The 283555-nt window shown below is 50.6% G+C and overlaps 5 protein-coding genes, 3 long non-coding RNA genes and 1 pseudogene across 19 annotated transcripts; 4 read left to right on the forward strand and 5 right to left on the reverse strand.

Annotated features, from left to right (window-relative positions):
- Positions 1–4245: 4245 nt before the first annotated feature.
- Positions 4246–6179, reverse strand: UBL4B (ubiquitin like 4B). Its single transcript, NM_001435212.1, has one exon. The coding sequence runs from the start codon at positions 6085–6087 to the stop codon at positions 5554–5556; it is 534 nt and encodes a 177-aa protein (NP_001422141.1). The 5' UTR covers positions 6088–6179; the 3' UTR covers positions 4246–5553.
- Positions 6180–19837: 13658 nt separating this feature from the next.
- On the reverse strand, positions 19838–48984 carry LOC106510199 (uncharacterized). Its single transcript, XR_014844574.1, has 3 exons — positions 48707–48984; positions 26486–26625; positions 19838–23458 (listed from the first exon to the last, which is right to left on the reverse strand). It is a non-coding gene; the product is annotated as an uncharacterized LOC106510199 (long non-coding RNA).
- Positions 47638–58330, forward strand: ALX3 (ALX homeobox 3). 2 transcript variants are annotated; one of them, XM_021090054.2, is made up of 4 exons: positions 47638–48058; positions 53245–53561; positions 56620–56748; positions 57155–58330. In XM_021090054.2, exons 1-4 carry the CDS (start codon positions 47782–47784, stop codon positions 57461–57463), a joined length of 1032 nt encoding a protein of 343 aa, XP_020945713.2. In that variant the 5' UTR covers positions 47638–47781; the 3' UTR covers positions 57464–58330. The 2 variants fall into 2 exon arrangements, with proteins under 2 accessions (XP_020945713.2, XP_084879830.1); XM_085023704.1 differs by having other exon boundaries at positions 47661–48058; positions 57418–57876.
- A 3857-nt stretch (positions 58331–62187) lies between these two features.
- STRIP1 (striatin interacting protein 1) lies at positions 62188–81618 on the reverse strand. 2 transcript variants are annotated; one of them, XM_003125856.7, is made up of 21 exons: positions 81425–81618; positions 78345–78414; positions 77538–77612; positions 77002–77136; positions 76797–76917; positions 75953–76021; positions 75233–75339; positions 75002–75129; positions 73628–73810; positions 73044–73261; positions 71948–72013; positions 71792–71855; positions 70303–70374; positions 69749–69823; positions 69460–69557; positions 68049–68175; positions 67752–67852; positions 66908–66974; positions 65582–65686; positions 64805–65009; positions 62188–63146 (listed from the first exon to the last, which is right to left on the reverse strand). In XM_003125856.7, exons 1-21 carry the CDS (start codon positions 81602–81604, stop codon positions 62899–62901), a joined length of 2514 nt encoding a protein of 837 aa, XP_003125904.3. In that variant the 5' UTR covers positions 81605–81618; the 3' UTR covers positions 62188–62898. The 2 variants fall into 2 exon arrangements, with proteins under 2 accessions (XP_003125904.3, XP_084879829.1); XM_085023703.1 differs by having other exon boundaries at positions 78345–79619; positions 79895–81618.
- Positions 81619–93817: 12199 nt separating this feature from the next.
- Positions 93818–133703, reverse strand: AHCYL1 (adenosylhomocysteinase like 1). Of its 4 annotated transcripts, none has more exon segments than NM_001201381.1 (17): positions 93818–95891; positions 96398–96518; positions 97632–97710; positions 98150–98218; positions 98621–98719; positions 98810–98904; positions 99269–99339; positions 99709–99797; positions 100584–100647; positions 100902–101018; positions 101862–101968; positions 102552–102646; positions 103779–103881; positions 104314–104414; positions 105416–105559; positions 107966–108077; positions 133306–133703. In NM_001201381.1, coding segments are annotated over 17 exon segments (1593 nt in total). In that variant the 5' UTR covers positions 133426–133703; the 3' UTR covers positions 93818–95884.
- Positions 133704–138110: 4407 nt separating this feature from the next.
- LOC146404205 (uncharacterized) lies at positions 138111–189187 on the forward strand. The gene is made up of 3 exons (XR_014844573.1): positions 138111–138168; positions 166890–166980; positions 188034–189187. It is a non-coding gene; the product is annotated as an uncharacterized LOC146404205 (long non-coding RNA).
- CSF1 (colony stimulating factor 1) lies at positions 178828–198262 on the reverse strand. 5 transcript variants are annotated; one of them, NM_001244523.2, is given in 9 exon segments: positions 178828–180925; positions 184620–184678; positions 185012–185064; positions 185536–185666; positions 187756–187903; positions 191594–191764; positions 193442–193504; positions 194784–194906; positions 198050–198262. In NM_001244523.2, coding segments are annotated over 8 exon segments (774 nt in total). In that variant the 5' UTR covers positions 198089–198262; the 3' UTR covers positions 178828–180925; positions 184620–184632.
- Positions 198263–228117: 29855 nt separating this feature from the next.
- Positions 228118–270958, forward strand: LOC102165594 (uncharacterized). 3 transcript variants are annotated; one of them, XR_014843141.1, is made up of 5 exons: positions 228118–228159; positions 258436–258545; positions 265561–265817; positions 268083–268767; positions 269534–270958. It is a non-coding gene; the product is annotated as an uncharacterized LOC102165594 (long non-coding RNA). The 3 variants fall into 3 exon arrangements; XR_002343516.2 differs by lacking the exons at positions 268083–268767; positions 269534–270958 and adding an exon at positions 252046–252178 and having other exon boundaries at positions 265561–267783; XR_014843142.1 differs by lacking the exons at positions 228118–228159; positions 268083–268767; positions 269534–270958 and adding an exon at positions 233615–233643 and having other exon boundaries at positions 265561–267783.
- An 11404-nt stretch (positions 270959–282362) lies between these two features.
- LOC100739052 (L-lactate dehydrogenase B chain-like) lies at positions 282363–283323 on the forward strand (annotated as a pseudogene).
- The last annotated feature ends 232 nt before the right edge of the window (positions 283324–283555 follow it).

Below are 283555 nucleotides of genomic sequence, written 5' to 3' on the forward strand. Positions count from 1 at the left end.
GCCCCTTCTCTGCGTGGGCATCTGTTTGGGGGTTTATATCCACAAAAAAGATGCGTGCACGCAATGAGGTCATTCTCCATCACAGCTGGGCACCAGGCACCGGGCTGGGTAGATGTGCCTGGGAATCCGTATCATTGCCTGTGTGCACAGGTGGCGCGGAGGTCGGGGACACTGTCAAAGGCAGTGGATTCTGGGCCCCTGTCTCTGCCTGCCTACTGGGTGAGTTGGTAGATATAAGAATACAAGAGACACGGAGTTCCCGTCGTGGTGCAGTGGTTAGCGAATCCGACTAGGAACCATGTGGTTGCGGGTTTGGTCCCTGCCCTTGCTCAGTGGGTTAACGATCGTAGGCGTAGGCTGGTGGCTACAGCTCCGATTAGACCCCTAGCCTGGGAACCTCCATATGCCGCGGGAGCGGCCCAAGAAATAGCAAAAAGACAAAAAAAAAAAAAAAGAATACAAGAGACAGGATCCCAGGGGGACAGGGAGACGTGATGGTACGGTCACTCTAACAGAACGGCAACTACAGATGAGATGACTGGGGGGAGAGAAGGTGGTCAGGGCGGGTGGAGAGAGAAACATGAGGATTAGAGAGAGAACGGGCTCAAAGGAGGCGCCCAGATGTCTACACAAGACCCAAATCGCCCCCCAAACGCGCCGGAGAGAACAGGAGGGAAAGGCTGGAGAAGAGGGGCAGGAAGGACAGGGAGAGGGGGGAGTGACCCGAGAGGGGAGGAGGGGGTAGCCAGCTGGCAGGAATATCATCTGCTCCGGGGGTTCAGGACCTGGCTTTGCAGCTTTCTCGCCTCAGCCTTCTGCCCAAGCAGCCGGGCAGAAGGACCCAAACACAGGGCAGCTTGTCCTCCAGTCACTCCTCTGCCACAGGCTGGTGGCCACCCAGGCCCAGCTCAGAGCACAGGCAGGGTGATCCCCGGGGCTAAGATGAAGCCAGCTTGCCACCTAGGAGAGCGCATACAGAGAAGGGGCCCCTGTCCTCAGATGTGAGTTGATGCTCACGTACGTGTATGGCCCCCTTGCAAAGCCAACTGCCACCCAGCACAGCCATGTGCACCACATGCCCAGCTTCATGTCCCTACGTGTCCTGTGACACCGGGGTCCTGACTACGAGGCATCACTTGAACAGAGCAGAGTTGGTCCAGGCCACCTCTTCCTGCAGCCCTGGCACTTCCTGGGCTCGGCTCCGCAAAGCCTTCCCTTTCAATCCTTGCATTTGTTGTGTGGGATCTTCTGGCTGGGCTGCCTGAGCTCCAGGAGCCTGAACCCCCAAAGGCCAGAGGTGGACCCAGACACCGCAAGTGGCACAGAGCCTGAAGCTTATTTCTGCAAACCTGGCTCTGCTGCTGTAGACCCCACCCCATGGGAGGGAGGTGTTGGATGTCTGCGTGTTTGCAGGTGTGCTCTGGCTGTCATGAGGTCCCCAGCCAGGTCAGATGAGGGGTGTACTGAGCCAAGCAACAGTTCTCCAAGTGTGACAGGTGGACCCCTGGGTGTCAGGAAAAGTCCCTCAGGTGCCCTTCAACTGCCCCCCTTTCCTATCCTTCACTGGTGCTCAGGCTTTTGTGAGATCCCCTCCTCTGAACGTGTGCAGGGGCTGTGACTTGCTTCTAACTATAGCCTCAGGCACCCGGGGTCTCTGAAGTCCTTGGAACAGTGTAAGCCCCCTCCTTCTCCAACATCTACAAGAATTTTCACCCTGACAGGCCATTCCCCGCCCCATCATTCAGGGCTATGGGTAAAAACCATGTGGTGAGCTACCTACACACCCCCACATCTCAAGCCTGGGCTGTGGCAGGACTTCCCAGAGCCCCTCTGCTGCACCATGCAACGAGGGACAGCAGGAGGCGCGCGTCTCTCCAAACCACCTTCTCGGGAGACAGGGCTCCTTGTTGACCAACCTAAGTCCCTAACACAAAGCCTGACACATAGTAGGACCACCAGCAATCTTTACTCATGGAAGGTTAAAGGACTTTGGAAACAGCACACAAACCAGGGTGCTGTGGGTGTTTCCACCAGAAAGATGGATTTTACCAGGGAACGGGGGCCAGGGGGGGGTCAGCCTGCAGTGATGCAGGAAAGGGCCAGGAGGAAAAGCCAGATTTCTCTGTGGGTCAGAACACAAAGCAGGAAACCTAGATTCAGGGGCCGTCCTGAGATGCCTCCTACTTGAGCAAAGTAGCTACCTGTAGGGCCCTGTGTGTCCTTTCATGGTACACATGAAAGAGGTGCTGCGGGGAATTAAGTGGCAGAGCCACACGCCCAAGGCTGAGGTTTAAAAAGAGTGCCTTCCTGTCCCCCCCATCCCTCAAGGGGTGATGGCAGAGGAGGGGACAGGGAGCCTTACAGCTGGTTTGCCTGCACAGTTTAAACTCCCCCTTGGAAATAAGGGGAGGCTGGGACAGGAAAGGCGCTCCAGGCAGGCAGCCCAGGAGCTAGGCATCTCCGCACAGGACAGGATTCTAACCCATCCCCAGAGTATGAGGGGATGCTCAGCCTCCAGGCTCCCCACACTCCCTAATACCTAAAAGTCTATCATCAGAGGACAAAGCCTGAGACACCCCCCCGCCCCGACCCCAGTGAGAAACGCAGCCCTGAGTAAAATGAGAGGTGACAACAGGAAGTGAGTTCTTTTTTTTTTTTTTTTTTTTTTTTTTTGCTTTTGTCTTTTTGCTGCTGTTGTTGTTGTTGCTATTTCTTGGGCCGCTCCCGCGGCATATGGAGGTTCCCAGGCTAGGGGTCCAATCGGAGCTGTAGCCACCGGCCTACGCCAGAGCCACAGCAACGCGGGATCCGAGCCGCGTCTGCAACCTACACCACAGCTCACGGCAACGCCGGATCGTTAACCCACTGAGCAAGGGCAGGGACCGAACCCGCGACCTCATGGTTCCTAGTCGGATTCGTTAACCACTGCGCCACGACGGGAACTCCGGAAGTGAGTTCTTGTTTGGGTCCAAGGGGTAGTGTGTCCTGTCCCAGGCTCAGCTTTGTGGGGGAGGGGCCGGAGCAGGGGCCCCTCGGGAAGGGCAGGGACAGCAATCATGGGCTCAGAAGGGCAGGACAACTCTCCTTCCTCCCATTTTGGGCTTCGAGTTGCCCCCCCCTGCAGCCCTGGGGACAAGCAGTGGCGATGGCTGCTCCCAGCAGCGCTGACACTCCCACTAGCAAGGAGAAAACAAAGGCTTCTCTTCCCGCCCCTTGTGCCAGAGTTTCTCAGCAAAAGGAATATAACGGCCCACTTATTTTTATCACTCACAGATTTCCTGGGAACTGGGCTACTAGTTCCCCTAACGTAAACTATTCTCTTTGCATCTGGGGAGCCAGTACCCCCTTGATAAACGGTGCAGCCCCAGCACAAACACACACAGAGCCATCAGGAGGGCTCTCCTCCAGAGGATGGGGGACCTGGGAGCAGGAGTGAGACCCGGACAGGAACCAGGGGGCAAGGACTCCCCTGTGGGTGCTGGCTGCCCACAGCCACCCATACTGAGGGTGCGGTGCCCCGGGAGAGGCCATTCATGTCCCCAGGCCCCGACTTTCCTCTCCATTAAGCTGGCAGGGGCCGGGGCTGGGGCACTGGTGAAGGAGAGGGCCATACAGAGTGGGGTGTCTCTTGCTCTGGGACGGGGGACAGCCGCTATAAGACAACTGCCTCACAGAGGCAGAGACACGGTTTCAGGGGTCTCTCCCTGCCGCTGTCCTCTCCCCTAGAAGACACTGCCCTCAATTACACAATTGTCACTATCTTATCCTCACAAACAACTATACTGCTATACTGTGCCCCAACCAATAGGATGCTGGGCCCCATAAGGACGCTGGGCCCATAGGGAGGCTGGGCCCATAGGGATGCTGGGCTCCATAAGGCTACTAGGCCCATAAGGATGCTGGGCTGCATGAGGATGCTGGACCGCATAAGGATGCTGGGTCCATAAGGATGCTGGGCCCCATAAGCCGAGGGCAGGATGCTTCCCGGGGAACTGGGCCCTGCTATGCCCTTCTAGACTACGCCTCCATCCCCTTCCCTCTCTCTCCATCACCTACAACTGCGGTTACAGCTCTTGTGGGATTTGGGGGAACCAGGCTCTCAGTGAGCTCCCTGCCCCTCTCACACACAGGGTGATCCTCAGCCCTTGGCAAGGGACACACATCAAGAATAGAGGAGAGCAGAGTTCCCGCTGTGGTTCAGTGGGTTAAGGATCTGGCGTTGCTACAACTTTGGCTAGGATTCCACCCCAACCTGGGAACTTCCATATGCAGCCAATGTGGCCCCAAAAAAGAAAAAAAAAAAAAGAAACTAGAGGAGGAGGCCTGGTTTTCCTGTAGTCTGTGGAGACTGGCCGTTGCACACTAAGCCCAGGGTCCCTCGAGCTGGTGACTGGCACCTGGGCACTTCAGTCATACGGGCTGTGCTCCGGTTTTGTGGTGCTGTTTTACTTGTCACGTGTATGCCCACTCTCTCCATCTAGGCTGCACGATCTGTGAGGGCAAGGGTCCGGCTGGTACCATTTTGCTCCCAAGGAGCCTGGGCCGTGCTGGGCAGGAAAGGGGGACTCAATGAGATCTGGTGATTGGTGAGACTTGGGGCAGGGAGTGGCACAGGGGGAGTTCACATGTGACAATGCAAACCACCTTTTCTGCCTATCAGCTTCCTGCTCTTCCTGGTCTGTGTGTGTGTCTCCCTGAGAGCTCCCGGCCTGGCACACAGTAGGTGCTTACCCCTGACTCCTACCTCCGCTGTCCCTGTCCCTTGAGCTGTGGAAGCACAAGCAGGCAGACAGCAGGGACAGCCTCACCCAGTGGGCAGGGGCCAGCGTCCCTCTCCCTTTGGATGTCGGGGGGCTGAGGGTGGGTGCCACGGGGACAGAAGTGCACTCACATGGTCTGCCTTTCTGTTCCCCAGGAGAAAGAGGGCCTGTCTAGAGCCATGGAGACTCAGAGTCTGGAGGTGGGCTGACAGCCTGAGCTTCTGGGGGCAAAGCTGCCCACCCCAGGAGGCAGTGCCCAGCGTATGATGGGAGGCAGCCATTGATGGCCCATTCAGGCTTCCCCTGGGGTGATCAGAACCCCTTCTAGGGGATGCAGATAGAAACATTCTGCTTTTCAGAGGGGAAACCACAGGCCCGAGAGAGGGCAGAGGGGACCAGAATCCATCCAGCTGCTTTGAAATTTCTTTTTCTATTGTTTTTGTTTCTTGGGGGGACACTTTGGGGCTGCACCCACAGCATATGGAAATTCCAGGCTAGGGGTCAAACCAGAGCTACAGCTGCTCGCCACAGGTGCAACACCAAGATCTGAGCTGAAAGCTCACAGGCAATGCCCGATCCTTAACCCACTGAGCGAGGGCAGGGATCGAACCTGGGTCCCCATGGATACTAGTCGGGTTTGTTACCACTAAGTCACGACAGGAATGCCTGCTTTGAAATTTCAAAGAGGGGTGAAGATGCAGCTACATCAGCAGGATCTAGTGGGGAGTCACCAGGGAACCCTTAAGGATGAGGCTGGGCGAATTCGAGTGTGCAAATGAGTAGGATGGTCGGTTTACTGATCAACCTCTTCCCCCTCTTCCTCCTCCTCCTCCTCCTCCACCACCTCCTCCTCCTTGTTTTGGGAGCTCTGAGCCTCAGGCTCCCTCTCCCCAGTGGGCTCCACTAGCGGCTCCTTGGTCAGGAGATACTGTGCCAGCTGCTCCAGGTGCCCCAGGCTTATCCTCTGCAGGCGCTCCTCGTGCTCCTGTCTCAGCAGCTGCAGCACAGCCTGGGCATCCGGGGGCCTGAAGTGTTTGGCTAGGACCTGGCCCAGATGGTGCCACAGGGGCTGGGACTGGTGGGCCTCCTTAGGCTCTGTCTTCTCCAAGGGCCTCATGATGACATTGATGGAGGAATTGGGCCCGATGCAGTAGTCGGAGAGGCGCTTATCATCCGCCAAAAGCTGGCCGCGGAAGAGCAGGTGCTGCTGCTCCTCGGGCACCTGCAGCCGCTCTGACACCAGCTTCTTCAGCATGGCCACACTCTCTTGCCCTGACACCTTTAGGCTGCATCTCCGGCCCAGGAGCTGCTTGACCGTGAGGAACATCAGGCCGAGAGCAGAATCAGGAGGGATCCATGCTCTGACAGCTGCCCTGAGGGTTGGGGGCTCTGCAGGAGAAGGTGGCTTCTCCTTATCAATGGAGGGCGGTGGTCCCAGGAGGCCAAGGGCCCAGCCCTGGAGAGCAGCCATTGGCTGATGCGTGGTGATGTCACAATGCTGCCTGCTGATTGGCTCATTTCCAGAGTAGGACTTGAGGGAAGTTAGAGGGGCATTTTGGACACAGAGCATCCTTCCACCTTGAGAGCAGAAAGAAGGAGAGAACAGGAGGAAAGGAGGACCAGGAGAGACGACACAGGACTGGGAGAAAGGAGAGCAGGAAGAGGAAGAGGAGGGCCCAAAGAACAGAGTTGCAGAAGGGAACATGTCCGTGTCGACACTTCAGCACTGTGTACTGGGTACCCTCTTTGCCAGGACCTGTCCCCAAGGAGAGATCACATCATAGAAGATACCTTCTGCTCCCATTTATCAAGTGTCTTCCTTCTGTCATGCACTCGACACGCTCTCCTGGATTGGGTTTCCCAGACACAGACCCGGAGATAGGGATCCCCATGCATATATTTGGTTGGGAGGTGACCCCAGGAGGCAGGCGGGCGAGGAAACAAGACGAGGGAGGGCAGCCCACACCGTGCCAATGAGCAGACTGCCTCTGTGCTCAGCTGGGAGCCCTCAGTCCCAGAGCTGGGAGCCACTCTGGGAGGCTGCAAGGAATACACCTGCCATGCCTCCAGGGAAGCAACGAAGCTGGATCCCTGTGCTTGAGGTCAGTGGGGTACTAACTCCACAGCACTTGTGGTCTGACTGCATGCTGAGCACGTGCCGGTGACCAGAGAAGACCAGTGGCAGAGACCTGCAGGTGCTGGCAGCCACAGCTTTCCCTTCTTAAGGAAAGGGAGCCCTGAGGGGCTGGGGCTGGGCCACCAGCAGGGTCTGCTGCACCAGCTCAGCCTGAGTGAGTGCTCCCAACCTTGGAGGCAGGTCCTGTCCTTCCCTTCATCTGCCAGAGGAGGCAATGGAGCTGGGCTTCATGGCACGGCCAGCAGGCCAGACAGCTCATGCCTTTACCGCTACCGGGTCCTGCCTCCTCAACATCTGCTCAGTGTCCTCTGTGTGCCAGGCATGACGCTGGCGCCTGGGGCTCCAAGGCCAATAAGAAAGGAACCTGACGGGGCCGCTGCCGTGCTAGCAACTTCTGTGGTCTCGGCAGTTTTCAGTTCACCTTGAAGGTCTCCTGGGCCAAGCCCTTTGTACGTGTTGGCACCTTTAAGCCCATGAGGAAGGTAATCATTTCATTTCAGAAACTAGCGAGCGTGAAGGCCTGGCAGACGCCCCAGAGCTGGAGGGCGGATCCGGTCAGGCGTGCCCTCGCCTCGCCCAATTCTCCCCGCCCCATGGCTGCGCTCAGCAAGCACCAGGTCCTCTCCGCCCTCCCCTCGCCCTCCTCCTTTCCTTCCCTTCACTCTAGCCTTGATTGATATCACTGCTGACATCCCTGGACTTTTGCCTCTCACAGCACGCAAGCCCGATTCCCCCCCGGGCACTCCGATCTTCATCCCTCTTCTGGCCCTGGCAGCCTCAGGCAGCAGAAGAAAACACCCAGGATGCCACAAACTCAGCTGGTCCTCCTCCCCGCTACTCCTACCCTCATGTTCTCACCCTCAGCAGGTGACGCAGATTCTAACCCATAAAGAAACAAAGTGCAGGAGTTCCCGTCGTGGTGCAGCAGAAATGAATCCAACTAGGAACCATGAGGTTGAGGGTTCGATGCCTGGCCTGCCTCAGTAGATTAAGGATCTGGTGTTGCTGTGAGCCGTGGTGTAGGTCACAGATGCGGCTTGGATCCTGTGTTGCTGTGGCTGTGGTGTAGGCCAACAGATGTAGCTCTGATTCAGCCCCTAGCCTGGGAACCTCCATATGCCGTGAGTACAGCCCTAAAAAGCAAAAAAAAAAAAAAAAAAAAAGAAGAAGAAAAAGAAAAGAAACAAAGCAAATTCAGGAATCCTGCCTTTTCTCACCGCCCAGGGTGCTGCTGCCCAATCAGCTGCCCCTCCCCCGCTTCCCTCCTCCTCTCCCTTCCTGGACCAAATGAGCCCTCATATTATTTCTGTTCTTCCTTGAAAACGCCTCCAAAACCCACCCCTCCTCTGCATCTCCACTGACCCACAGCCCCGCTCAGACTCTCCCCTCCCTCCAGCCTGTGGCTCGGAACACTCAGTGCATCGCCTCCTTCCAGCCCTGCCCCCTCAACTCCATTCCTGCCACGGCCAAAGAGCCACTCCTCCGAGTGACACCAGCCAGCTTCATCCATTTACTCTTGGACTCAGAAGCAGCTCCTCAGCCTGGCATCCAAGGGCATCTCAACCTGGCCCTGCTTCCACCCAGCAGTCCCCACTTTGCACCCTCCGTGCCCGCCACACCCACCTGTCATTCCCTCTTCCTGCCTGTTTCATTTGAACTCTTCAACTCACCCTTCAAAATGCTAGTGAAAAACTTCCTCCTCCGTGAAGCCTTCCCTGCTTTCCCCAGTCCTGGGGGGAGGTAATCCCACCTCCCTCTGTGCAACCATTACTCCCCTTGAACGGTACCTGTGTTGAGGCACCTGCACGTGTCTGGGTCTCCATCACTGACTCCAAGAAGCAGGGAATGCGTCTCATCTGTCTTCGTATCCCCGCCTCCAGGGCATAGAGCCTGGTACATCAGGGGCCTCACATGACGTCTGTTGAATGAAGAAGTTAAAATTTCAACACACTGAGCCATGCAGGAGGATTCAGGGTCCAGTGCGGCAGGCTGCGGAAGGCTGTGAACCTGCCTGCAGCCTCTCCTTTTCCCATGGAGAGATGAAAATCTGAAATTACATAAAAAATAAATCTCAAAGTGATTCCAGTCTTTACCAAAGGATCTTCTATAGTATGCTTTCAATAGGCAACTCCCTTGGCGGATTTGAAATAAGATAGAATTTGCAAATGTGCATACAGTGTGCGGGGGCCCTGTGGGCTGCATGATGGCAGGGCGCTGTCTGTGCTGAGGGAGCAGAGGATGGATGAGGTCTCTCCGTGGCCATGTGGGAGTTTCCAGACTCTCCAGGGGAGGACCTTATTGTGGACAAACTGTGCGATGGACAGGATCCGGGGATGGGAGACTCCGGGAGCAGAACTACTCTAGGAAGGCTTCCTGGGGGCCAGGGTTGGCGTTCCCTTCTGCAGGAGATGAAAGGAAGTCGTGGAATGGGGAGGGCAGTGGCTTGCAATCTCAGGCTCTGCGACAGCTGAGCAAAGGGGCAGGGGCCAGAGCCCTGAGCATGGAGGAAGATGAGAAGCAGCCACCTGCCTCCAGCCTGCCCTCCTCAGATCATCTGCCCTGGACACTGGCAGCCTCTGGGAAACAGATGTTGGGCCTGGGCTTCTTAAGCAGGTGAGAGCCACAGCTCAGGCTCCGTCTCTCTAAAGCTAGTGGCCACTTGCAGGCTGGCACCTCTGTGATACAGGCTTTGAGGGCGAGAGCTACTTGGTCATGCTCTCCAAATCAGGATTCTTAGTCTAGAGAGTCCTGTGTCCTAGTGGGCCGTGAGGACAGACGCTTCAGAATTAGCAGTGTCCCAGGGCTCACGGCTGACCCCTGCCCCTGTGTTGGGGTCTCCATTGCTCTCCCTAGGGGGACTGTGGAGGCACCTTGCTGCACTCTCAAATCATATTTGCAGCTTGGAAATTTTTATAATTTTTCCTAGGCAATTGCTTTTCTTCATTATGTAATTAGCATGAGAAAATGGAGTTGTGTAATCAGCATGCAATCAGACAACAAGCGCCACAATTAGGGGGGAGATTAGCGGGAATGAGTGGGTTTTATGACTTGAGGGACAGGAAGAAACATGAACAGAGAGAATGCTGGTCAGTGGTGGGTCCCAACCCCCCTTGCAAACAACTATACGTGCGTGCGATCGTGTCCCTGGGAAACCAGCATGGAGTCTGCAGGAGGGGAAGAGGGGGGTGGGGTAGGGAACTCTGGGACAGGGCTACAAACATTTGGGTGCCTGGAGCCCTTGGCCTTGGACTTCTGGACCGTGAAACACAGAAGGCGTGAACTCCGTAGCATAAAAGCCAAATATCCAAGAGCTTCCGTTGTGGCACAATAGGATCAGTGGCATCTCTGCAGCACCAGGACACAGGTTCGATCCCTGACCCAGCAGAGTAGGTTAAAGGATCTGGCATTACTTTAGCTGTGGCATAGGTCGCAACTGCAGGTCAGATCTGATCCCTGGCCTGGGAACACCGTATGCCTCAGGGCGGCCAAAAGAAAAAGAAAAAAAAAAGCCAAATGTCCAGCTGCTGGCTTGGGGCTGCCTTGAGCAGCCTGCTCCTCGAGCCTCGAGCATCCCCTGTCTAGTAGTGCCTCTCCTCTTTTGTAAGACCACATGCGGCAGGCCATGCCCCCAGGACCTAGCAGTGTCTGACCCATAAAGACACTGAATTTATAAATTCAGTGTGTATATATAAAAACTTGTAAATGTGGGCTCTGTCACCCCAACTGTTAGGAAAGACCCCACTGCACCAAGATTCATGCCCACATGTGACTCCCCACAGGTGGGCTGAACTCCCTGCTTGCACAGGTAGGCGGGCAGAGCTGCCTCTGCAGACCTAGCAGGTCAAGGGGAGGAAGGGGCCAGGAGATGCTGGCTGATGTTGACAGCTGGCAAGGGAGGTGCTCTGGGCTTTGGCTAATCTGCAACCACTGCCTGGGGCTGTGCCAAAGCCTCACAAAGAGGGTACCTTTTGCGTCTGCCCACATCACTCTCTGGGCAAGTTATCGAGTTGTTATTGTACCTTCATAATGCCCGGCTGACCTTCCAGGGGAGGAAACACGGATGGAGACAAACCACAAAGCAAACAGAAGAAAGGCAGATGGAGCCGCAGAAACAGCGGTGAGCGGAGGGGGTGGAGGACAAGAAGGCTGAGCCCAGGAGCTGCTTAGAAAGGGGAGACGCCCGCAGGGATTAGGGGAGAGGGGCAGGAGTGAGGGGCAGGGCTGAGGAACGGCCCAGGGGCAGCGGGGAGCAGGGACAAACGGACCCTTGTGCCAGGAAAGGAAAGAGGGGGAGGAGAAGAAGCAGGAAGGAATTGTTACTGCAGAAAAAGGACAATAAACACCTCTGCAGGCCACCCTGTGGAGGCCGGTGTCCCTTGTCCCCTCTCCTTATCTCTGGCAACGGTTCACGGGAAAACTTGGCGGAGAAAGTAGAGTCCAGGCAGCTGTTCATGGACCCCGAGTGGAGCCTGAGGTCGTGGCTCCCCTGCCCCGCAGCAGCCCCCGCCTTCAGCACTTTCTGCGCGCAGGCTTTGCTCTGCGAGGCTCGCAGGAGAGAGCGCTGACCAGCAGGCAGGTGGGCTGCCTGTGCCATAGATGGTACCTGTGACCAGGACCCCCTGCCCCTTTGAGGAGGGGTCTCTCAGAGATGCTCTGTGCAGCCTGTGAGGCGGCCTTTAGGTGGCCCCTACCCTGTGCTGCCCTCCACAGTGCTGGCCACACAGTAGGGGTGCGGTAGGTCAATGAGGCCCATCATTCACCCCCCATCCACTGGCTGGCACTTGTCATCTCAGTGGCTATACTAAAGGGGGTCTGTGACTGCTCCAGTGGGGACCCCAAGGCCACCCAACATGGACTTAAGGGGCTGAGGCTGAGGCAGCTGGGTCCGAGCCTGGGTAGGCACAGGGAGAGGGAGCTGGAGCAGGAGGAGGGCGGGAGATGGCAGGGGGCCTCGGGAATCCCCTCTGCCCTCTCCGATCATGGGCTGCCCAGCCTCTCCAGGCCTCCGTCTTGGCACCCAGCAACCTAGGTCTGCCCTGCACTGCTGTCCTGCAGCCCTGGAGAAGTCACATTGGCGGGAGGCCCAGCCCAGAGCACACCCACTCTGGACCTTCTGGAAAACCTTGTGGGGCTGCAGCCTGCTGTGACCACTAGATGTCACTGGTGACCTCCCTGGCCGGCTTCAGCATCGCCAGCCAAGCGGACCTAAGACCTCTGCCCCCTTGGGCCCTAGGCACACAGGACTGGGATGGGGTCCAGAGCCTGGTCTGGAGATGAGCCCCCTCCTCCCGAAGACTGTCAATCATCCCCCCACCCTCACAAGTCACACTCCGGGCAGCCATGCTCTGGGCACAGACATGAGTGCCCTCCCGGAGCTGGGTGCTGTGCCAGGTGCTGAGGCAGGAAGAGAGGCTAGTAAGACACATACACACAAACCTGTCATGTAGCATGGTGCATAAACTGGACCATGGCGGGGAGGGAACTCCCAATTCCCACAGGAGGTGGGGCCAGGTCAGAGAAGCTTCACCAGGGAGGGACCTTTGGTGGATCCGAAGGAGAAGTAGGAGCTTCCTCTGTGAAAAAGGCAAGGAGGGCGTCCTGGCTGAGGGCCCAGCATGCAGAGCCCATGTGAGAGAGTGTGGGACCCAGTGTAGCTGGAGGGGGGAGGGTGGTGGGGTGCGGGGGTGTAACTGGAGCAGAGGGTGAGAGATGGGGCAGGACTGGCAGGCAGGGGCCAGTCACCTTCACACACTTCTCTGTATTATACATGTTGCACCCTAAATTCCTGCAGTGCATGTAGGAACCCCAAGTGAGCACCCCCAGCTGTTGCTCACTCTCTTGCGTGCACACACACACACACACACACACACACACTGCCAACCTAAGCTGAGATCTGCAAGGGGGCTTGCTTTCCCACACCACCATGGCACTCTACCAGGGCTGTAGGAATCCAGGCACTGCTGGATGCTGGGTATGGAGTTCCCGCCTCCCTTGGGGCCCTCCCTGGCGGGGGACCGGGTGGCGACGCTGCCTGTGGTGTGGCTGATGGCCTGTCACCTCGGTTGGGGGTGCTTCAACTGAGATCCACACGGGGCCCATCTGCACCCTGGGCTGCGTGATTTCAGGCGATACAAAAGAGCCTGCTTCAGCCCGTGGCCATGGTGTCGGACGTTCATTTAGCCATGGTATCTGAGCGCTAAAAGTGCTGTGAACTTGAGAGAGTGGTATTATAAACGCTCAGAACTCAGCAAGATGACTCCCCGGAGCACAGGGAGCAGGGAGGCTCAGCTGCTCAGAACGGGGCTGGGATACACGTTGCATCCACGCCTGCGTCTACAGACATTCCTCACACACCAGAAATGTGCTAGACGCTGGCGCTAGACTGTGGGGAGTAGTCTCTGCTCCACAAGTTCGCCGGCAGGTGGGGGACCAGAGAGGCAGGTGAGAGGGGAAGACTCAGTTTTCTTCCATCCTGGAGAAAGGGACAGGCGTGAGGCTCTGGGAAGAGAGCTTAGGCAGAACCAGTCGTGACCAGCTCCTCAAGGTCCGCCAGGGCAGCACGGAGAGGCTAAGGAGGAAAAGGCTTGTTCCAGGTCAACTTTAAATTGGTTGCAAGCCAATTAGCGCCGGGTGGGGGTGGGGGGGTGGGATGTGTGGGGCCAAGTAGGAAACTGCCTCCCTCATCTGGGCCCAGGGAGCGGGCACAGCACAGGACCTGGTGGCTGAGCCAGGCTGGATGGTTACAGGGCAGATTCTGATGCTCTGTAACCTGCCACGTGTCCACCAGTTCCCAAGTCCTATTTCCCCCTCAGCTTCCTGCAAACCAAACCAAACGCTATCAACTTGTCTTGGCTGCAACAATAAGAAAAAAAAAAAAGATGGATTCACATCTAAGCCGGATTAAGTGGAGAAGCAAAGGGGCTCCTGGCTCAGGCGGGACCATGGCGGCTAGAGAGACCCAGCTGGGGGCCAGAGGGGTCCGGCAGGGCCCAGCATGGGCGGGTAGGCCCCTGGGAATGGCTTTGATGAATTTTCCCCTCCCTCCAGGGATGTCTGTTCCTTTGAAGGTCTGTGTCATCAGTCAGAGTGGCAGAAGCCCCTCCCCCATGCAGCAAAGATCCAACGGGATGCGTGAGCGAGGACATAGGACGTGTCCGCAAAGCCCTGTCCTGAGCAGCCCTGCTCCTGCAGGCCCTGCCAGTCCACCACTGGGTCTGCATGGAGAAGCCTGTGAACCTCTCTAAAGAGGCTGCCGCACTGATCCCGCAGGATCAAAGGGGCCCCTTGTGACGCCGAGAGAGGCCAAGGCTGGTTCTCCAACCAGGCAGCTCGGGCCACCCTTTCAGTCTAGCTGTTGGCATAAGGATGCTGAGGCCGGCCCTGGGTGGAGATTCTTGTCCACCAGCCCCTTCTCTGAGCTGAGCTAAAGGCAGGCTCCTGCCAGGGAAGACGGCGTGTAACCAGCCACATGACTGCTGCTCTAAAGATGCTGGCACCCAAACGGAGGTCCAGAGGGCCAAGAGGGAAGAAAGCTGGGAAGAAACCAAGTGAGGCTGGTCTTGGGGGAACCAAGTTCCCTGGCAGGCAGGCCCCTTTCAGGAGAAGAGGGACTGAATTACAGCAGACAAAGCAGTGAACTTGGATTTGACGTGGGTGTGGACACCACAAGGAGATCCAACTGGCAGGTGGGGCCTTGGACTGGGCAGACTGCGGACTGTGTAGTGGTTGACTTCCTGCTCTTCCAGCTGGCAGCACTAACCACATGCAGCCAGTCATTAGAAAAGGGACTAACGGGACCTAGAGAACGTCCAGGGAGCCACAAGCCAGCTATCAGCTGGAGCCAAAAGCAAGAGGGAACAATTCTAATCCGACCAACAGCTGGTTGGATGTTCTGGAGAGCAGCACGAGCTGTGTGAACCAGTGGAGTAACTGAGGCCCAGTCAGGGGCTGCCTCTCCTCCCTGGTGGATTATCAGAACTTCTTCATCTGACTCGGGCCCAGTACTGAAACCCGAGTGGCCAGTTACTGGACCGGCAGCCTGAGAGCCCGGCTGATGGCTCTCCCAGAGTCACCAACATGGGCTCAACAGCTTCTCGGCTGTAAGAATGTCACATGGACATTTTAGATACTAAGCCCATTTCCCAACAAATGCCCTTGGGACTCCTAGACAAGTCAACCCATTATGCTCACTCACAGGGAGCTGATTAAGAGCTAAGTGTTGGGAGTGGCAGGGCTCAGGGTCGGGCAGGAAGTATAGAGCAGTGGGACCAGATCCAAGGGTGGCAGGGGCTATCTGCCTTGGAAAGAACTAGAAAATGTCCAGGGAGCCACCGACCTGCAGTCAGCCCTGCTCCTCCCCTGGCTTCTCCAAAATACTGTGCCCCGTTGACACCCGTAACACAGCTGTGTCTTCCTCCCCAGCAGACCCCTGCACCTCAGATTCAGGGACTGCTGCCTTAAGTCTGTGCCTGGCAATTGTAGTTGGTGACACCAGGTGCTCAAAAGAGGCCTGGGAGGCATGGCCAGGTGAGCCAGGTGAGCCAGGTTAAGGGATGGCCAGGCTGGATGGAGGCTGGGAGTCGGTCCTGCAGCCCCAGCTCTGGACACCAGCTTCCTGGCAGGATGGCAGACACCCTTCGGATGCCAGTGTCTGTCGGGAGCGGTGTGTCTGCAGCGACAGCCCTGGGACTCAGAAGTAGGGCATGGGAGCCAAAACGAGACAAGGAAGCCTCCAGCCTGGATAGTTGTGGGGAAACGAGGCCCTGGCGTCCGGGTTCTGAGCAGGCTTCTGTCCTGGGCATCTGGTCTCCAGCCTGAGACCCTCTGGCCCCTTGGCTGAGCAGAGGCAGAAGTGGCCAGAATGGGTTCTGTGCCAGACAGGAACAATGGCCCAGGAATGGGGTCTGGTGGGAGGCCCGTGGGTCGGCAGATGGGCTCTCCTCACCCAGCTGCCTCCGAGGTCAGTGCAGGAACTGCGTGAGCCGCCCAAGTCCAACGTGCACCCTCTCAAGTTCATGGATGGGGAGAAGGATAAAAGGGATCTGGGTGCAGAAGGATTTGGGATAACATTTAGGAAGAAATTTCTTTCTTTCTTTTTTTTTTTTTTTTTTGTCGTTTATCTTTTGTCTCTTTAGGGCCGCACCTGTGGCATATGGAGGTTCCCAGGCTAGGGGTCGAATCAGAGCTACAGCTGCCAGTCTACACCACAGCCACAGCAACGCCAGATCTGAGCTCTGTCTGCGACCCTCACCACAGCTCACGGCCACGCCGGATCCTTAAGCCACTGAGCGAGGCCAAGGGTTGAACCTACAACCTCATGGTTCCTAATCAGATTCGTTTCTGCTGCACCACAACGGGAACTCTGAGGGAGAAATTTCTAACATGAAGCTGGGATGCTGCTCTCTGGCCACTTTCAGCAGTCAAGAGAACAAGCCCGGTTTAACTGAACCAGTTAGCCAGACTCAGGGGCCAGGGCAAGGCTGGATGGTCTTGACAAGTGGGTGCCCTTGACAAGCCTTCGTGGGAAACTCAGGCAGGGGTGTCCGGACAGAAAGACCCCTAGACTCTGCTCTCCCGGCCTCCCACTAATGCAACACAAAAACGTAATTATGCACAAGTGATGAGACGGTCCTGCTGAAGCCTGGCTGGGGGACCCCTGGGTTGTAGAATCGCAGACTGCCCGAGGGGAAGGGGGGCTGAAAGAGCAAGGCTTACCACTCCCACCCAGAAACTGGGACCAGAGAGGTACCTTGCTACCTTCAGCCCTGTTCCGGAGGGGTGGCCGAGCCCTCGGGCCCCCGGGGAGTATGGCTTCTGGGAAGAGAGCGGGTACCCGGCACCCGGCCCAAGGAAGTGAGGCTGGATGGCTGTGGGGAGCTGGGTGGGGAGTGGTCCCCAAGGTCCCCGTCAAGCTTCTGGGCCCCAGATGAGAGTGAATCGTTGGTTCCCCCTGGAGGGGAGTAGTCAGTCACCCCGTAAAAGTTTATTTTTATACATGTCTGATCTATTTCACATCCGCTCAGATATTTTGACACATCTACAGGAAATGTAACTCTCCCCCATATGGCAGTGTTTGGTTGGGCCTGACCTGGGGAAACTCAATAGGGTCACAGAGGAGCGGAGGGGAGCTGCAGCGTCAGGGAAGAATGCCAGAGGCCTGAGGCTACGCCGGGCACCCGGGGCCAGCGGGCTGGGGATCGGGGTCACGGCAAGGTCAATGCAGACATCCCCCTGCCTGAGTACAGGGCCTCGGGGCTCCACGCCTAGGAGCCGCCTGTGCTCTGGCCTCCGCTCCCCAAGAGGGATGAAGGACCCAGGAGAGGGCAGCGAGGGTCAGGGGACGGGGCTGTTAGGAAGACAAAGACAAGTCGGGCCTGAGAGCCCAAAGCTGAGATGTTCAGACATGGGTGGAGGAGCAGGGCTTTTCTCCCCTGGCATCCTGGCCTGAGGAGAGACCTCCAGCTCCAGTGAAACAATGGAGCTGGGCACTGCCCCTCTGGACCTTCCCTAAGTCATCAAACTTCCGTGGGCCTCAATTTCCTTATATACAAATTGGGGTTTCTATTTCTCAGTAGGAGAGGATGAAAGAGGAGAGTGTGTCTACTGATTCTCAAAATGGTCCCGTGAAGGTAGAGAGCTTGGCAAATGCTAGTTCTCTCTCCTGAGCTCTAAGATGGGGAGGACGCGCAGGGTGGTGGGAGGTTGAACCGGATGTGACTGAATCACCCAGAACGGTGCCCGACTCCGGGGGTGCCCAGAGACCTTGGCTCTGCCTTTCAGGACACACTGGGGCTTTAAATGATGAGGGTGTGAGCTCAGGGCGCCTTGGAGGAACAGAGGCGGCACCTGCCCCTCCCCATGTGGCTCAGGGAGGGTCCTTCTCAGTGCTCCCCGACAGGAAAGTAAACTCACATGGCTCATCATTCCACAAGGGCTGGTCCAGAGTAGCACACTAACTTCATAGGCTTTTTTTTTTTTTTTTTTTTTTGCTTTTTAGGGGGCGTGGCATCTGGAGGTTCCCAGGCTAGGGATCCAATCAGAGCTACAGGTGCTGGCCTACACCCACAACCACAGCAATGCAGCATCCAAGCCATATCTGTGACCTACACCACAGCTCACGAAAATGCCAGATCCTTAACCCACTGAGTGAGGCCAGGGATCGAACCTGCATCCTCCTGGATACTAGTGGGTTCGTTAGCACTGAGCCATAACGGGAACTCTTGTTTTTTCAAGTTTAAGTTCATGGACGTGACATTCCTACGTGGGTACCTGGTGGAGATGGGTTGATGGCGGGCGTCCCTAACTCATGGGGTCGAGATGGAGGCAGATGCCTTGCTCTCCCCCATGATCCCTTGGTCTTGGCATCAGAGACCGGGGACGGGCAAGACTGACCGGAAAACAATCTCCCTGAATGAAGCCGTCAGAGCGTCCGACTCCAACGTGCTTGAAGGCCACACAGGTAGCCCCTGCCTCTGTTTCCAGGGCGTCCTTCCCCTGGCTGTGGGCACCGCTGGCCTAGACTATGGCCCTGCCTTGGCTACTGCTGCCCCAGCAAGCTGGTTCAGGACCTCGGGACCAAGGAGGAGCCTTGGTAAATGGAGCGTGACAGCTGAGAAGTCGTTAAGCCTTCCCCTTCCTCCCTTCTCCTCTGGGACCCGGAGGGTTGAAGCTCCGCAAAGCCCAGGGAGGGTCAGCAGGCGGAGGCTGCACTTGGGCTCACCTCACCCCATTCCCCCACCCACCTCCCTGTAAATCCTGGCGACACAACAGGAAGGCCCTTTAACTAGCACATAAAAGTGCTTTGGGCTTTCAAAGGCCTGCGCAGCGTTTACGGGGAGCCCGAGACTTTTATGGGCCATTTCGAGTCCCTCTCCCCCTGACCGACTGATGCATCGTGGTTTGTAGCTGTGGTGTGGGGAATTGTCACAGCCCAACCCAAGTGATCACGGGGTGGGGGAGAAGGATGAGAAAGTCCTAAACAATGGAGGCCAGGATGCCTCAGCAAGACCGAGTTGCCGCCCGCCCGCCCACCCACCCTCGACAGGCCAGGCAAGCTGCTGGGCGGCCCCTCTGTCCTTCAGAGAGGGTTCAGCTCAAAATAAGGGCTCATCAAGTTGCTCTTGATCAAGTGACTGATTTGCAGCCACAGTAACTGTGACTCAGTCTTGGAAGGGGCCCAGCAAAAGTCTCTGAAGGGTAGGGAGGGCCTCATCCGAAGAGGAATTCAGCCCATTCTGGAGCTGGCCGGGCAGGCGAGCACTTCAGACTAGCATTCAAACAAGGGATCTTCAAGTTCTTATTTAGCCCTGAAAGACTGGGATGCTAGAGACATCTAAGGATTGGTGCAGAGAGTGGGGGCCGCGCAGAATTACCAAGCAGCTCTGCACTGCATCAGACCGAGAGCCTCTCATCGGAAGCACCCAGGAGAGTTTTCCCCACCTGGACCCCTGACCCTACTTGGTAAGGAGGCCTGGATGGCTCCAAGTGCGTGGGCAGTGGGGGTGCAGGGGTGGCCTCCCAGCCTGGTGGGAGGAAGAAGCAGGCAGGGTCTCCACCTGCCCCACCTGGATACCTCGGCCAGGAACGCCCCAGCCTACGGGCTCCCAAGGCCAACCCCCAGATGCCTCACTGAGGTCTGCCAGTGTCCCCTCTTTCAGGCCCCTCCCTGTCCTGCTCCCTCCCTTCTTTCCTTCTTTTTATTGTGTGCGTGTTCGTGTGCATGTGTGTGTGTGTGTGTGTGTGTGTGTGTGGCGGGGATGGGAGTGCGTGTCTGCTGCACCATTGGCACGTGCAAGTTCCTAGGCCAGGATCGAATCCGCTTTCTATCATTTTTAACCATCTCCTTCCCTCCTCTCCTGGACAAGAGCATCCCCGAAGGTCTCATTTAACAATAAAATCACATAATTCTTAAGATTCAATTAACAGGCCACGCACAGTGTTAGGCGTTTTCATTGCTATTATTACATTTAAGTATTACCATCGTCCTCTGAGGGTGTTCACTCCCATTTTACAGACGCAAAACTGAGGCTCAGAGGACAGGCACGATTTGCTTAGAACTGCACAGCTCTTAGATGACGGCGCTAGGATACCTCCACCTGCCTTCGGTGGTAAGAATCGTCTAAATTTCCCATGGGAGTGGTGCAGAGTACAGTACCAGAATACAGTATAGTGTAAACCAAACATAGATGTATGATGAGTATACTCTACAGTTCGGGGCCAGATTCGGCTCTGAGTGTTTCAGCACACACCCCTGTGAGGCAGGGACTGCTGTTACTACCCCTATTTTACGGGTGATGAAACCGAAGTGCAAAGAGGTGGAATAACTCGCCTGCAGTCACATAACTGGTAAGCGGCAGAGGGAGATTCAAACCCAGGCACCTGGCCTCCAGACTTCTATGCACCACCCCTGGGCTCTCCAGCCCCTCCGTGGTCTATGGCACGTGGTCCCTTCATCGGGAAATGCCGGGGGATGGAGGCATCGCCTCTGGCTCAGACAGTAACTGAGTCCTCGGGGGCCCATGGGCCTCGCCTACCAGGAGGGGTATCCACAGCACGTGTTTGGGTCTGCGTGTCCTGCAGCCTTCCAAGGTCAAGTGCGGAAGAGGGATGTCACAGGAGGGGTCAGCTGAGACAAGAGGATCCTGTCCCGTGTGCAGACCAGAGAATAAAGGCCTCTGTTGGGAGCCCCTGCCCCCCGGCGGGCCCCTCCACTCCCAGCAGGGTCTCTCGGTCCCCTTCTGGGAAGGCCTGGAGCACTTGCCCTTCCTCCTGACCCGCCCGGAGCTGCAGCCAAGTCCTGCTCAGGGAGGGGCTCATCCGCTATTGTTGGGCAGCACCCCACTCGGACCCATGGCCTCCCCGGCTGCTGGGGACTTCTTGGCGGGTCCCCGGTCTGGCTCTCCCCCCTGGCATGGCGAGGAATGTGCCTCTGTCATCCTATCCTCCCTCCCCGACCCTCGCCCAGCACAGAATTGGATTAAGAACAAAAATATGAGCTGTGTTTGTTTTAATCAGCTTCAAGACATGGGGGCTTTTAAAGGGAAGGAGAGCGGGCCGGAGCTGGCCCCGGGGCAGGCAGGCCGGGGGGCGATGCCGTCCCAGGGTCAGGAGCAGCTGAGCAGCGAGTGCATCTGCAGGTCAGATCCCGGGGCAGATAAGGGCCGGAGGGAGAGGACCTGGGGGGCCAGGGGCCGGGAGCTGAGGGAGGATGAAAGGATGGGGAGGAGGGGGCTGGACGGCCACAGCCACAGTCCTCGAGCTGGTGCTGCTTGGGGCGGCGGGGGCGGGGGGAGGCTGTGACAGTGGTAGGAGCCCTGGAGCCCAGAAGAGCCCATGGGGCGGGGGGAATCACCTTTTCCAGAGCAGGGGCTACCTCCTGGCCTTTGGAATGAGGGATGATGGGAAGGAGGTGAGAGAGGGTCTCCGCCACCCGATGGCAGGAAGAGCCCTGCCCGGGGCTGCCTCGGAGGCTGAGCAATGGTGTCTAGACACAGCTTCATGGCCACGGGTGCCTGCACCAGAGGGGACCGGTGCTGACACTGAGTCAAACACGCAGGACCTGGTGGAAAATGCCAGGTTGCCAGGCTCAGGTTGAGGAAATCAAGGCCTGAGGAGCAAGAGGCTGGGAAAATAATGACATCCCTGGACAGATATCAGGTTGGAAGAAGTTCTGGAGGCTGCAGGGTGTGGACGAAGGCTCTCAAGTGGGAGCCTGGAACCTGGGTGCTCTGGGATCCTGGAGCAGCTGCTTTTTAAAAAGCCCCCGATGTACTGAACATGTATGCAACCTTAACAACAACAACAACAACAACAAAATAGAGTTCCTGTTGAGGCTCTGTGGATTAAGAACCTGACTAATATCCATGAGGATGCAGGTTCCATCCCTGGTGCCACCCAGTGGGTTAAGGATCTGGCCTTGCCATGAGCTGTGGTGTAAGTTGCAGACGTGGCTCAGATCCTGCGTTGCTATGGCTGTGGTGGAGGCTGGAGGCTGCAGCTCTAAATTCAACCCCTAGCCTGGGAACTTCCATATGCCGCGGGTGCGGCCCTACAAATAAATAAATAAATGCCCCTGTGTCCACACTACTGTATACCCGCTATGTGAGTGGCTATCCTCACGCTAGCCCTGTGAGCCAAGGAAAGAGGCCCAGAGATCCAAGGTCACACAGCCAAGGAGAGAAGATGCTGGTACAGTCCCCTACAGCTCAGGATACCTGGCAGTGCCACAACTCCCATGGATGCAACAGCCTTGGCTAGTTCTCAGGTCAGAGCACATGGACGGAAGCAGTAACCTCGGACAGTTGAGGGCAGAGCTCCCAGAGGCCCTTCCCAGAATCCTCCTGCTCCCCGGCCACTGGGCACCAGAAGGGCCTGTACTAGCTCTGCGCATGTGCCAATCATGCTCCAACACTTTGGGCCACCCTTGCCTGGAAGGGACTGTGAGGTGATAGCTGGATATCTGGGCCAGTCCCCACTCCCCCTTAAACCAGAGGGTGGGCTCCTTGGGACAAAACTGGGTCTTCTAATTCAGGTCCACAGAAGGGTTCTGGTCCATGACGATGCTCTCACCAGACTGAGATGAAGGAGAAAAATCAACAGTGAATTCCTTATACGGTAACATTTGGTCAGCTTTGAAATTGAAATACCATCCGTTTTCTGATTAAAAATGCTCCTTCTTTCTTGTTACAAAACATGATGAAGGTAGGACTTCTAGAAAACCTATTCTTGGCAAAATTAAAACTGTCAAACCTATGTCCATCCCCTTAATTTTTAATTGGCCCATAAAATCCACAAGCTTGGGATTAACTGTATTATTTGGAGACAGTCGTACCTTGCCTGAGGCACAGTTCTGAGCTTTGCATGCTACAAATACTTAACAAATGTGGATCACAGGACTTTGTGTGTGTGTGTCTTTTTTTCTTTTTTCTTTTAGGGCTGCTCCCTCGGCATGTGGAGGTTCCCAGGCTAGGGGTCGAATCGGAGCTGTAGCCGCTGGCCTGCGCCACAGCCACAGCAACGAGGGATCTGAGCTGCATCTGCAACCTACACCACACTTCATGGCCACGCTGGATCCTTAACCCACTGAGCAAGGCCAGGGATCAAACCCTCGTCCTCATAGATGCTAGTCAGATTCATTTCTACGGAGCCATGACAGGAACTCCACAGATCCAGGACTTCTTAGAGTCTGGGTCACCAAGGACTTGGACTGGGAGGTCTGCGGTGCAGAGTCGCAAACGCCGGGCAGGCCTGAGCAAATTAGTGCCTTCTCAGCCTCAGTTTCCTCTTTTGGAGGAAGAGACAGAGGAGGAGCCAGGACTCTCAGGCAACCTCTAAGGTGAATCCCAGTGGCAGCATTCCTCGGCTCCAGGAAGGGCGACTGAGCTCCCGGAAAAAGAGACCGGCCACTCTCTAGCACTGAGCCTGCAGCTGTGCCCCAGACACAGGACAGAAGGGCGGGAGTAGGGGCGGGGTGGCTGCTGAAGGCACCTGTTCAGGTGGTCCCCACCGGAGAAGTTCTGAACAGTGACAACCACCACGGGTCTGCCAGCCGTGAGAAAAGCACCTAAATGGACAGTAGCCAGGAGTTAGACCCAAACCAAACCAAAGCCCACCATCTAGATGTGTCTCCTCGCATCACCAGGCTGGGACCAGCTTCCGAGCCTCCCTTCCACCACGAGCCCCGCCGCCCTCTGCAGGTCAAGTCCATCCAGGCCAAAGCAGCAAACCTCGACTTAGTCCCTACTCTGTGCCAAGGCGGGGGACACATGCATTATCTGGGAAAATGGTGCCGCACCAGTTAAATTTAGAATATGTGTGTTCATACGATCCAAGTGTGATAATAGGCCATGAGATTAAACAAAATACGAGCGGTCTCTGCCCTCAAGGACCACTCCTTGATAAATAGCCCTCCTGACCTATACAGGGGGGCACAGAGGAGGGAGGAGACCCAATTGTCCCTTAGTGAGCACGTAGCCAACAGAGGAGGTGGGTTCAGTGCACAGACCCAGCAACAGGATAAAAGCAGGGGCAGAAGGCGCTGGCTCTTGGCCATCAGTGGGGTCTGGATGAAACCATCTCTTTCGACGCTGGAGTGAGATTAGAGAGGGCGTGTGCCATCTGGAGCAGGGCGGTCACCCAGGCACTGTCTTCCGCATATGAGTGACTTTTTAGCCTCAATCCGACAGTGAAGCAGGAAAGAGGTAACTCGGCCTGGGTCCCCGGATGCAGGGGGAGTGGGCACAGCCTGCACTGGGGGTGGAAGGAATGGGGAGCCATTGGGGGCGGGGGTGGTGGCCGCCCTCCCACCCCCTCAGTGGCTCAGCCCTGCACAGTCTCAGCCCCATTCCCCAGACACTGAGGGACACCCGCTGCTGACACCATGGCATTGGGTTTCCGCGGGGCTGGCTCAGGCTACTGTCACCAGGCCTGCCAGGAAATTGCTGCTGACACTCAGGGAGGCGCCCCGGGAGCGGGGAGGCCAGGCAACGCCAAGTCAGTGAGTTCTGAGCAGGCACTAGACGGGGCTGGAGCAGGGGAGACACCGCCAGGGGGCTGAGGGGGCTTCCAGCCACACAGGGCTCGGCTGGGAGTCTCTGTCCCACTCCTGCCCCTCCTGGGCTCCTCCACAAGGCCGGGGAACCTTGGAGCTTGTGGCCAGCATAGCTGCAGGGGTGAGACAAGGAGAAGGGGTGGCCCTGTCCAAGGTCAGAGGACGCCCTCCTTGTCCCCACCCCCGAGCCTGTACAGATAAAGCCACTATGTGCTCTTATCTGGAGAGAGACTGCGTCCCCCTGCTTATGGGTTTCCTGTGTCCCTCTGTCCCACCAGGTCCCAGGCAGTTTGCTGTCAGCCTCGCCCTGTCCCGTCTGCTGCCAGCCCCCTCCTCTCCCGCTCCTCTGCGGTGCTTACCCGTGCAAAGACATAACTGGCTCCCAGGTGCCCCTGAGTATTTCAAACACTTGGGGAGACAATGGGGACAGGGCTGGGGGGGCACATGGCAGGAATGGGCGGGACCCTCAGACTGCGAATTGGGATCCTCCAACTCTGACTGCCCTTCCAGAGCTCTGCTGGGGGGGTGGGTACACTGGGGAAGGAATGACCAGGGCCACAGAGCACTCTGGGCTCTCCAAGGCAACCCTTACAGGAGGCTGGGCCAATCCACTTGCAGAGAAACGTCTGTGGGTTTCTCTCCTGTCTGAACCGCACCACTCCCCCAGATGAAAGCCCTCAATCCTGGAAAGTGACCTCGCCGCAGCTCTGATCCTGGACTGTCCTACCCTAGCCCAGCACAGGTGGGAGGAAGAGGCAGGCTAGAGGTAGAAGCAGACCCAGGGGAAGTTCTGGAAGGGGCTGGGCCTTCTGGCAGAAGGCCACGGCGGGGGGGGGGGGGGTGGGCAGCTGGGAGGGCTGGCTGATGGGGCTGGGGGGTGCAGCAGGGAGGGCTAGCTGAGGGGGCTGGGGCCGGGGAGGGTGATAAGCAGCTTGTGAGTGTGCAGTTGGCATGTGGGACTCCAGCCAGGGGCCCCCAGAAAGTGATGAACAATCCATGGTACCAGCTGGCAGCTTGGAGCCCTCACCCCAGACAGACAGGCCTCTCTGCAGGCACTGCTCGGGGGGGCAGGCATAGAGCACCTGCACAGATGACCAATCCATGCATCCCCCCACCAGCAGGGGGTTTATTTTTTATTTTTTTAGGGCTGCACCTGCAACATATGGAAGTTCCCAGGCTAGAGGTCAAATCGGAGCTACAGCTGCCGGCCACAGCCACAGCTACAGCGATGCCAGATCTGAGCCTCGTCTTCGACCTGTACCACGGCTCACAGCAATGCTGGATCCTTAACCCACTGAGAGAGGACAAGGATTGAACCCGAGTCCTCATGGATACCCGTTGGGTTCATCACCGCTGAGCCACAATGGGAAGTCCCCACCAGGAAGTGTTTTAAATACCTGTCATAGGCCTGACACGGTGACAAACAAGCAGAATTTTCTCAAAAAGGCCCACCTCTCCCACAATCTTGAAGACTCAGGAGGGCACCTGAGGGCAGAGCCGGGGTGGGCTGGGGGGTGCACAGAGGGGGGTTGTCCAAACTTCTGGTTTCCCAATGTGGTATTAACAGCCCATGAAATTATTATTTACTGTCCTTACTTTCATTGAATCAAGTAAGGACATTAAAGAAAGGTATTTTAACACTTTCTTAAAAATTAAAAAGGTTAAAATGAAAGACAGTTTTTCCTGATATCAACTAGCGATAAGGTTAGACTGGGGGTTCCTCTGGGGGGACTGACCCAAGGGACACCAGGAAGCCTGGGGACACGAGTCAAGTACTAGCTCCAGAGCTGGGCGTGCACAGAACTCTGTTCATCTCTACTCAGGGCTTCGTGCCCTTTGCTCATGTAGTCACACCTCAACGAGAAAAGCGAACAGAGACAGAAGCGGGACCTCAGGCTCATGGAAGCTCATGGACTCAGGGCCACGCTTCATGAATTCGCATTCGAGCGCCACCTCTTGGTATCTGTGTGACTTCGAACACATCACTCCTCAGCGCCTCAGCGATCTCATCTCTAAAATGAGGATAATAATTGTACTTACTGCAAAGAGTTCTTATGAGGATTGAGTGAGTTAATACACGTGAGGCCCATCAAACAGTGTTTGCTAGGTCGTCATCACGCCGTAAATTCTAGTCACTGTTATTAATATTATTCCAAGAAGCTGCAGCTGCCAACGTCACACTGAAATACAAAAAAGAGATTCGACAACCCCAAATTCAGAAGAGAAAACATAAAATGACGCTTTAGAGCACGAACGGCATTATCCAATGTTGCTTTCTTAATGCAAACTTCCTACTTAGAGGCTCTATATTTGATTACTCATTCATTATTCAATAAATATTTATCGACTGCCATTAGCTTCCAAAACTATTCCAGACAGTGGAATAAAGCAGTGAATCAGCCAAAGTCCTGTCCTCATGAATTCACATGCTCACGTGGGAGACAGTCAGGGTAGAAACAAGCAAATAAATACATGATACAGCAGCAACAGAGAACACTAAGCAGAATAAACACCCCAAAAAATCTACACAAAGCTGCCACCACACTGAAACTGCCGAAAATCAAGACAAAGAAGAAATCATGAAAGAAGTCAGAAGGGAAAAAATAAAATGCTTTACCCACAGAAGAACAAGGTAAGAATTACATCAGGGAGTTCCCGTCGTGGCGCAGTGGTTAACGAATCCGACTAGGAACCATGAGGTTGCGGGTTCGGTCCCTGCCCTTGCTCAGTGGGTTAACGATCCGGCGTTGCCGTGAGCTGTGGTGTAGGTTGCAGATGCGGCTCGGATCCCGCGTTGCTGTGGCTCTGGCGTAGGCCGGTGGTTACAGCTCCGATTCGACCCCTAGCCTGGGAACCTCCATATGCCGCGGAAGCGGCCCAAAGAAATAGCAAAAAGACAAAAAAAAAACAAACAAACAAACAAACAAAACAAAACAAAACTGTACAATTACATCGGACTTCTCTTCAGATACCATATAAGCGAGACGAAAGTGGAGGACATACTGAGAGTGCTAAAAGGATGCTGTGTCCAGTGAAATTGCCCCTCAAAAGTGGAAGAGAAATTGGCGTTCCCTTTGCGGGCCAGCAGGTTAAGAATCTGAGGAGTATCCATGAGGATGTGGGTTTCATCCCTGGCCTCGCTCAGTGGGTTAAGGATCTGGTGTTGCCATGAGCTGTGATGTAGGTCGCACATGTGACTCAGATCTGGCGTTGCTGTGGCTGTGGCTGTGGCTGTGGCTGTGGCTGTGGCTGGCAGCCGCAGCTCAGATCCGACCCAGATATGGGACTCATAGATGGGAACTTCCATATACTGTGGGTGTGGCCATAAAAAAAAAAAAAAGTGGAAGAGCAATACTTTCTCAGGCAAGCAGTGTCAATGGTCGAAGATGCCTTTGAGGAAGAGGAAGCAGGGTAAAGGGTTAGAGAACAGCGGCGGGGAAGGTGTGGTCTCAGAGAAGTCGTCTCCCCAAGGAGGTGCCATTTCCGAGGCGACCCAAATAAAGGGAAGGAGCCAAGAGCCAAGGGAGGATCTGGGAGAGAGAGCCTGGCAGAGGGAGCAGCGGAGCAGCGAGGCAAAGGCCCTGAGGTCAGGGCAGGGCAGGGAGGGGGGGCGTGAGGGTTAGAGGAACAGAAGGGAGCCAGGGTGGCTGCAGCATGACAAGCCCAGAGGGGAGGCTGCAGTGAAGAAGGAAAAGCCAGGGCACAGGGCACGGAAGGAGCTGGAATTTAGCTCTGAGCGCCAGGAAAGGCAGAGTCCCAGCCGACCGGCCATGCACTCAGGCTTCTCTCTTCCAAAGATTCCCTGGGAGGAGTTCCCGTCATGGCTCAGTGGTTAAGGAATCCAACTAGGAACCATGAGGTTGCAGGTTCGATCCCTGGCCTCGCTCAGTGGGTTAAGGATCTGGCGTTGCCGTGAGCTGTGGTGCAGGTCGCAGGCGCGGCCCAGATCCCGCATTGCTGTGGCCGTGGTATAGGCCAGTGGCTACAGCTCCAATCCAACCTCTAGCCTGGGAACCTCCATATGCTGCAGGTGTGGCCCTAAAAAGCAAAAACAAACAAACAAACAAACATCTCTGGGAGAACGGGGAGGAGCCAGCAGATCAGCTACAGGGCACAGTCCAGACAAGAGGATGAGGGGTGGGGATGTGAGCAGCATGGGGTTGGGGAGCAGTCGGTGGCTTCAGGATCCTTTTGGAAAGTGGAGCCAAGAGGATGAGGGGTGGATTGGATCTGGGGTGTGAGGAAAGGAAAGGGGTCACGGGGGTCTTCGGGTAAGCACCTGGGGAGTGGCAGTGGCAGTGGCTGGAGCTGAGGGGGGCGCTAGGAGGGAAGCCGGTTTGTGGGGGAGCCGAGAGTTCTGCTTTGTTCAGCTGCGGTGCCTCTTAGGCCTGCACATAGAGAGGACACATGGACAGCTGGACATGCGGGTCTAGAACCCAGGGGAGTGGGCAGAGCTGAAAATACCACTGGGGATCGGCAGCAGCAGGAAGCAGAGCGCACATGCCCTGCTTGTTCTCACGCTTGGGCTTTTCTCATCATCGTTATGGAAAATTCCCCGTAGCTCTGCTGAGAAAAGTGGAAACAATCTTTTCTAGGGTTGTCTCATTACGATTGGAACATTCTGGACAACATCAGAGAAGGCGAGACCGACACCCCTCGTCGCCCGCAGTCCCATCAGTCCCTTCCCGGTGGGCAGGCGACAGAACATCTAAGTCGGGAGCTCCAGGGAAGGTGCTGGCCAGAAAGACAGCTGAGCGGAAGGCCTTAGGCCAGTGCCCGGAGAAAAATGCCCCCTAGGCAGAACCGCTCAGCGCTCTGGGCAGAGCTGGAGACAGGCTTAGATGGGACCCTGACGAGGGAGTGAGAAAATTATTCCCTTTGAATAATAGGTGCATCTGGTCACTCAAACTGTGGCCGATGGGGCTTTAACAGCCTCTAACACTTGCTGACATTCCTGTTGGGAAAAAGAAAGCAAACCTGAGACTCAAAACCTTCCAAAGGCAACTCTAGCTACAATGTAATCACACACTATGCCTCGATTTTATTTATTTTTCTGGCTATCCTCTGTTTAACACAAGTGCTACTGGTGTTTTATTTGTGGCAAGAATGTACTATGTCCTTGGAAAAGATATTTATGGAGTTTCCTGGTGGCTCAGTGGGTTAAGGATCCAGCGTTTTCACTGCAGCGGCTCGGGTCACAGGCCACTGCTGTGGCACAGGTTTGATCCCTGGCCTGGGAACTTCCACATGCTGCGAGTGTGGCCAACACACACACACACACACACACACACTCACATATATATGTGAGTGTGTGTGTGTGTGCACAGTGAGTTAATTCCAAGAAAAATGTTAATAGTACAAGTGGCCACTCACATGTGGCCAGAATCACGAAAGTGCTACTCACATGACCAGTGCCTGAAAAACCACGGCTATAAATGATGCAGAAATGGAAATAAGAGCCCGAGCCTCATATTGATACATAAAGCTCATAATCACCCAAGGTCAAGGGCAGGAACATTTTCCTTTTCGTTTTCCAGCCCCAGCAGGCTGCAGGTGGATAACTTTTCCTCTTCCATGTTGCTTTCGGTATTTTCTGGGACTGGATTTCACCAAAGGCAAACATTCTCCGAACATACACTTCTCACCATCTCAAGGTCACAGATTTGATGTTACCAAGGATACTTCCCCAAATGCTATAGTCACGAAGTCCTTCTGAATCAGCGAAGATTACACGTGCCCTTTAAATAACAGCTGCATCTGATCACACTTCTAACTCATGGAGATGGAAGTTCTGGACTAATGTGTCCCCAAATGGTGTAATTCTCAAAAATAAGGAGTGGGTCTGGGCACGACTCAGGGCCTTGAGTGGCACCCCGCCTAGTCCAGACCTCAGGGGTCTCTGCGTATCAGGGGGTCCCCATCCGGCAGTGCCTGCCCCAGTCAGGTGACAGTGACGAGGCAGGGTCGGCAGACCCAGGCAGAGAGCAGCTCAGGAAGAACAGGAACAGAAGATATTCAGAAGCAAGTTCAGCTGACCTCTTAGGACCCCGCCGAGGCCTCCAGACCCCTCTCCCTGGAGACCTTTTGGCCCGGCGATGTTATCCCAAAAGTCGGTGTTGCAGGTCCTGGGTTCCCAGCAGCTCCAGCTGCGGCTGGGCTGAGGGAGGCACAGCTGCCTTGCCCCAGGCTGTGTCTCTTGTGAAGGAGAAACATCCGGCCAATTCCATGAAGAATGTCAGTCAAAACTCAGGGCAGGACTCGGGCAGCTCAACTGCCCTGTCCTGGGAGCAGGCGCCTGGACTGTCCCGGCCAGGAGAAGGCCAGGCTCGTGTCCCAGGGGCTGTGGCCTTCGCAGCCCCCTCGTCCCCACGGTCCTCTCCCACCTAAAGCCTGCAGCCTGGGGGGAGATTCAGGGACTCAAAGGATGTGACCTAGGATGTGGGGACCCAGGGGCTCCATGGAGAGATATGCAGAGGTGAAAGGGCAAACCTGCTTTTAGTCTCCTTATCAGGAACGGCCGAGGGGAAGGGAAGTGGGCAGCCCCGGGGGTCGGGCTGGGGGTCATGGCTGGGGCAGGGCGAGGCCCAGGAGACCTAAGAAGAGACCCTGCTGGGTGGGGGAGAAAGGGAATGGGTGGGTGACTGGAGGGAGGGCCTAGCTGCTGGCCCTTTCCAAGTTGGTGGGGGGAGGCGGGCAGCAGCTAGGGTGGCCAGCCCTCCAGGTTTGCCCGGGACTGAAGGGCTTCCTGGGAGATAGGACTACAGGGTGGTGGGGGACCTGAGGAGCAGTCCTGGCTGGGGAACTACTGCCCCCCCAAAGTCCCAGGCTCCCCATGCCACCTTGATGGAAGGCCTTCTTCTCCCCCAAGCTTATTCATTCAACAAAATGATGAAATGTCCACTCTGGTGGCAGGCCTGCTACCAGGCACGGGGCGGGGGGGGGGGGGCTCAGCAGTGAAAGGACTGGCACGGCGAGGCCATCGGAGCCACAGTCACACCGCTGGCTCAGGCGGAACCCTCACCATCCACGCCCAGCCAGCCCACCGCATAGTGCCTCTGGGGCACATTTCTTGGAAGCTCTTTCTTGTCTATGCCACCAAAGCCCCAGGGCCGGACAGTGTCTAGTTCAAGGCTCTACCTCCCGCTAGGCCGGCACCAGGCCCTGAGCAGGACGGGTGCTTAGTACACATCTGAGGCTCGAGGGGCTCAGGCATGGAGGGCAAGATGCATGTGGGGATATGTACCTGCAGCCCCTCACCTGCGCCAGCTCCCAGGCACACACACCCGCACATGGGCACACTCAGTCTTCCAGGGTCGTTCTTTCCCACACGGTCAGAGGGTGCCCTCACCTCTCAGCTGGAGAGCGGTAGGGGGCACATGGCAGGCCTGTAGGCAGACCCCAGCCCAGGAGAGGGGAAGGTGGTCCCCTGGATGAGGGGGACCAGAGCCGGCTTGCTCTCCCCTAGCTGCGAGGTCTTGGCCTCAGATTCTCGAATCCTGTCCCCCCAGGGGTCCCACCTGCAAAGAGCCGCAATAGCTGTTCCCCATGTGTGTCTGGGGTCATCCTGGGGAGGCAGAGCCAAACCGAGGTCCTCGCAGCTGGGGAAGGGACCCTGAGCAGAGGCTAGGCTCTGGGGCGCAGCAGGGACTGCCAGGGTGGAGTGGGGTGGGGGTTTGCTGTGAGAGGCTGGGGTTCCTTCCAGCTACTCTGACTGCCTCCTCGGCCCACTTAAGGAGTAGGAAACTGTACCGGTGAAGTCACCATGGGACTGTAAGCTTCCTGCAGGCAGGGGCTGTGTGTACTCGTCTTAGTCTACCCGAAGGGCAGTGCTCAGATGGGCTCTCCACACCCGCCGCGGACAACGCCGAAATCAACACTGGTCCTCAGAGAGCAGCGCCCCGCGTTTCTGCCCTGCCCCCTGGTGGCCTCTTCGCATATTGCAACTCACAAGATAAGCAAGAGGGGGTGATTTCTGATTGGCTGAGTTCAGCCCACTGTACACCCCATTTTAGAAGCCTGGACTTGGGGTATCATTAGGATAAGGCCCCTGAGTGTTCTAGGAATGTCTGGAACCTAACCAGTGCCAACCAACTGAAGAGTGGGAGAAAAGAGCAGGAGGTACAAAGAAAAAACAGCAGCCTGGGACCTGATGCACGCTCTATCCACGGGCCACAGACAGCAATAGCACAGAAGGCACATGGATCTGTTCAATCAAAACGTAGATTCCAGAATTGGATTATCCCAGTTCCTGACACATTCTCATGCTTTCATTTGTTAATTATGCACTGAGCAATTTTTCGCAATGTATAAGCACCTACGAACTAGGGATTGTCTCTCTTTTTAAGCAGTAGAGCCCCATTTTCTTCTAAAGGAAAATTCACAGGAACCCAGTATATAAAAAGTAGAACCACTCTGGCTGCAGTGGGGCCCTGAGTAGCCCCTTAGCGTTCTGCGGTGCATGATCTATACCAGTGTGATCTGCAGCCAGGAGGGAAGGAAACTGCCCCCTTCATTCCAAGGCTCCGGTGCCCAGCACATGCCCAGTTCGGTACCCTGTTCAAACAAATGGTTGCTGAAATGAATTGAATGAGAAAAATTTGCTCCAATAACTACCCAGGTCTGATGGGGGCGGGTGGCAAAAAAATGCCTCTACCTCCAAACAGCTCCCCCCATCAGCCACAGTGCCAACTGCTCCCCATTAGCACGCGGTCTGACCCTGCACGTTCTCCAGGACCCAGAACAGACGCTACCTCCTCCGTGAAGCTTTCCCAGATGTCCCCAGGCACAGTCATCTTGCTGCCTTTGAACGGCTGTGGTCACTTTATTACACCTCTTTCCAGCATTCTTCACACCCACTCAGCCCTCGGCCCAAGGTATTTGCATGCATGTCTCATTTCCCTTCAGATGCTGCGCTCCTTCAGCGTAAGACATGTTTGATTGACGTTTGCTTCCATCTCAGTGCCTTCGAACAGTAATATTCAGTACATTTGTTTGAGGAAGAAGGAAAGTCTCTTGATATTCCTAAGGACACTGCGTCCCCAGAAGGGCCTGTTAAAATTCTCCAAGAGGGGCACCTGGAATCAATTTGACCTACTAAGACATTAGCGTCGAGCGCTTTCTCCACTTTCCAAACCGTCACCAAGCAGAGCGCGTGGGAGGCGATCCAAAATGGGGTGGAAAAGAGACAGCTAGGGCTGCGCTAGTGCCAGACCTGTGAGCCGAGGATGGGTTCCTGGCCGAGAGGGATCTGGGAAATGTGGCCAAGGAAGAGCTGGAGGGAGGGGCTGCCAGAGGAGAGATGCTGGGTGCTGGGGCCCTTGAGCTCTCCTCCTCATGCCTGGCTCCAGTGCCTGGCCGGCTGGGGCAAGGGCCCGGTTCCCTCTTTCTCCCCCAGAACATCTGGGGCTGCATCAGACATAACGATCTGGTAAAGAAAATTGTTATGGAAATATGTAACCGTGAGACGTTATCAAAGGCGTCTTTAAAGTCCTTTTTCAACCCCCAGCCGGGCGGAGGGGATTGGAAATTGGAAAACTGGGAGCCGATTACAGGACCATCAAAGTGGCCGAAATTCAATCCAATCTGCAGGTTTAAAGATGGCTCGCAGACCCCTGCCCCAGCCCAGAAGGCTGCAAACCCCACTGTTTAAAAACCAAATCAACGGCATCATCAGATCCGGGTCTGGAGCAAACAAACGGCGCCCACAAAGGCTTCCCTGGATTTCCCTTGCGTTGGGGAAATCTGAGAAGTGAGGCCCTGGGGAGGCGCCCAGCTTCCAAGGCTTCTGTCTTCTCCCCACTCTACCCCACCCCACCCCAGACAGGGCTCCAGCTCTTTGTCTCTCTATCCTTCTCGATGCTTTTCGTCTACGTGTTTTTGGTGCCTACTCTTTCTCCATCTGTCTCTCTTCTCCTTCCGTCTCCCTTTATATGTTCTGGTCCTAACAGTGATCCACCTCTCTCTCCTTTCCCTGTTTCCTGCTCATAATCTGTCTTTTTGCGACATTTCCATCCCTTTGTTGTGAATTTCCATCCCTTTTGTGTGTTTCAGCACCGCATCTGTCTCTCTACATTTTGTCTTTTTCTTTTTTTCTTCTCGCTCTGTCTCCCTCTCTTTCTTTCATAGCAACACCCTCTTTTCATTGGCCCCTATTGAACTTTTCTGGCCTTTTTCTGCTTGCAAATTTCCTGAAATTTCAGACTATGTATGAGGTGAAATCCTCTTTGGCTGGTTTATTGACCATTATGAGACCTGGGTATTTCTCCCAGGTGTCCAAACACCAATGACCCTCCATGCATGTCCATCCAAGGACCCTCTTGTCCCAGTGTTCCTCACCACGAACTTGTCCCTGGTGGCAGGTTACTGCCCCAAGGCACACAGGCACACAAAATGGACATGTGGTTTCACCTATGAGCAGGCGCTGCAGACACGCAAATTTATGTCCGGAGGGTGGAATGCTACAGCACATAAAACTGATACACGCAGAGAACGTCGGTAATTTACAATTCTTTTTTATGTGGAGTGAGAGAAAGAGACTATAATTTTGCTACTAATAAAGTTCTGCATATTTATCCTCAAGATGTGAGGGTTTACCTTCATTCATATTTCTTGTGGTCGTGACCTCGAAGGCTCTGTTAGATGGCAGGTTATAATGAGAAAAGAGCTCCATTCGCACGTCTCACTGCAAACACCCGGGGAGTTTGCATTCTGCCCTGCGAAAGTCGTGAATGACCACAAGCCGAAAGCTCCATGCAGCCATTCACCTTAGAAAAATCGGTTCGAGAACGCAAAGGGAAACACACCCGTAGGTTTACGGCTTACGGAAGCACCGAATGGAGAAACGGAAGGAGAAAACGAAAGCAAACGCACGGCCCGCGCCCCGGGAGCCCGGGGAAGGCGCGGGAGCCGGCGCGGCGCGCGCAACCGACGGAAAGCGGCAGTTCGCCGCCGGGCTGCTCATCAGGGCCTGCGGCCGGGACCCCGCGGGCGGCGAGCCGCAGCGGCAGGCTCAGAGCAGCCGGCACCCGGCCGCCTGTCCGCCGCCCGTCGGGCGGTCTGCCCGTCGCGGGCCGCGCGAGCCGCGCTCCCGGATGGCGCGTTTCCTCCGCCCGCTGCCTCCAGCTCAGCTGCTGGAGAGCCGGGCAGCGCAGCGGACAACCTGCCGACTGCTGTCAAATCCACAGGCCCCAAGTTCACGAGCGCCGCGCCGGTTCCGCTCGATTGAGTCCCGCACCACTCAGGCCCCGGGCTGCGGTGTGGACTCCTCGGCCCCGGCTGGAGAGTAGGACGCGCCGGGCGGCCGCGGGCTCGATCCCCGGGGGCCCCCTGAGCCCTGAGGCCGCCGGAGTTCCAGGGAAAAGACCAAGCGCCTGTTCCCTTTGATCTGGTTTTATAGAGATTTGATGTTGCATTAAACTTTGAATGCTTTTATCTGTTTCAGTCTCTCTTATTCCTATTTTGGGAAGGGACTCCTGTGCCAACGTGCCAATCTCTAAGGGCTGGCGAGGGCGCGCGGGGCGGAACTCGGGCACCCGGAGCAAGGCTCCCGGTGGCATGGCGGTGCGGGGGCGACGCTGGGTGCCGTCACCTACCCACATCCACATGCAGCTCTCGATCGCCCCGAGAATCCCTTCTTCCCCCAACTCACGCGCCAGGCCGCTCTCTCCGCAAGGCGGGCGCGATAGGCTGCGCAAAGTGGAGGCGCGGCGGAGAGACCAGGGCTCATCCCGAGGCTCTGGGCGCGGAGCTGGAGAGGAACTGGGAGTCACCGGCGCCGTTGCAACTCCGCTCTCCTTCCGCACCCCTGTACCATGCCGAGAGATTCAATTACTTTCAGGTGTGGACCACTTAATAAAATAAATCTTTCGGGAAAGGAGGCAAGTTTTCAGGGGCCTAACTCAAATCAGCAGACTTCGCATTCATAAAGAGGGGCTTCCCTAAAATCCCCTGTGGCTGGGGAGCAGGAGTGGGAGTGGAGAACAGAGGTCTCTTCCTGGGATGGAGCCTCTCTGTCTCTTTCCATCTCTCCTTGGCTGTGTCTCTATCTCTGTTCCCGGTGCATCAGAACGGGAAACCATTTTTGGACTGACTCACTGTTAAACCTGCTAGAACTCTCCAGCCCAGCCCAGAGACCCAGTGGAAATAAGAGGTTCTGCCGGCCTCCCCACCCCCGCACGCGCACCCCCACCTCTTTCCCTCTTTTCTCCATCATCCGTTGCCCAATGTCCTCTTGATCTGCGATTTCCAAACCTGGTTTTGCAACACTCTCGGGAAACTCCAATTATCTCTAGGGCTTTGTGAAATGCTCAGAATGAAATAAACCTTAATTAACTTTAATTATTATTTAAGTGCAGGTTATGCACCCCCTGATTGGGCAGGAGAAGCGGGAGGAGAAAGTTGTGAAACAAACCAAACATCCCGGGGTGTCACAGCTCCCTGAAGATGAGAACTGCCAGCGTCAGAGATTCCAGGGCCCAGGAGAGAATCCCAGGCTCAAGAAAGGAAAATCAAATTCCCAGAAGGGCAGGGGCTTCGTTTACTAAGGTTTGGGGCCAGGAAAGGCTCTCCAAGGAGAGGGGTCCTGCCTGGGCTTCCTTCCCCACCCTCCGGCCAACCATCTCCATCTAGACTTTTGGAGCAGGAAGGGAGTGGGTCTCTTCCTTCCCACCCCACCTCACTCCCATTTAAATTCCTTCAGCAAGGTCTGATTTACACTGGACAGTGCAAACTGATTTTGTCCTCTCTTGCTAAGAAATTCAGCACAACAGAATTGGATCAATTCCCCGGGGATCTGGGCTGATGGAAACATGCTCCCATGGTTCTGCTCTTTTGGAAGAGCTACTCACCCCAAAGTCTTGGAGGGCCCCTCATCCTCCTCACACCACCGGATCTAGGAAACCGCCCTTCTGAGCTCAGGGACAGGAGCCCCAAGAGGTGACCAGATGGCTGTGGTGGAGGGCAACTCGCTCCCACGGCGGCGTCTGACAAGGGCCCACATGTTTCCCGTACAGAGAACAAATCTGCCCCATTAAAGCGTTACTCCGTTGGGGAAAATACTGATGCAATATTGGAAACATGCCGGGCCCACTGTGAGAGCCGGAAGGGGAGGCAGGTCTTCTCAGGAAGGCAGAGAAGGCCAGTGGGCGAAACTAATCCCGCCACGTCCATTCTCACTTGGCCCGCAAATCGAGGGAGGGCTCACGGACCAAAACATCCACGTACAGAGGGGATGGTGCTGCAGATCCAGAGAGAACAACGGGGGACAGACAGGGCGACAAGGTGCTGGGGACCTGGGGGCAGCTGCAGGAACCCCGACCTGGCTGCCTGGACTTTGGGGCCAAACCGAAAGGAGGGACCCCATCCCCGCGCCTACACGTTACATACAACCCATGAACTCCTTGGTTTGGGCCCCAGCGACGCTGCTGATCTAAATAGCTTATTAACACATGGAAAATATATAAACACGTAACAATTGCCTCTAAGAAAAAGCTTATTAAAATCCCTCCTGTGTTATTTGCAAAATAAATAGCTGAGCCCATATGGGTGAGGGGGGAAGTGGCTGTGTCCTAATTGGCCCTCTGCTCTTGGCCAAAGTCCTCCCTCTAGGCCTCAGTTCCCTCATTTCTAGAAGAAGATGACAGCCTGGAGGGGCAGTTCTTGAGCTTTAGACTGCATTGGTATGACCCGGGCAAAGAAAAAAAAAATTGTTCAAACAAAAACTGCTGGCCCCGCTCCAAGTGTATGTGACTTCAGAGGGCTAGGGTAGGGCCGAACCATCCGCCTTTTGCACAGGTTCCTAGACGTTGCTGGCCTGAGCCCAGACCTGAAGACCCTCTGGACCAGCTGGTGTTTAAAGCCCCGTCCAGATGGAACATTCTGTTCCAACTCCATGTCCCTGTATCTCCCCTCATCCCCCCGAGGTGTTTGCAGGCAGCTTTGAGGAGGCTGAGGTTTTTCCACGCAAGCTTGTAAGCCCTGTCATCAGTGCAGCATAAATCTCCCACTGGCTGATAGCGACAGGTCACCCTGCCCGCTGGGGGCTTCCTGCCCTCTCGGGACACATATTCCAGTTCGCACTGAGCCCAGCGGCTGACCGCAGGCCCCAGACTCCAGCCGTGGCGAATGCTGGGTTCCCTCTGTGCCAGCGCAGGGCTGGGCCCAAGCCTTGCCGAACCCCAGGCGGGCCTGTGGTGTAGAGGGCTCTGCTGTCGGGGGGGTTGGCAGGAGCCCAGGGTACATCGTCGGGCCCCTCCATGTAGCCGAGTGTCTGCCAAACACTTGCCCCGACACACACGTGCACACGCACACACTTCGTCACACACAGAACCCCGGTCATCAGGAGAACTAGCTTTGCTTTGATGTACCTCTCGCTGCACATTTGTTTCAGCTCCTCTCCTGGAGCCACGGCCTTATTTATCTTCTTGGCATGGCTTCTTAGAATACTTCCATTCAGGCAGCAGCAAAATCACTCAGCTCCACTGTTCTACGAAGTTTATCAAACAGCCAAATATCCGGTCTCTTTGTCCAATGGATCTGGTGTGAATGTGCCTACAGAACTGCCTTTCCCCAGACGGCCTGGGGTCTGTGTGTGGTTCCAGATACCCTCCCCTGTGAGGAGCTCACGAAATCCAGGGCTCGCCTTCTTCTGCTGCAAGGGGCCCCCAAAGCAGATGCACAGTTTAGGGGCGTCTCCTGAACAGGGAGAGCCAGCCCCGCACCCTCCACACACACACACACACACACACACACACACACACACACACACACACACACACACACTCTGCTGACACGCCACCCACGGAGCCTCAGACGCCCAGAGCCCACCAACAACCCTCTGCACCCCAGCTTGGCAGAGCACCCCCACCTGGCAGAGCGCACCCCACCTGCAGACACAGGAGCTACTTTCCAAATCCTGTCGTCTCAACCCCAAAGGTAGGGAGCTCTGTGAAGGGAACTGCCCCCCTCCACCTGTTTAAAGGGACCAAGGCTTCATAATCTCCACAGGTTGAATCTCCCCTGCTCTCTCCCTACCCCCAGCATCCTGCTTGCTTCCCAGGAATCGTGCCAGCTCAGGACGGGGCTCCCTACTTCCAGCCACCCCTGAGGCGTTGCCAGCCAGAGCTCTCTGAAGGGTAAGAGAGCCCAGGAGCCAGGCCCACTCTCACTCAGCAACTGGTGACAGCCCCGTGCCATCACCAGAGTGGCATTGATCACAGGATTCCAGAGCTCGGAAAGTCTACGTGGCCCCCTCCTCCCTCTGCCCCATAAGGACATCCCCAAAGTCAGGGGGTAGCCTGTGGCTTTGCAGATGCCCTGGCTTTAGAGGTGACAATGAGTGCTAGGGGAAGGACCCCTGGAAGGAGGGAAATCTGACTCAGAGGTTCAGAATGTCCCCTGAAGTCATGTCCCTGTGCCCTGCCTCTGCAGCCCGTTCTCTGGGCTGGGGCTCAGCCATACACCCCACCCTCCACATGGCAGTAAGTCTGGTCGCTCCTGCCCACGAAATCTCTCTTCCCTCCAGCCATCCGTCCACATTTCCTCAGCTGCTCCCCTGCCAGGCCGGGGTCACCTCGTGCCTGGACTCCTCTCTGTATGCTGTGTTCCCTTCCACACGCCTGGCTACCTTGGGCAAGTTACTGACTCTCTGTGTGCCCTGCTTTTCTCATCTGGAGAAATAATGGTACCCCCCACATAAGGAATCACCCAAGATAATGCACGTAAAAGAACAGGCCCATAGGACGCGCTCGGTAAATGTTAGCTACGGTCATTACTATGAGCCATCTGCTCGGGTCACTGAAGTGATCGTCCCAAAGCACAGCGCTCATTCTCCTGCTAAATGACAATGACGCTGATCATTCTAACACTTACTGAACACTTCTTACGGGCCTGGCCCTCCTCTCAACACTCTGCAATGGCTCCCCGTCGCCCCAAAGAAAATAAGGCCCATTTTCCACACCTGCCCCCTTCTGGTCCTGCCCAGCCTTCCAGCCTACCTGTTGGCACGTCTGCTTCTCCTCCACAAAAGCCCCTGCAGGAGGCAGCCAAGCTCCCTGTGCCCTGACACATCCTGCCCGCTAGACCCAGGCTCAGCACTGCCCTCCTTGGCATCGGCCCCCTTTTTGCCTGCCCTTCACACATTCTGGGGCTGAAGCTCAGAGATCTCCCAGGATTCCCTGCGAGGGGAATGGCCTTCCACCTTGGTCCTCAGTGGGGACGGGTGGGAGTCAGGGGTTGGTGCCGACACGCTCCTGACCACCTAGAAGTGTCCGTCTACCCCCGGAAGGGACCTGGGAATGGCACCAGCCCCTCCCTGCTCATATCTGTTCCTCAGTGAGGGCTGCCTGTCTCACCCTCAGTGGTCAGCTCAGACTACTGAGTGTTGTTCGTGTGCCCAAATCTTGCCTCCCTGGGAGAAAAAAGCCTCATAAGAAGGATTTCCCCAGGCTTTGGGGAGACCCCCAGGCATGTCCCCAGCCTGCAGTTGTGCCCACCGTGACCTCTGCTCCACCGAATGCTCAGACCCACTGAGTGCTGGAGGCAGGTGCAGCCCCCGCCTGTCTGCCAAGACTCAGGGAGCACACCTGCTGGAGATGGTACAAGCTGACCAAGCCACCTGCCCGGGACCCCTCCAGTTTTAAAGTATGTGACACCTGGGGCAGCGTACTTCATTTCTGAGTTCTTTATTCTCGTCTGTAAAGTGGAAACAATGATAGCTCCTCCCAGAGCAGATTATATGACATTTTAAATTGCAGAGTGCCTTGTTCAGACCTCACTCACAGGGGGCCCTCCACAGCTTCTCCTGTGCCTGTCACTCAGTCCAAGGCCAAGGTTCCCTCTGCTAAACTGACAGCAATGCAAAAAGGGAATTTCAGGACCTTTCTCAGATTAAAAGTGAGTCTGATTCCTTCGTTCACCCACATGAACCAAGAGCCCCCGTTGCTCCCGTGGAGCCCTGAGATTGGCTTATTGCACCGAGGGAGCACCCCAAGAGTTTGCCTGCCATGACAGCTGAACACGAGGGGTACAAAAAACAGCATGGTACATCTTGTCCTATTTGGGGACCTTGCCAGTCTCCCTCAGGACAGGCAGTGTGCTTTGTCACTTGCCTGCCAGGCACCCTGTCGTTCCCCTTCATGTCCCCTTCTTAACCCATCAATGTGGTTCCTCCTCCTAACAGCATCTGGCATTAGAGCCTTGCCCTTGGGGTCAGGCATTGGACTTTGAATCCCAATAGCAACGGTGGGATACAGGCAGTTGTGCAAACCAGTCTGTGGTCACCAGCCCCCACACTGGTGTCCACAGAACCACACCTACACGAAGAATCCTCTTATACAAAATCAGGACCAACTGGTGTGGCCAGTAGCACATCGCAGCAGTAATGGTGTGTGAGGGCCGAGGCTGGGCTATGAATGGCATCTCAGCTTCCATCTTGGTCTCTTGGCTCACCCTCTGTGGGACAAGCCAGCTGCCGGGTTATGGGGACATATAAGGAAAGGCCCCCATGGGGAGGAATTGAGGCCTCCCATTAACAACCAACGCCCACCTGCCAGTGATGTGAGTGGGTCACCTTGGAAGCAATTCCTCCGGCCCATGTCAGCCTTGCGAATGTCCTAGCCTGGCCAAGCATCCGACTTGGGGTCCTGAGGAACCCAGTACAGACCACCCAGTCAAGCTCCTCGACCCCTGACCCATAGTCACTGACCGTATTGCTGTTTTAAGCCACTCGGTTTTGGGGTGATTTGTTACGCAGCACGAAATAGCTAATACACAGACCAATCTCAGCTTCTCCATTCTGTAAAATGGAAATACTAATACCGACTTTATAACACACTAAAGAGAACATGAGATGATGTTTGCCTGGCACGTTGCGGGTGTTCTGAGTGGTGGATGCTATTGTTATCATTACCGAACTCGCTCCCTCTCCCCCCCCAACCCGGAGGCTCCAGAGGAGGCTGGGCATCTTCATGTGCTCTCCTCCCAACCCCTTGGAAAGCGCAGGCTCCATCTTCACCCGCTCTTCCTCCACCACAGGAGCAGACCCTGGGCTGGCGTGGGTGTATGTGGGCCACGGCGGTGAGCTCCAACCAGAACTCTGCGGTGGGTTCCGCTCACATTTCTAAGGGTGTTCAGGGGTGTGTGTTTGCGTGGCCTTTGAAGGGCCCCAAATGTGATAATTACATACTTGTTAGCTCTGTAAAATAACAAATCTGGAATCTACACTCTGGAACCAATGGATTTCCTGCTGAAATGAGTTCAAGGGGTGCCCTGACCAGCATTCCCGGTAAGAGCCCTGCCCCACGAGGCCTCCCAGACCACCCGGCCCGCCCGCATCCAGCCTGCAGCTCCTCCGCCCCTCCGCTCGGCTCTCCACCTCCTGGCTCCAGAGAGCAGATGTGCTTCGTGTTGTTGCTGTTTTCATGTTTTCTTGCCATCCGCCCTCTGGGTGGGGGCCCTGGGTTTCCACTTAGTGTCGGGAGCTTCCTCCTCCCCCTCTCCCACCAGTGAACCCCAGGCTTGCAGCTGAGCTTGGCGGCTGCACGATGCTGGTGGGTGGAGCCATCGTGACCTCCCCCTGGAGCTTCCCATGATGCCTGTGGACTCTTCCACCTCCGTCTGTCTTCCTCCCACCCCATCCCGAACTCCTCCTGCCCAGGCTCAGCAACAGTCACCAGATCCAAGTTCCCCGGGCTTGGCTTCCTCTTTCCCCCTTCTGGCTGTTCTCTCTGGAGGGCCTTCCCTCCCTGCCCCGCCCCACACCTTCCCCTAGGTGACCCCCCTCACCTCTCAGGATTCAACCTGGAAGCACTCCACGGCCAGCTGTCCCCAGCCTGTCTCATGGCCCCACCACCCCCTGGCTCCTGCCTCAGCACAAGACACGCTGCCGTCTACGTGCCTGGGGCTCTGTGTCTCTCTGGCTGGCGTAGAAAAGCCCTGAGAATACATGGTCCGCGTCTCTGCATCTCTCGCTACCACAACAGCCCCGCCGTGGGCACATGGCAGGCCTTCACTGAAGGCTTGATGAATAAGCGAATGCATAAAATCAATTGATCAAAGGGTGAGAACTGCCAGGAAGTCTAAACCTGTCCCCTTCTGTTGCATACCAAGAAAGAGCTCATTGAAATCTCCCCCACAAAACAACTTCACCCTGATGTGCCATCGCCTGCCAGGGGACCTATTTACCTTCACCAAAGGCTGGAAGGCAGAGGAGGCCCTGGGACACTGCCACCTCCCAGACAGAGCTCCGCCTCTCTGGCCTCTGCCCCATTCCAACCCAACCCTGGAGAGGTGGGTGGAGAGGATGAGCAGAGACATGCAGGTCCAGGGGGCCGCCAGGCCCCAGAAACATCTCTCTGAACACCATCTCACTCCTTCCAGAAAAGGTGAACTCCAGAATCCTTCATCTCAATTTTCCAGGGGAGAAGCCGAGGTATAGACAGGATAAGTGGCTCTCCCCATGAAACAGATCAAATAAACCAAAGAGAAAAAAATAGCTTCCTAATGTCCCAGAAATGTTACCCCAAAGCAGAGTTCAGCCTGGATCGTCAGAATGACAGCTAAGGATGCTGGGTAGCCCTCGCACAAAGCTGCTTTCGCCCCCTTCCTTTCTTGTAAATATCACGGGTGAGGAGGAAGCGCCGGATCTGAAGGTTTATTTACCATTCCTTGGCCTGACCTTCCAGGAAGAATGTCACTAATGAGAAACAACCTACTTGGGCTCCCCAACCCAGAATTTTCATCGGAATCAATTTAGGATTTCAGAGGCTACACAGGCCAAGAGTAATCCCGAGTGTCTTGCCGTCAAAGAAAAAAGCAACTCGGTTTTCCCTGTGTGGAAGGAAGTTCTGTATATGTCACACAAATGTCAGCTCTGAAGTTCCATCTTTCCCGTTGTTCTGCCCACTTCTGGACATCCAGGCGGGGAGACAGGAGCACACCGGCCCTCGCTCGTGTGGCCCAGGCAGAGGGAAGTCAAAAAGGAAAGGAACGCTCTAGTTGGGGCTGTTTTCCCTAATTTAAGAACTGACCTTACAGTTGAGGCTAGAAGCCAGGAAATCTGCTCTGGAGACCAGATTCCATTCTAGTCTCCAGACAATTCACAGCCCAACAATAATTTTTTTTTTTTCTTCATTGTGGAGGAGACATTCCCATCCCAGCAAAGCGTACATGCTCTGAAGGCAGGGGTCACGTTTGCCTCGCTTTCTGCTGTCCCCCACGGCCAGCAAATGCCTGTCACGTAGGAGGTCCTCTTATTAAATGAGTGAAACAATCAGCCAGAATTTAGAAAGGTGCCTAGAAACAGCCAATAAGTATCATTTTCATTTTGGACATAGTTATTCTCAGCAGGTGGAGAATTTTTTTTTTTTTTCCTGGTAGGACATAGAATTATTTGTATGATTCTAACAGCTCATCTCCCTGGGTCTCTGGACACTACACCAGTGACTAAACGCTATTTTAATTCAACTGGTTATTAAACAGCACGAATGGTGAATGAACTCACAAGTTCTCTTAAAACTCTGCCCCACATCTGGCTGTGTCGGTGGGTCGTAAAACCTCTCAGGTGTTAGACCCTCTGTTTCATTTGGTCTCAGCTTAGCAGAAACCACCCTCCACCTACCGTCCCGGCCACCACAGCTGGGTGTGGCGAGTCTCAATAAATTGTCCCTTGGTGATCAGAAGGGCAGCGGCGCCACTCACTCTGACCCCATCCACTCTGGCCTCAACATCCCTCTCAGGAACGAGTTCTGACATTCCTCTGGGAAAAGGGGGGGGTGAGCTATTGTTTTTACCTGTAAAATGAGGGCCCCTTGATCTTTCACCATCTCTCAGCCCTCCCTAGAAAGAAAACTTAGTAACTCTGAGGTTGCCGTTTTGTTTTCTCTATGCACCTGCCCCATCAAACTGCCCAGACCATACATGGATAAAGATAAGAGTGCACCAGAGGCTGAAAAAGAAGCAGGTGAGGTTCCTCTGAGTCCCCTGTTGTGCATGGTCCTGGAAGAAAACCTTCCCAGGAGGGCAACCCCATCTAATCCAAATGTAATCTGGGGTTTCCTGCTGCTTCAGTTCGATTGGCAACACCATCTCATTGTGGAAGTTAGTTCTGTTCGAAGAGTGGGAGAAGGGTGAGAGGAATTTCTGGGCTTGGGTGGGTCCTTGGGTCTCTTTGCTTGGCCCCAGATTCGGGTCCCTTTAGGCTGAGGTCAGGAGCCTTCCACCAGTTCAGCGATGTCACCCAGAAATCTGGGCTGAAATCTCTGGAGCTCTTACTGATGATAATAAGCTCTGAAATGAACACAGGTCATCTCATCTAGCAAAACAAGTGCTTCTCAAATATCCCTTGTCCGTGTGTGTGGCCCATTTTTGTGATGAGTAAACTGAGGCTCAGAAAGGTTAGCACCTGAGGCAAAACACTTGACCTTTACACGAGACCGCCTTGTTTAGACTGCTGCTGATGTTTTTTTCAAATGTCATACTTTCATCTTCCACAGGAAGCTACTTGATTACTTTGTGGAACGCAAGAGATGTCCTGAATAGACATTAATATACTCCTAAAAAAGTCAACAATGTCTACAGCCCTAACCCAATAACTGTGATTTTTTAAACGGAGGTACAGTTGATTTACTAACCCAATAACTACCGAAAAACCCTTATTAATGACAAAAGCGATCGATACAAGTTGGTTGCCCCGAATTGGGATCCACTGGATCCTACAGAATGGATCCCCCTGGTGAGGCCAGAGAGGAAGCTTAATTCCAAGCGAAGCCTCCTTCTCGGCTGGAAATAGCAGCCCCAGGTGCTCCCATCTCACTGCCCTGGTCTGCAGTCTGTGATTAGGGGCCCTAATGGCCATAATGCCTCCGATGTGGTGTTTAAACCAATAAGGCTTCAGAGAAGTTACGGTATGTTTAATAATGGCTTAATGACTACTTGTGAGATGCAAGGCTTCTGGTTCCTGTTTGGCCTTGATTTACAGCCCAACTCTGGCTGAGGACAGCCAAGAAACCCCCTCTAAGCCTCCAGCGGAAGAGGGAGGTGTTCACACCAGGCCTCTTGGATTCCTTTAAAAATTGAGAATTCAAATGAAATACAAATGATGTCTGACTCCACACCCCTCTCTGGGAGCACTGAAAATAAAAACGCTGTAACCCAGACCTAGGGACTCATGAATTCACACAAGTGAGCCGGGGCCTAGGGCCCTTGGGTGTTTCTTCCCAGATCTTAGGTAGGGTGGAAGTTGTTTCACTTTTCAGAAATTCTAAGCCACTGCCCTAGTCCAATGCTTCCTTTCGGCTAGGAAGACTCACCTCTTGGGAGACATGGTCCTACCTTTGCCTCCCTCCAAAATGGCAGGCCCCGGGGGCAGCAGAGCCCTGAGCACACAATCCCTCTCCACCGGGTCCCCAGGCACTCCCAGCTCATCATCACCTGCAGTCATAAAAGGCATTCACTCCATGCCTCCTATCGAAAGGTAAAAGCCTCTAGGTACTCCTCCACCTGCTCCAAAGGTAACCTCTGCTGGACCCTGTTCAGTCCTGCGCTGCCCCTGAGAGCCCCTCTGTCTGCCTCTGCTTCTGAAACCCATCAGGAATACAGAGAAAGACTGTGAGAGTTGACTCGGTCCAACCTCCACAGTCACCCGAAGACACAAAGCGGCGCCTTCAAGGTCCCACCACTACGTAACGATAGTGCCCAGCTCCCCAGCTCCCATTGCCAGATTAGAGCTGTTTCCACGCAACACTCCCAACGACTCCTTCCCCCCCCAGAGAAACAGGAGCTTTCTAGTGGAGGCAACGCTTTTCCTACTCCCAGCCCCGACCTACCGCCTGGTCATTATCCCAGGCAATTGTCCGGAGGCAAGGCCCACAAGAATTTGTTGGAGGTGGTGGGGAGACTCTACCTCCGAATTGCCTCACCCCTCCAGGGCCAAGAGCCTCCAGGCTGGATATCAGGGCCAAGGGTGCAGCTCTAAAGAAGGGACTCATCAAGATGGGCAGACAAAAGGGACTCTGCCCTCGAGGGGGGGTGGCTCTTCCCCCCCCCCCCCCCCCGCCTCCCGCCTCTCCAAAGGCCTCTGATACTGGGACTGGAGTGAATCAGGGGGCTCCCGGGCTCCGAGGGGTTAACCCGCGCGGGGCCGCACGTGACGTGGATGGTTCTAGCATTAAGTCAGAACGCGGCCCCCTCCCCTGTCCCCCGCCCCCCGCCCCCCGCGGCGCGCGCCGCTCCCGGGGGCTCCGCGCCCCCGCGCCCAGGTCCCTCCCCCTTGGCGGGCGCTCACAGGCCGCGCGGGCAGCGCGAGCCCCCGAGCCCCGGCGGCCTGTGCGCCCCGAGCCGGCATGGACCCCGAGCGCTGCGCGCCTTTCGGCGTGGGGCCCGAGTCCGGCCCCTACGCGGCCGCCGGAGACGAGCCTCCTGGCCCGCAGAGAACCCCGGCCGCCGCGCCTCACCTGCACCCCGCGCCACCCCGCGGCCCGCGGCTGACCCGCTTTCCGGCCTGCGGGCCCCTGGAGCCCTACCTTCCGGAGCCGGCCAAGCCGCCCGCCAAGTACCTGCAGGACCTCGGGCCCGGCCCGGCGCTCAACGGCGGCCACTTCTACGAGGGCCCCGCGGAAGGTAACGCGCGGCGCGGGGCGTAGCACGCAGCCCGGACTCGCTCCCCCTCTTCCCTCCCCGGGCCCGCCGGGGCCTCCCCGCTTCCCTCTCCCTCTCGCCTATTTCTTAACTTTTTACCCCTCTCGCCCCCGCCGCGGCTCCCTCTGCAGCCGGACCCGCGCGGGTCCAGGCCAGGCGAAAGCCAGCTCGGTGCGGGAGCCAGAGACACCCGTGCCTCTGGCGGCGGGAAAGGGGGTCGGGAGATCGAGAGAGAGTGGAGCAGCGACGGCCCGGGGCCCACTCGGGCCCAAAAGCGGCCGGAACCGGGAAGAGAGATCGCGCTTGGCCGGAGTCGGGCTGGAACTGCCACCGACCCCGAAGCCCCGACCGGGCCCACGGCCCGGGCGCCACACAGAACTTGGCGGGGAGAGGAGCGCGGATGCGGGGAGAGGAGCGCGGCTTTTGTGTCTGGTGCCCGCTAAGGGCTCTGAGGCGGGGCCCCGACCTGCAGTGGCCAAGCCGGACTCAACCGAGGGCTGCGGCCTGGCCTCCCCGGGAAGGGCGCTGCCTCCTGCGCCTTAGGCGCTCGGGGCAGTGGCCGCGGCTGCTCCCGCAGTGCCGGGGCCATTCTCAATACGGAATAACTGTGTTCTTATTTCCCAGACTAACCTGGCCTCCCCGTCGTTATGCACGGCGATGGCCGCCCTTCTCGCAGTCCTGGCTTCCTCGCGCCGGATTGTCACCGCGGGCCGCCGGGAAAGGGCCTAACCCCCTGAGCGCCGACGCTCGCGTAGGCCAGTTGGACCGCGCCGTCTCCCACGAACGCGCCTGGACGCCGGGGCCTGGCGCGCGGGTCCGCCACCCGGCCGCCGCCCACTGCCCTGGCCGAGCTGCGGCAGTGTGGGCGCCAGCCTCGTTTTTGCTGCCACATCCCGCAGCTTAGGCCCAGAGCTGGATCCTCCGAGAGCCGCCCCGCAGGCGCCTCGCGGGCCTCCGTGGAGTGGCCAGGCAGCTCCCGCCTTCGCGCAGCCGGGGCGGTGGGAATGTGTAGGAGAGGCCAGGGAGGTGTGTGGGGGTCAGCGGAGGAAATGAGCGAGTCTACGGAGCTTCGTGTCTGTGCCCTTTGAAAGAGGCTCTCCTGATAAAAACCACAGTTGGGACTTAATGAGAAGCAGTTGGCCTGGCTCCTCTGATCCCAGCCAGACGGCGGCGGCCGCGCAGCGCCGTGAGCACCGCCGGGGACAGGTACCCGGGCTGCCTCCGCGCGCGCGCCGCGTCAGACAGGACCCACCCCGCGGGTCCGCGTCCCTGCTGGACGCAAAGGACCCTGCACGGACCGCCACGGCGCCGGGACCGCGACAGTCTCAGACGCCGAGCCAACCGCGCAGAGCGCTGGAGTCCAATGAGCGGTGCGGAGGAACCCGGCGACGGCGAGGGTGTCAACAACGAAATGTGTGGAAAGAAAAGCAAAGCGTTTGTAAACAACAACCGAAAAGAAGGGAAAGGAAATTGGACAAAACCACAGAGAAGAGAGGCGAGAAGGAGAGGTAAAAGGCCGTCGGCGTGCCGGGCAGAACGGAAAGGAATGAAGAACGAACGGGAGGGAAAAAGGCAAGCGGAGGATCGGAGGATCGAACGAAGCGGGTAAATGGAGAGGGGAGAAACGGACGAAGAGGGAAGCAGCAGCCGAAACGAAAGAAAAAAGGGACCTCCTGAACGAGCAGAAAATAGCCAAATGGGAACGAGTGGGAGAAGGCAATCCAACGATTGAGTTGAGCGGAGGACAGACCGAACGAAAAGCAGGCGCGGCGGGTGCGAGCCGAGCCCGGGTAGAGACCCCGGCCGCGGCCGGCGTCCCCCGTGCTCTGGCCGGAACTCGGCGGGCGGGCGGGCGGCCTGCGTCCCCCCGGCGGAGCTGGGCTGCTAGGGAGGGACGGCCCTGGGGACTCTGGCCGCGCAGTCGGCTTCGTGGGGAATGTTGGTCAAAGGGGGAAGCCGCCGAATGCCCGGCTTTTAAAATAACGAGCTCCGAGCGTTTCCAGTTCAGACCAGTGAGCGCGCAGCTGCGCCCCATCTGCAGCACGATGCCTCCGAGGCCGGGCAGTTGCGCGCCCAAGAGCCTGGCGCACCGCGCTTCTCTCCAGCCCTGGGCCGCCCTTTGCCGAGAGCGCCTTTCCCCGGTCTGGACCCCGGTCGCGTCCTGGAGGTGTCAGCCACCCTCGCGCCCTCCGCGCTTGGCTCCCAGAGGGCCAGAGAATTGCCCGGCCTTTTCTTCCGGCTCTGCCGGGGGCCGTCCAGTCTGTCCCCTAGCTTTGCAATTCGCTGGCCGCCTAAGAGGTACTGAGCCGGATAACCGGGAGGGCGGCGCTCCCTGGGCCGGCCCCAAACCTCGGGGAGTGTCCCAAGTCGTCGGTCCCGCTGAAGCTTCTAGGCCAAGGCTGGAGCTTTCAGGGAGAGAAGCAAGGCCCCGCTGATGGTTTACACAGGGCGTGTATTTCCACACCGGCTTCAGAGCTGCGCAAGCCCAGGCCGTAGGGTCGTTTGGGAAAGGCCGGAGCCTGCCTGCAGAGAAAGGTGAAAAGACGAATGGATGGTTCTGCGGTGTCAGTGAACGCCATCCGTGGGGGACACTGGGGATCCCCGTAGGCAGGCAGCCCAAACGGTGCCATTCCCGAGCTGCCTCTACTTCAAGGCCGTGGGAGTAGGGGCTGTGACGGCCCCTGGGTGGGGGAGTGCACTGGGCATGGAAGCGGAGTCAGGAACTCCACTTGTCCTGACTCCTGGACAGACTGGTGCTGTGGTTCTGTGGTTGTGCAGGCCATGGACGCCCCGGTGCTGAGCTCCAGGCTTCCAGTCTCCAACATAATAAGCCCTACCTCCTCAGTCACCTGGTGTCCCCAGCAGGTGCAGGTAACTGCCATAGAGAGCCGGTGCACAGCTTCACCACGCTCTGAGCCTTACAGCGCATCCTTCCCCTGACAAGCTTAGGTTCCCACTGCTGGCTTCTGTTTCTGCCCTGCCTTTCCTTGATCGCTGCCCTCCATTTATCCCACCTCCATCTCTAGTCTCTTCTGGGCTTTGCTCCTTGGGAGGCTGCTTGGTTCTCTGAGGGGGATGCTGCCCTCACCCTGGAGTCCTCCAGGCAGATGGAGAGGCTTCAGGGCAATGGCCAAGAAGAGGGGAGATGTTCTCTGGTCCCCTGAGAGGGCTGGAGAATGGGCAGGCATGGGTGACCAGCAGGTTTGGCCCACCCCCCCACCTTTTTTTGTGCCCAAGGCAAATGGAAATTCCTGAGCCAGTGATTAAATTCAAGCCAGACCCTGAATCCACTGCACCCAGCCAGGGATCAAACCTGTGCCTCGGCAGCACCCCAAGCTGCTGCAGAGATGACGTTAGATCCTTAACCAACTATGCCACAGTGGGAACTCTGTCTAGGCTTGGCCCTTTTTTGGATAGCTCTTCTGAGAAGGCCTGCTGCATCTTCACCCCTTACCCTGGTAGCTGTGTGGCTTTAGGTCAGAAAGGCAAGTTCCAGAACTGCAGATCTGGTCACTTCCTCTGGACGGACACTGAGGGCAGCTGAGCAGACCCTGGAGCTGTGACAAGCTGTCTACAGTGACATCAGTGCTTCTCTGACCCCATTTGTGAGCCACCCATGCCCTTTTCTGCCTGGAGTCCAGCAGGACCTTCCTCTGAATCCAAGATACCAAGACCCCTCCCCCTCAGGCCTGCTCCATGTGCAGTGTCCCCTCCAGTCTCACTGATCATTTAAAATTGTCTGCGTCCACGTCCATTGAGTCCTCCTACCTAAGGTCCTACCCAGTGGAACTAAGCCTAGAACTCAAATGTCCTGGCCAGGCACAGAAGTCAGGGACTGACACCTTTTGACTCCTGTGCTCCCCCCGCCCCCCTGGGTTACGACGGAGGCCTGGCATCCAGGCTGTCACTGTTCACGGACCCAACCTCCAGGACACACTCCTGAAGCTGAGCTCATTTCACAGCCTAGGTGGTCCTGGGAGGTCACCAACTACCTTCCAGCTGAGGGGACCCTGCCCAGCCTGTTCTCCGTGGTGCAGAAGGGAATGCACCGGACCCAGAACCCCAGAGCCATCTCTCTGTCCCATCCTCCTGCCCCCACCCCACACCAAGTCCTGGGAAAGAAACTGCCTCTTGGTGCCAGCTTACTGGGCCTCCTGGGGGCCAGGCCCCTGCTGGGGATGGGCCTGGGGCCAGGGAAGGGGCTGTGTGAGTCAGTGGGGCGTCTTTGTGGCGTCGCTCCTGCCATCCCAGAGGACTGTTGAGAAGAGATTTCATGACGACGCTGCTGGGGGTCCCCGCCAGAGGGAGAGGGCGGGGTGATCAGGGTGACCTATTTTTCCCCATGTCCCCATCCGTCGTGGCGGAGCTGCACCAAGCTTTGTGATCGAGGGTGAGCAGGCTGCGTGGGGGAGCCGGCCGAAACTCCCAGGGAGGGAGGGGGCTGACAGCGACCAGGGTGATGGGCTGTGGGCTGTGCTGCGTCCACACTGTCCCCCACCTCCTGTCTCTGAGCACAGCCTGTCTCATGCTTTCAACTGCTGGAGAGCTGAAGTCCTTGCCTAGACATCAACACTTTGGAGGAATCGGACAACCCTCTTGAAGGTTCTTTGCCCCATCTTGCCCTTCAGACTCCAGGGCAGGGGGATTTGACACCGTCCTGAGACTTGGGGTTCAGAGAATAAGGCACAGCCAGATCAGCCAAAGGTGGTTTGAGTGTCCTTGTCCCTGTCCGGCCCTGGGGCAGGGGCATGGGCACCAAGGCCTACAGCATTAGGGGCAAGGAGGCATTTCCTGGCAGGGGCAGGGCGATGCCAACCACCCCATTCCCAGCCCTATGCTGGGCCCTGCCATGGCACCAATCCTGGCACCTCCACACCCTGTGGGAAGCACCACCACAGAGCACTTCCCCGAAACAAACCCTCCAGCAGATCCGCCCAGACCACAGAGCGATGGTCCCCCAGGGCCCCCTCCCCAGTTGGAGGCTCGGCAGGCAGGCCTGCGAATGCCAGGCGAATGCCAGGCGTCCTTGGAGGGTGGCTGCTGGGAGGACGGAGGGAAAAGGAAGGGGGAGGCGGGGACTGAAGCATCAAGATTCTTCCCCCTCCCTTCAGTCCACCCACAAAACCCCCGTTCGCTTTCCATCCTCCTTTCTGTGTTTTCCATTGCAGCTGAAGAGAAGGCCTCCAAAGCTGCCAGCTTCCCCCAGCTGCCCTTGGACTGCCGCGGGGGCCCCAGAGACGGGCCCTCTAACTTGCCGGGCTCCCCAGGGCCCTGCCTGGCCAGCCTGCGTGTCCCTCTGTCCCCGGGACTCCCTGACTCCATGGAGTTGGCCAAGAACAAGAGCAAGAAGCGCCGTAACCGCACGACGTTCAGCACGTTCCAGCTGGAGGAGCTGGAGAAAGTCTTCCAGAAAACCCACTACCCTGATGTGTATGCCCGGGAACAGCTGGCTCTGCGCACGGACCTAACCGAGGCCCGGGTACAGGTGAGGGCATTGCAGCCTCGACCATCCAGACCGTGAGCCAGGCCACGGAAGGGCTGGGAGAGGTGGACACCGGCCCTCCTGGGCTCCCTCCACACCGGGCTCTGCTGCAGCCACTGGCCTGTGGCCCGGGTGGAGGCTGCTGCACGGGATGGGGTGACAGCCTCCTGGAGACCTGTGTGGGAGTCCCACCTCTGCTACTTCCTAGCTGACCAGGCCGTTTGGGGCCTGTCATTGAATCTCTTTGTCTTGGTTTCCCAGTTAGGAGAAAAGAATGATAATACCACCTACTGTCTCTGACAGTCACAGATGTGACAGCATTTTGGGAGCAGTGGGATGCTAAAGACGTCTCAGAGCTGCTTCCAAGGAGCTGCCCAGAACGGAGAGGGTCCCTGCAGGGGGCTCAGGATCAGTGATGCTCAAATCCATCCTGAGCCAGTGACCTCGGGCCTGCCAACTCCCAGATTGTGGCTGGGAGAGCCTGGCCAGGAGCCCCTGCCCACAACAAACTCCCTCCCCACAAAGATCAGGCCCCGGGGCTTCCTGGATGGGGCTGCCACCAGCGTCACTAGGGTGGAGCCCAGCCTGTATGGATGGGGTGGGAGGATGCGGGGATGCTGGGAAAGGGAGAGAAGGGAATCCAGATCCAAGACGTGCTGGAAGTGAGAGAGAGCAGGACCCGGAGCAGGCAGCAGGCGGAGACGGCAAAAGAGGCTTCAGAGAGAGTCTGGCCCAGGAGGAAGCTGGCCATTGCGTCCCTGCTCTGAACCAGCTTGATACGAAGCGGCTGCCTGATGCCAAGCAGGAAGCACGGGAGAGGGGCTGGGTTTGGGCTTCTCGGCAAAGGTGAGGAGGTGACCCCTAAGCAGAAAGGCATCCCTCTCTGGGCAGAGGAGACTCAGTAGAGGCCCCTCTGGAGGCTGTGAGGGCACTGGGGCAGGGCCCGCTTTGGCGGAATATGGGGCCCAGCATCCCATCTATCAGGAGACCAGCTGCAGCCCGGCAGAGAAGGACCTATAGCTGGATTCAGCATAGGACCAGAGGGGCACGGGCGGTTCCCCCTTTTCTGCCGGCTCTTCTTGCTTCCATATTCCTACCAGCTGGCACCCACAGCAGACCTCCAGGACTGTGTGCCTGGGCTTCTCAGGGCCTGGGGCCATTCAAGGCAACCCCAGGTCACCTAGGCCACAGAAGCCCAGGTGTTGCATCTCCAGACAGCCCAGCAAGCTTCTGGGGGAGGCGTCTGAGTAGCTGCCCCTATGGAACCGCTTTGGGGAAGCAGAGCACACTTCCCCCACTGCTCTTCTAGGCTTTTCAATCCTGAAAGGGTAGAGGAGTGGCCACAAGCACCCCCCACCCAACCCCGGTCTAGTCCAGAAGCTTCCCGGATGATTGAGGCCAAGCGTAGGGATGCTTGACAGGAATGTGACACCACCCAGATACCTTGTGCCCTCTGGGAGGGACAGTGCAGGGGGCAGGTTCAGGGCTCAGAGGGGAGAGAGGGTGATGACAGGGACGAATTCCCAGGCAATAATCAGCAGCTCTAGGCTCTTCCATCTGCCTGCAGCGGGTGGAGAGGAGAGAAAGGCGAGCCAGGTAGCCGCCCTTCCCCAGCCGTTAGGCGTTGGGACCAGCTGGGCTTAACTGTCAGGCCTGAGCTGTCTGCAGGAGAGGGGCCTGGAGTGTGGGACTAGGGTGAGGTTACACACACACACACACACACTGTCAGGCCTGAGCTGTCTGCAGGAGAGGGGCCTGGAGTGTGGGACTAGGGTGAGGTTACACACACACACACACACACTGTCAGGCCTGAGCTGTCTGCAGGAGAGGGGCCTGGAGTGTGGGACTAGGGTGAGGTTACACACACACACACACACACACACACACACACACACACACACACACACACACACTGTCAGGCCTGAGCTGTCTGCAGGAGAGGGGCCTGGAGTGTGGGACTAGGGTGAGGTTACACACACACACACACACACACCCTTCTTTGTTGTGGCTCCCAGCTGAAGAGAGCAGGAGGATTTGTTGTTTGGTTTGGTTTTGGCCAGTGCCCGATATATAAAAGTTTATTACATGCCAGAAGTACAAAACATGGGCACCAGCCACATAGGGCACAGAGCAGACGACAGGACTCTCCCAGATATGGGCACGGCACACAGATATGCCACCGCTGCCTGCCCAGAGCTCACAAGGGAATGGGAAAGACAGATTCCAAAACAGATCACGGTAACAGGATGTGGGAAATGCAATGAGCATGATGCTGAGAAGCCCAGTGGAGGCTGCCCAGCTCACCTGTGTGTGTGTGTGTGTGTGTGTGTGTGTGTGTGTGTGTGTGTGTGTGTGTGTGTGTGTGTGTGTGTGTGTGTAGTGGGATGAAGCGGGGAGCAGAGGCAGGGAAAACCTGGGCAAAGGCAGAGAAGAGCAGGGTAGCAGTGTTTCCAGGGCAAGCTGGGGTGGGAGGCAGCTAGGAGGGATTAAGTGCTGTTGCCTGGAAGGAGATGAGGCTGTGGAGAGGGCCAGGGATCAGTGCCAAGGGGCACTGTTAAGGAGCTGGACTCTAGACTGAGGTCTCCAGGGAGCCACTGAGGATTTAAGCAGGACCAGGACCTCATCAGAAGTATCTTTTTAAGATTTCTTGGATGCAGTGAGGTGGGTACGTTGGGAAAGGAGATGAGGCAGGGGGCTAGAAACCCAATGCATGCACGCTGGTACACCCAGGAAGTGCCCAGGGCCTCTGAGGCCACAGGCCTCAGTGACACCCTTACCAGGCACAGCCAGGCTGGAGAACCAGAGTGAGTCAGTCCAGGGAGTGGGGGAGGGCCCACAGGGCCAATAAACCTGCTCTGGGCTTGGGCCTCCCAGGCTCTCCTCCCTGGCCCTGAGAACGATGTGAATTTATAAGTTCCTGCAACGCAAGATCCTCCAGCCTGGAGCCAACTCCCTCCCCCGCTGCCCCCCAGGAAGACACAACCATCACCTCTCCCCCCAGTGGGTTCCATGCCTCGTGGTTGCTTTATCACACCCTCAACCTCTCCCAACCTGCCCTCAGGTCTGGTTTCAGAACCGCAGAGCCAAGTGGCGGAAGCGCGAGCGTTATGGGAAGATCCAGGAGGGACGGAACCCCTTCACGTCTGCCTATGACATCTCCGTGCTGCCTCGAACTGACAGCCATCCCCAGGTGAGAGCCCACGCTGCCCAGGGCCCGGGCCCGCCCGGTCCATGGGGAAGCCCGCAGAGTATGAGCTTGGGCCCCTGGGAGACCTGGAGCAGCGTCAGGGCTCCATGGGGTTGTGGAGAAATCACTTCTTCCTCTGCAAGACGGGCTCTGAGCAGTCTCAGGAGTGATGTGTGCAGAGCAGCTGGTACAGAGGAATCACTGAAGGAAATCTCATTTTGAGAAGCAGTGGTAGGGGCCTTCTGAGATGCCTGTAAGTGCTGGGGGTAGGAGGGGACAGTTTCCAGACTCGGATCAAGTGATGATTTCTTGCCAAGTTTCTGGAGCCCTAAGGGCAAGAGGGAGCCCCTAGGTAAGGGAGGTGGCCTCTGAGGCTCCTCATTCATGGGCTTTATTTTTCTCTTTTCAGCTGCAGAATGCGCTGTGGCCCAGTCCAGGGTCTGGGAGCCCCGGGGGCCCCTGCCTCGTGTCTCCAGAGGGCATCCCCTCCCCGTGCATGTCCCCATACCCCCACTCGCATGGGAACGTGGCTGGCTTCATGGGGGTGCCGACCTCTCCCGGAGCCCCCCCGAGCATCTACTCCATCCACAGCTTTTCCCCTGCCCTAGGGGCCCACAGCTTTGAGCCCTCCCCAGATGGCGACTATAAGTCTCCAAGCCTCATCTCACTCAGGGTGAAGCCCAAGGAGCCGCCCAACCTGCTGAACTGGACCACGTGATCTGTCGCGTGGAACCGCACTTCGAGCTGCCCAACCCCACTTCCATTCCCGGCTGCTCCCACCCCACCCCGGCCTGGATGCCAGAGAGGACACACCTCTGCTCCAAGTCCCAGATGGCTCCTGGAGGCCCTGCCAGAGCACTGGGACCCTCAGGCTTCCGGAGGGAAGAAGCTACGGAGTCTTTTAGAATAAGGTGGGGCTGCCCAGGTGAGAGGGGGCTTCAAAGCAGGTAGGATGCCTCCTACCACACACTGGGCCTTCTCACCCAAACTCTGGGCTGGAGGGAAGAAGATGCTGCCCTGCTTCCTTCAGACTGGGTCTGACTCTGTCATCCTTCCAGCTGACACCGCTTAACTGGCTCCTCATACTGGGAGAGCAGGAAAATAGGAGGAAGGAGACACAGGCTGAACTAGGAGCTCCTTGCCACTTAGGGGAAAGCAGAGTCTAGACGGCCAAGGGCCGGCCTCACTTCCCCCTCCCACCACAAGGGGGCGCACACCCAGTGTCTGTGCGGACAAGCCCTGGAAACTGGAGGTCCGGGTGTGAGACCCCCTTCTCCCCTTCTCTGCCATTTCTACTCCTGGACTGTGCCCCTTCCCACAACATGTTCTGGAGTCCCCTTCCCCTCCAAGGGGCAGAAATCCACCAGAAACCACCCAATATTTGGATTCTCTTCCATAGGATCAGGCCAGAGCTATGCCATGGAAACCATAGGCTCCCTTGGTTCACTTATTGGATGTTGGAAAGAATAAAACAGATTTCCACGGACTCAGCCCCTGAGTTTCCAACCCCCACTTTTGTAAAGATACTTTTGTCAGAACTGTGCTGCCCAGCATAGAAATAAAAGTGGCAGTATTTTTTATACCAGGTGACTGTGTACTTAAGGTGGCTCTGGGGCTGCTCTTCCGCCCAGGGTCCCAGCAGGGATCCCAGAAGCTAAGGGAAGAGGGGCCTGTGGCCAGAACCGGAAGCCCATGTGTAACATGCCTGGCTGTGTCACCTGCCTGGAGGGTCCCTGTGGCTTCAGCTGGCACAGGGAGGCAGAGAGAAAGGCCTGGCTCTAGGGCTGCTGGGCCCATCTGGAAGGGAAAATGGGGGGTAGGAAGGGGAGTGAGAACGCTGAGATAGACTTGTGGCTGAACTGACACTGGGCTGGGGGGGGGAGAGAGACAGAATGGAAGTCTGGGGAGCCCACTGCGGGCTCTGAGCTCCCCTGGGCCGGGACCCCGGAGAAGTGGGGGTGGAGCCACTCCCTGCTCGCAGACGCCCCAGGAACACGTCTGAGCTGTAGGGCAGAGACGAAAGCCAGGACTCTTTCTTGTGGTTTCAGAGTATTACCCATTCTATCCTTCATCCCCGCTTTCGGCCTTATCTTCCTGCAAGGCAGGAAAAAAGCAGGCCTGGCCCTCCCACCCTCCCAGTAAACACAACCACATTGCTCAGAGCGGCCCAGCCTCAGCTCGCAGCCCAGCTCCCCTACCCTGGGCCTCCTCCTCCAGGCACAGAGAAACCCAAGCACACGAAGACACCAGGGCCGCGCTGGTTCCCAAGGAGGGCGCGAGTCCCCCATCAGATCAGACGTGCCAGCCACGACCGTCACCGCAACAAGGCTCAGGCACACCCTGGAGGAAACCAGTGTCTTTCTCCTCTTCCCTCCCCTTCATCTGAGGGCCTGGCTCCTGGTGATTTCTCCTCTCTGTCCTGATGCTGGCTCTGAGGTCCAGCCCCGTGTCCATCGGGAAAGGAAGGGTCTGGGCGGTAGGGAGAGGCGGCCGCAGCCACCGCTGATCAGCAGAACCACCTTCACCCAGCTGGTTGATGACGGACTGGGGAGCGGCCTGCGCTTCGAATTCCAGGGCTAAGACCACGGCGCTGAAAGTTCCTTCACCCAAGGAGTGGCCAGCGAAATTCTGGACTTTGTCTCACAACAGTTAGATAGATGGCAGAGAGAAAGATTCGTTTGTTCTACAGATTTTGAGCCCACCTGTGCCAGGCCTTGTGTTGGGTGCCAGAGACAGAGCAACGGTCAGGAAGCCACGATTCCCTCGGGCTCCCAGCTGAGAAAGAGGGAAGAGGAAAGGATCCGTGAAAGTGAAGGACGCAGAAGCGGGGAAGAGACAGACCAGAGAAGAAAACGAGGCTGAGCCCGAGATCCAGCAGCAAGGCTGGGAGAGGGCGCAGAGGCCGGAGCGGGCCCTGTGCGGGTGGGGGAGGCCCTGGCGGGGAGGGCACCGGGAGGCCAGAGACCAGCTACTGGCTCCCATCCAGGGGCATCTGCCCACAGCTCATATTTTTCTTTCCAGTGACAGCTAAACGAAGAGAAAGCTAACTTTACAACCGCCACTTCACACATAATGAATATGAATGGGCATCCCGGAGCCCGTTCTGGGATTATCTGTGAGTTGATGGGTCCTCCCCCTGACGGGGCCATCCCAGCCGGCCTGTCCCCTGGCTGGGACTCGGCAGCCCTTCCACCTGCTTCCCATTAGCCGTCCTCCATCCTCCCCTCCTCCTCCACACCCTAGGCGTCTCACCCCTAAGACCCGGTCCCCAGGTCTCCAGATGCCCCTGCCCCCAGCCTAGGCCCTGTGGAAAAGAAAGTGGCCGCACCTGGCATCTCGAGAGAGGCGCGAGGCTCGGTCTCCCCTTGCTAAGGCTCCTTTCTGCTCCGTGAGGCCCATCCAGAGAAGCCCTAAATCTTGGTCCTACCAGGGGCACAGGCACCAGGGCCAGCGAGGCGGGCCCAAGCCAGTATGTGCTTCAGGCCAGGCTCCCAGCCTTAGTCCAGCACCAGGAAATGCTTCTCATTAGAGGCACTCAATCTTCATCCCCTCCTCCCGCAGCCATTTACACATCAACCTGAATTACAACCCCAAAGTGCAGACCCTCTGCAGCCCCAGACAGGAACAGAGCCCAGCATCACCAGGAACTGGGCGTTTCCTGTATCCAGCAGAGGGAGAACATACCTCCCCGCCACCCCCTTCCAGCCTCAGCCACGGGCTCGTCCTGGCCATGAACACAAGCCTGCGCTTGGAGCCCTTGTTCTTGATGCTGGAGGCCCCTCCCCTCCCCCAGCAACTGCAGGCTCCCCCGGCCCAGTCCTTCTCCAGGACAAGGGCATTGGCTGGGGCCAGGGGACCTCTGTGGCCCTGCAGATGTGTGTCTTGGTACCTACCACATTAATGCCCTTACAAAGCTTTATGGCCAGCTCTCCATCGACTGAGAGCTTGTCAAATACTGTAAGTTTGGTGTCCTATTCACCTGGACACTAGGGCACCTAGAATGGAGCCAGGCCCAGAACAGACCTCCCAGTTATGATGCAAGGCTGATGCTCCAGAGATATGTCTGTAAAAGACCTGGCTTCAAACAGCCAATCTGCCCTGAGCACATTCTGTGGCCGTGGTCAGGCACTTCCCCTCCCGGGCCCTCCGGAACCCACGGATGTGGGATGCACCTGCCCAAGCTTTACAGACCTTGCAGCTCTGCTACTGTGTTCTTTTTGCACAGATTTATTAGACATATCTATAGACCTTGCAAACCAAGAGGGACGATGCTTTTCTGGCTAAGGTGAAGTTTCAGAGGAGAGACTGGGGAAATAAAATAATGGGAAGAGGACAAAGCCTCAGCCAGATAGGCTGAGGGAGCCAGGCTGCCTGGAGGAGTAAGACTGTGAAGACCCACCCGACCGGAACTGCAACCCCAAGACACGTCCTTCCTATCGACCCTGGTGAGAACCCACCATACACACAGCGACGTGTCAAAGCCCCTGGTCCTGAGCAAGGTACCTTGTGGCAAAAGGCCAATCCCAGGGACCTCCACCCGCCTAGGCCATGTGACTTACATAGGAGCACACTGCTGTCTCCACCAGGGCTGCTGACTGCACGGAATCATGATGGCATATCAAGGCCTGTCCTGGAAGCCCAACTCGGGCCTGGACTGAGCCAACGAAGGGGAGTTTTCCCCCAGAATGTCTCCTTTATAAGTCAAGACCCCTTGGAGACTTAAAACTCCCTATACATGGCCTGCAGGTAAGATAAGGGAACCTTAAGCAATTCTGAAAAGGGAGCACTCCTTTTCCCAGCATCAGAATGCTATGACCCACAGAAGTGGAGCCTCAAGAGGGAGCCAGCTGGGCGCAGACACGTCCAGGATCTCAGGGCCACGTGCAGGTCCCAGGAAGCCGCACACTGACAAGGACCACAAGTGTTCCTGGCTCCTCCTGCAGCCAGGCAGGCTCCTGGGCCTCCAGACACCCCTTCCCAGGATCAATGGTTTGCCTCTCCAGGCTCTGAGCACATTCTGTGGCCATGGGCACACAGCTCTCCTCTCAGTCCCAAACCCCTGTCCTAGGAAGAGCTCAGAACAGTCGACCCCCTCCCTCCCAGGTACTGAAATTGGATTGGCTGAGGCCAGCTCAGGGCTGTGAGCCACAGAAACCTGGGGCTCCTCCTGCAACTACACTAAACACAGAGGAGCAGACAATTTGATGCTCAGCCACCCTGAGCCCTTGGGCTAGGAGCCCTGGAGCAGCACCAGACCGATGTGGTGGGGGAAGAACCCTTGGGGTAAGTGCCAACTCCCCTCTCCTTCCCCCGAAGATGGGGAGGGAGGGCAGCATGGCAGGGGACAAGGGGGTGACCTATTAATGCCGGCAAGAACACCTGTTTTCTAGACCCGGAGGAGATATTCAGGGGCTAGGTTCCCTGCAGACAAGGCAATGGGCATTGTTTTTGCTTCCTTTTAATGTAAACGGAATACACAAACACATTAAAAACCCCAACATGACACAAGAGAATACACACCAATTTATATATAGGTATTTACAGACCCCTGCAAACCAAGAAAAAAAAAAAAAAAATGGCACCTCTGGTTAAAGGACACATCTCTTCCTACCCCAACTCTGTCCAGAAGCAAAGTGCTGAGGCAGCTGCAGGAGCCTCTGCAACCGCTTCTGGATGAAACTTAGCAGGAGGCTGGAATGACATCAGAAACCCCTAAAGCAAAACCACTGTCTGACCGGGCTCTAACCCTAAGCCCTCCTCCTTGGCAAACCCACATGCCAAGGATCTGCGTGTCTCAGGAAGAGTGAGCATGATCCCTGAAATTCAGATGCAGTGGGTTCCCAGCCCAACCTAACTTTCCCCAGCCTTGGGCCTACATGACAAATGAGCTGCAACCAACAACGTCCGAGAGAGGAGGGCGGGGAGGAACGAAGGAAGAGGATCCCAGGGAGAGAAATGACGGCTCCGAGCAGGACACTGGGAACCACAGAGAGGCCAGATCTGGACTCACTCACCAGTCCAGCACTGGCCTGGGAGGGCACAGTGGGGCTGTGCTGCCACCTGGAGGGGGATGGGAGCACTGCAGCAAGGAATGAGGACAGCCCCTGGGGTACCTGGGGATCACCCCATCTTTCAGACTCCCACCCAGGAGCCTCACTGCAGCAGCTCTTCCCAGGAAATGGGCTTGGAGAAGACCTCCCTTTCTAACCAGAGGTCGTAGTTCATCTGGAAGTCCTCAGGGAGGTCCACCCGCTGGCCCAGGACACTCTGCAGGCAGTTGTCCACAGGCAGAAAGTCAGGGTTGCTATGGGCCCGGTCATAGCGCCGGGCATTGAAGCGTTCGATGTTGGCACGGAGGGCACACTCCTCTGCCTGGAAGTCCCACGGCCGGGCATCAAGATCTGGGACAAAGCAGGAAGGCATGGTTAGGAGCCGTGGTTGCGGCAGCTGCCCTCAAGTTCACTGAGATGCAGAGCCAGGCTGGGCTGGGCTGGGCTGGGCTGGGAATGCTGACTGTCACCTGGGAGTGGGAAGCCTCCAGGCCCCATCCTTAGGAAGAAGGACGGGACTTCTCTCCTGGATACAAAGGGAAGTCAGATCACAGGTGAGGAGCCAGCTTACGGAGAAAGAGGCTTATGTGGCCCCAGTGAAGGAAAGCCACAGGTACGACATTCTTCTCTCAAAGTCACCTTCTCCCTGGCTCACCAGGATCCCCTAGGTTGCAATTTCCTGACCAGGGGCTGACCACCTTGGCTACACGTGAACCCACGGCACTGGGAATACAGGCACAGGCACGTGGCCCTGGCGCTGTGGCCAGGAACTGTAAGGGTGGGCGGCACACTCGGGGGGACCCGGGGGACCCACTTAGCTGGGAGGCCAAGGTGGCTGCGGGGGAAGGGGAGGAACACATGAGATCCAGAACAGTTAGGGGTACAGGGGAGGCACCTCGCCAGGAGAAGGAACGGAAATGAGGGGCGGCATGGCCAGTGCACTGGCTGAGGGCTGTGTGTCCAGAGCCCTGGCTGTGATGGAAGCTGGGCCGCGACACAGCAGCTGGAACAGGTTATAGAGGAGGACAGGGAGGCACCATATCTGGGCCTTACACGCTTTCAGAGTTTGGCTCTAGAAGTTTCCATCGTGGCTCAGTGGTAATGAACCCAACTAGCATCCATGCGGACGCAGGTCTGATCCCTGGCCTCATTCAGTGGGTTACATCAGTGGGTTAAGCCGGTGTTGCCATGAGCTGTGGTGTAGGTCAAAGATATGGCTCAGATCCTGCGTTGCTGTGGCTGTGGTGTAGGCCAGCAGCTATAGCTCCGATTTCACCCCTAGCCTGGGAACTTCCATATGCCTCAGGTTTGGCCCTAAAAAGACAAAAAAAAAAAAAAAAAAAAAAAAAAAATTTGTCTGGCTCTAATTCCAATTCTAAGGGAAATCAGAAGCTAACGAAGGATTTTACTCAGGGAGGGAGCACCACCGGATGTGTTCTGTTGTTGTTGTTTTTTTTCTTTTTCCGCTACACCCACAACATATGGAAGTTCCCAGGCCAGGCAACCTACACTGTAGTTGCAGCAATGCCAGATCCTTAACCCACTGCGCCAGGCCGGGGATGAAATTGGTGCCTCCACAGAGACGAGCTGGATTATTAGCCCACTGCACCACAGTGGAAATTCCCTGGATGTGCATTTTTAAAAGATCACTAGGGCCACGTTTGAGGCACTGATGGAGGGAAAGGAACTGGAGGCAGCAAAACCCTGGGAGCTGAGAGAATTTCAGGAACCAGAACCCAGGCAGCTGCAGTGGGGAGAGAAAGGACGAGGAGATGGAGAAAGGCCTGGGACACTTTCTGGAAAAGGCACGACTTCAGGGGAGGCACAGAGGAATGGGGGATGATGATGGAGGCCAAGCCCTGCAGCCTCTCCAAGGCCTTCCGAGACCTCCACCCTGATACCGCAAAAGCAGGAGCCAGGTTCTTCCCTGTGCCTCGGAGGGATGCTTAGCACAGAGAAGGAAAGTTGTCACCTCCTCCCCGACCCGCCTTGTGCAGAACCACACTCACCGTTGCCGTAGGCCCAGTCGTCGTTCAGCCGGTGTCGCACCTTCTGGTAGATGGCAGACATGGTCTTCATGTTGCTCTTTCGCCACTGCCGCCCCAGGTACTTGGTCTGCACCTTGAGCAGCTTCAGCACATAGAGCTGCATCATGGCCTGTTTCACCTTCAGCGCCCGCTTCAAGATGGGGGCTGACTTGAACACCACCAGCATCTGGAGAGGGCACAAGAGAGGCCCACGTTAAGGGCAGAAGTAAATGCCTGCGCCGTCGCCCCGCTGCTAGCCCTCTTGGGGACATGGTTACAGTGACCGAGTGCTGCGGGCTTCCCCAGACTGAGGGGTGTCCTGGGACATGGGGCTTCCACAGCAGACCAGGACAGCCCTAGCAAACCTGGATGGTTGGTCACCCTAATTACGGGTCGGTCTGGAAGAAAGCTATGAATTCCTTCGCCAGAACTATCCCTACGTGCACATGTATACACCTGCAGTGAATTCATGGACCGCCCCACCCCAAGGCATCTGCAGACTCAAGGTTAAGGATGCTCAGAACCCTGGTATGTGGAGATTAAGAGGACACAGAAAATTCCTTCTATACACGTGGATTTATTTCAGTGCATGACTGAGCCTCTTCCAGCTTCCAGTTCAACTCATCAAGGAACCAGGGATCAGCCCTTAAGATGCAAGTCCACCCTGGGGACTCCCTGCACCATGTGAAGGGGACAGGACAGCATGTGGCACTTGGCTTTGAGCTCCACATTTCACACCTGCTGACTGCGCTGACTCACCATTGTCCTCGAATGCTTCCATTTTGTCAGCTTGTTCAAGATCCGAAGCAGATTGATACAAGAAAAGAGGTTCCTCCAGCAAAACTGGTTATTGTCACCTGCTTCCTGCAGGGAAAACCCAGGAACACTCATCACCTGCACAGCCCCAGGTGCTCAGCAGCTTCCAAGGCCCTCACTTATATGACCTCAGCACTGCAGGGTCTCTCCATGCCTGTACCAGGAACCCTCTGCTCCCCTCAGCACAGGGGGACCTCCACCCCAGAAGCTGCCAGATGGTACTTCTATACAATGGGCTACTACGCAGCCGTAAAAAAGAACGAAGTAGCCATTCTCAGCAACGTGGACGCAACCAAAGCATGTCATACTAAGCGAAGTAAGTCAGAGGAAGATGAACACCCTATGATATCACTCATGTGTGGAATCTAAAATACAGCACAAATGAACCTATCTCAAAACAGAAACAGACTCACACACAGAGAACAGACTTGTGGTTGCCAAGGGGGAGCAGGGAGGGGGCAGAGTGGTAGAGACCGGAAGTTTGGGGTTAGCAGATGCAGACTAGTGTATTTAGAAAGGATAAACAACAAGGTCCTACTGTACAGCACAGGGAACTATCTCCAATCTCCCGGACAGACCACGATAGAAAAGAACATTAAAAATGTGTGTGTGTATACAAACATCTGAGTCACTTTGCTGTACAGCAGAAATTGGCACAACATTGTAAATCAACTAGACTTAATTTTTTTTTTTTTTTTTGCTTTTTAGGGCCACAACTGCAGCATAGCAGCATATGGAGGTTCCCAGGCTAGGGGTTGAACTGGAGCTGTAGCCGCCGGCCTACACCACAGCCACAGCAACACCAGATCCAAGTCGTGCCTGTGACCTACACCACAGCTCACGGAAATGTCGGATCCTTAACCCCCTGAGTGAGGCCAGGGATCGAACCCACGTCCTCATGGATACTAGTCAGGTTTGTTAACCACTGAGCCACAATGGGAATGCCTACAAAAATTTTTTTTAATTAAAAAAAAAAAAAGAAGTTGGCAGCAGATAGGGAGTGCTCCCTAAATTTTCTTGCAGGAAACATGGAGCGTGATAGTAGCGGCTGTGGCCTCAGCCTCCACTTCCCTCAGAGCTGTGGCCCCCAGAGTTCCAGTGTAGGGAGCGGGAAGCAAGCTGACCAGGCGAGCTCTGGGTCAGCAGCCCCTGGAGTCCTGATGAAATAATCCCTCTGCAAGCTTCCTCCCCGGGTCCCTCTACGCAGTCACAGTGCTTCCACACTGACCCTCAGGCCACAGGGAGCACTGGGAAGAGCCCACCACTCACCAGACTCTCGGCAGTCAGCTCGGGTAGCTCGTGCACCACGCAGTGAGGGTAGTCCAGGACAGAAATGCTGCAGAGGGCAAGGGAAGCCAGGCCTCACCAGGAGCAAGGGTGGTGCCGGGCGAGCAGCCGTGACAGGGCTGGCTCCTGGCACCCCTCCCTCACTTACTGGAGCAGAGGCTGGAATCTACTTTGCCTGCACCACCCGGTTTCCCCAGCCACAAGACAGGGAACACCTGCGCCAGGACAACCTGAGCAGCCCTTCTGCAGCCAGAGTCAGACGTGTACCTGTAAGGGGTGGAGACCCTGCCTCCCTCACAGCAATAAATCTGGGGCTGAGGGGCAGGGATTTCTCAAGGCAATTAAATTATGCCAAGCGCCTACTGGAGACTGTCTGGTTAACTGCCAGCCAGCCTGTGGTGTATCATACTGATGAGTGGTCCACATCAGGCACAGTTGGCACCAGGTGAGGGGGTGGGGGTAAGAGTCAGCAGAAAGGCATTAGAGTGCACATGAATAGGGTTCTCTGAGAAAGCAGGAGGCCTGCCCAGGAAGAGAAGAGAAGGAAAGAAAAGAGAAAAGAACAGAACAGAAAGCACAGAAGGCCAGTGAGGGCTGAGCCCAGGATGGGAACTCTCCTACCCAGGCACAGACAGAGTCACCTGTCACTAAACTGGCTAGACTTGGGTTTGACAAACTGACGTTTTCTACAGGCAGGGACCCTGAACCCTTCATCTTTGTGCCGATGTCTGGCTTGTGGGTGCTGAAAGGGCTCAGTGGGAGAGGCCAGCTAGGAGGCCTGCCATCTGCCCAGACCCACCCCTTCTTGATCCCTGGTTCTTATCACCTGTTCTTGGCAGTGATGTAGGACATGATGTTTTGATTGAAGAATTTTAGGATCAAAGGGATGCAGTTGGCAAACACCAGGTGCTGGGCCATGTATTCAAACTGAAACCAATGGGAAAAAAACATAAGCATAGCCCTTGGGACCCCACCCTCCTTCTTCCACCAGAGGCCTGTGTCTCAGAACATTCATGCAGAGCTCAAAGGGGTTGGAAGGCCAGGGCCTCTGTTCTTAGGGGCTGGAGGAGCAGCACCGCCTGAGGCCCTGGCCCAGTGGGCAGAAAGAAGGTGCTGCAAGTACCTGGTAGACGTGGTTCAACTTAAAGTGCTTGAGCAGCAGCAGTAGGACGGCAGATATGGCCTTAACAATGACCTCTTTGTGGCGGTTCACATCCACCCCCAGCTTCATGCTCTGCAACACTGTGGTACTGGAAGCACAGTCGTGGGTGAGCCCCCAAGCGCAGCACTGCCTCTCCTCTCCGGGTGCTCCCAGGAGAGACAGGATTCCCAAGCCTTCTCTGGGCCAGGCACCCACCTCACTGCTCCCCCACTGCGGACATCTCAGAGGTCAGGCCCTGTTCCTCCCACCCACTACCCAATCTAGCTCAGCACAATTTTCTTCCTTCTGTGACGGCCCCCATACATTCGTAGTATATTTCTCTGCTTTTCCTCCAAAAATGAACTTCTCACTTCAAAACCTTCCCTAAGCTTCTGCCACCATAGGAACTTGTGTTCCTTGGAGCGTGTTCTGTGAATTGCCAGTGTACTGAGATGTTTCATATCATGGGAAAAGGGGCTTTGGAATCAGAAAAGTTGTGGAAGCATTGAGCTAAATCAGCTTCTTAATTTAGGAGTTGCCACTGGAAATCTTTCTAAGAGGACCTATAGCATCTGGCTCTGGAATCCTTTTCCCAAGGCCCATCCTGATGGCCTGGTGTCTATGTAGTCCCTCTGGGGTTGGCCGATGCCTGCTCCCCCCCCCCCCATTATCTGGCTATCACCACCAGACCCAAGGGGCCCAGCCAGCAGGGAGCTGGGCTCAGAGCTAGGCGGTACTGGCAGGCAGGTGGATCAGGTCAAGGCCCAGGTCCTTCTCAAAGCAGAACGTGATCCCGGTTTGTACTCTCGTGTGAAAAAGATGGGGTCAATGCCCCAGGGAGGAAGAACCCCTAAGGATGTCACTATCACCCTGAGACATTCAAAAATATTCTGCATGCCAGGGCTTCCCTTGTGGTTCAGCAAGTTAGACCTAGTGTTACTGCAGTGGCCTGGGTCCCTGCTATGGCTTGGGTTCCATCCCTGGCCTGGGAACTTCCATGTGCTAAAACTATACATCCTGGATATCCCACAATCACATACTTTTGAGGAACATTTGGGAAAATGTCAAACACAGTCCAATTCATTTTACAGAGGAGGAATTGACTTTGCCCAATTCACTCAGTGTTCGCTCAGGGGCAGAGTCTACACTAGAATCCACGCCAACTGGATTAAGCCATTTTCCCAAGCAGTATAATTAAATATTTCACCTAGAACATTTTCTTTCTTCTGAGCCAGGAATATCCTAAACCCAACCTGCAGAGAAGTTGAACCCAAACACTAACGACAGACAACCTAGCAAACAGTGGGACTGAAAGGAAGCCGTTTCCCCTTCCCCTCTGCCCTTCTGCCCCTGACCTGCTCCATCCCCCAGATACTCAAGGCTTGACACTCACGGCATCTCCTCAGGCAGGACATCTGCTAGGATGTTGATGGAGTCTGTCTTGGCCTTTGAGGTGGGAGCTGCAGCCAGCAGGATCTTTAGCAGCGCAATCTGGGGAGGAGCAGACCATTCAGACAGCATGGGTGGGAGGGCCCAGGGGCAGGACTAGGCCCGGAGAGGTGGTCCTTCCCGAGGCACTCGGGTGGCTGAAGGAGGGGCCAAGGGCATGGCCGCCTGCTCTCAGGGCCAGTGCAGTGGGGAGGGTGGCCCGTGGCAGGTGCCTACGGAGGAGGAGCACTCACCATGTACTGCGGCAGGCTGGGGAGCAAGCCTTGGTAGAGAGTTTCCGCGGGAACTTGCTCCACCTCCTCTTCTCCCTTCCAACACAAGGGGTACAGTGGGGACAAACCCAGAGCCTGGTTCTGAGGATGCTCTCCCGGGCCAGTGTGCTAGCTGGCTGGAGGAGACTGTACATGTGGATGATGGGAGTAAATGATGCTGCTGCTAATGATGGTGAACCTTTAAGACAACGTGCCAGGCACCTGACTTGTAAGAGGACATTTCATCATGACAATTCTATGAAAAAGGTGCTACTGTCATTCCATTTTAACAGGCAGGACAAGAAAGCAGAGAGAGATCTAGTACCTCGCTAGGTCGCCACCCATGGAGCCGGGATTCAGAAGGAAGGGGCTGGCCTGGAGTCCGTGCGCTAAGCCCTGTGCCTGACACACGGCACCCCTGCAGCGGGAGCTGGACAGGGAGCTTTCTGAGGGCAGGCCTGGTGCTCTGCGGTCTTGGCCCAGCACAGTGCTGGGAACGGCTGAACCCTGTGGGCTGAGGAGGGCCCCCAACTCACCCCTGAGAGAGGAGAGCGAAGGTACTCCTCCTCCATCTGTGCCTGGACCTCTGCAATCGATGTGTACTTGTGCTGGAGGGAGAGAGGGGAGGAGGCACTGGGGAAACACCCCCCATTCTCTGGCCAAACACCCACCCCTGGCAAAGACCCCACGCAACTTTCTTCAAACACCGTCTTCTCAAAGACTGTTAAGTCACCACACAGATCACAAACTAGGATCCCCAATCCAAAATATTTTTCCAGGAGTTCCCATTGTGGCTCAGTGGTTAACGAATCCGACTAGAAATGATGAGGTTGCGGGTTTGATTCCCGGCCTTGCTCAATGGGTTAAGGATCCGGCATTGCCGTGAGCTGTGGTGTAGGTTGCAGATGTGGCTCGGATCCCGAGTTGCTTTGTCTCTGGCATAGGCCAGTGGCTACAGCTCCAATTCGACCCCTAGCCTGGGAACCTCCATATGCCACAGGAAGTGGCCCTAGAAAAGGCAAAAAGACAAAAAACAAGCCAACAAACAAAAATATATTTTTCCAAGTGGGCACCTACCTCTTAACACCAGTGCAAAAAAGCACACAATAGATTCGGGAAAAACGCAAATTCAAGGAGAGAAGGGGGCTTTCAGATAGCTATCATGAAATTAAGGGGGAAAACTTACAAGCAGAATCAAGCACCCATGTACTCAAGGATCAAGTACTCAAGTCCTCAAAAAGCCTAGCTGCCTGCGGCGCACTTACACTACAAATGTCAAAAGTACACTGCAAAAGCCTATCAGCATTCGCACCCCAGACATGCTGTCAGAGGAGACAGCTCTTTCCCACCTGTGATGCTTCTGCATTCCTGGAGGGACCCGCACGTACAAAACCCTCAGGTCTCCCTGTCTGCACCCCCACCACACATGCACACACTCACTCCTCCCCTCGCTGCCCAGTGGGTGTGGGAGGAGGAACAAGACAGTCTCAGCACAACCTCTTTCTCTTCTTTCTTAAGAAAAGAAAAGCCTGTGCCCTCTTCTGCTCCTTGACCAGGCTTAGCAGGGTGCCAGCGCTGCGGGCCCTGGACAGGTGAACTGGCCTAATTCTGGAAGGGAGGTATCGGACACCCTCTGGGGTTGTGCTCTTAGGCCTCATTCTCCACTCACTCTATTGGCAACAGAGCTGGTGTTTCAATCCCCATCCGCCTACTCCTTGAACCCAATTGCCTTGGAACCTGGGCCAGGAAAGGGAGGCTATTTACTAGACCCCTTAAAATTCCAACTGTCAGGTACTATAATCTTTAATAAAACACCAGTAAGAGCCCAACAAAAGCTCAGTTAAAGTAAGGAAGATGTATGAAGAGCTGTTTGAAAGGACATGGCCGGAGTCCACCTATTCCTCCACCCCCCCGTCCTTCCAGCAGACAACAGGCCTCTCCTACAAAGCCTTCTCCCAACGGGCTGGGCTCACCTTACTCACTTGGGACCAAACGAGGCCAAAAAGCTCAGCCAAAGCCACCTACCTGTTTCAGAGTCTTGATGCTTTCGTGGATTGGCCTGGGCAGCCCCACCACCGTGTTTGTGTCACTGGAGAATAACAGAGGCCCTGTGTTAAGCCGGAGGCCGGGAGAGTGACCTTCCCGTGACCTTTCTTCAAAAGGAACTCAGATGCCACTCACCTGCCCAGAGTGTAACCTATGAACTTGCTGCGGCTGGACTCGAGGAACATCTCGATGTCCTTCTCTCTGCCAAAGGAAAAGACTGCCGCTTTCTTAAATGTTATCACAAGGCATCCTGCTTAATAAAGCACAGAATGTCCAGACACTGCGAAGCCAGAAGAAAAACTCTCCCACAATTGCTTTTCTTTTTGAGAAAAAGAATAGAAAAAGAAAGAATAGACATCTTCAGACTAATTTAAGGTCCCTCATTTGTTGCTGGATTATGATGCATAACCAGTTTACTCATAAATTTAAGGTGATACATGAAACGTAAAAGCCTACTTTATTCAGACAGCAAAAACAAGTTTGTCAACAGAATTTCTCAAGTATTTACAATTTTTACAACTAGAGCCATAAGCTACTGAGTTTTTCATGAGTCATGCTGTCCTGTCTCCAACAACCAGCCTATCTTGCATTTTCTGATGACTTGCTTTCTATTCCCACTACAGACCACTCAACACCGGGGCTATACCTCCATCTAGAAACTGACTTCTATGTGCTTTCACATTTCTTTTTTTAAATTACTCAATGAATTTCATTACATTTATAGTTGTACATGTTCATCCATTTCTTACACTGGCGCTTTTGCAAAGAGATACCATTTATATACATCCAGGAATCTCCATCTCCATTGATTTATGCACATATATTTCAAGTATCTTAATTATGGTTCTAAAGAAATTCTTCCTTAATCTGTAACATTCTGTCAAAACCCATTTACAGCGTCAGGGTGGGTGGAAATGGGTTCACTTAAATGCCCTTATTTTAATTTCTTCCTATTCCCTTTCACGAGTACCACGTCTGAGAGCTAACCCATGTTACGGACTCGGGAGTCATATGAGGGCCTCTTTGTGCACGGCCAGCAAGGCCACCAAGGCCAGCGCCCTGACACCCACTGGCTAGCACCGGGTACTTTAGGAGAGGCTCCTCCCAGAGCCAAGGTGGTCCTGGCCCTGCACGGGACCACTCATGTCACGACACAGGCTATGTGCTGGGCCCGGGAGTGCAAGGACTCTGGTTTCAGGAGCCAAGAGCATTTGGGAGGTCTGAGACTCACCTGACCTTGGGAGCCCATGGGAGCCCCTTTGGGCAGGTAAGCCTGTCTGTCTGGGGGTGCTGCAGCGGGGGAGGCATCACCTCATCCCGCTCGAGAGGGAACGTCTCCCCCTCCAGACTGTTGTCGTCGTCATTCTCCTCTTCCTCCTCACGAGAGTCGTCAGCCTTGTAAGGATCCCGCTCGTTGAAGGCATCCAAGTTATCCTGCTTTATCAGAGCCTGAGACAGAGGGAGGGGGGACCAGATAACAAGAGCCGACCAACGAATTAGAAAGGCACACGGAGGCTAGAGAGGCGATCACAGAGAAAGGCGGTAGGAAGTGAGCCAGGAGCAGTGCAAAAAGCCAGAGATGGGCCGAAGTAACAAATCAGTTCTTGCCCCAGGCCCTCAAAAGTGCCACGTCCTGAGCACCCACTATAAACTGGGCCTTGGGCTGGAGACACAGTGTCCCTGCCCTAATGACATCCATTTTGACTGGTTGTTCAGAGGGGACTTCCAACAACCTGGGATTCGTCCTGGGACCATGTCCCTGGGCGTGTGCACCCTGAGAGCCCTGAACTGTCAGGGGGACCTTAGGGCCCTCACCTTGTGCTCTCGACGGCCCCGTTTCTGCTGCTGCTCAATCAGGTCGGAGGCGGAGGCTGGCGGGGAGGCGGCCCTCATGTTGCGGATCACTTTGATGCTGTCCTCAGGCAGCGGGGGGAGGCCCAGGATGGCGCGCTTCTCGGCCTTCATGCTCTGCAGCTCCTCGAAGCCGCCCAGCGTGCACTGCATCGTAGACGGGTGCAGAGCGGGGGTCAACACGTCCGTAAGCCGGTCCCTGTCTGTCAGGCTTGAAATCGTCCATGACCCCATGACCCACATCAGCTCTAAACAAGGGACGAAGGCCACCCCCGGGGGCAGTGAGCGACATCAGCAAGGGAGAGGAGAAAAGGGAGCAAGGCAGGGAGAAAGGCAGGCTGACGGAGCCCCATGCGAATGGAGGCCTGGGGAGCCTGGAGTAAGACAGAGGAGAGAGATTAACCCTTCAAGTGCCTAGAAACGGGGAGGAGACTCTAATGCTTCAAAAGCTGTACATGCCAGTCTTTCAAATTGGGAATATACTAGGTTGGTTGCTCAAATTAAAACAAAAAGAACACTGTCTTCATCTAAACATCCCCCTAGAAGCCAAACCCCAGTAGTGTTCAGCAACGTTAGCCTGCTTAGTTTCACAATTTCTGAGCAATTCAGCTTTCCTCTCTGGCTTCAGTAAGACTTCGTGGGGGACCAAGAGGCCACTGGCCAAGAGAAAAGGCACAGGCCACTCCAGAGGCCTCATCTCTCTGAGCCCTAGCTCCGCGGAGCTGGCCTATTCAGAAGGAAGAGAAGGTGGGTCCCAGGGAAAGCAGGCGTCTAGACCCCAGCACCACCTTCTTCCCAGGCTGCTCCCTTTAGCAGAAGCGCTCCTGGTTTGGCCGGGGCCTGGCTGCTGACAATGGCCCCCAAGCCAAGGGTGCTGGCCGGCCGCTCTCCTGGACCCACCCCTTCCCTACCTAGAAGAAGAGTCAGCTCCTGCTCCAGGCCCCGAGGAACATGCAGGCGCAGGGCTCACTCTTGCTTCTTTCAGGTGACTTCTGACTGAGGAGCTCTACTTACACCAGCTCTAACTTTGCCTCAAGTTACTTTACAAACTCCAAGTTCAAGAGCAGTTTGTCTGGGAAGAAGGTGTTCTATGACTGCAGAAAACAGCTTCCAGGAACCAGGGAGCCAACAATCTATTCTGATTCCAAGGCCAAGTCCTCTCTGGCTGCAATGAGCCAAAATGAACATCGCCTTTCAGGAGGCTTCTTTCAGAATTTTCTTTTTTAACCAAAGCAGTTATATATTCATATAACTCAATATTCAAGAGGACATACAGAGAAAAGCCTTGCTCCTGCCCTGTCCCCTGGCACACGAATTACCCCTCAAGGAAGCGCTTACCAACACTGTCTTCCAGAGCAGCAAGAGGACCTTCTTCATGGGGAAGTGGGGGGCATGGCCGCTGCAGAACTTGGTCACCATCCCAAACAGCATGATGGCAAACGGCTCATTGTTGTACAGTGGGGAACCTGGAGGCGACACAAAGCTATCAGGACCACAGGGGCCTCCGTTCAAAGCCCTCTAGCCTCAACTCCCAGGCAGGGCTTTGAGCCAGGATCCCCAGAGTCCTACCCAGCTCGGCCCTGAAGGTCTGTCGCATGGTCCTCCACTCGGCCTTATCACCCTCACACTCCTCGTGAACCGTCTCCACAATCAGGTACATGATGTTGAGCAAGACCCTGGGGACAAGAGCCGCTCATAACTGGGCAGGACTGGGGATGGAGGGAGCACCGCCGGCCTCCTCACACCCCAGCCGGTGCAAGACAAGCCTGCGCATGAAGGCTGCCTAGTCAGGGAGGACTGTCATACGGAAACCAACTGACACCTGACAGTCCCACAGAGCACCCCGTGCTGTTTCCTCCTCTGTCCCATGGTGCCAAGACTGGGACCAGATCTTCTATTTTGTTTCTAGGGTCTAGCAAAGTGCTTACTCAAAGCAGGCGCTTAATAAACAGCTGCCGATTGAAAAGATGTGAAGAAAGGCCCCAAGCATTTACTACACTCATCTTCCTGGAATGAGAAAAACAGAGGCAGGAGGCCACACCTGACTGTGGCACTAAAAGTGGCTTCACCCTGGATTTCCTTTGGGAGCCTCGATCCAGGGTCCCATTCAGGGAGAGCCCTTAGCAGGGACTACCGATCACACACAGAACCCCACACGCCTGCAGATTAGTGGAGGCAAAAAGACAGCACACAGAGCGAAGAGACCCAAAGGTGCCCGCCCACGCTTGCCCTGACCTTGTTCTTCCTTGGGCTCGAGCTCAGGGAGCCCGGGTGAGCGGCTCGCCTCACCTCAGGTCTGTGCTGTCAGCCAGGGAGATGGCCGGCTTCCTCACGGCGCTGCTGCAGGCGGCACTGTTGCTGCAGGAGAGATGGGAGAGTCAGGGCCTTCCCCTGGGAAGGAAGAGACGTGGTTCCCCTGGCAAGTGCCGCCCAGCAGGGGAATAAGAGCCTATGCCACGCGCTTAGCCTGCACAGGAGTGCAAAGGACACAGTGGTGAGAGCTCAGACTGCCAAAGCCTGAATCTTGGCTCCAGCGCTTATGAGCTATGTGCCTTTGGGCAAGATACTCAGCCCGTCTGTGCAGACTGGGGAGGGGAACAGCACCTGTGTCATTCCCATGAGCCACTACACGTAATGGCCTTAGAACAACGCGTGGGTCGTATATATAAGGACTCAATGAGTGCTTTTATTACCCACGGTGGGTCCTCAGATGAGCGACTAGCAGCTGACTTGTCCACCAAACAAAGGACTAGCGGAGACACAGGCTTCAGCAGGCTTCATTTGAGCCCTCTTGTGCCTGACTTGTGCCTGGCCTCCTGCTGAGGGGAACCTTGCAGAGCAGACACAAAGGAGTCCACAGGTTCAAAAGAGAGTTCAAAATCAAAGGCCTCTTTTGGGGGGGCACAGTGGGCAGGCCTGGGCAGGAGCCGCGCTGGCGAGCTCTCTGGTGTGAGCGAGTTGCCAGACCCTTCACTGGTCGTCAAGGTTTGGGTGAGGATCTCCTCTGTTATTCGACCTGGCTGGTCAGGACAGAGCCTTAGGTGCCCCTACAACCCTCTCAAAAGCAGCTCATTCTGCAAGCTGCTGGGCCCCTGCCTCCTTTTCCCTCCTCAAGCCCCTCAGAAGAACTCACTCTATTTCCATGTTCAGAAGCTCCACCAAAGCGTTGAACGTGCCCACCTCCAGGAGCAGAAAGACGTTGTAGCGCATCCAGGACTGCACCTCTGCCTCTGAGCTACACTCCCCAAAGGTGCCTGCAAACACAGGCACAGCTCAGAGCCCCTGCCCGCATGTGACGGGGCCACATCACTGGAGGGACCCGGCACCTGCTTCAGTACCCTGGGCAACGTAGAGAATCGCTCGAGCCACCTTGAGTCTCTTCTCCCTGGCAGTGACCTCCAAGCCATCCAGGAGCCTCATGGCGTGGGTGCGGTGCTGGTTGGTGTCCAGTTCGGTCCACTTCTTATCCGTCACTGTCGGCAAGAGAAAAATCCTCACAGTGGAACAGCCTTTATGGTACCCATCAAATTCAGGACAGCCATGGGACCAGAACACTCAGAAAGACAAATTATTCCCTACATAAGGGATGAGGTCACACTGCTGCTCTACGAATCTGAATTTTCAGACTGAAATCTACTATTTTGGCTGCAATTTTAATCACATAAAGGGTCTCTCCCACCAAAACTTACATTCTGAAAAGCTACTGCCAGAGTACTTGCAAGCCCGCCCTAAATGTCCTAGCTGGCCTTGAATAACCATGGTTCAGCAGGTTTCCTAGGCCACTCCAGGACGACTTAGGTCGTTCCGATGACTAAGAAAAGCCCTCGGCTCTCACAATGCAGGAAAGGAGCCCAGAAGCGGGGAACTGTCTCACCATGCATCCGGAAGTCCTCCTCAAAGCATTTCCGATTCATCAGGAATTCTGGCCCTTCCGTGTAGCTGTAAAGCTCTGTTAAGAACAAAGTCTCATCATCTCCATGTCCACGTCCCACAGCAAGCGACACACACAGTAGAGAAGGTAAGGTGTTTGTTTCTAAAGCCAACTCTGTCCCCGAGTCACGATGACTCCTGGGCTACCCTACCTAATTACTAAGGGGTCTGATGTGCACAAAGGGGAGAATGCTGACTTCCCTGGCAGCCCATAACCAGAATGCCAGGTGGGCATAAAGTGGGCATTTCCAGCCCCGTGCGCACTGATCCCACCAGGCCATGCCAGAGGCTGACTGCCACGTGAACATGTGTCTCTCAAGTGGCTTGAGAACAGGGCTTGTACTATGGAGGCCTGAGAAGCAGCTCAGGCTGACTCCACATTACATGGGAGCAGCAGCGGCAGCGACAGATGTACACAGATGCAGCCACACGTGCTGCCAATCCTCATGATCCCCTGTTCGAGAAGAGACCACTGCCAGAGGGGCCGCACACGGCCATCAATGTCCACAGTGGGGCTGGGCCATAGCCAAGTGAGCTGACTGTGCAGAGATGCTCCATAAAAGTAAAGAAAGCCAAAGTTGTGACATACACGGGGCCTGAATCCAACAATGGACATGCTCTAGGTATACACATCACTGCTAGGACCAAGTAGGGGGACAAAATGAACTCCAAAACGATACTCACTCTTAATTCTATTAAAGACTGACAAGGCAAGAAAGCACCCCTAATAATAAGAAGGCCTGTGCTTTACCTGAGAGCTCTGCAGCCCACTTGTCTGTGTCAGCATACTCAAACTCGAGGTCTGGAGACTCGGAATAGCCCTGGTGAGGAAAGACGAGTCATGCAAAAGATCACCGTGAGTGTTTTCCAAAGGAATGAACACATATGCTTCCAGAGACCCTGCTGTGTTACAGGATGTCACTACCTTCACTTTGCTGATGCCTTATCACAATATTTTGTCCCCTGGGCTAGCTCAGGTCTCCCTCTCAGAACAACCTGTACTACTTCACAGCATTTATCCTAACTCATAATTATAAATGCACATGTGTATTCGTTTAGTGTCTGCTTCTCCATGAGACTGCAGATTCCTTAAGAGCAAGAACTTTGTCCATTTTGCTCACCAATGAGTCCACAATGCCCAGCATCCTACTGGGCATGAACAACGGACTGAATGAATAGTTCACACCCAAATAACTACTTGTTGGAGGAATGAACACTAAAGCTTCCGCGTAATCTGTGCGGTGAAATGACCATCCCACATGGTGCTCAGATTTTGGAAGCGTCATTCCTTCTAGCTAGTGACCTATCCATAGCTCAGGACTATATGAGTATACACACCCTCAGCCCTCCTGCCCTTCTCTCAAATTTCAGTGAGAACTGACAGAGAAGACAGCAGCTGAACAGAAATGGCTCCTTCCTCCCACACGCGGGAGAGGAGGTGACAAAGAGAATCTTTTTACTGCTGGGGATAGGTCACTAGCTGACAACACACCATCTTGGAAGCCATGTTCCGGGAAAAGAGAAGAGATGAAGAAAAAGGCAGTCCTCAGGCTTGATTACAATTGACCTGGGAAGATAAAGACCACTCGAAAATGATGTAAAACACCCACAAACACTGACTAACACGAAGAACTCCTTATTGGGGCCAAAGAGTGCATGTTCTTTCATAAGTTACTGAGCTTCAGTTTCTTCATTTATGGAATGAGGATGACAAAAAAATCTATCATGAAGGTTTTTTTAAGGACTAGTCAAAATTGTGTAGCACACAGTGGGCTCCCATCAAATGCCTCCCCCCGGGTCCTGCAGGCACCCCTCAGGTTCCCAGCCTACTGATTTCAGCTAAGACGCAACAAAGAGTGGCATTAATATCTGTAAGAAACAGATTTAGACAGGTCCCTCAGCTTAAATGTGTTCACTAACCTTGTATGTGTTGAGTCTACATGGAAATTAAAGGTTAGAAAGAAAAATTCGAATGCATCAAAGTGCATTTAATGGCCACTTAGGAAATTTTTTAACTATTTAAAAACTAGGAGTTCCCGTCGTGGCGCAGTGGTTAACGAATCCGACTAGGAACCATGAGGTTGCGGGTTCGGTCCTTGCCCTTGCTCAGTGGGTTAAGGGTCCGGCGTTGCCGTGAGCTGTGGTGTAGGTCACAGACGCGGCTCGGATCCCTCGTTGCTGTGGGTCTGGCGTAGGCCAGTGGCTACAGCTCCGATTCGACCCCTAGCCTGGGAACCTCCATATGCCGCGGGAGTGGCCCAAGAAATAGCAAAAAGACAAAAAAAAAAAAAAAAAAAAAACTAGGGGGAGTGCTTGTTGTGGCTTGGTGGGTTAAGAACTCATAGTATTCATGAGGATGCAGGTTCGATCTCGATCCCCGGCCTCACTCACTGGGCTAAGGATGGGGCGTTGCTGCAAGCTGTGGCATAGGTCGCAGATCTGGCTCAGATCCTGCATTGCTGTGGCTGTGATGGAGGCATGCATCTGCAGCTCGGATTCAACCCCTGGCCTGGGAACTTCCATAGGCCACAGGTGTGGCTATAAAAAGGAAAAAACAAAAACAAACCCCACACTAGAACTCCTCTTCTGATGAAGGTGGATTATTCATCCTTACCACTTTCAAAATCCTCCATCCTTGAAAAATTATTAGGAAGTCCCCACTGACGTCCAATCAGCCCACCATGCCAGGGCTACTAAAAGGTCAGTTTCATTGCCTTTTCAAATAACTCACCTCAAGCTCAAAGTGTATCTGACTGGAACTTGCCAAATTTTGATGTTTTACCAGAAGATTGCTCATGCAACAACACCCAAGAGCTTGAGAGGAACTGATTTCACAGGCCCAAAGACGGCATCAGCACTCTGCAATGAACTGGTACCTTATGCCTGGACAATGCAGAATTCCCTCTCATTAATAATAATAATAAGCACCTGACTGCTAATCAGCCTCGGAGTCGTCTCAGGTGAAGGAGCCCTCACAGTAAGGGCGCTGGCAATGTGCTGATTAAGAAGCCTGAAACGCTGCGACGTGTGTGTCTTCATTCATGAATTCTGCGATGGGAGGCAATGGGAGTGTAATTCTTTAATGCGGGGTGAGCTCCAAACTACGGTGTCTCCGAAAGGGGGGGAACAACCCACTAGCAAGAACGGAGGGAAAGCGGCTTCCTAACGTGTGTTTAGATAAACATATTTTTCATCTTTAATAGGTCAGCATCGGGCGCACTGGGCACACCAACCACCAGGCATTGTCAAACCATGGCCCGAACCTGCAGTGGCTAAGGTCAGAGTGGACAGGACTGTTTCTCCCTCCTTCTCTCCCCACCTCGGCGCACAGTACATCGGTGCTAATTAGCTCAGTCCGTCTTCGAGGTGCCTTCCAAACCCTCGCCAGTCTCTTCCCTGCCCACACACACCCTTCGCCGCCTTGCGCTGCGGAACCCGCGGGACCAGAAGCCAGAGACGATTAGGGGGTTGGGGGTGTAGCCGCGCTGCCCTCTGGAGCGCACGCAGACCACTGACTCTTCACCCTTGAACTGGGGGCAGGGGATGGAATCCCCAGAGGCCTCGCCCACAGCCCCGGCCGCAGAGGAGCCTAAGAGCGGACACAGGCTCCAGGAGGTTCTACCTGGCGGCGGAACTCGGGGAGGGGGACCCCGGTTTCAAGTCTCCCGCCCCGGGGATGCCAGCTTTGCATCCTGCTCCTTTCGCTGTTAAACAAGCAAACAAACAAACAAAACCTCCTCTGCCGAACCCGGCCCAGCTTGAACCCGAGAGCGACCCCGGCCCCAGAGCCTCCGCCCGCCTGGTTCGAACCTCGCCCCCCGAAGCTCCTACCTCCGAGTCTTTGCGCTGGTTGCGGTTGAACTCTCGGGCTTTGCCCCCGGGCAGGAGGCCCCCGCCGGCCCGCGGTGCCCCAGGCGGAGGCTGCGCGACTGCGGGCGGCGGAGGTGGAGGCGGCTGGGGCTGCTTGTTGTTCATGATTAGAGGACCGGGACCGCCGAGTGCCGGCTCCATCTTGGCTGCTCCACACCCCCGGCTCGGCTCAGTTCAACGACAGTTGCTGCGATGAAACTCTCGCGTGATTTCCTCCCGGAACGCTCCCTGATCGCCATATTAAGTGTGGCGGCAAGTGCCGGAAGCCATCTTGGCTGCCCAACAGTTCGCGATATTTCTTCTATTTGCCTTCCTATCCTCCTCTGCCCCTTTGGTTTTTACTCTGTGTGGGTCCCAGTTTAGAGGTCTTTTTATCTGCGTAGCCCATAAACCCCTTAAGTCAGTTTAGGCCTGCCCAACTCCTGCCTTCACCATCTCTTTGCGCTTGTCACTGTTACAGCCCTGTTCAAAGCTTTGGAGATATGAACAAAATGGACACAATTCCAGTCTTCATGGCGTTTCCATGGGGGGAGAGGTGCGAAAAAAATGAATAAATCAATAAAACAATTACAGTTATGGCATTCATTAATCACTTATTCATTAGACATTTAATGGATATCTGGTATGCTCCAAGCATGTGATAGAATGAGGAACGAAATCAAATGCCTGCACTAACGGTACATAACACAGTGTCTAGTGGGAGAGACGATGTGCACACAAACAAACAGATTAGACAAGTAAGCTCTGAGAAGAAACAAAAAGAAGTGTAAGGGGGAGTTCCCTGGTGGCCTAGCAGTTAAGGACTTGGCTTTGTCACTGCTGTGGCTCCCGTTCGATTTTCTCTGGCCTAGGAAATTCCGCATGCCGGTAGCTGTGGCCTACATAAACAAATAAATAAAATTTTTAATTAAGGGGAAAAAAGAAGTACAAAGGATTCAAAGGTGGTAGTAATAGGGGCGGGGAAGTGTGGCAGGGCTATAATAGGTAGGCTGCTTAAGAAAGGCAGGCCTGAGGGTGAGATTTTGTTTTCGTTTTTTTTGTCTTTTTGCCATTTCTAGGGCCGCTTCCCGTGGCACCTGGAGGTTCCCAGGAGTCTAGGGGTCGAATCGGAGCTGTAGCCGCCGGCCTACACCAGAGCCACAACAACGCGGGATCCGAGCCGCGTCTGCAACGCACACCACAGCTCAGGCAACGCTGGATCGTTAACCCACTGAGCAAGGGCAGGGATCGAACCTGCAACCTCATGGTTCTTAGTCGGATTCATTAACCACTGCGCCACGACGGGAACTTCAAGGGTGAGATTTTGAATGAGTTCTGAAACAAGTGAGGGAGAGCCACCCAGATCCACGGAAGAAACACAGGCAGAGGGACCAGCTAACTGCAGAGGCTCTAAAGTGGTGTGGTACAAAATGAGAGAAACAGGGGAAGAATAGTAGGAGATGAGGGCCGGGTAAATGCAAGGGCCAGAGAATTAGAGGGCCTTGAAAAGCACTGACAGGACTTTGGATTTTATCCTACGGGAAATGGAAAACCATCAAAAAGTGTTTACCAGGCAGGTGTCATGGTCTGATGTTGAAAAGACCAGTCTGGCCGCTTTTGGAGAGGGATTGAGAAATTGCAAGAGTAGGTGAGGACACACAGGTTAGGAGACTATATAAATGGAAATGATGATGGCTTATATCAGGATGGAGCAGTGGTTTGACATGGTATTTCTATACTGTGTAGGTAAACTCAACAGGATTTGCTGAAAGGCTGGACTACTATCAGCCAGATAGAGAGGAATGATGGATGAGTCCTAGATTTCTGGCTTGACCAACTGGGTAGATGCTTATATAGCTTATTTAAAAAAAAAAAAAAAGGCTTAGTATTACTTATTAAAATAGAGAGGCTGGGAGAAAGGAAAGCAGGTTTAGGGAGAAGATCAAGATGTCTGTTTTGGACATGTCATATATGAGACCCATTTGACATCTTAGAGGTGATATGTAAGGATCACCTGTTGCTATGTTGTGAGATCCTTAAAGGCATTTTATTCATCTTTGTCTCTCCCCAACTACATCTTGGCTGCTCCACACTCCCAGCTCAACTCAGTAAATCACTGGGATTCAACTCTTTCAGGATTTCTGGAGTTCCCGTTATGGCTCAGTGGTTAATGAATCCAACTAGGAACCATGAGGTTGGGGGTTTGATCCCTGGCCTTGCCTAGTGGGTCAAGGATCCAGTGTTGCCGTGAGCTGTGGTGTAGGTCACAGATGCAGCTTGGATCCCGCGTTGCTGTGGTGTAGGCTGGCGGCTACAGCTCTGATTCGACCTCTAGCCTGGGAACCTCCATATGCCATGAGTGCCACCATAAAAAGACAAAAAAAAAAAAAATCTGCCAAGAATCCACCTAGTAGGTGCTTTAAAAGTCTTATTACAAAATAAAGAATAAATCCGAATCTGCTGTGTTGCTACTTCCTCCTATCTTCCAGTACTTTGCCTCTGTTTCTTAAATCCAGTGATTTACTTTATAAGTTAGCATTTCATCCAAGCTGGGCTGGGCCAAGCTAATAGGAAAAACTAGGGAATTTGCAAGAAAAGGACCAATGCTGAGTCTTCTTAGACAGAATCATCAAACCCCACACCACCCAACACACACCTAATATGTAGCTTCAGGGACCACAGATTTGGTCAGGTTCTAAGACTTACCACAGCTCCATCACTTGAGGAAAAATTTAGATCTTTAGGCGCAGTACACTGTTTCAGCTACATTTAGAAAAAGGAATGTTTTAGTTCCGTAATTTCACTTCTAGTGATATATTCTAAGGAAGTAATCGAAGATTTAGACAAAGATATATGCACAATAATATTCCAGGCAGTAATATTTTCAATAAAGTCGGGACCAACCTAATTTGAGAAACAGCTAATAAGAAAATGGCTAATAAGTAATGTGGCCTGCAAAAGAATGAATATAGAGATATTATTGATATTTGCATTTAATATTAAGAATTTTTACTGGCATGGGAAAATGCTTATGCTATAATTGGATGTAAAACTGGTTCTCAGTGTTCACGTGTGCATGTGTGTGTGTAGAAAAAAGACTGGACGGTAATACACAAAAATCTTAGAGGTTTTATTTCTGGATGGTGGAAACAGGTGATTTTTTTTTTTGTCTTTTTTTGTTGTTGTTGTTGTTGTTGTTGCTATTTCTTGGGCTGCTCCCGCGGCATATGGAGGTTCCCAGGCTAGGGGTCGAATCGGAGCTGTAGCCACCGGCCTATGCCAGAGCCACAGCAACGAGGGATCCAAGCCGCGTCTGCAACCTACACCACAGCTCACGGCAACGCCGGACCCTTAACCCACTGAGCAAGGGCAGGGATCGAACCCGCAACCTCATGGTTCCTAGTCGGATTCGTTAACCACTGCACCACGACGGGAACTCCGAAACAGGTGATTTTTATTTCCTTTATTCTTTTCTGTGTTCTTGAAGTTTATAATTAATGTTCTATTTTTATTGAGGTATAATTTATGTACTATGAATTGCACATGTTTAAAGTATAAAATTTGATATGTTTTGACATACAAACACCATAAAATCATCACCACGATCAAGATAACAAGCAAATCCATCACCCCTCAGTTTTCTCTTGCCCCTTGTAGTCCCCTCTCCTACTCAATACTGTGCCCCTCCCATTCCCAGTTAACCACTGTTAAGCTTTCTATCACTGCAGACTAGTTTGCATTTCCTGCAATTTTACAATAACAGAGTCATACACTATGTACTCTTTTTTGTATGAATTTTTTCACTCAACATAATCTTTTTTCTTTAACAATATTTATCATACATATTTATTAATTTTTTATTGGAGTATAGTGCTGTGTTAGTTTCAGGTGTATGACAAAGTGAGTCAGTTGTACATATACATATATCTGTTCCTTTTTGGATGCTTTTCCCATATAGGTTATTAACAGTATTTAGTAGATTTCCTGGAGCTATATACAGTAGGTCCTTATTACTTACCTGTTTTATATATAGTAGTGCGTATATGTTAATCTTAACCTCCTAATTTATTCATTCCCCCGTTTCCCCTTTGATAACCACAAATTTGATTTTTAAATCTTTCTGTTTTGTGAGTTCTTTTGTATCATTTTCTATTAGATTCCACATAGTCCTAATCTCATACAAGGTTTGTCTTTCTTTGACTTAACTTCACTTAGTATAATTTCTAGGTCCATCCATGTTGGTGCAAATGGCATTATTTTGTTCTTTTTTAATGGCTGAGTAATATTCCATTGTGTATATATACCACATCTTCTTTATCCATTCCTCTGTTGATGGACATTTAGGTTGCTTCCATGTTTTGGCCACTGTAAATAGTGCTGCAATGAACATTGGGTGCATGTATCTTTTTGTTTTTGTTTTTTGTCTTTTCTAGGGCTGCTCCCATGTCATACAGTTTCCCAGGCCAGGGGTCTAATCAGAGCTGTAGCTGCTGGCCTACGCCAGAACGACAGCAACGCGGGATCCAAGCTGCGTCTGTGACCCACTCCACAGCTCACAGCAATGCCAGATCCTTAACCCACTGAGCAAGGCCAGGGATCGAACCCAAAACCTCATGGTTCCTGAGCAAGGCCAGGGATCGAATCCAAAACTTCATGGATTTGTTAACCACTAAGCCACGACGGGAACACCACATTTATCTTTTTGAGTTATGATTTTCTCCATGTATATGCCCAGGAGTGGGATCATATTTAGTTCTATAGTTTTTTAAGGAACCCCCATTCTGTTCTCCATAGTATTTGCATCAATTTACATTCCCACCAGCAATGTAGAAATGTTCCTTTTTCTCCACACACTTTCCAATATTTATTGTTTGTAGACTTTTTTTTTTTTCCCTTTTAAGGGCCACACTTGTAGCACATGGAAATTCCCAGGATAGGGATTGAGTTTGAGCTGCAGCTACCAGCCGCCAGCTGCCAGCCTATTCCACAGTCACAGCAACACTAGACCCAAGCCATATCAGGAATCCACACCACAGCTTGCAGCAATGCTGGATCCTTAACCCACTGAGTGAGGCCAGGGGTCAAACCCACATCCTTATGGATACTAGGCTTAACCCACTGAGCCACAATAGGAAATCCCTGTTTGTAGACTTTTTGGTGATGGCTATTCTGACTGGTGTGAGGTGATACCTCATTGTAGTTTTGACTTGCATTTCTCTAATAGTGATGTTGAGCATCTTTTCGTGTGCTTTTTGGCCATCTGGATGTAATGCTTTTAAATTCATCCATCTTGTTGCATAATATCTACAGTACATAAATAATATTCCATTGTTTATCCAGTCACCTGTTGATAGATATGTGATTGTTTCCAGTTGTTCTTGCTTGTTCAAGCCTAATATTGAGAAGTAACAAGCCCTTCTTACAAGAATTGTCTCAACTTGCGTGGAAATCTTTCCTCAATGAATTCCAGTGTCTCCAAGCTATGACCAGGATAGCTACTTGGATTGGCACCATTTTTGAATCTTCACTCCACCCTAGCAAAAACTCCTTGAACTGTACTCCAGTGGCATCTGGTAGGAAAAAGAATACCAGATATGAGGGAGTTGAAGTACAGCTAGAGAACACACTCCCCTGCCATTGGCTTTCAGAAAAGCACAGCCCAGTAGAGAGTGGAAGTTGCAGAAGTGCCTTCATGCATATTCTCTTCTTTCCTCATGTGTAAAATGAGGATAATCTCACCTCTCTTTGAGGCTATGGATCAAATGAACGAATTTATGTGAAATCATTTAAAAAACCATAAATCATGGTTTTCAAAAAGGGAATTATTATTATTATTATTACCAAGAGGTTAGGCCTATGAGAAGGCCCTTCCTTTGCCAGGCACAACCATGGTTCAAGAAACTAGAGAAAATGAAACTTCATATTTGAGCCATCATAGCATTGCAGAGGCTGTACCAAAAACATGGTAGTTGTTCCAGTGAGGCTCTGTAGAAGGAAACTGGCACATACTGTGTGCCTTTAAGATGAGAGATACTGGGTAAGATGCTTCACAGCCATACATCCCTAAGGGCATGCTGGGAGGCAAAATAAGCCTGTTCCTGGCAATTTCCATTTTAGCTCCAGCCAAGATATTGCTAGTCACTGAAGTGCTCAGTGCAAAAGTCATGACCCCTGGAGCATCTATGGGTCAGCTCTTAATTTCTAGTTGTAGAGCCACGTGGAGTTCTCTTCATTAATTGCTACGTGAAGAGGAAAAGATGAACAATGTTTTAGTTGGTAAATTAATAAATAAGGCAAATAATGACCCTGCATTCCAAAGGAACAGTTAGCTTAATTGTCTCAGGTCAGGTTAATTTATGCTCTCCTAGCCCTTTTATATACAGTATGACTCGGTCAGAAGAGGACCCAAACATACAGCCAAGGGCTAGTTTGACATCTCACTTGGATGTCCAACAGGCATTTCAAACTTAACATGTTATAAACAGAGCTTTAGAGTCTCCCCTTCTTGCCCCAAACCTGCTCTTGCTTTTCCTTGTCTAAATCCATGGTGTTACCAACCACCCATTTTTCTCAAGGACGCCAAGGGGATGTCTTTAATTCCTTTTTTGCCCTTCACATCTAGTCTGCCACTAATTCTCCTACCAAAACATCCCGAAGCTCCCCATTTGTAATTATCATCGCTCTAGTCTTCCTCACTTACCCTCCTGCTGCCCTGTAACTGGTTATCCCTGAAGCCACAGCTTCTAGAACCGCGGGCCAACTCACCTTACTCATTTGCTCTCAACCTGCTGCCATGGTTTCCCATCTCACTTCGATTTAAATCCCAACATACAAGCCCCACAGCGTCCAACAGGGATCTGCCGGCTTCTCTGACCTCATCTTCTATCACTCTCCTTCACCCTATTTCCCCAGTATGCCAAACTTGCTGCTACCTCAAGAACTTTGCACCAGTTGGTTTTCTGAGGCTGGGGGCAGGGATGGGGCAGAAGCCAAGGATGTTTTATAGATAGTAATAATCACAGAGCAAATATTTATGTGTGCTCACTGTGTGGCAGACACCATGCCAAGGATTTAAACTTGTTGAATCCTCACAACCACCTTATGGAATGGATACTGGTATTTTCTCCCATTTTGCAGATAAGGAGACCAAGACCCAGAGAAGTAAAGTATTTGCTCTAGATCACAAAGGGCCTCAGGCAGGGTCTCCAGGAAGCAGGCTCTCAGGCAGAGATTTGCATTTCAGAGGTGTGTTGGGGACCATCCCTGGGTCAGAGGTTCCTGACTAAAGTTTGGTCAAGTAGTCTTTGTCAAGTTCTCTCAATGAAGTTACAGTCAGGCTATTGGCCAGGGCTATGGTTTCCTCTGGAGGCTTAACTTGGGGAAGTGGGAGATGGTGGGACATAATCAAATAATATTTAAGTGGTAAAATGCTAAGAACTGTGGGAGAGGATTCTGGGAGGACAGTGGAATAGGAAGCACTGGGAATCTGGCTCCCAACCTAGACAACAATTGCACTGGCAGAGTAGTCAAATTTTGGAACTCTGGAGTCTGTTGAAGGCTTACCACTTGCAGGGGAAGATTTGGAAAGTAAACTGTGGTGCCTGCGCAAGCAAAATATGGTACATGCATACAGTGGGATAGTACTTAGCCTTAAAAAGAAAGGAGAATGGGCAATATGCTACAACATGGATGAACCTTGAGGTCATCAGACTAAGTGAAAGAAGCCAATTACAAAAAGGCAAATACATAACATTCCGCTTAAAAGGGGTACTTAATTTTTTTTTTTTTTTTTGCTTTTTAGGGCCACACTTGTGGCACTTGTGGCTCCCAGGTTAGGGGTCAACTTGGAGCTACAGCCGCCAGCCTACGCCACAGCAACACCAGATCTAAGCCGAACTGGCGACCTACACCACATCTCATGGCAACGCTGGATCCCCAACCCACTGAGCAAGGCCAGGGATCAAACCCCCACCCTTGTAGATACTAGTGGGATTCATTTCTCCTGAGAAGTCAAATTCATAGAGACATAAATTGTAATGGTGGTCTTTGGTCTTTAGGGGCTGGGGGAGGAGGGAACGGGGAGTTATTAATAAGCAGAGTTTCAGTTTTACAAGATAAAAGGGTTATGGGGATGAATGGTGGTGATGGCTGCACAACAATGTAAATGTATCTATCACTGAACCGTGCACTTCAAAAAATGGTTAAGATGGTAAATTTTACGTTATGGATATTTTTCCACAATGGAAAAGAAAGAATTCAATTACAAAATCAGCTGAATGTAAATATTATAAAAATTTATTTCTGGGAAAAAATGGTAGGGATTGCAGCATTTTCACTTTCACAATATTTAGTGATATTTTCATATGATTCATTTGCTTTTGAGAGTTAAATTAGAAAACAGAGCTTGTTTACTGGGCATTAGGAAACCCACAGCACGGACAGGAAAAAGCCGCGAGTGCTGGTTTGCTCCTTGTGAGCCAGTTTCCTCATCATATCTCACCATTAGACTTGAGATAAATCAGTCTGCCCTTAAAAAAAAAATTTTACACAAATCCACCCTCTCTGCTGACAAGTCTTGTGATTTAAAAACAACCTATTGTGAGGTGATCTCAATACACTAATTGTGTAAAGCATTTAGAATGAAGCCAGATACATAGCAAACATTACATGTGTTATTCTTATTCCAGAACTACAAAACTGTATCCACAAGTCCAAAACTCAAACAAACAAACAAACAAACAAACCCCCCAAAAACTAAAAATCAAAAATTTGCCCCCCGAAGTCTGGCACAAATTAATTTGGGAGCAAAACCTGATGTGAACTGATGGGAGGCTATTGATAGTCGATACTCATTCCTTATTCTGCATTAACAAACTTAACTGAAGAAATATTAACATATTTGAATGCTCCTCCACACCCCCATTAGAGGTATTATATTATAATATACTGTAATATAGTATAGTACAATAAACTGTATTACCTCTGTATTTCCTAAAAATCTGAAATACTCTTAATTTCAAAACATCCTAAAAAACAAAAAAAGTCCCTGGTCCTGGCCTCAGAAAACAGGAGTTTCAAAGAAGGGACTGTGGACCTATATTTTATTATCCTTTGTTGGCCAGAGACCTGGTGTGACAACCAGACAATATAAGAAAACTCGCCATCTGGTGGTTGCAGTGGAGAACAAGCAAAACCAAAATGAAGTAAAATACACAAAATACTATTATTAAAATTTCCAATAGCGTAGCATTTACAATAACTGTACGTACACAAAAAACTGACTGCAACTTAAAATTGATTACTAAGTTGATTACACTCTAAATTGGAATCACAAATTTTAAAATACTTTAAAATTGCTCTATCAGTTTGCTGAGATTTCCTTATCCCAGAGTGACTCTGAGCAGGTGGATGTAGCACTTGCTACCTAGACCAGAATACTCTTCGATAGCCTGCACTTTCTAATGCTCTCATTCTCTTGCTTTCTGCTCTCACAGACTTCCTCTTCTTACCTGATACAACGAAAATCAAAGGTCTTCCAACACATCTTTCACACACAACTTTTATGCCTGAGGTCAGCACAACTTTTCTGCTAAGGGCCATTTTGGACACTGTGGGCCATTTGGTTTCACCTACCTAACTCTGTCATTGCGGACTGAAAACAGTCATAGACATTACATATCTATGACATAGGCTGCAGCAACACCAGATCCTTTAACCCACTGCGCCTGGGATGGAAGCCGTGCCTCAGAGGCAACCTGAGCTGTTGCAGTTGGATTAACCCACTGTATCGCAGCAGGAACTCCTAAAAACCATTTTAAGATGTAAAAACTATTCTTAGTTTGTCAGCTGTGCAGACACAGGCAGTGGGCCAGATTTGGCTCATGGGAGGGCTATAGTTTGCTGACACCTGGTTTAACCAAGTTTCGCAACCAATCAGCAGTGACGTCAATCCTTGTACATTCTTTTAAAACTCACAGACCTCTCTGGAATCTCCCACATTCAGAAGTTATTTGGCAGGTAAGATTTTGTTCAGGGAGTGACCTGGAGTAGGGCTGCACCCCTCCTCCCCACCTTCCTATGGAACCATCCAGGCTTAGGTATCACTTTCATTGGGACTGTCAAGTGGAATGCTTTGAGTAGGCAGGTAAAATATCGTTTTGCTGTTGCTTTCTTTTCCTTTGCTAACCTGGAAGACTTCATACCTGTATCATTACTCTCTGGTCTAAGATGTTCCTAAACAGAGCTAATAGAGATTGAAAAAACTTTCCAAGCTGGTAAAGCCAGCCATCTGATTGTTTTTTTGACCTTGGAGAGGTCATTAAAACAAAAAAAATAACAACTTTGCAATTGGGGGTTCTTTTGTGGCACAGTGGGTTAAGGATCTGGTGTTGTCACTGCCGTGGTTTGGGTCACAACCTAGAACTGCCACTTGCCCAGGGCACGGCCAGAACAAACAAACCCCACAGACTTTGCAATAATCAAACTTACAAAAACATAGCAAACACATTATAAATAATCTCCTGACCCATCTGAGAATGAGTCCGTTGACCTGATGACCCATCAATCTCTAATACTTTTACCATTTTCCTATAAACAAACTTTTTTTTTTCTTCTTTAATGGCTGCATGTGCAGTGTATGTAAGTTTCTTGGCCGGGGCTTGAATCAGAGCCACAGTGGAGACCTATGCTACAGCCGTGCCAACGTCAGATCCTTAACCCACTGTTTGGGGCTGGGCATCGAAACTATGTCCCAGTGTTCCAGAGACACCACCAATCTCGTTAAGCCATAGCATTTGGATTCTTAACCCAATGCACCACAGTAGAAACTTTTTTTAAAAAAAGCACATCTTATATAACTGTGTTTAGCCATTAACATCAGAAAATTAACACTGAAGTTACCACCACCTAGTCCTCAGACCCACTTCACCAACTGTTCTAATTATGTTCTTGATAGCAAAATGATTCAGTTCCGTTCATTTAGTTACTGTATTAGTTTCTTCAGTTCTTTGGCCATTCTTTGACACTGGCAACCTTGGTACTTTTGAAGACTCTAGGCTGGTTATTTTGTAAAATGTCTTTGGATTTATCTTATGCCTTATAATCACATTCAGATTTTGCATCTTTGGCAGAAACATTGCAGAAGGGATGTTTTGTTCTTCTCAATACAGCCTACCAAGTGATGGGAGATTAAGATTTCTCCCATTTTATTTTTTATTTTTTTTTAGGGCCACACTTGAGGGAAATTTAAGTTCCCAGGCTAGGGGTCAAATAGGAGCTACGTCACAAGCCATAGCAATGCGGGATCCAAGCCGTGTCTGCGAATACACAGCTCATGGTGACGCCAGATCCCGATCCACTGAGGGAGCCCAGGGATCGAACCCGCATCCTCATGGACACTAGTCAGATTAAAGTCTGCTGCGCCACAATGGGAACTCCCCCTCCCATTACTGATGTTTATTTTGAAATCACTTGGTTAAGGTGAGCTCTGCCAGGCTTTTCCACTTCAAAATGACTTGTTTTCCCATTACTTAAGAAAAACCTCATGGAGAGGTACTTTGAAATTACTTACATAGCCCATTCTTCATTAAACCATTCCTCATTCATTATCAGTATAGACTCAAGAGATTCCTATTTAATTCAATGATTTATAAGCCATTATTTTGATGCTCAGATTATTCCAGATTTGCCCAGTGTAAATCTCTTAAATTTACCTTCTGTGTCCTTTGGACCGTAATCATTTTTTGAGTACTTCCTTGTTTTCTTGCTCACCTTGTGTTTTTCCTGCCGAGTCATGGAATCAGCCATTTCTCCAAAGAGTCCTGGCTCCTTTAAGTGACGAGTTTAGTGGATAAAACCTCACAGAATTCAAAACACTCATTTTACCAGTCTGCACTGAAAATATCAACATTGTTTTGGACCAATTTAATAGAACAGAAAAGGTCTTACTTTTGAACAATATTAACAGATACATTTTAAAATCTGAAAATGTGGAGACAACTTCAGAGATGGATACAGGTGTGGGAAGGGGTTGAAGCTTACATAACTTTGGAGGCATTTTTTTAAGGAAAAAAATTAGGCAGAGGGTCTTATAAGGGGCCTGTGTAAGTGAGGAGCCCTGAATTTTAGGCAGCAAGTTTGCTCTTCAACTTGAAGGAAGTTAGAGTGAAACTGCCGAGGCCCAATGCTTGGCACAGAGCAGGCCTGCAAAATTTAAGATAATACTGAAGAACGCTGCAGCCAGCCTGTTCCCCTCCATACTAGGTACTGAGCAAATCTCTGCTACATACTGCTGAATGTCCCATGACTTGTCTGTCTTAGAAAACAGGTTCTAATGAAAGTTTTGCTGTTCAACCAAGAATGACACAGGCTTCCAGGAAGGTCTTATCATTTTAATTGACTTTAATGATTATTGCTCATCTGCAAGGATTAATATTGCATTCATTAAAAATCATTCAATACAAAATAAACTTGTTCCTCCCAAGTTGCTCTCCACACGCTCCCTCTGATGCCAGACATTTTCCCACAATGTCCTTCGTTACATGGCTGACAGAGACGGAGCCCTTACCTAGTATTCCTACGGACACAGTAATAGATATGGGAGCAGGGAGCAGGCCAAGGGCAGCAGGACCTGGGCCCCTTCCCTCCAGCAGAACTGACGTGATGGATACCACTCTCAGCCAGGTTACCTCTCCTAAAGGATGTGCTGTTGTGATTGGCTGGTTAAATGCCCTGGGAAAGGGGGCTTGAACCGTTAGCATCTACAGAGAAGAAAAGCATGGTCACACTGGCAAGGAGTGGGAAGGGGCTGGGTGGAGAGAAACGGGAGAGGGAAGGGGAAAAAGTTTTGGCAAGATCACTGTCCCCAGTTAGGAAGTCACAGGGTGAAAGCTTTCCTTTTCATATTTCTGGTTTTTAATTATTTGTCTCTGATCAATGGCGATAGGGAAATGAACATTTCTAGTACCTAGAACTAACGCCTGATCCAACTCTGAAGGATCACAAGCTAGAACAAGTTGAGGGTTTACAATCCTGGGTAATTATACAGTTAAAGCTCATGAGCATAAAGCTCGTCTGACCATGCAGAAATGCTGGTGAGCAGGGTGCATGGCTTGGGAACACACCTTTCTGATCTCTGAGAGAACCTCTCTGCGGATTCTTTCCGAGCATGAGCCAGGACACTGATTACTTTCTCTATGTACAAACTGCCCTTAAGACTCAGTTCATAAACTCTCTGTGACGTCTGTCAATTAAAAGTGGTACCGCTTCTGTAAAACTAATGTTGTATGGGGCCTGAAGTCCCAGACAAGTTATACGGAATTAATTTCTCTCACCCTGGCCCAACTACCCATCCTCCTTCCATCCACATCTACCTCCCTTTAAATATTTTAAATTGCAGAAGCACAGCTAACCAGAAATTTGCTCTTAAAGGATAAATCCTAAAGAGAGAGCTCAGTGCCTTATACTGAGTAATGGCTCAAGAAATTTGCTTTCAGCACAAGCTGATGGGGCAGAGCTGATAAAATTTGCTGTTACGGCCCCAGTTCATTGATGCTATAAACTATGGGCTAAAACAGAGGGATTATCAGAGTTTGAGATCAGCATTTCTCTAGATTCAACTCTGCACTTTTAGCTCCAAAGGTTCAAAAGATAAACTGATAACAACTAACCACTCAAGCAGCTCCTCTGTATTAAGACTAAACATTTTTCTTACTTATATATATATATATAAAAAAAACCCCAAAACAAAAAACAAAACAAAAGAAATAAATGCTAGGGGACAAAACAGAGTAAAGTCTGGTTAAAAACCTGAAAAATGAGAGGGTCTGGTGGGAGTGGAGGAAGAGCTGTACTAAATCCAAGTGGGCCTAGTGGATCTTAACAAGCAACATTCACTAGTACGTATCTCTGAGCCAAACATACCACCTTTCCATCGGAAACAGGGCTTGGAACACCTAGGGGAAATTAACATGCACCACCTACAACTCACCTACCTGCCTGGTAGGTACCATCCCTGCTCCTCTGAAGAAGTGAAAGAGCACTGATTTCAGCAGCTAAGAAATGGGCTCTTTTAAGGCAATTTAGACATTGCAGATTGTTCCACATAGAAGGTACCTTAGCATTTCCTGTTAATAAGGTACCCAATTAAGACTATAAAGTCCCCAGAAACGGTAAAGAAAGAATCACCTTTCTGGGCTGGGAGAGTAAAATCTTTCTTTAGTCACTAGGGTGAGAAACCTTGAATCTCAGTTTCATCTAAAGAGTCATGAAGCAAGTTCCTGTGTGGTCTGCAAGAACTTGGACAATGAGATGAAAAAACAAGAAAGAAATTACAGGAAAAAAAAATCAAGAGGAAAAGATTAAGGAGAAAATAAAAGTTATCTTAAAAATATTTCTTTTAGAGTCGTGTGGTTCAGGTGGACTGGTCCTTGGTAATCTGGTCCGTTAGTATCTGTAAAGAAGAGATTGGTTAGCGCTTGTGGCTTCCACCTGAGAATTCCAAGAGAAGACTCAGAAGCAGAGAACACCCTCCAGGGTCCTCCCTGCCTGGGCTGGGATTCCTGCAGTCGTTCCCCAGGGAATACTCCTCCCTGTGCTTCCACAGTTGCCAACAATGGCATCTCTAGTTTTATCTCCTGCTCCCAAATAAGGTTATCAGGTCATGGTTTTCAACCCTGACAACACATCAGAATAATTTGGGGAAGTTTTACAAGATAGACCTGGGCCCCGTTCTAGACTATCTCTATCAGGATCTCTAGGAGTGAGGCTCAAGCTCCAAAATCTTAGAAAATGCTTACCTCTTTACGTCTATTACTAGATATACAACTTCTCTGTCTACCTCGTAGTTTGGGACAGACTTCTCTGCAAAACCAGCTACAACCCTATTTAAGAAAGCTGGCTAGTCTGCTTGGCTTAACACTGGAGAAAAGAGTTTTCATTTGCTTTCCCCCATGTTACCTGTAATAATTGGGTTTGAATGGCCCATTTTTGTTGAGTCCCAGATACTTTGCTTGGTCATCTGTCAGCTCGGTCAGGTGGGCATCAAATGATGGCAGGTGCAAGCTGGCCACGTACTCATCTAGAACAAAGCAGCAGGGAAGCAGGCTCCATTTCAAATATGGCTCTCAGGGCATAACCCGCCCCTGTTTTCACTGGAAGCTTTTTGAGAGAGAGGACAAGGGCTGCGATAACTTTTAAAGAAGCTACAATTCAGAACAACAGTGTAATTTAAAAGACCCTCAAAGCCGCCTTTGACGTACTTCTCTCAGTATAACCAGAGTGCACTCAGAAAGCCATTTGCTGAGGTAACAAGATGGGGTGACTTATACCTCCCCATTCTTCTCTGGCAAGGCTTCTGGGTTCATCTCAATGGCCAACATACCAGGTACTACTTCTCACCTTCCTGCAGCAACTTCCTTTGCTGGATCAGAGTCAAATGATGGATCGAAGTGGACATCAGTTAGCTCAGAAGAGCTGTCACCAACATTTACTTAAGACCTGTAAAGGCCTCAAATCTTAGCATCATGGATTTCTAAGACACCTGGCACAACTGTATTACTTTTCTGTAGATAAGCTTTCTGGGTTTTTATCCTTATGATACAAATTAACAAATAACCGCCACCCCCCTCCCCCCAAACCAAAAAACAATCTGAGGTAAGCCGCTTGAGGGGACAAGAGCAAGATGTTTTTCAGCTTTAAGAGCCAGGGATTTGGGCTGAGGAGGTTGGCACTACTCAGAAAGGCATATAACTAAAAATTATGCATTATGTCACATAAACACAACACAGCTGACCCCGGAAATGACAGGAGACTGTGTATCTCACAGAAGATGGGCAGTAAAACCTATATTTGTTCCTGTTTCTCTCATTTTGGTCTCAGGCTGTAATCAGTGGTTTACTAAACTTTATAAAGCTACTCAGATAAAGAGCATCTACCCTAAACCACTGTGCTAAACCACCTTTACTCATTAGCTGCACTTCTTACTATAATTCTGCAATGTACGTAGTATTGTTCTCACTTTACTGAGAGAGGAACTGAGGCTCATGGAGATTAGAACTTGTGTTGAGGTCCAGAAAGTGCTAGAACAGGGATTAGAACTCCGACTCTAAATTCACTGCTTTTCATGATATTCATTTTACCAAACAATGTAACAGTCTGAGGATTAATGCATGTTTCTCCTGTATCCACTCACCCATTTTCTTAGGAAGCAAGTACACGTCTTGTTTGTATCGTCCCTCAGGCGCATTATAGAGCTCTATCAGTGCCAAAGCCTACGGTGGGGAAAGAGGGTCAGAAACCACAAAAACACTTTTCAGGGCCATTTAAAAATCAAACTAGATTTAACAGGGTCTTGGGGTAATCAGTGATCTGCCACAGCGACAGCACTCAGGACGTGGATTGTAATAAATGCCAGCACACATCCTAAGAGGATTTGTTGGTGCTGTTGATTGGTTGCTAATGAAAGGATAGACTAACTACAACTAAGCTGGAACACCTCATTTTCAGTTAAAACAGCCACCTCGAAGGGACACAAACACTGACTCTACCTGGTGATTGTTCTATCCTTGAGGAGGCATTAACTCCTGACAATCTGTGACCTGAAGAAAACAGGCTGCTAAGAACAGAGGAGGGCACACTCTCGCTGGAACTCTAATCTAGGCCCAGCTCCAGTCACCTCAGGGCAGGCTGAGCCGGCATTTGGTCACATACCTGTGTCGTAGCTGTGATGGACAGAACAAAGGTGGGAACTGTGGAGCAGCTCAGATTGAGCAGACGACCCTGAGAAGTAGAAACAGAGTCCAGGGATGAGCTATGTGATCCCTCTGTCACATCACGCGAATCAGGCAAATGTAGGAAAGGCTTAATGCCCCTCTAGACTAAGTTGGCAGAAGAAGAATTAAGACTTTCAAACCAGGACTCTAGGTTTTATCGTACTTTCCACAAGTCCACCTGAGTCTCGACAAGCTGAAGAATCACTTGTGGTCAGGAAGTAGTACGTTACATAGCAAAGAGATTTTCTGAGGGATTCTACTTTGGGAACCAGACTATGTGAGAAACATTCCTCTGTCCACAGACAAAATTCAGGGACGCACCGGTGGAGTATTCTTCCCCGCCGCCCCTCTCCCGACAGTGCTAACCACACTGTTTGGCTGCACTGCCCGAACCCTTCTGCGTGTGCACCTCTGCCAGAAGGACGACGCGCTTGCCGTCTGGCCAGATGACATGATCCACCTGAGAACGAACTCGCTCCCACGTCAGCTCCGGAGTTCGAAGGCTGGTCTGAAAGGAAGATCGCACAGAAAGGAAGAGGCTATGATAGAAGGAAGAGAAAAAAAAGGCCCAGCAACAAAGCAATGAGAGAAGGCTCACCACATCAATTTCCGTGTTTGAGTGGCCCATATTGCACACGATACAACTGTTTTTCATGCGATCCAAATGCTCCCGTGTCACCACATTCTTATTTCCTGAAAGTCAAAGAGAGCGACTAAGGAAAGAGATCCCAGGGGTCAAAGGCACTGACTGGCTCTTAGTTAGAACAGGGGAGAGAGGTGGTCTGCTGGCACAAAAGAGCACGTACACACTGTGAGGGAAGACGTGTGAGCTCTTAGGTTCAGGCATTTGGTTTTAAGATCAAGCACGATAAAAAGTCAAGGAGGCAAAAGGTGCTTTGTTCTGGCAAATATGTTCAACTTCTGATAGCTTAGTGTAGTTCTCAGCCTGGGACCCAGAACACAGGTCTTACCTACTTTGTAGGACAGTCGATTAGACCACTTTCAAGATTTAACCCCAGAATTAACACTCCTCCATGTACACCAAAGTACTACTTACCCGTGCAAGTTATTACGACATCAACTTGCCGGATAACTTCATTTAGCTTTACCACTCTGAAACCATCCATGCTGGAAGAGAAGGAAGGAACGCTATAAGCAAAGGCAAGAAGGCAGTGGGACAGAAGCTGGTCACAAAACGAGGCAGGCAAAGTCCTTTGTAAAGTTAGATCCAGGGCTATCTCACTGGAATAATAAGTGACAAGCTGGGCTAAACTCTACACACTGGCCTCTTCAGGCTCCCCAAGATTCTACCCAGGAAGAGAAAATACCAAGAAGCTGTAGGAGTGCCTGTCCTACGATTACGTGGAAGGAACAGTGCAATCCTAGGCTTCTCCGCTGAGAGATTTCTGCAAGGAATAGTTCATACAATCAATCACAAACTCTCAGAAACATAAAGTACCTGGAGTGAATCTAATGGTATTTCTGCTCTGTTCTTACCAGGCCTGCAGAGCACAGATGGGGTCAATTTCTGTGATATAGACAATTGCTCCAAGGGCCTTGAGAGCAGCACAGCAGCCCTTTCCCACCTGCAGGGAGTAAGAAAGAAGTCAGGTCCGTTAAGGCATGGGTATTTGGGCAGGCAGGCTCTCTGGGAGACAGGAATTAGCCTTCCTGAAACCACCCATCATCTAGCAAGTGACTGGATGCTCCAATCCAAGCAAAAGAGAAACAGATCGTAATTATGTCGTGATCCTTAGTCAGAGAAGTGATTTAGCAGACATTTCGTAGCAAGGGCTGGAGTTTGGGAAAGTAGAAGAGATAAAGGAAATAAAAGTATCACATTAGGGAAACAAGACCAAGGAAGAACAACTGGAACCTCTAGTTTCTCATTTGAGGAAAACCTGCTGTCACTTGAGAAGCATCTAACTAACTCAAGGACAGCCTAGCAGCTTAGGGACTTCTGTGGGTCATTATTTATGACAATAAATAAAATCCCTGTCACCTATTTTAAAGATAATTGACTGTCCGTCACTTCAGGTGCTACCCTTCACTCTACTTGAAGTCACCTGTGGGGCCAAAATGCTACATATTCACTTAAATTAAGTCTCATAAAAGGTTACTATTGTAACTGGAGGGAAATTATGCCAACTTTCCATTCCATAAGACAAAGTGGTAAAATCTGAAGACAATTCGTTCTGTACGTCTCTATTCAGAAATCTGAAGAAAGGACTTTTGCTATTATTTTGAGATACTTTATCTATGAGCGTTTTTAAACTCTACAGCAGGGACTCTACACTGACAGCACGAGTCTCCTTCACTCGACATTTGCACCAAGTCTGGGGAGAGGCAGACACCCAGGCCCAGCTACTTACCTCGCCGTAGCCACACACCACCACTTGTTTCCCACCAAACATCACATCTGTGGTCCTCTTCAGGCTGCGGAAACAGACAAGAGCTCAACTCAAACACCACGGGCTCAAACACAGTCCCTCTGAAAAGTAAGAGCGTGGGACAAGGCTCCAGAAGAACTCCAGCTGGAAGTTGGCTGGGCTCAGTATGAGACGGAACCCCTCAAACTTCTAAAGCCAAAGGAAGACCAGGGGACAAAACTGGACTGAGATCAGACCAACATTACGACCCAAACCTAATTTACTCCCTACAAATTTGAATAACTATATGTTGCAACCTACCCATCCAAAATGGATTCTCGGCAGCAGTACAAGTTATCAAACTTCTGTTTGGTAACAGAATCGTTGACGTTCATGGCTGGAACACAGAGCTTCCCAGCTTTGGAGAGCTGATACAGCCTAAAAGGAGAAGAAGCCAAAAAAACAAACAAAAACCAAATTAGCTGGTAAGACAAAGGAGCTGGCAAAGGCTGCCTAATTCTCTTCAAGCTCCATGTTGCCCTCCCCAGTCTTACTTATAGTCCATGAGTATTAGTAAATAAGATGCTTCTGCGTTATCCCTCCTCACTTCCTTTCATTTTCTCCTCCCCACCCCCCTTTTTATGGAAGGGAAAAAAAAAACAAACAAACAACCCTTTCAACTGAAGAAATTTACTTCTCTTCCATAAAGGGGGATACAGTTGATTAGACCAGCATTTTCTCAATTGTTAAAAAATACTGTCTATTTCTGATAAACGAATATTATCAATGTTTCTGATATGGTTTCATGTGGCATGTGCCGGGGTGTATGTGTTTTTGTTTGCTTAAGCGTGTGCAAGGTGCCCCAAACGAGAAACACTCTCTCAGCTATCTTTTAGGTATTCCAACAATACTTTACCCAGTTTCACATTCTATAATGTGTATATAACATATGGTTTTACAATAGATTTTTTTCATATTCAAATATAGAATTAAAATACATAATTGAATACAGTTTTTCAAGATATACTCACTCCCTACCTCCCAACACTGATTGAGACTCACAGTGGAATAAATGGGAGAGAAAAATGGGTGAACGAGAATTTGAAATAATTTCCCTTTAGGGTTTCCTTGATTTTTGCAAAGGTAATAACTCAAAAGTTTTATCTAATGACAACACTCCCATTTAGTTACAAATCTGAAACACAGCCCTACAGCCTAGGAGAGACCAGAGGAATCTGCTGCGGCAAGGACACGAGGGGCAGCTACTCCAGAATCTGTTACCTGTGAACACCAGTCACGCTCTCTTCCACAATGCCTCGGATCTTCTTAAACACGTTTGGATACTTCTTATAAACCCAGTGGGTTAAGTCTCCCCCATCATCCAGGATCTACAGAACAGCCAGAAGACTTCTATGGGCATTCAGGCTGCTAGAGCTGGGGGGAACTTTGAACCCACTTTCTGCACTAGTAAGAGAGCCCTGTTATGTTTTGGAAGAGCAATTCTCAGCGCTCCTTAGAGCAGGTTCGGACAGCGGAAACACAGTCAAATTTGTTGGTGTAAATGGTTAAAAGGGTTCCTAAGTTTGTTCTAGGCTAAAAGTGAAGAGTAGTAGGCTAATCACAGACTCATTTTTTAGTCTAGAGGACTGAAATACAGGCCCTTTGAATGCAAAAGGAGAGCTGGGGCAGGAAGGAAAGAAACCAGAATTTGATTCCAGAGAGGTACCATATCATTTTCTTCAATTGCATTCTGCTGTGTTTGAGCCACATGTGTTCAGTTGGTCTGACCCTTCCCCCGCCTCTCCATTCTGTACTCAGACCCATTCTGAAGAGCTATCAAGGTAAACATTACGGCAACAAAGTGAGTGCATAAGACCAAATATCCAAAACATATTTAGGGAACCATGCTTTGAGGGAAAAAAAAATGAAAGAAATCCATCGTCAAAGTGTAGGATGAATATGCATTATTACCATGTTGGCTTGCCACCCATCCATGTTCACACAGCGGTCAATACACCACCAGAAGTCATCTTCCGACTCGCCCTTCCAAGCAAACACGGCAACTCCTGTGGTACAGATGGAAAGAGATCAGCTGATTCCTCCTTTGAAGAGTGTCCTATACCAATATCACTGTCTGAGATCAGACGAAGAGAAAAAGGCTGTAGAAATTACCCTGGAAAGGAAACAACTGATGAAGGGCAAAAAGTTAAAAGAGCATCTTTAGTTCAGAAATTAGTTAAGAATTTTAGGGATTTTTGTTTTTTAAAGTAGTTTAGAACCTTAAAATGTTATTCTCTTTGGCCAATTTTATGCCTGAAACTCTATCTTAAGGAGATAAAGTGGGAATCACCACAAAGTTGTTCATTACAACATTACTTATATTAGCAAGTACCCTACAGTTTCAACAGTAGGACAACAGTGAAGTGGAATCACACGGCCATAAATGATGTTGTCGAGGTCTGCAGTGACATGGAAACTACTTCTGAAAATGTTCTATTAGGTTATACAACTACATATATTACTGAGATTTGTTTCATCTCTGTAAAAAGTAAATAGAAGAAAGGAAAAATATGTCAAATATTATCTCTGTGTAGCAGGATTATGGGGTTTTTTGGGGATCCTCTTACATTTTCTGCAATAAACATCAGAAAAGAGTAAATAAGAAAAACAAAAGTATTATAGAGTTGCTTTCTGAGGATCATAGGAAAAGGGGAGAACCTTCCTAGTGATTTTCCTTTGAACATTTGAATAATAAAAACTGTTTTATGTTTAATTGAACTCGTAAGTAGTTCATATATTTTTAATGCAGTACTGAATACCAAATTTTATAATGAATGAGGAAACAGAAGATACTTCTTGGGTTCTCTCAAAAGTGATGAGATTTTTGTGAAAAGACACCAACTGAGCGCACACTTACATAACTCACTCAGCTTAAAGTTCTTTCTCATTCATTTAACATTAGAATTGGGCATTTTCCTATGTATCAGATTCTTTTCAAAGATCATTTTAAATGACTATATAATCTTTCACTATGGATATAGACCTTTATTATCCATTTCCTTCCTGCTGACATTTTTATTATCCTCCACATTTTATAGCCCCTAGACATATATGACACTGTGAAGATAATCTTGATATGTAAAAATTATGTTTAGATAATAATTCTGAGGCAAAATTGGTGAAATAAACTGAACTTACCGGCCTCAGCCAGTGCTGCAGCCACTTCATTCTGAGTGGAGTAGATGTTGCAAGCAGACCAGCGGCACTGAGCCCCCAGGGCACAGAGTGTCTCAATCAACACCTATGTAGTGGTATAGGAGGACAGGGTGAGAAAGAGAAGGGCCAGAGAAGAGTCGTAATTGAGAGACTAATACCCAGCAACTCGGCAGCAACACAAGTTGCTACACTGGAAGTTACAAAAGGGTATAACCCACTAGTTAGCACAGTGGAATCTAACTTTACCCAAAAGATGTGACCCCCAAAGTCTTAATAACATTTTTATAACAATCATATTTTTGCAAATCTCCCTAAGGTTTGTTAAAAGGTTACACCTATACAAACAAAGTAGGAAACCTCAGTACTGTGTAATTGAGAGGTTCTCTCTAGTAGTTAGCATTTGGAGGTTAGGTAAATAGGGAAGCAAAAACAAGTTAGAAGAAAGAAAAAAGAAAAAAGAAAAGGTCCCTCTTCCTTGCCAATCAGAAGTCCATCACTTTTCTCCCAAAAAACTCACCGCTGTCTGGGCTGTGATGTGTGTACAGCCCACTATTTTAGCACCAGCCAAGGGCTTCTCCCCCTGAGCACGTTTCCTGAGTGAAATCAGAGCAGACATGTCTGTGAAAGAACAGAGGATTTGAGCTAGGTCTGCACTAGCAATATCATTAATTCCTGCCCCAGCAACATCTAGGGCTGGTCTGGATCTGTTGAGATACGGAGGAAAAACTCTAAGCATATTTATTTGATGCCTGGTAGCTTCAACTGCCGAACAGTGGGGAGTTGTCATCTAAGCACTTGAAATTTCTCTTATCCTCACTATTCTAGCCTTATATGTAGAGGGCTTATATGGAGTCAAATTCTCAGGTGATCACAATGGAGGGTGAGAGTTACTCTTCATTTGGGAGAAGAGGGAAGTAGTTATTGGCTAATGGACTCCCACGTATTACAATCTTCAGAGCAGGAGCAGAGACTTTACTTCAGCAGAAACCACTTGCTTCTGTTTTTCCATGCTCTCTAATCCTATTCTGTCAGTCTGTCTGATTTCTACACATCCTGCCAGTAGAGAAGGTGCCTTCAGTGTGAAAGCGACAAAAGAGTAAAGAGACCTTATTGGGACGGGGGCTGGGTAAAGAAATCAAGATTTAACTGTCAGTCATTTTCACTCTTGCTCCAGCAGAGGGTGCTCAGGATCAAAGACCAAATAAGACCCTAGGTCACCACTTCCTTAGCTGAAAACCCTCCCCAGTTTGCTGCTTCTGGGAAATCTGGGTCTCTACCATTGGCAGCTATGGCCAGATCCTGCAGAACTAACCACCATGTGGCATCTAGGACTTGCTGACTCCGCACGTAGATCTGTGAATATGGAGTCGGGGGAAAGGAAAAGAGAAACTACTCTGTAATTATTACACGCCGAGAACGGGAAGCAGGGAGAACAAGAATAAGAACAGGAACAAGAATCCTGAGGCTCAAGCTCCATACAGGGAGAGCTGTTTATATAAAAGCCCAGGATACTTTCAAACTCAAAAGTTCCCCAGGAGACTTTCAAGCCTTAAGTTTTCATGGATCCTGATGACCAGCAAGTGGGTTGCTTCTGGTCCCTACCCAGTCCCTTTCTTTACCTTGTTCTGCAATCTCAATCTCCCGGCGTCCAAATTCTGCCTGCTTGATGTTCTTCACACAGAAATTGCTGCTGCCCTTGGAGTTGGTTTGCTGCTTTTCTCGGGGGGAAACCTCATCATCAGAGCTATCTGTGTAGGATGCAGCTAGAGCCAGGAAAGAAAGAAATGAGGAAAGAAAAACTTGAATGGCCCCAACTCCACAGGGTGCAGTCCCTAAGGGACTGTCATTTAAGTTAGGTGACACTCAGTTGGAGCCACCTTTTAAGTCACGCTCCATTCTACTCCTCCAGGGTCTTCTAAGAGATGGTATGAATGAAACTATTGTAGATCTTTCAGTGTTGTGGCCCTTTTATCCACCCTGATGACACCTTGCCATGAGTGCCTGTGATAGGGAGCTACTGATTCCAAATCTGCATCAGCTCAAGTGAATCCCTCAAAATAGGGACACTTAGTCTCAACCTGGGTTGGAACCAGACATGGCAAAAATGGAAGAGTAATTTAGGGCATATAAGGAATGCTATTTATATCAATGGTTCTCAAACTTAAAATTCTAAAGCATTCATGAGAATCACATGGAAGGTGTGTCGAACCATAGATGGCTAGGCCCCACTGCCAGAAAGTCCCATTCGGCAGGGCTCAGGTAGGACCCAAGATTGAGCATTTCTAACAAGTTCCTACGTGTTGCCGACGCTGCTGTTGAGAGGACCGTACTTTGAGAACATTAATAGAAAAGGATAAAAGCAATGAAATAATCTCATAAAATCTTATAAAGGGATTTTATACTGGTTGTGCTAAGAAACATAAAGAGAATGACACAAAAAGTGAGCAGTTCTGGTTATACTACCGACTTTGAGAACACACAAGATATTCAACTTAAAAAAGCAGCTTCACAAAAAGTTAAAAATGTCCTTTCAGATGGATATACAGGAAAATACACAACAATCAGCCCTTACCTCTCAAATAACCTCTTTTCTAGCAGAATATTTTTCTGATTGCCGTCTCTGCCAGTGTGTCAGATCTCTGGCTGACTTCTATGTACACGTCCTCTTTCTTTCCAACTACCACAAATACTCCTGAAGGTTATCGACCCCATGAGGACAATTTAACTTTATTGTCCTTTAACTTTTCAAGCTTTTAAAAATTCTCTGATAGGTCCCCATAAAACATGGTCATGAAAATCTCTGAAGACTTCCTTGGAATATTCTTGTGGTGCAGTGGGTTAAGAATCCAGTATTGTCATGGCAGTGGCTTGGGTCACTGCTGTGGGATGGGTTTGATCCCTGGCCCAGGAACTTCCACATGCCATGGATTCAGCCAAATAGAAAAACAAACAAACAAACAAACAAACAAACAAAACTGAGCAATTCCTTAAAGCTTTCTTCACTCATCCCAACTTTCTCTTATAACTCAATCTTTCAAAATTCTTTCTAATTAGCCTGTTTGTCACCTACCACTTTTTGTATCTGTCTCACTCCAAGACACCTTTTCCCTTATGATAGTGTTATATCTGGAACCTTTTCTTGCACACATGCCCACAGTGAGCCTGCATATTCATTTATTTCAGTACCTAACCCTGTATACCACCATCTGTACTTGTCTGCCTATCTTGTCTATACTGGGTTATCAGTGGCACAGGGCAGAGAATAAGTCTTTGGAAATGTTTATTTACTTTTTAAAAATACAGTCCTTGTACCTCAAAGCCCAGTCCTTAATATTAATAATACAATGCAAACAAGATTCTGGCAGAAGAAAATAAATAGCTTTTGGTACAAATCTCTTTCCTGACACTCACAGCCATCTATGACCTTGGCTAAGCCTTTTAATCTTTTAACAATGTTTCCTCAATTGAACAATGAGGGGGTTGGATTAGATGTCCAGTTTTTTCCAGTCCTCAAACTAGGATTTTATATCCTTTTACATGTTAATTTTCTAATACCCCCTTAAAGTTGAGAAGGGCACAATTCAAAGCAGAAAAAAAGGCTACTTATACAGGGTTAGGGTACGAGAGGAGAACCCAAAGCAAACAGCTGAGCCACACTACTTTGGCTTTTTCCCACTCCAGAGGAGGATATTTCAATGCAAAGTTAACCTAGTAAATAAAAAGAGCCCAAAGCAAAAAAGAAAAATAGGTGACAGGGTCTATCTTAAACAAACAGATCAGAAATTATGATTCCAAAGTACACCCCTTTTCCAAGGCCAGTTCTGTCAGCCAAAATACCACTGACTCTCTCTCTTGGCGATGTGGATGGATAAACGTGGGAATGGGTCCTGGCCCAGCACTACCAACCAGGCACCAGCCACAGTCCGCCCACAGAGACCATCGGGGAGGGAAGTTCCAAGATGACAAAAGCTTCTCCAGCTACAAGCCCGACTGGGAACATTCCCATTGCCCAACCGCTAGTTAGGAGCTTTCAGCACAAATACTTGAGGTAGTCCTGACTTGAGGTATTTTCAGATGCTAGCTGAGTGAAGAGAACTGGGTAGAGAACTAGCTCAAGGCTCTGGAACAAGGAAGAGAGGCCAGAGAGAGAACCTGAAGTTCACACCTACCTGAACTGTAGCTGTCAGTGGAGGACTGAGAGATAGAGCGAGACAAAGATCGTCGGCCAGTCTTCGTGGGGAATTTGGTAAACTCCTGCATGTCATCAGCAAACTGGATTTGCTATAAGAGGAAGACAAAAAGTCAAAACTTATAACAAGAATTCTGTGAAATGTTTCCTTTTTAAAGGCCATACATTGTCTCTCCTAAAAGCTAATGTTATCATGTGGCTCCCACTAAGCCAGCAATTCTTCCACCAGAAACGAGGGCAGCAGAGGCTGTTCTGACTCCTCCCCAAATGCCAATTACCATCTCTTCCCAACAGTTTCAGCAGCATTTTGGGGGGAAAGCAGGGAGGAGAGAGAGAAAGCTTAAGACCCAACTTCGTTTAGCATTTGTCTAGTTTCACAGGCCTTCTTTCCCACATTCCATCAAGTATTCTTTCCTCTCACAACCTTGACACATGAACGTAAACTCTCCATCCTTCCTCCCAACTCCATCAAAAAGAAGGCATAATCTCTGAGTGGTTCTGCTTGTTTTTTCCTTTATTTCGGAATATTCTCTTGTAGCACATTCTTATCCTGAAGTTAGCAATGGTCTTGTTTTTTGAAAGAATTATAAAGAGATGCCTTACATGGTGCTGGGCACTGGGGTGTCAACAGAGTGCAACCATATCCTTCACGAAGCCAATGGGATAGCGCCAGAACTTTCTATACCCAGTAAAACACCAGAATATTCTAATAAAAAATTTAAAAATACACATACCATAGTAAATTCCAACTAACCAGGACTAATTTGAAGGGAAGGAAAAAATAATGACTTGGCTAAACTCTGTATTAAAAATTTTCTTAAATGAAATAAAACAGAATTAGGTAACTGTTGAAAGATACTTAGAAGACTGGCTTTAATAAATAGCAAATAGCTTACAAGTAAAATTATTATTACTTCCTTTTTTGGCTGTGGAGTTCCTTGGCTAGAGATCAGGTCTGAGCCGCAGTTTTCACCTATGCCACAGCTGCGGCAGCACCAGATTCTAACCCACTGTGCCAGGTGGGGATCAAACCTGCATCCCAGCGCTCCAGAGATGCTGCTGACCTGACTGTGCCACAGTAGGAGCTCCTAATTAACATTATGTATAGATAATTAATGCTTCTTTCTAAAGTGGAGGAAAACATTTTTGTCTGTTGAGTGGTTTAAATCTTCTTCCTCAACTCCTGTTTAAACCTGAAAAATCCTTTCTTTGAAATATAAAATAAACCTCAACCTCCCCTGAAAAACAGAGTGGTTTGAGAATCTGAATCGAGCTTCTCCTCACAATCTGACTAAATCTGAGATGGAGAATCCGTTAAGTTTTTAGCAAAATTTCTCTAGAAATATAAGCTAAAACCGATGAAGATCCACTCACTGTGATGGTTACAGGCATTTTGACCCCAGGAACAGTAAACTGTGCATTAGTTACAGCTATAAAGCATTCCTTGCCTCTGTTACATGTACCCTCAAGCTAGGGCAGCATATGCTGGCAGCACAAGCCTCAGGCTTAAATGTGCAGCCTAGGCACAGGTAGCTAATATGAACCAGGCAATTACTGAGTTAACAAGACTCTAAAGGCAGTGACGCAGTAAAGGGAACACACTTGGGGTTTTACACCAACAGTCAGAGCAGAGATACTACTCTTGGGCAGCAGGCCCAAAAGAAACATTTCAGTGTACTTCCTTTTTTATTGTTATTTATTTTTTTTAACGGCTGCTTCTGTGGCATATGGAAGTTCTGGTCAAACTGGAGCTGCTGTGGCAGGCCTATGTTATAGCTACAGCCAGCACCAGATCTGAGCCACAGCAGGAGGCAAGGACCTATCCTTAACCTGCTGAGGGAGGCTAGGGATCGAACCTGCATCCTCACGGAGATTATGTCTGGTTCTTAACGCCTGTACTTCCATTTTAAACCTACCCTGGCTCGATATTCAATTGGGCAGTTTTTCTTTAGTTTACTTTGTGAAACAGAGAGGAGGCAGAGCCCACAGCCAATTTTATTAAGACTAAGGACAAATCCTAAAGGCATGGAAGGGAAAGGGAGTGCCATATCCTGGCATCTAGACCAGGGCCTTGCACATATAAAGGGTTCAATAGTTACCTACAGAATGAATGAACCTTTCAAATGTTTTTCTTCAAGATCAAATTTCAAAAACAAGTAAGCAGATAATAAAGACGCAAGCTAAACCACATATTCAGCACCAGAACTTGATTAACAAGTATCTTCATATGTCTGAAGCAGCTTTTTTAGGTGCTAAAACTCTAACTCTGAGTAGCTTAAATGTCAAAAATACAACTGCTTTTCAAAACCAAACCAAACCAAACCACTTACTGAGGTAGCCACAGGTCAGCATCTGCCCTTCTAGATAGGATTTCCCACTGTTCACATGACTTCTGCAGTCAGCAAAGCTAGTTTTACTGAAAGGATTAATCCAGGACCAAGGTAATGACTTTCAACCTAATATACAGTTATTTTTGTGGCGGAAAAAATACGCAGTTGAGAGACCATCAACACCTTTTTACACTCTCCGGAGGCTGCCCTTCCTCCATCAGCCTCTTTGCTCCTGGCAGAGGCAGCTTATTCTGAAGCTGCTCTCCTTTAATGGCTTTTATGATTCCCTCCCCTGTTCCTCTTTTTCCAAACGGTTCTGAGTATATTCCCAGTCACCACCCACCTGGGGGTGGAAGGATCGGGGAGGGAACTGCAATAACATTTGCACTTTTTAAAATAAAAAATATAGACAGGCTGCTTCATCAAGACAGAAATGTATTTCATGCAACCTAAGAACAATAGTCATAATCCCACCTTGTATTAATACAGCTCATCAGTAGCCTAAAGCTTAGCAAAATCTTTCCCATCTAAAAATATGAGACTGTTGCCAGCAGCTTACTAATCACTGCAGTACCTAATCTCTCAAATAAGGAATATGGTCTATATTTGAAGTGGGCAGAAAGTTAACTCAGGCCGTGACACGAATGGGTTGCTGTCTATTCTTGCAGGATATTGATAATTTCAATGCTTATAAATAAGATGATCTAGTCTTACAAAGATGCATGATAACCTTGTCTTCTCTCCCACTCCAAACTACTGGAGGAGAACCTGTATCAATGACTGCTGCTGAGAAATGTGGCTTCTCTACCGGTCTCCACCAGGCCTGATAGTTCCACTGGCTGTCCTCAGAGCTGGTAGCTCTCTGTCTTGTCCTTGAAGTACCTCCTGGACTGCTGTTCACCTTCACATTGTAAATAAAGTCAGTGTTGCCAAAAGCAATTTATAGATATCACAAATGCTCTCTCTCTAGTGAAACCAGATCTCAGTAATAGCCTTCTAATTGGGTTGTACTCACTACACTTAAGCTAAACATGGTCATTCAGATGAAAACAAAATACAGAGAATGACTACAAAGTTGTTCTGTTTACATTACTTCCTATTTATCATGGTTTCTTCCAGTCATTATTAAGTGTTTTTAGAATTTTTTGGGGGTCTTTTTTTTCATTATGAAGTCTTAATTGGTATGCTTTCCTGTTTCTTCAAGTCTAGATCTCTAAGGAATGGCAGGTCTAAATATGACGTAGGATGGGAATGAGGGGGACAGAAAAGATAAGATAGCTGAGATCCTAAATGGATCAGAAAATCAAAAAGTCCTAGGTTAAAGAACTATTCTGTGTTTGGATACTCACCACTCCATAAACAGCCTTACCCACAACAAGTACACCAGTGTTCTATTCTTGAACAACTATCAATCACATCTGAGAAAGGCTAGAAGGTCAGATTGACCCATTCTCCAAATAGCACAACCAAATTCAGAAGTCAGTACTTGCTTTGCCTTAATAACTAAAAACATCAGGCCAACTTTACATGGTAACTATTTTAGAACACCGTTCTATTTTTTTATTTTATTTCTGGGGCCACCCCGCAGCATATGGAGTTCCCAGTCCAGGGATCAGATCCGAGCCACAGACCTGACCTAAGCCGCAGTTGCAGCAACAGTGGATCCTTAACCCACTGTGCCAAACTGGGGATCAAACCTGTGTCCCAGTGCTCCCAAGACACCACCGATCCTGTTGTGCCACAGCAGGAACTCTTAGAACACCTTTTTAGGCAGCTTAGTGGGCACAAAGTTGACTCTTCTATGTGATACTGAAAATGGTAAAGAAAAGCCCTACTGAAGAAACAATCTGGGGTACAGTAAATCCACCACCTAGTGGTAAGTCTAGTGAAAACTGAAAGAACTGCCCTACAGAACTTTGCAAGAACAAGGAATCACAGGCACTAAAAAACAATTATGACTTCAGAGAAGAAAAATAGTTGTATACTACTTGATCCTAATTGATATTTTTACCATCAGAAGCTGAGAAGTTTACTTCCACAAACACGATCTATTTTCTCAGAAGTTAAATAACTGAGTTGCACTTCCTTCTCAGGTCCCACCCACTTCTGCCTGCTAGCTCCTAAATCAGGGAATTAAAAGGCACCAGAATTCCACTATGACACTGTGGCTAATGGATGGTGATCAGAATATACTCAGAGTGTTTTATTCTCCTACTCAACATATCTGGTTGGCACCAACTAAGTAGTCACTGCTACTCCAGGGAGGATCCATGAAAGGAAATACGGTCCCTTACACTCTGTAGATGTGTTTTTGACTCATGGTGTAATGGCAACACGCATGGCTTTGTCACAGAATTTTACTGCTTCTTTAGGAACATGCTAGATCACTGTAGCCTTCATAGCCTTATCTGGATTTAACTTAGGCCCCCAGAAATCAGAAGTTAGGCTAGACATCTAATTAAACCTGTTATTTCACATGCCTATCTAAAAGCTTTTAATTTCCTCAGAAAGGTTTTCTCCTAAGGGTGAAGAACTAGCTCAAAGGTAAACAGCAATTATTAGGAAAACAAATCATTAAGAAAGCGTAGCTTGGAAGTGAGTGGAGGGATCGGTGTCCCTTACTACTGAGGATTAGCTGAAGGGCCAATATCCCGGTTCTGGTACACTATTGATTTTCTGAGATAGTCTCGAATTTATATAATGCCCCACTGTCTACAGCATATTGTATGTGCAATCTTTTCTTTTTAGAAATTATGGTTAGTACATCTCTTAGATAACACTTAGCAATGGAACAAAAGAGTGACTATTGGAAGTTAGAAATTTTCACAAAGTCTATTATTATTGAGCAGTGTGCTAGAACACCTTCCAGATTCCTACCACATCTTTTCTAATCCCTCCTTCACACATCTTCTGGCTAGTCTTTCTTCTACAGATTCTACTCTCACCTGCTCCTTCTTCGGAGGAAAAGCAGAGAATATGGCTGTCAGTATAAAAAGGTCCAAGACCTTTTCTTGATACTTACCACTGATCAGTCTGATTCCCATTTCGGACGAGTCCAAAGAAAGTTATCAATAAACACCCGCTTCCTGGCACAAGAACTGTATTAGTCTGAACATCTTTCAGACTGTCAATTAGGCAAAAGAAACTTCCCAAAGATGAAGGGCATCCCCTGCCCAACGCGCTGCCCTCAGGTGTCTTCTGCTCACCAGAAAACAATGGATCTCAAAGGACTCAATCTCAGGCAACAAAGTCGAATCCAAGCCACCTCCAGTCACTTCTCCCATTCCCTGGTGCAGAAACCAGGCTTCTGAGACTCAGGTTCTGGCTGCTCCCTGTCCTCCTTCCCTGTCTCAAGTTTCTAAAGTTCTCAGTTTCCCCAGATGGGGCCTGAGTTTCTGGAGGGAGGGGGTGGGCAAGCTGACTAATCACACAGCGCACATCTCCCTCCCCCACTCCAGCCGGCTCTGTGTCTCAGGAGTAATAGGATATAACACACACACACACACACACACACACACACACACGCTGCTAGAATCCAATTCCACAGTAGGAAGCAGCATTCCTTTCAAAATGGGACTCAACCTGACCTTTCTTCAATGCTGGTGGGAGCAATGGGTGAGGCAACACCAGGGCCCACACTGAGCCACTTAAATGATAAGGAAGGGTCAGAATGCTTGAAAAACTTCCGCCAAGTCCTCATCAGGTCCTCCCCCTCTTTTCACATCAGACAGCACACTTCACTGGCTTTCTATCGTCTCCTAATACGCTCTAGTGAAAATGAGTGATCTAGGCCTCCAACTGCCAACTAGAGGTAAAATCAAGAGGTTTAAAAAATGGCAACAAGTAGGAGGAAAGGCTTCCTAATCTTTCAAAAACCACAAATTACAACAGAACATAACATGCATCCGGACCATGTTTCAATGCCTATTTAGCTATCTACCTGTCCAACTGCCTGGCCCATCCCTACTTTCCTCATCCTCACAGTCCTTCTACCAATATTATACGAAAATGTGCCACTTATTCTTTTTCTCCTGACACTGAATTTGCATTAACTCTAGGTTAATTTGTGGTTGTTGTTGCACAAGTGGCTGAAGAAATCTAGGTTCCTGGAACATACCCAGTATTTTACTGATATACTGATGTCTCCACCACTGCACCCCCACCCAGCACTGCGGTTGAATTTTCTGCTTATTTTTCCAATTTTGTTGGGATCATAGTCAACATGCAAAAAATTTAAAAGAATGACATAGTGAACATGTGTATACCCTCCACCTAGACTGACGCTTTCCATTTGCCATATTAGGCTTCTTTCTCTCTATACACAGGAATATGCTTTCAAATGGTCCTGCCTCCACCACTAAAAAGGTTGCAACTACAGATTCTTCAGAATGCATCTTTTATATCACCAAATAGCCAGTCTGTATTCAAATTTATTTAATTTTCTCAAGAATATTGTTCATAGTTTTAAACCCAACTCTTTCAACCCAGGATGGAATTAAGTGCATTTGGCTGTTGGGATCCTTTGCTCTCTGCTAATTTAGAACAGTCCTCTTGCTTCTTCTTCCCCCTGTGATACAGACCTTCTCTCCCAGAGTTTGAGCCAGCTGCCTTATAAAATCTCCCATCTTTCAAAATTTTCAGATTGTTTCCTTCCTGTGAACTGGAAACTCAGTTTTGAAGTCTGATTAGAAAGAGGTTAAAATTTAGCAAGAATATTTCATAGCTGATGCTATATACTTTACTCTGGATCATATCAGGAGGCACATAATTTTAGATTGTTCTACTATTAGGGACACTAAACTGAAGCCTTGGTTAAAGTGATAACACCAGTCTTTGAAAGGAATATTTCCTCCTTTGCAAGTAAAGGTTAATTTATGGGGTGATCCCTGTCAGCTGTGAATGTCCTGTCCCCTCGTGACTTTACCATCTGTTCATAATCCTTGCCTGAGCCAATTATATTGGGGAGGGAGGGTTTACAGAATCATGATTCCTATCATTCCTCCACATACATGAGCTGGCATTCTTTTGTAAAGAAAAGCTTTTCTTCTTTCTCTGACTCTGTTTTCTTCTTCACTTGTCATTTCATATTTTAATTTATCCATATGTTATTCAATTACATGAGTGCACTGAATACTCCAATTGCCCCAATCTAGGCCAGTGGGAACTTCCTTCAAGCTGACTGTTTTGTTCTTTTGACATGATTCCATTTAAATGCTTCCTTTCTTTCTGAAATAAGAAAACAGACCAGGCTCATCTTTTTCTGCTTCAGACCTAGAATCAGTCATGTTTCAAGAAGTCCTGATTTCATTCAGTGGGGAAAGGTATTTACAAACAAAAATCTGAGTATAAGGTCTGCCTGTTGCTATAAGAGGTGTCAGTACTTCTAGATTCTTTCAATAGAGAGAGAAATCTTTTTACTTATGAGTTCATATTGATCTTTCTATTTTTTGTTTGTTTGTTTGTTTTTAGGGCTGCACCCACAGCCTGTGGAGGTTCCCAGACTAGGGGTCAAATCAGAGCTGTAGACACTGGCCTACACCACAGTCACAGCAACTCGGGATCCAAGCTGAATCTGTGACCTACACCACAGCTCCCAGCAAGGCCGGATCCTTAACCCACTGAGCAAGGCCAGGGATCGAACCTACGTGCTCAAGGATACGAGTCAGATTCGTTACCACTGAGCCATGACGGGAACCCCTGATATTTCTATTTAACATTCCCATTTTTTTTAACTTTTAATTTTCCTATTTGAATCTCTTTTCTCTTATGGTGACAATCTTGTTCTCTAATAGCAATAATATATTTACTTATTTGCTTTAGTCTATAATACATACAAAATAATTTCAAAATTATAAGACTAATATTACAGGAATCCACACAGTGAAGTGTCACTATTTCATTGAAGTTCTTGTTGTCCTTAGAATATATCTGACAAAGAATGTAGAGTCAAGGTACTGTTTTCTGGGGGGCTGTGTAATCTTCCTGATATGTTGTTAGGTTCATTTATTTCTGTTTACTGCAACTTAAGGTTTCCCTCTTCTTAATTTCATTTTTTGCATATAAAACACCTCTCAAAAGTTTAAAAAGTATACTCAGAGAAGCCTCACTTCCCTTGCTATCCCCCCAACTCTGTACCACTCTCCCCAATTTTCACTGGTTTCTGGTTTATCCTTATGTTCATTTTGGAGGTAGAAAGCAAGAATATACTATAGCCTTATTTTCCTTCTCTTTCTTCCTCAAAAAGGAGCACGCTAAAATATTCTGCACCTTGTTTTTTTTTTCACTTGGAAATCACTTTGTATTGGTTCACAGAGTACAAGAATCAACAATTCTTCAATGCTGGGAAAGACCAAATTAGGTATTACTGCTCATTTATACGTTTGTAATAAAAAGTCATTAGCTTTAATTTGCAGTCCTCTTTAGAACCCATGTTGATTTTAAGTGATGCTTATAAGATGCTGAACTGGCAAATCTCACTGCAACGTATGCTGGGATGTTAAAATGCTAACTTGTCAACTACTTACAAATTAGGCAAATCTGTATTCTTCAAACAAATTTCTATAAGAAAAGTTAACCCTGGAAGCAAGCAATCAGTGGACAAGCTCTAGAATAAAGATGGAGTCTGAGCATTCTGGAAGGTGGCCACATAGACTGAGTGGCCATCTGTGTAATTCTTTTTTTGTCTTTTGTCTTTTTAGGGCTGTACCCATGGCATATGGGGGTTCCCAGGCTAGGGGTCCAATCGGAGCTATAGCTGCTGGCCTACACGAGAGCCACAGCAATGCCAGATCTGAGCCGCGTCTGCAACCTACACTACAGTTCACAGCAACGCCGGATCCTTAACCAAGTGAGTGAGGCCAGGGATCGAACCTGCAACCTCATGGTTACTAGTCAGGTTCATTAACCACTGAGCCACTACAGGAACTCCGCCATCTGTGTAATTCTTTACCTATCAGGTTAGAATGAGACTGGAGTTGTTGTAACAACAATTCTTCCTTCCTTGATCAGGAAGTCTAGCTTAAGTAAAGTTGAAAGCCAATTACATCTTAAAAAATTCAAACCCTCTTCACATATTCACTTGAGTGAGTGAATCCCACCTGAAACATGGCAGAAGAAATACAAGTAGCCCCCAATAAGCAGCAGCCGAGTCTATGAGGGTCAGCTTTCAAAACCTGAGACTCAACAAAGGTTAATAAGATATTTTTGAAGTCACTATACACTGTTTCTCATCAAGCCTAGGCTCAAGAAAAAAGCCATCAAAACTCAATATTAAATAACAGAATCTGACTTTAAAGACTTATTGTTAAATAGGAGTTATGTAATAATAGGTATTGTTTCCAAAGGTGAGTAGGTCAACAGGACATTTCAGGATCCATTCTGTAGTTAGACTGGATATTTTCAAGTTCAAAGGACAAGGTGAAATCACTTTAAAGATCAGCTGCAGCAAGCTTTAGTTTCCAAAGCTCTTAAACACAAAACACAAAATATTAAGCTTTTAGAAGGAAAGACTAGAGATATAATACAAGAATCTCACAAAGATAAACAGTCACATCAAAAAATACAATTGTATTTTTCATTCTAAAGAGGCAGTATTTATCATCCTTCTTGACTTTCTAACTTGAGATGTTTAATTTTTTTTTCCTCTCATCTTTAGGGCCACAATCGTGGCACATGGAGGTTGCCAGGCTAGGGGTTGAATCAGAGCTGCAGGTGCCGTCCTACACCACAGCCACAGCAACGCACCGAGACACTACTGCAACCTAAACCACAGTTCATAGCAATGCCAGATCCTTCACCCACTGAGCAAGGCCAGGGATTGAACCCACGTCCTCATGGATCCTTAGTGGGTTTGTTAACCACTGAGCCACGAAGGAAACTCCTATATTTAGTTTTGAACAAAAGTCTCAGTATAAAAATCATGACCTTAGCCTATAAGAAACAAGCCAGTTGACAGAAACTGTAGGCTGCAACTTCCCTAGAGCTACTGAAAAATAAGAAGCTCCCTGCTGCTCCAGAATGAATACAGCATAATCCCCCACTCTCTCTGCCTCCCAGACCAGAATACTAAAGTTTGGGTTTTCCTAACCATTGACTTTAAGATTAGCCATTTTCTAATGAGTAAAGTGGACAGATGCCTGCAGAAGGGTCAGGATCTCTTGCTTTTGGTTGTATAGTAAACCACAATCAGCTTTTGTGTAAGATAAATTAGCAAATTTTACCAATAACACTGCTAGGATATCACTGATCTAAATGTTTTTCAAACTGTTTTTGTTTAAACTTTGGCATGCAAAGAATAAGTGAAACCACCCAGGAGCGTTCAATCAGGATTTTACTAAAACTGATTAGAAGCTTGAAATACACACTAGTATGGTGAAAACCAAGGTCCTGAATGCCTAGATGTCTACGACTTTCTACTTTAGGCACTCTGCTTCAGTATTAGTGGCTTGTAGCTAAGATTTTCTTAGAGAGGATTTATATTTTCAAAACATTTTGGAATCCTTTGACCACTGCATCTATCCTTCATAGATGAAAAAACAGAACAGGTGGGGGTCTGTGATGTGCTCAAGGCAATTTGCTCCAATGCTGAGATTTAAAAAGAAAAAAAAAAATCCCCTACAAGAACGGTACTATTATAACTTCTTTTGGAACAGGCTGGGAGAAAGAGCCGCTTCCTCTTTTATTTTCAAGGGTTAGTTTACAGAACAGTCCACTATTGAGCTAAAGCTTTCTGAACTTATAGAATGAACAGTGGTAAGCTTTGGGGAGGGAAAAGAATTCTCAGTTCCCAAATCCAGATGCAAACCATAACTTCTCCCAAAATCAATTTGGGTTTTGAAACTGAGAATTACACACACACACACACACACACACACACACACACACACACACTTTTTGGCCATGCCCACAGCATGTGGAAGTTCCCAGGCCAGAGACTGACCCTGTGCCACAGCAGTGACCACAATGGATCCTTTAACTGCTAGACTACCAGGTAACCCAGTAATATTTTAAAGTTGCTAATGAACTGCCATGGAGAGATACTGCTCCTTAGACTTAGAAAAGGGTGAAGAAATTGGCAGAGCCCAAACAGTGCAGAAGCAAAAAGCTGAACTCTGGCATATATTTCCAACTGTCTCTCGTGGATGGAGTGGGGAGGAGAAGAATGTAGAGGCATCCTACACAGGCACCCTAATCCTGACACTTTATTAGGATGAAGGAAATGACCCCAGAGTTTCCTACTGGAATCAAAAGCAATTTTAAAATTCCACCTGTATTTATACAAGGAGGTTTTCAATTTGGCGTGGTTAAAACTGATCTGGGAAGCCTGCTGGCTATTTTCATAAAAAATGACCATGCTTTAAAACATGCAACAGAGAATATATTAGAAGAAAAAAAAATTTTTTTTTGGTCTCTTTTTTTAGGGCCTCACCCATGGCATATAGAGGGTCCCAGGCTAGGGGTTGAATCGGAGCCGTAGCCACTGGCCTACACCACAGCCACAGCAACACCAGATCCGAGCTGCATCTTCGACCTACCCCACAGCTCAAGGCAACGCTGGATCCTTAACCCACTGAGCGAGGCCAGAGATTGAACCTGCATCCTTATGGATACTAGTCAGATTCATTTCCGCTAAGCTATGATGGGAATTCCAAATGAGCTTTTTTATGAGAGTTTATTTTTTATCCTGTGCAGAATGGTGATGAGGGAACTTCTTTTCTGTCTATACTAACAGTATAATTAGAACATTCTACAAGGTTCCTCTCCAATGTGTGGTGTATTACCCAGCCAAAACCCTCTTCAAGTTACCTTGCATCTTATGTCTGAAAGATCTAGTGAGGTTGGATTTTCCCAATTCAAAACAAGTTGTAATAAATTTGGGGACCCCAAGTTACATTTTTAGATAAAGATACATTTTGTCATTGATGCCTTCCCACTTTCCGGCACTTCTCAGACTCTACTATGACTAAAAAAGTTCTTGGAAGGTCGTTAATTTTACTGAAGTATTCTTGGATTTAAGTGACGCGGTATGTGATTACTGAATCTTAGTTTCTTTCTTTTTTTTTTTTTTTTTTGTCTTTTTGCCATTTCTTAGGCTGCTCCTGCGGCATATGGGAGGTTCCCAGGCTAGGGGTCGAATCGGAGCTGTAGCCGCCAGCCTACGCCAGAGCCACAGCAACGCGGGATCCGAGCCGCATCTGCATCTGCGACCTACACCACAGCTCACGGCAACGCCGGATCGTTAACCCACTGAGCAAGGGCAGGGACCGAACTCGCAACCTCATGGTTCCTAGTCAGATTCGTTAATCACTGCGCCACGTCGGGAACTCCCTGAATCTTAGTTTCATATCCATGGCAGACATTATTTAAAGTACTCGTTTAATGAATAAAAAAAATTTTTTTGGCTATACTGTTTTTAAAAAATAAAACTTCCCCAAAAACTGACTAGCAGGTTTTAACTATATAGCTTCAAAAGTGGAATAGAACCTCAAAACAAATCTAAACAGTCTCAGGAAGCATGGGCTGAAATTCCTTTGATCATTTTAAAGATAGGAAATAAAGATAATTGGTGGTATGATTCTATTCCCCTAGATTATGTAGCTTGTGCTTTAATGCATCACTGAGCAAACAATGAGATGTCTTTATATTAACAGCAGGTTGTAAGGTTTCACAGCAGAACAGTTTTTCCATTATGCTGGGGAGCAGTTACAACTGGAATCATCTAGAGCCTCCTGACTCCTCTGGAGAGGACTGTGAGCTCTGTTCTCTAATGGGCTTTGAATTTATAGAAGTTTGGCCCAGAAGACCTTGAATACAACCTTGTTCAGCAATCCTTCAGTGTGGCTCTGGAAAGTTCCCCTTAGATCTCAGACAAAGAAACAAGAATATCCCCGTAAAGACCACCTGAAAGAGGTCTTGGCCTGTGGTTACACTCAAGATCAGATTCCAGGCCCCTGTCTTCCTGAGCTCTGTGCTCCTTTTTTTCCTATCATCTTTCTCCAATCTTTACTCTTTGGCTATTTCTTTAGCCCCTCAATTAACTCCTGTGATTTTCTGTGTTTTGAAGCCAGAATTTCACTAAAATGTCCTTTCATGATCTTTATAATTTTACTATCACTCTTAGTCCAGGAATTCACAATATAAAAATTATCACGTTAAGGAAATCCTCATATGACCTGATTTTTAATCTATTGAGTCCAAGAAGCTCAACCAACCAGAAACAAGACATGGGCATGGGGACAGAGAGTCAAAATCATTCTTAGCATCTCAAAGAGAACACAGGCTAGAGAAATGCTCTTGGTTTAGCGGAGGTCTAGCCATTCTTTATATTTACATTTTTTTAGAGACACCCTCCGAGTTCTTTGCAAATCGCCTTGGCTTTAAAGACGAAGAAACTACAACTCAGTCTGGCTAGGAGATAATATCCTCAAACACTCAAATTCATGGCCTTGCTTTATTCTAATCACCACATTCTCAATTCCAGGCAAGTTTTCTAGATTTTTAGCCTGGAGTCCATGGATGGGCTTTAGGCTGCCAACTCCCCTGTACATGCAAAGTGGTGTGTGTGTATGTGATTTTCCTGGAAGATAAGCGCAGCTCTAATAGGGCTCCAAACCCTAGATGGTTGGAACCACTAGACGAGACTTACATGACCCAAATACTAACTTCGCAAGAATGTAAACCTCACAGGATAGATATGGACCTTTGTTTTGTTCACTGATGTATCCTAAGTAGCCAGCACAGGTCTGGGGACCCAGTAGGTGCTCAATCCTGAGCTGATGGGCCTGCATGGTTCTGGTTATTTCTGCATTCCTTGGAAAAGACGAGCAAGTACAGACTATTTTCAGGACCTCTAACATGGGGCACAAGATTCCCCTCACGGCTAAAGTCATCCAAGATAGGTGGTAGCTGCACTTCCATCCCAATATCAGGTTTCACAACAATTTTGGCTAGCCTTGCTAGATAATCTAAAAGAGTGGTTCTAAATCTGGGATCTCTCAAGTTTAGCTGAAGAAGCTGTTCCGAAAGACACATACCATCTCATTCTCCACCTGCCCCTTACTCTTGACCCCTCCCTATTCTGCCACGGTAATATTCTGAAGAAGCTCCCTAGGTGACTTTCATTCCTTTTCCACTCCAGGAGAAGACTGATCTGAGACAATGTAAGCAGGATCTGAAAAAGCAAACACAAGCACATGGAGTTTACCAGGCTGTTAATAAAATGACTCAAGGAACACAGGGAACAAATGAGTTGGACAGTCTTGTTCAGAGATAAATAAGGTCAAGGAAGGAGAAAATCTGCCTTTAATACCAACTCCAGCTGTCAGCTACAAACAATCCATGAGATGGATCCACAAGGGTTCAGACCATGACAAAAAGCCTGCCTAAAGAAGAGAGCCTGGGAGTTCCCGTCGTGGCACAGTGGTTAACGAATCCGACTAGGAACCATGAGGCTACGGGTTCGATCCCTGGCCTTGCTCAGTGAGTTAAGGATCAGGTGTTGCCGTGAGCTGTGGTGTAGGTGGAAGACGTAGCTCAGATCCTGCATTGCTGTGGCCCTGGAGTAGGCTGGCAGCTACAGCTCCAATTAGACCCCTAGCCTGGGAACCTCCATATGCCATGGGAGCGGCCCAAGAAATGGCAAAGACAAAAAAAAAAAAAAAAAAAAAAAAAAAAAAAAAGGGAAAAAAAAAGAGAGCCTGTATTTTTACAATGGGTTGGTCCAAATTCAGTAAAAATTGGCAAGGTGCTCTCATTCCAAACATGCCCAGTGCTCAGCTAATCCCCTCCCTGTGGAGTCAGAAAAGAATGTGCAGAATTCTGAACCCTCTACTCCCCAAATAGGAGGGGTTCCTTCTCCTGAAGGTAAGGGTTGACTAATCCCATCAACTCTCCACTCCTAATTACAAACCAGGCAGAGAAATGAGCTGCCTCCCAACACGGTGCTCTCCTTCAAGCCTTTAGGATCTTTGGACGTCCTTTACCTCACCACACTAAAAACCCAGCCTTTGCCAACCTCAGTTCATCCTCAGCTGGCAAATAAGAACAGAAACCGCCCCCGAGTAAGGTTTCCCTCTGAGACTCCTGGGGAAAGGGTGCCATAGGGTCAGTTCGCCTAAAGTACGCACTTTCCTTGGACTCACAATACAGTCTATTACAATTAGAACACCATGTTCCCAACCAGCTTGGTCTCTTTTCTGTTAGAAACCTGAAGTAAACAGATTCTAGAGCAGCTACAAGTCTGTTACCAAGGCCACTGTATTGATCAGTATAATTAACATTCACAATTCATCTAGTCCAGGATGACAAGCCAGCTGGGCTATTCTCCCCAGGAGCTGAACATGGAGAACCTTCATGTCTTGCTTGCAAAGAGGTCTGGTGCTTGGGACACTAAAAACTCAAGTACTGAATGAGAAGCTGGATGCCACCTGGCCATCCATAGGAAAATGAATTCATTACCAGAACAACTGAACACATCTGCCATCTCTTCAAAGCCCAGATTTCTACTTCTGAAGCTGCAAAATCTTGGAGGTTTCCCATTGTCCTGAATCCTGCCTTAGTTATAGACTTTAGGGAAACAACCCGCACAGAATTCTCAGTGGCAACTAGAGCCTGAGCTCCTGATTAGGGCAAGCACTGGCCCAGTTCCCAGAAGACGGTGACTCTGACAAAGGTGTGTTTCAAAGACAAAGGGCACATACAGCTTTTGAGCACTGCACTGAGCTCAGCCTTTGGTGCGAAAGGGGCAGCCAGAAAAGGCAGAATAAGAAGAATCAGAAGTTTGCTCAGCATTGTGGGGGCAGAGCTGCTGTTTATCACTCTTAGGATTCCAACACAGACTGCAAAATGAAGCTGTTCCACTCATTGCTGGCTAGGAAACCTCTAACACCCTAAGAGAAAGCTTATATCAAGAGTAAACCAGAATACCAGTTTCAACTTTGGGCAGTGTCCCTAATTGCTAAGAGTTTATTTTTTTAAATTTAATTTAAAAAATTTTTTCTTTTTTTTTTTTCTTTTTTTTTTTTTTGCTTTTTAGGGCTGAACCTGAGGCATATGGACGGTCCCAGGCTAGGCATCCAATCAGAGCCTCAGCTGCCACAGCCAGAGCCACATCCAATCAGAGCTGCAGCTGTGACCCACACCACAGCTTACAGCAACGCTGGATCTTAACCCACTGAGCAAGGCCAGGGATTGAACCCCCATCCTCACAGATACTAGTTGGGTTTGTTACTGCTGAGCCACAAGGGGAATTCCCCTAATGCTAAGGGTTTAAAACTTGGTGGGAAGTTCAAATTACCTTCCCCATCACGGCTAAGGACCCCTCTAAGCTTCTAGCCTACTGCCTTATGGTTCTCATGCTATTGGGCTAAGATGCTAGAGGCCATATATTTTCAAGTCTTCTCTCTAACCTCCTAATTCTGGCATTATAAAGGGATCTACTAAGCTGTCAGAAATTTTCATCAATTTCTCACCTGCAGTTCTGGGTACTCCATCATCACCCACCAGGGAGCAGGCTAAGTTAAAAACACAACCCGGGCCAAATGAAGGGGAAAGTGAGCCAAAGCCACTGAGAGAGTCCAAGTTACTTTCTCCTAGGGATAATCATCTCACAATAGTTTACTCAATACATAATTATTGACAGTATTATGTGCTAGGTTCTATGTACTATACATATGTATGAGATATGGTCCTTGCCCTTAATATATTTGGTCTAGAGAAATCAAATGAAAAGATTCAGATATTATCAAGTCAATCCTGAAAAGTCTGAGAAGTACTACACTGAAGTCAAACCTATTTTTGAGAGACACAGAGGCAAATTATCTTGTTTAGTTTTGATACTCAGTCTAGTAGGTGAGCCCCTTATTTGAAACACTCCTATGGAATCAACTCTGGGGCTTTAGGGGCATCAACAGTTCAAATGAAGGGTAGTAGGTCAAGATGGTAGAAAACCCCCCAAAAGTTGCTGAAATGCCTGTTTCAGAATGTGTAAGTTTCTGAGCTGAACCCTCAAGGCACTGATAGTGAGTCTCTTGGGAAGCTGAGGAGCAGCCCAAAGAGGAGGGTGACAAAGAACACCAACAACCTCAGCTTTGTTCCAAGGACAGGCTGCAAGCTGGAAACTTAATCTCAGCTGATACTACGGCTTAGAGGCCTGTCCTTCTAAGTCAGGGTTTTTAGAGGCCTGTCCTAAATCAGCCAGGACCTATAGACGAGTTTCAGGGAGTTCCAAAAATCCTTTGGAAATGTAGTAAGTTTTTGTGCTCCTAAATTTTGCTAATGCAAGAACTGTGATTTTTATAAGATTTTTAAAGGGATCTGTGACTCAAAAGATTAAGAACCATTGTTCTAGAGTCTCTAACCCAGTCTCTAATCTCAGGAGCACTCCCTCGAACTGGCAAAGGAGGACTCTATTTAAGTTCTTTACCTTCCACACAGATTTGTCTACTTATTCACCTCTTCTCTGAAGTTGGAAACAGACGCAGGAGGGTGCACTTTGAGAATTCAAGGTGAACAGCTCTTTTCTAAATCTCCAAAATAAAGCTGTCATGAGAGCCCAAAAAGATTTTCCTCAAAGCCTTTGAAGAAGGAAACAAGGAAGGGGTGGCCAAAGAGGGCAGAGTAGAATCTGTCCCACTAACTTGCCTGATAGGTCTCTTTTTTGACTTCAGGAATCCTAAAACCATAATGGGAATAGGGCAGAGCCCAAACACTTTGATTTGAAGTCAAGCCAGTCTGGGGTAAAGGATAAAGTAATTCCCATTATGCTCAAGGAAACCCGTGCTCCAAGGTTCACCTTAATACAATTAATAAGTGTCAGAAGAGTTGGAACCATTTATTAAAAACAGAACTTTCAAAATTCTGACATTGCTCAAAATACAGTGATATGAACAGCTTCATTAAGGAGCCAACACAAATAAAACATAGTTACACTCATTTGCTGCAGGCCTTTGGCTTCTCACCAATTCACCATCTAGCTCACAGGGCCACACACACTGTGGATCAGCACGTCAGCATTTTCCTTGGCACCTGAGCACAAAGGCGCAGTGGGATTCCACTGATAACACTGTGCACACGCAGGTTTGAGAAGGAAGAGGAAAATATATAAACAACAGGCCTTGCTCTAGTTGGGCAATTCTTCCGACTGTAAAGAACTAAGCCCCAGGCAGGTCCAAGATGAACAGCACGGAACAGTGAGCAGTCCCCAACCCCTCCTGTTTAAACCTCACTGCTAGCACGCAGTTAAGAACAGGGTGTTCATTTTAAAAGAACTGAACTGGTTTGGGCTGGTAAAGGAGAACACTTTAAGCCCATCAAGCTCTAGAAGTTAAGTACGGAGGCACAAGAGCTGAGGCATTGGGGCTTTCAAGACGAAAGCACGAACATGCTTGGACAGTCCTAAATATATGGTTCTCTCAAAGTCCTTTCCTAATCTCTACGCAGCATTCCAAATACTACCTTTCACTACACTCTGTGCCCTGTTTGGGTAGTAAATAATTAAGCCCCACTGTCTACTGCTAAGCAGACTCATTCAAGATATATACATTCTGAGATTAAGGCACCTGACTGAAGCCTTTAGAAAAACTGAACAGAGATAGGGACAAAGATGAAACCACTGTGTCAACAGTGGCAAGGGGTGCTCCACCTTCGTTCTGTAATTGCTGTGGAGCAAAGGCCACACATTTCTGCAGGAGAAAAATCAGTTACACATAATTAGGAACAAGCTGTTGAGAGCAGAAACAGTACCTGAGGGAGGGAGTTGGAGTGCACAGGGATGGGACCTGAAGGTGACTGTATACAAAGGCAAGGTCACAGCTCAGAAGAGCCTTTGGAATTGTTACATGTGATTCAAGGATTCTAGTTTGGGCAGACACCCAAACTACTGCACGTTGAGGAAATAAACAGGATTCAGCTAGGCCAGTATCTGATAGACACCTGCATTCTATGGTACACTGTATGGTTTGGGGAATGAGGTAGGGGAGTGGTCAGGTGGAGCATACCTCATCTCCATCACAAGCTCTAAGCCCTCCCATTGTCTGCGTACCTCCTGGAAATCAACAAATATTCTAGTGTTCAGTAGGTAGAAGCTCTATGTAAAATAATCTTTTTGTCTGGAGAAAATTTATTCCTGTTAAAAAGCTATTTCAATAGAAAAATCTTTGTTTTGAATCTTTAGGAATATTTTGAAATTCCAAATAAAGCAGGGTACTTTTCAGAGTATAAGGAGGCACTCACTGAATAGCATGCTGGGATAACAGGAATAAACCTGAACTTTACCAGCCAAACCAGGACATATGGTCACTCTTGTTCTAAAAGAATAAATACACTAACCAGTATTTACTAAATGTGAATCCCGTTAATGATTCTGTAGTACTATCATTACTCCTCATTTCACAGATGAAGAAAAATAGAGGCACGGACAGGTTAAGTCACACAGATTGTCCAAAGGTCACACAACTCTGAGATGCTAAAGACCGAAGGTAAAGCTCATTTCAAAAATGAAGCGAGGAGTTCCCATTGTGGCGCAGTGGTTAACGAATCCAACTAGGAACCATGAGGTTGCAGGTTTGATCCCTGCCCTTGCTCAGTGGGTTAACGATCCGGTGTTGCCGTGAGCTGTGGTGTAGGTTGCAGACACGGCTCGGATCCCGAGTTGCTGTGGCTCTGGTGTAGGCTGGCAGCTACAGCTCCGATTCGACCCCTAGCCTGGGAAACTCCATATGCCGCAGGAGCGGCCCAAGAAATAGCAAAAAGACAAAAAAAAAAAAAAAAAAAAAAAAAAAAAAGAAGCGCTTAATTTACATTGTATACAGGACTCAGTTTTAAGAATAAAAAGAAGGAAAGTAAAGAGGTCTTATGAACAGTCAATCCACAGTGGGACAGTAAGAGAACCATCTGAAAGAGTCAAAGGGAAATACGGAATCAGAACAGAATTCACCATTCGATGTGAATTTTTCACTGCTTACCATATGCAACATATGCAAGTGTTGACAAGAGCTGGAAGGAAAATTTGTGTAAGAACTCGTCTTTAAATCTGGATTTTTGGATTTTAGGAAAAAACCCTGGTCTATGCACATGCACTTCTGTTTATGTATAATGGAGATGCTTCTGACCCCCCTCCCCCATGTGATGTATTCTGAATTATTATCCTCAGTATAATAAGAATGGACCTTTACAAAATTTTAACATTCAAATTTCCAAACTTGAGAAACAGATAGGTATATATGATTCTCCTTTACTGGCTAGTTCATTTAAATAACAACCCCAAGAAGGCATTAAAGTGCTTGTTTACAGAGTATAACTACTTGAGGTAGCAGAGTTAAAACTTTTAGGAGTCACAGGCAACTAAAGATCTATATGCTTCATTTGAGCCTATGTATCAAAATATCTTTTATAAACAACTTTACAAGGATATTATATTTGGTAACACACTCACTGGCTCCAAATGATACCCTCCTGATGAAATAAAAGGTACACATCTGTAATCTTGCCAGCAAGGGATCCAGACAACGAACAGAGCCAAATATCTAAAGGAACTTAAAGTAATACAGAAACTAGAGTCTAACTAACTGAATCAAATAAGAAAAACAGAGGTAATCAGTATCTGTAGAGAAATCTAAAAAAGATAGTATCTTCTTACACCTGTGACTCCTGATCAAAGACTGGCACTAAGACAGTAACTGCTCTAAAGAGAAGTAAAAGATACTAATGATGTGGAGAAGATAGGCAACGTCAACCCCTCAAATCACTTCTCAATGAATCTAAGAGGTATAGGTATAAATTCTATAAAACTGCACCAAGAATCATCCACTCTCCTGCTAAGAAGAGGACCACCCTGGATTCTATCCAGCAGGTTACATCCAAGTATTACTCATTGGGATTCTACTTGATATGCTTCCTAAGTCTCAGCTGACCCTTCTGATAAATTCATGCTCTATCTGCTTTATTCAAATACATGCTACAAAGAATACCCTACAAGCTCAAGTAGTTCCTTTGTGTTCTTCTCTCCTCTCCCCTATTGTGCTGGTGGTAAAGGCTGAGTGCTTAGATCCTGGGTCAAATGCCTAACGTATCACTCCCAAATGTTTGGTGCAGACACTCTGACAGGCCTTCCAGAGAAACACATCTGTGTTAGCAGAGTTCATCAAGTCAGAGATTTGGGTTTACTCTGTGAGAAAAAACAAAAAAACAACTGGATACAGTGTCAATTGCCAAAGGCTCAAGGACAAATATCACCACTGCAACACAAAGTAGCAGAAAAAGACAGATAAATGCCCAGTGATGATGGGGAGCTAGTTGACCTATTTGGTTGGACTGATACCTGCCAAGATGACATAAAGACCTCTTCAGCTGTAGTACACTGTCCTTACAACTGAAATACTCCTTTCTCTCCCAGATTTTCTTGGTGACACCACCTGAAATCACCAGTGACAGTCTTGAACAAGTCTTAACACAAGAATCACACTATTCCTATTATTTTTCTTTTTCCTTTTAGGGCTGCACCTTCAGTGCATGTAGGTTCCCAGGCTAGGGGATGAATCAGAGCTACAGCTGCAGGTCTACACATCACAGCCACAGCAACACAGGCTCAGAGCTTCATCTGTGACCTACACCACAGTTCACAGCAACACCAGATCCTTAACACACTGAGTGAGACTAGGGATTGAACCTGCATCCTCATGGATACTAGTCCATAATAGTAACTCCCCTTACTATAGCTATTAATACTGTCCCATGAAAATTTAGAACTCAGTGTTAGTAAAAGTCCCAGTTCCCTGGGGAACTGGTATGTATTATTTCTCATATATGATAATGAGACTATAATTCTGTGATTCCTTTTAGCCTCTGGCTCCTAGGACGCTTAGAGCTGCATGTGATGATCAGCCTCATCAACTGTCTTAGCCTTCAGGATTAACAATATTTTTTCCCGCTTCCTTCTAGTTTCCAATACATGCCTATCTCCATCTGCTCCGAACAAAAAGCACTTGGCAGATGAGGAAATGGAGGCACAGAGGCTCACTTACTAGTGGGTGGTACCCATTTAGCTGCCTTTTGGACACCTGAATCAGGCCTTAAATCAAACCAACAAGCCCTATGATCCACACAGTACTATGGTAGACCCCCCTGGGGCATACAAAAATGAGTAAGTTATGATTACAACTGAAGAATCCTGGTGCCTACACTTTTAATTGAAGGAGATCCACTCTTCCCCAAAGTGAATGAAACGTCACAAGTTACACTGGAATCTGATCTGACTGGGGACCATGTTCTGAGGTCACCCTGAAGTAACCTATAGCCTCTGGCTGGCACCAGAAATGTCCTCATTCCCTGAGGGGCTTCAGGGATTGGGATGATCCCAGGATTACTTGGCCTAGAGCCCCGCTAGAGACCTCACAGGCGACTGACGGCACCATTTGAAGAGGCCTTGTTCTCACATCATTCAATACGTGGCCAAGATAAATTTTTTTCTCTTACTTTGCTCATGCTTTCTCACATTATCAACACATGGCAGAGATACAAAAGTGACTTATGCCATAATGTCCGATTCAGCTAAAGTTATGAAAAAATGGATCAATCAGGACTTGCTGTGTGACCTTGACTAGTCCTCGACCAACTCATTAACTAAATCAATGCCTCTTATCACTAAGGGAAGGGTAATTAGTCATCGTAAAGCACTTTAATACAAAGTGCTGTATAAACACTAAACTAACAAAGCTCAGAAAGAACAAGGTTAATAAGAAACATGGGGGGGGGTACATTTACCAGCAAGTGGAAACTTACAACAGGGTCTTCCCATGTTCCTGCTCCTTTTAGCTAATGGAATAGGAATCTCTAAAATCATTAGCACTTGGCCTGACAATAATACACAGGAGCAGTATTCCAACTGGGAAGAAAAGGAGCATTTATTCTTGACAGGCAGCCATACAGATATCTCAGTTACTAGTTAGCCAGGTGGGCAATTACTATTTGAGTACCTACAATATGCTGGGTACAGAGCTAGCTAGGCACTATGAATACAATCATGAACATGAATCCCTGCCTTTACAGAGTTTGTAATCTACAACACAATTTTTTTTTTTTTGGTCTTTTTGCCTTTTCTAGGGCCATTCCCAAGGCATATGGAGGTTCTGAGGCTAGGGGTCTAATCGGAGCTGTAGCCGCCGGCCTACACCAGAGCCACAGCAACGCGGGATCCGAGCCATGTCTGCAACCTACACCACAGCTCACGGCAACACCGGATCCTTAACCTACTGAGCAAGGCCAGGGATCAAACCCGCAACCTCATGGTTCCTAGTTGGATTCGTTAACCACTGTGCCATGACGGGAACTCCTACAATACAAACTTTGTATTATTAATAGTGGCATTTGAAAGAATAGAGCCTTACCAAAATAAAGACAAGTGAGAATAAAGACATTTAATCCCTGGAGCAACTAAACAAAAGACAATGGACTAAAGGAGAGAGACAGAGTTTAGGGAATCAGGGTACAAAAGCTTTCCCATTCTCTACCCTAACTCATCACAGGTATTATCCTTAAGCATTCTGCTTTTAAAGACTGTGACTTTGTCTCCAAATAGTGCAGATTACCAAGAGGTACTGCCCCAACAAAGCAGTCAGCTGAACTGAAAGCACTACAAATCGGGTTAATCAGACTAGAATCAAGGGACCTTGCACAACACTTTTGAAGGCATTCTATTGGTAAAATCTAAATTTTATGGGAAGACAGAGCTAAACCACACAATGGTACCCTGTCTTTTCAATCTTGCATTTGATTTCTGGAATAGTAGATTAATTTCTTTTAAAAAAAAATCATCTCTCCCACTTATGACAGCTTAACTCGTTCATCCTGAAGGACTGTAACTATTCCTGTGAACCCTGCTTTGTGCAGCTTATACAAACAGTGCTTCCCATCAGACACTGTAGGCAGAGATAGCCTTGAAACTCTGTCTTTATACAGGAGGGAAATGTCTATTCAGGTTTTTGCTGGTTTCAGAAAGGTCACCTCTCTGCAAAGGTTCTCTGGTCTAGGGTTAACTGCGTGCCAGGTATGCAGAAGGTCAAGGACTATTCGGCAGCAATGCTCAGAAAGTACTAGGGATCCTAATTCAGCCGCTCAGAGAGTTGGTTAGATTCAAACCTCCAAAGGTTGCCATTTAATCTTCCACGAAAAGAGAATGCGAAAGACGTCCTTAGAGCTCAACCCACAGCACAAGAGACTAAACTTGTTCTGCCTCCTAAGTGCAGTTAAGAATGAGCAATCGTTCCTTACCTCCCACCCCTCCAACCCACCCAGGCTCCTTTCTTTAGGGATGTCTCAGTGATCTATGGGCATGACTCTACGATCAACCTGTATCCATGACAGTGTCTATCACCAACCTCCAAATGTTAATTTCTTACATACGTCGAAGCAACTCGATGACCACAGAAGATGAAAATCAAAGTTTTCTTTTCAATTTCAATTTGCCCTCACAGTTTTCACCTGCATACAAGAGCTAGCTCCACGCATTTTTTCATCTTGCCTCCAAGATCACACGTAGTTGTTGGATAAACCGACCACAGCTCCCAAAGATGTGCCCAAAGAAACACTATCAGATTTACCCACTCACTTGACGGGAGATTTCCCGTACACTCTCATCCCCTGGGGCTGGTCACCGGGGTCAACTGAATTGGTTCACCCCCTCCCAGTCCCGTCTCCGAGGCCCTTCAGCCAAGAAAAGTCAGCCGCAAATTTAAGGCCCGGCCCTGCCGGGTTTCGAAAAGATCCCGAAGGATTAGGGCCGAGGGACAAAGGAAAGTGAGGTCAGGGGCGGCCTTTCCAGCTGGGGATAGGCCTGGGGCCGCTCACCCGCCACCCCTTACACGACCTCCGCCGTCCCGGGTCCCTCAAACCTCGCCCCTGAAGTCCCGAACTTGCTGGAGCCCGGACTCGGGGCTCGCTCGCGCCCCTTCCGCGAGGCCCCCGCCCGTACCCCCGCCGCCACCCAGAGCCCCCGCACCTTCTTGGGCGCCTTGGTGACGGTGGCCATGAAGGAGTACTTCTCGGCGTCCTCGATCTCCTTGGCCTGCTTCAGCTCCTCCCCGACACCGGGCAGCGGCATCGCGTCAGGCATCGACATCCCCCGGCCGGCCCGGCCCGCGGCTGCCCCACCACCCCCGCCTCTTTCCCTCACGGGCGCCCGCCCGCCCGCCCGCGCGGCGCCCTCGGACACGCGCTCGCCCACCCTCCCGCCGGGCCCCGCGCCGAGCTGCGGCCGGTGCCGAGGTGCTGGAGCCGGCGCCTCGTCGGCTCGGCTGTCCAAGGCAGCGGGACTGCTACGGCCGCCACAGGAGCGCCAGAATCAGCAACCCGGAGCTCCGACCAGCCCGCGCCGCCACCTCCGCCGCACGCAAATACGCACGCAAAGTAAGGGTAGAGGGCGGTGACGCCACGTCGGGTACTGGCAGCTCCAGGCGGGCGGGGGGAGGCGTGGAGAAACGGCGCTCTGTCATGACGTCACCACTTTGGACTGGGCCGCCTGAAGCCAGCCCTTTCCTCCTAGCTCGCGGGTGATGAAGCTTCTGCGGGGAGCTGGACCCTTCGCGTCGCCAGGTGGCGCCATCCGCCCTGTGAGTGGCGCGTGGTTCCTGCAAGGATGCCGAGGAACAGGCGGCGGGGTGTGTGAGGCGGGGTCTTTGGAGGGCGCGGGATCCCAGGCAAGGCCTCAGAAGGGTGAGGGATGCTTGGGAGCAAGGACCAGAGCCTTGCAGTACACAGCCTAGAGCCAGTCCTAGGAAACTTCTGGGGCCCGAGCTGTAGCCCACTCACTCACTGCTCCCACCCAGGCCCTTTGAACCACAAGCCCCTTTCCAAGGGGCTGCTACTTTGAGACTTTAAGGGTGGCCAGAAGGGTCCCCAGAGCAGTGTGGTGTCTTCACCGCCGTTTGTAACCTCGCCTGCCCCGGTCTCTCCTGGGCCTTGCTTGTTTACAAGACCTTGTCGACTTAAAAAAAATGCTCAGCCTGAAAGTTGAGAGTTAAGTTTTATTTGGGGCAAAATTCAGACGTAAGCCCTGGGGACAGCATCTCAGGTAGCCCTGAGAAACCGCTCTAAGGAGGTGAGGGGGGAGCTAGGTGAGATATATAGGCGTTTTTGCTACAAAGAGCAGATTGCAGGAACAAAAGTAGTCTGGGCTCACTGAAATCATGCCCTTGATATGCACCTCAGCTTTAGGGGCCCAGTATCCTGAGTTTTCATAGCCCTTGGGGGCTCACCAGCTCACCCTTGGAGGTGACTACTAGAGGTGGCTGCATTCTTCACAGGTCACTGTGACATCTCTTCTTCTGTCCACTGAAGTACAGCCTGGTGGGGCGTGGGGTGGGTGGTATTTCAGAAGGGGAAAGGGAGAATAGCAGGATATATGCAATTAAGGTGAAGGGGGAGGTGCATACGGCCATGCACACACATTTACACAAGTTTCTTGCTGGCCTCTTGAAGGTCACTACTAGTCCCAAGGAGCAGACACCCCCCTGAAGGATTTTAGAGTTTTTCCAGATACGAGGAGGTGCAAGAATTAGGCACATAAAATCTTCTCCTAAAAATAATGTATCTGAAGACCTGTTCTTCCAGTTTTCCCAGAGTGCCTCACTCCTGATCTCCACCCTGAGCTCCGCTCAGAGGGTGCTTCGGGTCAGCAGCTGTAATCCATGTAGAGGATGACGGCAAGCGCCAAACTTCAGTTCACTACCTTCATACGGCAGAGCTGATGGAATAGGGCTATGGGTCAGGGGCTGGAGAGCAGGAGAGGTGGGGGTGGGAAAGAGACGTCATTGGCCACCCCCCTGCTTCTCCTCAGCCCCAAACATTACACTTCACCAGCTTCCAGTGCACCACCAGGGCATTCATGAACTATTCACATGCTTTTCCTGGGCTCAACTATGTGCCACCCCTGTGCTACGGCCCTGGACAGTACTGTTGTGTGTAATGCGTTTTATGTTTTGTAAGACTTAGTTCAGCTGGTGAGGCAATGTCAGCTGAGGTAGCTTGTCCTTTGACATTCAGATGACATTGGCTCAAACTCCCACGTCCTGTGGAAAGTCCAGTGCGCCCCCTTTGCCCCCGGATTTCTGTGGATTATTGGGGGGACTTAGATTTTCAAGGCTACCTCTGGCTTTAGTTTCTGCCTCATCTGACGTTTTAGTCATTCTTCTGGTCTTGTGGCTGTTTCTTTAGTTCCTGCCGTCAATTCAGACGTGGAACACAGTTCTTTCTCCTTTTCACACCCCGCCCCCGCCCCGTCTATTCCAAAACAAGCACAAAAATAATGCCGTAACATGTAGCAGAACTTTTAATGAAGGTTTGTGGGCCACAGGGGAAAGATGACATCACACCACAAACAATTTGAAGTCACATTTCTGAAATGTTCTGAAAAGTTATTTTGGCTGTCTTGTCACCTGGGACTTCTCATTAGTCAACCCACCCCCACCCCCACCCCACTCCCTCGCCCGTGGCTAACTCGTCTTGCTCCCTCCTGTTCCTCCCTTCCCATCCCGCCTTCCCCTCCTTAACTGACTCCGGGAAGCCAGCTTCCTCTCTGCCCAGCCGAATGAGTATTCAAATCTTCCCAGGGTGTTTTTCCTCTATTCTCCCATCCAACCTTCTTATATCCAGAAACCTACCCACCAGGTCAACTCTTTCAAGAAAGAAGGTGTGATTTGTAGCAACGTTTCCCCCCACTGGTTTATATTCAAGGTTAGGAAGAGTGTGAAATCCTTGCTTCTGGGGCCCCAGAAGTCGTAGTCAGAGAAACCCATGTTCCAAACCCACAAGGCTGTCTGTTTGAAGTAGGCTGTGCAAGTGCCTGGAAGGATGCATTTCTGTGGATCTTCATCTCACACTGTTAGGGTCCTCTCATCTGCTCACTCTTTCAAGCCCCTCAACTTCCCTCTCAGAGGTATTCCTGTAGCAGGAAGGATGAACAGATGGGGGGACAGAACACCAGATTTATCTGTAAGGGTGCCAGATTCCCACTTTTCTTCTTCTCTCCTGGCTGGGCCAAGAGCTACACCTGCCCACCCAGGACTCTTTGGACCCACGGCCTGAAGTAGCTTTCCTCCTGTGGGTTTGCCCAAACTGTTGTCAGAGTCCAGGGATCAGAGCTGCCTGCTTAGAGAACAGAGGCAGAGCCAGTTGGAACAGAGGTGAAAATTCCACATCCCCTGAATAGGAAAACATGTGACTTAGGTTAGCGTATTTGAAAAAAAGAGAGAGAAGGAGTTCCCGCTGTGGCACAGCGGGTTAAGAATCCGACTAGTGTCTGTGAGGATGTGGGTTTGATCCCTGACATGGCTCAGATCTGGTATGGCTGTGGCTGTGGCTGTGGCTGTGGCCAGCAGCTGCAGCTCCCGTTCAACCCTTACCTAGCCTGGGAACTTCCATATGCCGCAGGTGTGGTCCAAATAAAAAAAAAGGTGGGGTGGGGTGTGTGTGGGGGAAGCACAGGTATTTCTGGCTTTGGCTTTGGCTTTGAATTTTAAAACTCCCGTTGTCTGAGAACTTTTTCTCAGCCCCCTGGCTCTGCCGTGAGACTGCTAGGGACTGGAGTTCAGCCTCTCTTTTATTCCCCCCAAACCAGAGTGACAGGTTTTCCCTAACACTAGGCTCACGGAATTGCCTGCTGCTGCCGCCACGCCACCGAGGACAGTGACCACAGGGCCAGGCCTAGAGGAAGCAGAACCCCTGAGGACTGAGCCGAAAGGAGATCAGCAGGTATGACTTCACTTACCTGAGTAAGTAAGGTACTTACTTGGCCAGATTGGAGGCTGGGGAGCCTGACCTGGGGAGGGAGGCACTCCCCGTCCTGGTGGAAGGTGTCCTGGTGGCAGCAGGCCTAGACGGTTAAGGTCAGGCCGGAGCCCAGGGCATTCCTGGAATCCAGCCTGCTGCCCTGCCGAGGACATGGGTGACTGCCATCGTACCCGCCTTGTGTGGCTGGAGATCAAAGCGCTCAGCCACTCAGAGAGGGGGACAACATACCGTGGGTGAGAACCACTGCACAGTCCCCCCGCCCCCACTCCTAGATGGCCCCACACGGCCCAGCTACAGGCGTGACCTCTCACGGATGAAAGAAATGACCTTCCCACCCACGCCAGGTCTGGCTGGCCCAGGTCTGGCTCCTGCCCCCACCCGACCCCCACCTATCTGAGCTGAGCCTCTTCGCTAAGTCAGGTGGTGAGTCAGGACTCGCTCCCCTGCAGGGCGCCATACGTACGCAGATGGGAGACGCAACCCAGAGCCCAGGTTAGAGACGAGTGGGGACCCAAGGACAGGTGAACCTCTTGTGTGTGCTGGGGGGAGGTCTCCAAAGGGCTTCGAGACCAGAGGGGACCTCATTCTAGAGAGGAGTAGCTGAGAAGGGAGAGGAGATGCTGTCAGCAGGAATGTAGTAGCACCAAGGTACCATATGTGGGCTGGGGCTGGTCAAATTCACCCTTCTGTCCACCCCAAACTTACCCTCCATGTGCATTCATTTTTTAAAAAATTCCTGAAGTATACAGCAAATGATGATGATGTGCTTGGAACAGCACTAGGTGTTGGCACTACAGGGTCAAGTGAAGATCCTGGCCTGGGAGTGAAGCTGGGGCGGAGCTGGGGGTGCGCAGGAAAGGCTTCCCCAGAGAAGATGCTGCTGTAGCTGACTCTCCACAGATAAGCAACTGGCCGAAGCAGGGACGGGATCCCGGGCAGAAGGAATAGCCTGAGAAAAGGCAGGGCAGTGCAACAGCCTGGCACATTACGGGAACAGATTTCAGTGTGGGTGGGGCATGGGTGCAAAGCTGGGTGGAGTGAGAGCCGCAGCCGGAGCCAGATCCCATGGAGCCTGGTGAGCCCTGGGTGAGGGGTGGTGATGCCCCTGGGGATGGTGAGCACGAGGAGGAGAAGTAGGTTGGGTGGAGGGTCTGCCGAGATAAGGAGTGAACTTGACACAGGTTGTGTTTGATGTGTCGCTGTAGCGCACTGTCCCAGAGGTTCAGGGGAGCCTAGGAAGGAGCCTTTCACACGCCCTATTCCCTGCCGGCCTTTCACCCTTCCAGAGCAAGGCTGTGCTCTCTCCAGAGCCCCTTCACCTCCATGGTCCAGGCTCCGCTTTCGCATCTTCTTTCCGTCCCAGAGCTACCATGTTGCACAACCTTGGGAGGCACCATTGACAAAGTAATTGATGCGAAAAAGGCTGCCCCGAAACAGGACACCAGATGACTAACCTGCTCTGCTGGCCCCGAGGGACTCCCAGCAGCACCTCTGTGGCTCTGGGCATTGTCACCCCAGGCTCACGGCTCCTGCTTCCCACACCTCCCGACTCCCCACTCCCAGCCTCTTTCCCTCCCCTCTCTGTAGTCCCAGCCCGGTCTGGAAGAGTCTCCCAACGGCCAAGAGCCCAGAAAGACTCCTCTTTCTCTGCTTATTATGATCATGTTTATTTTGTTACTATTTATTATTACCTTGAACATAATCTTTAGAGGCAGGAAAAACTCGTGAAGCTCTCTTTCGTCTCTTTAAGTTCCCTTGCAGTTCTTCTCCGTGTGCAGAAGCTCACTTTTGCATACCTGTCATCGGTATGTACATGTCTTTTTGTGACATGCTTTGGTCCAATTGCTTATTTCAAAAACACATTACCACATACAGAGATGGTTTACATACTTGTCATTGTCAGCACTTCCCAAGGGTTCTCTTGTGTTGCCATAGGAGTTTGCTTAACCATTTCCCTATTGTTCTTTGAGCTGTTTCCAACTCAGTGCAGTGTAAACAGCGTGTGTCCTGGTAGGAATTAGAGTGGGAATGGCTTTCAAGCAAAACGGACAAGCTTGGATCACAGCACCCGGTCCTGCTGGAAAGAAGGAGCAAAAATGTTAAGCCGTGGGGTCACTTGTCCTGGCTGGAAACAGAGCCCTGGGGAAGGCACATTTTGGCCGTAAGGGCATGTGAGGTCTGGTGCCTGGAACTCACGATGGCTGACTCATGGGGAGGCTGCATGGTGGGCAGGGGAGCTGGGCATCTGGACGGAGGGAAATGTGGCCTCACGTCTAGGCTCTACTACCACCTTGGCTGCTGGGATCCTGGGTTTTGCTGGACCTCTGTTTCCTCATGCAAAACAGAGTGATAGCTCTCTATCTGGGGCTGTGACGATCCAGTCCAACAAAATAATAAATAGAAAAGAGCTTTGAACAAGTTGCAAGTATTGTGCAAATGTGAATTGCTAAGATGCGGATCCAGGCTAAAAATCTGGAGGCGAAAGGAGTTATTGTTGAAAATTTGGAACTGGCCCCGTGCCCTGCTTCCCAGAAGGACAAGAATAAGCAGAAACCTGCTTGCTACAGAAAGGGATGGTCATTGCTGGTCCCGAGTACTTGTTTACCCTGGGACTGTACTTCCTTGCAAAGGGGGACTGGACCTGCCCCAGCCCTGAGCAGCTGCCACTTCCCTGGCCCTGCCTGGCCCGGGGTCTGGCTACTGTGTGTCTAGCAGCCCCTCAAAATGTCCTCAAATGCTTTTTTCTGAGTTGGACCAGAGAGCCTGATATATCTTTCTTCCATTTCCAAAGCTGCGGCCCGTAAAATTAAGGCCGAGGAGCCGTCCAGAAAGCATAAACAATGTTCAAGGAATCTGTTCTGATGATTCTGGTGCTACTTTGTGTACTTTTCTGCATCTGTGTTTGTGTGTATGTTTGTTGTGAAGAGTTTACCGAAAAAGCAGGTCCCAGAAATTGTGAAACCAGCTTTGGCTTTCAGCCTGTGCCCATCCCTCTGCTAGTTAGTTATTTATTGAGCATTGGCTCTGCTAGGTGCCAGGGACCCAAAGGCAACGAGGCAGATACAGTTCCTGTCCTCATGGAACTTACAGTCAATAGCAGGCCTTTGTCACAAAGGCCAATACCTTCTCAGAGAGGGACCCTCCTTACTCTCTCCATGTACCCCACCCTGGCAGAGTCCTTCCTAGAGGTAAAGTCATACGCTCCCTACCCGGAGACAGTGCTAGACCCCAGGGAGGGGACAAGGACAGCCATCCATCCCAGAATTCAGACTGACTTACCAACCCTTGGAGTTGCTCTGAGTCTCTTAAAAATTTTTTTAAAATTAAAGTAGAGTTGATTTACAGTGTTCCTTCAATTTCGCTGTACAGCAAAGTGACCCAATCATGCAGAGGTATATATATATTCTTTTTTTTTCATACTATCTTCCGTCTATGTCCCGAGAGAATGGATACAGTTCCCTGTGCTGTACAGCAGGACCCCATTGCCCATCCATTCTAGATGTAATAGTTTGCATCCACCAACCCCAAACTCCCCGTCCACCCCACTCCCTCCCCCCTCCCTGCCCAAAGTCTTTTAGAAGCTTCTGGAATACAGTCTCCCTGGCAGATATCCTGTCCCAGGTATAATGGAGAGTGGGCTGGTGAGGTGGAGGTGCCAGTTTGCCGAGATCAGGTGCTGCATTGCCTATCTGTGCCTCTTACAGGTATAGCCTCTCCACCCCCTGCCTGCCACCTGCACCTAGGACTAGAAACTGTCCTGGAATTGGCAAAGACAGATTGGTCAGCCCAGTTAGATACCCTGGTGGGGGCTAGTAGAGGCATTTGCCTTGATTGGAAAGGCACTCAGGCTGAATGGAGCGGGACAGGCGGAAGCTGCAATTTCTCAAACCTCAGGTGGCCAGGGTCTTGCCCCCTTCACCCCAAAGGCCCTGACCTGTGGCTGGTTTGTTAGCACTGGAGGAGAGAGTGGTCAGCTGTTGGTTGTGTGGAGGCTGCTGCTGGGTGGGAACCCGCCTTCCTCACCCTCTCTGGTGTGCAGGGCGGGCCCCATTGCATCACCCTTGGAGCCTCTGCTCCTGGCTTTGCAGCCAGCTGGGCCCCTGGAGGAGAGACTCTCCCTGTTTTTCAGCAAACCATTAACCATTTCATCCTCCTAGGCCTCCCTACAGAAGACCTGGGTTCCTAAGGCCACCCCTCGTGCCCATCTGTCTGGACCTTAAAAACCTCCTTCTGTGTCACGACACATAGGTGTTCTGCCTGGGCTGCGTTCTGAGGGTTGCACCTTCCACCTTGGGCTGTGCAAGCCTGGCCTCTTTCCCAGGAAAAGAGTTAAGCTCCCTCCTCCCCACCCTCAGCATTTGTCCCATTCTGTAGCGGTGAGGAAAGACTTCTCAGCCTATCATGAGCTCATGCCACCTCCACACTCCAAACAGAGTCAGACAAAGGGTCAACACAACATTTAGACCTCGAGCAAGAGTGGGGTCCAAGCCAGGATCCAGGAGCTTGGACACTGGCCTCACTCCACAGGCCCTCTGACCATTTCCTACAGACGTGCTCGGGCCCCGCCCTCTTGACGGGCCCAGGGAAGGCGTGGGGGGGAGCGGGGGGTCCTCAGCTACCCCTCGGGTCTGATGGAGGAGGGTCCCAAGTGCACAGTGTTTCCTTGCTCCTGTAGGGGCCGGGCTGAGCGAGGAGGCTGGGGTGGGGGTGGGGACAGGAGGAGTGAAGAAAGGCCCTTCCATGAAGGCCCAGGCCGCATTCCTGCTCAGGACTTTTATCTCCTGGCCCCAGCATTCCCTTCATTGCCCCACCCATTCCAGGGCCTGAAATAGCCTGAAACTCCATCCAAGCCTAGGCCCAAATCCCAATTTTAGTCCCTTAAACATTTGGCTACACCATAACTTGCAGCCTCCTGGGCTGGGTCCTGTAGGGGATGTGGAGATGAATGAGGTCCAGCCTCTGCCTCCAAGAAGCTTGTAAAACACACCCCGTGGCTGTAGTTGAAGGCACAGGATGTCTGTGGAGGAAGAAAGCAAGGTGGCTTCCTGTGGAAGGAGTGGGAGCAGCCTTGCAGAGGAGAGGTAGTTGTTGTCATTAAATCTCAAAGGACGAGTAGGATTTCAGTAGGCAGAAATGAAGGGCACTCATTCTCGAGGGAAGGAGCAGTGAGAATGAAACTATGGAGGTGTGCACCTTAGAGTATGTTCGTGGACATGGCCCGATGTCTGGTTTGACTGGAGCACGTGGGAGAATATTGAGTTGCTTATGGCTTCCACGTGTGCGTCATTTAATTTGCCAGTGAGTGTGTCTAGCCTTCCCAAGAGGCAAAGACCTATTGGTTCATAGAACTGTATAGGCCAGAAAATGAAGAGTGAAGACATTTGCTCGGAGCTATACAGCGCATTAGTGGTGGAGAAAGGACTAGAACCAGTTTCCCCCATCCTCATCTGTCTTGGCTCAATTCAGGTCCCGTCCAAGGAGCTTAATCCATGAGCTGACTGACCCAGCAAGCTTGCCACTCGTTAGGGGCTCAAGAAGCCATTTGAAATGAACAGCCACCAATCAAGGGTGAACATAGAGATTTAGCTACATGTGTGTTCCTCGCGGTGTTGCATGTAAGTGAGGAATGAATAGCCCCTTGACACTTGATGGGAACGCAAAGCTAATTTTCTTTATTTTATTTTTTTAAGGGTTGATAATTTTATTGGCATCGATTTGCCACTAACAGTAACTTTAGCATGTTTGGAAGCATTTTCAACATCCATAGGGCATCTCATGAACATTTCTAGTTGTAATTCAAAACTCTGCATTCGCTCCCCAAATTCTCTTTTACATAGTACTTATCAAATAAGCAGGAGTTTCGTTTGTTCAGGTTCTCTGTTTAGCACATGATATTAGGTATCCCTTACTTGAAAAAACTTGAAAAAATTCTTTTCATTCTAAAATGCAACTGAATGAATTCGTCTGGATTCGCCCAACACCACAGCACTTCCCTGACAGATGCTTTTGTGGCCCAGGCCACACACATGCCCCTTTCTGCCCCAGATGAGCAGGAAAGGCGGCAGTGTCCCCGCCACATTCTGCTCCAGGACTTTAGCGTCGGCATCTCTCCAGGCCATAATCTCTGGGCCTTGCTCTTGTTTTGCACCTTCTTGAAACTTCCTAATCCCGTAATGTCTGTGGAAAGCACTGCATTATCCTCATCAATCCATAGGGATTTTCCAGGTCTTCCTATTATTATTTTCATCTCTCTCACATCTGTTCTCCCACTGTACTGCTGAATGGCTGGTTTTGGAGGGTCTCCTGGAGAGGTGGGCAGGGGGATGGGGGCAGGGGGTACGGGCTGTGGCTCACTCTGGGGACATAAAAGCTGGTGGCAGACACATCAGGGATATTCATCCACACAAACTCTCAAAAGGCCCATGCTCTTTATTTTTCCAAGTTTATGTAATCTGGTCCCAAGCCCCATTGACAGTGGGAGAGAAGTTTGGTATTATTAGGGCTTCCTCTCTTGGCTCATTGGGTTTTACATAAAAACAAAACAGGAGTTCCTGTTGTGGCTCAACAGGTTACGAACCCCATTAGTATCCATCAGGATTCGGGTTCAATCCCTGGCCTCGCTCAATGGGTTAAGGATCCGGCGTTGCTGTGAGCTGTGGTGTAGCTCGCAGATGCGGGTGTGGCATATGCCAGCAGCTGCAGCTAAGATTCGACCCCTAGCCTGGGAACCTCCGTAAGTTGTGGTTGTGGTCCTAAAAAAAAATTAAAAAACAAAAAAACAGAACAAAAATCCATAGACAAGCAAACAAAGGGCCTTATCTTAAGGAGTTGGTGCAGCTGGTCCTTGTTCAGTGGAGATGGCCACAGCGCCAGCGGCGCCTTGTGCCACATGTTTAATGCTGGTCCCTCTGCCCATGTGCACTGCTCCTCCAGGCAGGCTGCTGAGCTGCCTACTCATAGCGGCCTCTCCCAACAGCCGGCCAGCTGACCACTTAGTGGTCTTTCTTCCTGCCTCCTCTTCACACCAGCTTTTGCCATCCCTAGAGGGGGGAGGATGGCTGTGTTCCAGTTGGATCTCAACGTGTGCCACTTTTGGACACTCCTGATCCCCCACCCTTTTCTCAGGTACTCAAAGTCACCACCCCGCAGGTAAGGCTACGCCCCTTCCCCAGCTGGAAAACCAACCCAGTCCTTTGTGACCTCCAGGACTGGAAGCCCTGGCCACCCTTGGGGAGGATGTGGGAAAAATACTTCACATTCTTTTCCGAAGAGTCCACAACCAAGAAAACCAGTTATGACTGATTTCTCAATCAGGCTGTGCTGCCATATTAAATGTTCAATTAATCGCTCTCTCCCGCCACCAACAGCAAAAGAAAAGTTCAGCAGTGGGTGACCAAAAATAAGGTAAAGGCCATACTCCACGACCAGGTGGAGGACGGTTTAATGACATGGAAGGATGTTCACGATAGAATTGCCCACTGAAAAAAGCAGCTTTTAAAGTAGCTTACAGGCGTTCCCACTGTGGTGCAGCGGGATTGTTGGCATCTTGGGAGTTCTGGGACACAGGTTCGATCCCTGGCCCGGCACAGTGGTTAAGGAAGGATCTGGTATTGCCACAGCTATGACTTCGGTCATGTCTGTGGTATGGATCTTATCCCTGGCCCAGGAACTCCATATGCTGCAGGCTGGCCAAAAAAAAAAAAAAAAAAAAAAAAAAAAAAAAAGCAGTACAGTATGAACCAATTTTTTGATAAACCTAATATTGTGTTTATACAGAAAAAAAAAAACAAACTGAAAAGGTAAACACCAAAATGCTTATTTCCTCTGTGTTGTGAGACTACAGGTCATTTTTATTTTCTCATTTTAGTTTGTTTTCATTTTCTGAAGATTCTACAGTGAGTGTATGTATTTCCTTTTTGGGGTTGAGTAATTTGAAGAAAAATTAATTTTAAGTGGTAAAAGTCATGCACACTCATTAAAAAAAAAATCTAGGCAAACAGATATATGTGTGACACAAATGAAAGTCCTTTTTCTCTGTTCGCTTCCACCCTCCAGGCTTAGCGTGAGGGACCTCACCTCCATATGTTATTTTTTGTATTTTTATACGTACATTAAAAAAATCACACCAATAGACTCTCCATATTATTCTGCAGTGGTTTCCTAGTAAAACTGAGATAACAATGATACCTATCTCATTGGGGCTTTTGTCACAGTTAAGTGAGTTAATATATGTAAAGTGCTTAGAGCAATGCCTGACATATAAAAAGTGCTACATGAATTTTAAGTATTTTAACATAGTTACTATTTAATTTCCCATTCTACTTCCTTTTACATTAGGACTATATCAGTTTAAGACTTAGGAAAACATTTTTTTAATTTTTTGAAAATTAAACAAAATAAATAAATAGCTGACTTCTCATCTCTTCCTCCCATCACTAGGAGAGGGGCTGCCTGGTGGAGAGTTCCCTCTTTGTCTGCCTTCATGTTGACAACCTGGGCTGGCCTTTACCTGAATGATCATGGGCCTCAAATGGGCCATCTGTTCAGCCAAATGCCATGCTTACCCTGGAGGCCTAGGCTCATGTGAATATTTACACTTTTCTGGAGGTGAAGGAAGCAGAAATGCCCTGAGCCCCCTGGAAATCGACATCCTTTTGAACTACACAGTGACCTTGGCTCACCTGGTTGGTAAATCTTGTCTCATTCTAGGCAAGGCCACAAAACAGAGGAAGGAAAAAAGAGATCAGGTTGATAGTGCAGCTGTAGGAAAATGTAAACATTTGTTGCCTCAATGACTGAAAACGTGTCAGCAGGGAAGCCTTAGTTTTAATAATTGGCAATAAGATAATGAGATGACAAAAGTCAGTTACACTGCATCCATCATGACTACCATCTGTACTTTGGATTCAGGAGCAAAACAGAAGAAATTACATCCAACTCACAGCTCAGCAAATGCCACTGTCTCAGAATCCAGGAAGTATCTTCTATGGGATGTTTGCAGAATCCTTGTCATTTCTTAGGTTCTATTCTTTTTAAAATAAAGAGTTGGCTTATTAATAGGATATTATACTCAAGCCAGAAAACACACACACACACACACACACACACACACACACACACACAAAGAAAGTTATAAACAAATATCACTCCTGAACCTAGACACAAAAATTCTCAACAGAATATTAGAAAATAAAATTCAACAGTGTAATAACAAAGAATAATATACTAGCCCAAGTGGGGTTTATCCAGGGAATGCAGGGCTTGTTTAATATCTAAAAATTAATCAGTATAATTCTCTATTCGCCATTTAAAGAAAAACACAATGTAATTATAGCATTGTTGCATATGAAGCATTTGACAAAATTCAACATCCGTTTATGGTTTTAAAAAAGAAGTAAAAGGAATATGTATTTCAAAAGAAGAAATATAACTGTCCCTATTAACAAAGAAGTCCAAAGAATTCACACACACACACACACACACACACAGAGAGAGAAAATCACCTAGAACTAATAAGTGAATTTACCAAGATTGCAGAATGTAAAGTCAACACATAAAAATGAAATCATATTTCTGTATACTGGCAATACAAATTAGAAATCAAAAAATTTAAAACCAATACCATTGACAATGGCTAAAAATGAAATATGTATAAATTTCCTAAGACATATGGGATCTATGTAACACTGATGAAATAAATAAAACTATAAAACACTGATGAAATAAACCAAAGAGGACCTAAGTAGTGGAAAGACATACCATATTCAGGGATTAGAAGACTCAGTATAGAGTATAGATTTAATGCTCTCCAAATTGATAAATAAATTTAACTCAATTCTCATCAAACTTTCAGCAGATTTTTGGTAGATAGATACAAGCTGATTCTAAAATTTATACAGAAAGGCAAAGGAACTAGAATAGCTAAAAGAACTTTGAAAAAGAAAAACAGGTTTGGTGGAATCGCACTGGCTAATTTTAAGACTTACTTCACAGCTACAGTAATCAAAACAGTGTAGTGCTGGCAACAGGACAGACACATGGATCAGTGAAACAGAAAAGATAATATAAGAGGTAAACACACAAATATAGTCAACTGATATTTTATGGAAGTGCAAAGGCAATTCATTGCAGAAAGGAGAGTTTTTTCCCCAACAAATTGTTGGACATCCATATAAGGAAAAACAAGCCTCACACCTTATATAAAAATTAACTCAGAATGCTATCGTGGATTTAATATAAATATAAAACTATAAAACTTTTATAAAAGAAAAATAGAAAATCTTCATGACCTGGATTTAGGCAAATAGCCCTAAGACTTGACAAAAAAAGAATGACCCATAAAAGAAAAATGTGGATACACTGGACTTCATCAAAGTTAAAAACTTTTGCTATAAAAGAAGTAATTAAGAAAAATGAAAAGAGAAGTTACAGACTGGAAGAAAATATTTGCAAATAATATGTCCAGGAGTTCCCATTCTAGCTTAGCAGGTTAAGGAGCCGATATAGTCTCTGTAAGGATGCGAGTTTGATCCCTGGCCCCGCTGAGTGGGTTAAGGATCTGGTGTTGTCATGGCTGTGGCATAGGCCTGCAGCTGCAGCTCCAATTCAGCCACTTGCCTGGAAGCTTCCATATCCTGCAGGTGCGGCCGTAAAAAAGGAAAATAAAAGTCCAACAAAGGATGCGTAGAATATCTAAAGAACTCTCCAAGCTTCCTATTTGAGCACAAGAAGGCAAATGATCCAGTAAAAAACAAGTAAAAGACTTAAACATTTTATTAAAGAGGATAAATAAGGCAAATAAGCACATGAGATGATGTTCCACATCATTAATCATTCGGAAAATACGTATTAAAATCTCAGTGAGATAACATGACACGTGTTAGAATGGCTAAAATAAGAATACCGGAGTTCCCGTCATGGCGCAGTGGTTAACGAACCCGACTAGGAACCATGAGGTTGCGTGAGGTTTCGGGTTCGGTCCCTGCCCTTGCTCAGTGGGTTAACGATCCGGCGTTGCCGTGAGCTGTGGTGTAGGTCGTAGACACGGCTCAGATCCCGAGTTGCTGTGGCTCTGGCGTAGGCTCGCGTCAACAGCTCAGATTAGACCCCTAGCCTGGGAACCTCCATATGCCGCGGGAGCGGCCCAAAGAAATAGCAAAAAGACAAAAAAAAAAAAAAAAAAAAAGACTCTAGAGGGGAAAACTGCTCAAGAAAGTATTGGGAAGTTCTAAAAAAAAAAAAAAAAAAAAAAAAAAAAAAAAGAATACTGATGATACCAAGGGCTGATGAGGGTGCTATCATGCAGTGGAACATTGTTCCAATAAATTGTCGGTAGGAGTGCAAAAGGGTGCAGCCATGCTGGAAGACAATGGGACAAAATCTTTTTTTTTTTTTTTTTTTTTTTGCCTTTTTTTGCTGCACCTGTGGCATATGAAATTCCCAGGCTAGAAGTTGAATTGGAGCTGCAGATGCCGGCCTACACCACAGCCAAAGTAATATGGGATCCCAGCCACATCTACAGCCTACACCATAGCTCATGGCAATGCCAGATCCTTAATTCACTGAGTGAGTCCAGGGATCGAACCTGCATCCTCATGGGTGCTAGTTGGGTTTGTAACCCGCTGAGCCACAATGGGAACTCCCAATTGGACAAATTCTTATAAAATGAAACACAAACTGCCATATGACCCAGTGATTGCACTCATAGGTGCTTACCCTAGAGAAATGTAAATTTATATTCACACAAAAATCTATACAGGAATATTTATAGAAGCTCTATTCACAATTGCCAAAAAGGAAACAGTCCACATGTCCTTCACTAAGTAAGTGGATTTTTAAAACTGTGGTTCATCCATACAATGGATTAAAAAGAAAGAAACAACTGATACGTGAAACAATCTTGATGAATCTCAGAGGCATTTTTATTTATTTAAAAAAATTTTTGGTCATGCCTGCAACATGCAGAAGTTCCCAGGCTAGGGACTGAACCCATGTCACAGAGGTAACCAGTGCCACCGCAGTGACAGCACCAGATCCTTAACCCACTGAGCCACGAGGGTACTCCTCAGAAGCAATATAATGACTAAGAGTTATTCCTGCTCTCTTTTGATTGTTGTTAGCATGGTACATCTTTCCCCTTCCCTTTACTTTTAATCATATTTGTATATAATTGATATTATATATAAAGCATATTCTTTTTTTTTTTTTTTTGTCTGTGCCCGTGGCATGTATAAGTTACTGGACTAGGGGTTGAACCTGCACCACAATAGTAACCAAAGCCACAGCAGTGACAATGCCATATCCTTAACCCACTATGCCATGAGGGAACTCCTTAAAGCGCATTTCTTGTAAAGAACATACAATTTGGTCTTGGCTTTTGATCCACTCTGAAAATCTCTCTTTTAATTGGTGTAGTAGATCACTGACATTTAAAGTGAATATTGATATAGGTGGACTAATATCTACCATGTTTGTTACCATTTTCTATTCATTACACTTGTTCTTTTTCCTGTTTCTGTCTTTCACTCTTTTTCTGTTCTTATAGTTTACATGAGTAGAATTAGAAGCCCATTTTTCTCTTTTCTTAGCATATTAATTACACCTCTTTTTTAAAACTTTTTTTAGTGTGCCCTAGAGTTTGCAATATACATTTACAATGGGTCCAAGTCCACTTTCAAATAACACTATATCCCTGCAGGATATACTGCAAATATCTTACACTAATGAAATATTCCCAATTCCTGCCTCTGAACAAATTATCTGTTAGACCAATTAAGAATAGCAAAAATGTGTTTTAATTTTACCTGCATTTATTCATTCTTTGGTACTCTTCCTTTCTTTCTGTAGATCCGAGTTTCTGATGTGTATCATTTCCTTCTCTCTGAAGAACTTAAACATTTCTTGCAAGTCAGATCTACTAGCAACAGATTTCCTCAATTTCTCTTTATCTGAGAAAGCCTTTATTTATCCTTCATTTTTGAAGGATAACTTCACAAGGGTCAGAATTCTAGGTTGATTGTTTTTTTTCGCTGAACACTTTAAATATTTCGCTTTACTGTCTTCTTACTTGTATGCTTTCTGAAAAGTCAAATTAATTATCTTTGTTCCCCTGTAGGTATAGTGTTTTTTTCCCCCTCTGGCTTCTTTCAAGATATTTTTCCTTCATCTTTGATTTTATATAATTTGAATATGTTATGCTTCATTGTAGTTTTCTTGGTATTTATGCTGCCCTGTGTTCCATGAGCTTCCCGAATCTCTGGTTTGGTGTCTGACATTAATTCGAGGGACATTCTCCGCCATGATTGCTTCAAGTATCTTTTCTCTTCTCTTTTTCTTCTCCTGGGATTCCCATTATACAAATGTTACCCTTCCCCTCTTTTTTCTGGCCACACCCACAGCCCATGGCCAGGGATCAAATCCAAGCTGCAGCTGCAACTTATGCCACAGCTGAGAGTAAGGCCAGATTCTTAACCAGCTGTGCCATAGCAGGAGCTCCCAAATGTTACCTCTTTTGTGGTTGTCTAATCCATTTTCCCCAGTCTTTTTTTTTTTTTTTTTGATTTTCAGTTGCTATTGTTATGTCCTCAAGCTCAGATATTCTTTCCTTAGCCATATCCAGTCTACTCACAAACCCATCAAAGGAATTCTTTATTTCTGTTACTGTATTTTTTATTTTTTTATTTTTTCCACTGTACAACATGGGGACCAAGTTACACATACATGTATACATACTTATTCCTCCAATTGTTGTGTTGCGATGTTGTTACTGTATCTTTGATCTCTAGCATTTCTTTTTGATTCTTTCTTAGAATTTTCATCTCTCTGCTTGTTTACATTACCCGTCTGTTATTCCATGCTGTCTCCTTTTCCCATTAGCATCCTTTGCGTATTAATCATAGTTGTTTTAAAGTTACGGCTTGATAATTCCAACTTTTCTGCCGTACTGAGTTTGGTTTTGATGCTTGCTCTAATGAGCAGTTTTGATTATGCCCTTCTCTTGCTCAGACTTTTTCTGTGACTCCTTCCTGACTGTTGGAATAAGCCCAAACTCCTTCGCTAAACATTCAAAGCTTCCCTTGATCGGTTCCTTCCTGCTTTTCAGATTTTATCGCCTGAATTTCTCTGCTTACTGGATCCCATACATACCCCTGGTTTCCCCTCCTCTTTAGCTTTGTTCAAACTGTTCCCTCTTCCTGGAATGCCCTTCCTCCTCCCATTTTGCTCAGCAAATATTTACTGAGTAAATAGATGGTATCCTTTGGAGAAGCTCCCCCAGAGAAGCCAGTTCTTATCCGTGCCTTATGCCCCTCCCATGGTGGAGACACACAGGGCAGATTGTGTTTATTTTCAGCAGGACTCTCTGTGGGTGAGACACATATACAAACAGAGAGGTTTTAAAGAAGTCATCCCTGCTCCACAACTCCCTCCCCCCTCCCCGTTTCTGATGCCACATAATACTGATGCCATGAGGTGATACTGTGCACCTCCTCTTGTTCGGTGAACCTCGCTGGTCAGAGCTGTTTTTGGAATGCCCATCAAGTGCTCTGCAACTTATCAGGAACTGTGGGGGTCAGAGATATTTAAGACCATCTGCTTGTTGGAGAGGCTTGTGCAACAATGGCAAACAGTGCACAGGAATTGAGACTCAGGATCTAAGTTCTGTGATGCCGCAGAGAAGTACCTGACCAGGATGAGCCTTTGCACTAGAGAAGGGGTCAGATAGGCTGCAGCATGTGACAACCATGCCTGGGGTGAATCTCCCTGTCCTGTATGCTTTGAGAATGTATGGTATGCTAAGGCAAACATCTGGTGCGTGCTGGGGAAATGCGAACCAATGAACTTCTCTCTTCACATGATGAGCCAGGCCCAAATCACACTGCTGACTTTCTGCTGCTGAAGTGCAGGTGGGATCATCTTCCCACACCTAATGCAATCCATTTCGTCCAAAGCAAGTGCACAAGCTCAGTTATTGAAAATGCTAATGCATCTTTCACAACAGTGAGTATACTAAGCTTCAGGTTAATGAAAAAATGAGCATGTGTAGCCTTGTAACTTTACTCAAGACCTTAGTCCAGCTTAACTCAATATTTAGGTTCTTAAGGACTCTAATCTAGGATTTATTCCCAGAATATTCTCAACTCCTGGATTATTCAGAATAGGATAAAAATGAAGCCTAGAGCACAAGCTTTGGAATCAGACAGCTCAGTCACTTACTAGCTCTGTGACTTTGAAACTCAGAGAAATGCTTTGTGGTTCAGTTTCCTCATTTTGACAACTGGGATGATCCCACTGGTGTTAAGATTCATTGTGAGGATTTAATAAAATGACATGTGTGCAATACCTGACAGAGTAGGTGCACAGTATGTGATGGTTACCGGAGGCCCCTCGGCCCTGCTCCATTCTGTGACCAAACTCTCCTCCAAAGCTACCCAGACTCTAAATTTAACAGCTTTCCCTGTATTTCCCTTACACTTCTTGGTAACAATAATAATAAATATTAATAACAATGCAATGGCCTGGCGGTTATAGAGGGCCAACTGCATGCCATGTCCCGTGGTGGGACTTAAACTTTATCTCCAATCCTAATTATTTCCAGTTTACGGTGCAGGAAACTGAACCTCAGGGAAAAGAAGTGACTCATCCAAAGTGGCAGAGTTAGAGTCAGAACGCAACTCTTCTCTCTCTCAAGCATATGCTCTTTCTACTCAACTGTATTTTTTCTTCTGGGAGGACATCGCTTTTCTAAACATGAAGACCAGGGACATTAGCCACCCCTTAATAACTTTCCTTTGTTCATTCTCTTCACAGACATTCAGTGAGTGTTCACCAGGTGCTAGGGATGTAAAATTGAGTAAGACATTGAGTCCATGTCTTGAAAGAGTTCACACTCCAGCAACATGGATGAACCTAGAGGTTGTCACACTAAGTGAAGTAAATTAGATATCATATGCTATCACTTATATGGACTATAAAAAATGATACAGATAAACTTATTTACAAAACAGAGGCAGACTCAAGACATAGAAAACAAACTTATAGTTGCCAAAAGAGAGGTGGGGGGGGTAAATTAGGAGTTTGGGTTTGACAGGTACACACTATTATATATAAAATAAACAACAAGGACTGACTGTATAGCATGGGGAAATACATTCAATATCTTGTAATAAACATGGAAAAGAATCTAAAAGGAATATATGTATATTGTTTTATATATATATATATAACTGAATCATTTTGCTACATAGCTGAAACAAACACAATATTGTAAATCAACTACACTTCAGTTTAAAACAGAAAATAGTGCACATTCTCATGGAGAAGATGGACACATAAATGAATAAGTGGGGAAATCAGTGATAAATAAAAGGGTGCAGTGGGACCCCAGAATCCAGGTAGGGTTGAAGGGAGCAATGAAAAACTTTCAGAGGAAGTAATTTGAGTTGATTCATTATTTCATTCACTCTCAAAACGTGTTCTAAGCAACTTCTGTGTTTCAGGCTTTAGGCTAAGCCCTGGGATTAAACACAGGCAGACCTCCATCCAGTCTATGCCACTAAGAAACCCACTGTCTAGCCTGGAGGGATAGATTGTAAATAACTCAATGTCATTAAAATTGTGTTGGGGTGCACGAGGAAGTGGTTGATGCTGTACACAAAGGGTTGTTTCAGAGGCCCAGTTTCTTTTAAATGTGTTTATTTCTCTGTCCTGGTCATCCCGTCTTTGGGCACTTTAAACACCTTGGGGGATATTCCACAGACCATGTCAAGTTCAAATAGCCGTCTAAAATACATTTATTTTTACAACATTCTCCGGGGAAAGAACCTTTGATTTAAACCACAATGCATCAGGATAGAGCGGTGTCTCCAGAACCAGCAACATCTTGGCAAAGTGAAGGAGCTGAAACTTTGACCACCGCATTACAAAATGCAGTGTTAATTATGTTTAACTGCCTGTTATTTGTCCATCGTTGCCCTCTCAAGAGTGGATAACAGTGCAGGACAAAGTCTAGCTGTCCAAATATATGACTCTTGTTTGGGAATCATTTCTTAGACCCATTGAACCCCAGAACTTGTAGGTGAAAGCAGATTCAACAATATGTTTTCAAAAATAGGGAAATTTAGGAGTTCCCATCATGGCACAGTGGAAATGAATTCAACTATGAGGCTGTGGGTTTGATCTCTGGCCTTGCCCAGTGGGTTAAGGATCCGGCATTGCTGTGAGCTGTGGCGTAGGTCGCAGACGTGACTCAGATCCTGTGTTGCTGTGGCTGCGGTGTAGACCGGCAGCTGTAGCTCTGATTAGACCCCTAGCCTGGGGACCTCCATGTGTGGCCCTAAAAAGACAAAAGACAATAATAATAATAATGATAATAATAATAATAGTAATAATAAGGAAATTTAGTATGTGATAAAGTTGTTCTTTTATATTAAGGACAACTGTGTGGTCATGTGGAAAAAAATTAATTTAATCCATGCTCTATTCCTTTACACCAAAATAAAATCAAAATGAATCGGAAGTATTTAATCTTTGAAGAAGCATCAGAAGAAAACATGAGAGGTTTTTTTTTTCCTTTTCATAATCCCAGGGTAGGAAAGGGCTAAAGCCGTAAAAGAAAGTGTTGATAAATTCAGTCATGCAGAAATCAAACATTTCTGCAGGGCCAAAAAAAAAAAATCACCATAAATAGTCAAAGTGAAATAAACTGGGAAGAGTGGATATCTGAAACTTGATAATAGCAAAAAAGATATATATAATATCTTCTTAATATAGTAATATATAATTATATGTTAATATATAATGCACATATAATTATGTATAATTATTTTTGAATATCTCAGGTAGATCTAAGCAATTCTGGAGAGACTTTTATTATACACACACACATATACACATACACTTATACATATATAAAATGATAAACCATGTATGTATATACATACATTCATTTGTGTGTGTGTGTATGTGTGTATATATATATATATATATATATATATATTTTTTTTTTTTTTCCCCCTCCAGTTCCCTCCAGAATTTCTCAGATCTACCTGCCCCTCCAGGACCTCAGTTCCTTGCTCAGTGGAGTGTCTGGACACTGCCTTTATTGCTTTGTCCCCAGCACACTGCCTAGCTTGTCCTCCACCAGGGTGGAGCCTGGGCTAGAACCACGGTTGCCTTGGTGCCCAGATCTGGAAGCTATGCTTCTCCCCTCTTCTGGACTCAGATTCAACATTATGCCATGGGACGTGAGACCTGGCTTCCTCACCAGCTGTTCTAGGTGATGCCACCCAGAAGTGCAGGGCCACTGATGCCCCGTGGGGTGAATATTGCCTTATGAGAGACTGCGGATGGAGGTGGGGAACTGACAGCTAAAGTCCTCCTCCCCATTCCCACCATCCCTGCACCTCCCGTGTAACTGGGAGGTAGTCTCTGTTTCCTTGTGAAGCTGTGCCAGCTTCAGACGGTCCCCACTTGTATTTGCTTCCCCTCCCTTTGGCCTTGCTTGCATTTCCCCCTTCACTCTGGCCGTCCTGGGTTTGCACTCCCTCAGTAAGGCACGAGCATGTGCACTTCATCTCAGCCCCTGTTTCCTAGGGAATCTGAGGCAAGACCACATATAAAGAACTACTAGAAGCCTATGAAAAAGACCAGCAACCCTGTAGAAAAGTAGGCAGAGATGAAAAAATAGTTCACAAAAAAGTAACTATAAAATCAACTGTAGATAACTTTTTTAAACGTGAAAAGATGATTAATCTCTCATAATAAGAGAAATAGAAAATAAAGTTATAATGACGTATGTTTTTCTTTTCTTTTCTTTCTTTTTTTTTTTTTTTTTTGTCTTTTGAGGGCTGTACCTGTGGCATATGGAGGTTCCCAGACTAGGAGTCAAATCGGAGCTGCAGTTGCTGGCCTGCACCACAGCCACAGCAACTCGGGATCCGAGCCGCGTCTACAACCTACGCCGCAGCTCACAACGTGTGATCCTTAACCCACTGAGTGAGGCCAGGGACCGAACCCACAACCTCATGGTTCCTAGTTGGATTCGTTTCCACTGAGCCATGATGGGAACTCCAATGTATGTTTTTCACCTGTCGTATTGAACAGTCTGATAACGCACTGTGTCAGCAAGTGTGGAGAAAATAGGCACTCTCATTGCTGGTGGAGATATAGAACTGTACAACTTCTAAGGAAGATCATTTGGCAATATTTTTAAAAATAAAAAATTTGCATACTCTTTTTTTTCATTTTAACACTCAATGAATTTTATTACTTTTATAGTTATACAATGATCATCACAACCCAATTTTACAGCATTTCCATCCCAAACCCTCAGCCCATCCCCCCACTCCCCATAATTTGCATACTCTTTAGCCCAGCAATTTAATCTCATTGCTATTTTCTTAATAGAAAGATTGGAAATAATGTCCATCAGTTAGAAACTAGTTTGGTAAATTATGGTACAGGCTTCAAGCGACAATTATGCAGCTATTTTTAAAAAAAAGAAAGAAGAGGGTTTTTTAAAAAAATGTCCTGATATAAGGATCTTCAGTTTATATTAAGTAAAAATATCACAGGTAACTGGAAACATGTTGCCTCTGGGGCGAGCAGTCTTACTTTACATCTTTCGTACCTTTTGCATTTTTATTCACATGGATCTATTTTTTCCTTATCAACTTTATTGAGCAATAATTTATGTACAGTTAGACTATATCCATTTAAAATGCACAATGCAATGAGAAAATTGTATGCGCTTGTGAAACCACCACCGCAATCGAGATACAGAATGCTGACATCATCCTCAAAGGTTCCCCATGGCCCTTTGTTGTCTGTCTCTCTCCCTCTCCTCTGGTCCCTCACAACCACTGAATGGCCTTCTGTCATTAGAGGTTAACCTGTATTTGACATGAATGGAACGTACAATATGCACTCTTGTATCTGACTTTTGCACACTCATGATGATTCTGAGATTCATTCATATTGTTATGTGTATTGATAACTCATTCCTGAATAGGATCCTATCCTATGGTTGCACCACATTGTGTGAACTTTGGGGTTCAAGTCTTTGAGTGGAAATATGTTTTCATTTCTTTTAAGCAAATACCTAGATGTGGAAAGGCTGGATTGTGCAGTATGTGTATGTTAACTTCTTAGAAAATGCTAATTTTGCAAAGTGGTTGGACCGTTTTCCATTCCTTCCAGCAGTGTGTGGGAATTCCAGTTGCTCTACATCCTTGGTGTTGGTCTTTCAAATTTTACAATGAGTGTATAATGGTGTATTACCTATTTTAAGATACACTTAAGATTCAAAATAAATAAATGGATAATTACTCATAGCCTTCCCCTCACAAGTCTGTAAGTAATGTGATAATAGGAAAGTTGGGTGTTGAAATTTTTAGAAGGGAGTTGTATTAGTTTTCTATTGCTGTGTAGTAGAATACCACAAACTTAGAAGCTTAAAACAACCTGCATTTCTTATCTCGCAGTTTCCATGAGTCAGGAGTCCAGGTGTGGCTTTGCTGGGTCTTCTGTTCAGGGTCCCACAAGGCTTGAGCCCAGACCACATTCTTGTATGGAGCTCAGAGTCCTCTTTTAGCTCACATGGCTATTTGCAGATTTCAGTTCCCGTGATTGGTTAGGACTGAGGGCCCCGTTTTCCTGCTGCTGTCATCTGGGCCTGTTCTTAGCGTCTAGCGGTCACCAATGTTTCCTCTCACAATGCGAGCACTTACCTCTTTAAGCAGGAAGTCCCTTGAGGCCTCCGGGACAGTTTTATACAATGTTATCACAGGAGAGCCTGTCCCATCACCTTTGCCATTTTCTATTAGATGCACGTCACATATTCCGCCCTCATCCAAGGGAGAAGTTTATATGGGGACATGAGTCATTGGGGGACAGCCTAGTGCGTTCAACACAGGCAGCGTACTGTGCCAAACTCGGAGGAGGTTCTCAAATTTGTGTGTGCCTAAATGTCACCTAGAGGAGCACGTTAAGATTAATTCGGATGCCTGGGACCCAAGTACAGCACTTCTGATTCCATAAGTCTGGGATAGGACCTAGGAGTTTGTTTTGCTGGCAAACAGTTAATTTTTCAGATGTGTCTGAGGTGGGGTCCCGAGGCCACACCTACAGAAACAGTCAAAGGGGTTACTTCATGAGTTTGCCGGAGGGCACACTTGGATCTGAGCTTCCCCTTTACCAAATGACTGACCAATTCCAGCTGCTCTTTTTGAAGAGCAAAGGAGAGTCTGGGTGCTGTTTATCAGTAGGGCCCCAGAGAGGGGAAGAAATCTACAGCCAGGGACAAAGAAATCTACGGAGCAGAAAAACCCTCAGGACAAAGTCATCCACTAGGACCCTGCTGAAAGCCATGCTTATGAATCAAAGTAAAACCAACTGGTAATAAAGTATTTTGTGCTATTTAAATTATGGTTCTAACCACTTACTAGATGTAAAACATCAAGTCACTTAGCATCCCTGAGGCTCAAAATTTGCAAAGTAAGGATAATATTTATTTCCCAGATTCGTTACCATGTGTCAATAAGACACTGTCCACAAATACATTCATATATATACACACACACACACATTCAAATATCTGTCAAATCCTACCTAAAAAACTAGAACCTCAAGGATTCTAGACTGTCAAAATATTACCGCAAAAGTTGGTGCTTCTGTTTATCCACAGGGAGAAGTTAAAAAAACAAGAAAGTAAAAAATGATTCAGTGCAAATAAATCTAAGGGGCAATGAAAGATCATACAAGTATGTAATTTAGATCCCATGCCAAGGAGATAGACTTTACTGTGAAGAGAAAAGAAATTAAAGACTGAGCTATAAAATACATATAGCTCTTTATTACCCAAAGAAAAATAATTAAAGCCAAAAGATATATTAAAAAAGACTAAAATGATGGGGGTATTCCAAGTTCTTATGAATGTGTAAAAAATGTGATGTCAAATAAGATTTAGATTTTAGGAGTTCCCATCGTGCCTTAGCGGAGACGAATCTGACCAGCAGCATCCATGAGGACAAGGGTTCGATCCCTGGCCTCTCTCAGTGGGTTAAGGATCCAGTATTACTGTTGCTCAGAACTATGGTGTAGGTCGCAGACGCAGCTTGGATCTGGCATTGCTGTGGCTGTGGTGTAGACCGGCGACTACAGCTCTAATTCGACCTCTAGCCTGGGAACCTCCATATGCCGTGGGTATGGGCCTAAAAAAACAAAAAGACCAAAAAAAATTAAAACATATGTTTTTAATAGTTGTTGAAAAGGCAGTCAGTAAAGTTTAATATTTATTCCTTTTTGAAGCTTTGAAATAAAGTGTGGTAGTTTTTATTCTTCAATGAGAAGAATTATGTATTTCTTCTGAAAAGCCAGTGCCACACTTCCTGGAGATGCAAGAGTTCCTCACCCAGTGCCACTCTGGTCCACATGGTTTAGAAATGCTGGTAATAGCTACTGGGGAAGGACATAAACATTTAGGAATTAAAAAAAATACTGCTTTTTATAGTTGATATGATTATATACCTGAAAGTTCCAAGAAAAGCAAGCCCTAAATTACTAGAAATAATAAATGAATTCAGCAAATATGCAGCCAAAAGAAACCCACATACAACAATTGCATGTCTATCTAGCAGTGAAATCCAGCTGTATATTAATAAAAACATAAAATAAAAAAGAGAAATATTCCATTTATTACCACAAACCAAAAATAAATTTGAGGATTTTCTCCAAGCCACAAGATCTATTCTACGGAAATTATTAGACCATAACAGGAAAAGAACAGGAGGATGTGAGCAAAAGGAAAGATATTCCAAATGGTCACTGAAAGCACAAAATCTAGCAGATGCAATAGTGTTAATAGATTTAATGCAATTGTAGTTAAGTGTCTTATAAAATACTTACAGAAGCTGAATAATTGATAGCAACCTTAGAGAATAATGGGGAAAAAAAATAAGGATTCTCTCACAGGATTTAAAATACATTGCAAAAAAATTTTTAAATCAAAACTGTAGATCCCCAAACAGGAAAAATAAATAAGTGGCAGCATCTTAAAACAAGATCAATTCCTACGTCCAAACTATTACTGCAAATTCCAAACTGAGTCTACTCCTCAGTAAATGGCAACACCGCTCTTCTGATGGTCTGGCCAAAATGTGTGGAATCATTCTTGCCCTTTTTTTTCATGGCCTCCCTGCATCTAAGAGGTCAAAAATAGATCCAGAACTGACCACTTTCACCACCTCACCTCCACTGGCCTGACCATGACCTCTTTCTTGCCTGTACCACTGTCAGGGGCCTCCTAACACATCCGCCATCTCCTCTGCTCTCCTGCAGGCTGTCTCAGCACCACAGCCAGAGTTCATTGGGTACCTTCCTCCTCAAGGAACTTGACATTCCTTTACAACTGCTGTTCTCGCAGCTGGCTCTCCCCCAGCCGTGTGTTCCCTTCCTTTCTTCAGGTCTTTGTTCAAATGTCATCTTCTCGGTGAGGTCTTTAGGATCCCCTTTGAAAAGTTCCACTTTTCACCCCCCATCCCAGCCTCTATCATTCTTTCCTACCTTACTTGTTATTTATTTATCCGTCTATCATCTGTTGTAGAAGTTTGTCTTGGTCACTCCATTCCTCCACTGGAGTGTTAGCTCCATGAGGGCAGGGATGTTTGGTTTGTTCACAGCTGTATCCTCAGCACCTAGAAGAGTGCCAGTAACATAGCAGGTGCTTGATAAATATTTGTTGAGTGCATGAAACTAAAACAGAAATTCCCGTAGCAGAGATGTCCTACTTTAGAAACTTAATTTACAACAGAGGAGAAACAATAAAATGATGCAAAAAGATTTCACTGCTTACTAATAGTTTGGGCAATGGCATAATAGAAAGGAAGTTAATTATGTTAGAGTAATACATTACATCATATAATATTGAATAATAAATTTCAGGTGGGTTAGAGTAAAACATACACTAGCATTTTTAAGACTAGGGGAAAAAATGGCGGTCTCATGTTTAAAGAGGTGATAAATGCCTGACTATTGAAGAAGTGAAAAAGACAAGACAGAGAAATATGAGCATATAAAGCTAATTCTAAAATTTTTGGTAGATACATATAAAACAAGGCTATAGAAAGAAAAGATATGTGAAAAAATATAATTATTAGCAGCTTATTCCAAAACAGGAAAGAACTGATAAAAAATGTATCATTTGTATCTGGATTCCACTCTGTAAGTTGCCAAAGAAGATGAACAGTGTATTTCCAAATAAAAAGGAAAAACAAATATCACATAGAAAAACATACAGCCTTGAAAGCAGTAAAAAATGATATCTAAACAACCTAAAGATATAATTTTAAAAATATTAAACTACTAAAAGCAAATAAAAATGATAAACCTCTTATTAAAAGAATTGGGGGAAAATAGGTACTGTTATGTTGCTGCGACCACAGGAGTGTGTGTCATTCCTTAAGGCAAACAATCAAATGAGCAGTATCAAAAGCTATAAAAATGTCCCTGTCTTCCGGACTATTCCATTTTAGGAGACCTATCTACGAGGAAGTAAGTAAACCAAAAATTAAACAAACAAAAAAGTAATCTGTTTTATTCTGTGTAGAAAAGTGAAAGGCTGGAAGTGACCCAAGTCCCAAACAGTAGAGGAGTTTCTAAGCACACTGTCTTATAACAGCACAGGGGACCTTTAAAATGGACAAGGGGGGGAATCTTTTTTAACACTTGGGACTGTGAACATCGACACAGCATAATAACCACGTTGAACTTAAGGCATGATCTTTCTGTAAGCAAGCCGAGGTTACCTTTGGATCAGAATTTTTCTTCTTTTTTTAAATGATTTTTATTTTTTTCCATTATAGTTGGATCCTTAACCCACTGAGCAGGGTCAGGGATTGAACCGGTGTCCTCATGGATACTTGTCAGGTTCGTTACCACTGAGCCACGACGGGAGCTCCTGAATTTAAATTTAGATTTCATTGGAATGTTGTACTGTGATGGTCCTTATGATGAAGTTTTCTACTGCACAGCAAGGTGACCAGTCACACATACACAGATACATTTTTTTCTCACATTATCCTCCATCGTGCTCCATCATAAGAGACTAAATATAGTTCCTGGTACTATGCAGCAGGATCTCATTGCTTATCCATTCCAAAGGCAATCATTTGCATCTATTAACCCCAGATTCCCAGTCCATCCCACTCCCTCCTCCTCCCCCTTGGCAACCACAAGTCTGTTCTCCAAGTCCATGCATTTCTTTTCTGTGGAAATGTGCATTTGTGCCGTATATTAGAGTCCAGATATAAGTGGGATCAGAATTCTAATCTTTGGAGCCATGAACCATCCAGGACTGGTTGTACCAGATGTAGGACCACCTCATGCAGCTTTATGCCAACTCTCTAGACTGAAAGGTCTAAGAAACTCCTTGGTGAGGTTTGAGCCTGGAAGTTAGGATTTAAACTTAGCCTCTCAGGTGCTATTAACTCGGCTAGATGGACACACTTGTCCTGCAGTGAACGGAAGGGAGAGGAGTGGCCTGAAATGCAGGACTAAACAGTTGAGAGGCTGAGCCCAGCCTGATCAGAGACTGGCCACCCATTGAGGAGGAGGCAGTAAAGCATCCAGAGGCCCAAGCTCCAGGACACTAGAGGACTTCAAGGGAGCCCTGGGCCTGGGAGCTGCCCTCTGAGGCGGTTGCTGAAATCGCAGCTGCCTCTGTACACCGATGCTGAACAGAAATGCGGAGGCAGAGTTGGAGGAAACAGAAGAAGTAGCTTCAGTTGCCAGGCAAGGAGGGGGACACAGCAGGCTAGTGCCTCAAAGACTGTGCCCCCCTTAGAGGAGGTAGTGAGGAGTCTTACAATGTTTGAGGAGCAGGGTGAGATCACTCAAGGACATTTTCCTGACTGGTGGGTGGTGACATCATTAGGAGTCAGGGTCATCAACCTTCTGGTTCCAACCCGTCTGGGGTCTACATGCTAGGGGGCAGCCTGCAGTGACTTCTTCCACCGGTGGGGGCTTCAGCACCTGCAAAACAGCCTCCAGGACATGGCTCAGAATATTATCTATAGTCTTTGAAGAGCTGAAGGTCCTTGACTTTGTCGAATGGCTGAGTTATGATTATTGTTTTCTTTTTTCTCTGTATTTTTTCACTTCTCTGATTAAATTGGTTCTTTGACTAAAGTTTTTCTATAGATAAAAGTGCAGGTGGAGGGCAGGAGTGCGGGGCGGGAGGCCCACTCTGGGAAGGCCTCCCAGGGTCCTGCTCGGTTACAAGGCTAAGGAGGGGCAGGCCTTAGGGTGGGAAAATGCCAGAGAAAGGGTCCCGTGTTAGGAAATTGGACCCAGAGCCCTTTGTGTATGAGGCAGGATCCCTGAAAATGGTAGATGGAAGACACAGCAAGATGAAGAGCAGCTGCAGTTTATTTGTCCAGCTCACCATGCAGGTAGTCAGGAAGATGGCATGTTTGCCTAATCGTGCCAGACCACCTGGGTTTGAATCCTGACTCCATCATTTAGTAGCTTGGTGACCTTGAGCACGTCACTTAAGCTTGCTGTTTCCCGGAAAAAATGTGGGATAACAGTTTACCTACCTCAAAGAGCTGCTGTGAAGTTTAGATGCGGGTGAAGATCCTGCATTGGAACTCTTGTCATTTTTATGCCCTTGGGGTGACTTGCCCATACAGCAAAGTGCCTGTGTGCACAGCTTGGAGAATCAGAAAGGCTGGATCACGTCAGAGAATGAGGAATTTATAGCTGAGCGTTCCTGAATGGAGTGAGATTTCACCCAGACTCTTTCTGTTGTTGTTGTTGTTGATGACATTCATTCGGGAGAAGGAAGAAGGAAGGCCTTCAAGGCATTGGCACGGGGGATGCTGGGCTGGCTTGGGGTGGTGGGACGTCCCTGAGCCTTCCAGCCAGATGGGCTGTCAGAGGTTTCTCTCCTCCACTCCTTGGAGTGAGTTCCCCTTGAATTGCTGCTTGTGACAGGGGTCTGGTCCTAAATATGTCCAAATGGGACCACAGGGGACTAGACCATGAATGTCTTGCAGACCCTGCTGTGTGGCAGACAGATCCAGGAACACACCCAAGAATTTAGGAAGCAGATAATGCTTTTGCTTTCCCCTCTGATAGCCTGGCCATTGGTTGAGAGCAAGTATTGTCAAAATTAAATCCTGATGCTCCTGTGTTTTCCCTGGAAACAATTACAGATTTGGCTGCCTGAGGCAGTGAATGGGCAAGCAAGTGGGGAGTGAAGGGGCCTGGAGGGAAGGGAGAAATGTCTCCAAGGCATGTTTAGGAAGTTTTTGCCATGTAATGTCATCGCCTCTAAGTCTCCAAGAGAATTTTGCTAAAGACTGTCATCTTTTAAGGCTTTTTTGAAGTCAGATTTATTTATTTATTTATTTTCTTTTTAGGGCCGCACCTGTGGCATATGGAGATTGCCAGGCTAGGGGTCAAATTGGAGCTGTAGCCACCAGCCTGCACCACAGCCACAGCAACACCAGATCAGAGCTACATCTGCAACCTGCACCACAGCTCATGGCAATGCCAGATCCTTAACCCACTGAGCAGGGTCAGGGATTGAACCGGTGTCCTCATGGATACTTGTCAGGTTCGTTACCACTGAGCCACGACGGGAGCTCCTGAATTTAAATTTAGATTTCATTGGAATGTTGTACTGTGATGGTCCTTAAGATGAAGCCATCCGTGGGCATGGGGTCATTTCTTCATAAACTCATTTATTAAGCACCTACTGTGTGTGAAGCATCATATTAGGAATTGAGAGGACAGAGGTAAATAGGGCAGAATCCTCGCTCTCAAGTTGTTCACAGTCTACCAGAGAGACAGGCAAATATCAATGCAAAGGTAAACTGTAAGTGAAATGGTCATCAGTAGGCTGACTGATGCCTCCTGAAGAAATTCAAATCCTAATCCTGTGAGCATTACTTACCTAGGTGGGCCCTCAAGTAATCAGCGCCGTCCTTAGAAGAGCGGCAGGGGGAGATTTGACCACAGAATAAACTGTGATGATACTATAAAGGAAACAGAGCTTGGAGTGGTGTAATTTGGAGATGAAGGAAGGGGCCACAAACCAAGGAAGGCAGGTGGCCTCTAGAAGCTGAAAAAGGCAAGGAAAGGGATTCTCCCTTTTGAGCTTCTGGAAGGAGCCAGTTCTCACGATACCTCACTTTTAGCCCAGTGAAGCTGATTTCTGGCCTCCAGTGCTGTAAGAGAAAACGTGTGTATTGTTTTAAGCCACAGAGTTTGGGGTGACTTGGTATAGCAACGATAGGAAGCGAGGACTCTGGTGCTGAATGAAAGAAGGGGTGCAGGATGGAGTGGATGCTCTGACTATTGCCCCACTGACACACAGTACACACAGATGTCAGAAGAGCTCAGAGAGCTGTTGCTGTTGGTTCTTCCCAGTTGGGAAGGGCTGTTAAGGCCATCTTCCTAGCACTCTCAGGTGTGGACAGGCAAAGGGATTGTCCAAGGTCATACATATTCTTTCACTAGGTGAACATTTATTGAGTATCTGCTCTGAGCTTGATCCTGCGTTCAGTTTGATGGGGATCTGAATGAATATGGCAAAATTCTTGTCCTCAAGGATGTTACAATCCAGTTGGGAATAACTTGGCATAAAAACCCTGGGCTGTCATTACACTGGACCAGTAACGTATCCTCTTTTGGGTTCAGTTCCTTCTATGTAAATGAAATGGTAAAAAGTGCTACTTCATCAGATGTTGTGAGGACCAAGTGATAAATACATGCAAAATTGTTTAGTAACCTCTAAATCATATTACAGGCTGAATCCCAGTCTTTCCATAAATCCTTCTTCTTCTTTTTTTTTATTTTTTTATCTTTTTAGGGCCACGCCCACAGCATATGGAAGTTCCTAGGCTAGGAGGTCAAATCAGAGCTGCAGCTGCCAGCCTACGCCACCACCACAGCAACACAGGATTTGAGCGGCATCTGCGACCTACACTGCAGCTCATGGCAATGCCAGATCCTTAACCCACTGAGTGAGGCCAAGGTTCAAACCCATGTCCTCATGCATACTAGTCAGGTTTGTTGCCACTACACAACCACGGGAACTCCCCATAAACCCTTCTTAAGCTGCAGATTTTCCTGGGCTTCCTTCCTTCCACCACCTTCACCCTGGAGAAGATGGGCCTGGATCCTCATTAAGGTGTCCAGGGCTAAACTCAGGTCCTGTGACTCCAGTTGGTGCTCATTCCGCCCTCAGCGCCATCTCAACAACCAACAGGCACAGAGTTAGGGGCTGGTCCTCATTAGCTTTTTCCTTAAAAAAATCCCACCCTGCAGTTCCCTAGTGCCTCAGGAGTTTAAGGATCTGGTGTTATCAATGCTGTGGCTCTGGTTACTGCTGTGGCGTGGGTTTGATCTCTGGCTTGGGAACTTTCACGTGCTGCAGGTGCAGTGAAAGAAATGCTGCTCAAGTAAAAAAAAAAATGGTGCTCATGTAAAAAAGATTTTTTTTTTTTAATGAGACAGTTGCTCACTGTCAAATCATGCAAAGGATGAAGAGAATCATTTCTGGGAAAGATGATCTGTTGTTGTGAGCCAAAAATCAAATGCTGTGTAAAGCATGTGCTCTTTGGACCTCTGCTGATATTTCCATATCAGATTACGTCGTGCTGAAAAATTGATGGAGAGTGTTTGCACTGGAACAAAAGCCCCAGCTCATGGTTTGGTGCCTTTATTTAAAAATAAAGAGGGAAATGATTGAATTAGAACTTGTATTCATCATCTCTTTCTGTTTGTTCTCCCCAGCTCCGCAGAGGTGAATCGAGCGCCTTCTCTGCTCAGTGGGGGTGTGCCGACTCTGTGGATGGAGTTCCAGTCTGGTGAGGTTGAGTGTCAGGTATGGTTCCTCTTAAAGGAAAACAAGAACAACATGGAAGAGATGGGTCGCTTAGAGGGCCTCCCCAAGGGTTGAACTGTGAGAGGGGAATCGGGGTGATGGCCTGGCTCTCAGCCTGTGTGTGTGTGACATCTGTACCGCAATCCAATGGTATACACCTGAGGACATAATTTAAATGATTACTTACAAGGAAACAAAAAGTCTCTGTCTTTGGTATAATTCAAATGGCCCATGAGCTTTAGAGGAAACTGATCCCAGAAAAAATTCACGTCAGAATCACAAAAGGGCCACGGAGATCCTAAAATCAAATCTTTTCTCTTATAGATCAATATCTGATGCCTCCTTTGTTCAGGAGACTTTTCTGGGTTGGGCTAGACCAGGAAGGAAAAGGTTGAAAGCAGAAATGGAATTCTCATTTCTTCCTCTGCCCGGGTCAGACCTGCAGGTCCTGTTGCCCTGGCAGAGGGACCCTCAGGCTTGCCTCTGACAGTGGGCTGCAGCAGTGGCCCAGCCCTGCTCAAGGTACCTATAATTGTCCGCAGTTGTCCTCACTGCTATGGGGCTTATGTCCCTGTGGCTGTGTGGATGTGATGTCTTGGGTGAGTGATTTGGAGGAGGGCACAGGGCAGTGGAACCGGGCCTTCTAAAGACCCAAGTCCACCAGCCAGGCCTGCTAAACCAAAGAGGCTGCCCTGCTGGCCTTCGTGATAGAATGTTATTCACTCTTGCTGTGTCCCTGTAACCGGCAAATGGTCTTTGTGACCAAAATGACCATTCAGAGACATCAATCAGTGACCAGCCAGTAACTGACCAGCCATTTGTTCAATTGGTCAAACTGCTTTGTATGTTTACCTCTTGCTACAGAAGGTAAAATGTTGTGGTCCTGTGGATGAATTCAGGAAAATCACAATTTCACACATAGAAGTTTTACAAGATATTTAAATTATTTTTTCTGATTGTAAAGGAAATACGGACATATCATTAGGAATTAGAAAATAGGAGTTCCCACCGTGGTTCAGTGGTTAATGAATCCGACTAGGAACTATGAGGTTGTGGGTTCAATCCCTGGCCTTGTTCAGTGGGTTAAGGATCTGGCATTGCCGTGAGCTGTGGGGTAGGTCCCAGATGTGGCTTGGATCCCGCGTTGCTGTGGCTCTGGCATAGACCGGTGGCTACAGCTCCGATTCGACCCCTAGCCTGGGAACCTGCATATGCCACGATTGTGGCCCTAGAAAAGACCAAAAAAAAAAAAAAATTAGAAAATACAGCAGAAACTTCAATAAAACTTCAAAAAATGAAGAAAAAATTAGAAAATACAGAAGAATGAAGAAAGGGAAAAAATCCACCCTAATTCTAATCCTTGGCAATAGACTCTATTAATATTATTTGTTTTCCTTGCCATTAGTGGTTCCCTCTAATCCTTTTTCTCTGTATGGTTGTATATTTTTTATTCCTGCTTTTCCCCCTTAATATTATATGATGAGCATTCTCATATCCCTCAGAATTCTTTGAAAAGTATGATTACTGGGAGTTCCTGTCATGGTTTAGCAGAAATGGGCCCGACTAGTATCCATGAGGGTGCAGGTTTGATCCCTGGCCTCACTCAGTGGGTTGGGGATCTGGTGTGGCCTTGAGCTGTGGTGTAGGTCACCGATGTGGCTTGGATCCTACGTTGCTGTGGCTGTGGCCTAAGCCAGCAGCTGCAACTCCGATTTGACACCTAGCCTGGGAACTTCCATAAGCTATGGGTGTGGCCCTAAAAAGCAAAAAACAAAAAATAAAAGTATAATTATAAAAGTATAATTATAATTGCATAAAATTCTGTGGTAACACTTGACCATCATTATGCATATATTCTCCTAGCATGGGAGAATACATTTAAGCTGTTTCTAAGTTTTTTTAAAGATAAAATCTGATATTGCTTATTTCCATTTTAAAGGAAATATGGGTGTCTGAGGAACATACTTGTGACACTATAGCACTGCAACCAGCAAAATCTAGATTCCAGGAAACCTACAGGACACATAGACCAGACTTTTTCAGCAAATAAACTGCTAGGGGGAAGAGATCGGGTCTCATAAAGTCCTATGGATGAAAAGAGGCTTAAGAGGCATATCAACCAGTTGCAATGTATATAAATAGTATTTGGGTCAAACAAACTCTAAAAAAAATTTAACCCACAGAGAAATCGAATCACTCAGTTATTTGATGATATTAAGGTATTAATAATTTTTTTCAGAAGTGGCAAGGGTATTGTGGTTATGTTTTTAAGAACAAATCCTTGCCTTTTAAAGACGCATATTGAAAATTTCACATTTGAAAAGATATATTGGGGATGTGCTTCAATATAATGAGGGGGAGAACAGGAGATAGTGTGTGGAGATACAGATGGGCCAAGGTTGGCCACAATTGTTGAAGCTGAGTGTTGGGTTCATTTTACTATCTCTTTATGTTGGTATATAGTTGATAGTTTCCATCATTAAAAGTAAGGAAAAAGAACAAAGGAAAAGGAAGCTGGCATCTCTGATGGCCAAGTACTGAGCTTAGCCATGGAGGAAGGAGCCCTGAACTTGAACAAGACAGACCTCATTTTAGTCCCACCTTTTATACTTATTGGCTGTGTGTCCTTGGGCTGCTTCCCTAACCTCTTTGAGCCTCAGGGCCCTCATTCATAAAGTCATCTAAAACCTGCCATGAGAGGGTTTTGTGAGGAAGAAGCATGTTCTTATCTGGGAAGCGCTTGAAAACTAAGGAACATTGGGTATTTTATCTTAAGGGATGAGTAGAACATGAAGTCAAGGGGCAAGGACAGTGTGTACCTCTTTCCCCCTCAGGGGGTTAAGGGTCCCCAATTTTTCACTGATAGCTGGACAGTGAGGCTTTTATAGAAAAATACTCAGGTATACCATTTTAATTCCCTTGTCATTTACTTTATTATGTACTTTTTATTATTTTCTTAGTGGTGGCCCTGGGGACTATCATTAGCATCTTAAATCACAATAATAAGTTTAGACTAATACCCACTGGAAAAAAAAATTTTTTTTTTGGCTGTGGCCTATAGCAGTTTGATGGGGAATCTCAGTTCCCAGACCAGAGAATGAACCCAGGCTGCAACTGTGAAAGCATCAAATCCTAACCCCTAGACCACCAGGGAACTCCCAACACCAACTTAATTTTGATGGTACACAAACACTTTCTCCCTATATAGCTCCATTCTTTCCCCTCCTTTATGCTGTAATTATCACAAATAATGTTGTTTTACATTGTTTTATCCATCAGCATATATTTGTAATTATTGCTTTGTTCAGTTTTCTTTTAAATTAAATAGGAAAAAAAATACATTCACACTGTCTTTTGTATTTACCTATACTTATGCTCTTTATTTCTTCATGTGGGTTTAAATTACTATCTATCATATCTATATTTCAACCTAAGCAACTCTCTTGGTATTTCCTGTAGGTCAGATCTGCTTCCTGATAAACTCTCTCATTTTTTGTTTATCTGAGAATGTCAATTTTGCCTTCGTATTTGAAGGATAGTTTTGCTGTATATAGAATTTTTGGTTGATAGATAGTTTTCCCTTTAGCACTTTGAGTATGTCATCTCACTGTCTTCTAGACCTCATGATTTCTTTGTTTTTCTTTTTCTAATTCCTTTAGTTGGTAGGCCAGTTTGTTTATTTGAAAGTTTTCTTATTTATTGAGATAGGCCTGTATCACTATAACTTCCCTCATAGAACTGCTTTTGCTGCATCCCATAGATTTTGGAGAGTTATGTTTCCATTTGCATTTGTCTTGAGGTAATTTTTTATTTCCTCTTCGATTGATTCATTAACTCATTGGGCTTTTCTTGGTAGCATGTTTTTTAGTCTCCACTTTTTTGTGCTTTTCCCATTTTTGTGCCTTTCCCATTTTTCTTCCTATAATTGATTTCTAATTTTATATCATTGTGGTCAGAAAAAAATGCTTGTTTTCTATTATCTTAATTTTTTTTTATTTGGCTATGCCTACAGCATGCAGAAGTTCCTGGGCCAAGAAGCAAACCCATGCCACAGCAGCAGCCTGTGCCACTGCAGTGACCATGTTGAATCCTTAACCCACTGAACCACAGGCAATAATCTCTTACTTTTTTTATTTTTATTTTTTATTTTATTGAGGTGTAGTTGATTTACAGTGTTGTGTTAATTTCTGCTACAGCAAAGTGATTCAGATATCTATCTGTCTATCTATCTATCTATCTATCTATATCTATCTATCTACTTATCTATTCTTTTTCATATTTTTTTCATTATGGTTTATCACAGGATATTGAATATAATTCCCTGTGCTATACAATAAGACCTGTTGTTTATCCATTCTATATATACTAGTTTGCATCTGTTTATCTCAAACTCCCAATCCATCCATTTCCCACCCTCCCTCACTCTTGACAAGCACAATTCTGTTCTCTATGCCTGTGAGTCTGTTTCTGTTTCTAAGCGAGTTCATTTGTGTCATATTTTAGATTCCACATATAAGTGATATCATGTGTTATTCACCTTTCTCTTTCTGACCTACTTCACTTAATATGATAATCTCTATGTCTCTCCATGTTGCAACCAATGGCATTATTTAGTTCTTTTTACAGCCAAGTGATATTCCATTGATATATACCACATCTTCTTTATCCACATCTGTTGATGGACATTTAGGTTGTTTCCCTGTCTTGGCTATTGTGAGTAGTGCTGCTGTGAACACAGGGGAGCATGTACCTTTTCAAATTATAGTTTTGTTTGCATATATGCCCAGGAATGGGATTGCTAGATCACATGGTGACTCTATTTTTAGTTTAGATTTTTTTTTCCCCACACCCGTGGCATGTGGAAGTTCCTGGACCAGGGATCAAAGCTGCACCACAGCAGCTACCTGATCCACTGCAGTGATAATGCAGCCACTTAACCTACTGTGCTACGCAGGAACTTCTGATTTTTAGTTTTTTGAGGAACCTCCATACTCTTCTCCATAATGGCTGCACCAGTTTACCTTTCTGCCAGCAATGTAGGAGGATTCCCTTTTTTCCACACCCACTCTAGCATTTTTTATTTGTAGATTTTTTTAGTGATGGCCATTTTGACTTGTGTAAGGTGGTTGTAGTTTGGATTTGCATTTCTCTAATAACTAGCGATATTGAGCATCTTTTCATGTGCCTATTGTCTATATGTATGTCATCTTTGGAGAGATGTCTGTTTAGGTTTTCTGCTCATTTTTCAATTGGGTCGTTTGTTTTTTTGTTATTGAGTTGTATGAGCTATTTGTGTATTTTGTAAGTTAATTCCTTGTCAGTTGCATCATTTGCAAATACTATCCACTTAAATTTAATGAGACTTGTTTTGTGGCTTAGCATATGTGGACTTCATGATTTCTGATGAAAAATCAGCTGTTAATTTTATTAAGGATTCCTGGCACTGTATGAGTCTCTTCTCTCTTACTACTTTCAAGAGCCTCTGCCTTTTGAAAGTTTGCTGAGCTTCTCGGATATGAATGTGAATGTTTTTCACCAAATTTGGAAGTTTCAAACATTCTCTCTCTCTTTTCTTTTTTTTTTTTTTTTGGTTTCACCCACTGCATGTGGAAGTTCCCAGGCCAGGGATCAAATTCAAGCTGTAGCTACAACCTATGCCACAGCCGGGCAATGTTGGGTCCTTAATCCACTGTGCTGGACCAGGGATCGAACCTGCACCTGGGCAGTGACCTGAGCCATTGCAGAGACAATGCTGGATCCTTAAAACACTGTGCCACAGTGGGAACTCCTCTTCAAATATTCTTAATTCTCCTTTGTTTCTCTCTCCTCCTTTTTGGACTCCTACTACGCATATGTTGTTATGCTTGTTGATATCCCATTGGTCTCTGTTCATCTTTCTTTCTTTCTTTTTTTTTTTTTTTTTTTTTTTTTTGCCTTTTTAGGGCCACACCTATGGCATATGGAAGTTCTCGGGCTAGGGGGTGGATCAGAGCTATATCTGCTGGCCACAGCCACAGCCACAGCCACAGCAATGCCAGATCTGAGCCATGTCTGCAACCCACACTGAAGCTCACGACAACACCTGATCCTTAACCCACTGAACGAGGCCAGGGATCAAACCCACATCCTCATGGATACTAATTGGATTCGTTACTACTGTGCCACAATGGGAAGTCCCTCTTCATTCTTTGTGTTATTCGGTCTGGATAATCTTAATGATTTTTTCTTCAAATTCACTAATTCTTTCTTCTGGATGCTCAAATCTACTATTGAAGCCTTGTGGGGAAATTCTTATTTTAGTTATTGTACTTTTCAACTCTAGAATTTCTTTCTTTCTTTCTTTCTCTTTCTTTCTTTCTTTCTTTCCTTCCTTCCTTCCTTCCTTCCTTCCTTCCTTCCTTCCTTCCTTCCTTCTTTCTTCCTTCCTTCCTTCCTTTCTTTCTTTCTTTCTTTCTTCCTTCCTTCCTTCCTTCCTCCCTCCCTTCTTTCCTTCTTTCCTTCCTTCCTTCCTTTTTTTTTCCTTTTTATGGCTGCACCTGCAGCATGTAGAAGTTCCCAGGCCAGGGGTCGAATCAGAGCTGCAGCTGCTGGCCTACACCACAGCCACTGCAGTGCTGAATCTGAGCTGCATCTTCCACCTACACTGCAGCTTGCAGCAATGCTGGATCCTTAACCCCCTGAGCAAGGCCAGGGACTGAATCCACATCCTCATGGATTCTAGTCAGGTTCTTAACCTGCTGAGCCACAACAGGAACTCCCAGAATTTCTATTTGATTCCTGTTTTATAATTTCTACATCTTTCTCATCGTGGTGCGGTGATTAACGAATCCAACTAGGAACCATGAGGTTGTGGATTCGATCCCTGGCCTCGCTCAGTGGGTTAAGGATCCGGCATTGCCATGAGCTGTGGTGTAGGTTGCAGACGTGGCTTGGATCCCGCGTTGCTGTGGCTCTGGCGTAGGCCTGTGGCTATAGCTCTGATTAGACCCCTAACCTGGGAACCTCCATATGCCACGGGTGTGGCCCTAGAAATGGCAAAAAGACCAAAAAAAAAAAAATTCTACATCTTTGTTGATACTCCTCTGTTTGGTGAGACATTGCTCTCATATTTTCCTTTAGTTATTTAGACATGGTTTCCTTTAGTCTCTAAACACATTTAAAACACCTGGTTTAAAGACTTTGCCTAATAAGTCAAAGTCTGGGCTTCCTCAGAAATAGTTTCTATTGATTGCTTCTTTCCCCTGTGTATGAGACATACTGTTGTATTTTTAAATACCTTGTAATCTTTTTGTTGTTAAAACTAGACATTTAAAATGACATAATGCAGCAACTCTGGAAATCTGATTTCTACTCCTTCCCCAGGGTGCTGTTGTTGCTGCTGCTATAGAAAAATACTCTGAATATAATATAGGCTCTGTGCCAAACTGCCTACAAGCCTGAAGCTCTTCTTTGGAAAAGTAGACTGTCAGAGTGGCTTCTTGCCTATGGACATGGAGCTCCTTTCAGGAGAACCATTACAGATTGAGCTTCCTGATCATGATGCCTCTTTGAGGCTCTCCCAGACCTCATGGGCAGTGGGAGAGTTCTGTGCCGTCCACTCCTTAGCCTTTGGCCTATCTTCCCAGAATATTGCATGTGAGATGTCACATTTGGTGATCCTGATCTAGCCTTGCTCACGCAATCCTGGCCAATCCAAGAAGGTCACATCAGGCAAAATAAAAATGATGCCAAAGCCTATTACCAGCTGGAATGATCCGTGCCTAGATGTCATCTGGGTCAGTAATTAACCAGGGGCCTGGGAGATGCCCAAAAGGTGGGCAGGGAGAAATCATATGGGCTTCAAAGGGTCCAAGCTAAAGGAGGCCAGTAGGAGGGCTGGCAGTCGAGAAGGGCCTTTCCCAGAGGCTCAGGCGGTGGGCATGTTGCCCAGGAGGGGCCTTCCTCCTCTCCTGGTGGACTTAGGGTTAGGAACAGGGCCAAGAGAATACAAGTCTGTCATAGGCACACCCGCTACCCAATGCCAGATTAAACAGCCCTTCTGAGGGGAAGAAGGCGGAGGATGCTCAGGCCCCGGGACTTTCAGCCCCTGCCAGGCTGGCATAAGCTGTCCATGTGTGCAACAGGCATCTCTTAAATGCCTATAGGGTGTGATGTGCCAAGAGCATGGGCTTTGAAAACACCCATACCTGGGTTCAAATCCAGACTCTGCCACTTACCAGCTGCTATGAACTGGCCATGTTTTAAGTTTCTCTAAGAAAATAAAAGAGGATATTAGCACCTAGCTCATGGGGCTGTTGTAGGAATGAATATCGCATTTTTGTCGAGTGCCCCATAAACACCAGGTAGTCGGTCAATGAAAACTGCTCAGTTCCGTTGGCAGCACTGGATACGGGGGAGGAATAACCCATGCCCCACCGCTTGAAACCTCCCATGGCTTCCTCTGCCTTAGTCACCCGCAAGGCCTGTGAGGCCCTGCACCCTGGGTCAGGCTCCCTATTAGAAGCTCTCACCGTGCCTGTATCTTCCTACCTGTATTTACAGTTTATGATTAGATACTTATTTGTGTGGTTGAATAATACCTGTTTCCCCCACTGGCTCTTCTGCTCACACTTCTGTGCTCAGTGTCTAGCAATGGTGTGGAAATGAGTGAATGGAAGAGAATGAGGCTCCAGCCTTCCCAGACTTCACTAGGTGCACATGTACAGAGGCTGGGGTGGGGGTCCAGGACCTCAGGGCAGTGAGGGGGCTGGTGAGCCCGAGTGGCTGGAGTGGAACATGGCGTTCTCACCCAGCTGTCCTCCAGAAATTCACCCAGCAGCTCCCCGGACCCAGCCTCCTCCACTTCCCAGTTCATAACCTCTTCTGCCCCAAAGCCACCTAGTCTCAGATCTGTGCCCATGTGGACTCTCCCCCGGGCCATGGGGGTCAACCTCTGGGCTTTCCTGTGGTCCCAGACCAAGGATGGGGCCACAGCCACCACAACCCCTGCAGGGCTTTGGGAGCAAGCCTATCTGTGCTTCCTCACTTCACCCATCTGTGCTTCCTCACTTCACCCATCTGTGCTTCCTCACTTCACCGAGGGGCTTTCCAGGCTGGTATGGTCCACCTTGCCCCCTTGGCAGTCCCAGCATCCAGGGCAGCAGAGCCTGGTCACCCCCAGAAACTGGCCTGAGAAACTGGGGACAACAGTGTGCTGCCATGGTAGAGGGTGCCTCCCCTGGGGCTGGAGGGTCTTGCCGGGAAGTGAGGGCTGTCTCCCTAGGGCTGCCTGGCAGCTGACCTGGGTCTCAGGCTGTCCAGTCACTGCCCACCCCCTAATGACTTATTCAGGGGGTCATCGGACATCACCCAGGCTCTGCCCAGACCCCGGTGTTCCCCCCACCCCACACTCCCAACCCCTTCCTTGCCATGGCTGGCAGTCTGCGTGAGGTTAACCTCAGGCTTCTTCCTGGTTGCCTCTGATTCACTTCCCTGACTCTGGCCGGATAATGGTTTGGGGTTTGGCTGGGCCCTTCTGCTTTCATACTTGAAGCCAGAGTTCCTGACCCTGCCTGCTAACCGGCACCGCTGCATCCCAGGGCCACTTTCCCCTCGGTCTCCTACCTCCCCCCTCCCTCCAGCCCCAAATCCTTGAGCTACAAGGTATCTGAAGCCTCATCCTGGCAGGAAGCACCCAGCTCTACCACCTTCTGCCAGCACAGCCAGGCCCTGGCTGCATCCTGGGTCCCCAGTGCCTGCCCAGAGGGGAGCCGTGTTTGGCCTGGGAAACCATGGGACCAGCTGGCAGGGGCAGCACCAGGACACACTTTCTTTGGGAGCAGCCTTTAGAATCCACAAGGTGCTTTTGGACACAGAGTGTCCCCATATTTGAACCTCAGACCATGTATGCCTGGCTCGTTTTGTTAAACCAGTTCTAAAGATGGAGGGGGGGGGGTCAGAGGGATGAAATACTTGTCCAAGTTCACACAGTTAGGCAGTAAGAGATCCAAGTCAGTGGCCTAAGTTCTCTGGCTGTAAATCCAATGTGGATATTGTTCCACCGATGCGGCACTGCTGAAACAGCACTTGCAGCACGCGAAGCTGAGCTTCTCCAGCCCTTCTCTCTGGATACCTTGGGGGCCTCTGGAAAGGCAGGTGAGCACCAGGGGTGTTTGTTTTGCCAATCCTTGCTTAACGGCCTTCAAATGTACATTCCACCCACAGCCCAGTGATCTCTTAGGGTGCTAACCTAGCCTCATCTCATCAGAAGCTTGGGAAACCTGCTGAAAATACCGCCTCTGCCTGGCTAGTGAATCGTAGTTATTAGATATACAGTCCATTGGCTAATTAATGCCAGGAGAGTCCCTAGAAAAGGCTACCATTAAATCTGGTCAGAATTTTCCTTACTCTTGCCTTTGTTCATGCATTCAGTACTAACCTTTTGATGCACATTTATTGAGTGCCTACTGTGTGCCAGATACTCTGATGCAGCACAGTTCCTGCCATAGTCCATGGCCTGGTGGGACAGACAAATAAACAAGCTCTCAGTCTGTGGGAGCACAGGCGTGGAAGGAACTGAGCCACAATGGGGCTCTGGGGCCTAGGTAAAGCTCGGAAGACTTCTCAGGGGAGGGGACTTTTCAGCTGGGACTCAAATGAAAAACTACAAAGTTTCTTAGAAAATATTTTCCGAGGAGCTTGTAATAGAAAGGGAAGAGCTGGCTTAAGAGAAATGATGAGGGACAGGGAGGTCGTGGGGGGTTCAGGGCACAGAGACGGGTGACTGAGATATTTGGGTCCTTCGTTCCTGGCGAGTTTGCTTGGTGCCCTTTCTGACTCTATAACCTTGGTCCCCTAAGTCCAAGCAGCGCTGTCTCATATGATGTCAGAGATGCTATAGATGTTCTGCTTCTGTGTTAGCAGCGTGGCAGCCACATGTGACTATTGGGCTTTGAAGTGTGCCTAGGACTACTGGCAAAGGAATGGAATGTTTACTTTTATTTCAATTTAATGAATTTAAACCTACGTAACCACCATATCAGACAGTGCAGCTCCATGTGCATTTCACCCTGGATCCCATTTGAATCACTTGATATGTCTTAGAAATCTTCTGATGTCTCATGTGTGAACCTCACCCCTGAGACTCATTTGTTGATCTTGGGTGGGCCTTGGATACCAGTATTTTTGGAAACAATCCAAGTGATTTTCTGGTAGCCAGTTTTGAGAACCACTGGTTCAAAACTTTGTCCAGCACACTCTTAGCGATAGGGAGGCCCCTCTTGTCACAGTCTGGCCCAGGGTGTGTGTTGGGGCTGTGCTGGCCCTGCAGTCATGCTGGCCCTTTCCAACACCCTTCTGACCCGGGAAGTCTGCATTCTCAGTCTTCTCTCCACTCCGAGAAGGAAGATCAGGGCTTGAGACCCGCCTCACAGAGCCTGCTGGCTCTCTTCCCACCCCGGTTCCCAGCCCAGAGACAGTGCTCTGTCACCTCCGAGCCCGCTAGGACCTGGACGGCAGGGGTCAGTGCTCAAGGAGCTGCATCCTCACAGGCCCCCTGGACCCTTGGACGGAGCCCAACCAGCCGTTTTCCTGGGCTGGCCAGACTGCACTGCAGCGGGGCCCAGGCCAGGCCTGAGGATTGGCTGCTTTCTGTCCGTTTTCCTATGAAGCAGATAGATGGATGCATGTGTTCAGGACACTGATAATGCAGGAGGTTTTCGTAACAAGACTGGAACTTGGAGAGAACCCTCCTTTGCCCCATTATCTTGAAAAAAGCTTTCGGAGCTGGGGCTTAGCCAGCAGCTACCGGCCACTCCCCATTTTGGCCACTTGCATCCCCAAAACAACTTTTCCCATGACTCACACATAGCAGCTTGTGCACTTCTTTTATTATTAAATATATAAGCAGCTTCCTATTTTTTTAAATAGATATTTAAATGACTTCATATAAAATAATTCACCACTTCCAAGTATAAAAACAAAAATCTCACAGTGTGTGAGCCAATGTTCCCTCTCGGCTTTCTCAGAGAAAAGAAGGTTCCTGTGCAGGTAGCTGGGGAGACACCCAGAGGGGGGCTAGGAGCCCTCCCACTCCTGTGCCCCAAGAGCCCTCAAAGAGCTTCTGCGATGGGTTGGATTTGCTTTCTTGACTTTCAAAATACTATATGTTTAAGGAGGGGAGTGAGGGAGGAATGCCTTTTTTCTGTGTTGTTTTTTCCTTCCACGTTTTTAAATAGATATTTTTTTAGTATCAAATATAGAGTCTGTGACTAGCAAAAGGACCCCGACAGGGAAAGTTCTCCAATGCCCTTGCCTTTGCTGACAGCAACAGGGCAGGGGAGGCAGGGACCAGTGGGCCTTCACTTTCAAGGGCAGGAAGGGCCCTGGTGCAACGGCCAAGTAGGGCAGGGTCTCTCAGTGGAGGGCCCAGGGCAGCAGGAGAGGAGGGATCCAGAAGCACAAAGGGACCAAGGCCAATCGACAGCCCTGTCACCTGCTGTCTGGATCTCAGAGCTGCAGCCGTGGGCTCCCAGGAAGCTGAGGCCCTCAAGGCAGACTTGGAGGCGGGTGCCAGGGCCCTCCGAGTCCCTCTCCCACCCTGGCTTGCCTGGGCAGAGAGACGGTGCTGGTGAGGGGTGGGGCGGGAGCTGGAGGGTGTCGCTGCCTACCGGCCCCCTAACAAGGGACGACCCGCTCAGCCCAGGTGCCTATCGGCAGCAGTCTTGGAGCCGTGGTTGGGGTTGCAGCAAGAGACTGGGCTGGGGGGGTCAGGGGTGCAGACCTCTGCCCCCATCTCGGGAGCGGGCCCATCCTTTCAAAGGCCCACTTGCAGTCAGAGTGCAGCCTGTAGCCTCTCTGTGTGTGTCCCTGCTCTCCTTTTCTCCCCCTCCCACTAGTCACTTCCCTCTCGGGAATGTCAAAGTGCAAGATGCAGAAACCTGGGCGGACAACGCAGCCTAAAGACCGGCTCCGGCTGGCGGCCCGGGCGGTGCTCCCACCCCGATCCACCCCAGGGAGACAGAGCGGGGTCAGCAGAAGGTCAGGGCTCAGGGGCTCCCTCAGTCGACAGGTGAGGCCGGCTCGGGCACTCAGTGCAGGAAGCTGGGGAGAGGCTGGAGAGGTGGGAGGACGGGGGGGTGGGGGTGTCTGCTCTCTGGGACGGATGGGGCAGGCTGCTCAGCAGGCAGGTTCAGTATTCACAGTGCAATGGCTTCCTCCTTGAGGACAGCCTCTGTGCGGCCTCCCGGAGAAGCTCTGGCGGGGCTGGGGCACGGCGGGGCAGAGGCCAGAGCTGGTCTTCTCCTTGGCATCATGGGCTGGGCCAGGCAGGTCCTGAGGGTATGATTGGCCTCCCCTCTCCGCCTGGCCACCAGCAGAGGGCACTCAGGCAAGTGGGGGGCGCAGGCCCCTTGAGGCTGTCAGTGCAGAGCAGCAGGCCCAGAGGCCTTCTCTTCCCATCTTCTGGGCTACACACCTTACAGGAAATCCAGCGACGCTGTCCCGCCCTGTGAGTCTCACGCTTCTCTCTCTGGAGACACGTCCCTGCTTGTCGCTGTTAGGATCCCTTGGCACCAGGCAGTTCCTCTGGGCACAAGGCCTCTTCCATTCCTCAGCGCCCACCCTGCTCTCCCGCATCCCACGGGCCTCTGGGTCCCGGGCCCAGGTGCCAGCTTGGAGGGGAGCGGGAGGTGGATGCAGCCCTGGAGGGTCCCCAGCCGGGCTTGCCGGCCTTCCCCAAGCAGATGGGAGCCTCAGCAATGTGGGGGCATCCTCCAGCCTCTTTTAGTCAGTCCAGAGTCTGAGGGTCAAGGGCGGAGGGGCCCCAGGCTGGCGGCTCTGGTCTAGTCCTGGCAGGCAGGAGCTCTCCCCAAGGGCAGGCTGTGTTCCCAGGAGAATGGCTGGGGAGGGGTGGTGGTGGACGCCCCCATAAGTCTCCTCGCACGAAGAGTCTGTCCTGCGCGCCCAGCTGCAGGGGAGAGAGAGAGAGGCTGGTCAGCCGAGAGGACTAGAAGGGAGGGGTTGCTGAGGACACGGCGGGGAGGCCGGCATGCCTGTGGGCTGCTGCTGGTGCTGCAGGCAGGACTTCCTTCCCTCCTCTCCCTCGCCCTCCCCACCGCCCCAGACACCGCAAGAACCGGGCAGCTCTCTCTGGCAGCAACCCAAGCCGCTGGACCCACTGGCCTCACCTCCTACCTCCTCCTGGGGAACTGGGGACCACAGGGGGAGGTAATAGGGCCTGGCGGAGGTCTAAGGAGGGCTGGGGGGCACTGCTCAAGAGGAGGGGTCTCACGGAGCGGGAAGGGGGCACTTGAGTGTCCCTAGACGACTCCTCAGGCAAGACCATGGCACGGTCCCGGGTCCAAAAAAAATCAAGAGTGAATCCTGCTGACTCTAGCAGAGAAGACAAGGTTCTTGCTCCCACCTCCACGCATTCAGCACAGAGGGCCAGCACACATGACATTCAAGAGAGCAGGGCAGAGGTATCTGCAGGGGAGGAACTGGAGACAGCTGCAGACGAGGAAACGCCCACCCTGCCATTTGGCGTGCTCGCCCCAAGCAAGCCACCCTTCCTTCCGGAGGCGCCCAGGGACTTGCCTCCTCGCATCATCCACAGGGGTCAGGCCCTGCTCTCTCCAGCCCCTCCCCCTCCTTGTCCCCTTGTCCAGCCTCCTCAGAACGCTTTGTTCTCAGAGCAGAAATCCCCTGGATTCTCTCCAACAGTTTGACTTTGGACCCCATGTGGAGCCTGCCTCCCTGGCTGTCCATAGGCCCTACTGGCAAAACCCATGATGGGTAAGGAGGGAAGATGGGACCATGGCTCCTGGCTCCCGGCCCATTCCCATGCTCTGGAAGGGGAAGAAGGGAGGACCGTAAACGGGACATGGGCCATGCTGGGCACGACGGACCACAGGCCCTGCTGGGGCCAGGAGGGAAGAAGAACCACGTGGGCAAGCTCCAGCCCATGGCCCCTAGGTCCTGGTTCCTGGGAGTGGAGGGGCTGGCATCCACGTCTTCCTTCTGAGGGTCCCCCTCTCGATCTCCCTGCCTCTGTGTTTCCCCCTCTCACGTCTCTCATCAGAGCAGCGTCAGTCTCGGAGCTGGCCCTGTGTCTCCCTGAGGTTCCTGCTGCCTGGCCTGGAGACCGCTTTAGGGCAGAACCCAAGTGGGGGCTGGATGTGGCCCCTGCCCTGGGCTTCTCACGAAGTGAAATCTTAAGGGGAGGAAGAGGAGAGCTCGGGAGGGCCTGGCATGGGCAGGCAGGGAAAGGAAGGGGCGTGTAGAGGAGATGGGGCAGAGGGCCAAGACCAGAGGGGAAGGTGGGCAACCAGCCAGAGGGTGGTGCAGCATTGAGCCACTGCGTCCCCAGGGGCCGAAGTCTGGCCTCTGCGTGCCAGTCCCGAGGGGTCTGCATCATCGTCACAGTGCTGCCAGTGTCCCACCTGTCCCCTCTTAGCCCACCTGCCAACAGAGTGGACCCCAGGATTCCAGATGCATTACTTCTCCCTGTTTTCTAAATAGGCTCTCCCGGTTTTGAGCACTTGGCAGACCCCCTGTCTCTCCCGGCAGGGCCCTGACCTATCACTCCACACGCGAGAAGGCCCTGAGGTGCTGGCTTGCATGTAGCATGCGCTGTGTCTGGAAACGTGAATGGGTTCACTCCAGCTGGTCGGCCAGCCTGCCAATCAGCACATTAGGCAGTCATCCAGCTAGTCAGTGAGCCAGTTAGCTCACCAATTCACTAGCAGTTAGGCAGCTACAAGCTAGTTCATTGGTCAGAGTCACTCAGCCAGCTGGTCAGGCAGTCAGAGTCAGTTATGAGCTAGTTAAGTGGTCAGTCAGAAGGCTAGCCGGTTAGAGACGGCTGGCCAGTCAGCCCTGAGGCCAGTCAGTCAACACCGAGTTCTTAGCAAGTAAGAAGAAACCTACTGTTTAGGATCCGGGATAGAAGAAGAAATGCAAACAACAACAACAACAACAACAAAACCAACCCAAAGTAGACACAGTTCCTGCCCTCAAGGGGCTTACAGCTGTCTTAGGGGTACCAAGTGTACACACAGGCACAAAATAAGACTTCTAAGTGTATAAAAACAACATCCAAGTAAGTGCAGGTCAATATGGTATCAACCAAACACAAAAGAGCAGAGGAGTAGGAATGAAAGGAGCAACCAGAGCGTGATGGAGCCGGTCAGGAAGGGCCGATGCCTGCGGGCTGATTGTGGTCTGAGGGGAAGGAAGGGAGGAGGGTCATGGGCCGCCTGGAATTGGGGAGCCGGGGGCGAGGGGTGATAAGAGTCACATGTTTATCAAACAACACGGGCAAGGACAGGAGAAAGCACCCATCAATGCTCGGGAGACAGCGCGAGGCTGGGAAGGCGGAATTCGGATTTGAAAACCATTTGGGCAGGCTCAGGTGATGGGCCTGAACCAGCAAGGTGGTTTCTATAAGGATGAATGTAAGCTCCTGCGCATCGGTTGAAAAAAAAACAACAACAGCTAAGTTCTCTGAATATAGGGGAGAAAGAGAGTCTGGCTTGACAGAGCTTTACGGGAGGTGGAACTCCGGGCTTTAATACACCACAAGCTCCAAACGGGACAAGGGAATGACAGGACTGTTACAAACGAAATGAGACCCGAATGCCGTCTTAAGCTGTGCGAGTAGAAGAAAACCATCCAGATCAAGGAAGGTAACCGCCCCGCTGCGCTCTGAGCTGGTCAGACAGCGTCTGGAGCGCTGTGTCCAGGGCTGGGCGCCACATCTTCAGAGGGACACTGACAAACGGGAGTGTCTAAAGGAGGGCGGCCAGGCTGGTGAGGGGTCTGAAAACCACGTCATAGAAGGAATGTTTGAGGGCCTTGACCACACTTGGCTTAGAGAATTCTTAAAGGGGACACGGATACTTGGCTTTACATATCAGAGTGCTGGCATGAGAGGAGGAGGGGGACCGCCAGGGAAGCCAGTTATGCCTCCAGTGAGGAAGGCCTTCCCACCGTGCAGGGCGAGGGCAGGGATTGTGCCTGCAACCGAGTGTGTGACCAGAAGCTGGCCTTCTCCCCGTCAGGGATGCAGAGGGGAGGCCCCTGTGGGGTGGGAGGCTGGACCAAATGACGTCTGAGGGCCCTTCTAAGACTAAGCCTCTATGGCTCCACACATCTAAAAGCAGGCAGGTGGAAATGACCTTGGCTGGGAAGAAGAGTCAAATCAGGGTGCACACAGAGGGGAAGCCGGCAAGAGCTGTGGCAGCTGCCGGAGGAGCTTGGGAGCCAAGCTGAGCAAGTTGGGTTTGAAGTGGTTGGTGCTACAGAGCTGCCGGACTTCCCCAGGAGGCTGAAGGCCTTATGCGAGAGGAGTTTGGTTGCTCTGGAATGGAAGGTGTAGCGAAAGTAAAAGCCCAATGCAGAAATAATAACCCAACCAGAATTAACAAGTGCCTGGCCTCAGATGCGGGGAGGGGCTGGACGGGCGGTGGGAGACCTGAGGACCCAGGGAGAAGGGAGTTGGCCAGACCTGGTGATGGATGGATGAGGGAGTAGGGGACAGAGAAGGGAGTCAAGTGTAGGGGGCCTCAGGGGAGCTGGTGGTACCACCACCAAGTTCTGGTGACTGGAAGAGAGTGTAGCTCATTTTAAGGGATGGAGAGAGATCCAGATCCAAGTCTTACCTTAGAATTCCCTTTACACTGGCAATTCCACCTGTCTGTCCTCATCCTGGGTCAGGGGGCTGCAAGCAGAGCACAGGGCTGGCATAAGACTTCAGCGGGGGCCAGGGAGTGAGGGAACCCCCTAAGTCTGTCCCCCAGTCCCCTGCACATGTGCTCTAGCCCTCTCAGATTTAGAAGACTCAGAACTGCCTAGCCCTAAGAAGAAACTAGGAAAAATCCCAGAGAGCTAAGAAAGACAAGACACCCTTCCTCCTCCCCACCTCACATCCTGTTCTGAGCTTCATTTCCTTAGATCAAGTGGGAGAAAGTCTCTTCCAAATCTAGAGGGGAAATAGATGCTAAGACCACGCCCCCCGCCCCCGCGCCTACCAGAGCCCCCTCCCAGCTCTCACCTGCCCTCTGGTTGCTCCATGGGAGGATCCACTGTCCAAGGCTCTCGAAGGCTCTGGGGACGGAACAGAGCAGGCTCACTGAGAGGCTGGGGACGGCAGGGAGACCACAGCCCCACCCTTAGGCAGGGCTGCCCAGGGGGTCTATGAAGGGGTACCAAAGCCTCCCCTCTGGAACAGCCAGCGGGGAAGCCTCTATGCTGGCAACACGCTGTTTCTCCTCCCCATGCAGGCATCGCTTTCCTCCCCCGTCCCCTCTCCCGTCTGGGTTCATATCCTGCTGTGGCCCAAGAACAGTCGCTCCCACTCTTCGTCCTCAGTCCCTTCTGGCTGCTCTTGTGGCCCGAGCCCTCCCCATTCTTGAAAAAACCCTCCATTTCCACCTCCCACCCTCTGTGCTCAGCCTCCTGTCTCTCAGGGTCTGAAGCACCTGCTCTGAACCCAAGCTGACCTCCGGCTGCTCCTCTACCCAGGTTGTGCCCTGGTCCCCACGAGATGCCCTTCTCCCCCCATTGGGCTCTTCTTACCCACCGCCTCCGCCTGTAGAACAAGAGGCCGCCGACGGCCAGCAGGACCAGGATGATGCTGGGCACGAGCAGGCGCAAGACAAAGCCGGGGAGCTGGGGGTCGGAGCGTCCCTCGGGCTGCCTCTCATGGCCTGCATCAGTCAAAGGAATGGGGTTAAAATAGGCTAGGTGTCTGGGCGCCCCCTCAATTGCCTGTCCTCCTTCCAGCTCTGCGGGGCTCCTCCGGTCCCTGGTGCTTCTTTTGCCTTCCGGCTCCCCAGGGGACAGCACGTGGCCCCAGGGGCGGCTTCCGGGGAGGCCTGGCTGAGAGGAGAGCGTGGAGGGACTGCTGAGGCTTCGTGGGTGCGGTGCTGGGATCCTGGTGGAGTCTGGCTCCAGGCGGTCTCTGGGCAAGGCAGATGGATGGACTGTCTTCTCAAGTGTGTGGCTCCAGGCCTCAGTGGGTCTCCCGGTGGCCCCCGTGGGCGGGAGCGGGCTAATTACATCCGCAGGCTGCCAGCCCTTTGCCGGTCCAGAAAGTGGGGAAAATGCTGAGAGAAGGTGGCTCGGTCTGGCCCTCTCCGCCTGGACGCTGTCTCCCTGCAGCCTGGAGGGGGAGGGCTCGGCCCCTAGGGGTAGGGGCCCCTCACTGGCCTCTCCAGAGGCCTCTTCCAGGGCCAAATCAGTGCCCAGCATAGAGCCAAGAATGTCTTCCATCCCAGTGATGGGGGCTCCAACAGAGGAGTGGGGCTGTGGTGAACCTCCGGTGGTGCTGTCCTCGACGCCTGGGGTCTCCGATGACTCAAAGGTCTGGCAGGTGCTCCTGGGTGGTCGCTGCTTGGCACCGCCTGGGTCCACTGTGCGAGGGGGCTGCTCTTGGGGCAAGAGGGAGCTGCCCTCTGTCCCCTCAGAGTCAGCCCAGGTCAAGCCAACCACAGGGGCCATGAAGGGGGTGAGGGGCTGCTGAGGGGAGACAGAGGCCAGGTCACTGCTAGGGGTGGCTTTGGGGTACAGGCAGTTGCAATCAGGCTTGGTCACCACATCTGAAAGAACCACAGAGAGAGAGGGAGAGAGAAGGACGGGGAGGAAATAGAGTCACCAGCCTCCAGCACAGCTTTTCCAGAGGGGTCCAGAGGGGGGCTGGTCGTCCCCTTGTGCCCGAACCCAGCCCTGGGACTGAGGAGAAGACAGGACTGGAGCCAATGCTCATGACACAGGCCTTAGGCAGGGAAGGTGCAAACGGCAGGAAGGCTCTTTCCAGGAAAGAGCAAAGAGTGGGGTTTAGACACACAGATTGGGGATCGGGGTCAGGGGAAGCCAGAGACCAGCCCTTCCAGCAGTACCAGCTGGCCAGACACCAAGCCAGGGGTGACAACAGCCAGCCAGGAGGTTGAGCACAGGGGCCTCCAGGACTAACACAAGACACCCTCGAGCCCCAAAGACACTGTTGGTTGGAAAGCAGCAAGGTGGTTTCATGCACAGCAAGGGGCCATGCGGCCACAGCCACAGGTGCGAGCAGGCTGGGGCTGGGATGGGGCCAAGGCTTGAGGACTTGGGACTGAAGCAACAAGACTGGACTTGGCCATTGGCAGGTGCAGGGCCTCAGCCCCCACTCAGGGAAGAAGGTTGGATGTGGGCAGGCACACGTGGCACAGGACGCAGAGACGAGGACACGCAGGGTACATATGTGTGCAGCCGGGCCAGCACTGGGAGAGTTCGAGTGATGCTCAGACTTCAAATCCAGCCTTGTCCCTTGAGGGGACACTCAAGGCGTCCTGGGGACTTCTGGAGCCAGGGCATCCTGGTGATTCGCAGCAGGGCTCCCGGAGCAAGGGCCTGACTCCCCGACGGAGCCTCTGCTCTCTCCACGGAACCCCCCATATGTTCAGCCAGCCTGCAGAGCCGGTGGGAAAGCCTCCATGCCTACAGGGCTCCCAGAGAGGGCCCCCTTTGCCACTCCCTGATCTCACAGCCACCAGCGTGATTCTTCTCAATGCCTCAACATGCAGACATATGTAGGTGTGCATGCACACACATGTCAGAGAAGACATGTGCCTAGGATCACCCAGAGGTACACGAAGCCACATATACACAAAACAAGCAGGTCTACACATACAGGCACACGACTAGCAGCCAGGCTGCCTCCCCAGGTCCCTCCAGCCCCCTGTGTCACCCTCCAGTGTGGCTCTGTTCCACACACCCTTCCCCAGCCCTACACTTGCCAGACCCTTGGGTGCTCACCCTGGCTGGAGCATTTAGCAAAGCTATTGTTGCAGTTCTTGCTGAAAATGTTCCAGTCCTTTTTCAGGAGATTCTTTGTTTCATTAAAGACATTCTTGATCTTCTCCAGCAACTGGAGGGGCGTCTCATAGAAAGTTCGGACACAGGCCTGGGAAGAGAGCAGAGTCCCCCTTGATGACAATGATCACTGGCCCCGTGTCTCTAGCTTGACTGTCAGACTCCCTTGACCTTTCTCACATTCACCTTTTTCTTGTGTTTTCTCTCTCCCCTCTCCCCAGGTTTGCAGGACCTCCACGTCCCGAGATGGTGAGATTTATCACTTATTCATGGATCCACTTAACACATATTTATGCACCAGGCTTACGGTAACTACCTGGGATCATGCGATGAACAAGAGGGAGGAGGTCTGTGGCCAGTTTGGACATGGAGTCCAGCAGGGCATGGGCACCGAACATACAGTTACAAGTGCGGTGAGTCCCAGGAAGAGTGATCCGAGAGTGTGTAACAAGGGGAACTTAAACCAGGGCTTGGGGGAGTCCCCGTGGAACCAAGCGAGCCTGAGCCAGGAAAGGAGGCGGGGCCAGAGGAGCTGTCCAGGTGGTGTGGACAGACCGTGCAGAGATCCTGAGGCAGGAAAGAGCCAGAAATGCCGGAGGACAAAAAGAAGGCTAGCGTGGCTGTGGGACTGCCATCTAGGAGCAAAGGGGTGAGAGATGTCCCCAAGGGTCAGGTCCTGCAGGGCCTTACTGGCCACGTCGAGAACCGTTTGCTTTATCCTCGGAGCAGAGACAACATCTGAAGGATGGTGGGGAGGTGGGTGGAGCGTGATAAGGCTCGAGTCCTTCAGAAAGATCACTGTGTGATGAGAATGGCCTGGAGGAGGCCCCGGGGCTGTGGGTCCTTCTCTGGCCAACGGTGTATCTTGGAAGGAGAGCCGAGGCTGCCCCAGCCCTTTCAGCTGAGCTGCTCTTTTCTCCTCTGCTCATGGGACCCTGACTCTCCAGGCCTGCGGGAGCTCTGAGAAGCCTCACACTCCCCGGTCTTCCTCCTACCCCATAAGCTGCCTGGCTCAGTCCCCTTACCAGGCTCTCACCTCCACCTGACTTCTAAATGCTGGCACTCAGGGCTTCATCTTGGGCCCGCCCTTCCTCTCACACCAGACAGTGTGCCCACAGCTCCATCATCTACGGCCTGCCAGCCGATCACTCTCAAGTCCTCCCTTAAACTGAGCCGCCTGGGGAGGAACTGCAGGCTTCCCTAAGGTGGCGAAGTCCTGGAATGCATGCCCTGGATGCCCAGGGGCCGTGCATGCACGCCCTTAATAAACGTTGGCCGGACAAGGGAGAGAATGAATGTGGGAATGGAGAGCCCCAGGCTTGGCTGTATTACTCACCGGCTTGGCCACACGGGCCAAATGAACTATCTAGCGTGGGCTCGTCTCCTCATTTATTTATTTTTATTTTCTTTTTTCGCTTTTTAGGGTGCACCTGCGGCATATGGGAGTTCCCAGGCTAGGGGTCGAATTGGAGCTGCAGCTGCTGGCCTACACCATAGCTCACAGCAATGCCAGGTCCTTAAGCACTGAGCGACGCCAGGGATTGAACCCACATCCTCATGGATACTAGTTGGGCTCGTTACTGCTGAACTCCTCATCTCCTCATTTGTCAGCTCAAAATGACAATCTGTGCCAGCCCCCTGCCAGGGCTGTTGTAGGAAAGAGGTAAGCTGGCTCTCTCTCTCCGCTTTCTTCCCACATCTCTGTCTCCTTCATACCTCACCTCGTGCTTCATGGAGAAAACAGGAACCGGAGACAGAGACCGCCTGTCTCAGCAGAGGCTGGGCCTTCGGGCATTCTCGCCTCCCCAGCTCTGAATCCCTCCCCTGCCGGCTCCTCAGGAGACCAGCTCCTCCGGCTTCACCGGCTCCCTGTCCTGGGGCCTGCCCCCCAGCATCCGTGCAGCGCCGTGGGGGTGTTTTGCTAAAAGGCAGACTCCCAGGCCTGCCCGCAGACCCGGTGCATCAGACTTTCCAGAGGGTGTGTACTGGGAACCTGCATTTTAAACAAGCTCCCCAACTGACTCTTCCAAACCTCAACAGTGGAAAACCACAAGGTTAATACCTCGCTTATTGAAAAGTCTTTCCTTCCTCGGTGGCGCACTCCCCCTGCTGCCTCCCCTTTTGGGTGCCAGGTTCCTCCACAGCATCGTCTCTACTTCCTCGCTTTCTGATCACCTGACCTGGCACCGGCCTCTAACAGCGACCTCCACGTCGCCACATCTGTCAGCGTCCAGCCCTTCTCTCGCGTGACTTCTCATCCTGTCCGATAAAGCTGACTACGCTTCCCGCCTAGAAACGCTGGGCGATCCGCACGCTCCAGGGTTTCCTCCCTCCCCTTGGGCGGCTCCTCAGTCTCTTTGCCAGGCCCCCCCTCCGCTGCCTGACTTCTCCATAGAGGCCGGGCACCCCGGGCCTGCTTCTCTTCTCGCAGAGGGCAGCACTGCTTTACTCCTGGCTTCACAGACGTCCTGCAGACTGACACCGCTCAGGTCTCTCTGTCACGGCAACTCAGGGCCCGGACGTCCGCCGAGCGGCCTGCTCAGCATCTCCACTTGGCCACTTCACAAACACCTCGAGTGGCAGGTACCCCAGCCTGGACTCCTGCTCTTGCCCCAAACCTGCTCCGCCCCATTTCAGCATCTCTGGACTCGGTAGGCTCCAGACAAAACCATCGCCGCTCTTCCCTTCCGTCAGCGCCTCACGGGCGCCACGTGACCAGGTCCCCTGGTTCTTTCTCCAAACTCGGAACGCGACCCCTGGCCTCCACCTTCACTGCACAACCCCAGTCCAAGCCGCTTGGACTTGGACCTTCTGCTGGCTGCCCAGCCTCCACCCCTGCTCTCTACAGACCATTCTCTGCACCGCAGCCAGAAGGGGCTCCTGGCGCGAGTTAGACCAGGTCCCTCGCTCTTCAGACGAAAGCCCACATCTCTAAGACCCCAGGTGATCTGGCTCCCCCTCCCCTTCTCCCCTCCCCAGGCCTTGGCCATGCTGAATGTGCACCCCGAATGTGCACTTGCTTGCTCACCTAGGGGTCTGTGCCTAGTGTTCTCCGTTCTGGAATGTTCTCACCAGCCTTATTGCCTCCTAACTCTTATTCACCTTTGGATCTCAGCTGAATATTTTCTTATTCAGAAGCCTTCCCTGTCTCTTCTTCCCCACCCCGTTTTACATCAGAGTCCTGTTTTTTCTCTCTCTCTCAGAGCCCCCGCCATGCACCTCTTCCTGGCTCACTCTCTCCCCTCCTTTGGCTCTTCCCACTCTGGTTTTTTGTTTGTTTTTGTTTTTTTTATCAAGGCCGTTATTGACACCATCCACACCACATACTTTACTTATGCATTTGGTTAACCATCTCACCAGCCCCGAAGGTAAACTCCGTCAGGGTGGGGATTTGGGCCTGATCCCCCCTGTTTCCCAGGGCCTAGAACAATACCCGGTTCCAGTAGGCGCTCATTAGCTATTTGCTGAATGAACCAATAGTCAGGGGTTACACTTCTCCCTACTTGTGTCATTGTTTGTTTAATGGCTGCTAATCTCGCTTAACTCTAAACTCCAAGAGGATGGAACCTTGTGGTTCTTGCCCGTAAAGACAAGGTCAAGGCCTAGCACTGTGCCGCCTCGGCCAGGTTTATGGAATGAACACGAGAATGAGAGGAGAGGGGTGAACAGTGGCAAGGGGCGCGGGTGAGGCCAGGAAATGCCCTTGGTGCCTGTGGGCAGGGATGGTACCGCAGCAGCCGCCCCACCCTTCCTCAGTGTCCCCAGCCCCAGGACCTCCCACCTTGTCCTGCTCTTCGTAGTCCTTGGTGAAGCAGCTGTTGAGCCTCAGAGAGAGTTCCTGGAGCTGGACAATGACGTTGGCATTGGGAGTGTTGTCTCTGAAGCGCATGGTTTCATCCAGTATGTCCTGCACCTGGAGAAAGGCCTTCTTCAGATAGCACACTGGATCCGTCTGAAAAAGGAGAAGGCGGCGGTGATGCTCGGGCGGAGGAAGGGTGGCGGCCTGCCCCGCCCCTGCTCCCAAGGAGAGGGGCCGCGCCACTGCCACCCCCTCGCGGCCTCTCAGTCTCCCTCTCTGGGATCCGGTGCTGCTGGGGATTGTGGCAGAGGAAAGGAAATGTGGATGCTGACTAGGAAGATCTGGGGCTTTCTGACAGAAGAGGCTTTAATCCGAATGGGGCTGCGTAGGTAGGGTGAGTTCTGGGGAACTTCCCTTTCCTGTCCGACTCTGACTCTCTCTTGGCTGGCTTTCACAAAAAGCCCTTCGGTTTAGGGCTCTTCCTAATCCTCCAGGCCACAGGGCTCCTGGAGACTACCTCCGGGTCCCAGGCCAGCCTCAGCGCTTTGTCTCCCCAAGGAGCTGACGGGTGCCTCAGGGAAGCCTCTGCTTTAGCTCTGCACTCCTACCACCTGGCTCCATCCTACCAGTGGGCTCCGAGTAGTAAGTGCTTGTTAAGGTGTGAGTGACTGAGAAAATGAGGATACTCCTTGGACCGTGAGGTAGTCTCCAGGCACACGGAAATTCCTGGCCAGGAAATGAATCTGAGCCGTAGCTGTGACCTACGCCATAGCTGTGGCAATGCCAGAACCTTTAACCCACTATGCTGGGCTGGGGATCAAACCTACACCCCTGCAGTGGTCTGAGCCACTGCAGTCGGATTCTGAACCCACTGCACCACAGGCGGTCTCCCGTTCCAACAGAAGTGTGTGGGGTCAGGCGTGCAGAAGCTCAGAGATGGGGCAAACTGTAGGCATCATGGCGATTTTGTTTGGGGCACAAAGATGACCAGGTTTGGGCTGGGTGCAGCTGGAAAGGCGCTATAGGCATCAGAAAGAGCTCGTGCAAAGGCCTGGAGGCAGGCCGGAGCAGGGAATGGGGTGGTGTGGATGGCGCTGTGTGACAGAGCCTCGAGCTTGTAAATCCCAGGCTGAGCAGCCTAGGCTTTCTCCTGAAGTGAGCAGTTTTCCAGCTTTGGGGGAGGCAGTGAAGAGGACAGGTTGTGGTTCAGACAGCTACCCCCTAGTGGTGGGAGGAGGGGTGCAGTGGAAGCAGGGAGGCCATTTAGAAGGCTCTTGAAATTGTCCAAGCAACTGATGGGGTGGGGGCCCAGAGATGCTGGGAGGCAGGACCGGGAGCACTCAGTGTCCGGCTGGGTGTGGGGTAGGAGAAAGGGCTGGATTGATTCGCTGGCTGCTGGTCTGTCTGCTGGATGGAAGTGATATCCTTAAGCAAAGCATGCAACCCAGAAGAAGTATTGGTTTGCCTTAGGCCTCAGAGCCGGTCTGCCCAGGTTCAAATCAGACCACCACCACTTACTAGCTAAGCCTTCTCGCCTAACCTCTATATGACAGTGAGATGAATGAATCACGTAGGATCAAATTAGAAAAGTACCTGGCACATGGTAAGAACTCGACATGGGCCAGGCCAGGAGAAGGGAGCAGCAGGGGACTTGAGCCCCGGGCCCTGCCCAGCCCTGGACCCTGGCACCCCAGACTTGAGCACCCAGGGGTCCTCATACCCATACCCTGCCCAGCTCTAGGGTTTCTGCTGCCTTCACGCTCCCACACACACCCACCCTGGGAAGTGCACGGGTGCTGGCATGTGGGCCTGTACACAACCATAACTCACCAACTGCTCCTGGTCTACAAACTCAAAGGCAATTTGGCACGAGGTCTCCATCTGACTGTCAATCTGTAAGAGAAAACAGGCCACTGGTGGCAGAGTGTCTGCAGCTCGACTGAGCTTGCCTAAGAATGGGGACTAGAGTTTCTGGATAGATCAGGGTTTGATCCTCATCCCCCGCTCCCCACACATGCCTGGAAAGACAAAGCCAAGGCTAGGGGCATACCTGTGCCTGCCACATATCTAGGGGAGGGTTTTAGAAGGATAAGGAACCTCTTCCTCCTCCCTCCCACTCCATGAACTCTGACAGATGCCCGCTTGCTGTAAGGAAGAACTGTCTACTAATAGAGGGGATAAGACCTAATCTCCTGTGGGTAGGTAGTGAGCTCCCTGTCCTGGAAGGAACTCAAGCAGAGGCTAGACAAGTTCTGGGGATTCAGGATCTGTACGATCCATAAAGCCCCTGTTGGCCTGCAGAGCAGTGGTTCTGGGATTCTAAGCCTCAAAGAGGCTGTGGCTCTTGGTCTACTTTGTGTTGCTGTGGCTGCTACACACAGGAGGAAAAGTATATGAGAGGCAGCCTCCAGGCCCCAAGTTCATGGTCCTGGAGCTGGCCTTGGCCAGAGGTGCCCCACCCTGCCTAGATGGCCAGAGGGTTGTTAAATTCTCTTCTGAGCGGGACAGCAGCCATGACAACAGCCTGATTCGGCCTGGCCGGACCATGCTTGGAATCGCTGACAACTCTGCTGGCCTGGGCAGGGTGTGAGGCACGGACGGGCTCCTTCATGGCCTGGGTGAGCAGGCCATCCCAGCCCCAGGGCTCGGGCAGGAGCCAGGGAAGGGAGGGCGGAGGGCTGGGACTTAGGCAAGAGCCTCCCTTTCCAATCTGGCTGAGGCCCTGGTGCCAGGCTGGCGGCACATCTGGGAGTCCAGGAGCTAGAGGCAACATCTGGACACAGCGGGCAGACTGGGCCAGCTCCTCAGAGGAAGCATGCCATCCTTCCATCTCCAGTGGGAGAGCAGGCCTTATGAGCCTTTTCAGAGTCCATGACTTACACTGCTGGAAATCATGAACTCACGCGATCAGCTGGAAGCCCACCCTGTCCACTGCCTGCAGGGGAGTCAGAGAGGCCTTTGGGATTGGTGGCAGGGGTGGGATGGGGTGGTTGGAGGCCCCGACCTTTAGAAGGTCAGTGAGAAGAGCCTTGTGGAGCTAGTGGGAGCCATGATCCCCTTCCTGCATGGTCCTATTTCTCTGCCGGCAACCCCCCTCTTTGGGCCTGCTCCCTGGCTCCTGCCTCAGTTTCCCCAGTGGGGGCCAGACAGGGAGGCAGGGCCATACACTCACCAGCTGCTGCAGGACCTTCAGGTGTCCGTCCCCAATCATGTGGCTACAGTTCTCCGACACCTCCTCGGCGGTACTCCTGCTCACCAGGAGACAGACCAGCAGCAGCAGAGGGCCCAGCCATGTCTGCGAAAGAGAGGGCATCATTTCTCCCTGGCTCCCACACTCCCCCGGAACCTCCGTGCCCTGCTGAGGACCTCAGACCTACGGTGCTCTAGGCTTCGCCTCTTATCCCAGAAGGCAGCATTCCCCAAACCCAGCTTCCTTGGGCATTCCTGACCACCACGCACAGCCTTGCTCTCCCTTGATAACAACCCAAAAGTCGTCTCCTCCAAGAAGCCTTCCCAGATCAACCCAGCCCAAGCCTGACTACACACTGAATTTCTATTAGGGACATGGGAGGTGTGCCTACCAGTCCCCATGCCAATTACACAGGAAACTCCTTGAGTGGAGGACTTGCCTCTACCCATTATTCTGTCCCTGCAACATCAGACACTGAGCCAGGCATCTTGTGAGCTGCCCACTTCTCTCAAGTTCATGTTCTTATGCTGGCTGGCTTCTAGACTTGGAGCCAGAGATACTTTCCTGGGCCCAGCCCTTCCTCCTACCTGATTCCACACAGGTCTGGCTCTGCTACTGGAAAAACCAGGGGCCCAAACTCAGTTTCACTGGGAACCTATCCCACACCAGAAACCTTTGGAGCCCTGGGTATGTGTGTCAAAAAGATTAATCAGAGGCACTGGAGCCAGCTCTAGATCATCCCTGCCTGGCACCTGCCTATCTGAGCCCCGTCAGGCTCAGCACCAGCCAGCCAGCAAGAAGCGTGGCAAGAACATTTTCTGAGATCTCTCCCCTCTGTCAGCACCCACCTGGCCCAGTAGCTGCTCCCCCGCAGAGTGATGGGACAGGCTCCTGACACCCTGTCATTCCCCTTCCTGCCTTCTTGCACAGGTCCCCTTAGCCCTCTCCTGGCCCTAGGTCTCCCCTTCTCTGTCCAGAGGCAGAGAAAGGCCCTTGGGCTTTCCTTCCCCAGCTGGATGTCACCTCCTGGCAGCTGATGCCCCCTAGTTCAGGGAAATGCTGTCAGGGTGGGGCGAGGCCTGGCACCTTCCTAGGTTCTGGGCTCTGGGCTCTGCCTCAGTAATTCAGACAAATACTGCAAACAAATAGCACATTAGAGGCTATGAAACAGCTCACAACAACATGCTGATTTGCATATAACTAAAAGCCCGAATGTTTGTCAGCTCTTACCAGAGAGGAGAGGCCCTGGCAGGGCTCCAGGGAGGTTGGAGGGAGGAGGGGGGCACAGTGAGGCTTTGCAAGATGGGGAGAAGTTGATGGCAGAGAGAGGGAGGGGGAGGCCTCAGAGAAAGGCCCCAGAGGGCCCAGGGCCATTCGGCAGAGGATCTCTGAGGATCCCTGGCTGACCTGGGGAAGGGGAGAGAGTGGAAGGGGAGGGGGACATGGGGCTCCTCTGGGTGGCTGAGGAGGCAGCCTTGGGTGGGAACGGCTGTCCAGGCCCTCAGGAACCTGCCGTGGTTCGGGACCCATGGGAGGAAACTGGGTCTTGCAGAGGGTAAGTCTCCACCCTCCACTGCTGCCCTTGAGGCTCTGAGCCCCTGGGGGGGAAGTGGTCTGGGGGGAGGGGCCTGGGGAAGAGATGCTCAGGAAGGCAGCCACAGGCAGCTCAGGATATGGTTGTTTGAGGACAGCAAGGAGAGGGCAGTGCTTAACCCCAAGGGCTGCCCAGCTTTTGGAGATATTTCAGGTTTCAGTGGGGGGAGAGTACAGCTACTATGTAAGAGGCTGACTTTGAAGGTGGCCAAAAGGGACTCCTGGAGCCCTGACTTGTCCCCAGAGGAAGATCTGGACAGGCACCCAGGGGTTAACACTCTAGCTTGCATCTGGCTGGGCTGGCTCTTCTCCCCACCCCTTTCTTCCTTCCACCCACCAGCCTTGGCCTCTGGGGCAGCCACAAGGAGTCTCTGCCTCGGGCTCAGAGAGATGCTAGGACATCGCAGTCCAGCTGGCCTTCCTCACTCAAGTCCCATCCTGTTTCATCTTCCCCATCAGTCGGGTCCTCGGAGAGACCTTGGCACGGGTGGACCCTTGGGCTGCCGCTGTCTGAAACCGGCCCCCTTTTCTATGCACTTTTACTCTCCTCCTTCCTCAGAGGTCTCACTTCCAGCCCCTATTTGTCTTGTTGCCTTTCACCTCATCCTTCCTGATTTTCCCTTCTGACCCCATCTCTTCTCTCTCAGTTGGGCTCTTCCTCCTCCGTGGAAGGGTTCTTCCCTCTCACCCTATCTGCAGCCCCCTCTCTTATCCTCCAAATATTTTTCTGCTTCTCTCCCCCCTGCCCCACGACCCCAGGTTGTCCTCCAGGGTTTCACAGAAGCACACTCACTGGGAGACCACTTACTGTGCAGGAATGGTGCCACCCTGCATTGTCTAGGGGTTGCCCCAGCTACAGCCCGAGGTTGGGGCGGGACAGCCCCTGTGCAGTCCTGAGCAGCCCGCAGCCCCGGTCCACAATTCTGCAACCGCAAACCCTCCTTCCACCTCCTCTACCACCACCAAGCCCAGGATCTCCCCAAGGGACTGAACCAGATTTGACAAGAAGATTCAGAGCTGGCCCCACGCAACTCTGGGGCCATGTCCCCCACAGACAGACTTGATCCAGCCACCCAAGTGCCCAACAGCTCCTGCCTGTGTGCTGGAACAAGTAGTGGCTTGCCCTGGCCCCCTTTTTTTTGGCTGCCTTGGCATTCTATAAGCTGGATGGCTCCTGAACCTTCGTCATCCCGACGTGCCCACTCCCCAGCAGGACGTGTTTATGGCCGGGGAGGAATGCCCACTGGGAAAGCACCACCCTCATCTCACAGCCACTCCGCCTGCTCCTCGTTGGAGGCTGATTCATAAGGAAAAGAAGCAAGGAGGGAGCCTCTGCGCTGCAGCTGCGAAGCCCTCTCTCCTGCCGGCGGGTGGCTCAGTGTGCCCGCCTGTGCAATGGGGTGAGCAGCCCTCCCTTTCCCGGACAAGCGCTGCAGCCCCAGGAGCAGCTGCAGGGCCGTCTCTGGTTCTAGCCGGAGCGCACGAGGGGCCTCGGACAGTCGGCGCGCAAAGATGGGATGGAAACCCGAGCCCGCGGCCCGGGCGGAAGAGCCTCGGCAGCCGGCCGCCCGGGTAGGGGCTTCCGAGGGGCCGCGCCGAGCCACGGAGCTCCCGCCCTAGCCCAGCCCGGGCCCCGAGCCGCGACCGCCGCTTACCGTGGGAGGGCAGCGCCCGGCGGCGCCCGGCGCGGTCATACGGGCAGCTGGGTCCCGGCCGGGCGCGTCGGCCGCCCGCGCTCGCTCGCTCGCTGGCCGCTGCAGAGTCCGCGCCCCGGCCGAGGGCCGCGCTGCTGTCCCGGGAGTGCGGAGGGACCCGCGGCAGCGCCAAGAGCACCGAGGCAAACTTTCACTTTCCCTGAGCCGGGCTCCACTGGCCAGCTCCTCGGCACAGCCTTTTAAGCGGACTTGTGAGGCATGTGGTTTATGGGAAATCACCTTGGACAGGCGCCAGACACACACACACACATGCACACACACACCCGCGCGCGCGCGCACTGACACAGACACACACTCCAGAGGCCCACTGAACCGCCTCCCCGCCCCCACCCCGCGGGCTGGTCTTCCCCGCTAGTCTTGCAGTCGCCCTCTTTGCTGTGCTCAACGACGGCGCCTTTGAGAAAGTAACGCGGGCTCCGCCGCCTCCCGTCCCCCAGCGCGCCGGCTCTGGACAGAGCCTTGCCTTCCCTTCCGCGCTCTCCAGGCGGATTGGGTGCTCTCTCTCTCTTTTTCTAATATTCGCTTCAAGGGACTTTCCCTCTAAGCCTGAAAATTCCCAAATCTGAGCAGGAAATGCTCCGAGAGTAGGGAAAAACGCTGGAGACCAATGCGAATGCTGCAACACCTTGTGGAGCTTGAGTCAGCAAGTTTGCAGGCAGCCCTCTCCTGCCTAGGCAGCCCCCCAGCAGCCCGCCCAGCCTCTCGTCTCCCAGTCTGGAGGCAGCGTCCAGGCAGAGAGGCTAACTGCCTGGCCAGAATGGGATGGATTGTGTCCTGTGACAGGGAGCTGGGAGGCTCTGCTGTGTGCCGGGAGATGCTCCCCGGCACCAGACCTGCAGGTGATGTAAATGCTGGCTGGTACCCATGCTCCCTCCTGAGCGTCCAGACCTGGGGAGATAGGCATCCTGGCTCTAGATTTCCCCCGATGTTTCTGAAAATGCTTTTACTGAGCTGATTAATCACACTTTGTCTCTACGTGAGAATGAATTTAAACAAGGCTTAATAGGATGAGCCTGGTAATTACAATGCCAAATTTGGGAGCTTTCTCTTTCTTCAGTTGGCTGTGATTCAATGTTTCTCGCTCTCTCTGTGTGACCACCCACTGGCAGCCCCTTGGAAATACAGGGCAGTCTGGTCTGGAAGGGGCATTTCTTGTCATCCACCCTCAAGCGGTAATTTTACACCTTCGTGCCCTTGCTCATAGTGGTCCCCCAGCAAAGAACGCTCCTTTCCCCACTTGTCCTTAAGGCAAACGCCTCATCCTTCAAGGTTGAAAGCACACCACATCCTTCAGCAGCAGAGCTTTCTTCCACTCCTCGGGCGGATCAACGTTTCCTGTTCCTGTGGTCTCACTGGACTGGGCTCCTTTCTCTGCGGTCTCCCTGATCCACTGTCATTCGCTCATGCCCCACATCATTCTAAAAAGTACTTAAGGTGGTACTGAGAGTTATGTTTTGGATCATCAGATTGAAACTTCACCCCTACCCCGGACTGAGAACTTTCTCCAGGGTGGTCTCGTGGTCATTTACCTCCAAATCAAGTGCCTAGCACATGGAAGGTGCCCACTTAACAGTGACCGAATCAAATGAGGCCATTAGAGAATGATTCATTCATTTGACAAATGCACACCATGTGGCTGTGATGCGACAGGCACCAGGCTGGGCCTAAGAATGGACACGCTGACATACCTGCTTTCCTGGGCTTGGGAGCAATTGGAGCTTAAAGGGTGTGGGGAAGCCCTGGATGCTCAGAGCCTTGCGGAAGGAAGAGCAGAGACCGAGCCCAGCCAGAGGAAGGAGGCTGAGGGCTTACTTCCCCTGGGCATTGTTAAATGGGCCCAGTACAAGCCGATTTAAGACAATGGGTTGATACCATTTGCTCTTAAGGATAAGAGGTTAGAGGAAGTAAAGTAAGGAGATAAACCTCTTGACTTGTGGAGCTGGGAGTAAAGTTCCACCTGCTTCCCCTTCCCTGACCCAGCGCTGCCTCGGGCTCACTGAGGCCGGTGTGAGGATGCAGCTCTGGAAGGCAGCCTTTCTTTGTCAGCACGAGCCTCGGGTTCTTGTTCCCCCTTCACTGAAATTCTTTACACACCTGGGTTTGAACCCCGACCCCACCACTTATAGCTCTCTGCCCTTGCAGCTCTGCCCTGTCATTTGTTATGTGACTTGAGACAAACCTCTCTCAGCCTGAGTGTCTTCATCTATAAAATGGAGACATCTATTTATCTGTCTTTCTTCCTTCCTTCATGTCTTCCTTCCTTTCTTTCTGTTTTTTTAAAAATTAAAGTACAGCAGTGGATTGACAATGTGGTGCCATGTTTATCTTTCTCACCAAAGTGAAGTGGTGATTTTACTTTGGTGAAAAGTGATTTAATGGGATGAGGCCTATGAAGTGTTTGGCACAGAACCCAAAGGTAGTGCTATTACTATTATTATTATTATTATCTGTGCACTCACACAGGTCTTGACTTATGACACAGAGTAGTGCTTGAGAGTAAACTTGAGAGTCCCAATGCCAAAATTTAGTTCTAGCTCTGCCATTCATTTTCTATATGACTTTAGACAAAGGCCTTGATCATTTGACAATGGCGATGATGAGCCCTTTCCCCAAGGAGGGGCTAAGAGGTCAAATGGGTAACGCCTGGGGCTCTCTAGGGCAACGAACAGCCCCAAACAAGTGCTTGGTTATGAAGAAGCACTTTGGAAGCGTAGGCTATGCCACGCTGGGGAGCTTTGCCTGTGCGGAGCTGCAGAGAGATGAGCAAGGCTCTGGGTAACTGGGACTCCGCAGAGGGACTCGCAGCTGTCTCAGCTCTTGTTACCTTCAAAGGGGAGTTTATGAATCTGCTCAACTTCAGACACGTTTACCACCCGGCGTGGGGAAATGGAGGCTGGAAGTGCTCGTGGCATTATGCCTAGTGGGGCTCCCCAGGCAGCATCTCCTCTGCTCTCTCCTGAGCGGGGCAGGGACTCCTGCCCCTGCCTGTCTGGCTGGGAGACTTGGGAGGCAGGTTCTGGCTGGATCTCAGTGTCTGTGTGTGGCTCCTTCGCTGTTTACACCCGTGCAAGCCTGTGTGTGCCCGTCCGTGGTCACGGAGTGTTGGAACCACAGACCAGACCTAGAAGCCGTTCCACCCATACTGCTTCAAATGAGCAAATGGAAGCCCAGACAGGCCGAGCCGCCTCCTCCGAGGTCACCCATGATTGGCACAGTGCGGGAAGGGGGCCTCAGGAGTGAAACCTGGAGAGAACAACTCTCAGTGCCCTGTGCTGTCTGGTCAGAGTAGCTGCTGTTCTCCCTGCTGACTACGGGCAGAGTCACATCCGGAGCGGGGTCCTGGGGGAGGCAGAGAGGAATTTGGAACAATCTAAGATTTGGGTTTTCAAATGATGTCCTAATGTAGTATCATCAAGAAGGCAGCGCTCCCCTGACCCTGGAGGAGGGCAGAAGGGAGGAGTGGAGGGACCCTGCCTGCCAGTGGAATGAACCAAGGGTGGGAGGAGAGAGACTGAAAAGAGAGAATGGAGATGGATGGCAGGAAGTGGGAGCAAAGCCTCATTTGCTGGTTGTCAAAATGTCATTTCCTTGAAATTATTTGACAGGCAATTTCCCCTTGAGATCTTTTCTAGGGAGCTGACTTCTATCACAGAGGACTCCTTTCTTTCTCTTTCATTTTCTTTCTTCCTTCCTCTTTTCTTTCTTTCTTTCTTTCTTTCTTTCTTTCTTTCTTTCTTTCTTTCTTTCTTTCTTTCTTTCTTTCTTTCTTTCTTCCTTTCTTTCCTTCTTTCTTTTCTTTCCTTTTTCTTTTCTTTTTCTTTCTCTCTTCCTTCCTGCCTTTCTCTTTTCCTCCCTCCCTTTATTTTCTTTCCTCCTTTAGTTCTTTCTCCCTTCATTTCTTTCTCTCTCTCTCCCTTGCTCCTCCTTCTTCTCTCTCTGTCTCTCTCTTTCTCTCCCTCACTCTCTCATTCTTTCTTGCACTGCAGTGGCCCAGGGCTCTTTGGGAAGTGGACCAGGGGTGGAAAGCACAGCCTTGGAAGCTTGGGGCTGCAGAGGAAATGCCGCTGTCCTGTCCCCATGCTCCTGGCACGGTGCTGCCTGCCTGCGAGAGGGCCAGTGTGCTAAGACCCCCGACCAACCCGTCTCCCCTGCTGCCCCACGCAGTTCCTTTACTCTGTAGGCTGCCCTCCTAGTCCTGTCTTCTCCCTTCATATAGGGCGGTGGCGGTGGGGAGGAGGAGGTGGGCAGCATGAAAACGGTAAAGCGGCCCTAACGGAGGGACTCTTGGACGCGGTTTCTCATCAGTTAAGTGCATGGCGGCTGGCTGCCCAGGGCTGCCGTGAAAACAAGCCAACATGTGGTACTGTGGAAAATGACCGATAGAATAGATGAGACCACTCTTCCCCTGGATGGTGGACAGCCAGCTGTCCCCTTGTCCCTGCAGGTACAAAAAACACTTGTGCTGGCTTCAGGACCATGCCTCCAGGCATCTTGCCCCTGGGGGGCAGGCAGGCATTCTGGGAGGCTGTCTGTATCAGGGGCCCAGCGCTCTCTTGTGCCCTGAGCTTCCTGCCACCAGCAGGCTGGGAAGCATCTTGTGGACCTGGACAGACTCTCTCAGGCTCTCATGAACCCCTCAAAGCTGATCAGTCTAGCCAGGGAATGAAGAAGCAATTAATTAATTAATTTTGTCTTTTTAGGGCCTCCACCCCAGCCATGTCTGTGACCTACACCACAGCTCACAGCAACGCCGCATCCTTAACCCACTGAGCGAGGCCAGGGACCGAACTCACAGCCTCATGGATACTAGTCAGATTCATTTCTGCTGAGCCACAATGGGAACTCCAAGAAGCAATTTATTCACAGTGTATTTTGGCTTCCCAAATACCCTCCCTACCCACTAGAGTTACAGTCCCTCAGCTGAAGACTCTTCTAGAATGAAAGTTTGTCCAAAACCTCACTGGAAAAAGAGAATCATCACAAGGAGGATCATGTGTCTGCTGGTGTCCAAGCGGCAGACAAGCTCACTTCCTATCTCTGGCCCGGTGTGACCTGAGAACAAATCGAGAGAATTACCCGGAAACAGGAAGTGAGAAGCTATGCTATCTGTAGTCATCTGCTAATGCAACAGGCACTTTTGAGGGCCTGCTACGTTCTGGCCCTGCGCTCACCCTGGTCGGTTGAAGTACCTGCCCTTCCTGCTCACAGCCTGCCGGGGGGGCAGACCAACTTGAGGCAGTGACTGTGATGATGAGAAAATGTGCTCCAGGAGCCGGGGTGACTTGGCTTCTGGAAGTCACTTTGGGGAGCTGGAAACCTGGAGCAGAGAAATGCCTGCTGGACATAATGCTTGGGTTGAGATCTCAGCTCTCTAGCCTGCTAGCTTTGTGACTCTGGCTAAATTACTTAGGCCTCAGTTTCCTCATCTGTAAAATGGGGAGAATAATGACATCATCCTCAAAGGGCTTCTCTAGAGTTGAGTTATCATGTATAAAATGCCTGGGACATCGGCTGGGATATAGCAGGTGCTGTATAAGGGGGAGAGCTCTCATCATTCAGAAATAGTGAAGCCAAGAGGGCACTTCCTCTGTTTCCAGTCAGTACTGCTCCAGGCTCCATTAAAAGAGGACTCCATGGAGTTCCTGCTGTGGCTCAGTGGGTAAGAACCCAACAAATATCCATGAGGATGTGGGTTCGATCCCTGGCCCCATTCAGTGGGTTAAGGATCGATCCAGTGTTGCCCTGAGCTGTGGGGTAGGTCACAGACTTGGCTTGGATCCTGAGTTGCTATGGCTGAGGCATAGGCTAGCAGCTGCAGCTCCAATTCGACTCCTAGCCTGGGAACTTCCATATGCCTCAGGTACAGCCCTAAAAAGCAAAAAAAAAAAAAAAAAGGACTGCAGAGTAGCTGTGCTTAACGCCTCCTCAGCGGTGCCCTAGCCAGGCAGCAATGGGGGTGGGGTGGGGCAGCACAGGGCCAAGGCTGCTTCCACCTCAGGCAAGCCCCCTCCTACTGCAAACAGTGCTCTGGACCCTGTTGAGGGGAGAGCCTGGTTCTGGGGGCCAGGAGGGTGTGAGGCTGGGGGAGGGGAGCCGCAGGGAGACAGGGCCTGTGCTCCTGGCTCCCACTTGCAGGAGAAGGAACGCAGTGTTCGCTGGGAGCCTCTCCCCTTCCTCTCACCGCAATTGGCCCACAGAACCACAACGACCAATCGGTCCATTCATTAGGAAGCCTCCTGATTGTGGAGCCCAGCACAGCTCCGGCCTCTCCCTCACATTCCAGCTCCTGGTGCAGGGCTGCAGGCCTTCTCTCCTTCCCAGGAGCGGGTGTCTGGGCCAGAATCCAGGCAGGGCCATGGTGATGCCTGGGAGCTGTTAGGTAAGAATTCTGTTCCCGGAATTAAATACCTTCTAAGAAACTGCAGTGCCGAGCTCTGTGCTAGAAACCAGGAGGGGCCCAGGAGGGGTCCAGTCCTCGATGCGGTGGTGCAGGATCTGGCTTCACCTCAGACAGGGACTCTGGCCATTTGCTGGAACCTCTGCACCTCAGTTTCTTCAGCTGCAAAATGAGGATTCCAACAATTGTGACACACCTGCGCCCCCCCCCGCCATGATTAGGGCTAGTATCAAATTAGAAATTTCCTAGAAAATACTCTTTCCTCTTGGAGGACTCATGCAGCCGTCACTTATTAAAGGACTTCCAGTTTGAGATCAGATTTCAGATCCAGATCTACTTTTAGCTGTGAAAACTGGAGCGACCTAGGAACCTCTTTTGCGCCTCAGATTCCTCATCTGTCAAGTGGAAGTAATACTATGTGTCTTCGAGAGTTGGTGAAAAGTCAGTCCTAGAGACAACCAGACCCTCGTTGCCGAGCAGATGTTTGATGAATGTTACAGTCATTGATGGAAGGAGCAGTGGTGATGTGGTCAGAGGGAGCTGGCCACAGAAAATAAATCAGATTCACAGGTATCTTCTCTTCCATTTAGATGCAGTGCCTCAGCTGTAATCACACAGTGTTTGCTGATGCTTAAAGATGATTGATCCCGGGCTCTGGTGCCAGCATCCCTGCCCCAAGCCCAGGGTCTGCTTCAGTGGACATGGAACTGTCTCGCCTCCCCTCTCTTTACCCCCACCTTAGGTCAGTTATTTGCTTCCCTTGAAGCTCCTAAAATGCTATTTGACTTATGCAAGAAGACTGTCATGCCAAAGCTATTTTGAAGAAAGAAGAACCAAAGAAGAAATATTTTTAGAACACAACAATAGAAGTCATGTTCTGGTTCTTCCTTCAGTTGAAAAAAAATTAGATCATGGACTATAGGCCTAGGTTTTAAGCCAACTAAAAGTCTTCTTGGGGCTGAGTGTTGGGAGTGGGGGTGGTCCTAGAACTGTGGAGGCATGTCATCTTGGACACTCTGGGTCCCCAGGGAGTTTTACCCCTTTTTGCAGGTGGGAGCCAGGATTTAAGAGGAAAATTAGACACACGCTTCTGAAACTGCTAGCACTTTTCCAGATTTTTTTTTTTTTCTTTTTTCTTTTTAGGGCCTCAGGTGCAGCGTAAGGAAGTTCAGGAAGTTCCCAGGCTAGGGGTTGAATTAGAGGTGTAGCCGATGGCCTAGACCACAGCCACAGCAATGCTGGATCCCAGCTGCATCTGCGACCTACACCACAGCTCATGGCAACGCCAGATCCTTAACCCACTGAGCAAGGCCAGGGATCGAACCTGCATCCTCATGTCTACCAGTCAGGTTTGTACCGCTGAGCCATGACAGGAACGCCACTTCTCCAGATTTTAACGGAGTCATTCATTTGATGGACATTGAGTGCCTAGCAATCGCCGGGCCCTAGTCACAGGGCTAAAATCTTTGAAAAGACCCCTCCCTGTTCTCAAGGAGCTCTGGCGTTTGTGCATTCCCTGCTCCTGCACAGAGAGGCAGTGCTGGAAGGCCTTCAGAGTAGTTGAGCTGGTGAGGCGTCAGGGGGGTTTCTAGGAGAAGGAGACCTTGGAACTGCATTGAGAGCAAAAGTAGAGAGTAGGGAAGGGAACTCCAGAGAGAGGGAACCGCATGCAGAGGCCAGGAGAGGTGAATGACAGTGTAGTGGGCTCTGGGCAGTGTAATTATTCCGGAATGATTCGGGCTGGGGAGGAAGGGTGGATGTGGGAGAGAGGCCGGGAGGGTCATGCAGGCAATGTTTGACTTTACCTTGAGGAACCACTGAGGACGCTGAGGGGTGACAAGTTCAGATCCATCCATTCGGTGAATGCTTTCTGAGTTGAGGGCCCTGTCCTTAGGTTCTGAGGGGCCCAGGGAGAGGTGCATATGGGGCTGCATGGACTCGTGGCCTCTGGAAATGCAGCATCTAATCAGGAAGTGAGGGGGTTTGGGGGGTGCCAGAGACTTAACTCCGTTGATCAGCTAAAGAGATGTTGCCCAGAGAGAAAGAGACTGAACAGATGGAGATGCGGAGGCCGCAGACGAGCGGGGTCCTGGGGGCAGGTGGGGGTGAGATCAAGGATGCAAGGAAAGATTTGTGGTGTCGGGAGAGGAGAGGTTTTGCCTTTGAGATCAACGATGTGGGTTTGGCAGAAGAAAAGGGGTTCCGCAGACCAAGTGCTGTTGAGAGAGACGTTCAAGTGGTCAGTGGTGGGTCCGGGTGGGGAGGGAGGGAGGAGGGGCAGGGAGAAGCTCACTGCCTCCTTGGGCAAACAAGACACGTGCTTATTGAGCACTGCCAGGGACTAGGGACAGAACCAAACTGCCGTGGTTCCCGTCCCCAGCAGCTCATGGCCTCCTTCTGCCTGGCCTGCTGTCCCTTCCTCCCCCCCCCTCCTGTTGAGCTCATGTCTCTGAAGGCTTCCACGCTTGGGAAGCCTTCCTGTTTCCTCAACAGGAATACCTTCTCCCTCCTCTGAAGCTCCGTGATGCTTTGGTCTCTGCCTCTCGTGTCTCTCTTTGTGCATACACTTCTCACCCTCCTGCCAACTAAATTATGAGCTTCTTGAGGACAGAGGCAGCTTTTTGTTTCCCATGGGACAAATATACTAGGTGCTCAATAGAAGTTTGTTGTTGAATGTGTGGATGAATGAATGAATGGATTTCAAAAACCCAGGTTATCCTCCCTGCCGGAAGCACCCTCCCCTCCCCTGTTCCTTCCCACAGTGGCCTGTCCTGGTGGCTGGCTGCTGGGTCACATGCTTGTCATAGGCCCTCTGCTCTTGGTTGAGGTCATGGTCAGGCAGGACGCCAGAGCTGCAGGGTTTGCATTTGCTTTGTCAGTGAGCCAAGGTGTGAGCAGAACCTGGGGCCTGAGCAGGCTCATCAAAGGCTCCGGAGACGTCACCAGGATGCTTCAGCCAGCCTTGGACCTTCCTCCCTCATGGCCTCTCTTTTCTCTGCTCTAGCCCTTATGCCCCTGCAGTGGCCCCGCCAGCTGCTGTGGCTCCCTCAGTGACCCAGGGGCTCTACACGCCGCCCCCCACCCCTGCCCTGCTTCCGATGGCAGGGCCTTCCTCTGGTTGGTCCTAGCCTCCTGCTTCACCCTCATCATCTATTATCCACCCACAGGCCCCGCCCCACAAAAATTGGATACACATTCACCCAATAAATCATTCTTGAATGTTTACTACAGCCTGGCTCAAGGTTAGCTGCTGGAATTCCCAAAATCAGAGAGAGTCTGCTCTCAAGGAGCTCCTGGTCCAGCAGGATTAGAGGGGCGAGACAAGTAAGTGACCGACTAGTGAGTGCCCCAGCCTGTAGTTAGTGGCACAGACAGGAAGCCCAGGTTGGGATCCTCCTAGAGAGGGTGGGGGAGCTGGAGCAGTTTGCAGGGGAGGGGAGAGGAGAGGCAACGGCAGGAGGTGCGGAGGGGCATTCCAGGGAGAGGGAGACGCAAAGGCCGAGGGGCAGAGAGGAGTGTGGTTGGGGATGGCCAAGTGCGGGTGATAGGGGGTTGATGGGGAGAGGACTGGTGAGGCCAGAGACCTGTCACGAGGCCCCTGTCCCCACCTGAGTAAACCTCTCAGCTGCCACCTTCCCTAAGAATTCCTCTTTCCCCAACCTGTGTGGTTTTGTCCTTCTCAGAAGCCCATGACATCGTGTCTCTGTCCAGGGGCCCTTTTCCACATTCCAGCTTATTCTAGGCTTCTGTGTGTATCTGCTCCACCTCCTCCAGCAGACTGGGTGCTTCTCTGGAGCAGGGGCGTGTCATTTCAAACCTCTCCACAAACACCGACCGAGGGTGTGCTCTGGGCTGGGTTCGGGGTACTGGAAATGCAGCAGGGACCTAGACGGAGGAACCGAATGAGAATACCTAAGTGCCCACCCAGATCCCCTCTGTCCCTCTATCAGGCTCTCCAGTGAGTCATCAGGAGGTTGCTTCATAAGCAAGGAGTTCATCCAAACGGAGGGCAGTTGTTCGGGGCCACTTTGCTGTGTGGCACTGAACAAATTTCGTACCCTCTCTGGCAGGGATGAAAGAAACCGTTCCCTCAGGGCCTTGGCATGAGAAAATGCAGTAATGACCCTGGAGGTGCTGGGTAGTCTTTGTGCAGCCTCCAGAGGCCAGAGCTTTGGGGGTCGGTGCTCTTCCAGGACTCCCCGCCAGCGTGCACCTGCCAGGGGATGCTCACTCGACCCGGACCTGCGGCCCAGCAAGGCCCGCAGGACTCGTCTCCAGCTGACAGCCACCCCTTGTTAAAAGTGTCTTAAATCAGTGAGGAAAAGCTCTCGGTATTCCTGGGAGGCCGCGTACACAGGTTTTTCCAAGACTGCAGTTAATAGTCTGATTCTAGAGGATCTGCTTGGTTTCATTAACCTGTGGGTTGAACTGTATCCAAATTTCAGCATCAGAGGAATGGGAGGTTCAAATTGTTCACACAGTGGAGACGCTAGAAGCCAGCACTTTTGTAGAAACCCCCTCTTCCCATTCCAAAAGCATTCCAAAAAGCAGAATGTGCAACCTCAGATCACCCTTACCTGTGCTAAATCGCAGATCACACAGGATCCTTGATTCTTACAGAGGTAAGCAGTGGCAGAGGCCGAGGGATGAAAGTTTAAGATGAACGCCAGGATCTCATGTCCTAAACAGAGAATGTTTTACCCTCAGTCTTCAGATTGAAGGAAGAGGGTCTTTATTTATGTTTCGGGGCTAAGACTCTTGCTCCAAGGAACAGAATGTGAGAGCTCCGGGTCTCAGAGTTGGGCCAAACCTTAAACGCAACAGCCCAGCGTCCGAGGGCTTGGCTGACCTCCGGCTGCCGAGCTTTCTCTATTTTCCACTTTCCTTTCCTTTTTAACAGGCTAGGAAATGACTCTGACCTCCTGACTTTCCGTCTCTCTCTTCCTGTCACTTCCTAGAGGGTCATGAGAACGTGGCAGCTAGCTAAGGGCATGGGCCTTGAGCAAGACGGTCAGGGTTCAAGTACATTTGTACTTACCAGTGACCTGGGGCGAGCGTGCTGAGCCTCAGTTGCCTTATTTGTAGAATGGCAGAGGTAACCACAGCGCCGGCCTCGAGGGCATCGGGGAGGAGGGACCGGCTTAGCACGGAGGTCAGCCATCCTTTTCTGTAAAGGGCCAGAGGGTAAGTATTTTTAGTTTACTGTCCATGCAGTTTCTGTCATCACTGTTCAGCTCTGTCATTTTATCCCAAAGGCAGCCAGAGGCAGTACATACACCAGTGGGCGTGGAGGCTAATAAAGCTTTGTTTATAAAGCTTTATAATGCAGCTGGCTTTGCCCTGAGGCTCACAGTCTGCTGACCCCAAGTTAATATATAAAGAAAGTACTTGGTGGTAGTAAACCTCCATAAATGTTAGCCATTATTATTCATTTTTGAACAAGCTGAACATCTGAGCACCTCTTCTGTGCCAGGCACTGTCCTCCCACGCTTGAGCAACACAGATGTGGTCCCTGAGCTGCTGGGGCTTAGGTCACAGATGAGGCACAGAGCAGACCAGAAAACCAAGGGCAGAGAGTAGCCGAGAGTGGTCAGGGCTACTGTGAGAACGAACTAAGGATTGCCTCCCTGCTAGAATGAACTAGAAATGCCAGGGTGGCCTCCGCTAGAGGTATAGTTGGGGAAGGCCTCTTGGAAGGTGTGATGTTTTTAGCAGAGACTGTGACAAGGAGCCAGCTTTGTGGCACCTTTGAGAAGAGAATTCCAGGCAGAGGGACACACTGGCTCCCGTTTCTGTCCTTGGCCCAAAGCCGAACCAGCTGCAGGGTCTGCAGTGCTGGGAGAACTGGGGAAGGGGAGCAAGGAGGAGGATGGGTAAGACAGAAAGGAAAATCGGGGTTCCTCTGACCTGCAACTCTGGGTGCTGCGGTGGCTGTGGGCAGGGCGGTCTCCCGGGATGGACCCTCTTCCTCAGCGCCCTGCCTCTCAGCCCAGCTCCCCTCTCACCTCCTCTCCTCCTACCGCCTGCCACCAGCCTTCAGCCCAGGCCTGGCACCCACATCTGCTCTTCACATCGTCTGTGGGCCCCAGGCTTGCTAAAGCCAGCTGCTCCCTTCCTGCCACCAAGCAGATGAGCAGCAGCATCTGGATTCTGCTTCCTCCTGTGCAGGGAAGGTTGGAACTCCAGGCACAGGGGCTTGAGTGGGTTTCACTGGAGCCTCTCCCAGACATGGAGCCTGGAACTGGAAGAGAATTTGGAAGTTCTGCCCTCTGGCTCAGGGTTCCCATCCTCTTTGGTTGAGAAAATGCAGGTATGGGTATGGATTCCAGACTCTGCTCCAGTTCCCTCGCTTCCCCACCTCCACCTGCACCCAGACTTGCAGTGCTCGCTCTCTCTTTCTCTCTCTTTTAACATCTTTATGGGGGGTGTAATTGATGTACGAGAGACTGTACAGATTTCAGGCACACAATTTGATGAGTTTGGACAGATGGGTACATCCCTGAAACCACCACCACAGCCGAGGTAGCTGACGATCCATCACCTCCCCGAGTTTCCTTGTGACCCTTGGTGTTTGTTTTGCTTCGCTTTGTTTTTGTGGTAAGAACACTTACCAGGAGATCTACCCGCTTAACCAAATTGCGAGTGCATGAAACAGCATCGTTAGCTATAGGCACCAGGGCTTCTCTTAGTAAACATTCTGGCTCACACAGAATTCTGTGGGATGACCTAGCCGAGGAACTAGGCCACCGCCTGGGACGTTGCCCTTCTATAGAGAACAAATTCTAATCTCCAGTGACTTTGGGGGTTGGAGCCAGCCTGCCTCGGTGTCTGCCACAGTGGGTTAACTCTTGCCAGCTTCTACGTCAGAGGGATGGGTTATGTGACCTGATCCCAGCTCCAGGATACATCCTTCTGGAAGCTCTTGCCCTCTGCCCCCTCTTCTAGTTCTCAGATTTCATCCCCACTCTGATGCCCTCACCTGCTCCACTGTCCTCCTAGGAGCCAGTGCTGACTGGTGGGCTCCCTCCAGCGCAGCCAGCCTGTGAAGGCTGGAAGCGTGCCTCCTTCCTCCTTCATGGGCCCCACATCTCCCCAGCTGGCGGGGAGAGGGTTTCCAGGGCTGCCTGACTCACCAACAAGCAGTGCCGTCAGGCTGGCTGTCCTGAGGCACCGTGGGTCCCGAGCGGGTGGGCGGGCATGCCCCCAGCCCATTCGGGACCTCCCTCCCCGCCCTTTGCTGTCTTGTGTTGCTTTTTTGGTGCCTAAGAAGCCACTAAGGAAGGGAAATTCTGAGCCCCTTCTTCCTGTCAACAATGACTTTCTGCTCTGCGCTGATCCTCTGGGCTGAGTCACCAGGAAGGGCAAGCGAGCCTAATGGTGGAAGAGGATGCATGGGTTGGAGCTTCCTTCCACGGCCCAAGGCTGCCAGAAGCCTGTGGCTGGATGGGGGTCTTCCTACTGACAGAAGGGCATGGAACGGGCTCCCTGGAGTGGGAGCCATCTCCAAACTCCTCTCTCCCCTGGCCCCCTGCAGGCCACACCAGACTGATGCTCTTAAACGTGGCTTTGACCATCTCACAGCTCTCTTATACTCTTTGGAGGCTCCTCATTGCCTCTGGGATAAAGTCTGATTGCCTTACCTTGGCCTGCCCCCCTTTGGACCTCATCACCCTTCAGCCCACTCCTGCCTTCCCCTCCTATCAGGGGGCCCCTCGCTCCAGAACGTGACCGTGCCCAAGGCCATCCTTTCACTTCTGCCTTTGCTGTGCCCCTTCTCTATCGCTCCCTGTGATGCCTGCACCCTTCCGGATGCACCCCTGCTCTCAACCCCATGGCCATTCTCCTCTCACCCATCCAGTCATTCAAAAAATATTTGTTGAGTATCTTCTACTAGAATGCCAAGCATGGTGCCAGGAGCTGGGTTTCTACCACCAAGCTAGACAACATAAGCACTGCCAGGCTGGAGGAGGACCGGACAGACATAAAGGGCACTTGCAGCGTAGCCAGGTGGGCTCAGGGTGCTAGGGGAACATGTGGGAAGGTCACAGAGGGCTTGCCAGAGGAGGCGACGCTGCTGATTCCTTGTGAGTAGGAGTTAGGGAGGCAAGGGAACGGGGGAGCGCCAACTTGGAACCAGGGATCCTGGGACCAGAGGAAGCAGAAAGAAGGAAGGCCTGCGGCAAGAGACGGTGCATTCTAGGAACTGAAATTTATCATAAAGTTTGGAGCGAGGGTGTGAGAGGGAGTGGCCAGAGGAAAGGCTGAGTTCCCCAGGGGCCCTGCAAAATTTAAGACTTTAGCCTAGGAAATTCCTGTCATGGCTCAGGGAAAACGAACCTGATTAGTCCCCATGAGGACGCAAGTTGGATCCCTGGCCTCGAGCAGTGGGTTAAGGATCCAGCGTTGCTGTGGCTTGCTGTAGGCTGGCAGCTGTAGCTCCCATTAGACCCCTGGGAACTTCCATATGCCACAGGTGCAGCCCTAAAAACAAACAAAAACCTTCTTTTATCTATCTCCTTTTTTTCTGGATCAGGCTCTCATCTCTGTTGTGAGGATATTGCAGAAGCTAACCTCTGATAATTCTCTGAACAGAAAGATGAGCCATACTCAGAGAATAGCTGAAGAACCCAATGCACACAGTGTAGGCGGAGGGCTATAGAGCTGGGGCAGGAAACTGGAGGGAGAGGGCAGGCCTCAGGGAAGAGGGAAAGCTCATCCCTGCAGCTCAGGGACGGCACACACCTGGGCCCCCAAGTCAACACAGACCCCTGCAGAAAACTAACCTTGTCTCTGGAACTCGAATGCCTCAGTCAGCCCCCTAGTGTAGCTGCCAGCCTACACCACAGCCACAGCCACAGCCACAGCAATGCCGGATCCAATCTGCATCTGCAACCTACACCACAGTTCATGGCAGTGCCGGATCTTTAACCCAGGGATCCAACCTGCGTCCTCATGGATGCTAGTCAGATTCATTACTGCTGAGTCACAACGGGAACTCCAAAATAAATATTTTTAAAGGGGGTTTAATGGGACTTGCGATTGGCTGGCTGTGTGGGGTGAAGGCAGGAGTCACAGTTACTGCCAGCATCCCAACGTGAGGGATGGTTTAGACCAGAGGACAGGAAGAGGAACAGGTTTCCAGAGGAAGAAAATGGGTTAAGTTTTGGAGCCACTGACTTTGTGGTGATACTTGTAGAACCGCTAGCTGGAAAAGTCCAGAAAGACACAGGAATTGGAGTCTGAGGCTAAGAGAAGAGTCTGGAGTTATCCATGAGACGGCCCCGTCCACCACCGCTCCCCCTGCGCCAGCCACCTGAGCCTTCCCTACGAGCTCATTTCTCACCTCAGGGCCTTTGCACTTGCTCTTTCCTCTGCCTGAAACACTCTCTTCTCAGATACCCACGTGGCTCGTGCACTTAATTCAGATTTCTCTCTGGAGTAGCCCTTGACCCCATCTCTCTCTAGCTACTTACCCTGCCTTAATTTTTAATCATACCATTAATCACGCCCCAACATTCTATTGTAAAGTCCTTTACATTTTCTCCCACTGCAGTAATGTGACTTCCCTCAGGGCAGGGGTTCAGTCTGTCTGGTTCACCTTCCCCATGACGGCATCTGAGAAGAGTGTGGTGGGAGCACTGTAAACACAGGTGATGAACCGACCCACAGGGAGCGTGCCAGCTGTGCCAGCAGTGGGGGGAGGGTCACAGCGGGGTGCAGTCAGGGTGGGAGGAGAAGGGGCCTGGGGCAGAACCTGGGAGGGATCTTGGGGTAACACTGACACCTTGGGGAAGAGAGAGGGGCCCCCAGAGGAGGGAAGAAGGATGCCCAGAGAGTGGACCTTATGTGGGCATGTGTACTTTTTTTTTGTGTGTGTCTTTTTTGTCTTTTTAGGGCCGCACCCGCGGCACATGGAGGTTCCCAGACTAGGGGTCTAATCGGAGCTGTTGCCGCTGGCCTACACCAGAGCCACAGCATCGCCAGATCTGAGCCACGTCTACTACCTACACCACAGCTCACGGCAATGCTGGATCCTTAACCCACTGAGCGAGGCCAGGGATCGAATCCAAAACCTCATGGTTCCTAGTCGGATTTGTTTCCGATGTGCCAGGACGGGAACGCTCGAATTTGTACTTTGCCCCTCGAACGGGACCCCCTGGACCAAGAAGCCCAGGGAGTGCAGAGTCCCAGCAGGAGGAGGGCTGAAATCACCGTAGGCCACTGGTGGCAGCTACAGTGGCGAGTGGGGACAGCCTCCAGACCAAGGAAAGGGTGAACCGGGAGGTGAGCCGAGGAGAGGAGCGAGGCCCTGTGGGTCAGGCTGGAATGATAGCGGGGGAGGGATGGAGGTAGGGGAGGGGCAGCAGTTGTGATGACTGATGATCACAGCCTCCTAGCTTCTCTCCTGGCCCCATTTTGGCTGTCAAGTAACTCCCCACACAGAGTACTCTTAAAAGCATAAATCGGATCAGTTCACTCCCCTGCTCAGAACCCTTAGGGTAAAACCAAACTCCCCAGCATGACAAACAAGGCCCTCAGGCCCTGCCCTGCCTTCCCTTTTGACCTCATCCTCCTGCACAGGCCCTGGTCACTCCACTCTAGCCACAGAGGCTCCATGCTGGTCCTCGAGCCAAGAGCCTCCCTGCCCCAGAGCACTGGCACTGCTGTTCGCTTGGCCTGGAATGCTCCCCCCAGAGTGTCGCTGCTTCCGGAGGCTTTTCCTGAGCATCCCGAGATGGAACCATCCTGACTGCTGTCACCTTAGCCCGTTTTACTTTTCTGCAGAGCAGAAAATGATATCTATTCTATATTACATATTTATTCATTTGTTGGTGAGTTTCTTGTTCATCTTCCTCACTGAAGTGTTAGCTCCTGGAGGACCGGGGCTTTTGAAGTGTTAGCTCCTGATGTATTCACTGCTCAGCACAGCGAACAGCGCCAGGCACATAGTCGTGTGGATAAGTACCGTGTGGAATGGATGCGTGAATAAAGGCATAGCTGAGTGTTGAAACTATGTTCTTAAACTATGTTATTTTATTGGCATAGACCTGATTTACAATGTTGTGTTAGTTTCTGCTGCACAGCGAAGCGATTCAGTTAAACACTTGTTTACATTCTTCTTATATTTACAGCAAATTTGCAAACAGCCCTTATATACAATGGCTCTTCAAGCAGCTTTGCAAAAGGGCATTTTCATTTTACAGAAGCACAAGCCTGGGCTGGGAGCAGTTGAGTGACTTGCCTGGACAGAGTCCGAGCCTGTGGCTGCCGCAGGCACAGACCAGACCCCAAGCTCTTCTCACGGTGCCCTGCAGACCCTCTACAGAGAGGCAGACCCGGGCCCTCCCTTGGCTTTTTCCTGGGGGTGGGGGAGATGAGCCGAGGGCCGAGGGTAATAAATGAGGAGGAGCGCGGGGAGGAGCGCGGGGAGGAGCGCGGGGAGGAGCGCGGGGAGGAGCGCGGGGAGGAGCGCGGGGAGGAGCGCGGGGAGGAGCGCGGGGAGGAGCGCGGGGAGGAGCGCGGGGAGGAGAGGAGGGGCCACGTGGAGCCTCTGGGACGTCTGGGGAGGGACCGGGAAGGCTGGGGTGGGGCAGCCCGCCTCCCGTGGGAATGGAGCACTCTGCATCCCAGACTTAAAGGGGCACCTTGGATCCCAGCAGCCTCACCCCACCCCCACACCTCCAGCAAACAGCGGGGACTTGGCTCAGGAGCGGTTGTCCTTGCTAATTGAGCCCTGACCCCTTTGGCAGCCACCCTCCCGCCCCCATAAGCTACTAGGAATTCCCCACTTCCTGGTAGGAACTGTGGAGCCCTGGGGGGATTTTCCTCAGCCCAGGAATTCAGGACATTGTCCAGCTTTTATCATAACTTCTTCACCCTCTGCATACTGCTCCACCCCCACTGATTCACAAATTTGGCCGGGGGTGGGGTGGGGGATGAGTCTCCTGGAAACCTCTGCACCTGCCCCCTGAGCAGACACTCCCTCCCCACATGTCTCCAGAGGGCTTGTGGGGTCATTTTGAAGCCACACTTAGGGACCAGGTCCCCTCTGTCCTTTTCATAAGGTGGGTGACTCGACAGCTGTCGTCACAGTGCTGCACGCACAGCCTCCCAAACCAAGATGGGGTGGCCCCACAGTGGCAGGATGAGGGGAGGCGTTCTGCTGGTGCCTCTCAGCCTGCCTCTCACTGCTGCAGTGGGGCACTCCTGCCTGGTCCCCGGGTTCCTGCCCCCTGCCCCACGTGCAGGACAGAGTGGCCATAGTCACCGTAGGGTGGGGGGCTGGGCTCTCTTGGTCCGTCAGCCAGCCTTAGGGAGGCCCCCTGGAATGGGCAGTGACTCTCTGGTGTCTGGGTCTATGAATCGTGAGCACGTGTCTGGTCTGAAGCACAAAGCTGGTCAACCGTTACTCACAGGTCCCCAGAGCACCTGCTACTTCTGAGCAACTCTGTCTCTTAATTCGTTTCAGCAAATGCCAGCTCTGCCAGGCCAGGTACAAGGCACCAGAAGGGAGAAAAATAGAAGAATGAAGGAGACACAGCTCCTGCCTTCTGGAAGCCTGAGGTTCCTCCCCACAAACCACACAGGGTGCTTTTACAACCTGCCAGGCTCTGGGCCGAGGCGTGGGGACTCTGAGATAAACAAAACATCTTTCTGAACTCCAGGAACTTAGGTTCTAGCTGAGGAGACAGACATAAACCAATAATTGCACTCCATGGTGGAATCAGCCCTTCGCCTATCTTAGCACCACCGCGAAGCTTTGCCATTGGCAGTCAGCTCACCGGGCACCCCAGCGGAACACGAGCACCTCGAAGGCAGGACCAGTCTTCATTGTACCCTGTGTCTCATATGACCATGCGTATTTGCAGAATAAGGGTTCCATACCCGACTTCTAAACTGCTTACTGTAGACACAACTGAAAATACACGCTAAACAGAGATGCTGGCACAACCTCCTGGCTTCATGGTAGAGGCAGGGCTGATTAATTCTGAATGATGAGGGTCAGATGAGGTACCAGGAAGAAGGTGTGATTGTAGCTAAGCCCTACAGGATGCAGGTGGAGCACGGGAAGAGGGGCATCCCAGGCTGAGGGGAGAGTGGATCCAAACCCCAGAGTCAGGACAGAACATTGCTGATTTCAGCTAATGTAAAACAACCCAAGGGTGCTGGCGCGAAGTGCCTGGTGGGAGGAATTGGTGACGAAAAACATGGGACCAGCTTAAAAGGAGTCTTAAATACTATGCTAAAGACTTTGATCTTTGTGTTGTAGACACAGAGATCTCCTGAGACATTTTGAGGACAAGAGTCATGTAACCGAAGCCGCGTTTGGGGAAGATTATACTGATGGCTGAGTAAATGGTTGAGCTGGTGAATTCACTGTTAGGAGTGTCCATTCTCTAGCCTTGGCCTCTTGGGAAGGGGGAGAAGCCGGGGAAAATTGGGGGGTGGGGAGGGTGTGGCAGGAGGGAAGCAGAGAAATCATTTAGGAAACAATTGTGATGTTAGGAGACAGATGACAACACCATGAATCAGAGCAGGTGCTGTGGGAATAGAAAGAGGCAGAGTTAGTGGCCAAGTGGAGGTGGAAGTGAGACAGGATTTTCTCGCGAGAATGGCCGAAAGAACCTAAGACAGGGGGCAGGCTCTGGGGTTTGGGGAGGGGAGGAGCGGAGGCCTCCCACTCTGGTTATTACCAGAATATACTAGTTCCTTGGGCTTCCAGAGTAACGCTGAGAAGAGAACGAATCTTCCAAGATTTTCTCTGTCCTGACACATATGGAGGGCGGGCTGTGGTTGCCTTCAGCCTGGAAAGACTCAGAGGAATCTGTTTTGTTTCAAGCCTCCACAGGATCTCTTTCTACCCTGGAAGTGGCTCAGAGTCCCCTCCCAGCTTTAGCCCGGCCACCTCCCGTCTTCCCGCCCACCACCATAGCAACCCATGGGGCCTGACAAACAGGGAGGCGTTGCCGGGAGAGGTGAAGCCATGGAGGAGACGGGAGGCTCTGCCATCACCATGGATGACTTCAGTATCCTTGAGAGTGACCAGCCCACACCCTAGCCCCTGGGTCACTTGGTTTCCCCATCCCTCATGACCTTCAGTCCCACTGTTTTGGCCACCCACTTCATCACCACTCCCCAGACGAAGTCACCACCCAGAACTCCGCCACCTCGGAAATGACTAATTCTGGCCTCTTCTAGCCTCGCAGTGCAGCGTAGTCACTCAATCCCTGGGCCTACACCTGTCCCCTGACCCCTCCTCTTTCCCCCTATCCTGCAACCTCTTATTTCTTCAGTCCCCTCCCACGCCTTAGCTGGCATGGCTCAGAATTTGATCCCCACTTGCCTTTAACACACCCCTCCTTGTCATACCACCCAGCAAAATCCCCAACCAGAGATGCTCCAGCTCCCCTTTCCCTCTGAACTGTACCTATGTGGCGGGCGATTTCTGCCGGCGAGGGACAGCCACGGCAGCAAGCCGATGGCATCCCCCATTCCCGGGTCCTCTGCACCGCCTGCCACGTTCTCCCTAGTTTACATCTATTTGACTCCTTGCACGACCACTTTGAAACCTCATCCCCTGTTCGCAAACTTTCAACTTTACTTCCCTCTTAATTCTCAGCAGACGCTATCACCTCCCTTTCAAAGACAAAAGGGGAGCCCCAAGGCTAGAAATTTTCAACCGGTGGCCATCCCTCCGCCAGTCTGCCGGGACCCTTCCTGGCCACTCAGCCTCCTGGTTTGATGGAAGATGCTCATGCTTCTCTCGAATCTGGCCACACACATTCAGGATCCCCATCCTCGCTGCCACCTCGGGCGCCTGGTCTGTCTCCTCTGTTCCTTCATCTTCAATTTCTCTCTCTCTCTGTTCATGGCTTCCTATCAACACTGAAACAAGTTCAAGTCTCTAATATTAACCCAAGCCCGCCCTTGATCCTACCTCTTCTTCAAACTAGCACCTCCTCCTTCAGAGGAAACATCTCAAATCCACCCATTTACGCCTCAAATCAACCATGTTTTATATTTTCCCCCAACATAGAACATAAGTGCTGTCACCAAGACCACCACTGGCTTCTCCCAACATTCAGTGAATGCTTTGTTTATTTATATTTTTTATTTGTATTGTTAGGGCCATACGTGTGGCATAAGGAAGTTCCCAGGCTAGGAGTCTCATCGGAGCTGTAGCTGCCGGGCTACACATACTCCAGCTGCAGCAACGCCAGATCCGAGCCGCATCTGTGACCTACACCACAGCGTATAGCAATGCCGGGTCCCAAACCCACTGAGTGAGGCCAGAGATCGAACCTATGTCCCCATGGATACCAGTCATCGGATCCGCTGAGCCACAATAGGCGGGTACTTTTAAACCCTCGTGTGTTTTATTTTTCTGCACATGTTCTTCTTTCTACGACTCCCGGCTTTTGTGATGCTCCCCTGTTTTCCTCCTTTCCCCTCTACCCAAACCCTAAATGTTGGGGTTAATCAGACTCTGTCCTAGGCCTTGTCTCCTCTACAGATTGACCCTAAGCTACCCCCCCGCCCCCACCAACGTCTGATGCTTCAAGCGTGGCTCTGTGCTGACAGTTGTCAAGCCTACATTTCCGTCTAGCCCTCTGTCATGAACCTCAGATCCATGGACACAAGTTCCTGTAGGGTCGTCAGGTGTAACAAATGAAAATACAGGATGCCCAGTTCAATTTGAGTTTCAGATAATAATGAAAATATTTTAGTATGAGTATGTCCCATGTAATGTTTAGGACAGATTTATACTAAAAAAAGTTTCTTATTTATCTAAAATTCAAATCGAATGCAGCATCCTTATTGTGTCTGGCAAAGTCTGTGTGACTCGACATCTTTAGTCGAGGCCCCAGAGGCATCTCCACTTCACGGATCCACAACCAAAATTCCCATGGGATGAACTTGATCATGCACTGGGTTATACAAGTGAGAAAAGCAAAGTTGTCCTTGACTCCTCTGCTTTTCTTTAGCTCCCAAATCCTCCTAAGTATCCCTAAAATCTGACCATTCCTCCCCAGGGACAGCCATCTCCCTAGTCTAAGCCACCAGTGTCCTCTGTGGGCCCTAGGATGTGATTGCCACACAGCAGCCCCAAATATCTTATTTAAATGATTTTTTTGTTTTTTTGACTGTGCCTGTGACATGCAGAAGTTCCTGGGCCAGGATCAAACCTGTGCCACAGCAGGGACCCAAGCCACAGCAGTGACAATGCTGGATCCTTTTAACCACTAGGCTACCGGGGAGCTCCTTAAATGCACATTTTATCTTGGCTCTCACTGATTTAAATGCCAGAGTCTGAAATCCTGACCACAGCCCCTGAAGGCCCCTGTGACATGACCCTTGGGAAGGGTCACTCTCCCTCTTTTATTTACTTATTTTTTTAAGGGCCCACCTGCGGCATATGGAGTTTCCCAGGCTAGGGGTCAAATCGGAGCTGCAGCTGCCGGCCTACGCCACAGCCACAGCCACAGCAATGCGTGATCTGAGCTGCCTCTTCAGCCTACACCAAAGTTCATGGCAACACTGATCCTTAACCCACTGAGCGAGGCCAGGGGATCAAGCAGGCATCCTCATGGATACTCATGAGATTTGTTTCTGCTGAGCCACAAGGGGAACTCCCCACCTCTCCCTCTTTATGAGCCACTTTCTCCACAGTCCATGGCCACTCCGAGTGTCTGCAAGAGCTGAGCCCAACTTGCTATTCCCTGTGCCTGGAAGGACCTTCTCTCCCTCTTCTCCTCTTAGCTTTAATAACCGTTTAGGCCTTAGCCCTGTCCTTCGCTCCCCCTCAATCCCATGCTTCCCTTTGGGGCGCTCATCACTCTCTAATCACCGGCTCGATGCCCTGTCCTCAGACCGCGAGCTCCCCAAGGACCTCGTCTGTCTTCTCCATTGAATCCTGAGCCCCGAACACAGTCCCCGGCCCAGAGAAGGAGCTCAGAACATCTCAGGGATGAGTGAGAGAGCAGCCCTCCTCCCCATTCAGCCCAGGAGATCGCCTCTTAGCTTCCTGAGAACTCTCACCTCGGAGCGCTCCCTGGCACCAGAATGGTTTCCAACTGCATTTAGAATTTGCCCAGCACTCCGTCCCCCGATGGGAGGGACAGTATCTCAGTCCTCCAGGTCCAGCATCAGTGAGTCAGACCCCATCAGGGTCGTCTTGATCCTACCCCCAGGGGAAAGCTGAAAACAGAGTGACCAGAGACAAGAGGGAGGGCGGGCAGCCTCCTGCAGGGTGATGGGCCTGGTGCTGGGGACCTGAGGCCACCAGGGCAGCCCTGTCTCCAGACTTGACTCCTGCAGTGCAGCCTCCAGCCTGGCTCTCCCAGGTGCCTTGGAAGCCCCCTAGCAATGGATGTGGATGAGCTGAGACTGGGGATTGCGGCAGGCTTCGAAGGACACCTGTCTGGCAGACCCTTGCAAGTGACGGCCTCGAACTGAGGAGTGATCAGGGCTGCAGAGTCACCAACAAGCAAGTTTACCATCAAAGCTGCGTGAGCAGAGAGTCCCCCAGGGGGACCATGGGAATGTCCCAGAGGAGACCAAGAGCAGAACTGGGGGCGGTGGGCACCTGGCTTAAGGGATTCAGGAGGAAGAGTAAACTACAGAAGTGGAAAAAGAGGAAGTAGAGCTGTAGCGAGAGAACCATGAAGGTGCAAAGGCCGGAAGCCGAGGGGATAAAGTTTAAAGAAGCAAAGATTGAGCAACGGTCAGTGGCTCTGAGAAGTGGAACCTGGGGTTGGAAAATGGGACGTCAATGGTGACCTCTGAAAGGAAAAAATTAGCTTCTCTCTCTGGTGGCAGATCTTGCCCGCTTCACTCTGATGGCCATGCTGTGGGCAGGGAGAATTCTGTCCCCTCCCTGCCCATTCTGTCAAGGGGGAGAACTGTTTACGATTTGGGAAACGGTTGGGGAAAAGGAGAAAGTCAGCCCCCGTTGGGCAAGGTCACGGCTGCGTGTCCCGTCTCCAGAGCCCCATCTTCCAGCGGCTGATGGTCGAATGGAGGTGCAGGCATCGCTGGTCAGCTCTGCCCTTTGTCAGGCTGACCCCCCTTATCTCTCAGCCCCTCCCTGCCACCCCCCACTGCTTTGCCTCCCGCATCCCTCTTTTCAGAGCCCCCAGAACCTGCTTGCAGAAAGGGCCACAATCTTGCCAGTTTTCCACTTCGTGTACACCTCGAGACCTGTCTCAACATACTTCTTCTCTTACATCCACTTCAAGGGAAGGAGCAGCCAAACAAGCAGCCCCTCCACCCCGGGAGTTACGAGCTATGACAACTCTCCGCAGCTCTTATGCCTGGGTGGCTCCTGGTCTTGCTCCCGATCCCTCCCGGGAGCTTCCGTGGGCCTGGAGTTCAGGAATTTGATCCCATGGGAAAAGCTTCTTTCTCCTTTCCACCCCATCCAGTGCTCCTTGCCCCCGTCTTCAGTGGGTGCTCTGTCCTGTGGAGTCCTCGGATCCAAGGGCCTCCTCCTGCCCCACACACCCAGTTCCACAGAGCTTTGGACTCATTCAGGAATGTTCCAATAGGAGGCATTCTCTCCCAGAGGACAGAGGAAAGATGAATTTTTCATAATAATATTTTTCTACTCATTTATTTATTTACCTCTTTAGGGCCGCACCCACAGCCTATGGAAGTTCCCAGGCTAGGGGTTGAATGGGAGCTGCAGCTGCTGACCTACGCCACAGCCACGGCAATGCAGGATCCGAGCTCTGTCTGTGACCGACACGACAGCTCATAGCAACGCCGGGATTGTTAACCCTCTGAGCAGTGCCAGGGATCGAACCCGTGTCCTCATGGATCTTAGTCGGGTTTGTTACTGCTGAGCCACAATGGGAACTCCTCATAATAATATTTTATAAAGAACATTTCATCATGATGCTCCCCTGCTCAAAAACTCAGTGGCTGTCTGTGGCCTGGGAGCTTAGTAGGAAACCCTTCACTGGTGCCCAGTGAGCCCGGATGGGCGCCAGTGGGAGAAGTGCCTTCCTTTTGGAGGGAGAGAGGTGAGACTAAGTCCATTGGTTTCTGGGCCCCGAGGCCCCGCAGAACCTGGGCAGGCCCCCCTCCCCAGCAGTGCCCCCCTGTGGACCTCTGGCCCCTGAGGAACAGGCATTTGGACAAGGAGGAGAACAGGTGGGCTGGAGCAAAGAACGAGCCTGGAAGACCTTGCCTCGTGTTCCCGCGTGGCCTGCTCCGGATTGTGCAGGATTAGGTACAAACTCAGCAGCTGGGTGTCCCGGGCCCTTCTGAACGTCTGGCCCCAGCCTGTGGCCCAGTGGTCCAGAGGCTTGAGCTCCAACACCTCCAGCAACAACGCAGCACCTCCAGCAATAACGCCCAAAGACCTAGGCAAGAGCTCTTTTCTCTGGCCCTAGACTCCGCAAGTGAAAAGGAGGGACCTGGCCCCTGTGGTCCGTCCCAGCCCTTTCCCCTCACGCCTCTGTGACCCTGCCTCTCCTCCCCACTCCTCCGCTTCCTGCTCCAGCCTCATCTCGTTTCTTAGGCTTCTGAACACTCTAGGCCAGAAAGGGCCAATACGCTTCTTCCCACGTTAACTGGTTGCAGAGGGCAGCAGTGAGGAAGAGTCTGCTTTCGGCATCGGAAGGAAACGGCTACGATCCATTAACACATCTTCCAGGGACAAGTGACAGAGCAAAGGTGTCAAGCGCCAAACTTGAGCTACGCTCGTCCCCTCTTTGACTCGCGCAATCCCCCCCACTCCTGGAATTCCCTCCCTTTTTCTTTCTCTGTCCAAATGTTTTCACCACCCAGATTCTTTAAGAAGCTGGGAGATGGTCCAGCCCTCAAAAGTCTCTTCCTCCTCTGAGCCTTTTAAAGTGATTTGGTGGGGGTGAGGGGTGGGGGCATCTGGTTTATTTCTAGAGATGGCCAATAGAGCTGCTATCAACAAAAAGAAATAAATAAAGGAAACACCCGCCAAAGGTGATGGCTCTTGTGCTCATTTGCCATTGAACCCAGACTGCCTTCCAAAGCTGAGTTCATTCTGGTAGGTTTACGTGATCTCACCCGATCTGGGCAGTGAGCTTCTGGTTGGCAAGGCCTCGCTCATCCCACTTCGTTTCCGGCTGACAGAGCCCAGGGCCCGGCCTGGAACAGATGCTCAGAGAGTCTCATGAGTGGGAAACTTTGTTCTACACCAGACAGACCAGGCCAGCGAGGTCCTGACGCCGAGGGACGGACAGCTCGGTGCCTGAGCTGAAGACGGGGTCCAGGGGGCGGGGGGTGCGCAGAGGAGACGGGCTGAGTCAGACGTGAGACCTGGAGAGTATTTCCCTAGAAGTCGGTTTCAAAATATGGGAGGGGCTTGTTGGGTGAGAGGAGGAGGGAAGTTCCAGCTGCGGGCAAAGTGCGAAGGCCCAGAAGTGGGAACCCAAGGCTCCTCTCTGAGAGAGCTCCCCGGAGGACACATCTACCCTTTCCCTTCCTCGCACAGAGGCTGTCTGTCCTTTGCCGAGCTGCCCTCCGTTTTTCTCCCGGCCTGTGTGCCATCGTTCTGCCGTCCCTGTGTGCTGGCTGCCCCCACGCCCATTGTTGGTCTGTCAGTCAGGACATTTAAGATGTTGGTGGTGCCCTGGGGCTAGTGGCCAGCCGTGGGAGTGCCCGCAGAGCTGTAAATTCAGGATTGGAGCTGGGATGTCGCCAAGGCCTCATAGTGTTGTGATTTATGGGAAGTTATTTTCTAGCCTCTGCTGCTGGCCCTGTTGTGTAGGGACAGTGAGTGTGTGTGTGTGTGTGTGTGGTAGAAGCAAAGAAAGAAAAGGCCAGATGCCTGATGTTTGGACGCTGTGGAGAGGACCCCCCTCCCTGCCAGCCGCATTGTATTTGGTCATCCATGGTTTACTACTGAACCGTTCTAACCCGGCTCTCATGTGTGCGTGCTCGCTCGCTCTCCCTGACAACTTCACAGGCCCCTCGAAGGCAGACACTGGCTTCTATTTCTGGGGTCTTCCCTCCACCCCCCACTCCACCCAGGCTCCTAGCACCACACTGGGCTCCCGGGGAAAGCTGGATCCACAGCAGGAGCAGAGCTGATTGACCGGCTGGGTGAAGAGTAACCGGAGTTAATTAATCCTAGAAGGAAGACCTCCCAGGAAAGTCCTACTGCTTGTTCCCCGAGGGCCCACAAACCTTTTCCTGGCACCTTCTGCCAGCTCAGTGTCGCCTGTGCCTGATTCTGCCCCTGCTGGCTCCGCCTGGCCTGTCCCCTTTGACCTCCCTGGGGAGATGTCGCTGGCTTTCGGTTCTGAGTATTTCAGCTGGTTCTGTGAGCAGGGCCCGCTCCAAAGCCAATCTGAATGAATCTGGCCACCTCCCTGTTTTATAAGTCCTGTTCCCACAAACATCTCCCCCGCCTTCCTGCACAACTCTTGCTCCGTTTCCTCCAAGGGAAAATGCCCAACGCCCTGAGTCTGTTTCTTTTCCAGGCCCGCACACATCCCCTCTCTCACTGAGCAAGGAGTTACTAGGCCCTAACTCTGGGCCTGGGTGGGGGGCAGTGACTGGGGCAGCGGCCAGGAAAGCAACGAGGACCCTCACCTTCCAGCAGCTCCAAGTCCCATGGAGCGATCGGAACACAGGGCCCATTGCGAAACCCTGCGAGGCAACGCTTGCTTGATAAGCACCACATGTGTGCAGAGAGCACTCGTCCCTGCCCAGCCTGGGTTCCCTGGGTGGGCCGAGGGTCTGGGAGGGACCCATGCAAACAAATGGGGAGAGGCGTTTTCCAAGAGTATGGAGAGCCAGCCAGTTCGGCTACTCACCAGCTGTGTGTCTTTGGGCAAGTCACCCAACCTCTCTGGACTGGGCTTCCCTACCACACACCAAGGCTCCCTGAAACTCCAGGGTTTGGACAGCACAGGGCACAGAGTAGCAGTCCAGTTGCTAGGCAGAGAGAAGGGCCTAGAAAATGTGCTGAGGTAGAGATGGAGGCTCAGGCCAGTGGGGATGGCCATGGGGCCTGTGACCCTAAATGCGCCTTCCCGAGACCACTAGGTAAGAGGGGTCACATCTGAGAGAACCCAGGGGTCAGAACCGCATCCTCTTCTGGGGACCAGGGGCCTCCTGCCTCACCTTCCCCAGTTCCACCACTGCAGTGAGCAAGGAAAGGAGAACCTTAGCGGCTGAGGGGTGGGGTGAGGGGCGTGGGGGGGCTGCCAGAACCACATCGGCACCAACCGGGACAAAGATAAGCTGTTCCTCACCCCCCCACCCCGGCCCCGAGCCGGAGGTTGTTTATTTGCAAACAACAGGGTTGGCACTGCCCACTGTTCTCCAGCTTCCCTCCCGGGGCCAACAGAGCCTATCTGTGTGCCCGCCCCGCCCCTGGTCAGGGCTCCATCTCTGGCCTCCACGAGGGCCTGTGCCTGTGAAAATCCCCCCACTCTTCCCAGCTTGGATGCAATCTGAGCAGACTCTGCTCCGGACTGATGGAGCGGTCGCTGGCAGTTTGGGAAGACACGTAGCAGGGGGGACACCCAGCTCTGGGGAGAGCCAGCCACGTGGTAAGCCGGGAAGGTGCTGGGCTGGCTGTGCCCCAGATGCCTGGCGGCACTCAGGGTCTCCACCAAGGCCAAGGCTCAGAGAGGGTCTCAGGCGTCATCCCTCAGCGCTGGGAATTTGGGGCTCCAAACATCTCGGAATTGGTTTCTGAGGTTCTGCAGCCCGAATCTGCCTGAAGTTTTAGCAAAGTCAGGAGCAGACTCTACCAAGCGTCCCTGTGTGTGGTCAGACAGCCCTCTTCTAGCAATTCCATCCTTCTCTACAGGCCCATATCAAGCAGGCAGGGTGGCACATGGGTCCCAGGCACCAAGCAAAACTGTCTTTTCTTCTCTGCTGGGAGGAATGGGCCTAAGATGCTGGGTAGAGTCCGGGGGCCTGAGCAGAAGGGAGACACTCGGGGGGAGTGGGAAAGGAGTCCCAGCAGTGGGGCCAGTAGAAACATCCAGGGTCCTGCCTGCTGGAAGTGAGCCCTGGGAGACAGGTGCCCTGCTTTGGAGCAGGGCTTGGGGGTGAGACGGGGAGACAGTAGGTCTTAGGATGTCAGAAGGGATGGAGGTCACACCATTGAGCCCCAGGGCCCCCTCCTAAAGATGGAGACGCCCCGTCCTTGCCCGCATGCCCAGTCCTTGTCCGCTTTCTGCCCCAAAGGACGGGGAAGTCAGAAAAATTCCCAAGATGTGTCAGCCCGACCCCCTCCCTTCCCATTCCCAAGGCTTAGGCCATCCCTGCAGGCTTAGCCCATCCCGGGATGGCTGGGAAGCTCAGAGGGCAAGGCCTCGGGTAGGAAAGGCAGGCTGCCCAGAATCGCTGGAGGGGGGCTGAGGTACAGGTGCCGGAGACGTCAAAACCCTGGGGCCGCGGGAGCTTTGGTCAGGCAGCTGAGGGTACAATCAGGTACCCCAGCTGTGTGGCCTCGGAAATTCTCTTGCCTTCTCTGAGCTTCTGTTTTGTTCAAATCGGGATGACCCCTACTCCACAGTTAGAAGAAATAAAGCAGGTGTGTGCGTGCGAGCGGGCGTGCGTGCGTGTATGCGGGCGTGTGCGTGCGCACGCGTGCGTGCGCGTGCGTGAGAAAGAAAGCGAGGGAGAGCGAGAAAGCGCCTGGCACGGAGTAAGTGCTTATGTATGTTAAAAGTCTCTGTTGTGACTTGAGCACGTAGCAGGGTTTCATGTCCAATTTCTTAGCACAGCTCTAGCGGGGAATCCAGAATCCAAGCCGGAACCCCAGCAGGGGCTTCTTGCAAAGGCGGCTGTTAGAGCCTGGAGCTGAAACTTTTGCACAGGACCAGGTGCTGGATGGGCAGAGCTCTGCTCTGATATACAGGAGAAACTACTCTGGGTCCTCCCCCCCCCCCGCCCTTAGGGCTGCACCTGTGGCATATGGAGGTTCCCAGACTAGGGGTCAAATTGGAGCAGCGGCCACTGGCCTACGTCGCAGTAACGCCAGATAGAAGCTGCATCAGCGACCTTTGCTGCAGCTTGTGGCAATCCACTGAGCGAGGCCAGGGATTGAGCCCGCCTCCATGGATACTGGTCAGGTTCTTCACCTGCTGAGCCACAACAGGAACTCCCCATGTACCTTTCTTGAAGTCGCCCTTGAAAGGAGGAGGTCTAGGGTGTTCCTAGGCTGCAATCGTGGTGTTCAGACTCCCGAGGTCATGCCTGTGCCAGCAGATTTCACCCTTCCAACCCCCCTCCCTAGACACACACACATGCATGCACTGCCCCCAAATCTGAGCGCGATGAGGGTGCACCCTCTGAGTCCTCGTGCTTTGCCTGTGTATCTGGTGATCTGGAAGGGCAGAGAAATCCCGAGGGTGGGGAAGCAGCCCCTCCAGTGTGGCCGCCGTGATGGCGGGAAGGGATGTTTCAGAGATGACTGTGTTTACAAGAATGCCGCAATTTTTGGAGCCAGCTGCGGAGTCCCCCCACGCTCTCTCCCACCTGTCGCCTCCTTGACTCATGGCCCACCTGTCGGCCCCAGGCCTCTGAGGAAGTCCCCAAACATCCTAGTCTTGGTTGCTCCCCTCCTTAATTTCCCATACCCAAATAAGGAGTTTTAAAGTGTATCCCAAAGAGGTCCCAGCATATCTGTAAAACATCGGGCTGAGCTGTAGCTGTGGGGCAGCTTGATGTAGGGGAAAGAGGGAGCAAAGTGCAGGGCCAGCCAAGGTCATGTGAAGCAAGGGGACCGGTGTCCTGGGGTCACATCAGCCTGGGGCATCTATGCCACTTCCTCAGTGACCATGGTGGGTTAGGTACCCTCTTGGGGTTGTAAGGATTGATTTGGATCATGGTGCGAAGTAGATGGCCCAGGACCCGGTCCAGACTGGCTGGGCAGGAGCTATAAAAACAGGCATGATCTCAGTTAATGGCAACACCGTCCTTCCAGGAGCTCGAGCCAAAAACTGTGGAGTCACCCTTAAACTCCTCTTTCTCTCACATCTCTCACCAAAACGATCAGCAAGTCCGATTATCTCTTGCTTTATCCATCACCCCATCCCCTCCTATCACTGCACCCAGGTCCAAGGGGCCATGACCCCTCCCTTGGGTCATCACATTGGCTTCCCATCCTGTCTCTCATTGGTCCCTTCAGTTTTTTCTCACCTCTGTAGCCAGAGGAATCAAACCATCCATGGCTCCCTCTTTCACTGACCCAAGTGATGATGGCCAGCAAGGCTGCCCACCCCTTCACCTCTCTGACCTCTGCTCCCACCGCTCTCCCCGCCACTCCCCCATCCCAGCCTCACTGGCCAACTCCTGCTCCTCAGCCCTTTGGGCGTGGTCTCTCGCTGCCTGGGGTGCACGTTCTCTGACACCCCCGCCATCTCCCCTTCCCTCTGAAGTCCACCTTGAGCCCTGCAGTTGACATGGCTACACACCCCAACCCAGCACCCCCTGACCCCTTACCCTGGACCCGCGGTACGTAACACCTTCCAGCAAACCCTGTAAGTCACCGATTTCTTGTTTAACGCCTGGGTTCTGTCTTCTCTTGCGACAACACAAGCCGCACAAGGGTGACTGTCTTTGTTCTGTCCTCTGATGTCTCCCAGGCACTTAGAACTGAATAAGTATTCGTTATGAATGATGGAACCGCACAACCACCTTATGAGAGGATTAAGGCAAGCAACTACTTCTATCGAGAGGAAAACCCAAGTTTTTTCTCATCCTCTGCGTGTGCCTGGGGTCAGGGTGGGGGTGACAGTGAAAATAATGGCTCCCTGTCCCCTCGGGCCCCTCCCCTTTGTGATTCCTCTGCCCTGGGGGGGGGGGGGCTGCCCTTTTCAACACTCCGGCACAAGCACAGATACAAACCCATCCCTTTGGCTTCTCTCTGCAGAGCTGAGGGCCACTGGAACTTTCTTGAGTTTTTGCTCTTTGCTATTCCGGGAGCAATTCAGAGAAATTTACTCAGAAGACACAAGAATTATAAAAATGGTTTGGTTTATGCAGAGCAGGGTTCTGATCAGAACATGTAGGCTCTGTCTGGTTTCCAGTTCCTTCTGAGATGTCTGCATTCTTGCCGCAGGTGCCTGGCCTGGGTTCCCTCCTTCCCTGGGTCCCGAACTCCCACCCTCTAGTCCCTACCCCATCCCTACCCGCACCCCTTGGAGCCAGACCCCTAACCCATGTTTCCCAGCCATGATCTCAAGAAGGTCTCTCCTCAGTGACAGTTTTCTCTTCTGTAAAACAGGAAGGCTCGTGCCTCCACCCTTGAATCCTGTTGAGAAGCACAGATAAAATAACAGTGTGATGGGCTTTGAGAATTTTTGAAACTTACATAAACCTAAGATAAATGAGAGGGGTGCAGATCGAGTCAGGACCACCCCAGAGCCAGGATGACAGAGGAACCTGACATAGGGGGGCAAGGGGGTGCTGTTGACACAGCTGGTGTCTGCAGAAGTCACCCTCACCAGGTCAGGTCCCCCTTGCCAGGAGACTTGCATTCTGCTCACAGACAAAGGAGCTTTAATTCCAATCAAACAATGACCCTTTGGTGTCCTGACTCCCTGGATGTAGATGAGGCTCTGAGTAGGGGAGCCGGGACCCAGGGGAACCGAGGCTCCAAGTGGGGCTAAGCTGAGGTCCCATCAAATCTGGCACAAGATCCCAGAAGAGTTCATATCTTGGGAGGGGCACCTTTGGGGGCAGAATCCTTATACCTCCTTGGGAAAACTTGCTTGGCATAACAAAATCCATAAAGTACCTACTTTGTATCAAGCGCTGAGCTCGTTCCTGGGGATACAGCAGTGAACATGACCCAGAGGGCTGGTGCCCACAAGGAACATGCTGTCTGTTGGTGAGACAGATGTTGAGCAAATACACAAACAATTGTCATTCACCACAGGGGCAAGAGCTCCGAAGGAGGGCACAGGGAGCCGTGTATATTCGTAATGGGGAAACTTGATGCTGTGCAAATGGTTGCAGGGGGGAGGGGGGGTGTCAGGAAGGCACCCCTGCAAGAGCTGTTTGAGCTGAGAACTAGTTGCAAGCCACGGGTCAGTTATTTCAAGCAAGTCCAAACCGAGCTCTCCGCATGGCCCCGAGGGCCCCAGGAAGTTGCACACAGTGTGGCCCTGAGGCCCTTGGCAGAGGTCGGGCCCTGGGGTAGGGGACGAGACCTGGCAGTGAAGGGGCAGGGAGGTCCTGAGGGCTGCGGTCTGGGCTCTGCCCCTCCGCCTTGGGAACCCCGCTGGTCCCCTGGCACGTGGAGCCAGCCCCGGCTGCAGGATCCCGGCTGCCTTGCCCTGGATGGATGGACGCAGTGGGGCAGGGCTCCATGACCTCATGGTAATGGTGTCCTATAGCCTGGCCAGCAGGAGGAGAAAACAAACCCTGTAAAGTCCCCCAGCGCTCCCAGATGCCTGCTCAGGAAGACTTGGGGCTCCAGACTGCTGTGGGCAGCGTGCCCGGCTCAGGAGGCCAGAACGGAATTTGAAAGTGCTTGTTTCTCGCTGAAAAATTCCAAAGATTGCTCAACATTCCTTTGACCCCAGGAGCCCGCGTTTGGCAGGAGGTGCTAAGCGCCGAGGTCCCAGAGCCTGTGGGCCTGCCCTGTGGCTCGGATTGTCAGGGAATAGCCCCTCTGTCCTGCTTCCTGGGGGACAGAGGGACGAGGAGGGGGAGGGCGTGGAGACGGTCCCCACCCTGGCAGAGTGGACTCCGTGGGTCTGGAAGGAGGATGGGAAACCAGCAGTCTTCCGTAGAAGGGAGGGGACGTTCCTGTTCCCTGATGAGGGTGACCAGGTCCCCAAAAGGCCCTGACACGGGGGAGCGGGTTCTTGGGCTCTGGGGCACAGGCCAACGGAGTAGCTCACTGAGGTCATCTCTCTGTGGCCACCAGGAAAATGAGCTCTCCCTTCCCAGCTCCCTTCCAAGGGGCCTGGCTCAAAGGCCCCCTCCTCCAGGCAGCATGCCCCCTGCCTGGATTGGAATCCGCTCCTCCGATGAGGCACTAACCCCACCAAGTCTCACATTGTAGTTGTTTCTCTAAGTGCCTGCTCTCCTCTACTAAGGAGGAAATGCTTGGAAAGGCAGGAAGTGTTTGGGTTCACACCCCTGTACTTCTGCAGGACTCAGCTGGCACAGAGATGTGGGCAGCAGGATATTCACCTTCCCATTGCCCTCAATAGTGGAACGTAGCAGATTCTCGGAGGTGTTCGAGAAGGGGGTTTGATGAAATAAGTTGGAATGTATCCATGTGGTGGAATGGTAAGCAGCTATTGGCAGTTACATTTTTAAAAATATTTAAAGATACAGGAGCATGTTAGAATCAATAAACTTCCGTCCTACAGAGCTAAATACTATTAACATTTTGGTGTGTTTCCTTTACATATTTTTTTTTCTATGTAGATATACACATGCATTAAAATCCTGCCTGCATGTGACTCTGTGCAGGGAGAAAAATTGTATTAAGTGTGGGGCTGCATTATTGTGAAAATGATGGGAAACAGCAACTGGGAAGGAGTCTGTATTGTCCTAGAATGTACAGGATAAAGATGCTGAAAATTGCACTGCACTCAGCATTCTGTGCACTGAACTAGAAAAGCCACAAATGACCTTGAGGCTGTCACTTCCTAACCGCACCCACCTCATTCTCAAGAAGGGACCCGTGAAGGGCGGTGGTTTGAGAATGAGGGTGGAAAGAATGACTGCCTATTGATTATGTTTAATTTTATGTAATCACTGAATTTGACATATGTCTTAATGATGTTAGAATCATACTGTATATAAACATTTGCTATCATTTCTTATTTAACATTATATTCTAAGCAACACCCCATCGTAGAAATATTTTTTAAAACATGTCATAGTCGTAAATGTTCTTTGAAAAAGCGTCTTTGTTCTTATTTTTTACTCGCCCCTCCCCCCCACCCGTCCCTTATTCATAAGGCAATTGATGGGTCAAAGAGTAGAAATATTTTATTCATGAACTGTATTTCCAAACGTCCTTCCAGAAAACTTGTTCCAAATTGCATTTAGCAGCAAACAAGAGTATTGCCTGCCGTGGGTTAATCATTGTTAAAGTTCGGAGACAGGAGTTCCCCGTGTGGCACAACGGGGTCAGTGGCATCTCTGGAGCACAGGGACACAGGTTGGATCCCCAGCCTGGCCCTGTGGGTTAAGGGTTGGGGGTGGGTACTGCTGCAGCCTAGGTGGCAGTTTCGGCTTGGATGTGATCCCTGGCCTGGGAACTCCGTATGATTCAGGGTGGCCAAAGAAGAGGAAAAAAAAAAGTATGCGGATGGATCTGAGTGATACGTGCAAAGGTAGAACTGCTGGGATTGGGTGGCTGCTGGGGTGTTGGGGCGTGAAATCCGGAGAAGCTGATGATACTGAAATCCTTAGCTCGGCAGTGTGTGAAGATGGGGAAGCCTTTACTGGAGCGAGGGGTCGGGGGGTGGGGGGGGGGGGGAAGGGAGGATTGGGATTGGCAGAATGGAAATTTGGTTCCGAAATACTGAATAGCTAAAAGAAATAAACAACCAACCCCATGGGACCCAGAAGGTAAACAAACAAAACCGGTTTCCCCCAAAGGAAACATGCAAAAAGTTAATGACAAATTGTCGACCTCATCATTCCATTAACTAAGATTCATTTGGTTGAAAATAGTAGAACTCTTGGTGGTCTTACAGCTTTAGACCAGCATATGTAAGTGTGGATTTATTTTTTTATTCTACTCGGCATTCAATGGGCACTTTCTGTCGGAGAATTCCGGAGCATTCTTGACTGTTCTCTCTTTGTCTTCTCTACTGTTTGCTCGAACCCTGTCTTTGGAACCTCCTCTTGGATGGAGGCGCTCAGACTGTTTTTCCACGTCTTACAATTACCTTTCGTTATTTTCGGTTTCGAAAAAAGCCTCTGTGCGAGCTCTGGGTGAATTCCTCCACTCCGTCTTCCAACTCTATTTGGTCCAGAGCTTCCCCTACATGTTCAGTTTTTATTACAAGCCTGTGACTTTTTCATTCCCAGGGTTTCTAATTGTTCCTCTTCCATCTTCACTTCCTCTTGTTCATTTCTTCCCGCATCTTTTGAGGATTGTTAACATGCTTCTTTTACAATCATTTTCATCTTGCTCGACTATTTCCTTTGCACCAGAAGGGAGTTTATCTCCTGTTGTTTGCTTCTGTTGGCAGCCTTCCTTCACCTTTATCTTCTTTGTCTTTTCTGTTTCTTATCCATGGAAATGTTTATCTTCTTTTGGAATGTGACTGTGTCCTTTTATTTTCCTCCGTCTCGTATGTTTCGCTTTCACTGGCGAGGCATCCTAGAGGGATGTTAAGAGCTCAGGCTCTGGAGGCTGCCTGTGTTCAGATCTTGGCTCCATGACTTAATAGCTGTACAATTTGGGGCAGGTTTCTGCATCCACATCTGTAAACTGAGGAATGGTAAGAATAGCACCTACATAATAGCAGCCCCTTTGGGGAGGCTTGAGTGAGCTGATGCACATAAGGCACTTCACCAGCGCCTCTTGTCACAGTGAGCATTGAATGCATGTGGATGTTATTTCTACATATTTAGAGAAAGTGAGTGCATTCGGGTGTGGATTGGAGGGGTGCTCAAAGGATTAACTTGGAGGGCCACTTAACAGCAAGTTCAAGTTTAGGATTCCCGAGTAGGTCTATTCCTTTTGGTCAAGTCTTCTTGCGGCTCCCCATGCTCTTGCCCTCACTGGCTTTATGGTGATTACAACCACCAGCCACCTCCAGCACACCTCGTGTACAATGCTCGTGGGAAACAAGGTAGCTTTCATAAATGCTGCTGTTGAAAATGGGTGAAAAAGAGGCAATACACAGTGGTCGCTGGCCCAGCATTTAAACCACTTCCAGCTGGACAGGAGTGGTGCGGTCAGGGCTGTGGCTGGTGACTATCACGGCAGTTTGGCAAGGACTGAGTCCTCTGGTCGCCAGTCTGACTCTCCAGGTTTTGCCTGTTGGGAGTGCTGCCCTTGGCCACATCCACAAGACTTCTTGTTAGCAGGGCAGTGGGGAAGTTCCCTCCACGCTGGGCTCTCCTGCCTTACAAAATGCTTCCTGCAGGTCTAGCTACCTGGAAATGACCTCATGATGGAGCTTCCCAAACCTGCTGGATGATAGAAATCTTTGGGGAAATTTGTTGAGAATTCTCATTCACTCTCCAGATCCACTGACTCTGCGGGGGGGAGCAGCTTGGGAGCCTGTATTGTTTAACCATCACCCCAGGTGATGCTTATCATCAGGAAAGTTTGAAAAGTAACTCCCTTGGGGGTTGAGCAATCACACACCCAGTGTGGCAGATGTGGGCTTTTTGAGCAGTTCAAACTTGAAAACTGAGGTCATTTGACTGTGAGTTTCCTTCGGGTGGTGGTGGGGGGTCTCTGTTGGCCAATAACCAAGCCCAGAAAGCTGTGAGGCATGAGGGGCATATGGGACTCTTGTTCACACGACCCCAGCCTCTTACTGCAGCTCCGGAAGCCCTGCCCCTCTCCTGAGGCTCAGCGGGAAAGGGGGAGAGGGAAGCATGGCTGTCCTGCCCTGCACGTTGTCCCTGCTCTGGGACTTGCCTGGCACACTGGGGTGGGCTGGGGTGGGGAGAGGTTGGCCGTGCCTCCTGAGGCGAGGAGTGTAAACACGAGGTGCTCGGCTGGTTGTGGTCCTTCTCAAGTATCATCATTCCAATCTCTAGGTTTCTGTGGCTTCTTCATCAGTGCAGAACCTTTGGTGCGGGGCCAAGCATTCGGCTTTTGCTGTTGAGCAAAGGGCGTGACTCTGTGACCTTGGCCATTTGGGACTGCCAGCTAGCAACAGGACCGCTCTTAAAGCTGTATCTGGGAGTTCCCATTGTGACAGAGCAAAACCGAGTCTGACCAGTATCCATGAGGATGCGGGTTCGATCCCTGGCCTTGCTCAGTGGGTTGGGGATCTGGCGTTGCTGTGAGCTATGGTGTAGTTCACAGATGCAGCTTGGATCCCGAGTTGCTTGGGCTGTGGTGTAGGCCGGCAGCTGTGGCTCTGATTCAAGCTGGGGACTTCCATATGCCACGGGGTGCTGCCCCAAAAAGGAAAAAAAAAAACAAACGAAAAACCGTATTTGTCTGTTGAGCAACTCCTTGAATGCGTGCTACTTCTGTCTGCATCTTCTCTTTCTCTCACAACACCCTACCTGAGGCTGCAAGAATTACTGGCACTTCCTATTATCCTGATATTTCATGCCACATCTCCCAAAGTATAAGTCTGAATGGCACAGGATCTAAGTTCCAAGAGCCACTGGAAAACATGTGAAGCAACTCCTTGATGGCATAAAAATGGGGAAGGCAGTTTCCCCAGCCTGGGATCTGTGGGTGCTCACGGCATGCGAACCAACCTTGATTCGGCCATTTGGGGGCTCCTCAATTTCCACACCCCAGTTTACGTTCCGATTTTTGTATGAAGGTTATTTTAGTCAAGTGACAGAAACACAGCTCAAACTAATTTCTGCAAAAGCAACATCTCTTGGAAGGGGCACACAGCAGAGCAGGGCAGGGGTGCAGTCCATCTCAGTGACCAAAATTGCTGAGTTTCTCCCTGCTGCCCATATTTCTTGCTTTCTTCTGCCTGTCAGCATCCTTCTCTCTGACAGGTTTCACGTGAATGGCAGAGACCTGCCCCTGGTGGCCGCTGTGACTCACCTCTCCTCTGCACCAACGTGGAAGGATGGGGCTTGTTTTCTCTTTCTCTAAAATTAAAATTTTTAAATTGCATGGAGTTCCCGTCGTGGCTCAGTGGTGAACGAATCCAACTAGGAACCATGAGGTTGCGGGTTCGATCCCTGGCCTTGCTCAGTGGGTTAAGGATCCGGCGTTGCCGTGAGCTGTGGTGTAGGTTGCAGACGCGGCTCGGATCCCGCGTTGCTGTGGCTCTGGCGTGCGCTGGTGGCTACAGCTCTGATTCGACCTCTAGCCTGGGAACCTCCATATGCCACGGGAGTGGCCCTAGAAAAGGCAAAAAGACAGACAAAATTTTTTTTAATTGCAAAGAAAGGCTCTGAATGGCTAAGCTTGTCTCAAGTATCCAGGTTTTTGGACGATATGTTTAGAAGGAAGAGTAAGAGCACTTCCCAGAAGAGTCTTTTCTGGGAAGACAGAACAAAAGATATGTTCTACTCCCCAAATCAAAGCAATACAAGTTGGAGTTCCTGTTGTGGCTCAGTGGGTTAAGGACCTAATGTTGTCTCTGTGATGAAGTGGGTTCTATCCCTGGCCTGGCTCAGTGGGTTGAGGATCTGGTGTTGCCGTGAGCTGTGAGGTAGGTCACAGACGCGGCTTGGATCCTGCATTTTTGTGGTGGTGGTGTAGACTCAGCAGCTCTAGCTGCAATTCGACCTCTAGCCTGGGAATTTCCATATGCCACAGGTGCAGCCCCCGAAAGGAAAAAAAAAGTAATACAAATTAAAACAGTCAATAAATGCTATTAGAATGAAACAAAAAGAAGTTACCCAGTGAGTTTCCTATTGCTGGGAAAACAAGTAACCACAAAGGCAGGGGCTTCAGACAACCCAAATGCATCCCCGCACAGCTCTCTAGTCGCAAGTCCCACTCGGTCTCAGCGGCTAAGATCAGGGTGGCGGCAGGGCTGTGTTCCCTGCAGGGGCTTTAGGGGAGAATCCACTTCCCGGCCCTTTCTGGCTTCTAGACATCGATCTTTGCCTCCTGGTCCGTTCCTCCTTCAAAGCCAGCAACGTGGCATGGGGTGTTCTCACCCAGATGTCTTTCTGGTTCTCTTTTGTCTCCCTCTTCCATTTTTAAGGATGCTCGTCAGTATATTTGAGCTCCTCACGATAATGCAGGATATTCTCCCCATCTCAAGATCAGCTGGCGAGCAGCCTCAGTACCCCTTTGCCTTGTAAGGTGACCTCCACAGAGATTCCGGGGATTGGGTGAGGGCGTGTGGGGGTGCGGCTGCCCCCAGGTAAGAGGGCAGAGGGTCTATCCTTTCCTGTTCTTCTGACAAAAGTGCACATGTGCCTAAGATTTCTGGAAAATAAGTTGGCAGTTTGGTAAAATAATAGTAAAGCCCTTAAATATTCATATTTGTTCATCTAAGAATTCTAATGATCTGACCTAAAAAATAATGCCACATATGTGTGTGGAGGTGGAATTTATACACTAAGATGTGCATCACTACTTTACTTAACACCACGGAAAAACGGGAAACAGCCCGATGGCCAGCCCTCCCGTGGCCGGTCAGGCTAAATAAACCGTATACATCCATTTAAGGAAACATCTTGATGGTACAAAGTTTTGCTCCTGAGAAGCTTTTAATGAAAATATGTATATGCCTTAATGTTATGTAAGAAAAGAAGGATGTCTGTACATTCTGCTTGGTTTTGCTAACACTGCACTAAAAAAAATTAAGTCTATGAGTTTAAGAAAAAGAGGAGGACACAAAAAAATCATGGCTACAATATGGTGTTAAAAAAAAAAAACGGATGTGCAGAAAGGCCTGGGAAGCAAAATGTTAACAGTGGTCACGCTGTGGGTGGTGGGGTTGTTTGCAGGTGATTTCTTTCCCTCTTAAATATGCATTTTAATTTATTTTTAGATTAGCCCTTAGGTGCCTGGAGTTGGGTTAATCGTAACTCTTATTTAATAACACACGCGTCATTATTCCAGTCATGGCCACATCTCTTTGTTTATTTGGTTAGTTTGCTCGCTATTTTGATAATGGCTTAAGTACCCACAGACTTAACACTCAAAGCAAAAGCATCCCTAATCACCTCTCCCACACACACCCTCCCTGCATGTCTCTGTTCAGGCTGTAACCATGGTAACCAATGTCACGTTCATCCCGTCATTGCTTTCCTTCTATACGATGCTGCTGCATCTGTTGTGAGACGGCCACTCCCTGGCAATGGCTTCCTCTTTCCTTTTTTTTCCCTGAGAGTCTTGCCAGGTGGCGGGATTGTTTTTGTTCTAAGACAAAAGAAATACTCAAGTAGGGGGTGTTGATGTAATCACAGTAACTGGCATTGATATAGTATAGTACATGATATATATATATGATATAATATAATAAATACATTGATATAATATAGTAACTGGTGAAATGTCATTTTAACTCTTTATCCTTCGAACCCTCTATGTTCATCCCAGTATTACCCGCGTTCAGTCTGGAAGTTGCCATTTGACACTTAAATGTACAGCGTCAGAGACACCCTCCTGGTGAAGGGAGTGTTGAGACGCCCTTGAGCTTCTCTGGGACCCAGGCCTCCTTTGGGGGAGACCCCAGTGTCCCTGGTCTCATCTCTGGTCGGTCTCACAGTGGCCATTTCTGCCTCGTGGGACACAGTTGACTCACTTGGAGTCCAGGTGGCTAAGTTGAAAGCCTCTGGCCCAAGCTTCCTCAAAGTCCTATCACTCCCAGGACCCCCAGGCTGACTTCAGAGTTCAGGGACTTCATTTTTACTCTCTCAAGCACCTGGTAAATATCCCATCAAGAGCCCTCTTATGAGCATCAGCTGTCTGTCTTTAGTAGGTCTTAACCAAGGACCCCTATCAGAATCATCTGAGAAGCTTTTAAAAAATACGGATGCCTAGAATCAGCTCCATTCCAAGGGCTTCTGTTAAGACTTTTAGCAGAAATTTGAAAGCATTCCCCAGAGACCCGATATGCTCTCTTGATTAAGAACCATGCTGGGGAGTTCCCGTTGTGGCTCAGCAGAAACGAATCCAACTGGTATCCATGAGGATGCGGGTTCAATGCCCGGCCTCGCTCTGTGGGTCAGGGATCCGGTGTTGCTGTGAGCTGTGGTGTGGGTTGCAGACACGGCTGGGATTCTGCGTTGCTGTGGCTGTGGTGTAGGCCAGCAGCTGTAGCTCCCTTTCAGCCCTAGCCTGGGAATATTCCATATGCTGCGGGTGCTGCCCTAAAAATCAAGGGAAAAAAAAAAAAGAAAGAAAAAAAGAAAGAAAAGAACCATAGCATCAGACAATGCCTGGCCAAGGTGCCCATCTTGGTCTTTATCACATTCTTCAAGGTGTTGCCAGCTCCCCCCCGTTACCTGGCTCCGAGCTGTATGTTTCAGGACGTGGATGTTCACCTTTTGCTTTCCTCGTGCCACCAGCACATTGCCATCCACCTCCGGAGAATCCGGGAAGGGCCAGCACTGAGAGATGCTGGCCTCGACTGTTTCTCATGTTTTGGCTGCTGTGGTTTCCCGCAGACGGTTCAGATCTCTTTAACTGTCTCTGCTTTCTCTCTGCCTGCTGCTCTGCCGCTTTTATCTCTGTCTCTATCTGTCCCTCCCTGTGTCTCCATTTCAGTTGGCTCTGCAGGTCAGCTTTGTTCTTCTCCCCTCGGAATAGGCACCTGCAGACTTCCCACTTCTCCACTTCTGACCCAAGAGGCAAAAGGCTCGCTCTCTCTAGTGCTAGTTTGCCGTAGTCTACGCAAAGACCGCATTTAAGAGGCAGTTCCAGGAACACCTAAGAGCGTGGACTTCGAGCCAGAGCTCAAATCCCGGTTGGGTGAACAGAGACAGATTGGTTAGCCTCGTGGTGACTCAGGTTCCCCATCTGTATGATGAAGATGATAATTGCACGCACTCCTAGGGTTGTTGAGAGGAGGGAATGGACTAAAGATGCTCTTAGAATAGTGCCTGGTACGTGGTAAGAACGATCTAAGTAGGGTGACCACAGTCTGCAGATGACCCAAGCATGTTTAATTTGCTTCACGAACCCTGAAAGCAGGAGAAATAAGGTGAGCCCTTTTGTTGGACCTGATTCCAAAACCTGTGTGCATATTGGTATGAAGTAGAAGTGACCCAGGGAGAAGGAAGTCACTTCATCAAGGGGCCCTTTGTGGCATAACAGGGACCTGTGCTCGTGGGATATGTTTAGTCATGTTCCCTTGGTTTAGGGAAAGCAGATTTCAACAAGTTGGGGAATTTGCACGAGTCAGAAGCTTTAAAGGAGACTATGGCTAAAGAGGGACAGACATCTCCAAGGACTCCAGTCCGCATTATACAATCAAGATTACCCAAGGAAGCCTGCTGGCCCTGCCACTGCCCCTTCCTCACCTACGTTTCATCTCCTTCCAAGGGCTGTCCATTTTCCACCCTTTGTCTGACTTGCCTTTCTTCCCATTCTCACATCACCTGCTCTTGCTCAGGCTGCCTTTGTCTTTCATTTGGGTTACAGCAGCAGCTTCTCAACTGGCCTTCTCATGTCAGCTCTGGTCCCTTCCAGAGTTCTCATGCCTTCCCATGCTCCTCATTCTAGCCAGAGGGATTGTCTCGAAACACAAATCTGATTGCATTTCTGTTGTCCCTACCCCGCCTCTACATCCCTAAACTCACTCGATGGCTTCCCGGTGCTTTCAGAATAAAGAAGAACCGCTTGAACCCTGAGGAGCCTGGCTCTCACCTGTCCCTTCATCTCCATCAATTCCATCTCACTTGCTCTACCCATAGGGGCCTTCAGTCCTGCATAATCACTAAGTTTCTCTGTGCCACAGGGTCTTTGTATGAGCTAGCATCTTCCTGGAAGTTTCCTCCTCTCCACTCACCCATCTCCCCCTTAAAAAAAAGCTAATAAGCAATTTTTTGGGGGGAACACTTTTAGGTTCATAGCAAAATTGAGCAGAAAGACCTCCTCCACCATCAACATCCTACACCAGTGTGTGCCTTTGCTGTCATCCATGAACCGACACTGATCTATCATGAACAAGCAAAGCACATAGTTTATATTATGTTTCACTCTTTTTGTTGTACATTCTGTGAGTTTGGGAAAATGTATCTAACCTTACAGTGTTGTACACAGTATTTTCACTTCCCTAAGCATCCCTACTGGCCCACCTGTTCATCCCTTTTTCCCTCCAAACCCCTGGCGACCAGTGATTTTTTTTTTTATCACCTCCATAGTTTGGCCTTTTCTAGAATGTCATAAAGCTGGAGTGATATAGATGTAAGCTTTTCAGGTTGGCTTCTTTTCCTTAGCAATATGCTTTTGTAGGGTCTCCCCATGCCTTTTCAGGGCTTGCTAGCTCATTTCTTTTTAGTGCCAAATAACATTCCATTGTTTGCTTGTGCCACAGTTTACGTATCTACCCACCTACTGAAGGACATCGTAGTTGCTTCCAAGGTTTGGCAATTATGAATAAAGCTGCCATAAACATTGTGTGTGCATGTGTGTGTGCGTGCACGTGTGTGCAGACAGTCTTCAACTCTTTTGGGTAAGTACCAAGGGGTACGATTGCTGGATCCTATGGCAAGAGTATGTTTAGTTTTGTAGGAAACAGCCAAGCTGTCTTCCAAAGTAGCTGGACCATTTCGTGTTTCCGCCAGCCATGTGTGAGCCCTCCCGCTGCTCCATAGCCTCACCCGCATTTGGCATTGTCAGTGGTTTTGGATTCTGGCCACATGTGTGCATGTGTGTGTGTGTGTGTGTGTGTGTATGTATATGTATGTATATGTACATATATATACATACACTTACATACACAGACATATATGTGTATATAAACTGTATAGTCATATTTCATTGTTGTTTTACTTTACAGTTTCCCAGTGAGTAGGAGGTTAAGCATCTTTTCAGGTGCTATTTGCTGTTTACCATCTTGTAGTATCTTCTTTGATGAGGTGTCTGTTCTGATTGTTTGCCCATTTTTAAATTAGGCTTTTTCCTTTTCCCTTTTTTATTTGGCCACACCCACAACATGCGGAAGTTCCTGGGCCAGGTATCGAACCTGTGCCACAGCAGCAACCAGAGCCACAGCAGTGGCACCACTGGATCCTTAACCAGCTGCACCACCAGAGAACTCCTTCATTCTCCCCTTTGGACCTCAGTGAATCCTTCCTGCTCATCTTTTAGATCTTAACCCAGTAATCCCTTCTTTGCCTTTTTGTGTAGATTAAAAAAAAAAAATCATAAATTCTTAGAGCTCTATGTAGCTCTTCTTTACAGCTTTTCATCATTGCACTTTAGTATTTATTTGTTTAATTGCTGAAATAATGTCCGTCCCCCTGAGGGGACCATGTCTGTTCTTTCTTTCTCTGGTGGCTCAGAGCATCCAGGCACTGCTACACACATACCTGTGGAGGAGGAATAAACTAATAACCTCAGTGAGGACGAAGGTGGAGCAGGAAGAATGGGGCACGTAAAGAAACCACTTTGGAAACAGAATGAGTCCGGAAATGCGAAGAGCACATATAACAATGGGAGGGGGCAGAGGGCCAAACACAAATGCCAGAAGGTACAAACCTGTAAGACCCGATGTCAGGAATACTAACGTGTAAAATGAGCCGGGGCTTACACAGATGACGGAGACCCCAGAAAGCCTATTTGAGAAAATTACTTGGAGCCAGGAAAAGATCAAGGAAGAGCCAGACCCCACACTTAGTGTGGCAGAATGAGGCATAATGTTTAATGCACAATGTGTCTCTCCCTCAAGAAGAGTGCTTCTCAAGCCAGAAAGTGTAAAAGGCCAACTCCAGGAGACGAGTGTCAAGCCCACGTTCAGTGAAGAGTGAAGAGTCGTGGTGGGAGCAAGCAGGCGCGTTGCGTGAGCTCTGGACTTGGATGAATCTCCTCAGAACTGGGAGATCTAATTGCAGAGTCACTGTCCATGATTTGTGAGAAATTTGGGAAAGGAGCCAATAGCCAGGGAAATGTGAAATGTTTTGCAGTTTTCAAGAGGGAAAGAATGTGCATTTGGGTAAATTTATTGACTTGTGACTTGCAAACTTGGCATTGACTCATGGCACAGATATGCACTAGATTTGTTATGAGGTGCCTAGAAAGTCGAATTTTATATTTTTCTACCTCAGTAGGCCAGCCTGTCAAGTCACCCGGCAGCGAGGTAGGGGCAGTGAATCACCTTGGAGGAAGTCTCTGTTCCTAGAAAAATCACACTGTTGATACTTTCCGTTGTGTAAATGTGAGGCACCCGTTAGCCTGACAATTGGATATAACGGGACATTGTCCCCTAAAGTCGAGCTTGACAAAGGCTCTTCTGCTCCATATTTCTTGGTATGAACAGCGGGGTTGCCAGAAGCAATTGGGCACATTTATAAAGGTGCAAGGAGCCTTCTGGAAGAAAAAGTCAGGATCAGTTCCTTCTCATTTGAATTCCTTCTCATTTGAATCTAGATCCTCTCTGATGGGCTGAAGTGGTCCCATCTGAATTGATGGCCAAGCCCCTCCCCCACAAAGGGGAAACTAACAGGGCGGGAGGGGGAGGGGAGGTGTGAAATGGTGACTCAACTGTCCTCCAGCACAGGGTGTGGCTGAGGCCAAAGCAACCCAGCCGAGAGGGTTTGGGGAAGGAGCCCACGTGTGGTGCATTCTCAGGGTAAGCTTGATGCCCGGGAACCCTCCAGAACCTGTGTAGAGAGCTGGGCTGCGGGCATTAGTGCATACGAGCTGGGTGGGGCCTTCTGCTTTTAGCAGTGACATGGGTGGCAGCAGCGGAGAGAGCCTGCGCCCCCCCCCCCCCACCGTGGCCCCAGCACTGCACAAACTATACAGCGACACCCAGGGAGCAGGGAGATGGAGATTTTTGCTTATTTGGTGTACGAGGCTGAACAGTGTCCCCCCACAACCCCAGCCCCACCCCATTCTTGTCCAGCTGAAACCTTAGAATGCGACCTTATTTGGGATAGGGTCCTCAAAGATGTGGTTAGTTAAGGTGAGGTCACACTAGGTTAGGGTAGGCCTCTTGTAATTCGGGTAGAGGCCCTAAAGCTAAGAAGACTGACATCCTTGTAAGAAGAGAGGAGGACACATAAAGACCCCGGGAAGACGGCCCCGTGACCACGGAGCAGAGACTGGCGTGGTGCAGCTGCAGGTCAGGGACGCCAGGCTTGCCCGGAGACCCAGGAGTCTAGGAGCGAGGCCTGGAACAGATTCTTCCTGATTTCAGAGGTCGGGCCTCTTGACCTACGAGAGAATCCGTTTTTGTTGTTAGAAGCCACCAAGTTTGTGGTAGTTGGTTACAGCAGTCCTAGAAACAAATGGATTCTGCCACGTTCTGAAACATAAAAAAAGGATGTAACTCTTACTTGAATCCCCATCTGGTAAAGCAAGTTACACAAGTTACAGCTTATTAAACAGCTGTCTTATCTGGTTGATAATCAAGAAAATGCAGAACTGAAAACACCTCATGATATTTTTATGGCTAAACCAGAGAAATGTAGGTTAGATGCTAATACAAGTATGAGGGCTGGCAGCTAGCTTAACACGCATCTGGATGGATGGATTGATGCTGACCTGCAGAAGACAGCGGGTCTCTGTCCTTCTGCAGTGACGTGGATGCGACTTTGTGTTCTTATCAAATGTGTAAGTAATACACAGTTAGCGGGGGTCATATGATAGGTAACAGATCTCATACTCAATCCGGATAGCTGGAATGGTGAAGCCCAAACCCCAAGATGACATTTTATGGGGGGGGGAATGTCACGTTAAATCTTTAGCTTCCAAAAACATTAATTGCAAGAATGAACCAGAGGGGACCTGGATTGAGAACAACTTGTGGGGTAATTTCTATAGATTTGTAGATGATGCTAGTTTAAAAGGAGGCAGCAATGTGACTTGATTCCTCAAAAAGGTAACAGAATTTTAGATGGCATTGATATAGATGTACTAATTACAACAAACTCATTAATCAAGTTCCTCACCAATAGATTAAAATGATTTTAGCATATGTCATCAAAATGTTTCCTGGGGAGTTCCCTCTGTGGCACAGTGGGTTAAGGATCTGGCATTGCTGCAGCTGTGGCGTTGGTTGCAGCTGCAGAAATGTTTCCTGGTAAGATCAGATGATTAACAAGTAGCTTTGATACATAGGCATAATGGAGTAGATTGACGAGGGGGAGGAAGGCAGTATCCAGGAAAATGTTTAGCGTATATTAAATGAAATATATTAATTTAGCATATATTATATGAAATGAGCAGCCTCAGGATTCCAAACTGATCTTTCCCAGTATTGCCCTTCCACGCTGAGGAGTCAGAGGAGCTGAAGCAGATCAGGCAGGGGCTGTGGACAGACCAGTGCCCCTCGCCATCAAGGAAAAGCAGCGACAGTGCAGAACTGTGAGAGTGCTCCAGGCCTGCGGGACCTCTGAGCATCCCTCGCTTCTGCCTTCTCCCGCAAATGCTCTTGTAGCCCGTGCCAACTGCGAGGCATACAGCTCAGCTGGATTGATATCATGCAAATCACACATTGGAAAGACTGTCTTTTAACTTTTCATTCAGATATAATATTAAACTTATCAAAAAAACTTGCAGAGTTCCCCTTGTGGCTCGGCAGCAATGAACCTGACTAGTATCCATGAGGACGCAGGTTCAAACCCTCGCCTTTCTCAGTGGGTTAAGTATCTGGCTTTGCCGTGAGCTGTGGTGTAGGTTGCAGATGAGACTTGGATCTGGCGTTGCTGTGGCTGTGGTGTAGGCTGGCAGCTGCAGCTCCAATTTGACCCCCAACCCGGGAACTTCCAGATGCTGCAGACGCAGCCCTAAAAAGCAAAAAACAGGCAAACAAAAACTAAAGAAACAAAAACTTTTTGCCAAAAGAATTCTTGTTTACCTTTCACCAGCTTTCCCAAATGTTAACATCTGACGCAGGCATGGTACAATGATCAAAACCAGAAAAAGGTCCTTGATCTTATTAACTCATTTGCAGATGCTATTGAAGTTCAGTGATTGTTTCACTAACCTCCCTTTTCTCTTCCGGAACCGGAGCCAGGTTCCCACACAGCAGTTAGCTGTCCTGGCTCCTTGGTCTCCTTCAATCTGGGTCAGTTCATCAGTTTTCTGAAAGGATATTTGAGGGTAAATTTGACAAACCAAAACATATCTAGAATGGCGAGGGTCTGAAAGGCAGGAACCCCGGGGAACCCTTGCCAGAAATGGCAACTGTCAGCCTAGAGGGGGGCCTGTTAAGGGGCCGTGTTAGCTGTCGTTAAAGTTGCCTTCAAACACTGGAGGACCTTCGTGCAGAAGATGGCATAGGTTTAGTCAGCACTGCCTCAGGGACTAGAAATAGAACCTAGAGGTGGCATCACCACTAGGAAGATTGCAGCTTGGCTCTGTGCAGCACATTCTGTGAGTTAGAACTAACCATCTCCCGGCCCCCGCAGCCCTGAGCTGGATCAGGGCAGACAGATAGGCTTGAATCACAAGAAGCCAGGTAGAGGCAGGTCATGGGTGGGGCCGCAGAGCAGGAAGAGCTGTGGGGCAGCTGGCCAGGGCCCCACATGACTCACACGACTGGGGCTGTCAGCTCAGGGGAGGGAGCAGAGCAGACAGAGGCTTGATTGGCAGGCCGGGCGGAGAAGAGAACGCCTCCTCCACCAGCTTTGCTGCCAAAGTCCACTATTGATAGAGAACTTGGGGCTTTGCCCACAGCTCTACCTGCGGCCATCTGTCCAGTCTGTCTAGTCGGTCCACTCTTTCAAGCTCTCTGACCTCTCAGCAAAGGGAGGGTCCCTGGAGGGGCAGAATTCATGTTCTTGGGTCAGGGAGTTCTGAGTTGGGAGAAAAAGCCCAGGGACCCCTCTCAGGGTTTATTGATGTGCGCTGGGGGCTGAAATGGTGCCAGGTCCTAGCATGGATGCCAGTCTGGGCAGTTCCTATAGCTGGAGGTTTGGCCAGGATCCGTAATGTTAATCGTATCTATTTGAAACGCTGAAAATGAAGCCAACTAAACGGCAGCAAGGAAGAGCAATGAGCTAATGCTTAAGTAAGGTCTGACATTTCTATGCTTCAAAACCAATCAGTAGTTGAGATTTTCAGCCAAGTGAGCTCAGCCAACACTGAGTTCATCAACATCCTCATAAGAAAGTCCTAAGAGTCTCATGACAGTGCGGCTGTCCTGCTGTGGCCGCATCCTCCTATCTGGCCGCAGATCTTGGGGTCTGTCCTGGCATCCATCCCTTCATCATCTGACCCTCCACCCACCCATTTAGACCTTCAACACTTGTCTAACTTCCACTACATACTGGACACGGGGCATGAGCATGAAAAACATCACCTTTCCGGCTCTCAAGATGCTTACTGTTTAGCGGCAGGTGGGAGGATGAGGTAACAAAGCAAAGAAGCGGTCACTGGGGGAAGCGCAGGCTTCAGCTAAGGAATTTTAGGTTTCCATTTAAAACTCACCCAAGTGAGCAATTTCTAAGATGATTCAAAGTCATCTGTAAGGAATATGGAAAAGTTATTTGAACTTCCACAAGTAGGTTCAGCTTTTGTGTGAGTCACGAGAGATTCTTGGGATTGCAATCCGGTTCAGTGAAATTCAATGTCATAAATACGGATTGTGCACCAACAAGGAGGAAGGGCATCACCGCCCCAACCCCTCCCCTTGACAGACCCAAGATCATGAGAACCTCTCGGATGAGCTGACCTAATCCCACCTGAGGACCACTAGTGGGAAAGGCCACCAAGAGCTGTCACCAGGAGGGCAGGGGTCTGTGAAGAGGTGACTTGACTATCGCCCCTCTCCTGTGTGTTCCAAGAGTGAAGCTTTCCTGACTGCTGAGCATGACACTGAGAGCACGGCCGGGTCCTTCCTTGGAAAATACCATGGCCTGGGCAGGGATCTGAATGCTTGGCACCATTGTGGCTATAAATTTGGTGGGACGATCTGAGATTGCTGGCCAGTGCTCATGGTCATCAAAGGAGCTGAGTTCTAGATGCTTCTCTGTCGCTCCCTGGCTATCTGAGTTGGCTCGTCTCCACCCATAAACCGGGGTCATTACAATTCCCTTCTCAACGGAGTTGTTTAGCGGCTTAAAGACTAGATTGAGAAACTATGTGGGAAGGCACTCTGTTACTAGAACAGGAGTGTGTTTCAGGAACCAGCTCCGGCCAGCATTTTCACATCCTTAGATGGGTCATCAAGCATCACCTCCTACTAATTTTCACTTTGACCTTGGGTGAGGAAAATTGTGGACAGAACATTAAGTCATCAATTGTTTTGCCCAACTTTAGATAGTAGCATTCTTTGCTTTTTCTTTTCTTTGAACCCACCATTTCTAAGCCTAGCTTGAATGTAAAATGACATAACACAATGTACCTTATGGGGTGATTATAAAAATTAAACGAGGCATCAAGGGTCTACCGGGAGGCAGGGGCTGGCCAGCCTTCGCAGGTGAAATCAGTCCTTACTTGCCTCCCAGCTGGCTCCATCTTTCGTTTTGCCAAGGACCTGCTGAGTGGTACTCAAAAACAGATAGGAAGAGCTACCACGAACTGCGCACTTACTAGAAGCGAGCACGGCATTATGTGCCTTTCTTGGTGTTATTTCATTTAATTCTCATCATAGCCCTAGGGGACATGTGCCATTCCCATTCCCATTTGACAGAAAGGAACTAGGAGCACAGCGAAGTTAAGGAACTCAGCCCAGGTCACACAGCTGGTAAATAAGAGAGCTGGTCTACGCGTCCACGCATTCCATTCCTACAGCCCTTGCTCCTGAGTGCTGATTTCTGCTGCTTGGTTACTGGGCTGGAGACACAAATTCGGGACCAGCTCAGCTTGAAAGCAGCTGATAGCACTGAAATATATGTTACTTCTGATCTGTGCTATAAACCTTGACCAAATGTGGCTTCGTTTCACCTGCCTTTCTCTGCCTATCTAAATCATCTCGAGCGTGTATTTCATTCCGTCCCTTAATTTGTTTATACCGCTCACCTTAAGTCAGGAGTAATTTGACTTTTTACAGTTGAATAGTGCTAAATGATTCACATGTCTGAAAGGGAAAGAGAGAGACAAACAAGTTTAACATAGTATCATGTATCATAAATAGTAGTCTGGGTCCAGCTGGACAGAAAAAAGATTGGGCTAAATCGAGAGGGGGAAAAAAGGGGGAGAATTCCCTTTAGAGTAACAAATTTAGAAACTAATATTTTGCCCCTGGGAGGCACAGGGCAAAATAAGAACTCCCCATATCAAAGAAGCCTGGGAATAGCACGGTAGGAAACAGAAACATCAGTCTGATACAAGAAAGGAAAGACAGATAAGCAGCCAGGAAACGGGGGTCACCGTGGAAATGCGAGGAGAAGAATGGGGCCCAGAAGCTCAAGGGAAGGGAGCGCTCAGGCCAAGGACCTGTGTGCGAGGGGGATTTATTTGAAGGGGGCTCTGCCTGCTCTTTGCCCTGGTGCCGGAGACAGGAAGTATCCTGGTTTTCCTAAAAGCTGGGGTAAACTATCCCACGTTTATGCTTTGGAAGTTGATCAGGCATGTGCTCCTTGATGAGGCCCAGGATGTACAGACGAACCAGAGGTCTCATATGCCCTCAGGAAGCTTGCTGCCCCCTGGGCCAGACCGAGTGGCAGGCCTGTGATGGCCATGCTGTGTAATGGATGCTTTTATGGACCTGGGAAAAGAGGAGGCCAGTCCAGGTCCAGGGAAGATGATATCTGGGCTGCAACTTGGAGAATAACCTGGTATTTTCCAAGTGGGTGGCATTGAGTGTCATGGCTCCTGGCAAGGGAAACTTCATCTGCAGAGACACTGGAATCTGAGCTCGTTTGGCAAGTCTGGGAAAGTATGCTGTTGGGTACGGCTGGAGCAGGGGGCCTGTGTGGGAACACGGTGAGAGATGGGCTGGACGGGGGAGGAGCAGAAGTCAGATCACAGATTATAGCTTTTAGCTTATCCTAAAGATGCCTCTCGTCTTTGATGGTTTGCCAAGAACCCTGACCAGAGCAGACTTGGCCTGCCTGTGCTACTGTGCTCAGGGGCAGTACTTCACAGTATTTTTCAAGCTATAGGTCACAACCCACCCGTGGATAATGAATTTTTTAAAAATAATAAAATAGACTGAAGTGGTGCCTTTTGCATGCATGATTTGCGTTCTTAAAAAAATGTCTCATCTGTCATGAACTGTTGCTTTTGTAAAGTGTAAGATGACAGCAAAAATTTAACTCCTAGAAAAAGGAGCGTGCTCTTGGATGAAACAGCAATGTCAAATTGCTCTAAAAGTTTTTTAAAACACCCACTTTTTAAAAAGCAGCTCTAGGGAGGTATAATTCGTGTAATACGCAATTCGCCCGTTTACAGAGTACATTTTCAGTATATTCCCAGGGTTATGCCACCCACAGCACGACCTTTTTTCTTTCTTCCTTTTTTTTTTTTTTTTTTTTTTTTTTTTTTGTCTTTTTGCCTTTTTCTAGGGCCGCTCCTAGGGCATATGGAGGTTCCCAGGCTAGGGGTCGAATCAGAGCTGTAGCTGCCGGCCTACACCAGAGCCACAGCAACGTGGGATCCGAGCCGCGTCTGCAACCTACACCACAGCTCACGGCAACACTGGATCCTTAACCCGCTGAGCAAGGGCAGGGATCAAAGCCGCAACTTCATGGTTCCCTGTCGGATTTGTTAACCACTGCGCCACGACGGGAACTCCAAGCTGGACCAATTTCTGAACATTCTTGTTGCTCTTAAAAGAAGGCTTCTACTTCTTAGCAGTTAATCCCCTTTTTCCCCCAGACCCCTCCTCCCAGCCCTTGGCAATCACTAATCTACTTTCTGTCTTTATAGATCTGCCTACTCCGGTCTTTCCATATCAATGGAATCCTGTAGTAATGTGCTCTTCTGTCGTTAGCATCATGCGTTCAAGGTACATCCAAGTCGTAGCATGGATCCTTACTTCATTTCTTTTTATGGCCAAAGAGTAAGTATTCCATCATTTGAATAGACCACGTTTTATGTATCCATTCATCCGGGGAGAGACATTTGGGTTGTTTCCATCTTTGGGCTCTTATGCATGACGTTGCTTTGAACATTCAGGCACAGGTTTCTGTGTGAAGGTGTGTTCTGATTTCTCTTGGGCATTTACACCGAGGAGTGGAATTGCTGGGTCCCGTAACTCCATGTGTGGCTTTTACGGGAAGCGCTGTCCTGTTTTCCAGAGCAGCTGGACCCTTTGACATTCTCCATAGCCGTGTACGGTGTTCCAATTTCCCCACGTTCTCAACACCACTTGTTACGATAGCCATCCTGGTGGGTATAAAGTGATATCTCCTTGTGGTTTGTGTTTGCATTTCCCTGAGAGTTAAAAAGTCAGGCATCTTTGTATGGGCTGTACACTTGGTCTTTGCTTCTGCCCTTATCTCCTGCCCGGCTGGTGATGCGCAGTTCTCAGACCACACTTCAAGTAGCTGGACTGGAAACGGAGTGTATCACCCGGAGGGAGGTTAAGTGTTATTTCAGAAAACTTTTGCTTCAGTCCCATGTGTTCGGCGTTGAGATAATAAAATGTACTTGTACTTCATACTGTTGGAAACCCTTCCTGACATCCATCCTCATCTAGAGTGACACAGGCCATCCTTGAAGCAGGACCTTGTCCTTCCAAACATCACTCAACGGCCACATGCCATTGCCTGAGCCCTGAGAAAATCTGACAGGCAGCTTCAAAATCTGAAACTAATAAAAAAGGGTTTAAGTCCCAAACCAATTTAATTACGAAAATAGACCCACTGTTTTGAACTTAGTGAAACAGTTCAAAAAAATTGTTTAAAGGCTATTTCCGTTGTGTTTTAACGTTCCATTAATTTGAGAAGAGTTTTTAAAAACTTGACTTTATCCCATGAAAATGGGATTGCTTAAAAGAGTTGGTTTTCTCTGAGATATAACCAGAGGCAGATTTTGCCTGGGTCTGCTCTCGGTGGGGACAGAGGTACACGCCAGTCGTGTGTACGTGTGTTCACGTCTTCAGGTACACGGGTGCACGTGCAAATCCCTTTGCTTTCATGGATGCTGCTGCTCACCCTGTTTGTTGCAGCATTATTCACAACAGCCAAGGGGGGGAAGCAACCCAAGTGCCCACGGAAGGATAGGTGGGTTGAAAAAATGTGATGTATAAAAAAGAAAATGTGTCATATAGAGCCCTTCCCCCAGAGGAGACTCTGGCCAGAAGGTACCATCTAAGAACCAGGAAGAGGGAGAGTCCTCGCCAGACGCCACACCTCTTGGTGTCTTGGTCTTGGACTTTCACTCTCCACAACTGTGGGAGATAAACGTCTGTTGTTTATGTTGTAAAAATGTGCTGTACAGATACAATGGAATGTTATTCCGCCTTGAACATAAGGAAATCCTGTCACGTGCTGCAACATGGGTGAGACTTGAAGACCTTCTGCGAAATGACATAAGCCAGTCACGAAAAAGACAAATACGATAGGGTTCGCCTGAAAGGACATATCCAAAGGAGTGGACACAAAGTAGAATGATGACAGCCAGGGCAGAGGGGAACAGGGACCGGGGAGTTGTTACTCCATGGGTACAAGTCTCATTTTTGCAAGATGAAAAATTCTAAAGATCTGTTGCACAACAGTGTGAAAATACTTAATACGGCTGAACTGTACACGTAAAGATTAAGATGGTAGGGAGTTCCCGTGTGGCACAGCAGGTTAAGGATCTAGCATTGCCACAGCTGTGGTGCGAGCTGCGATGGCGGGGCGGGTTCACTCCCTGGCTGGGGAACTTCCACATTGCTGCTGGTGCAGGCAAAAGAAAAAAAAAAAAAGGTTAAGATGGTAAATTTTATGTCATGTATTTTTTTCTTTTTACCACCATCTAAAATTTAAAAAACTTTAAAGATGACCCCACTTGGAAGCTATACCATGTAACAGATAGAACTTGGGTGTTGGATTGACGAATCTGGATTTAAACCCTCTTCAGAGCTGGGCGACTTGTGTGAGCCATGTCAAGCCTTGATCCTTGAGTGCTCGCAGCAGGGAAATAGCTAGTTCTTAGTGCCAGCAGGAGGGGGAGCTGGGAGCAAAGTGCCTGGCAGAAATTGAGGGGGATCTGTGAGAAGAGTGCAACCTGCAGTGCCCTCCCAGTGCCCTCCTGTCTGTCTGTCTGTCTGTCCTCTGGCCTAAGGGGAGCCGGTTTGCAGAGCTGTGGAGGTATGCCCTGGAGCTCCCCTGCAACCACCACGAGCCCCTCTCTAGAGACAAACCTCCAGCCACTTAAGCCGATGTTATACCCTCTGCAAATAGGACTTTTTGCTCCCTGGGAAATTCTCCGGAGCTCCGAGGGACCCAGCCCTAGGGTTCCTCATGAGAGTCTTTGACCAGCTCAGCCTGGCCTCCACCTCACAGCCGGCAGCCACAGACAAGTTGTGGGATTTTAGGTGTGTTCCATGAGGAGCTGTGGGGACTTTCTGTACCCAGGAAAACTCCCCAGCCAGTCAGGCCCTCATCTCTTGGCTCAAGGCTTTGCTCTCATAAAACACACGCATTCCTGAGATCATACTAATACGCTTACAGTGAAATAACTTTACAGTTCCTAAGAGGATTCGCATGCAGAATATCTGTGCGACCTTAACACAGACTGTGAGGCTGGGTTATCACCTCTGCTTTTAGAAATGAAAATTTTAATGAGCACCTACTCTAGGTCAGGCCATTGTCTAGGCTCTTTCTCCCAAGTTATCTTCCTCTGTTTCATAAGTGGCCCAGAAAGGGCTTGGAGCCAGATCTTCCATGCCTGGTGCTTTTCTCAGAGCACTTTGGCTGCCTTCTGAGTCATTGGTGAACCATCGGGCCCCTGCAGAGAGCAGGTTTTACTGGGGCAAAGGGCACAGTAGCAAGTACCTGAAAGAGGCAGGCCTGCCAAAGGGAGGAGGGAGGAGACAGGGGAGGTGAGATGTGGGGCCTCAGGAGTGGAACCCAGAACTACAATGGTCTGGACGCCAGGCCAGCCTGGCAGGCCCTGGTTCTCTCTGCTCAGACCCTCTTCCCAACCCCTCCCGAACCCCTCCCGAATCTGGCTGGGGAGGCAGGCAGATCTGGCTCCTCTTCTAAGCCTCAGCTTCCCCCATCAGTGCAATGGAGACGGTAAGATGAGCCAGCTCCCAGGCAGCTGGAATGGTTCAGAGCAATGATGGACATGAATTGCCCATCACGGCGCCGGCGCACGGAAAAGAACTCAGTACAAGCTGTCCCAGTGCTCCAGCCCCACTCTCTGCAGACTCCTACCTCCGGAGCCCCCTAAGTCCCTCTTTTCTCACCCAATCCTGCTCCACCCGAACCCCCATCCCTCGAAAAAGCCGCAAGGAATTGCATAAGACCTAGAGAAACCGCTGGGCTGGGACAGGAGCTGGTGGTGACAGAGAGCCCCTGCCATCTCCCCTCCTCCTGGAGGACAGGCTGATCCTCAGGGACTAAATCAAACACCCTTCTTCCTGTTTACTCTGTTGGCATCCTGGCATTTAACTCGGCCCAAGGGAGAGAAGCTGCGGGTTCAGCCTTAGTGGCAGCAGAGACCCTGGGCTGGGAAAGCCACCGGTCCAGGTCTCCCAGTGGGGTCGTCCTATCCCACAGACAGGCTCGGAGCAGGGGACCTTGAGAGCTGGTGGCGGCGGGGGGCCTGGCAGGCCTTGCTGGGCTCACCCCACCCAGGGGGCACTCTGCACAAGCTCTGTCCCACGGGGCTTCCGGCACCCTCCTGTTAGTGAGATGTCTCAGGGGAGGTCATCCCTCCTTCGAAGTCCTGCCCTGTCCCTAGCCCCCTCTCCCAGGCCCTCTGTCTTGGAATTTTCTCATCCTGTGAGGGAGTGTCCCACTGTCGCTGTCTTGCTTCTTGAGGAGATGCTTAACTCATAACCCTCTCCACTGTTAGGTCCCTTCACCAAGAAGGTGGCTTCCTCTGGAGGTAGCGTAACACAACAGGAAGCACGTGGGCTTTGCAGCCAATGGGCTGGTGTTCCATCCCCAGCCACACAATTTACTCAAAGTCCTTTGACTCCTTGGAACTTCAGGTCCCTCACACCTACAGTGATTCAGATGACACTTCCTCCAGAAGGTTACCGTGGAGATGAAATTAGATGGCACGTTTTAGTACCTAACACCCCGGATACGTACAAAAATGCTCAATAAATACTCTCCTCCAACTTCTTCCAGAGGGAGCATCATAGGCCATAGCTTAGTCAATCAGCCAGTTAGCATCCTGTTCCTTTCAGAGCGTTACTTGGTGCTGTTGAAGTGATTAGAAGAGGGAGGAGATATTATCTCAGCCCTGGAGAAATTGTCAAATGGATGCGGGAAGTCATAATACGCGCCCTCTACTAGCAAACCAAGATGGTGTCACCAATGCCACCCCTGGGTCCTGAGACATTGGGAGGTCACCACTGCTGCTCCCAGGGGGTCCTGCCAGCCCAGCTGCAAGGCATTGCTTTTTGGTAAGAAGTGGAGGCAGCAACCCTCACTTAGGGCACTCTACTCTTTTGTTCAAGAGGAATTCCCCAGATGGGCCTGATAACTACCAAAGGCCCTTCCCTGAAATGCAGCTATGATTTCAGGAGGATTTTGGCTATGTCTATGGAAGGCAGAGTTGCAACTTTGCAAACCAGGCTGCTATGGACAATTGCGTTCTCCCTAAGGAAGGGACAAGCCTGATGAAGGGCTGTGTCAGTTTTCTCCTCTGGATCCCTGGGCTAGGGGTGGGGGCCCTGGTGTCCGTGGCATAAGGGCGGGAAACTGATGACTGTTTTGTGAGGGGCTGTGTGAGACTCTGGGCACTAGGGCAGCTGCTATGGGACGCAGGTGACAAAACGAGGCACCAAGGGGGGAAATGCCAGCATCTCTGATGGCTACTATATCTATATCTTGCCCTCCTAGAATATCTTGTGTGAAGTAATTGCTGGTACGTAGAAAAGCTGTTAATGGCAGAGTAGCCAAGGAAGCAGAACAGGGACCAAACCAGCCAGGTTTCAGGCCAGCCACTGAACTTCCCTGACTTAGTGGCCTTGTCCACAAAATGAAGACACTGAGCCCCTGTCCCAGACCGTGCATGTAGGGCCCTTAGAACGGGGCCTGTGTTCTACGTACATGTCAACTTTTTTTGTTGTTTCTTTGTTTTTGGACAAGCTTGCAGCATACGGAAGCCCCTGGGCCAGGGATCAAATCCGAGCTGCCGCTGTGACTTTTGCCACAGCTGCAGTCATAGGGGATCCTTAACCCACTGCACCATAGCAGAAACTCCTCAACTGCTCTTTTTTTAGCCACCAAAAGTATTTGCCTTTTGTTGAATTCTCTCAGGTTTTCTCGGTTTGCAATGATATCATCAGTGAATAATGAAAAACTGGCCAGTTTTCTTTTCATTATCCTGCTTTCTATTTCCCTGTCCTGCCTTATCTCCTGTTGTAGACCCTTTGGGGAATGGTGAGAACCATACCAAATTTTCGAGCAGCAGCTATGGGAAGGCTGCACGTGAGACGAGAGTGGCCAGAAGCAGAGCGATAGCTTGGAAGCCGTCGCAGTGAGTTAGGCGAGATGCGATGTAGACTCAGCTGTGGGTAAAACCCTCGAAAACAAGAGGGCGACAGGCCTCCAGCCAAGAGACACTTTAGAATAAGGGTCAGCTGGATTTGATGGTGATCCTGAGCATAAAAACAAATGACTAAAACTAGCCATCAAGGCAATTCTATTATAATGTATTCAGCTGAAAAGAAGAGAGGAAAAATTCATAATCTCACTTTATGATGAGTTTGGAGACAAAGGATTTAGAAGTTTACAAATTTATTTTCTACTGTATCGCCACCGCTTGTCACAAGATAGCCATTTCCAAAATACTTTACAATTCATTAATGTTTGTTTCTTTTTCTTTTTATTTTTTTTTTCTTTTGCTTTTTTAGGGCCACACTCGTGGCATGTGGAGGTTCCTAGGCCAGGAGTCGAATCAGAGCTACAGCTGCCCGCCTACACCACAGCCACAGCAACCCAGGATCTGAGCCGTGTCTGCGACCTACACCACAGCTCGTGGCAATACCAGATCCTTAATCCACTGAGCAAGGCAAGGGATCGAACCCACAACCTCATGGTTCCTAGTCGGGGTTCATTTCTGCTGCGCCATGATGGGAACTCCCTGTAAAAGTGTTTGTAATTTACCAAGCAATCTCACACATTTGCCCTTATTTTGCCTTCACAGAATCCCTACGGTCAATATTACTGAAGCATCAGATGTGAAGAATTATAATATAGTGGTGAAAAACATGGCACTGGTGTTTGAAACCTGGCTTCCTAGCTGTGTGACCTCTGGTAAGTCACTTAACCTCTCTGTGCTTCAATTCTGCCTCTATAAAATGGAGGCCATAGCACGATCTCTGTCACAGTGTTGCTTAGTAATGTGGTAGGTACTTCTCACTGTGACTAGAGGAAGTTTAGGGCTTGCAAATGTGCTCCCTTTCTTGCCGGACCTTCTTCGATGCTCCTGCAGGTTACACTGCCAGGAAGCACGGACTGTCCTGTAACTCTGTACCTCGTGAGTCGGCCCCCATTGGAAGCCCTGGTTCAGTCAGGGGAGTGGCGCTCCCCTGGATGGTGAGGCTGGAGGCTCCACAGGGTCTCGCTGGACCCTGAGGCTGGGCAGGGGCTCGGTTTCCACGCCCTGGGCCCGCAGCAGCCTCTCTGGTTAGGGGGCCATAGACCTTCTGGTGCTGTTAAGTAATTAGTCCCGGGGAACAGGCCTGAGCCAGACCTGCCCTGGACAAACAGGACATGCCTTTTGGGAATAGGACAGGCCCTGGCCCTTGAGGAAACCTCTTCCCCCTCAACACAGAACACACACAAATCCACAGCAGATTCTGCTCCGGGGCCTGTTTTTCTCGGTCACAGCGCCGAGGCGTGAACCCAGGGAGGACGAAGACCGAGGGAGTGGACGGCAGACCCCGCCCAGCACTTGTGGGGCGCTGCCAGAGCTCGTGATGACAGGAAGACAGGGCCCGGGGGAGGCTGCGGGGAAGGAGAGGACCTTGGGATGCAGAGGTTTGGGGAGCGATCTGAAGGGGTGTCTGGGGAAGCGCGTGTGGGGAAGAGGGGCAGGAAAGGTGTGCCTGTGAGTAGAGGCGGCAAGGGCTGGGCCGGGGGCAGGCAGGCCCGGGAGGCGCTCTCTGGCTGCAGTGGAAAATCCCCATCGGAGGCAAAAATTCCATTCAACACATATTTATGGCACCTACTCAGTGCAAGCAACAGGGCCGGGCTGAGTGCCCCCAGCATGGCCCTGTCCTGGTACCCCAGCGTGGCTAACGGAGTGACCTCACGGGCCACTGGAGCAGTGGAGGGCCCTAGAGAGGGTGCAAGAGCCGGGGGGGCGCTGAAGACTGCTTGGCTCTGAGCAGCGCCTCAGCACTGGGGGACCTGAGCTCAGGTAGCCAGCTGGGGCCCCACCCGCTGGCAGAGACCTGCTGAGTCACAGACCCCTGGGGGCTATGGCTCAGGCTGAGGCGGGGTGGGGGGTGGGGGGAGGAAACAGGGGTGGCGAAGCTGCTCCCACAGCACAGCGTGGGGCAGGCAGGCCCGAGAAGAGGCGTCGACAAGCACTCAAGTAAAGGGCCCCTTCCTTCCTCCCTCCAGTCTCTGCTCCAAAGCTGAGGATGCTGGGACCAGGGGCCAGGGGAAGGGGGGGATGTGGGGTTGTGGGGGGAGCAGCTGACGGTGAGGGAGCGCCATCAGCCCCACCTGTCTGTTTCTATTCTTTCCTTTTCTCCACATCCTCTCGGTCCCACTGTGTCTCCAACCCACTCCCGGCCTCACTCACCTGCTGCCATGTGGCCCTATTTTGCCACAGGGGTCCCTGGCCCACTGTGGGTACACTGGCCCTACCCTCTCATGCCCCACTGTCCCAGTGTTCATGGCCCAAAGGCCAGAAGTACCACTAGAACATTCTCCAGCACTAAGTTCAGGCTCCGGTCCCCTTGCCCCCAGGCCTTCCACGGCAGGCCCCCCGAGACCCTGGGTGGGCAGCGGCTGTACCCAGACAAAGTGACCCACAGAGGTTATGGTGAACGTCAAAAACATCCTCCTCTGCCTGAACACTAGCCTGCCTGGTGAGAGCAGCCCTCTGGGGCCATCCCCCAGGAAGTGGCACCCCAAAAGGTCAATGCAGAAGTGGGCTACTGCTGTGGTGCTACCCTAAGGACGCCTGGAGCTTGCAGAGCTCTTTACAGCTTGCAAAGCACTGTCACGGCTGATGTGTACAGAAACCCCAGCACAGCGATCCCATTGTACAGATGAGGACACTGAGGCTCCTGGGTGTTAAGCGCCCAGCCCAAGCTTGGCAGCTAAGTGGTAAGACCTGCGCTTGAACGCAGGCCTGTCACATTCTGGGCCCCACCTGCTTTACATTAGACCAAGATCCTCTCTCCCTCTTCACTCAACATCAAGTCCAGATGATGGGCTGGCGACGCCCTCCCCATCCAAGGCAATCCCTCCTGCTTCTTTCCATCCCCGCTTCCACCACGTGGCAGGGACTTCCTCCTCAGGCCCCCTCCAGTTACCCTCGTCCTGGTGAGCCCCTGCCCTTTGCCTAGAAGGTCCTTTCCCATTTGCTCCTCAAAGCCAGTCACCGCTCTTGCTTTAAGAAATGCCACCTTCTCTGTGAAGCCCTCCTGGTCATGACTGAGCAGAGCCAGCCTCTGTCTGGGGGCCCCACGTCTCTCTGCCCTGGACCTCTCTGCGCTGTGATGTTGACCTTCCACGTGAAAATTGACCATCTGTGCATCTGTGCCCTCCACCCACCCCACTGGCACAGGGACACGGCTCCTCTTTCTCTTCGATGGCTGTGAGCAGAGGGACGAAGGAGGGAGGGTTGGCGGATCAGGGAGTCTGGTCTCGTGTCATTAAGAAAGAGCTTGCATCAGGAGGGCACCCTGTCATCCTGAGAGAATGGAGAAGCCGAGGCCAGGAGAAAGAGTGACTTCACTGGCCCCTGAGCCACCGAGGGTCACATGTCCTCATTTCTGGCCCTCCCCCTGAGGACATTACTCAGCCACCCCTCAGCTCCACCCACTCCTCTTGCTTTATGAAGGGAGGGGACAGCTGGTGGAGTCATCTTTCCTGCCTCAGTCCTTTTTTTCCACTGTGCATGGAATCCCCCTAAAGCCACCTTCCCCTGACCCCTGTCCCTGTCCCCGGCCCTCAGAGGGGCCCCCTGGGGTTCTCCCTCAGACATCCCTTCCACCCTCAGATGGAACCAGGGGAGCAGCCCAGCCTGAACCAGGGACCCCCTCCGACCTTGGGGCCCTATGTTTAATGAGGACAGTGACATCACCAGTTCTCCTGTCCCCGCTCCCTTGAGCCAAGGGCCCACACCCCAGCGATCCCTCAACAGAGCCAGCCCGCTCCCGTGGGGGGCCCTCAGAACACAGCTCCAGGGACCCCCAAGACAAAGCTACCCCAGCTTGTCGTCCAGACTTGCTGGATGTCAGAAGTGTGGTCTGAGCAGCCTCAGACAGCACCCCCCCACCCCCTGCACCTCCATGCTCCCCACCCCCACCCTGGGGCTCTACCATCAGAATCCATTCCTCTGATGAAGCCCAGGCCGGCAGCTACCTTCCTGGGAAGGCAGGCTGCTCCTGGTTGGTTATTTACATCTGTTCGAGGCACAGGTTGGCAGCGATGGAACATACTAGAAAGGGCGGGTCTGGAGGTAGGCACAGGCCCCTGGGCCTGGCATCAGGACCAAGATGGCCCTGGGATTCAGGCTGGGAGAGCTGGAAGCCCAGGCAGTGTTGATCTGAAAGAGGAAGGAAACGAAAGCTTGACCTCCCAGTCCTAGCTTGGGGTACCCCTGTAGGCTAGGACCCAGGGCAGGGCCAGGACACAGCAAGGTTGGCACTGGAGGGGTTAACTGGGGCTGCCCAGCCTCTGTGCAGAAAGAGGCTGCCAAACTCAAACCCCTGCTTTCTGGGTGGAAGCAGAGGTGGAAGCAAGGCTGGCCGGGGGGCATCTCAAGCCATCACCCCCGCCCCACCCCCAGCCTCCCGCCCCCACCCTTCCTTGAATCCTCGTCCCAGTCCCGGCAAGCCGCTGGGGCTGGCACAGAGTGCAGGCCACTGACTCATCCACAAGAATGACAGCCTCCCCAACCGCACTGGCACCAGTCGCATCTGTGCTTTGCGCCTGCTCAGCCCTCCAGCCAAACCGGAGGGGAAGATGACCGTCGGGCCCGGGGAGGGGGAGGGCTGTGGGGGGGGGGGGAGGCTGCCGCCTTGCTGGTCCCAGCTGCTCAGGGCACGCATCCTAGAATTCTTCCAGGACGTAGGACACTGCTTCTCGACTGACACCTCCTAACTGCTCTCCATGCCACTCCTGTGGCTGGAGGGAGCCTCTCCCGAAGCAAGCATGGCCACGCAGGCGGTCCTGCTTAAAGCCTGTCCGTAGCTGCCTCTGGCCCTGGCCTTGCTCTGCAGCCCAGTGTTCAGGAAGCCCGTGGCGAGCTGGTCAGAGTGTGATCCGCCTCACCTACATGCCTCTCTCCGCTTTTCCTCTGCTCCATCCGCCCAGCTGCTCATTGTCCTCCGACAAGGCTCTGCGCTGCTGCCGGCCTTTGTTCATGCTGTTCCCACCCCTGGGAATGCTTTGCCCTTCCTTCCCGGTCTGGCTCTTACATCCTTAAAGGTTCTGCTCTCCTGGTCTTTCCTGACCTTTCAGCAGCAGCGTAAGGGGCTTCCTACCAGCCCCTCAAAGGGTGGGTAGGAGCAGCGGCCCAGCAGGCTCTGGAGTCTGACTCTGCTGATTCTACTCCTGGCATTGGCCTCAGCTGAGACTTTCCCCCTGAGTCCTGGTCTTCTCATCTGTAAAATGGGCTAACAATGCTGCCTGTACTGTGCTCAGCACAGAGCCTGGCTGAGAGCAGCGCCCAGAGAAAGGCAGCTGCTCCCACCTAGACCTGGGAGAGCAGCGCCCTGCCCAGGAGACAGTGGGCAGGTCCCTCCCTGTCGGCTGCCCCCTTCCAGGCTCTATAACAAGGATGGGCCCACATACCTCAGTGGGTTCGTGGGTGGGAGGGGTCTCCAGGGCCATGCCCAGCCTCTGTGGCCAGGCCACCAGGCTCAGAAAGCACATGCTCAGCTCCAGGTCCTGATCAGCCACCGAGAAGAAGAAAGACAGGACGATGCGGCAGCCCAGCAGCTCATCCCCTTAAACGTCCTCCCTTCTGCCCAGGTGCCATGTTCCTAGCCCCTGCCCCTGCCCCTCTGTCCTGCCCTGTCCTCCCTCCCCTTGGTGTCCCAGCAGCTGGTCTCTTTTCTCCACTGGGCACGTTTCCCTGCCTTCCTTCCTTTTGCCGGTTGAAACTGGGCCCATGCGGGAGTGGGGGCCGCCGTGGCCGTATTGGCTTGATGTCTCGGGGTCTTACTGGTAAAGACCAAAGTGTTCCCTGACCATCTGGATCCCTTAAAGCCGTTGTCTAGCTCTGGAGGAAGGGGCTCTCCTCTTGCACCCCACCTCACCCCCACAGTCCATGGTCCTCCGAGCAGGGGAGTTGGGGTGGGGAGGAAATGGACAGGGGGCACAGCACACAGCAGGGCTGTATCTGAGGCTCAGCTTTCCACTGACCAGCTGGGTAGCTCTGTGTTGACTCCCCCCCACCAGGATGGATGCACGATGCTTTACCAACAGCAAGGGTGCGTGTGCACGAGAGGCAAGACCATGACTCTGCGGGGCGGCTCTGTTAGGAGGCCTGAAGGACAGAAGGGGAGTCCATCCCCTCTGTGCTCCGAACCAGCTGAAATGGACCTGCCCAGCCTGCCTGAAGGGATAGAACAGAGCCAGGCAGCAGGGGACACTGCCCAGACGGAGGTCACAGGATCAGGACAACACTGGGAGCTCTTGTCCCCAGAGGCAGACCCAACTCTTGTCCCCAGAGGCAGACCCAAGAAGATACAATCTTTTAATTACATGCTCAGGCTTCCTGGGCTGCTGGCCAGGGTGCACTCAGCCCTCAGCCTCCTCTACCAGCCCAGCAGAAACACTGCCTCTCTCTGCCCGACCCTCTTGGGGCAAAGGGGGTCCAGGGACCCCACGACAAAGGAGAGGAGGCAGCAGACTGGCCGGGGCTGGACTTGGCGCTCTGGTCTCTGGGGGGGTGGGCGGGGGTGAGGGAAGAGCAACGGGGTCCAGATCAGCTCAGCCATCTCCTCGCAGTGCACCCACTTGAGCGCTGCCAGGACCTGGATGCGGCAGGGGTGGGAGCGGCATCTCTGCTCCCCCCGCCACCCCAGGATATCCAAACACTCAGGTCCAGATTCTCGGAAGGCCAACTCACGGGCCTGCTGTGCCCAGGCAGTTACAAAGTGTGGGAAGCAGCCTTGCCTAAGACAACGGGGAGGGTGGGCTCTATGGGGAAAGGACTAAAGAGGGGGCTGTCCTCTCCCGTCCAGGGTACTCGGAAGGTTGGTTTGTTGGTTTGTTTGTTGCTTTTTAGGGCTGCGCGTGTGGCATATGGAAGTTCCCGGGCTAGAGGTCGAATTGGAGCTACAGCTGCCAGCCTACACCACAGCCGCAGCAACCAGGGATCTGAGCCCCATCTGTGACCTACTCCAGAGCTCCCAGCAATGCCGGATCCTTAACCCACAGAGTGGGGCCGGGGATCGGACCGGCATCCTTGTGGATAGATACTAGTTGGGTTCATGACTGCTGAGCCACAACAGGAACTCCACTCTGAAGGTTTTTTATGTGCTGTTTTTGCTGGGTGGAAAAAAAAAAAAAAGCATCAGGCTTGTCCAGTTTGCAACCCCTTCAGCTGGTTTCCTTTCATCTCCCAAGGATCCCAGCCTCCATGCCACCAGCCCCCGGAGTCCAGGGGAGCAGGAGCGCCTCCCTGGTGGGCTCCAGGGGGTGGGGCCCCGCCTGCCAGAGGAGCGTACCTGTGCGGTGTCTCTTTAAGTCAAGCAACAACGGGGATATGTGTAATTTTTAACCCCTGTTTTGCTAGTGAAGGCCCAGCGTCTAAGTGAGAGATGATTTCACACACATTGCAGAATTTTGCTGTTGAGGCCTTGCTGCGTCTCTCCGGAAACTTAGGAGGTCAACTTGGATTTGTAGAGCAGTTTTGAGGGCTTTCCCATATCAAAGCACATCTAATCCCTTGGCTTACAGAGGGAAAGTCTGGGATGCAGAGAGAGTGAGGCCTCCTCTCGAACCTGGGAGAACCAGAACTGGGGGCCAGGTCTCCCTACTCAAGTTCTATACTCGGTTTATCTCAACTAGCCAGGCCGGCCCTGCATGGATGCCGCCCCCATGGGCACTGATCCTCTTCCCCTTCCTGCTCAAGGTCCCAGCCTTTGCAGAGCTCCCCAGCAGGAAGAGAAGATAGAGGACAGCAGGGGAGAGCATTTGCTGGGTGCCCACCTTTACAAGCCACGGAGGCCCTGACCAGGAGGAAGCTGGGCAGCTCCCCTACCAGTGAAGCCCAAATCTCAGCCTAGGGCCTACCCAAGACAGCTCACTCTGCGCAGAGGAAAGGCCTCGGCCGCTGGCCAGCTTAGCCTCCCATCCCCGGCTCCAGCCAGCAACATACTAGAGTAGTAGGTGAGTACATATCTTGGAGCCCTTCATCCTGGTTTCAAACCCCAGCTAAGCTCCCTGGCGGTTGTGTGTTTTGGGGCAAGGTCCTCACCTCTCTGGGTCTCAGCTGTGTCACCTGTAAAGTGAGGACGGGAATATAGTACGTTCGCCATAGGAGACTCATGAGAAGTATCTGAGTTAGTACATCTGCTGAAGATAGTGCCTGACACACGGCAAGAGCTATGTAAGTAGTTGATTTCTTATTACCGTTATTGTAATTAGTATTATTTTGTGACCGACGAGAGACCATGTATAGCAGAACAGACAAAACCGTAATGGCCTTGGAGAGGTTCTGTGAAAGGAAGGCAAGGGGCCTGTTACGCAAGGAGGGACTGTCACCCTCCATGGGCGGGTGGCTCACCAAGGGCCTTACATCAGGTGGAAACTGCCATTAATAGTAGTTCCCTCTTAGGCGAGTCACAAACCCGCAGAGCACGAGGGGGTGAGAAATTTTACTATTGTGGGAGTGAGAAATGTTACTACTGGGCAGAATTCCATTTTTAGAACGTGGGAAGTTATTTTGAGCCGAGGGTTGATGTTTGTTATTTTTTTTTAATAGCCTTTGCACTCTAACAATGCACACACATAGGGGCTCTGAAGAGAAACCAGGACACAGCGGGGAGCCCTGCTACGCCTCTGGGGTTGCTAGGCAACCCCTCTGGCCTCCCACCCCAGCCGAGGCCTACTGGAGAGCCAAGGGTGGGGTCCACGGACCCCTCCTACCCTTGGTCACAAGTGCCACGGCTCATCAGATGGCTCTGGGATTCTCTCAAGGGCGTCTAGAAAAGGCACCCCCCTTTTCTGTTCAACCTGAGCAGTGTCTAATTAGGCAGGCACATTAGCGGGGAAGAGCATTTTGTACAGCTAGAGCTACGGCTCACTTTCTAAAGCTATCTTAGTTTCCTGTGGTTGCTGGAACAAGTTATCACTAACTTAGTGGCTTCAAACAACAGAAATTTACCCTCTCGTAGTCCTGGAGGCCAAAAGTCCAAAATCAGTATCAAGGTGGGCCCCATTCCAGGTGTCCCTAGGGCTAGGCTCCCTCCAGAGTCTTGAAGGGAGAATCTGTCCCTTGCCTCTCACAGCTTCTCATGGTTGCCAGCATCCCTTGGCTTGTGGCTGGCTCTGTGGTCTCATTGGCTTCTCCTCTTCCATCTGTGTCACATCTCCTTCTGCATTTCTTGTAGGGACTCCTGTGATTGCATTTAGAACCTGCCTGGATAATGCAAAAGCATCCCTCCAGCTGAGGGTTCTTTTCTTTTTTTTTCCTTTTTTGGCTGCCCCACGGCATATGGAGTTGTGGGGCCGGGGATCAGATCCGAGCTGCAGTTGCGACCTATGCTACAGCTGCAGCAATGCCAGCTCCTTAACCCACTGTCCTGGGCTTGGGATTGAACCTGCATCCCGATGCTGCAGAGACGGCACAGGTCCCCCCGTTACACCACTGTGGGAACTCCGGGATCCTTAATCTTGCATCTGCTAACAGCTTTTTTCCATATAAAGTAACATTTATAGAGTTCACAAGATGAGGATCTGATACTTTTGAGGGTCATTACTCAGCCTGCTCTCCAAGTCAATGTCTTCCTCCAATGACATCAAACAGCAGGTCAGCCCTCCGCCCCAGCGTGGTGCCCTATCACTCTCTCCCTGGCAGTATTCGCCAGGGTAAGAACAACAGAGCACACAGCACTGATCTGAAGCCCTGGCCATCCTGGAGGCGTCTTGTGTGGACCTAAAAACAGACCAGGCCTAGAACTTCTGGAAGGAGGGTGGGTACTGGGCTATACACTTAAGCAATGACAGCTCCCTTGAGGCCTCCAGTTACCACCACAAAAGAACCATAAAAATCCAATAAAGAAAATGGAAAATATAGAAAATGCTAATCCTTCAGAATCCCAGACTCTAATAAAAAACTTCTTGTATAAAGTGATCTTCCTTTTAGATCTTTTTTTATCCTGATGGAACCATATAGTTATAACTTGAAAAAAGCAGGAGTGGGATTATGTGACTCTTCTTTGATCTGGTCTTTTTCAATAATGATATCTTTGGGTGTTGTTTATGGCAGTTCCCGTAGCATTTCCTCCATCTTTCCAAAGGCTGCTGAGGATGGACCATGAGTAGTTACCCCACTGCTGGATGTTTGAGTTGTTTCTAATTTTTCAGCTGAAACAAATGTGGCGAGATAATTTAGTGAGGTGTTTAATATCTGACTTGCCCATGTTGTTACAGGAGACTCACGGAGATCGGAGGCGTTTTGCTCTCTCCTTCACACACCCCTCCAACTCACCCCAAAGCAAGCAAGTGAAAAAAGTCAGGGCTTTCCTAGCTCCCAGGAAAAACAGGCCTTTGTTTTCCAAGGCTGAGCCTCACAGAGACAGGAACCGGATTGTCAGAGAGGGGGAGGGGCTCTGTGTTTGTGGGAAACTTCCACTGCAAGCACACAAACATCTCCTCTCCAACTTAGACAATGGAGGGAATGTGTTTGCTCTTGTGGCAGAAAAGCAGGGGCTGTGTGGAATTCAGGTATGGTTTGATCCAGAGGGTCTCACGATCATCAGGCTCTGGTTGCGTTTTTCTGTGGTTCTTTTGGCTCGGTCCTGCTCTGTGGGTTAGCTTTGACTACAGAATCATTTTCTTCCTTGCAGTGAAAGACCTAGAGCTGTTTAGGGCCCACATTCGCTCATGTCATAATCCATAAAAAAAGAAAAATCTCTGTCCTAGGCTCTGTCCAGCAAGACTCCTGAGATGCACCCTGAATGGCCCAGTTTAGGTAACATGTTCGCCAGTCAGCCAGTTACTGTGGTGGGGAGAGGGACTGTCCTGTCCGTTTACTCTAGGTCATGTGCCCTTCCCCCTCTGGGGTTTCCCCAGGATTTAACCCTCTGGGGATAGAGGAGCACGGGCTTTCGCCAAAGTCAGGGGATTTTTTTGTGTGTGTGGGTTTTTAGGGCCGCACCCATGGCATATGGAGGTTTCCAGGCTAGGGGTCAAATTGGAGCTGCAGCTGCCGGCCTACACCACAGCCACAGCAACACAGGATCTGAGCCGTGTCTTCAACCTACACCACAGCTCGTGGCAATGCCAGCTCCTTAACCCAGTGAGCAAAACCAGGGATTGAACCCATAGCCTCATGGATACTAGTTGGGTTTGTTATCACTGAGCTCCAAAGGGAACTCCTGGATTTTTCCAATAAAAATTAGGAGGTTGGGAAAAGGGAAATAGGGAGGATTGGGAACTGAAGAGCTAACAGACAGGCATCCGTGAGCATCTTTAGAGATGGATGGGCTGGAAGTGGCCCTGATTAGAGAAAAATAAGTGGATTTTCTGGACTGTGTGAACCCCACCCCCTGGCACCTGTAGCATCCCAAGCGGGTAGAGCCCAAGCACGAGTTTGTGAAGAGCAAATTCACTCCAGCTGCTCACAGTGCACCCTGATGTGTGAGCCTGTGCATACCTCTATGCCAGGATAAATTCCTAGAAATAGGAGTTCCTGTCGTGGCTCAGCAGAAGTGAATCTGACTATCATCCCTGAGGACGCAGGTTGGATCCCTGGCCTTGCTCAGTGGGTTAAGGATCTGGCATTGCCACGAGCTGTGGTGTGGGTCACAGATGTGGCTCGGATCTGACATTGCTGTGGCTGTGCTGTAGGCTAGCAGCTGTAGCTCCGATTCGACCCCTAGCCTGGGAACCTCCGCATGCCACGGGTGCAGCCCTAAAAGACAAAAAAAAAAAAAAAAAAAAAAAAAAATCCTAGAAATAGAACTCTTGGATCGAAGGGCTTGCATATTCAAACTTTAATAGATATTGCTAAGTTTCCCTCCGAAAAAAGGTTGTTACCCATTTTTGCTTCCAATAACATAGCCTAGGAAAAGGCCCATTAACCTTCCTCTTGTCAGTATGTACTATCACCCATCTTTGTAATGTTTGCCATCCCAGTAGAGTTAATTTGGCCTTTTTAAACTGCAAGGTAGGCTAAGCATCTCTGCACCCACTTGTACCCTAATCGTAATTCCTCTTCTATGGATTACCTGCTCGCGGCCCTTGTTCTTTTCCCATTGCGTATCCTCTGTTATTGATTTGCGAAAACTCTTTGTAGACGAGGGCTATAAACCCTTTGTGTAATCTGCTGCTCATATTTTCCCCAGCTTGTCCTTTGTGTGTTGACTTTGTATATAGAGCTTTTGTTGTCAGAACTTTACAAATTTTATGTGGTTCAATGTATCAGACTTTTCCGGTTTTCTGCCTCAAAGGTCTTACCCTAAAATAACAAAACATGGACTCGTGTGTGTGGCTTTTTTTCCCACAACGTCTGTGGCGTCGTTTCATATTTAAATATTTTACCCATCTGGAATTTAAAACATTGTAGTATACCTGTGAGGAAAGGCTGAATTTTCTTTTTTTCAAATGGATAACCAGTTGGGATGTATGAACTCTGTGAGATTCCAGAACCTTCGTAACTTTCCTGCTGTTCTGATTTTTGTGAACGTCTCATTCCCTGGAGCGATTAGAGGAGGTGAGAAGGAACATGGCAGGTGCTTGTCTTCAAGTTCAAGGACAACCAGGAGGGCAGGATACAGTGAGACTGGGATGAAGTCTTCAGGCAACGCAGGGAGGATGCCCGGCGGTGCCCAGAGGAGGGGAAGCAGCTGAGCCCTGCAGTGGAGAAGACAGGAGGGCAGGAAGCGTCATGCTCCTCTTGAGAAGACTCCAGGGACCAAGAGAAAGACCCCTGCAGTGTGGGCACCCCCCCCCATGCTCTGTGCCAGGGAGCGTTCTGTTCTTCTGCCACCGCTTTCCAATGTTTCCACCCAGAGGTCTGGGCCGATTGGCATGTGTTCCTTCCCTGAGTGTTTTTTGACCCCGTACCCTGTGCCCAGGAAAGGAGCTCCATATCTGGCATGGTGATAACAGAAGTCGGCCATCAGAACCCTGAGACAGCAAGAAGAATGCTTGTGGGGATGCTGTCGGGCTGCCGGAGGCAGGAAGTCATTTTACAAAGATTTCCTTCAGATGTGGCATTTACAAGTTTGTCCTTTGGTTGTGAAACAGTATTTCCCTGAGTGTTGGGAAAATAAAAATAGCTGTATTATTAACAGTCATGCCCACACATGCCTTCCTCTTCCCTGGAAGGGCTGTCCTGTCTGGGCTGCCTGTCCTGTTTGGGAGAGGTCAGAGGTCCAGACACCCTAAAGGAAGAGCACCCCCAGCGGCTGCCGTCCTGGCCTCTGGAGCAAGGGCTGGAGGTCAAGGGCTCCAAGCTGCCAGCCGCAGCGGCTTCTACAAGAGCTCACGTACATCTCTCTTCCTACATTGCCCTGGACTCATCTTTCAGGCAGCCTTTCCCACTAGAAGGCACGAGTCATGCATCTTGGTGTGGTAGGGGCTCCATGGATGGCTGGATAAATGAATGAATGGCTCGGCGATGCTGGAGAGTGGTTTTCAGTGCCAGGGCGGACCGGGGAGGCCGGAGAGCAACCGATGGGGGGGGGGGGCGCACAGCCCCCTACCTCTGCTTCCTGGCACATAGGTCTAGCTGAGAAATGGCCATCACCACCCAGCCCCGTGCTGTCACCCTCCCTCCTCCCCGGGGTCGGGGATGGCAGGGCAGGGCGGCCTCTCCTCCCTCAGAAGCTTCAGCAACTGCAGGCCCCGTTGGTCACCCACCCGCATTCCCTGAGCCCTTTTCTGCTGACTCACTGCAGTCCCCCTGGTCCAAGCTTCCCGCCAGTTCCTGCCAGAAGCCCAGTGGGGCTAAAGGCGAGGGAGGGAGGAGGCCGCGGACACTGCATCAGGTCCCTGGAATGCTCTGCTGGCCCGGAAGCAGCGCCGACCCACTTCCCGGTTTCTGCTGCTCTGAAGGGATGGCCAGGACGTGGACGGTCTGGGGGGCTGAGTGGACGCCTCTGTCCCCGACTCAGCCCCAGCCAGGCCCTCTCCAACCCCCATGGCAGAGAGCAAGGCTCCCCCAGCCCCTGCCCTTGCTGCTTGGGCTAAAGCACCTGCGACAGTGTGCGCTGTTCCTGCGTGTGGCTTTGTGGGACTGTGGTTGTGTAGGATGCTGTGAGCCTATGCGTGAGTGTGTGGATTCAGAGTCCCTGTCCCAGTGTCCACTTGTGTGTGACCACACACAGATGAACAATGTGAGTGTGAATGTTTGTGGTTAGGACTCACTGTGCACAGTGTGTGTGGTTTCGTGTGTTTGTGTGTCGTGGCCTGTGAATGCAGGGTGGCCTGGGGTTACCTGTGACTCTAGGTGGCTGTGTGCTGCTGACAGTCATGGTGTGTGGTGGCAGTGCTTGTGGATGGTTGTGTGTGACTGGGTGGGCTTTGCACGATGCTTCAGGGCCACATGTGTGTTCCATGGCACAGGCTTAGAGAGATGAGCGGTCTGCAGCCCACATTCCACGGTAGGTGAAGGATCGGGGTGTGTGTGTGTGTGTGTTTCTGTTGTGTGTGTGCTTTCTCCTATGTGTGTTTCTGTTGTGTGCTTCCGCCTTTTCTAAGTTCTACCTCTGAGGATCCTGTAACTTTTTTTTAATGGCCGCACCCACAGCACACAGACGCTTCCGGGCCAGGGATGGAATCTGAGCCACAGCTGCAATGCCGGGTGCTTGAACCCTCTGTGCCAGACCAGAGATCGAACCCACGCCCCCTTGGTAACCCAAGCCACTGCAGCCAGGTTGCCAACCCACTGCACCACAGCGGGAACTCCAAGCCTGTAACTTTTGCAAGGAAGTAAAACCAGGTTGGAGGAAATTCTTCCTCCGGGTCACTGACGGGTTTTAGAGTGATTTCTTGGAACAGGCCAGGCTTCGGGGTAATGCCAGCCATCTGAGCTCTCAGAGCAGCTTCCAGTGCTCATGGAGACCCAGCACAGCCCCAGTGCAGCCCTGGCTTAGGCCCAGGCGGCCCCCCACTACAGGGGCACAGCCAGCCTCTCTCGGCCCCGAACATCTGCCCCCAACCCTCCCCTATACCAACTGGGTGCGAAGGGAACGCGGGCACCCAGCTCTCCTTCCTTTCCCGGCCTTGAGACATGCCTTTTGTGGGGTTCGCCCCCCACCCTAGTCCTTCAGAGAAAGCAGAGGGAGAGGCAAAACATCCCGCGGGAGGGCTTTAGAAACGTTTCAGACTTTTACAGATGCCTGCAGTCCTGGCCCCCGGACAGTTGCCTCTGGGCTTCTGGCCTCCACTTTTCTGCCTGAGGAGGTGGGTGAGCCTCCCACCTAACGGGCCCCAGGTCAGGTGACCGCACCCCGGCAGGACCCTCGCTCACCACCACCGCCTCTCCTGCAATTGCAAAGGGCCCCTGCCTCTCTGAAGAGACTCCAGCTCCCAGGGCCATGGCTCTGCCCAGAAATGACAGAAATGATCCCTGTGGTTTGTCATCTATAGACCAGAGTTGGGCAACAACTGTCCAGATGTGTGAGCCTCAAGTTGCTTCTGCCTCTGCTGGGAAAGCATGTTCTACGCTCAGGTCTGGATGGGCCGCGTGGCTGGTTCGGTGCCAGGCTGAGGGCGAGTGAGGTGCTAGCGGGTCAGCAGGAGGCCGGAGCATGGCAAGCGGCGAAGGTGCCAGGAGCAGGGATGGAGGGGAGGACAGATGCAGGGTGGGGAGCCAGAATGCTCTGTAGAGAGAACTGGGCTAGGGCCGAGCGTGCCCTCGAGACCCCAGGAGGCCCACCAACCCTGGAGGGAGGGGCGTTGTCCAGAGCAAACCCTGGACCGGCAGCTCAGGATACCGAGGTCCTGTCCTAACTCTGCCACCCAGCAGCTGTGTGACCAGAGGAAGCTGCTTTCCCTCTCTGGGCTTCAATTTATCCACCTTGAAGACCGAAGCAACAGAGGAAATGAAATATACAGAGTGTGGAGCCCAGAGGCAGGAGTAAGCACTGGACAGACGTGGGTCCTCATCCCGCAGCCTAAAGACAGTGGTGGAGCCTTTCCCAGGGTTCTAAGGCTCTTCCCAGCCCGGATGGTCTATGTCTCTGAAGGAAGCCACCTTTTCTTCCCCCATTAAAACTGGCCGGGCCCGCCACACCCAGATGGCGAAGGAGACTCTGCTCAGAGTGGGATGGGGGACCAGGGGGCAGCAGCGAGGGGAGCTGAATCTAAGAAGAGAAGAGAGCCTGGGGTGGAGGCAGGTGGTGAAAGTGGCAGTGGGAGCAGGGGGCGCTTCTCACAACAGGACCTGACCCTGGTATCCACCTGTCCTCCTCCTGATGTGTCCGTCCAACCTGCTGCGCCTCCCTCCCTCCGCACCAACCACCACGTGCTCTGCGGGGCTATCGCTCTGGCCTCAAATCCAATCTGGTTAGCGTTGTGGCTCAACACTTGTGATGCAGTCGAGCTAAACTCCACATCCTAAGCCCAACAAGCTAAGCACCAGAGGCAAGAAAAATTAGTAAGGTACGAAACACCTTCCAGGAACTTTAAACTACAATAATAAGAACACCTATCGATGGTTCTAGTTAATGTCACTTGGTACACTCACCCGCTTCAGGATCCAGACAGCTGATATAAATGGCTGAAGCAGCCTGGTGGAAGCTGGGGAGCAGCTGTGGACCAACATTTCAAAGTGGGCCAAAGATGAGACAGTGGCTTCTAGCCCCTTTTCTGGTATTTCTGAGTTTTGACTAGATGCCAGGCACTACGTGAAGTGCTTTTGTGCTTTCTTTCCCTTAACTGGATTAAGAAAGAGACTTGTGGTTGCCTGATGGGAGGGGGAGGGAGTGGGAGGGATCAGGAGCTTGGGCTTATCAGACACAATTTAGAATAGATTTACAAGGAGATCCTGCTGAATAGCATTGAGAACTATGTCTAGATACTCAGGTTGCAACAGAAGAAAGAGTGGGGGAAAAAGTGTAATTGCAATGTATACATGTAAGGATAACCTGACCCCCTTGCTGTACAGTGGGAAAAAAAAAAAAAAAGAATCTCTATGAGCTAGAGATTAGTATTGTGGGAGACAGATTCTAAAGCGTCCCCTGTGATCCCGGTATCCGTGTGCCCTTATGTAAGCCCTCCTCTCGGGTATGGGCAGGTCCTGGGACTGGTTTCTAATCAGTGTAATATCCAGTATGCCAGTATCTAACCAGTATCAGCAGAGGTGATGGGCTGTGTCTTCCACGAGTACTACATGTTATAAAGACCCAGTCTCCCCAGCAGAATGGTGCTGAAGATGTCCTCTCTTGCTGACTTTGAAGACTTCAGCTGCCGTGTTTAGAGAGGGGCTATAGAGAGGATCTCGTGGCCAAGAACGTTGGGTGGCCTCTAGGGGCTAAGAGCAGCCCCCAGCTGACAACCAGAAAGATTTCAGCCTTTTAGCTGCAAGAAGATGAATCTGCCAACAACTGTGTGAGCCTGAAAGTGAACCCATCCCCACTGGAGCCTCCGGATGAGAACACAGCCCCAGCCAGCACCTTGGCTGCAGCTTTGCCAAGGACCCAGCTAAGCCGTGCCCAGCTCCTGACCTATGGACACAATGGATAACAAATGTGTACTGTTTTAGGTTGCTACGTTTATGGTGATTTGTTATAAGTAGTAGAAAAAAAATTAATGTAAGTATCCCCATCTTACAGATGAAGGATCTAAAGCCCAGAGACTGATCGGAGTCATAAAATTAGTATGAGGTGGAGCAGGGACCAGCCCAGTCTCCAGCTTCCTCAGGCTGATGTTCTCTCTAGGACCCAGCTGGCCTTGCTGGTCATCATTCTCTCAGTGTCCACCTGGATACCAGAGGTGTCACCTGCCTGGTACTGATGGAAATAGTTCAATTCACCAATTTTCCAAACCCCTACTGTATGCCCTGCACCGTGCCAGGTGCTGGGGTATAGCAATCAATAGCACAGATGCAGGACCTGCTTTTAGGGAGAAGATGGAGCCATGGGGGATGTGGGCAGTGGGCGAGGGGTAGCGGTGTGACGAGGGCTCCAGAAGGAGGACAGATGGAATGTGTGGGACGGCCAGCCTTGGCTGAGGGCCAGGGACAGTCTCCTTGAGGAAGTGACATGCTGGTCCCTTGGGGGTGGGCCTAGTAGGGAGTCAGACCCTCTGCATTGCAAGGGAGTGAGTGAGTGGGTGAGTGGGTGAGCTTTCCCGGTCGAGGGTCCCCAGGGAAGAGGCCTCATCCAGCAATGTGAAGTCACCCTGTTTCCTTGCCCTGGCTTCCAGGACGCCTTGTTCCAAGGACCCAGGGTCTCTGGGACTGGCCTGTGGTGTCCAAGACCTCAGATCACCTCTTCCTGGATGCATCACAGGGGGTCAGGGTGGGGTGAAAGTTGCTTAGCTATGTCACTTTCATCCCTTAAACATCTCCAAAACCCCTGGCAGGGGGGACTCCCAGGTGGGGCCGTGGCAGAGAGGGTTGGGGGTGTGAGCAGAAGCCGAACAAAGAGCAGGAATTAGGACCCCTTCCCCCCGCAATGAGCCCAGCTTCAATCTGTGATGACAGACTCGGGGGCCTTGCCAGTGAGCTGGCAGGATGGTGCAGATCAGGCAGGGTCCCGGCAGGAAGCAGGGCCATACTAAGACTGGCCCACTTGAGTGAAGAGATTCTTTTCAAAGGTAAGACGGGGTGCAGGAAAGGGCCGTAGGGACCTGGACCGACAGCCACAGTCTGTTCCACTGCTAGGCCTGATGGAGCCGGGGAGGGGACCAGGACCTGACTGTTGGAGAAGCTGCCTGGGAGCATCTGCGGCCTTGACTGAGGGTTGCAGCCCGAAGGTGGCAACCCCCCAGGGAGCGTTAGGGGGAATAAATACCCCAATTGTCCCTCTTCTCTGCCTCCCCTAAGCTGGCAGTGCTCCCCATCAGCCAGGGCTGAAAGCATACCCATCAAAGCATGTCCACAGAACAGCCCCCTAGAGCACAGAGCAGGTGGAGAAGTTGGGGAGCAGACCCAGAAGTGAGAAGAAACCCAGAGAACGGGCAGCTGGGGACAGCTGGGGACTCTGGACCAACCACTCAGCCTTCCTGGGCCTCAGTTTCCTTCTCTGTAAAAAGGACGGTGAGCACCCTGATTTGGTTCTGAATTTGAAATTTCATGATGAACTTAAGGATTCCAGCCTGGAGCCCCGTGGGCCTTGGCTGGCTGCCAGCACACTTGGTCTGTAAAAGTCAGCAATGAGAACACACAGCCCGGGCCACCGAGGAGCCAGAGGCCAGTCCAGACACCCTAGACATCCGAGCGATGCTCTGATGAGAGGCCCTGCTGGGACTGGAACCCAGAAACTGTCTCTCTCCTCAGGGGCCCGAGGGGCACACATACTTGCACATGCACACGCACACACATACACACCCCACATCTGCGGGAAGTGCGGAGCCTTGCCTCCTGTCTGCTCTGGAGAGAAGCAGCAGCAGGCCTATGACAGCCCAGGGCCTGGGCTCAGGATAGCTGAGGTTGGGGCAGGGTGAGGGTGGGAGGGAGGGGGACAGACAGTGGGGCCGGCCTCCCAGCCCTGCCTGGAATCGTGGGCCTAGCTAGAAGGGAACCTGGCAGCACTAGTAACCTCACCGTGTGGAAATTCCCCCAGGCACCCCAGACACCTGTCATTTAGGTGGGACCCTGGCGGCAGCAGAGAGGGGGCTCACCACCTCCCCAGGGCACCCAGGACAGCTGGATGTCCAGGCCCGACTGGGGACAGCCCTCAAGGACAGACCCCAGGCCCCTACCCCACCTCTGTCTGCCTGTGACATTGCCTCTGTGCCCAGAACAAAGGCGCTGGTAAAACCCGCGGGCCTCTGCCCTTTATTTCTTTATCACCCACATTTGAAGTTCACAGGAAGAGGGTTTTCAAAACATCAGAGTCAGGACGGTACTGTGGTCAGTTTTTTCAAAAGAAAGGAAACCAAAAAGGATCAAAGAACTGCAGGTGCAGCAGATTAAGGCCCTGTGGGGTGGGAAGGGGCTGAGGAGGGTGAGGGTGTGCATGGCTGGGGGAGGGTGCTCCCAGAGCTCCAGGCAGGAGAGGAGAAGGAGAGGAGAGGGGCTGGAGCGGGAGACAGCTGAGGGAGCGGAGAGGCAGCGCGGTCCCTGCTGCTTTTTAGGTTGAGAGATGACAGCTCGCGTGGCCTGGGGCCCTCGGAGCTCTTGGCTGCACCTGTGATGAATAGTCCTGCAGTAACTGTTCACTTGCTGTGGTTTGCTGCCTAGAAATCTAGGCTCCTGGCTGCAGCAGGGAACTTCCTCTTCTGAGCAACACTGCTACGCTTGTACTTCTTGTGTCTCAGGTGCAGCCTGGAGCTCAATGTGGGAAACATTTAAGCTTCCATATCTCCCATGAGACTGTGATTGAATGTACCACGTTGCTTATAAAAAGTGTGGGCTATCACGATGTTTATTTTACTGCTCGTATTTTCCTTTTGCTTCATTTTCCTGGTTTCCTTTTCGTGTATTGTATCTTGTTGGATTGAATGAAACCTTTTTAGAAAAAGCTTTTTTAAAAAACACACCTTGTTACTGTTTTTCTTTTTTGGGCCACACCCCATGCATGTGGAATTTCCCAGGCCAGAGATGGAAGCCTTGTCACAGCAGTGACCCAGGCTGCTGCAGTGACAACACAGGATCCTTAACCTGCTGTGCTACCAGGGAACTCCTGAGAAAACTCTTTTTTTTAAGTTGTGAAATGTTTTTAAAATGTGGAAAAGCAGATTGCCGCAGGTTTTTTCTTTTCTTTTCATTCGTGGTAAAATACGCTAACACACAATTTGCTGTTTTAACTATTTCAGTTTCTTATAGAAACATAACATTCTACATAGAGTTAAAGGGCCCCATGACCTCTCTCCCATGCCTTTCCCTTCTTCCCTAGAGGGAGCCTCTGTTCTGAATTTGATTCACCTATGAGAGTGATACATGCGTAAAACAAAGCATATAGTAGAGAAGGGTATGAAGCAAAAAGTAAAAATCCTCCTTCTACCCCTAGACCTAAATTTGCTCTCTCCTGAAGTAACCATTGCTAAAACTTTCTACGAATCTCTCCAGGTGTCTTTTTTATTTTTATTTTATTTATTTATTTTTTTTGTCTTTTTGCTATTTCTTTGGCCCGCTTCCGCGGCATATGGAGGTTCCCAGGCTAGGGGTCGAATCGGAGCTGTAGCCACTGGCCTATGCCAGAGCCACAGCAACGCGGGATCCGAGCCGTGTCTGCAACCTACACCACAGCTCACGGCAACGCCGGATCGTTAACCCACTGAGCAAGGGCAGGGACCGAACCCGCAACCTCATGGTTCCTGGTCGGATTCATTAACCACTGCGCCACGACGGGAACTCCCAGGTGTCTTTTAATACATGCGAATTGCTTGTTTTCTTTCTTTACACATGTGAACCTACACTGTGTGCAGTGTTCTCCACGGTGCCTTTTGTTTCCAGTTATCCCTGTTCCTTGGACAGTCTTCTGTGTTCATCCTAATAAATCTCTGCGTTCTTTTTAACAGCTGTATGAGGTTCTACTTACTTAACAGTTTCTCACGGATGTGCATTTAGGTGGTTTCCAGCCACTTAGCTGTTCTAAACAAGCCTGCGCTGCATATGTCTGACATAGAGTTTTGCTCACTTGTAGGAATATTATATATTTATAGAATAAATACTTAAAAGTGGAGTGGCTAGGTAAGAAGTATTGAACATTTGACACTTTGAAAGATATTGTCACCCCCCTTCCAAAAACAATCAACTCAAACACCAACAAAAAACATGTGAGAATTTCTGTCTCCCCACATCCTCAAGAGCACGTCTTTTCATACCACTCTTGGCCTTTTGTTTATTTTCTTCCTCTCTTACCCTTTTTGAACCCTAGCGTTTTATGGGCTTATTCTTTTTTTACCTTCGAATCTTTGATCCATCTGGAATTAATTTTAGATGCAGAATGAGATTCTTTTCAATTAACATTTCCTGATGTTCCCGCTCTGTAAATAGACTGAATTAAGTTGTAAGAAAAAGGGAAAGGCAGATTTTCTCTCCATTCCTAACGGGCCACAGCTACCTGATTTTTGTCTCCCCACTTAGAACTAGCTGACCTCAAGGCTCTAGGTTAAGAAATGGAATGTCCACTTCCGTCTCTACTCCTCTGACCACCAAGTATACATGTAACTTGGATGCGGAGGCTCCGTGAACATCCCATCAGTTAGTCGTTCAACAAAGAGGCAGCAGTGGATGCAGTCACTGCAACTCTTTTTTTTTTTTTTTTTTCCTGAGGAGAGCGTATTGTGGGAAGAGGGTTACCTGCATACTTGGTGGCCAGAGGAGGAGACCATGGCCAACTGCCAACAGTTCATGAAAATCCATTCTCCCTCTTCCATTAGAATGGACTCCCAGCTGGGACCATTGCTGCCTGACTTAGGGTTAGGGTTGGGGTTGGGGTTGGGGTTAGGGTCAGTGGTTCCCAGGCCTGTGCATTTAGAAATGGCCATATTCTCACCAGAAGAATGTGCATTAGCCCCCCCCCCCCCACCAGTTACAATGATTTTAAAATATGACACAAGGAGTTGCTGTTGTGGCTCAGCAGTATTGAACCCCACTAGCATCCATGAGGAGGTGAGTTCAATCCCTGGCCTCGCTCACTGGGTTAAGGATCTGGTATTGCCCTGGGCTGTGGTGTAGGTCACAGATGAAGCTTGGATCTGGTGTTGCTGTGGCTGTGGTGTAGGCTGGCAGCTGCAGCTCCAATTTGACCCCTAGCCTGGGAACTTCCATATACTGCAGGTGTGGCCCTAAAAAGAAATGAAATAAAATAAAATATGACAAGCAGAAACACACAAGGAGCCTCCTGTATATGAATGAAAAACAATTCATAAGGACTCTCTCCCAGTGTGGGTAGACTTGGAGGGTAGTGACGCCTGAGGAAGTGACGCCGCTTTGAGACCAAAGGGGTGAGTAGAAATTGAGTAGGATGGTAGGGAGGGAGGGAGGAGAAGAAGAATGTTCTGGCACCGAAAGTGGGTGGAGCATGTGCAAAGGCTCTGAGTCAGGAAGGAGATGGTGAGCTTGAGGAACGGGACAAAATAAAAGCCAAGGTGGGCTTTGTGGGTCAGGCTGAGGATTCCAAACCTGACCTCCAAGAAATAAGAATCCCTGGGATCATCCCAGCAGGAGACGCTGATCAGGTCCTCCCTCAGAAGCTGGAAGGGCGTGGGGAACAGACTCTGGGCAGGAAGGCCACCAGGAAGCTGATGAAGAGCTTGTCTAGGGCAGAGGGGGTGAAGGGGGCACTGTGGAGAGAAGGGATTGAGTCTGAGAAACAGCGGGGAGGTGATTGGTGAGATTTGGAGGGTGGGGGAGCTTGTGGAGAGAGAGAGAGAGGAGTCAAGGATGAAATACCAGTGAGGTAGTGTCTGGTCTCCGCGTAAGTTACGCTCTCGTGGCCAGAGGAAACCAAGCTATGGCCAGATCCAAAGGCAGCTCAGAGCAGGTCACTGGGGATTAGATTTGATGGTGGGTGCCTTTGAGAGAGTCCCTTCTCACAGCTTTATATCTTGGTCTGTAACGTGGAAACAACCTACTACATACATTGGACAGCTTTACATAGAAGTGAGTGGTGCCTATGATGTGCAGCAAATAAGAGAAACACATAAAGTACACGGGGTGTTGGCAAAAGTGCTACGAAAAACAAAGTGGAGAGAGGGGACAGCAGAAGGAAGCGGTAACTTTTTAGGGAGGATGTTTAAGGTATACACTCAGAAATGGGGTGATCCATGTCCTGGGGAATCTGAGAGAGGGGCCCCTTATGAAAATGAACATCAAAATATCTTCTTATCTCAAAGGTCACAAAAGTGTGTGGCCACACGAATCGATTTCTAGGCCTTGCAAGGGGCAGGTGTGAGTGAGGCGGGCCCAGAGCATGAGTGTCAAGCATTTCTCAGTAAATTCACCACCGCCCATGAGTAAGGGCGCTGTGGGCGGGCGAGGAGGGGACTGTGGGTGTCACCAACAGACCCTGTTTTCTGTGATTTACAGTAAATCATTCAATTACTCTGACCCTCCATTTCCTGATCTTGAAATAGAGAAAATGACATCACGTTCTTACAGGGTGTTAAGGCGTAGGCAAGGCGTATAAAGTTCCTGGCTCATAGTAATAAGCGGTAGCTATCATTTTCGTTTTTATTCCTACCTGACACAGATGGAGAAGCACGGTCCCAGCCTTGGGGAGGGACCAAAGTAAAAAGTGGATTATGAACCCCAACAGCAGGCAGGCCCCCACACGGCCTGTGAATTGGGGTCAGTGGCTCCAGGATGCACACGCTGTGTGTGTGTGTGTGTGTGTGTGTGTGTGTGTGTGTGTGTGTGTGTGTGTGGTTTTGACCCATGGAACAGGTGTGTGACTCTGGCCCTTAGGTGCTAGACTCTGGGGCATAGCCTTATGGAGATCACCCATCCAGTGAAGTCCTAGCTGCCCCTATGCACTTGGATGGGTGACCAGGAGGAGTGGAAAGGGAGGAGGCTGGGCACACGGCTGTCATTGCCTCCCTTGCACAACTCTTACGACTGTCCCCAGAGCCTTCTCCGTCCTGTGTACCATGGTAACGCTTAAGGAAAAACCGCTAGCACTGGGTGCAGAAGAAGAGGCAAGAGTCCCAAACAATAAAATCATTGTCACAGGCATTGAACGAGTTGGTGTGGCATGTGTCTTCAGCATTCTGGGAAAGTCCCTGGCTGACAAACTTGCCCTGGCAGATGTTTTAGAAGAGAAACTCAAAGTAGCAATGATGCCTCTGCAGCATGAGAGCTTATGTCTTCAGACACCTAGATTTGTGGCAGATACAGAGTGCTCTGTAACCGCCCGTGGTAAGATTGTGACGATAGCTGGTGGAGTCCACCAGCAAGAGGGAGAGTGCCCCCACAGTCTGGGGCAAAGGAATGGGGTCTTCAAATTCACGATTCCTCTGATCACCAAGTACAGTCCCGATGGCATCAGAGTTGTGGTTTCCAACTCAGCGGCTAAGCACACCTATGTCACCTGGAAACGATGACGTCCTGAGGCACCAGGTGATTGACAGCAGATGTCAAATGTGGAGTCTACTAGATTTCATTATTTTATGGCTGAAAACTTGGCATTCATGCCAGCAGCTGCCATGGATGGATTTGGAGAGAACATGGCAACTCGAGTGTGGCTCTTTGGAGTGGAGGGTATGTGGCAGGTGTTTCTCTCCAGGAACTAAATCCAGAAATGAGAACACAACAATGGGGAAAACTGGAAGGAAGTGTGTCAGATGGTGGTTGAAATCACCACCTGGACTCCTGCATGGAATGTGGCTGATCTCATGGAATCCATGGTGAAAAACAATCTCTCCAGGATTCATCTGGGGTCAGCGATGGTGAAGGGGATGCATGGCATTGAGAATGAGGTCTTTCTGGGCCTTCCTGTATCCTGAAAGCTCAGGGATTAACCAGCGTGTTATTGACCAGAAGCTGAAGGCTGATGAGGTCGCTCAACTCAAGAAAAGAGCAGATACCCTGTGGGACATCCAGAGGACCTAAATGTCTTGTCACTTCTGGGTCCTAGGCTGTAGAAATTTAAAGATCCCAACGTGGAGTTCCCTGGTGGCTGAGCGGGGTGAAGGATCTGGCATTGCCACTGCTGTGGCTTGGGTCACTGCGGTGGCATGGGTTTGATCCCTCACACAGGAACTGCTGAATGCTGTGGGTGCAGCCAAAAAACAAAACCACGCTAACAAACAAAAACCAACTGCAATGTGCAGGACCATGAGCT

This window comes from Sus scrofa, chromosome 4 (assembly GCF_054392235.1).
Source record: "Sus scrofa isolate SSC_HxYL_T2T_F1_AM1 chromosome 4, Sscrofa_HxYL_maternal_Yorkshire_Landrace_v2.0, whole genome shotgun sequence".
Taxonomy (NCBI): Eukaryota; Metazoa; Chordata; class Mammalia; order Artiodactyla; family Suidae; genus Sus; species Sus scrofa.

Excerpts from the sequence above, each read along its gene's own strand:
- STRIP1 (XM_003125856.7), bottom strand. The coding sequence starts at position 81,604 with ATGGAGCCGGCACTCGGCGGTCCCGGTCCTCTAATCATGAACAACAAG. Across the intron at positions 78,415-81,424 it reads ACCAGCGCAAAGACTCGGAG|GGCTATTCCGAGTCTCCAGA; the intron begins GTAGGAGCTTCG and ends TTTCCTCACCAG. Across the intron at positions 66,975-67,751 it reads TACATCACTGCCAAGAACAG|CATTTCTGTCCTGGACTACC; the intron begins GTGATAAGAACC and ends TGCCCTCTGCAG.
- UBL4B (NM_001435212.1), bottom strand. The coding sequence starts at position 6,087 with ATGTTCCTCACGGTCAAGCAGCTCCTGGGCCGGAGATGCAGCCTAAAG.
- ALX3 (XM_021090054.2), top strand. The coding sequence starts at position 47,782 with ATGGACCCCGAGCGCTGCGCGCCTTTCGGCGTGGGGCCCGAGTCCGGC. Across the intron at positions 48,059-53,244 it reads CTACGAGGGCCCCGCGGAAG|CTGAAGAGAAGGCCTCCAAA; the intron begins GTAACGCGCGGC and ends TTTCCATTGCAG. Across the intron at positions 56,749-57,154 it reads GAACTGACAGCCATCCCCAG|CTGCAGAATGCGCTGTGGCC; the intron begins GTGAGAGCCCAC and ends TTCTCTTTTCAG.
- AHCYL1 (XM_085020627.1), bottom strand. The coding sequence starts at position 133,425 with ATGTCGATGCCTGACGCGATGCCGCTGCCCGGTGTCGGGGAGGAGCTG. Across the intron at positions 97,711-98,149 it reads CCATCACAGCTACGACACAG|GCTTTGGCACTGATAGAGCT; the intron begins GTATGTGACCAA and ends TCCCCACCGTAG. Across the intron at positions 96,519-97,631 it reads CTTGCTTCCTAAGAAAATGG|ATGAGTACGTGGCCAGCTTG; the intron begins GTGAGTGGATAC and ends GCTTTGTTCTAG.